The sequence below is a fragment of the Plectropomus leopardus genome, chromosome 2 (assembly GCF_008729295.1).
Source record: "Plectropomus leopardus isolate mb chromosome 2, YSFRI_Pleo_2.0, whole genome shotgun sequence".
NCBI lineage: Eukaryota > Metazoa > Chordata > Actinopteri > Perciformes > Serranidae > Plectropomus > Plectropomus leopardus.
The window spans coordinates 35,854,807-36,143,164 of NC_056464.1; the positions used below are offsets into that span (position 1 = coordinate 35,854,807).

The 288,358-nt window shown below is 39.1% G+C and overlaps 9 protein-coding genes across 10 annotated transcripts; 5 read left to right on the forward strand and 4 right to left on the reverse strand.

Annotated features, from left to right (window-relative positions):
- Positions 1-1,211: 1,211 nt before the first annotated feature.
- On the forward strand, positions 1,212-83,416 carry LOC121948759 (filamin-B). The gene is given in 50 exon segments (XM_042494212.1): positions 1,212-1,657; positions 31,603-31,715; positions 32,905-33,040; positions 33,232-33,329; positions 35,155-35,302; positions 37,225-37,343; positions 37,470-37,544; positions 38,224-38,386; positions 40,769-40,969; positions 41,087-41,224; positions 41,936-42,062; positions 45,041-45,177; positions 45,442-45,635; positions 46,450-46,563; positions 47,722-47,865; positions 52,696-52,819; positions 54,131-54,144; positions 54,557-54,647; positions 55,066-55,220; positions 56,093-56,210; positions 56,793-56,872; positions 57,072-57,257; positions 57,712-58,026; positions 58,202-58,319; positions 59,093-59,293; positions 60,186-60,359; positions 61,194-61,356; positions 61,464-61,624; positions 62,562-62,853; positions 63,285-63,438; positions 63,533-63,722; positions 64,330-64,532; positions 64,535-64,579; positions 64,987-65,067; positions 65,675-65,780; positions 66,488-66,628; positions 67,338-67,466; positions 69,127-69,300; positions 70,659-70,817; positions 71,181-71,384; positions 71,498-71,650; positions 72,789-72,911; positions 73,950-74,216; positions 75,389-75,526; positions 75,616-75,731; positions 77,812-77,944; positions 78,049-78,225; positions 78,387-78,605; positions 79,688-79,897; positions 80,970-83,416. Coding segments are annotated over 50 exon segments (7,710 nt in total). The 5' UTR covers positions 1,212-1,356; the 3' UTR covers positions 81,158-83,416.
- Positions 83,417-84,043: 627 nt separating this feature from the next.
- Positions 84,044-87,006, reverse strand: c1qb (complement component 1, q subcomponent, B chain). The gene is made up of 5 exons (XM_042496934.1): positions 86,974-87,006; positions 86,089-86,251; positions 85,688-85,916; positions 85,391-85,508; positions 84,044-84,559 (listed from the first exon to the last, which is right to left on the reverse strand). The coding sequence occupies exons 1-5, from the start codon at positions 86,974-86,976 to the stop codon at positions 84,341-84,343; spliced, it is 732 nt and encodes a 243-aa protein (XP_042352868.1). The 5' UTR covers positions 86,977-87,006; the 3' UTR covers positions 84,044-84,340.
- Positions 87,007-90,741: 3,735 nt separating this feature from the next.
- Positions 90,742-95,446, reverse strand: LOC121960418 (complement C1q subcomponent subunit C-like). The gene is made up of 7 exons (XM_042510092.1): positions 95,243-95,446; positions 94,623-94,737; positions 94,487-94,549; positions 93,281-93,434; positions 92,654-92,794; positions 91,947-92,073; positions 90,742-91,392 (listed from the first exon to the last, which is right to left on the reverse strand). Exons 2-7 carry the CDS (start codon positions 94,726-94,728, stop codon positions 91,261-91,263), a joined length of 723 nt encoding a protein of 240 aa, XP_042366026.1. The 5' UTR covers positions 94,729-94,737; positions 95,243-95,446; the 3' UTR covers positions 90,742-91,260.
- A 3,051-nt stretch (positions 95,447-98,497) lies between these two features.
- Positions 98,498-103,903, reverse strand: c1qa (complement component 1, q subcomponent, A chain). Its single transcript, XM_042493966.1, has 7 exons — positions 103,798-103,903; positions 102,048-102,220; positions 101,195-101,371; positions 100,530-100,609; positions 99,987-100,103; positions 99,678-99,764; positions 98,498-98,907 (listed from the first exon to the last, which is right to left on the reverse strand). Exons 2-7 carry the CDS (start codon positions 102,208-102,210, stop codon positions 98,755-98,757), a joined length of 777 nt encoding a protein of 258 aa, XP_042349900.1. The 5' UTR covers positions 102,211-102,220; positions 103,798-103,903; the 3' UTR covers positions 98,498-98,754.
- A 2,060-nt stretch (positions 103,904-105,963) lies between these two features.
- On the forward strand, positions 105,964-121,522 carry ccndbp1 (cyclin D-type binding-protein 1). Its single transcript, XM_042510114.1, has 11 exons — positions 105,964-106,109; positions 107,450-107,509; positions 107,695-107,774; positions 108,537-108,618; positions 109,009-109,105; positions 109,970-110,043; positions 111,137-111,213; positions 111,389-111,639; positions 113,789-113,849; positions 118,683-118,729; positions 120,154-121,522. The coding sequence occupies exons 1-11, from the start codon at positions 106,022-106,024 to the stop codon at positions 120,260-120,262; spliced, it is 1,026 nt and encodes a 341-aa protein (XP_042366048.1). The 5' UTR covers positions 105,964-106,021; the 3' UTR covers positions 120,263-121,522.
- Positions 121,523-121,700: 178 nt separating this feature from the next.
- LOC121960428 (protein-glutamine gamma-glutamyltransferase E-like) lies at positions 121,701-139,831 on the forward strand. The gene is made up of 15 exons (XM_042510104.1): positions 121,701-121,894; positions 124,958-125,128; positions 126,103-126,357; positions 126,554-126,672; positions 127,304-127,432; positions 127,729-127,906; positions 129,296-129,431; positions 132,184-132,293; positions 132,866-132,981; positions 133,103-133,229; positions 133,316-133,596; positions 135,324-135,492; positions 135,743-135,906; positions 136,833-136,969; positions 138,190-139,831. The coding sequence occupies exons 1-15, from the start codon at positions 121,870-121,872 to the stop codon at positions 138,332-138,334; spliced, it is 2,262 nt and encodes a 753-aa protein (XP_042366038.1). The 5' UTR covers positions 121,701-121,869; the 3' UTR covers positions 138,335-139,831.
- Positions 139,832-143,862: 4,031 nt separating this feature from the next.
- tomm34 (translocase of outer mitochondrial membrane 34) lies at positions 143,863-154,801 on the forward strand. 2 transcript variants are annotated; one of them, XM_042510127.1, is made up of 8 exons: positions 143,863-144,095; positions 145,738-145,886; positions 147,086-147,185; positions 148,480-148,632; positions 149,496-149,668; positions 149,847-149,994; positions 150,846-150,972; positions 152,384-154,801. In XM_042510127.1, exons 2-8 carry the CDS (start codon positions 145,757-145,759, stop codon positions 152,483-152,485), a joined length of 933 nt encoding a protein of 310 aa, XP_042366061.1. In that variant the 5' UTR covers positions 143,863-144,095; positions 145,738-145,756; the 3' UTR covers positions 152,486-154,801. The 2 variants fall into 2 exon arrangements, with proteins under 2 accessions (XP_042366061.1, XP_042366069.1); XM_042510135.1 differs by having other exon boundaries at positions 143,863-143,985.
- A 6,483-nt stretch (positions 154,802-161,284) lies between these two features.
- ywhaba (tyrosine 3-monooxygenase/tryptophan 5-monooxygenase activation protein, beta polypeptide a) lies at positions 161,285-187,702 on the reverse strand. Its single transcript, XM_042510148.1, has 7 exons — positions 187,614-187,702; positions 178,315-178,474; positions 175,104-175,244; positions 168,921-169,044; positions 167,044-167,207; positions 166,120-166,215; positions 161,285-164,996 (listed from the first exon to the last, which is right to left on the reverse strand). The coding sequence occupies exons 2-7, from the start codon at positions 178,465-178,467 to the stop codon at positions 164,940-164,942; spliced, it is 735 nt and encodes a 244-aa protein (XP_042366082.1). The 5' UTR covers positions 178,468-178,474; positions 187,614-187,702; the 3' UTR covers positions 161,285-164,939.
- Positions 187,703-222,028: 34,326 nt separating this feature from the next.
- Positions 222,029-282,228, forward strand: rims4 (regulating synaptic membrane exocytosis 4). Its single transcript, XM_042510162.1, has 6 exons — positions 222,029-223,312; positions 254,776-254,920; positions 264,691-264,803; positions 266,253-266,354; positions 268,929-269,068; positions 276,594-282,228. The coding sequence occupies exons 1-6, from the start codon at positions 223,216-223,218 to the stop codon at positions 276,810-276,812; spliced, it is 816 nt and encodes a 271-aa protein (XP_042366096.1). The 5' UTR covers positions 222,029-223,215; the 3' UTR covers positions 276,813-282,228.
- The last annotated feature ends 6,130 nt before the right edge of the window (positions 282,229-288,358 follow it).

Genomic DNA, 288,358 nt, shown 5'->3' on the forward strand with positions numbered 1-288,358 from the left:
ACTCCTCCTTTCACAATTAAGCTTTTCCATCAATTAAAGGCATAAAAGCCCCTAAATGTTAATCTTAAGAAAAAAAACCAAAGTGATAGATTGTATAATCTATCACTTTGTTTTTTTTCTAGTAGATAAAAAAGTAGATAAAAAAATCCAGCCTGAGAGAAAAGCTGCTGACTTTGCAGCAGAAGCTACTTATTTTTCATTTCATTTATTTATATATTTGCACAGTAAAAAACAAAACAGAAAGCAGATTGTGTAGGTGAGATACAGAAAAACCCCTGAGGCTTATAAGAGAATCTCACCTCAAAATAAATTATACAAGCAAATAAAGACTCCCACAATATTAAGAAAAAAATGAATATAATGAAGATATTACAGGACAAGTGTATATATATGTGTGTGTGTGTGTGTGTGTGTGTAGTCAGTTAATATGTGATAGACAGAGACTTCTAAGGTTCATACATGACTGTGTGCCACCACTTTCTGGTCTGGACACAAATTAATACTTTTATAATCAATTACAGTATTTTTTGATTAATCATCTGTTCTGTAAATGAAGTGCACTTTAGTTCTTTAGTTTGGGACCTGAGTGAAACAAAATAATAATGGTCAAGACTGAAGCAGCAGGGCAGAGATATTGTAACATTTAGTCCAAATTATGGGTCCAAAAACATTTGATCCTACATTTCCCATAATGCATCTCAATGCATTTTTCCTGACACCCTGTGTGTGTGTGTGTGTGTGGGTATATATATTTATACATGTTGGATGGGTAGATATATATGTGGGTATGTATATATATTATATTTTTATTGCATTTTCTGCAAATGATGTTTTACCTTGTTTTCTTACATTGTACAGCGTTGTATTGTAAAGCACTTTGTAACTCTGGGTTAGAAAAGTACTATAGAAATAAAGTTTATTATTATAATTAGTAGTAGTAGTGGTACTGATAAAAAGCACTACAGGTTAGAGGAAAAAACGTGTATTTTTGATTTTGGGGGTAAACTGTCCCTTTAAGTGCAGTACTTGAGAAAATACACTCTAATGCATCCCACTAATTCATGAGTGCAGCTGGACAAATTACAGGACTTTAAAAATACATTGAGGTTTATTAAATCCAGAAGGAGGCAGTGATGCAACGTTTAGGATCCTGTAAAACCTCAAAGAGGGAAAAAAAAATCCGAGCTTTCAGAGCAGCACCTGAACGCAGCAGCAGCCAGTCAGTCTCAGTGAGGTTTTTGAAAAAACTCCAAACCAACTTCAGGCTGCTCCGAGGAAACACCACCGCGGGAAACTCTCTGTCACATTCAACCAAATCCCAACGAGAAGCTTTTTTTCCCAAAAAATTGAGTAAAGATGATAAAGACAACGACCACAGAGAGGGACCTGGCCGAGGACGCTACGTGGAAGAAGATCCAGCAGAACACCTTCACCCGCTGGATCAACGAGCACCTGAAGTGCGTCAACAAGCGGATCGCAGACTTGCAGCTGGACCTGAGCGACGGCCTGAGGCTCATCGCGCTGCTGGAGGTCCTCAGCCACAAGAAGATGTACAGCAGGTACAACACGAGGCCCAACTTCAAGCAGATGAAGATAGAGAACCTGACGGTGGCTCTGGAGTTCCTGGAGAAGGAGAAAATCAAGCTGGTCTCCATCGGTGAGTGACCGCGTCCATTCATTCGTCTGGACGCTTCTCTCAGGCTCCAAAACAAACTCCTGGTGGCCCCCAAAAGTAGTTTGCATGATAGTGGAGAGTCTACACATGTCAGGAAAGCCACCGTTACTAATATTACTCAACACGGTTAAGTTTACCCCCCAAGTTTTCCCAGTTTATACCCCCAAAACACCGCTTTTGTCCAGGTGAGTCCAGACCGCCTTAACAAATGTGGTATTTTAAAGTCTAACTGCTTCCCCACATAATCAGCTTTGCAATAAATCATTGAAAATTGTGTATCAAGAATCATCTGGACCAACACTTAAATTCGGCTTACGTTTAATACACAAAGCAACGAGTATATCTAACAAAAAACTTGCTTTTTTGCAAGTTGTTCACGCCGTTGCTGTCGCCCACCTGGCTGCATTTAGCACACGGTGCTGGGGACTAAGAGGGCGATCATACCACTTTTAAAAAGTCGATTTTCAGTTGAATTAAGCGCCGTTGTGTGTGCAATGTTATGTCAAAGTAAAAAGTGATTCAGGACTTTCTTTTTAAATCCCTCGCTTGTTTCATAATGTTGGCTATGCACTTTTGCTGGAGACCAAAGTTCAAGCTTTTGTTTGTGTGGAAGTTCCCCTGGTTTCCGAAATTTGTTATCGTAATAATGGTTACCAACATCAGTCTTATGAAATGTCTTTAGGTGGTAGAAGAAATATTACTTAAATTACACACATTAATGAGAATTAGTCACATTTTCGTCAGTTTTCGTCCTTTTAATTCCCGCACTTGCAGCTCTCGCCAAACTGTGTTCAAGATTCCCACATTTAAAGTTTGCTTGCCTCTCCGCAAAATTTAAATATTGCAATGTATGGTGTTTGAATATTTATAGTATTGGAAGGAAGTCGTCTTAAAATCGGCATGCACATAATCCACATTAACACCAATGTTTTCTTGAAAATGGCAAATTTCCCCCCAAAAATCATGCTACTGCTGCTTCACATAAAAACGACCGTGGGAATTGGGACCAAAACATCGCTCATATTTTCAGTGTCATTAAAGTAAGAGCAATTATAGGAGACTACAGCATCGGTCCGCTGGTAATTACTGTTAAAATGTATCATGTACTCATCAGCAGCTTTAAACTGACAGATTTCTTTATGGAGTTTGACATGTTGGGAGTTTAGTCTCCACATGACAACAGCAGAGTGTGTTTTAATGAGCAGGCTCCTGCAGAGAGGACACACCTGTGGTAACGAGCCTGGCCTCACGTGGAGAGGTGAATCCCTCTGATCAAAGTGTTTCACCCCAAAAGTTCACAAAGCAGAGCCAAGTGCTGTTAATGAGTGTGAAGGTGATCAGCCTCCACCTGCTGCTCAGTTACTTCATATCTGTCTTTAACAAGCTGCTTGTTGTTGTGTCCCAAACATAATTAGTCCACATCTGATTTTAATTATTGCTGTGAGGCTTCACGCTGCTCAACGCTGACATATAATCACACAGCAGCGTTTTTTGCTTAATATTTGTGGTGGCATCCAAATAATCATTGCTGGTTTTTTTTTTTACTGTTTTTTTCAATGAACAGCTGATCTGTTGCTGTTTGTCCTTAATACTTTCACTATACTGTTTTGGCATTATTTTTAGAAAAAAAGTAAAGTGATTCCTATTTCAGTTTTGTTCTTTAAGATTCTTTTTGTTGAGCTTTCAGATGGAAATCTGTGAAATCTGAAAAACTCATGTTTTTTTTTGCAAATACATGAAAAAGGCATTCAAAGAATAAAAATGACCCCAAAATTAGCAGCAAATGAATAAAAAATACAAGAAAATTGCCTATTTTTTAGTTGGGAAAAGTGCTTAAAAATACTTTAAAAAACATATTTATGGCCACTATAAATGTAGTTTTTCCCGTTTTTTTCTTTCTTTCCGAGACATTTTTTTGTAGCTTTTTCGTGTGTATTGGTTGCAAATTTATCTGATGTCAAAATTATGTCAGGACAGATGTGGAGTTTCGTTTTAGAAAATTTTAAAGTGAGCCATGTTGGTTTTAATAAAAAAAGCTGGTCTTTCAGAATGATACGGACCATTTGTGATGTTCAAAAAAAAATCAGATCAATTCAAACAGTGACCTAAATCTACTAATTTCTTGCAATTTGTGGAATATTTCCAACCAAGTTGCTCATTGCTTTTTTCTCCACGTTTTTAAAAGAAATCAAACCAATGTTTGCATGGTTCAAAGTTTTAAAAACTTACGAAAGGTGTTTGAACGCAGCACAAGAAAAGTGATGTTCCAGGTTTCAGAGGTTTCAAATACTTGTTCCTCCATAATGATGATGTGGGTGCAGAAAACGTCCAGGTTTTTCTCTCCGGTCGTGATATTTTGTCGTTTTTGCTGGTGATGCTGAAGGTTGCAGACTTTGCTCTTCTGTCACACAGCTGTGAGACTTTTAGTTTTACACAGAAACACTCTGAAGTTCGTGGTCGGCTGTGATCCTGACAGTCACTCTTGTGCAGTTCGGAAAAATTTTGCGTCTATTTATCATTCAGTTGTTCTTGGCCTGTTTTGGTGCGTAGAGGACAGAATAAACTCTATTTTTAAGGTTGAGTGGTGTGACCAGGGTTCCCGCCCAGCCTTAAAAAGTCATAAAAGGCCCTGAATTCATTAATCTAAAAAAAAAAAAAAAGCCTTAATTTGACTTAATGGACAAAAAAGTCTAAAATTGCTCAGACATGGGAAATAAGAGTTTCTGATTTTTTTTGCAGTGTAATACCTCAAAATGATCTGCAACATCTATTTTTTTTTGTAGAATAACTTAATATTATCCTTTTTTAAACCAGTCATGATGGGAATTCAAATAGTGGAGTCTCACATGCAGATTGAGAAACACAAAATTGTCCAAAAATGCCAAATATTTCCCACTTTTATCAGTAAACTAAATACACTTTTATGATAATATGATATGTTCATTGTCCTTCATTTGTTCCACTCTAAAAAATATTTTTTTTCAACATTTAACATAGATCATCTAGCTTTTTCTATCCAAAATTCATGTTTGTCATGCAAAATAACAAATAATAAAATAATGTTGGTTAGAAGAAAATTAAACACAATTCAAAGTGGCGTTAAAATAGCCTTAAAAAGTGCGAAGTCTACCCGGCCGTAGCCTGCAGGAGCCCTGCGTGTGGCAGCGCTCTGATAAAATCGATTAACTGTCTTTGCTTTTGGAATCGCTCTGAAAAGTAAACACTGCTGTTTGTTTGTCAAGCAGTTTTTTGGGTTTAATTGGAGGTGCATCGATCTCTTTGGCTGCTTGTCACACAGGATGCTTGTTAGGACTTTTTTAAATTGGTCTGCACACACTCAGTGTGATTACAAGCGTTTAGTTGCGTCTCACGCGGTGTGAGAAAGTCCCACAAAAGGATGTTCAGTCTGCGGTCAGAATGCATGAATATTAGTTATGTTTTAACCTTCGCTTTCTACTTTTCTGAAAATGAAAATCTCACGGTTCGTTCGTTCACGGCTGAAGCAGAAAAACATGTTGCTTGAAGGTCTTTGCAAACTTAAGTGTGACTCTTCTTCTGTGGTGTTCATAATATAAGTTTCTAATGCTGCACTCGTGATGCGGAAGGTCGGATTTCAGAGTTGGGAAGTCGTTTTTCCGGCTTTGTTGTGTTCATGTGCTTTGAGGTCGTAAAGTGGGAACAACATGGCAGCTACAAAAAAGATGGGTTGCATTTTAATGCTGTCGCTGTTTCCATTTTTAATATATTTAGATATTTAATCTACATCGCTCTACATGGACTGCAGTTAACTTTAATACCAGATTACACTTCACACGTGATTAAAAATGGATGTTTTACACATAAAATAATAAAAAAATGAAAAAGTTTCTAACCATTGACCAAACATTGACTTTTATGCATTTATGATGTCAAATCAGCAGCTGTCGTCATAAAATAATGTCGTTTTCAGTGTTAGCAGACTTCCATGCTTTAGAGTTAAACGTTTGCTCGCTGCAGATAATGAATAGAAAACGAGAACTACGAGGAACAAAATGACCAAAGATTGAACTTTTTACCGTCAGTTGTTGACACCGTTTGCATGATTTCCAACATTTCTGCTGCCCTCAAACGTCACGCAAACGTCACAACTCTGAATTTTCCCAATTTCCCACCCGTGATCACGATTTTTGGAGGGTCGTTCAGGTGCTTGTAACTTATGAAAACAGGATCTGTGATATTTCCGAGGAGCGCAGTCTCGTGGTGTTTTTCAGGCGTCTCTTTGCTGCTGATGGATGCTGCTGAACGCTGCAGGAGCACAGCGTTTCCAGCAGGTTGCTGGTTCTGGTCTCTTCATGGGATCTGGGTGCACTTTGACACTTTCTCGTGTTCAGAATAATTAAATTCAAAGTTAGACTAAAACAAAAACTGACACCAAGTGTCCTCTGGAAGTCTACATTAGTCTGTTTTCACAGCTGAGCTGAGCTCATGAGCTGTCGGGACGCACCGGAGTTCACACGAAATCCACCACTTTTTCACATTCGACATGTTTTTATACTTCAGATCCTAAAATGTGGTTTAAGTGAAAAAAAAAAAAAAAAAACGAGTGTGAAACCTTCCTGAGACACAGAGGCCGGCCGCTGTTTGGTGATGGGAGTGAGCCGAGGTCGAGCTGAGTGTGTTCAGTGATGTAAAACTGTGGAGGTTTGATTTTCCACAGTAGAAAGGAAATGACTGGGTGGGTGGGACACACACACACACACACACACACACACACACACACACACACACACACACTGAAGCAGCACTCTTGTTTCAGCTTTCTGAGATGAACCAGCCAGTCAGACAGATCAGAAAACTCTGATGTCATTTTTAATGAAAATGTTTTAAAAAAGCGTTAAAAAGACTTTATTTTATATTTTTATTGTATGAATGTACTGCATTTCTATTGTAGTTGATATTTTTGAAAGCTAAAATAATTAATCGAATTTAGGAGCTGAATTATCCGCAGAGATCTCTTCTTCTCAAAAAAAGCAAAAAGCAAAAAAAAAACAACCAAAAGCTCGTTATTAAAATTCGGGGTCGACAGATTATCAGCCCGGCTGATTATCGGAGCCGATATTTGGCATTTTGCTGATCATCTGTATCAGCGTTTCATTTCAACAATCGCCGATAAAATCAATCAATGTAAAAATGTTCTTGTTATTTCGTGTCAGCATGGGAGGAACTTTTACTTTGTCAGTGAGCCAGTTTTGCTTTTTACTTAAATTTTCATTTGGCTTTATAAAAAAAGTTGCTGGGAACTTGCTGTATTTGATGTTGAAAGTTTCAGCTTTGACGAAACATTTGCTAAAGGCATTTAAACAAAGTTTTGTGTTGTTATATTCCAAATTTTACATTTTTATTGTAAATGCATATGGGTTCCAAATATTGGTTATTGGCCTCATTAATAATTGGTATTGGCTGTAAAAAAACCCCCAAAATAATAATATTGGTCGACCCCTGTTAAAGATCCAGTATCGGGCTGTAATCACGTGACGCCCAATGGCCCCAAAATACTTTTTCCTCATGTACATTCATGTTGGACGCGATGTCTGTAAATCAGTGGATATCTGTGGATTTGCGCCGCAGCCCTGCAGGATGACTCCACTCTGTCGGGGTTAATCAGTGGGAGTATTTTGAAATACACACTTTCACAGTGCAGTGATGACTGTGCACACTTTACTGAGACACTTTTGGAAATAAGTAAATGTCCACATGACCACAGCAGGAATCTGTGCAGCTGCACGGTTACATAGGTAACGTTAGGGTAACGTCAGGGTAACGCTAGTGTGTCAGATGCCTCACCTCCATGACGGAGGAGAGAGGGGGAGCGTGGGAAGGAGATGTTTGCTGTAGTCAGACAAAGTGATGAAACTCAGTGTGTGTGTGTGTTAATGGTTAGCTGTGGAGCGGGGCCCCTCTGGGAGGCCCCTGGCTTTTGTCCGTAGCACGAGAGGCAGGCTGAGGAATATCTTCAGCACATTTCATAATGTTTTTTAATTAATTGAGCAGTTTTTTAGATTCCCGGCCTCTCTCCTGCTGTTCCTCGACGCTCTGCAGCTGTCACTGTCTGCTGGGAGATTTTCGTGACCACAATCTGCAAGTCGTCATCCACGAAGCCTGACCGTTTTTTTAACGCTAACTTCGCCCTCTCGTCGTTGGTTTTAAAAATAGTATTATGTGTATTTACTTCTTGCTTTGTATGAAACCCAAATATCTAAATAAATGCTGAAGTGAGAACTCTTGAACACATTTTGAGGTTTTGATGTAATATATGGAAATATACAGAACATGCATTTGCCAAACATTAATTAAAGACACAATTAATGAATGACTTTATTTCAAACCTAAAACATAAAACATATAAACAAACAAAAGTACAGTGTCCGAAAAGGGTTAGGTAAAAGTAAAATTTATAAATCCCTACCCCTTTCTTACTTTTTCCGTTAACTCATATATTATTTCAACAAATGTACGTATGACTAGTGTACAAACAGCCGTCCCCAGTGTACTTACACCCAATTAAAAGTTATCAAACATCTTGTCATGCATCTTTAGCATAAGTCTAATTAACCTCCTCTCAAAAATAGGAAATGTCATTATTAGAAATCCTAATAAACTTATTTGGGAACGTTGTGCTGCATAAAAAAGTTCAATTGTCACCAACCACAAAGAGCAGCAGCTTGCACCCCAAACAGGAGTCTGTGTGTGTGTGTGTGTGTGTGTGTGTGTGTGTGTGTGTGTGTGTGTGTGTGTGTGTGTGTGTGTGTGTGTGTGTGCGTGTGCGTGCGTGCGTGCGTGCGTGCGTGCGTGTGCGTGTGTGTGTGTTGACTCTACCCAGCTTCATATCCAGCAGCTGTGGTTTGGTCCTGATGTAACTGAAGCTGAGGATGATCAACTAATCTGTTATTTTCTGCAGTTTCTGTCTGAAGTTCTATTAAGAGATACCCTACATCTGTGTGTGTGTGTGTGTGTGTGTGTGTGTGTGTGTGTGTGTGTGTGTGTGTGTGTGTGTGTGTGTGAGAGGGACTGACCTTTATCAGACTGTGTGAGCTCATTTACACATGCACACACTATTAAGTTTGCTGACTGGACAGTTACCGTGGTTACGTGATGCCCACCGTGTGATTAAGCTTATTACTGTCATCATCTCTTTTTTTTTTTTTTTTATGTTGTGTGAAATAAATATAGTAATCATTGTGTAGTTATTATCATCATTAACCTTCTTCTATATGTTCAAAAGCATCTAAAAAAAACCAAAACTTTTCCGCTGCACAGGAGCACAGCGACAGTCCAACAAAGACAACAGTGGTCCGATGAACCTGATGAAGGTCTGTTACAGAAACCACAGAAGAGAAATAATCAGACAAATAAAATAAAATGCACCCTCTGCAGAAGCATCTGTCACACATTCAGGAGTGCAGATTCTCAAAATCACGGGACTCGATAGAGAAAAAACTGCACCAATCAGCCAAGTTGCTGCTAATGCTAATACATTGCTCTATTACCGTGGTGACAAAAAATCCATACTGTCACAGCTCTGTTAGAAAATATTTTTAGTTTTTCACATTTTGTAAAAGTTTGACTTTGACTCCTGTTGGCTTCTTTTAGTCAAAGAAGAAGAATCAGTTTCAGATTTCTGACCTATAACAGTTTCACCCTGAGAGTCGATACTCACCATCAGAATGACCAGAGGGGTCCTTTAATGAAGAGGGGTCCTTTAATGACCAGAGGAGTCCTTTAATGACCAGAGGGGTCCTTTAATGACCAGAGGGGTCCTTTAATGCATCTCAGAAGTTTGACACAAAGTAACTCAATTGTACAGTATCTTGAATAAAAAAGCAGTAGAAGCTGAAGTAAAATCGTCCCTAAATGAACTTTAATGTGTGTGTGTTTGGTTTCTATCTGTGTGTGTGTGTGTGTTTTCTGTTTGTGTGTGTTTGGAGTTAGGGGTGCTTGGCAGCTCCTCTCGGAGGAACCGTAATGACTGATGCTTTATCGCTCTGAAATTGCAAAACCTTGTGTGCGTTTTTACCTGCCTGTGTGGACATCCGCCAATGAGTTGAGTGATGAAGTGTTTGTGTGTGTGTGTGTGTGTGTGTGTGTGTGTGTTTGTGTGTTGTGTGTCTGTGTGTGTGTATAAAAAGGGTGTTGGCTGTCAGCTTGTGCAGACAGGTGTGTTGCGTCATGACTGAGGAAAAGGATTGCAGTCCTGTGATGAACTTATTAGTCAATCAGAGCCTTTAAGATCAGCAGCTGTAGACGGACTCTGGCTGCTCCGCAGTTATCAGAGTTTGTGGAAAAGAAACCGCACTGATGAGAGCGATGAGCCTGAAATGCACAGTAAATGTTCTGGAAAAACAAAATCAGGAGCTAAAAGAGGCTCAGAAGTTTGTAATAGCTGTTGATAATCTTTGCTTGCAGGGATCTCGTAAAATACAGTCTGAGTATATTGCCTTTATTGGACTGTGATGTTTAACATGATACAGTTAAAACTTAGTAAACAGATTTCCATTAAAAAACTGTGCAAACTGAAACTGTGAATATCAAATACGCCTAATGGAAACATGTCTATAAAATAAAACCCTCCAATTTATTGCAAAGAAGTTTCTATGCTTGCATGAGGTGGTATTTCAGGCGATTCAAAAAAAAAACATATTTCGCAAAACTGCATGGAGACACTTTTTTGGCTTTCAAGGTTCACTGGCTGTGTGCTTGTAGGAACTGGCTCCCTCGGGCATGATGCAGCAGGAGCCACATAACTCTTAAAAAGATCAGCAGCAAATCCACAATTCCTCTGTGAAATCGTGGACTATTACCTCCCAGAAATCCCTCATATGTGGCCTCTCCCACGTGTACGGGACTTACCTTTCCATTATCTCTTGCATAACACGCCTACGTCGCCTTCGACTGGAAATAATGACGGCTAGTGCGGCGGCTGTAATAGAAATAAACCTGCTAATGTTTTGAACATCCTCACTGAGCTGCTTGGAATTTGTCATCTCGCAGTTGTGTTTACCGACATTTTTAAAATATATAACTATAATTTCCAAATTTAAAGCTCCCTGAAAGATATTTTAACAGAGATGCCTGCAGAGATGCCCTACGTGTGTGTGTGTGTGTGTGTGTGTGTGTGTGTGTGTGTGTGTGTGTGTGTGTGTGTGTGTGTGTGTGTGTGTGTGTGTGTGTGGTGTGTGTGTGTGTGTGTGTGTGTGTGTGTGTGTGTGAGACCAGGTGAGAACAGGCCTGACGGGATCTGTGGCTTTCAGCGGTGACCTTAATCAGACTGTGTGACCTCATTCACACACGCACGCACACACACACACACACACACACACACACACACACCACACACACACACACACACTCGCGACGCACTGCGCGCGCGCATGCGCAGGCGCGGCACACACACACACACACACACACACACACACACACACGCGAGCACACACACACACACACACACAGAGTTAACCTGCAGTACTCTCTTCAGGAGTAACTTTAGCTGGTGGGCTGAATTCGCTCGTGTCGCTGCAGATTTTCACTGAAGCTTCAGTCGGTGTTTGAACCTGCAGGACGATCGTTGGTCTATAAACATATCAGTTACCTTTAATATGCAGCAGTGATTCAGCCTCGGTCCTCCTCATTAGGAGCGTTCTTTGCTCTTTGTTGCTTCAGACGCTCTCTGGTTGACTCTGACGGGCTTTGACCCTTCCAGGTTGCTGTAGTTGTTATTCAGACCTACATCAGCACTTCATGAATGTCCCAAATACACCTGAAAAAACATCTAATCGTCCTTTATATCTATTTCTGTCGTATTCTGTCAGCCTGATTAGAGACGGATGATGGAGGTGATTGTTGTGCTGTGATAATTCTCAAGAGTTAATACTAAAATAAAAGCGTTCATTCATTCATTCATTCATTCATATAGTTTCATAAAAATCTGTGCAGTGTTTTGCTTTCTTGTAAACTTTCAGATTCATGGATCTGTCGTGACACTGACTCAAGTCAGTCAATATTGCAGTAGTTGCTGTGGTATGTCCTGCACCGTTGGCCCTTGTCGGCCTTTTTCAGCATTTTTCTGCTTTTTTTTTTCCCCGCTGATTCAGCATGTTGATTCCGTGTCTGAGTCGGCAGAGCCCATCGGCAAATGAAATCGCTCTGATTGGCCGTTCAGCTCATCGCACTAGAAGAGAAACAGAAGTAAAAAAATGTAAACAAAGGGCCCAAATCAAGAGGGAATGAGATCAAAACACACTAGTGTTATTTAGTAATATATATTTTATCAGGTGATATGTTGCAGAAACATTTCTTGATTGTTTGTGTTGTTCCCTGGCACACAGTAAATATGTTTTGTTCTTACAACATTGGATTAATGTGCTAACTTGAGTCAGGACAATCTTCCAGTTCCCTTCTTTGAATGACGATTACAGACGTAACGTGTGGAGAGTTATTCCCCCTCGCACAGAACAGACATGCTGGTTGGCTGTGGGTTTTAGTCTCTGTGGTGTTTGTCATGTGCAACTTTTGGCTGCGACACTGGCGACATGAGCACGTGCATCATTGGGCACGTGTCCAATGATGCACGCTTTGTCACTGCTAGTTTTGTGGTGTGATTTTGGTGCGTCTGGGCTTTAAAGTTCCTGGATCAAATTAAAGTTCACAGGTACTTTAAACAACACGCCTACACCAAACGCAGCCCCAACAGATCTCATGGTGCATTCGCCCGATCTTTAAACTCACTGTTATTACACATTATAGCAAATTTTATAATGACAAAGAAAATAAATTTCTAAATTTAAAACGTTCGCTCCACTGATCAGAGTTCAGTTTATCACCAGCAGAGCTTCACAGCCTGTGAAATCAAGTGCAAAAACACAAAGCTCCAATTTACATTGTTGGGGTGTTAAGTTTTAACATGCAGGGAGGGTGTCAGGAAAAATGTATTGAGATGCATTATGGGAAATGTAGGATCAAATGTTTTTGGACCCATAATTTGGACTAAATGTTACAATATCTCTGCCCTGCTGCTTCAGTCTTGACCATTATTATTTTGTTTCACTCAGGTCCCAAACTAAAGAACTAAAGTGCACTTCATTTACAGAACAGATGATTAATCAAAAAATACTGTAATTGATTATAAAAGTATTAATTTGTGTCCAGACCAGAAAGTGGTGGCACACAGTCATGTATGAACCTTAGAAGTCTCTGTCTATCACATATTAACTGACTACACACACACACACACACACACACACACACACACACACACACACACACATACACTTGCTTTCACTCTCTCTTTCTCTTTCGGTCACTCGGTTGCCATGGCGCTGTGTGTCAACAACAGTCTATTCTGTCAGCTTTATCCGTTGAACTCTGTCAGCTGATGGTTGTTTGGTTTCAGTCTAACAGGATCATGCACCGTGTGTGTGTGTGTGTGTGTGTGTGTGTGTGTGTGTGTGTGTGTGTGTGCATTCAGTGCTTTTGAGCGAGCTTTGTAAGCAGGAAGTGATCATCGTAGTTGTTTATGTTTATGCTCCTGTGTTTCTGTTTTTCGTGGATTCATGCGTATCATGCTTTCTAAAGCTGTTTTGTTATATTCATATCTGGTTTTGATGTTTTAAAACATACTCCACCGAACGAATAAAGTTTATGTAGACCTGGAAAATGTCCAGTCTGTACAGTGAATGCCCCTGGCTGACAGACTTTTCAATCTTTCTTAATCTAAAAAAAAGAATAGCAGAAAAAAATATAATTTTCACCAAGTACAGACGTATAAAATAAGTAATGAAGTGCATCACTGCCAATGCACTTCATCAGATTTCTGAATGGCGGTCCTTTTTAAAAGTCGACTGGCTTGGAAAGAAGTTTGGTCGACACATGTTTTATCCATTTAGACAGAATACAGACAAGATTTCGACTCTAATCTCTGTTGATTGATTTTATACGATGACAAAGAACAAAAAAAAAACCCTAAACACACGAAGAAAAAAAAAACTGAAGAAACTTGAGATGCACCAAACCAGATACCAGAAACTGTTTGGGCAACACTGTTTTTCACTTTTGTCTCATTAAAGAAACAAAAAGTATAGAGACTGACGGAGGTGTAGAGGCTGAACACACACACACACACACACACACACACACACACACACACACCATCCTTTGCCATCCCTAAAGCCAAGCCATTAACAAGACTAAAAATACAATATTTAACAGCATCAGTCTTCTCTTGCAGAGATTTGCAGTGAAGTTAAGCAGAAACTTTGACAGAACAATAATGCCGCAGTGAACTGAGGTGCAGAGACGAGTGCAAAACCACCGTGAAGTTCACGAATTGTTTTCATTTCCTTTGGAAATTGGAGCCATAAAGACTCTAATGTGCTCTTACATGCAAACGTCTCCCCTGTCTATAAGTCATAGCGGGACTGTTTGAGTTGGCCGTGTTCTCACTCACACAGAAACCTCACGGCTCCTTTTACTCCCGCAGTAACCCGTTTGTTTTGTTACCTCTTTCTTTTCCTCAGCTCTGTAGTTTCACTCCTCCACGAGAAAAAAAAAACACATCAGAGCTTCTGTCATATTTCATGCTCTGACCTTTGCTCTCGCCTCTGGTTTTCACTGCACACGTCGCTGCCGAAGCTCAATGAAACTGTGTCTGCTGGTAGAGGAAGACAAAGATTCTCAGCCTCAGCTCCCTGTTTACTGCTTCTGTGGAGATGATCAATGTTTACAACCACGATAATAACTGTAACCAGATCATTAATCACGGCCGCGTCAATAACCACAGCCAGATCACGGCTCACAGCGCCCGCAGGAAGGTCTAAAGCAGAGAAAGGATAACTTGTTAAAAAGGTCTGGATGGATTTTGCAATTTGTTAGGATGTTTTGACCGTGAAGGATGGTTGTGGAGGAATTAAAGAAGCATGACTTGTGGTGTTGGAACAAAAAACACATTTTTGGGGGGTAAGAACAAAACTGCATTCATGTTACAGTTTACACTGTAAGAAACGGAGCTGGAGTCAGGACACTCTTTAAAACCACCAGTGCAGAAAACAGCAACACATGTCCTCCGTCCTCCATCGCTGAGACGCTCCTGCACAGTCACAGACGGCAGCCTGTCAGAGAGGTTACTCTGGAGATGAAAGCATTTAAAACTGTTTGTTTTTTCACAGCAGTTGAGTAATTCTGGAAATGTTAGCATGCAAATATCACAAGTGTGGATGAATATTTGATTGTTTCCGTATATAAAAGAGTGCAGTTTGCATTTAATTGCATTATTAACAGGAAAAAGGGAGAGGCCTTCTGTGTTTTTCACCATCCTGTGTTCCCATTTCAGAAGTTTCTTTAAAAGAAATCCTCAATGTTGCTAAACATGGAAACATGGGAGTCTCCCAGGTTATGTAACACTTTTATAGCTTTATGTTTTGGCCACCAGCTTCAGTCATTTTAACTTTGTTTCTGAGAAATCATGTCAAGTGCTCGACCTTTCATGAGCCTCAGGTGTCGTTGCTGCAGAGAAGACGGCCTCCGTCAGAGCTGTGCCGAAATCATTTCATTGATTCAAACTGTAAATTGTCTTTTCAGTTTTTTTGAAACAACGTTATCTTCTACTCATTAGGCCCTTTAACACCGCCCGTTTAAGGCGAGAATATCGCACTCTTATGCCACTTCACCTTTCTGTATGAAGTACTAACTAGTTAATGAGACCAGTATTTTATTTATAGCCTTTCCCCACATTTTTGAAAGGACTCAAAGGACCAAATTGCTTAGAGTTTGCAGGTAAAAATTCTTCTGAGAGGCCTTTGAACCCAGCACAAGAAAAGTGAAGCAGGTTTCAAAGGGTTAAAAAGCTGCTGGAAAACACACGAGATGCCACATCTGTGAGCCAATCAGCTCCTGAGAGCAGGTCAGCGCCACTCTCTGATTGGGCATTTGGCTCCCCTACAAATCATGAAGCTTTCATCTTGGACAGTATAAGTGTGTCCCACACCTGCAGCTCAGTGTCTCACAGACAGAGACAGAGACAGAGACAGAGAGACAGAAGAAGCGTCAGTGCTGCGTGACGGATTACTTCTGTTTGATGTTGACCTTGAAGATGTTTTCTGTATAAACACAGAATTAAAGTTTTGTGTTGTTTATCAGCTCTCCTCCCACGCCATGAGGCTGTAGTGTGTGTGTGTGTGTGTGTGTGTGTGTGTGTGTGTGTGTGTGTGTATGTGTGTGTGTGTGTGTGTGAGACACAACACACAGGGCCTCTGTGCTGCTGCAGAAAGGGTAACCTGAGAGCGGCAGGGATATAGACTTTCACACACCTCCTCTTTGCAGAGAAAGCCTCTTTGTTGGTTTCAGGTCTAAATGTAGCAGCTTTGTGCTGATTTCTCTCTGTGAGGCTTAAAGCAACAAATGTCACTGAAATCCATTTTAAGACACAAAGTCTGAATTCTACATCCTTGATATTCACAAAGTGATAAACACGAGTTAAATGTTTTAGGATAACGTTTTGGCTTGTGACTTAAGCGAGAGGCCTGTTTGCTCACTTGTCACAATTTTTTAGGGATGTATCTATTTAGCAGCTGAATATATTCGCTTTGTTGACTGCCATCAGTGTCGATGTTCAGATTCAACACAGTTTTCAGACTCCGCAGACAACATTCAGGAAAAAAACATGATAAAAAGATAAAAAGAAGATAAAACATAAAAAAAGATAAAACATTTAAAGTGCTCCAGTGCTAAATCAAAATGTTAAATATGTATTACATGCCAAAAAAACCCATTAAACTATAAAAAACAAACTTTAAATAAAAACTAAAAACTGCGAATAAATAAATCATGAACACAGGCTCAATAAATGATCTTGTGCAAGTTGTGCACTAAAAATCTGTTAACAGTTTAGTGCAGGCTAAAAAGCAGGGCTCAAGACTGACAGACAACCTAAATTTAAGGTGCAGGTACAAGAAACAAACAGTAACTGTTGAGTAAGTGGCCTCTGTGGACTGTTACGTGACGAGATGGCGAGTAGCAGATGAATAGAGATTTTCCCCGGGACAAAAGGACGCAGTAAACTCGCTATCGTTTGATCAGGAAACGTGACGTATTGTTTCATTGTGAATAACAAAACTGTGTTAAAAACCAGCTGGAACAGAGCGAGCTAAAGTTGGCTGATAGCCAGCGGCTGTTAGCAGCTGGAACTAACAGCCCATGGTAGTTACATTGAGTTATGATGCGTTCAAGCTCTCTTCGGTAAAAATGAGTGTTCAGTGATAGTAAATTATAATGTTCTCAGGACGTGTTCAATGTGATCTTGTAAAATGTAGTTTTTCATGTGTTTGCTGTGGAAAAATGGAGTGTTTGTTGGTCAGGTGGCGCAGTGCATTCTGGTAGTTGTAGGTTTTCTACCTCATTAACAAAAGCGAATGCAACAGCCCTTTTTCCGAGAAGACAGACCTGCAGATCTGTGTGGGTTCGTGAGAGGAAACAGCAAAGACTAATACTTAATATCACCAGGTTTCTCTGCCATTGTTGTTGTTGTTTAGTGTTGTACATGCTGCCGGTGTTTGTAACGTGGCAGAAATACGTAGCACTGCCACTGCAAAGCATTGACAAATATGCTGGCCTCAGAAAAAAACACTTGGACACGGCCACTTAGTCAGGTGGTGGTTTTGATTCTGTGAAGGTTTTGAGGTGCTAATGAGACTTCTGATGTCAACTAAATATAATGGAAGTCAACGGAAATTTGTTTTTGGAAAAAAAAAACATACCAACACTCACACACTCTTCTCATCACCACCAGTCGTCCTTTTGTCTCACAGCAGACGTTAATGTCTTTATGACGCTCAATCGTTATCATCATGTCGCTGCTGTCTTTGTGTTCTGGTGCTGAACTGTCTTTTGATGTGGGGGATTAAATCACACACACACACACACACACACACACACACACACACACACACACCTTTGTTGTCTGGATGGAGATGCAGCAGACATGACGCAGAGTCACAGTCACTGATCACCAAAAATTTGGTTAATGATGATCTGATGATGACAGAGAGACGGAGACAAAACCCCAAACCTCTAAATTTAAACCAACCCTGCAACTTCCCAACACTCACACTCACACTCACACTCACACTCACACACACACTCACACACACACTGTGGTGTTGAACTGGGTGTGTGTGTGTGTGTGTGTGTGTGTGTGGTTGCAGTGGTTTGATGGGGATTGTTCGGTGATAATCACCGTGGTGAACCTCCTGCAGCCTGGCTCTGCTACAAACATCTCAAACTCTTCTTACTCACTCTCGGTCCGTTTCTTCCTCGTTTCTTTTTCTTCGTCTTTGTTGTCTTTTCTTCTCCGCGGTATCGAACCTCAGTCCTCGTTTGTCACTGACAGAGTATGTGTATGACGTAGGCACCAAATGTCTGGTCTGATTTGCAGAAGTGAGGCGAGTGCACAGACTTGGGACTTTCTCGTTACTTGCAAAACAACGACTTCAAGTCAGGTTCTGCTTTAAGTCCTAAATCAAGATTGACGAGTCCCAAGTCAAGTCCCAAGTCCTAAACTTTGAGTTTCGAGTCCTAAACAAGTCAGAATGTGCCCTTCACCAAATGTAAGTGTGAGTAGTATGTTAAATTTACAAAGATCTTGAATGCTTTTTAAAAGTTGTATTTAGTTATTTAAATGAGTTTAAGACATTTAAAGCTAACATTAGCTAAGCATTAGCTTGCTAACTATGTTAATATTAGCCTTGACTCGCGTTTACTTTACTGCACTTTAAAATGTTAACTTTAGTTTTGTTTTGTTTTTTTATTTTACCACCCTGTAGTTTTTTCACTTGAACAGACGTGATAACTAAGTGGATCTGAGGACCTAAAAGTTGATTTGCTGGGAAAGGAAAACATTAGTTAATTTAGGAAATGAATCGATCTGTGGCATCACAGTTTAAATGTTAAATGTTATTTTTAATATTTCGGCTCAGAGAAAGGTTTAAAGGCTTTTCAAGCCAAAATGCTCGAGTCCGAGTGAAGTCACAAGTCACTGGTTTAAAAGTCTAAGTTGAGTTGAAACTGTTTTTTTGATTTTGTCGAGTCTCAAGTCATATTTGCATAACCGGTCTAACAACTCAAGTTCAAGTCATGTGACCCAAGTCTGCACCTGCTGATATGTAATCTTGTTTATATAATATTTAATTGAACTTTATTGTCATTGAGTACTGAGACACTGAAATACAGTTTATTATTTAACCATAAGAGGAAAAAGTAGCAAAATGCAAAGTGATGTATAGTGGTTATATACAGAGTTAGTTTAATTAAAAGAAATTGAACTAAAATAAAATAAAATGCACAAATAGACAATTATTTGTCTTGTTGTCTTTGATCAACAGTCCAAAACCCAAATATATTTAGTTTAGTGTCCCTCTTGTTTCGCTCTCTTCTTCTCCTCTTACATTTAAACGGCTTCGGATAATTTCAGCTTTTATTCTTAAGTAAAAACATGTTTAACTTGACAGAACAAACCCACCTCGGGGTCCGTTGTGTCTCTTTCTGTTTGTTTTTTCATTGACTTTGTGTGTAATCTTTTGGCCGCTAACATTTGCTTTATGTTCTGCCTCAAGCCTTCTGCATTTTCTTAGTTTTTAAATCTTCTATCGCTCACTGATGTTTTTGTCCGTTCCTCCTTTTTCCCTCCGTCATGTTGCTTTTGCTCTTTTCTCCATCTTTATCTCCTCCTCCTCCTCTTCACCCTCCTCTTCTTCACCACATGGCCATGTTTCTGGTTCTGATGACATCATAGCCTGAGAACCAGCAGGGTGAGGTCACACAAGGCTAAACGCTGCAGTGTGTTTGTGAGTGTGTGTCCTGTTTATGCATGCAGACGTAATGCCAGATGTGTGTGTGTGTGTGTGTGTGTGTGTGTGTGTGTGTGTGTGTGTTAATGATAGGGCAGCACTGTGCTGGTTACGCAGCTCTCTTGTGGTTCTCATGTTTTCATGTTTCTTCTGCTGCTTGTTTCTATCAAACTTTTTTTTTTTTTTTAACTCCAGTGCCTTCAAGTGGAAATTAGTTCATTATTTCTGCTGGTATAATGATGCTTCATTCTGATAATATTTAATCTTGCAGTGACATTTGATTAAGTGGACCCCGAGCATCTTTCGACATCTGTGATGGCGCCTTTCTGTGGTCTGGTCAATCTGTTGCTCCGAAGGCTTTGGAGCTTCTCTTTGCAGCATTCAGAGCATTAATATAGCAGCAAACCACTGTTGGCTATGTAAAGATATAGTGGAGTAATGGCATCCTGAGTGGTGAATGAAGTCACGCTAACACTGTGTGTGTTATAATCCGAGCTTCTCTGTGGTTTGTTGTGGTAAGCCTGTCCGGCCGCATGAGTATGTGTTAGAGCTGGGCAATAAAATGATATCGATTGCGAAATAATTTTTGCTCAGTTGAAATATGAGACGTAGTCCATAGATCGTCGATAGAACACATTCTAGCCATGTTTTGATGGACAACACGATTAGCCAATGATAATAAGAATAGCGCCGTGGTTAACAAAATGCAGTGAATGACTTTGACTCCAGAACAGCTGAGTGTTTGACAGCCACAGCCAAATTTGCAGAGGTGGGAAGTGACTTCTTCAGACTTTTACAGACTACTTTGTGTTAGTTTAAGGTTTAATCAGACTTTGGATGAATTATTTAGAAACACCAGGACGCATCGCTCCGTGTCTCATCCAGCCGCTCGTGCTGAGCTCTCATTATTATTACCAGGGGCAGATGTAATGTTTTGGGGCCCTGGGGCCACAAGCACATGACCTTATTTTCACCCTTTCTCTAACTGGGAATGTTGGCAGCTATAGGAGAAGTAGGCCTACTCAGAAGTTTTTAATTCCTGAGTAAAATGATTAATAGCACAGAAGTTGAAGTCAGAGTCCTGCAGTCAGGAGAGGTTGGCCTATTATCAGCACAATGTGCTTAAATTTACCTGAAGTTTGTTTAAGATGGAGCTTTTTTTTTAAATAATGCTGGAAAGTGTAATAAATAAGAATAAACCATATGTTTATTACACTCCAACACACCATGGTCACATGAAACTGTGTCAGTGAACTATGAGGGCAAAAAAACCACAACAAAAAGCGAAAACTTTCTGAAAAATTTTCTGGCACTCTGCTCACCTTTATGCCGTTTGATTAAAAAATAACTTTTTCTGTGACAGTAGAGAGCCCAGGAAGGTTAGTAATACATACAGTTTGTATCATATATATTTGACATTTGTTTTATTTAGTTTTTTCAGTTGCTTTTTAAATTACTTGTGACTGAGTCTGAAAGACGTACGAGCAAGTTATTCTTAGTGTTTGATCTTTCTCTCTCTTTATCTCTGCAGCTGTTTCAGTCGAATCAATGACCGCTTAAAGAGAGAGAGACAGAATGACACAGACTCTGTATGTCGCTCGCCCCTCATTACACAAATCAAAGACATGAAAAGCCTTTCGCCTCTCTGTCTGTAATCTGGATTTCTTGGTGGGATCGCCCCCTCTGAGCTGCTGGTGCATGACTCATGTGACTCTTATTAAGCGGCGCCTTTATTACGGCAATGCATCATGCGGTGATGTCATCAGTGGGTGCTGCAGTTTGGGAGTGCCGACATGATGCGATGGGGGAAGACTCCTGACTTCTTTGGGAACGGTTTGTATCGTTAGACCTTGAAAGCTGCTTTAACGTGATCAATCATTTGACAACTTGAAACCTCACTGGAGGCCTAAAGGGTCACTTCGCCCCAATTATTAGAAAAATATGTTTTTACTTAACTCTAGTCTTACCTTTCCATGTTGTTGATGAGATTCCTGCCTTGACCTCCAGTGTGTGTGTGGTGAATTTTTTGGTGCTCAGAGCTTTGAAAAATAAACTCTTTCCTCATTACTCTTGATAATCCACACAACATGCTGATTTAATGGGAACTATGTCTTCAGGAGAAAGTAGCTCCATTCATTCGCCTGCATAATGAGATGACTTCATCATCAAAATATTCTGAAATAGCTCACCCAGATAATCATTATTAATCACAATTTTGGCTTACCACAGTTAATTAAGTGAACATATTCGATTGCAATATTCATATTTAAATTGCATGCTCCACTCATAGAAGACTCTACTGGATATCAAATCAAGCACCTCCTCAACTAACAGCCCGCCTCCAGTTTTTAGGAGCTGCCATGCAGCTATGAAAACAAAAATCATCCATTTATTAACCAGCATCTGTTGAATGGAAGCGTTTCGGATACTTGTGTCTGTGCTACAAGCCAACACAACAGGCTTGTTATCCCCCCTTAGAAACGCCACAATCTGCAGTGAGATGAGTTCATGACCGCTGAGGTGAATATTGTCGCTAGTGTTATCTCACTGAATCCCACCCGTGTTCAGCGTGAATTCAAAAATCAATAACAGTACAGTGAGCAGCGCAAAACCCCCCAAAAATACAGCCCTGGCTCTAGTCATCTCTCTAAGACAAACTGAAATATCCAATGCAATCACATTCCATATTTGTCAGTTAGTAACATGAAAGTAAGAGCAGTGCACCTATGATTTATAATATATATACATTTTTAATGTTGCAAATACAAATTAAACTTTTGCAAGTCTACTAGAATAATACAATCAATTGCTTTTTTAGTCCACTTGATACATTTTTCAAATATGATTGAAGTGAGATGAACAGACTGAAAACTTTATCTTATTTGATACAAACATATTTTTCTTTGGGGCAATGTTTTTTGAAAAATAAAAGGTAAATTATATCACAACACATGTTATCAGAATACTTAGCATATCACAAAATATACGAAATCACAATAACACTGTTTTGTGACTTAAATATAGTAATAATATTGTATCATGGGGCCTCTGGTGGTACAGATCTTAGCTGAAATCACATTATTTTTTTTTCAGTGAAAATCAAATGCAAAAATAACCAATCCTACAAAAAGTGTTACACAATCTCAATATCCTTCAAAAATAATCACAATTTAATCTTTTTTGCGTGTCCTGCAGCCCTACTTAAAACATTAGTGTGAGAAGTCAATTTCAGTGTCACTTTGTGATGATAAATGATTTTAAATATACAATTAAAAAAAGTTGTGGCACAATTATTATAAACAACCAGGAAACAACCATGAAACCAGGAGGTTAAAAACCTTATTGATCACGGGTCTATAGATGATGATGATGATGATGATGATGATGATGATGATGATGATGGTGGTCCTCAGTGTGTGAACTTGTGATCAGCCTCACAGCACAGAGGAGTGATGTCATACACCTGGAGGTGTGTGTGTGTGTGTGTGTGTGTCTTGTGTCGAGTGAAAGATGTTTTAGTATCTGACCTGACAGCAGTTTGAAGAGGCTGCCTCCTGAGTGTGTGTGTTTATGGTTGTGTGTGTTTGTTAAATATGTGGTGTGTGTGTTTGTGTGTGTGTAGCTTTTGTTTCTTTGCCATCTTCCGTCGGGTCCTCGGAGTGAAGAGGGGTGTTGAAATGTTTGTGGGTGGTGAAGTGGGGGGGGGGGTGGGTTTATGATCTCACCATTTTGGAATCTGTGTGTGTGTGTGTGTGTGTGTGTGTGTGTGTGTGTGTTTGGTAGGTTTGACCACTGTACACAATCACACACTTGGTAGCCTCACATCCTGTTTACCACTGCAGGTACCTTGGGTCCTTTGTTTTAAAGGGCATTTCCACCTAAAATTCACACCAGCAGACTGTTGTGTTGTTTTTCAGCATTAAGGTTTATTTTTTTCCCACTAAGTGAGTTTCTCATTAAAATGTAATGATGCTCTGTTTTTGTGTAACAACTTTCACTGATGTATCAAACTGTTTCAAATCCTTAAAGGATCATACTCGTGTTTTTTATTTGTTTTTTTTGGGTTTCAACCCAAAAAATGAGTATTTAACAACACAGTAAATCCTGCTGAATCTTCTGTGATCTTCCAGGCTTGAATCTTGGTTAAGATGTGTAATCCATCCTGTATGATGGTGGTGTTGTTGTTTTTTTAAAATCTTTTTTGGCACCCTGTGACCTTTTTAAAACATGTCTGACCTTCAAGTTTCAAGAATCTGCTCATTTTCATGTTGTATGGAAATGAATGGAAACTCGTTGCTGCCTGAGAGGAAGAATGCATTCAAAAAGAAACACTTTAGAATTTGTCAGCTGTAATTTAAAGTGTAAAGCGTTTGTTACTAAAAAGATAAAGCGATGAAGATGAGGCGTCTCTTCGCTCTGGCTGCTGGTGTGGGACGGGCTGCATGACATCAGTGTGATGATGTGCCTCAGGCGTCGACTGTACTGCGCTGTTCAGCAGTAAATTGTTGGGTAGGAAGCAGAACATGTGTGTTTGTGAGACGGTGATGTAGTCATCGTGTGGAGGAGCAGCTGTTTTTAAGTTGGACTGCAGTTGTGCCTTCGAGGGCGAGAGACATAGACGGAGAAAGAGGGACAGAGACAGAGGGACGGATATTCGGCTGTCACAGAGGAGTAAGCCACAGTTACCTGCTGATGTGTCGGCAGGTGTGACTGGACTTCACTGATTTGTGTGTGTGTTGGATTTCGAGAGACAAATCTGAGCAAACAAAAGTGTGTTTTGTATTAAATAGACCAAAGTCAAGTAATTGTATTAAAAGCAGCAGTTACATTTTGGTAATTTGAAGCGTCCCTCAGAGAGCCCTAAAGTCAAATTTCAAAGACTTTTCTTCCTGCTGTCGTTTCACAACAGCAACACATTATAAAAACACAACGTGATACAGATGCCGCTTCGACACAGACCTTTATACGGCCCGTGCACTCTTACACACAACCAAGCAATGTAAGCATCAGTGTGCTGCAGCGTGTCAGCGTGCACCGGCATGACGTTAAAAACACGAACGTCCGTCTCTAGCGTGAGATATAATATGTGTATCAGCAGCACTTTATGAACAATAATAATGGCGTGACGTCTCATCACAATCATTTTGCATCTCTGTCACATGAGAGCCGATCTCGTCTTCTGCTCGGAAGATAAGGAGACGACAGCTTATCGGCCTGGCTGATTATCGAGGCCGATATTTTTGAGGTTTTATTTTAATGATCGCTGATAAAATGGATTAATTCAAAAGTGCAAAGAAAGTGTCAGCATGTGAGAAATGTTTACTCTCTAAAACCTCAGGGAGCTATTTGTATTCAAATTTTCACTTGACTTAAAAAAAAAAAGTTGCTGGGAACTTCAGTGACTTCAGTGTTCGAAAACATTTTTTTCATCATATACATCTGCTTATGATATATGAGAAGCTTCTGCCTGCATATTTCATGGTAAATACAGCCTGAGCAGCTAACATTTCTATTTTATTCCTGTTATTTCCCATAAATTTTAGTTAATTCCAAAAAGTTTCCGCCTTGAATATTTCTGGGATTTTGCAACCCTAGACAGAGCATATGGTTACCTAACCTGACAACAATGTGTCTCACTATCTGACATGTCCCACACATACGGCTTGAGACAGGACTGCATGGGTCATCAGATTTTCCGTAGAAGTGTCTCACATACTGCAGGTCATGGGACGCACGCATCGGCTGCTTTTGGTTCTTTTTTTTCCGTCTCTGTCTCTGACTTGTTGGAGGTCAGTCTGTTTATTTGTCAGTGTGAGCTGATGAAGCTCTGGACTTGTTACAGGTTGGTTAGTAGGTCATCAGTCTGACTGGGTTCAGCAGACTGAGCAGGTATTTCTGTAGTTTCTGCTGTTGACTCATTGTGTAACTTCCTGCACCAGAGCGAGGGTGTGCCACGCTGATAAGAGAGGCATTTTGTTCCAACTCGATCCACCTTTACACACACACACGCACACAAATGCACGCACACTTTGTACACACACACTCACACTCTTGGACTTTATCTCTCTCCTTCACTTTCCGTTTCTCCTTGTTCGCATTCTTTGTCTCTCCCACTGCAAACTTAAACCCTCCCAGCCCCCCACATCTCCATTAGTGTCCTTGTTGCCTCGGCATTGTTGTGTCTCCATGGTGACGGGTCAACAAATCAGCAGGTATCTGCAAGCGGTAGCGTTCTGGCTGAGAGGCTGTTTATCTGACGCAGATCCGGGCTGAATTAAACGGGGACCTTTTGTGAATGGGTGTGTGGAGAGATAAATCTCTGAATGAAAGAGGAGGCGACTGCAGGGTTTAATATGCTGAGGGGGCGGAGGAGGCACGCTGGAGCTTGTTGACTGGGCGCTCTGGCTGGTGCTCCAGCAGGTGTTGGTCAGCCGATAAAGGGGGGCGGTGGTTCAGTTCTCACCTGGATCATCTATGAAAAGGAGTTTGAGGACTGAAAAAAGTCTTTGCTAACTAAAAGCTACAGGAATAATTAATGTCAAACTGTTATTGACGGGTTTATTAACTAAGTCGATCAGTTTCGGTGTCGATGTGTGCGGATCACAGTGGAGCTCCGTCCTGCAGCACAGAGAAGGAGAGTTTTAACGTCTTCCATAATGAGGACAGTTAACATTTCAGACGCACAACAAAATTAACAGACTAATGTGGAAAACTGGACACAGATTGTTGTGCTGTGTAACTGTCAGAGTTTTTTTCTAACTGTTCAAACTCTAAAGTGTCACAATCACTGTCAAGCAGTCGGAGGTTCACCTGGCTCTCTGTCGCATAACTACGGAGGCCCTGAAGTGCAAAAAACACAACAACAAATCACGAAACGCAGCCGCAAATAAGAAAAAAACAAATAAGTTGATATTGTGTTTTCTTATTTACAGTTGTGTTTCTGATTTGGTTTTGTGTTTTGTGATTTGTTGTTGTGTTTTGCACTTTAGTGCCACCGTACATAACAGTCAGAGGTGCACGGAGTCTCTCTCGACTCAGAAAACTTTCGGGATGAGAACGTGTTGCTCCCTCACCGCACAGGTGAAGTGTGACCCTGTGTGAAGCCGTGAAGTGCACGGTCTCTCCGTCAGCCGAGCTCTGGGGCGCAAAATGTTGGCATCGTGTCTGTCACCCCCTCCGCTCCCAAAGCTCCGATTATTTGCTTTTCATTAATGGTGAAGCTCTGAAACCCAGAAAATGATATTCGGGGCGGCCCTAGATGGTGAGCTGCAGCTCAGGAGGCCGTCTCTTCAGGTGAGAAAATGAGTTGAATTAGTTGGTGTTCACATTTGATTTTAAGCTCAGATCTTTCAGTAAAAGTAGAAATAACAGTACGTTGACTTTTGTTAACAATCTGCACCGCGACTTCCTTTTATTGGTGCTACTGGGAGCAGCGGATGGCGGTGGAGGCGTAGTTGACCAGTACCCCTGAAGACTGAGCGTTTAACTCTCCACTGATGGTGTTATCTAAAGCGTTTGCTTGACATTTGTCTCAAAGAACAGATTTACTTTTTTGGATCTGCATCCATGAAAATATGCACAGCTAGGCCCCGACATATCTCATTCTGTCAGTGTTACCTAGACCTGTTTTTAGTCTCGCCGTCTGTCTGTAACTACATCTCGTCTCTGATCATTTCTGCTGCAGGGGCCACCTTCACAAGAGATCCTCACTTTATTTATTTTTGGGCTTGGCAGGGTCAAATACTTTCAGGACTTTCCCACCGGCACGATTGTATTTAACAAGGCCAGTAAATTCCTCGAAGCCACGAAGGACATGATTGATAGTGTTTGTCATTACCTGCCCAGGTGTGTGTGTGTGTGTGTGTGTGTGTGTGTGTGTGTATGTATGTATGAGAGAGCTGGCATGCTGCTGCTGTTTTTATGGTTGTGTTTTTGGACCAAACCCAAACATTAACATCAGAATTGTTCACTTTGAGTGTGAAAACATCAGTTAAAGATTTGTCGCTTTGTTTCGAGGGCTTTTGCCACTTTGGTCCCCGACCTGAGAGTCCGTCACATGAGGAGGATGAGGAGGACTCGGAGAGGAAGGACAGATCAGGCTTTAGGCAGCAGGAAATAACTAGCAGATTATTAGAGCTGCTTAAACCCTTTAACACACTCAGAGAGACACAGACAATACACACACACACACACACACACACACACACACACACACACACACACACCCCTCTCTAACCCCTGGGTTCAAATCTGTGGAATACTTTGGTGTGTTTTTGTTGTTTTTGCTCTTCGTCTATCAGTGTTTTGACTCACTGCATTTATTTTTTTCTAACACCCCTGCTCTCTCTCTCTCTCTCTCTCTCTCTCTCTCTCTCTCTCTCTCTCTTTCTTTGTCTCTCTTTCTCTCGTCCTTTATGTGAACAATAGGCTACCATGGCGATAGCCTCGTTACTCACAAAACTGTGTCGACAAAGACACGCGCACACACACCCGGTGTTAAGTTCCCAGACTAATGTTGTGAACCGTTTTAATGAAATTAAGATAGAAAGATAATTAAAGGTTTAACAGTAACATTTCAAATGTTAAACAGTAATATTTTACCCAAACTATGTACCTCAAACCTCGGCCAAAAAAAACTACAACTGTCCTCTTAGGTATCTAAAGCAGTCGCTTCCATCTTTATGTGTCCGGACCGTCCGAAGGGTCCAAAAATATATCTGATGCGAATCATTAACAGGACGGAAAAGCAGAATAACAAACACGCATACTAAACAAAATTGTGGGTTTGCTGTATTGGTCGCGTTTAAATAAATAAATAACAAAGAATAACTTTTAAAAAAGTGACAGACACGCTGTCCTAAACCGGAGCGTGGGAAACGTCCTGATCCTCACTTTTTTTGCCCCTTTATTCATTAAAACTGTGTAAAAACAGTTGTTGATTAACCCGGTTATAACCCTTAAGGTGTCCTTTATGTTGGCGCAGATAAAGCCAACAGATGGCACTGGGGGGCAAAAGTTTTACACAACGAAAAATGAGGTGATGGTAGAGGAGGTCAGAATAATGTACGTAATATTGGCGTTGTAAGTGGCGGTGGGGTTCCCGACATGTTGGCCGAGAATTCCTCTCACTTTGTCATTTTTTTTTGTGTCTTTGTCATCTTTTACGCTTGTTGATGCTTGATTTTGATCCTCGGTGGTACTGCTCTGTTTCATCTATATCTGTAAGCTTTCAGAAAACATGCACAAAAACAGTCAAAATGAAGGCAAAGTACAGGCAGAAGACTCTGTCTCTTTTATACGTATCTAATGTTGAGCATAAATGAGCCCAAAATAAATCTAAGGTGTCAAAAAACATTAACAGGACAGGAAATTAAAAAAAAAAAAAAACATGAAAAAAACATAAAAAATGCATACTAAACAAAATTGTAGTCATGCTGTATTGGTTATGTTAAATTTAATAATGACTGTTTTTGAAAAAGTGATAGCCTTGCAGGGGACACCTCAGATTTTTCATGGGACCCCTGACCCGACCCTGAGGCTGGCGACTGCTGCTCTCTTTGCTTTTTTTTTTTTTTTTTTTTTTTGAAGCAGTGGAAAAACAGGTCATAAACTACAGACTTACGTAACTGGTGACAATGGGTCAAAAATAGAAATCACTTTGGGTTAACGGGCAATAAGCCAAAAAAGTTTGAAGCCGATGAACTATAAGGGAATGAGGAAATGTAACTGTTTAAAGTAAAAAAAAAAAAACAACCAACATTTAATTCAGAGAATAAAATACACCATTTTTATCTCATCTTCCTGCAGTAACTAAATGACCACATCATGTCTTTAATTGTTTGTTAGTTCTTGGCCTGATTTCAATAAAGAGAGAGTCCCATTTGGTGTGACTGATTAGTTAAGTCATGGGTGGGGCTGTGTGTGTGTGTGTGTGTGTGTGTGTGTGTGTGTGTGTGTGTGTGTGTGTGTGTGTGTGTGTGTGTGTGTGTGTGTGTGTGTGTGTGTGTGTGTGTGTAGGAGGGCAAAGGCCGCTCGCTGGTGCTGCTCACTGACAGGATGTTTGCTGGAGAGGCGGCTGGTGGTGACACACTCCCACACTCACACAGGTGTGGCAGGTCAACCTTGGAGGGAAAAAGAAAGGAGGGAGGAAAGAGAGAAATGAGACGTGAAAGAGGTGAAGAGATTGAGAGAGTCAGAGGAGAGAAAAAGTAGAAATAGACAAAGAACAATACAGAAGTATAAAGAGATAAATGAGTGTGTTGAGTCTGGAAAAAAATTAGGAATGAACAAATCAGCATGTCGCAACCTCTCCTCTGTGTGTGTGTGTGTGTGTGTGTGTGTGTGTGTGTGTGTGTGTGTGTGTGTGTGTGTGTGTGTGTGTGTGTGTGTGTGTGTGAGTGTGTGTTGAAGCATGCTCTCTGTTGTTAACAGGGTTGTGTCACCCGTTGGTGAGGCAGCAGACTCCCAAAGCTCCACCTAAACCTGAGTTGCTGAAACATGTTTGAACCACAGCTGTTCTGCTGACAGTGGAGCAGATTCACTGGGTGCATTACACGATATATCACACACACGCACACACACACACATGCATGCATGCATGCACACAGTGTTGAAAGCTAGCTTGCAGTTGCATAATCTTGCAGAGGCAAACATATTTGGTAACTGAAGGTGTGGAGGCTCTAATGAGAGATCGGTTGCTGATAATTGCTGCTGAACTATAATTCTGATGAAATAAACAATAAAGTGTGTGATGGATGTTGATTTAGATAGTGTTGTTTATTTTTACGTGTTTAATATACACACACACACACACAGTACGATACAAGGCAGCATTTTGCAGAGGAGCCTCGCCTTACTTAAAATAGAGCACCTCTGCTGACATTAGAAGTTTTTATATCCTCGTTCAGCCATCCCAAATCTTGTTTTTTTTTTTTTTTGCATATCCAGATTAGTGTTAGATTAGTGTGATTATAACCAATTTTTGGAACTGATATGCATTTACAATAAAAATTTAAATCTTTCTGTCAGTATTTATTTATATTTGGATTATAACAAACTCCAACACAAAACTTTGTTTAAGTGCCTTTAGTCAATGTTTAATCAAAACTGAAACTTTCAACATCAAATACAGAGTTCCCAGCAACTTTTTTTTATAAAGTTGAGCTGAAATTTAAAAAAAAGAGAGATAAAAATAACTTTCTGAGGCTTTACAAAGTAAAAGTTCCTCCCATGCTGAAACTTTCTTTGCATTTTTGAATTAATTCATTTTATCAGCGATCATTAAAATAAAACGCCAGTACAGATAATCTGCAAAATGTCAGATATCAGCCCCAATAATCAACCAGGCTGATAATCTGTCGACCCCTCAGTCCAGATGCATCCAGATTGATTTTCTCGACCTCTTTATATCTACGTTAGCTGGTGGAGCGGCTTGTCCACTCAATCATTATCTCCTGATACACCTGCATCCTTGACATTTTTCACCCTTGTGTCTCTACCACCTTAAAAATTACAAATAGTGAATAAGCTCAATATCGTACATTTCTAACGAGTTTCTCTTTCAGTGACTAAGTTGTTATTACGTGAGAGAGAAATTTAGACGGAGAGATTAAAAATTAGAGGAATGTTTTGTCTGCTTCTCTCTGAACTTGGTGTGCTGCAGCCAGAGATTAGCTCGTATTTCTGTGTGTGTGTGTGTGTGTGTGTGTGTGTGTGTGTGTGTGTGTGTGTTAGCTGGTGTGCGGTACCAGCTGGTACAGTGAGGTCTGATTAATGAGTAACATTACTCTGTGGCGCTCTGTTCTGCTTTGCAAAAAAAAAACCCAAAAAACGTTAATATCCACGGTGGGTTGGGAGCAGGTTTGGAGCTCAGTGTGAAATAAAAAAATACTGTTTTAATATCTCAACTGTTATTAACTGATACCTACCCAATTAACGAATATCTGAACAAATAGATATTCGGGTCCAGCCCTACAGCAGAGATGATGACGGCATTTCTTTGGGTTATTTTTAAATCACGTGACTTTGACCTCAGATCTGTCTGTCTGTCTCCTTCAGACTCTGAAGCCATCTTTAATGGGAACCTGAAGCTGATCCTGGGTCTGGTCTGGACTCTGATTCTGCACTACTCCATCTCCATGCCGGTCTGGGAGGGCGAAGATGAAGATGATGTAACAATGCCGCTGAGTTTTTATTATCTTGTTTATCTCATGATTTCGGACAAAAATAGGTATTTAGGGCCGTGTCCACTGAAGTGTTTTTTCCTGAGCCAGCTGTTTTTTTCGTTTTTTTTTTAGATCTTGGCCATCAGAGCACCGTGTTTTTAATCTGTGCTTAAAATACCTGCTGCATGATGAGTCTCTTAGCTTCTATTCTGAGCGCCAAGGGTTGAAAAATGTTAAACTTTCATTAAAAAGCTGCGCTCGGCAGTGTCACTTTTTACGTCACAGTGGAGGAAGGAAAAATGCTAAGGGTCAACAGATTATCGTCCTGGCCGATTATTGGGGGGATATTTGGCATTTTGCCAATCATCTGTCTGTGCGTTTTATTTCAGTGATCGCCGATAAAATTAATGAATGAAAAAGTGCAAATAGTCAGTGTCAGCATGAGAGGAACTTTTACTTTGTAAATTTGATTTATTTAGTTAGATTTTCACTTGACTTTATAAAAAAAATTACTGGGAACTTGCTGTACATGATGTTGAAAGTTTCAGTTTTGATTAACATTTGCTAAAGGAATTTAAGCAATGTTTTGTTTTGGATTTTTTTATATTCCAAAGTCAAGTATTGACAGAAAGATTTTTATTGTAAATGCATATCGGTCCCAGATATCTGTTAGTGATCTCATTAACTACTAATAATCGGCATTGGCATCGCCATCAGCCCTGATGGGGGCTTTAAGAAATACCACAACATAAACATGAACAAGTGCTGAACGACAACAACAGTGGAGGAGAAATATGTTAATATACCGTATAAATATTAACACAAGTTTCCTCTCCTGAGCTCACATGGACCAGTGTGTTTGTCTTTCTCCCTGCATGCTTCAGCCTGCCCTTCATCCAGAGCATGTACTCTACCTCGTGCCGACAATTTTACTTCCACTGATATTCTGTATCATAGCAACCAGACCAATAATTTTAACTGAAAAACCACTTATTCTCCAAAATACTCACAAGCGCTCTCAGCGGGGCATTTCCTGAAGAGCGGCGAGTGATTTCAGCTGGGGTAAAACGTTTTGGTGGACACTGAGCCTAAGTGATGAAGCCTTTAAAGTTTAAGAGACAATAAAAAAGTTGCGACAAAAACATTAACCGCCGTTCGAAAGCTCACTGACGGTCGTTGGTGTTTGTCTGTTCAGGCAGAGTCAAAGACACCAAAGCAGCGTCTGCTGGGCTGGATCCAGAACAGAGTCCCTGATATGCCACTCACCAACTTCAGCCAGGACTGGAAGGACGGCAAAGCACTGGGAGCACTGGTAGACAGCTGTGCACCAGGTACGGTGTGTGTGTGTGTGTGTGTGTGTGTGTGTGTGTGTGTGTGCGTGGAGCTATTATTGTCATATATATATAAAGTGTTTTCTATTAATGCAGATCTGTAAATAGTTAAATCTTTTTCCAGCACACACTGTTTCGTGTCCATACGGGTTTGTGGTTGACAGTGTTGTTGGTGTGTGTGCTGTTTGCAGGTTTGTGTCCAGACTGGGAGTCCTGGGATCCAGAAAAAAAGGTGGAGAACTCCACTGAGGCCATGCAGCTGGCCGATGACTGGCTGGGTATCCCACAGGTTAGATTCCCTCTGAAGCGGCTCTACTTCTTAACCCTTTGAAACCTGGAGCAGCAACACTTTTCTTGTGCTGATTTCAAATTCTTTTCATTTAACCCCTTGAACCCTGAGCAAATTGTTAAAAAAAAAAAAAAAACATGGGAGAAAAGGTAATGAGCAACTTAGTAAGAAATGTTGCACAAATTGCCAGAAATTAGTAGATTTGTAATTAAAAAAAAAAAACAGCTAGGCAAAGAATTATGTTAATTATGATAGTTACATAATTAAAATAATGTTACAGAATTATTATGATTTTTAAGCACTTTTTCCAAGTCTTGCTTTTTTAAAAAAAAAAAAAAAAACTTTTTTAAATACTAATTTTCTTGTATTTCTGTACTTCTAATTTCTTGCTAATTTTAAGGTAATTTCTTCTTCTGTTGCTTGTTGCCATCTTCCCATGTTTTAGAAAGAAATCAAGTCAATTTGCTCAAATTTCTTTGCTTGGATAAGTATTATAAAAAATTATAAAAAGTATTATGTAAAAGTGTATTGGGGGTAGAAGTTATGTTTTGTCGTGTTTCTGCTTAAAGGATATTATTCTAAATGTTTTATTAATGCCATAAAAACCTTTCTAAGCGCTGTGATATCATGAAGGTAAAGATTTATTAAGCTGGTGTCTGCTGCTCTCTAACGATCCTCCGTCTGATTCTGTGAAATTACTGCTTTTGAATTTCCAGAAATCCTCTGAAATAAAGTTTTGTCCACGTTTTTTTTCCTTCACGCACAAGTGTTTTGCAAGGTTGTACAGTTACGCGCATCGTATTGTTGTTAGAACGTATCGTTATACCTCTGTTGATGCACGATTTCGATCAGAATCCTGAATGCAAAGGAAGGGGTTGTTTCTGGGGATCTTTCTGTGAAGCAGCTTCATGGATGACTGATGATGTTTTTATTGTTTTTTGTAGCCTGGACTGCTCATATGTCAATATCCGATAAATATCTCACATCCTGCATTTTCTCTGCATCATAAAGCCAAATACAGACCAGAAATGGCTCTGCTGTGGTTTTCCCTCAGAGGTCAAGGGTCACCGGCAACATCTCACACAGATGCTGTTTGGTTTCCTGATTTTTTTTTTTCACAGCAGAGGAAACTCACTGAACTGCTTTTTACACACTTGTGTAAGAAAGCCAAGAGGATGCAACCTGAGCTGAAACGGAAATGTGCTATAATGACTTCTGTAACAAATAACTGATCCCTGGAAAAAAAAAAAAATTAATACTAAATATTAGTCACTTTTCCACAAATAGGTAGTCTTTAAGAATTGATAAAAGTTTTTTTCTGTGGATATTAGAGATATTTTTTCCTTTTCCTTTCCTTTGTTCAGTATGCACCTAAAAAAAAGACCCAACTCTTTAATTCTGAATGTTTTTGTGTCATGGCTGCATGACGTGATGCTCTGCTTCCTGTCTGTCAGCTGACACCCTCAGGAAGTCTCCTCCAGAAAAAACATGACTGACCGTCACACCCCATGATGTTAATTTAGGCCGTCTTTGCTGGAAAAATTGGTTGACGCCGGTGTGACACAGAGGTCATGACACTCCTGTTCACATATTAGCTGATTCTCCTGGTCCTTTTTTTTCCAATGAAGGGAAATCTTAATGAAACAGCATCTACAGTATTTTAAATACTGTAGCTGAATGGGAGCAAATTCCCACAGATGACTTTCAAATACCTGAAAGACGAGCTAATTTTCACACTGGCAGCCAGATCTGCTTTAAGTTGTAAAAAATCTGAAGTGTATTTATTAATGGCAAACCCGTCCTCTGCGTGTGTGTGTGTGCACAGGTGATTACACCTGAGGAGATCATAAATCCAAAAGTGGACGAATTGTCGGTGATGACCTACCTGTCTCAGTTCCCCAAAGCCAAGCTGAAGCCCGGAGCTCCACTGAAACCCAAACTTAACCCCAAGAAGGCCCGCGCATACGGACCAGGTGAGCATGCACGCACGCATTTTGCATGAAACATTAAACTTTTGTTGCGGTTTGGCCTTTCATTCACATGACAGCCGCGTATTGGGGGCCTGAAAAATCAAACTTCAGAAATCGGGTTCCAGGGCGTCATTTTTGACAACCCAGCCCCTTCTGTCACCGTTTAAACTGGCAATGCACAGATCCTGTGAGAACGGTGACATCACAGCTGCACGTCGTGGATGCGCATTACGCTTCAGACATATAGTCGTGCACGAGTAGACGGACAACAAGAACAACAATGGCAGACTGCCGAGCGGTGTTCGTGCTGCTGACTCTACTGAGGTTATTAACGTGGTCGGTTCTCAGGCTTGCAGTTATCGTCTCCTTGTTTGTTTATACTCGCCACTCAGTAGAAGGACGCCTTTCAGCGCAGGCGTCCGCCAACTACTGTCCTGGCATGCACGCTGCATCCATGTACACAAGGACAGTTCTCACAATGTTATCATATGAATGCAGATTTTTTTTTAAAAAATGCAAAGAGAAGACTTTTAATTTTTAGTAGGGCCGTTCTCGTCTAAACGTGGCCTTAAACTGGATTTGTTGGAAGATCCGTCACAGTCATTGATTTCTGATGCATGTAGAGCATCAGGTTGGATTCAGGAACGAACCCTTTAGTCACACACGTTTGCAGAGGTTGTAATTTACTTCTTTTGAAAAAAGCCATCGTGGTGTTTCTGACCTGTTCCTGCCCGTATGTGTCCGCTAAGGGGAACACTGGAAGCACTGGTCTGTCTGACAATGTGAGGAAGTGAGCAGCTGTTAGTCTGAACAAAGACCACGCTTATATCCGACACATCACACACACACACACACACACACACACACACACACACACACACACACACACACACACACACACACACACACTGTAACAGAGTTGTAAAATCCTGTCTTATAGTGTTGTAAACTGTTAATTAGCTGTTTTGTGGTCTGATTAACTTTCAGACTCACGATTGTAAAAAGAGACTAATTTCTCTCAATTAATCTTTTTTGTCATGGATGTCTTCAGGACTGTACTTATTTTAATTACAAATTGAATTGAAACATGAAACATTGTAAACTTTTAAAAAACATGTTAAAACAAAACAAAAAAAACATGTATACATATACAGACATATCTGAAAAAGAGTGGAAAAAAGCACAAACTTCTTAAATCGCACCTTTTCTCTATCAGATATTAAAGTGTTGACCTGCTTTCATTTTTATACAGACTTAATTTTCTTAAATTATCTAAACTCTATATAACTATATGTAAATATAAATGCAGATTTTTATTCTGATTAATGAACTAGATGTTTTGTTTATTTCTTAAAAAATGAAATACACTCATAACTGTTTCCCATCTTTATATTGCTTTTACCCATTGTTTTTTTGGTTTTTTTTTTGTGATGGACAGTTTAAACTGTCGACAGAGCGTCTATATACGCACATTACGTAGGAACAAGGCCATTAAAAAAACCAGCATCCATGAGGAAAAAGGAAACACATGAACACTTACTCCATGCCACACAAGTTTAATGGAGACAACTTTTTGATCTTCGTTAGGTGGAAATGTTTGAAAAGTTGAAGCCTGACATATATTTCTACAAAACGCACATCAAGAAGCTCCGTGCAGGTGTGGTTAACCATCCGAACCACTCAGGGCGGAAAAACAATTGACAGTCAACTATTCAATAAATTACATAGAAAATACAGAGAAAAAAACACACAGGGAAACAAAAAGTGATGTGGAGGCTATTTTACAAAATATCACTAATTTATCTTTATTTGTCTGATATTTTGCATCAGTGTGGCAGGACGCAGTCAGACATCAGAGAGCAAGTGTGCAGTCAGTAAATATTAGTGTGTTTTTTCACGTTTGTATTTACCTTCTTATTGTGCAGGTATTGAACCGACGGGGAACAGAGTGATGCGTCCTGCTGTGTTCACAGTGGACACGTTCAGTGCAGGTCAGGGTCAGGTGACCGTCTACCTGGATCATCCGGATGGCACCAGAGAGGAGGTACGACACCAAATCCTTCTCCTCCAGGATATATAAAACCTGCAGTGTTTTATATTTTTTTCCTGGTGCATGATTACTCCTAAAAAAAATCTAACATCCGTGTTTGTGTGTGTGTGTGTTAATCAGCTGAAGGCGGAGCCTAATGAGGGCAAGAAGACGTTCAGCGTCAAATATACTCCTCAAGTCGTGGGACCTCACAAGGTAAACTTCATCTTTCTTTCTGTAAAAAAACAGAATGAAATAATTAAGTGCGTTTGGCTCATAATATTTTTTTTTGCTTTGATGCTAGCATTCAGTGAATCTTTTGAGACTGAAGAGTGTGATCTTTTAAAGTCACTGCACTGTTACTAAAGTAATTGCTTTTCAAAACCACATTCCCGGCACATGTCAACAACAAGGCAATCAAAGTGCTCTATATACAGCATCAAAAGCAGCAAAACAAAGCACATAAAAAAGGACATTAAAATATAATAAAAACCAACATTAAAGAGCAAAAGATTAAAAAAAATTAAAAACGAGACTGACACAGATAAAATACAAGAATAAATATCAAAGCACACTACAAGAAATGAATAATTATTTGATATAATAAAAGGCAGACAGACACATCTTCAGCTGTGATTTAAAGGAGTTTCAGCAGAGCTGTTTGTTCCAGATAAATGGGGCATAAAAACTAAACCTGCATCCTTATGTTTAGTCGTGACTTGACTTTTGGCCCGAAAACTTTCAGTGCTTTATAAACTTAGTGGTATTATGAAATCAATTTGAAAAAAGGTGTTTTTAATCATTATTATCTTATTATTGAAAGGAGGAGGGAAGAAACACATTGCTGATTTATCAGAAACATGTCCTTCAGACTCATGATTTTTTTGTGTTCTAGGTGACGGTGATGTTTGCAGGTCAGCAGATTCCCAAAAGTCCATTCGAGGTGAACGTGGATAAGGCGCTGGGCGACGCCACCAAGGTCACAGTGAAAGGCCCGGGAGTCGAACCTGTGGGCAACGTCGCCAACAAACCAACCTACTTTGACATCTACACTGCAGGTCAGAGACACTAATTATCCAATCCACACTGAAAGCATTTTTAGGTATCTAACGGAACAGATGGACTTCCATTTTAATATTTAATAAAATCCACCATATGCAGGTTTCAATTACAGATTTGCACAAAACGTAAGCAATATTTTTCTAAATGCTGATAAAACTGAGATGACAGCGTTTCCACTGAGTGACGTAATGCGACTTCTGCTCTCGTGATAACGTTCCAAGAATTATGGCGATGGATGTTCAAAACATTAGCAGGTTTATTTCTATTGCAGCCACGTACTAGTCGTTATTATTTCCAATCCAAGGCGGCGTAAGCGTGCTATATGACCAATAATGGAAAGGCAAGCCCCTTATACGTGGGAGTGGCCATGTATGAGATATGCTGTTGTCATGCAATCAAAGACAGCCTGCGATAAAATTTGGGATTAAAATCTCACTTTGTGGCTGCTGTTATGACTTAAGTCTACTGACCAACCAATAGAAATGCAGCATGAAATGACGCACTGATCAGCACGACTCTCCAAGTGAATGCTAAATGCTGATAGATGCTAATACTTCCTCTGAGCTCTTGTTGCAAAATTATCACGCCAAGTTGGCGTCTTCTCCCCGGCCACGTCCACATTCTCCTATTTTTCAGACCTAAATGCTGCTATAGCGAAGACTCGATTTGTTTGTTTACGTTCTGCTCTTACTGCTACAGCGTCGTAGATGGATGACGCACGCCGAGGATATTTTGTTTTAGCGTATCGGCGTTGATGGACGTAGTTTGTAGCCTGTGATCCAGTAGATGATGTCATCGCACGGTCTGCCACCATCAAACTAGATGTCGTATACAGATCCATGTCACAGAGTGAAGCTGCGCTAAAATTATAAGACTGCAAAAAGCAAGCTCGCAGTCTGCAGGACACACACACACACACACACACAAACACACACACACACACACACACACACACACACACACACACACACACACACACACACACACCACAGATACTGCATGTTTATTGATCAAATTTGCTTTCAGTCCAGTGCAAATGTGTCATCACTCAGTCCTGAGAAAGGAAGTGATGTCACAGACTGTAAACCACCTTTAAGACTGAACTGAGGTGTGTTTGTGTAAAAGGCAACACAAACAGTCGGCCTGTGACTCTCTAAACAGCCACACCCATTTTTGTCTGTGTAAGCAAGTACAAACATCGGAGGAATCTTAACGTGTGTCAGCTTGACAGGGTTTGTGTTGGGCAACTCACTGAGATATTACTGATCAAATGGCGTTTTTTAAAAGTTACTTAACAGCAAAAAGAAGCATGTTACACGTCTTGTTACACAACTTAACATCGCCCTTCTTACTCATGTGTGCCATTAAAGCCTCTACATTCAGCCTCCAGTTTGCAGGGATTCACTCACTCATCACTCATCAAAAGCAATAACTGTAACCTCAGTGAAGCTGCAGGCTTCTCACACCCTCCAACAAAAGGTGATTTCTTTAATGCAGTTGCTAACTTTAGCAAGGCTTGGTGAAGAACAAAAAACAGAGTGAAAGGGGAAGAAAAAGGCCAGCACACATGCTGTGTTTTTGCGGTCTCAAATTCATTCATGCACTTAAAAGGCACGAGTGACACCATCGACGTGCAAGCGGTGCTGAGCGCCAGTTTGTCAGGGCGCAATGGCTGCATCCTGACATTAACAGAGTTTAACGTTTGGAAAGCAGTGCAGACCGCATGTCATGTGACGGAAACAACCAATCACAGCCGGATATGTATTTATATTGTATGGTCCAGTTTTGCATCATACACATATTTTATGTTTTTGAGCTTTCATAAATCATATATTTAAAATTAACTTTAAACACTGTATTGTAGCACAAGGCACACAGTTTTCTATTAATTACACACACACACACACACACACACACCAACACACACACACACACACAACAAATTAAACATATTTCTAATATAATTTACTTATACTAATACTAACATTAATTACGTAATGCTTGGCGTCACTTTCTCCATGGTGATCAATTAAGTATTTCTGATTCTGATATATTTCCCTTAGTCCGGAAATATCAGTCTGAGATAAATATGGAGGAGAAGTGGATCATTTTATTTCAGAGATACCCAGAGCTTTACATCTCTCCCACTGAAAACATACACGTGTAAGAAACAACAGCTGGAAGAAGATCAGCTCTGCAGAGCGGCACGTGTCCCGGCCCCAAACCAAGTACAGCAAAAGTCCAGAATTGTAATTAAAATAGAAGTTATATAAAAGAAATGTAAAATAAATGTGTTTTTAAAATGAAAAGAGCTGAACATTGTTGAAATTAAACTTCGTTGTTGAAATGAAGACTGACGTGATAAATGTTCTCTGTAGGAGCTGGAACAGGAGACGTGACGGCCATGATCAAAGACCCGCAGGGCCAGCAGAACACCGTGGAGGTGATGATGGAGGATAAGGGCGACAGCACGTATCGCTGCACCTACAAGCCCACCCAGGCCGGTCCGCACGCTGTCAGCGTCCTCTTCGGAGGGGTGGGGATCCCAAAGAGCCCCTTCAGCGTGGACGTGGGGCCTGGTGAGTCTTTCAACTTTGCCTCGTCAGTAAATTGTTATGGACTCATGAACATAATGATCAGGACCTCGTTTGAACACACTATAACGCGTCTCATCACCCTGACGTGTGTTTGTGCAGCCTGCATGCCGGGGGCGTGCAGAGCGACGGGTCGTGGTCTTCAGCCGTCGGGCATGAGGGTGAAGCAGGTCGGTGACTTCAAGGTGGACACCAAAAACGCCGGCAGTGGAGACCTGAAGGTGGTCGTCAAAGGACCCAGTGAGTGCAGTTCACAGTAGAGGTTTTATCACGAAACTTGACTGACAGTTTTATTAAAAAAAATACAGCTCCCATAAATCAATGTGGCTTTAAAGGAATACTTCATCCCACAAATTTTCATTTCTATAGACCATTTTAGTTACTCACATCCGAAGGCATTATGTTTTTGAGTTGTCCATCTGTCTTTCTGTCCATCCCATTTTCGTGAAAGCCATATTTCAAGAACACCTTGAGAGAATTTCTTCAAATTTGGCACAAACATTCATTTGGACTCGGCAATGAAGTGGCTAGATTTTGTGGTCAAAGGTCACTGTGAACTCAAAAATAATGATTTTAGGCCGTAACTCAAGAAATATACGATAATCAGGGCAACATTTTTCACAAATGTCTAATTGGATAAAATTATGAAGTGATGACTTTTGAATCCAAAAGGTTTATGAAATACTTATTGCAGTTAGTAGAAAAACTTGTGGTGAAGGACGACCTCTAGCTCAGCTGCCTGTCTGACACAAAACTCTGGTCGTATGTATTTGATGGCAAAAACCGATATTTGCCAAAATGTCAGAATGTTCTTTTAACTTTGATTTAAAATCAGATAACTGTGTTTGACTCTGTGTGGTGTGTGTGTGTGTGGTGTGTGTGTGTGTGTGTGTGTGTGTGTGTGTGTGTGTGTGTGTGTGTGTGTGTGTGTGTGTGTGTGTGTGTGTTCAGAGGGCATCGTGGAGCCGGTGAAGCAGCTCTCCAGTCAGGATGGTGTCTTCTCCTATGAGTATTATCCCAACAGTCCTGGCAAATACACCGTCTCCATCACCTGGGGGGGTCAACACATCCCCAAGAGGTGAGCTGTTTTACTGTGTGTGTGTGTGTGTGTGTGTGTGTGTGTGTGTGTGTGTGTGTGTGTGTGTGTGTGTGTGTGTGTGTGAAATAATTACCTCAGCATTACCTCATCTGATTGAAATGGCTGGATCCACTGGGGAATGAAGACTTATAGTCCAGGCCTCGTGTTCTTTGTCACCTCTCTGATGAGCAGATTGTCTGAGTATAAGTATTAGTATTAGTTTTCGGATACTCACGGGGAGTTTCCCAAGTTTTTGAGCAGCCAGATGGGAGAAGAAGCCAACTATATGTCAGGGATTCTTGGCGGTCAGACACACTGATGAGTAGCCAGACTCTAACAAACAAAACGTGGATCAGATGTTGTAAATTTAAGGGAAATACCTGTAAACACATAATTAAATTAAACTAAACATTTAACAGAACAACAGAGCCGAGTACCGTGCCTGTTTGTGGTTGAGTCATAATCACGTACAGGCATCCTCGCGGGTCAGACAGGGTCAGACAGTTACCGCGTTGAAGAGGCTGTTAAAGAAGCCGTCCTTGAGCGGGTTTCTGTTTAATTTCATCCACCACCGACTGTCGGCTCATCCGACTCGTTCAACGCAGAGAATCACCTCTGTCACTCTTTTTTTCCACGAGAGAGATCGACAGGGAAAAGAGTGTCATGGTCTTTCTCAAACTCACAAAACCTGGATATGATCTTTTCCTGGTTTTCCCCAAACCTGAATCTGCAACCAAGAACTCCTGCAGAAACCAGTAAAATTACAGTATTAGTACTAATACCTGTATTCTTAAAGTTATACTGAGTTCAAGAAATCAAGATATATTGCGATACAGCCTAAAAATATCCCATTGACAATTTGAAGACATAAAAAGACATATCACCCAGCCCTCAATGTTAGTGTTGTTTGACTGAAGTAGTCTTGATACTACTTTTGTACTAAATTACTGAATAACCTTTAAAGGCATCAAGTACTGATACCCAGCCTTACACATTTTGTTATTGTAATTATAATATATATACAGCAAAATGATTAAGCAGGTTTTCATGTAAAAGTCAAATCCTAAAGTTGCTCAAAACCAGCAAAGTCAAGCAAATGTAAATACCGTTATTGATCGGTCAGTGAGGTCAGAAATGTGCTCCGTTGCACCTGAAACCACATCCAGACGTGATGTCACAGGGTCCGCAAGTACACCTCTACATCATCGACGAGCTCAATAAAGATATGATCTTTTTTGTGTCAAGTTACTCTTTAGTGTTGAACGGAAAATTTAATTCCACGTACTTTTTGTATAATAGGCTTTGTACATTTTTTTAATGGTTGTTGATTGTTTTTGTCTGCGTTTAAGCCTTTATCTCGTGAGTGTTTCTCTCCTGTGGGTGCAGATGTGGTGATGTCAAATGTCCAGACTGTTAGATATCCCAGGTAGTCCGGTGACCTCAGCGCTTCATCCGTTACAGATGACTGAATCAGGACACAAAGTAACTTACAGATGGCTGAAATCACAGATGAGGTTAAGCCGGGTCGAACCTCTGTACAGCTGTGAGCTCAAAAATGCCCGTTAGGCTGTTGGAAGGGAAGTGATGTAACAAACGGTGTTAAATGCTCTCTCTCACAGATATCAGACCAATTAAACTACAACATAGACGTCGTCTGATCCGGCTAAAGATCTGCGCCGTCGCTGCAGAAAAATACATGAAATTTACACTTTTCCTTTTTTATTTTTAGAATTTTACCAAACAAGTACATGCTAATAATACTACTAATAACAATAAATTGTGATAATGAGATGTTTTATATTAAGCAGTGGCGCAGTAGACGTCGATCAATAGAGGATTTTTAAAGGCTGATATCATAAAGTTAGTGTGGAGCTGAAAAAAGCAAATTATTATTCGGCTGATATTACCATTATTATCTCCTGGAAAAACAGTGTCTGAAATGAACAATCTTTGCCTATTTTTAAAACTGGACAAAGAAACTGAACATGAATCTCAAATCGGGGTTTTCAACACATTCATTTATATCAATATTTCTGCCACGTACTCTGGGTGAAGATGCAGCAGCACAACATCAGGCACACGGAAGATGAAACTTAATATTTATTGGCCTAAAAGTTAAAAATTCAGATTCAAAAAAATTCACTAGCCTCTCATCATGTCGATCTGATGAGATCAACAGATCAATTATCCACCCCATGAATCAAAAGCGTAAACTGCTGCTAAGGAAAAAATGAACTTATGAGGAGTTCTGCCTGCACTCTGTTTACAGACCCTTAAAAAAACGTCTGAATTTAGAAAGGGGACACACGCACAAAAATGTAAAGTTTGGCAAGCCAAAGCCAAGTTCTGCCAATAATGGTTTGTAAAACGTCCCATTAAAATGCCACTTAATTGTCCAGACCGACAAGTAGATTGACCTTTAAACGGCAGCAGCAGCAGCAGCAGCAGCAGCAGCAGCAGCAGCAGCAGCAGCAGCAGCAGCAGCAGTAGTCGGAGAGAGGAGTATTTTGGGGGAACTTTGAAAAAGCAAACAAAGACCAAACTGAAGGTTAAAGTGAAAAAATCAAGGTTCTCTATGAGTGTGTGTGTGTGTGTAATGAAGACAGTAAATCCCAACAGACAGTTTTATTTGGCGTGAAGCTAGTTTCCATCTCACACACACACACACACACACACACACACACACACACACACACACACACACACACACAGAGTAACAGCCAATAACTGCTGAAGGTTGGATAACAACTCTGTGAGGCACTGAGGTTGTTGATTTGTGTCTGTGTGTGTTGACAGCCTTACAGATGATCTCATGCAGTGTGCCGTCATACCCCCCTTACACACGCACACACTCACGCACACACACACACTCGCACAGAAAGTCACATATAGTTTTTCATACATATGTTGCACCATCGCCACAGGGCAGTGGGCTGTGTGATTTTACTCTTTCTGAAAGTTCCTCTCTCTGTTTTCAGTCCCTTCGAGGTGACGGTGGGTCAGGAGGCGGGGCCTCAGCAGATCAGGGCTTGGGGTCCGGGCCTGGAGGGAGGCGTTGTGGGTAAACCAGCGGCCTTTGTCGTGGAGTCCGTCGGCTCTGATGTCGGAGTGCTGGGTGAGTTTTAATTTCTTTCACCAGACTCTAATAGAAACATCCTCGTTTACGTTTCACCGATAGATTAGAAAGTCATCAGCGTAATTGACACTCATAAATGTGAATTTTAATTAGCCTGCCACAAAAAACTGTCTCTACCTTTGCTTACAGTTTATTCTTAATTATAGCTAGTGTTAAATGAGTATTTTTTTAGGGAATGGAAAGAATTCAGATCAGATTAAATGCACTTCACATCCAGTCAAATCTGACCTGCGCTGTCTTCAGGTTTTGCCATCGAGGGACCTTCTCAGGCTAAGATCGAGTGCGAGGACCAGAATGACGGCTCGTGTGATGTCCGTTACTATCCGACCGAGCCCGGAGAGTACGCCGTCCACGTGACCTGTGATGAGGAGGACATCGAGCACAGCCCCTTCATGGCCTACATCGTCCCCGACAACAACGCCAGTAACCCCGATAAGGTCAGAAACACACAAAATCAGGGGGTGGGCAACAGTGCTTTGATTTGCTTGACAAACTTGGGTTCAGGCAAATTATTATGGAATATGTTAAAGGTACAGTTCATCCCAAAATTAAAAATACATATTTTTCCTCTTACCTGTATTGCCATTAATAGTCTAGATGGTTTTGTTGTGAGAGTGTTGGAGATATCGGCTGTAGAGATGTCTGCCTTCTTTCAATTATAATGGAACTAGACGGCACTCAGCTTGTGGTGCTCAAAGCACCAAAACAGTACATCTGAGAAATCAACAGCAATGTCTTTTTCCAGAAATCATGACCCAGTTACTCAGGATAATCCTCAAGCCTTGTGTGAGCAGTTTAATGCAGGAACTATTTTATTTGTACCAAACTACACCCACAATCCAAAATCGCTGCAGAGAAGGTTGTCTGTAATCTCAACCCCAATCCTGTGTTACGGTGCCACTGCAAATCACCTGAGATGATATCAGTCCCGTGAAAATCTGCATCTCTGATTTGCTGGTGATTTGAGGTTGTTAAGGGTTTTTTTGTTTAGTTTCTTTTCCTCAGTCATGTGCACACCTTAGAAAGTCACATGAGGGCCACCTGGTACTCCTGAATCGAATTGGGCTTTAGATTTTCATTTTTTACACAAGTGATTTTATTTTCAAACATTATTAATGACCGTTGTTGGAGGAAGCCTGAGAACTAAGAATTTCAATTTCTGCTTCTCTGTAACTGTTGTGCACTGTGATAAATAGTCCCAATAGGTTTGGGACATCTCTAATAATTATAAATGGTTTCTGTGGTTTGTAGGTTAAGGCTTTCGGACCGGGTCTTGAGAAGACTGGCTGCCTGATCAACCAACCGGCCGAGTTTACTGTCAATGCCAAGGATGCTGGGAAAGGACCTCTGAAGATCACAGCTCAGGTGAGCTGCAGAAATATTCTCATACTAAATCAAAGCAGACACACACACACACAAACACACTTTTTGAAATGAACATAGGCCTAATTATGAATGTGTTATTGTGCACATCTGTACTTTTTTTTCAGCATCGTGTGTGTCCACAGTTTGTGGGATTGTTGGGTGAGATTGTTAGAGATTTTTTGTAGTAACACCAACAATTATACTAGGCGGCTGTGGCTGAGAGGTAGAGCGAGTCGTCCTCTAAGTGGAAGGTTTGACCCCTGGCTGCTCCACTCAGCATTTCGAGTTTGTGTGGGTGCATGTGAATGGTTACGGAGTAGCAGGTGGCACCATGTATAGAAGCTCGGCCACCAGTGTGTGAATGTGTGGAGAATGGGTGAATGTGATATGTAGTGTAAAAGCGCTTTGAGTGGTCGCAGGATTAGAAAGTGCTATACAAGCGCAGTCCATTTCTACCAAATATACTGCAAGTAAAATTGTTTTCATCATTGATTAATCTGCTGAAAAACGGTGAAAACTGATGTCATTCTGCAAACCTCAAAGCCAAATTTTGCATGCAGCTACATCTTTGGACTTTTTTAAACATTTCATGCGTTTAGGCTTTGATCAGCCTGTAACATCGGCCAACGTAATAGCAGCCCACAAACGTAATAAACCAGAAACGTGGAGACAGAGAGAGAATGACAGAGAAAGTGCAAAAGACGTAGAAGGTGGACTTGTTCATTTAAAGCCGATGTTGTGCGCAGTGTCTCTGTTAGTTATCTATAACTTACTCAGAGTGCTGCTTTGACATGTTTTGACACGCTTTGTTCAAATCAGTGACATTTTCTAATGAACTGACTCGAGCCAGTTGGCAGGTGTATGAGTAAATAAACAACAATGAGCACAAACATCAGTTTTCATTTTCATATTACATTTGTCTGAAGTTATCACAATTTTGAAAGATTTTCACCCTCCCACAAACACAACAAATCCCTACAAATGTAACAGGAAATTACGTGTTACATTTGTAATAGGCAACTGCTGTTACGTTTGTGGAAAATGTGTCATGTTTGAGGGATTATTACATCAAAAGCTGCAGATTTGTAGTACATTTGTGGTTTATTATGTTGGAGGGTGTTATACAGCCGCCTAACGGTCTGTCTGTCTGTCTGTTAGGACGCAGAGGGACTTCCTGTGGAGGTGACGGCGAGGGCTAAGGGTGACGGCCTTTACTCCTGCTCCTACATGCCCAACTCCCCTCTCAAACACACCGTGTCCGTGTCCTGGGGAGGAGTCAGCATCCCCAACAGCCCCTTCAGGGTAAGCAGCCAATCACAGCACGGTGTTAAAACAGGAAGTGATGTCCTGCCCAAACCAGAGGACACGGTTAAGGCTTCCAAGGTTGTCCAATCAGAGGCTTTAGTTAAGGCAGATAGAGTCAAAGTCGTTCAATCAGAGCCGATTCTTCCAGAAAGTTTTAAGACGGCAGAGTCCAAGTATAAATGTGCAAGCAGTAAAACTAAAAAGCCGCTGATCATCATCACGACATACACTGAAGAGAGGTACAGCTTCTAGTTTAGCTGCACAGAAATAATTCAGACATAAACTGATATTTTTAGAAAAAGAATACATGGACTCAGAAATAAAAACAAATGGTATGCAAAATCTGTTCTGGTGAGAAAACTCCTTAAAATCATAATTGTCGTAAGACAAAAAAACTGTAACAAATACAGGAACAATTATATCAAGAATGTTGCGTAACGAAGATTTTAATGACTGATTTTGTTGCGTCCAGTATGACCGCTGCAGAGTGTGTCATGTGGCCATGAGTTTGACTGAACACAGGTCGGTTGCTCCAAATTGACTAACATCTTGTGTTTTTATGCAAAAGCTTTGCACTACAAATCTGACTTTCTTTAAAACCATTTTCTGATATGAAACTGACGCCAACACAACGTTAACACCATAAAAATGTTTAATGTCTTTAACAAACTCTGTTGTATTTTGATTACTTTTCACATTTTGTGTTTTATTCACCACACTGTAATCTCTGTCTCTGCACTGCAACAACCTTTGGTTTGTCTTTCACAATGTCACTTCGAACAACAACAAATCATAAAGTTTTTTATGTAAACTTTACTGAAGATGATTTAACCGGCGTATGCACTAACTAGTCTTTTCTGCACTGTAAACACTGTCCATGCACTGTAACTCACTTTGCTTTTTTGTGTGAGAAAAACACACATAAAAAGTGCTTTAGCTGTTGTTTTTTGGGGGTTTGAGCTGCAGTTGAACTTCACTTATCTGAACCTTTTTGAACCAAGATACAAACAAGTTAAAAGCTTATGTAATTTAAGATAATCGGCAACAGTGGGAACCATTATTAAAATTGGAGAAAGTAGTAGTAGTAGTAGTAGTTTTTTTAATGCTTTTTAATCCTCCAATTAAGAAAACACAAGCAGGTGAAGACAAACTCTGCATCCCTTTGACAACACACAAACGTTGCATTAAGAAAAAACTCCAGTGCAGATAAATATAAAATTTGTTTTCAAATCATTCATCAATTTGACAACAAGCATGACACAGAAATACAGAAAACGCAAGCAAATAGTGTCTTCTCTATTTGAGTACATTTTCTTGAGATCCAGTGTGTTAAACTCCAATATAGTGATTTATATTTTGCGTCAATTTTTGATAGATCGATCGATTATTTCAAGCATCTAAAACAAACAAAACAAAAACAGATAATTGCTGTTTTACTAAAAAACAGATTCAGTGTGATGTTAAAATTGAAATCAGAAGTCCTTGTTGCTGCTGCCACTCCCCGTGGTTGATCTGATATCATAAACCTGCCCTCCAGGTGAAGATTGTTGACAGGGTCTTGTGAAACACTAAGAGCGCAAACATGTATGTGCGGTAATTTATGTTTATGCAAGAGGTTCAGATGAGTGAAGCTCTGCTCTCGTCTTTAAAGCATGTCATTTATATTTTTTTTGAAGTAAAACTTGTTCCTGGTGAATGAAAACCTTTCACTTCACATGTGTAACAATCATCTATCGGAATGAAGTTTTATTGACCAATGAGACATGACATTAGCATACTCGCTGAGCTGACAGCTCAATGATGGAAAACAGAGTGAAAAGGTTTTCATTTTACACTTGAGGTATGCACTAACCTGTCTTTTTTGCACTGTAACCACCTCTTTCATTTTTCTAAATCACAGTTTGAGAGATTTGTTGGTCTTGTGGTTTTTTAGACTTTGTTTATCAGCTGTTTTCCCTTCTCCCTGTTCGAGGTTTTTATAGTTTCACCCACAGGGCAACTAAGTCTTATGGGAAACATCCAATGGGCCTTAGATATGTCTGGATATGTGTTTGTGTGCTGCTCAGGATTTTATGATGATGCCAACAGGCCTCAGGAGTTGGCAAATATGTTCCTTTTTTTGTTGAGACATCAAAAAGTACAAAGTCCAAAAGTTATACGATAGAAGAACTCTTCAGACAAGACAAGTCGATGCAGCTTTGAAGAGCCTTCAGAGAGTATGTGATTGTGCAATCGTCAGAAAATCAAAGATGAGTGTTTTTCTTAATAAAAAAGAACATCCTGCATGTTTTTTCTGGCGCTGATGGCAGTATTTGCACTGGTCCACAAATCATTTCAAATGGTCCAGAGAAGTTTGTACTCGTCTAAGAGGTATTATTCCACAGTTTAGAGCTGATGTCACTGTGATGAATCAGCAGGCTTGTTGTGAGCTGCAGCAGCCTGCGGGCACCGACGGCTCCTTTCTACAGCTTTACTGTTGATACAGTAGATGGATAAAGAGCAAACAGTCACACCCAGCTCTCAGCACTGCTGGGAACATGCAGCCATCACACCTTCTCATTAGAAGTGAGTAAAGAAGCCAGTGTGGAAAAAAAAGGGGTTCGTGTTGGAAACGTGATCCAACTTGACATGACCCTAACTGTTACTAATAATTACAGTTATAATGCAAAGTTTTGCATAACTGCAGCTTTTGTGTTGTTTAATTGTATTTAAAGTAGAATATTCGCCTTGAGGTTAATGAGGTTAAACAGAAAAAAAGTTGAAGTTAACTCCAACTTTTGGTTAGAAACAACTGAAATGAAAAAATCCTAAACATTATTGCTCCTTACACACAAACAAGCAGGTAAAGTGTCAGACCTAAATCAAGAAATTGCAGTGACACGAATGTGAAATAAATCGTCTGAGAGGTTTTGTATTGAGTTAAACTTTGGTCATATTAACACATGAAGTCTTGTTGTGAACGTGTGCTGCTTAAGTATGAAACTGCACCTAGAAAAGGCACAAATATGTCTCCACAACAAATTAATGTGATATAGTTTGGTCACTAACAGAACAATGGCTGATAATGACAGCTTGTTGGGCTATTGTAGCTTTCTAGTGCCAGCATGCTACTTGCCAATAACCCTGCAAGCAGTCATTTCACAAATCTACACCTTCAATAAGCATGTCCATTAATGTTTGAGTACTCTGTACCGTTGGCTTTGAGGTTTAAGTGATATTTGATTGAAGTAGTTTGACATATAAAACTTTGGGGGTCTCAGTCTTTGTTTTTTGACTTTCCAAACAAACCTGGAAGACGGCTGATAAACAAATTTAAATCGCTGCTAAGTTAGAGTTTCAGTTTTTTTATGTATTAGGTGATTGTTGACATTAAATCTGTTTAACATGTTAAATAATCGAATAAGATTTTAGAGGAAAAAAAATTTATTTCTAAATTTGATTTCAAAAGGGTTATTCAATCAATATAGTTTTGTGCATGCATTTATACAATACATGCAATTTTAATGATTTCATTTTTGACTAACAATATTGAATCTGTAACTAACATGTTAACTGACACTCTCCTTAATCATCAGCTGATTAAGGTCATTTCTATCCACTTAATGCACTCTTAGTGGACGTAGGTTGGTTTTAAAAATAAATTCTGACATTTCATCTAAATGTTTTACCGTGTTGTTTGTTTCATTTGCTTTAAATTGCTGACTTGCATGACCTCATTTTTATTTACATTTTATTATTATTTTTTTTTTTACATTTATTTGAAACGTTTTTCTGGTTGCAGCGTAATATTAGATTTTACTACACAGGACCAACCATGATTTCTTAGACATGTATAATCCTTAATATCTAATCAAGAAGTGGATAAACTAACTTTCTATGTATGGCGAATTAGTCTTATAGCTTTGTTTGACAGAAATATAAATGACTAAAAAAACTCATCAGGATCTCAAAAACAGAAAAAAAGGCAGTTGAATTTGACCAAACACACTTTATGGTTTATTTTGACTGATCACTTTTTAAAAACTTCTATTTTAAAGGCCAAACCTTAACACAGAATACATTGTAGATAGATCTGCCTCTACATAATCAAACACAGAATGCTTTTTACCTCTTAAAACCAAGTCTGAATATAATTTCTTTGTTGCAAACTTTGGATCAGCAGCTAGAAAGGTAACTAACATGCAGTTTCTGAGCATAATCTCTTCATTGTAGTAGAAACTAAAGAACAATTTAATATCTTCATTTGAAAACCATCATCAGTTTTGACCCAGAAGACAAGACCCTGAACCCTTTTTAAATACATTTCTAAAGTTCTGATCTGCAAATTATTTTTAAATTTAGAACCACAAGCCTGATGCCACTTTTAAGGCTCTGATGCATTATCACCATTTATAATTCTGTAAATTATGTTTTGTATAATTCATGTCACCTTTTAGGGCTCCAGTCCAAATATAGCCCCCCTGAAGTTTTAATTAAATTATAAAAAGGCAGTTGATATTAAGATTAGGGTGCAATGATTGTTCTGCTGTCAGTCAACAGCTTCACTGTTTCAGCTACCTCTTTCTTATAAAGTTTAGTGAGATTAAGCCATATTAGATACAAAGACACATTTCAAAATGTATTGAAATACGTAGTAAGTAATATATAAAGACAGAAAAGTAGAGGATCCGTGATAGAGCCCTGTGGCACTCCATATTTAGTTTAATCATTTTTATTACTAAAAAAAACAAATATATATTTACTGCTATTCTCTTTTAACATTGCATGATCTAATGTAAAAAAAACTAAAATAAAATAATGAAAATAAGTACTGTCCTTTTCTTGTAGGTGAACATTGGTAAAGGCAGCCACCCCAAGATGGTGAAGGTGTTTGGCCCTGGAGTGGAGAGAACGGGACTGAAGGCCAATGAGCCCACGCACTTCACTGTGGATTGTTCAGGAGCTGGAGATGGTGAGACACACACACACACACACACACACACACACACACGCACGCACACACACACACACACGCGCGCACACACACAGTGATAATGAAGACGGGAAACCCACAGACCGTTTTATTTGGTGTGACGACAGTTTCCACACTTAAACGTGCAGACAAACATTCACAATTATATTGTCTGAGTGATTCTCTCTCTCAGACACACACACACACACACACACACAGACACACACACACTTTGTTCCCCCTGGTATGTGCTGACTATGATCTCAAGGCAGAAACATCCTGACAGGAAATTCATCACACTGATGTTCCTGAGTAGAACTCACACACAAAAGGTCATGCTTTGTCATCTACCTGCACAAATCAAGTACAAAAATACATAAAATATTTACTTAACAAGCTCCAATTAGCTTTCAAACGCCTCCTTCACATTTTCTTAAAATGTATTGACACCCCGACACACTGCTGGAGCGTTTTGCGATCCTTGTTGGGCCTTTAATTAATTGATGTAGGTGAAATTTTTCCTGTGATCATTTCGAATTTTCTCCTCTTATATTTATCCTCCCAATTCACATTAAAATCAGCCATAAAAATTAATTCTTGGTTGGGATTGCACTCTTTCAAGACTTTAGCAAGCCCATCGTGGAAAGTGTTGTCTATACACACCTAATATGTTAAATAACATTTGTTCGGACAGGATTATTTTTATCCAACGTATTCTAACGTGTTACCTGCTTTGAAAACTACAAACTCCCGTTCCATCTGTTCCATCTCGTCTAAAACACTGATATCCAGGTACCAAAAATACACTTGCGGGAGTTGCCTGTTTCAACCACAAAATATATGATTGGTTTATGAAATATGATGCTTTGATGAAGAATAAACATCCAAATAGTATATAAACTTCATCCAGCTACAAAATAAAATCCTGTAATATGAGATCTCACTGACAAGTCATTCTGCTGCTTAATATGTACTTTTACTTTTGATACTTTAGGTTCACTTTGCTGCACATACTTCTGTGCTTTGAAAGCGGGACCTTTCTTGCAGTGGAGTCTCTTTTATCTGAAGCTACAGCTGATTCTACTTAAAAATAACCAAATATTCTTCGAGCACTGGCTGTTTTTCGGCGTCTGTGTGATGCTGTAAAGACGTTCCTCACTGTGTGTGTTGTACGGGCTTTTGCTGGCATGTGCACAACAGTTGACGTGTGTGATGATGGTGTAAAGCATCTGACCTGTTTCTGTTGTGTGACACAGTTCCAATCATACTTTGAATTCCTGTGCTGTGATTGACGGCTCTGTTCTGCTGCAGGAAGCTCTTTGATTGTGCTGCATGGTTTTTGTACATTGTTTACTTTAGAGAGCCAACGACAGCACGACATCTCGGGGGGCAAAATGTTTCTGACATGAGTTAATGAGACCAATGAACAGCAGTAAACAGCAGCACTCTAACACCACCTTGTGGCAGTCAGTGACAAAGCCTGAAAACATGAAACCAAATAGTAAAAAAAATTTTGAAAAAATGGTGTGTGTGTGTGTGTGTGTGTGTGTGTGTGTGTGTGTGTGTGTGTGTGTGTGTGTGTGTGTGTGTGTGTGGGGGACTCTCAGTGGGTGGGCTGTTCACTGTGAAGGTACACACACACACACACACACACACACAGACACACACACACACACACACACACACAGTCCCTGGACAGAACTATGCACATGTTGATGGTTTAATTTTTCCATACAGGAAGTTCCACAGAGCCCTTTTAGCGTCAAGGTTGATCCTTCCCACAATGCATCGAAGGTCAAAGCGGAGGGTCCTGGACTGGCTCGCACGGGTGAGACACACAGACACACACACAACACACATACTATTTGAAGTGTGTTAACCCCATAAAACCTTAAAAACCTTAACAATAAAAAATAAAAACAAAACATGGGAAAAAAGGCAATGACCAATGACCCAAAAATGACTTAGAAATGTCCCACAAAATTGCAAGAAAAATAGCATAATAAAATGTTAAAATGTGTTTTTAAAAGGGGGGAGAATTATTAGAAATGTATACAAAAAGGGATAATGTCTGAAAATATATATTTATAATGATTTTGCTTTTATATTTAAAAGTGTGCTACATGAAAAAAAATCTATGCTTATATATTTGTTAAATTTTCTTCATTTTCTTTTTGGTCATTTTCTCTTTCTCTCTGTCTCTCTCTCCTCCTCCTCCCTCCCTCCCTCCCTCCCCCCCTGTGCAGGTATAGAGAGCGGTAAACCGACTCACTTCACAGTGTTGACCAAAGGAGCCGGTAAAGCACCGCTGGACGTCACCTTCTCCTCCCCTGTCCAAGACTTTGACATCATCGACAACTATGACTACTCCCAGACTGTCAAATACACACCTATGCAACAGGTACGCCAAATAAATAGCAGCACATGAGGTTGTGTAAGAGTCTAACAGTACAACCTGTGCAACTGATTTTTCTGTGCTTTTATCAGCCCAACATAGTAATTGCTTTTTTTTTTTTTTTTTTTTTTTTTTATTATTAATGAGTGCTAAGTGCAGTACAAAAAAAACAAAACAAGTTAGTGACAGATAATGCATACATGGTGGTAGATGGAGATGGGAATATAGACAAAATAGGACAAAATGAAATAAACAAGCAAAAAAATGATCAGTTATAATGATATCCTCGTTGTTATAAATATGGAAACTGGTTTTCTTTACTGTACTATTGAGTGCATGCGTGTCTGTAACTGATAAAGAAGTGCTGAGCAAATAACACTGTAAAATACATGATTTAAACAACGATTAGAGTATTATTTAAGTCTACATATACACAATTATAAATAAAGCAACAATTAGGAGTCGACAGATTATCATGGCCAATTATTGGGGCCGATATTTGGCATTTTCCTGATTATCTCTATCGGCATTTTATTTTAATTATGGTCAATAAAATTAATTAATTAAAAAGCACAAATAAAGTGTCAGAATGGGAGTAACTTTTACTTTGTAAAACTTCAGGAAGCTATATTTATTTTTTAGATAAATTTTCACTTGTGTTGTTTAAAGTTTCAGTTTTGATTTAACATTTACTGAATACATTTAAACAAAGAGTTTGTTATATTCCAATTTCTAAATATTGACAAAGATTTTTTTTGTGTAAATGTATATGGGTTCCAAATATCAGTTACTGGTCTCATTAACTACTAATAATCTGTATCGGCCCTGAAAAACCAATATTAATCGATCCCTAGTAACAATGTTGCGTGTCTCTGCAGGGGGAGCAGACGATCACGGTGAAGTTTGGAGGAGATCCCATCGCAAAAAGCCCCTTCACGGTCGGCGTCGCTGCTCCGCTGGATCTGAGCAAAGTTGTCGTGGACGACCTGGAAGGAAGTAAGAAATCTCTGCTTACTGCCAGTTTTCTGTCATTATTTGCATACGGTTTATTAATTTGCATTTACTGTCTAATTTATATTTACTGTATTTTTATATTTATCCTATGCTTTTTTTATCCTTATTTTAACTTCAAGTATTTTATGTTTTATTTTGTATTATATGTCTCATTTAGTTTATATTTGTGTGATATACTTTTTTTAAATACATATTTAGCAAGTATTGTTGGAGGAAGTCTGCGTGTGCATATTACAAGGATCATAAACTTTAACTCTCTGCTATTTCACATTCAGTACATATTTTTGATGCAGAAAATAAAACTTTCCTTACAAAAAAAAACGACAGATGTAGCTGTAGTGTATATAAATATATATACCATATATATATTTTAATCTAGTTTCTGCATCATTTTCCTGCATATTGATTGAGTGGGGTCTCTAACCTGCAAGTTGCCATTTTAAGAGACTTGTTGGCAAACATGAAAAGGTTAAAGTTTCTCTCTGTGAATTAGTTTTCAGAGTTGATCTACCAGAGAAAACGAAATTCTTTTGGTCATTTACAAAATCGATTAATGTCTTTCAGGAGCGGAGGTCAATCAGGAGCAGCAGTTCATGGTGAACACGAAGGGTGCAGGAGGTCAAGGTCGCCTGGAGGTGGCAGTGGTGAGTGTTGAGATGTCATAAACTGACAACAGCTTTTGGTGGAATCAGTTGCTGGTTTTGGTCTTTTTGCAGGATTACATTAAAAAAACAGCCCAAAATAATAGAAAATCGCCACATTTTTCTTTAAAAGACACTTTGATGTTAGCTGAATCATTGTGTTCTTGTGTGTGTGTGTGTGTGTGTGTGTGTTTGTTATTAGCTGAGTCCCAGCCAGAAGGCAGTGAAGTGTAAATTGGAGCCTCAGCCCGGTAAAGCAGACGTCAGTATGGTCCGTTACACCCCCACAGAGGAGGGCGTCCACGCCGTCAACGTGTCCTATGATGGACACCCTGTCCCCGGGAGTCCCTTCCCTGTGGATGCCCAGCTGCCTCCAGACCCCAGCAAGGTAACATCTGCAGCCATGTTTCCATTCCTCCTTAAGGACCACCTTAAAAATCTGATGTTTGATATATTTATATAAATATATTTCTTTTTCTCAAAGTTCTTACTCTTTGGGGCTTTCTTTTTTAAAAATCTTTTTGAGTGACAATATGTAGCATTAGAAAAGCAAACAGGAATATTTTCTTTTCTCATTTATTTTTATGCATAGACATTTACATAATTAAAATCTTGTTCTCTTTGATTTTATGTTAATTATTTCTGAAGAAAAGCATGAAAAAAGACCCCCAAAATTAATGAATGTATAACATTTAAGTAAATAATCAAGTTAAATTAATTTTAAAGAAAAATTACAATAATTTTCTAATTAAAAGTGCCAAAAAAAAGTAAAATAGAAATTTTAACTTTTTTTTTAATTAGAAATAAAAGCGTCTTCATGGCACCGTGCTCTTTCTCTCCAGGTGAAGGCGTTCGGTCCTGGTCTGAAAGGAGGTCTAGTTGGAAACCCGGCAGAGTTCACCATCGACACAAAGGGTGCCGGCACCGGAGGTCTCGGGCTGACGGTGGAGGGGCCGACCGAGGCCAAGATCGAGTGTTCGGACAACGGCGACGGGACCTGCTCCGTGTCCTACCTGCCCACCGAGCCCGGAGACTACCTGGTCAACATCCTGTTCGAGGAGGTCCACATTCCGGGCTCGCCGTTCAAAGCCGACATCCAGCACCCCTTTGACCCCTCTAAGGTGGTGGCATCTGGGTCGGGCCTGAAGAGAGCCAAGGTGAAAGATTACGCTTTTAAAAAGCAAGATAAAACATTCAGCAGTTTAAATCTGTTTTGGATACATTCAACGTTTTTTTTCCCACTGCAACAACAAAACTTCTGAGTCTGCTGCAGCTCTGATTTGATCCTCTGACTCTCAGCTTAAAGTCTGATCCAGATCGTTGTGTCTGCAGGTCGGAGAGACCAGCGTGGTAAATGTGGACTGTTCCAAGGCCGGACCAGGACTACTCAGCCTGGAGGACGCCCTCGAATCCCCCGCGACCAGTCCCTCTGGCACCGCCCCTCGCTCTGGTAACACCAGCGCTGTTTTGATTCAGCAGTAACCAGTTTACGCACAGTAGCTGTGAACGAGCACGATGGTGGCGGTATATGATTTTTATCCGAACGTTAGTGTTCAACGCTTTCAAGTCGTCCAAATGTAGTTTTTAAATATATTTACTTCAGACACTTAAACTTTAAACTTGCTGCTGATAGATAATCCACCAGCATGAACCATTTAACTGTTTGATGGAAAAATGCACCAAATTCTACAATTTTTTTTTTTTTTGGTAATTATTAGTGTTAGTTTATTAATAGAGGCTCAGTTTACATTTCCAATACAATATCTGGATGTATAAAAAATCCATTTGTGCTGTAAATATAGAGGAAAATTTTAAACATAATATTGAAACATCACATACAATACATACATATTAAAGTAAAGAAGTGATAATTGCACATAACATTACAAATAAAAATCTTATATTACCTTTTGTAAAACAAATTTAAAAAGAAAATACAAATACATAAAAAAATATACATATAGACATGTATACAAAAGAAGAATTACATGAAATTAAAATTAAATGATAATTAAACAAAAATAGAAACCCATAAACTCAAGGATTATACACGTGTCAAGAAATATATGTTTGTTGTGAATATAATGTCTATTTTTGGATTTAAATTGTTCTGCTTTGTCTGAGTGCCTTCTGTTTAAAACATAAAGAACTGCTCATATTTTGGATATTCAGACCGTCTCCAGTTCTGTGATGAAAATATAAAAACTGTCCGTGTTGTTCTAGGTGTTAAAGCTAAGACGGAGATCGTGGACAACAAAGACGGGACTTACACGGTGACCTACGTCCCGCTGACCTCAGGCATGTACACTCTGCTGCTGAAGTACGGAGGCAAAGCCGTCCCCGGTTTCCCCGCCAAGGTCACGGTTGATCCTGCCGTCGATACTTCCAAGGTCAAAGTGTTTGGACCCGGAGTGGAAGGAAAAGGTGCAGTATGGTTTATCTGTTTGTGGCTCATGTCGTGCTGTGAAATGAGCAAAATAACAGTAAAACGACACTTCACCCCAAATCAAAAGAACATAATTTCCTCTTATCTGTAGAACTATTTATCAGTCTAGAGGGTTTTGTTGTGAGTTAGATATCAGCTGTAGAGACGTCTGCCTTCTCTCCAGTATAATGGACCGAAATGGCACTCAGCTCGTGGTGCTCAAAGAAATCATGACACGGTCATTAAAAATAATCCTCACACTTCGTTGTGGCTGTTTCATGTAGGAACTGTTTTCATTCTACCAAATTACACCAGCCAATCGTATCACTGCGCAGAAGCAAGCGTGCATCTACCGCTAGCTCACAGCAGCACTGAGCTAATGTTCCAGCTCAGCCGAGGAGGACGCCATTAATGTTTACATCTCGTGCTGTCACGAGGATGAGCCTCCCATCCACGAGTAGACGCTCACTTCCTGCATTCGCTGCAGCAATACGTCTAAAGTGTGAGTCTCTGATTCGAGCCTCCCTGGCCGCTGTACGCCCACGTCTTTCAAACTTATCGTCCCCAGTTTGCAGCGTTTCTGTTATAAATATATTTTCACGGGCTGAACAGGACCAGTCATCACTGGAAACTACAAACTCTTTTTTTAAATGTATTTATTTGATTCCATTTAGTTGAGTTTATTTGCACACAATTTTAAAAAATGCATAAAATCTAATTAAATAAAAGAACAAAATATGTGCTAGGAGAGGTCAAGACTCCAGAGGTTTATACAAATGAAAATCAATTAAGACGCTGTTAAAAAAAAAAACAAAAAAAAAACACAACAATTTGAACTTTATGAAGTGGAGCGTCCCTTTAAAAATGCGTTCTCCCTCCTCTCTCCTCCAGCTGTTTTTAGAGAAGCCACCACGTCGTTCACGGTGGACGCCCGTCCTCTGACCAAGCGAGGAGGAGATCACATAAAGGCGGAGGTCAGGAACCCGTCTGGAGCGCTGACGGACTGCGAGATCACCGACACGGGCGACGGGACCTACAATGTCGAGTACACTCCTTTTGAGAACGGTAACCAGGATCCCCGCGTTTCCTTAACGTTTTAAAAGCCAAAAAATTCATTAATCTAAAAATAAAGTCTTAATTAGTATTAAAATGTCTTAAATCAATCTTTTAAATGTCATAAAAATGTTTGGGACACAGAAAGTGGAATTCTATTAATCTTTTTTTATGATATTGCATTTTAAAATCTCAAAATAACTGATAACATATATATTTATATGTCTCTGATTTATATATTTTTTAAAATAATTTAAGTTATCTCTCACATTAATATCAGGCAGATCAGGGTAGCTAAAGAGACAAAATCAGATTTTATTTTACAATAACAAAACACACCATTTTATTGTTTGTTTTTTTGCTTTGTTTTGTTTCTTGATTATAAATATGGTCTTGAATTTAATTTCGAGTGGCATCAGAAAGTCTTAAAAAGTCTCGCCTTTAATGTGATCTGTAGGAACCCTGACGGTAGTAACTGCTGCTCCTGTGTGTCCAGAACTGAAAAAACAAATCTTTTTTTAATGTTTATTTAAAAGGGACACAGAATATTAATGAACAGCGACATTTTATACTGGAGTGAGCAGGACTGCTAATTTACCTCCATGGTCCCTCGGCAGGTGACAGACAATAGAAATATCAAGAAAGAAATAAAAAGGAAAAAATAGATAAATCATACAGAGGACAAAAGCGCAGTAACCGTGGCGATGTAAACAGCGTGGCATAAAGTGCATTGTGCAAAGTGCCTTATCTATGTGCAAGCTGCAGAATGAACTGTTTGACTGTAATCTACAACAAACACACGGTGCTGTGATCATCAGCTGCTGTCCGCCTCTGTGTTTGTTTCAGGCGCCCACAACGTCCACGTTCTGTATGACGACACACCGGTTCCTAAGAGCCCGTTCAAGGTGTCTGTGTCGGAGGGATGCGACCCCAGCAGGGTGGTGGCGACCGGCCCCGGGCTCCAACAAGCTCTGACGGACAAACCCAACAACTTCAACATCATCACCAGGTGCTGACAGAGGCAGAGAGCAGTTTTGTAGCATTTTGTTGTAACAACAATGTCCCGGACTTCATGTCAAACTATTGCTGATTTTGGGCGTATTGGTCCTTTGCCAGGGGGGCAGGTATCGGCGGTCTCGGCATCACTGTGGAGGGTCCATCAGAGTCCAAGATGTCTTGCAAAGACAACAAAGACGGCAGCTGCAGCGTGGAGTACGTGCCCTTAACCCCCGGCCTCTACGACGTCAACATCACCTACGGAGGAGAGCACATCCCCGGTGAGACCAGATTATTAAAACGGTGTCGCTCTATCGTGGATTTATGATGACAGGAGTGTCTTTGTCAGTTAGTTCATGTGGGGGTCAAAATAAACTGCAGTGTGTGTGTCTGTGGTAATGAGGGATCGTGTGATGTTTTTTAAAGACTAAGAAGCTCTGTGGCACAGATGATTGAGCAACTGATGTTCAAAGATGAGCTCAGTGTTTTTTGGTTAATATAAAAAAGATGCCGCTGATGTTATTGGCTGATAAAAAACATGCTGAGTGTTTCAGTCTAATGTTTTAAAGATGTGGTTGAAGTTAAAAAAAGCTGCAGCTCAGTTTAACAGAGTTTGTTCAGGAAGAGCTCAGCGTGTTTCTCCGCTCGACATCTTTCGTAGACAGCTGTTGGTTCGTGGTTCAAGCGTGTGTGAAGCAGCTGCAGCTACACAAAGATTCAGGATGCAGAAACCAGCAGGCAGTGAGGCTGCACCACACAATTCTTTTTCATTATGAATTAAACAGTCAGTTATTTTTATCAGTTATTTGGTTAATTTATCAGCCAATTTCAGGGGGGAAAAAAAGCGCCACCAGCTTTCAAAAGCCTAAAATAGTGTCTTTTTATAGTTTTTTTTCTCGCTCCAAAACTCCAAAATCTAAAGATGAGTGAAAAAAAGACAAAATTTCATGATAAAATGAGAAAAAGGACGAGGAAATGTTTGACATTTTTGCTTGAAAAATGTATTATCAAAATTGTTCTAATTATTTTTTGAGCTTTATGTGATAGTTAAACTGGGTCAGGAAGAGCCTTCAGAATCTAGAGTCATTTTTGGTTTCTTATGGGAACAATATGATACATTGTTCCCTTAAAATAATCTTTTTTGCCTCTTTAACAATAAAAAAAACGTTCTTTGTTTTTGTGACTCAAACCAACATTTCCTCTTCCTGTTCTCTCCAGGAAGTCCATTCAAGGTCCCGGTGAAGGACGTGGTGGACTCCAGTAAGGTCAAGGTGTCTGGTCCCGGTGTGGGCTCAGGAGTCAGAGCCAATGTCCCACAATCCTTCACTGTGGACTGCAGGAAAGCCGGCGTGGCGCCGCTGGCTGTGGCCGTCACAGCTCCTAAAGGCATCACTGTGCCTGTGGAGGTGAAGGACAATGGGGACGGGACTCACCTGGTGTCCTACACTCCGTCTTTGGAGGGACCGCACTCTGTGGCTGTCAAGTACGCAGATGAGGACGTCCCCCGCAGGTACTGAGCAGCACTGCAGTGCTTACGGTCAGGAGTCCGATGATAAATAAAAAAGACAAAATTATCTGCAGAATCTTTGGAAACTTAGAAGAAAATGGAGGGTGTGATAATGATTTACTAAACTACGATATAAAAGGTTTCCACACATTTTCATGGGCAAAATCTCACAACTTTTCCATGACTTTTCTAGGACCCATAAAAAAATGAATAAAATATATAAAAAAATATATAAAAACACATAGACTACCTATTAGAGCTACGTTAAGTCAGCAGCTTCAGAAAATAATTTAAAGATAACATTAATGATATTAAAATATGCAAAATTTAAGACATCTAGTCTCATGTCACGATATCAATATATCAGGAGCTCGCCAGCATCTTACTGTCGCCCATGACAATCAGTATCTGAACTGTGTCTGTCGTCTCTTCAGCCCCTTCAAGTTTCGGGTTCTGCCAACTCACGATGCCAGTAAAGTGCGAGCCAGCGGCCCCGGGTTGACCAATGGCGTCCCCGCCAGCTTCCCTGTAGAGTTCAACATCGACGCCAAGGACGCCGGCCAGGGCCAACTGAGCGTGCTCATCACGGTCAGAAACACACACACACACACACACATAATTACACACGCATATGAAAAGAGAAGACATCACACGTAAATTAAATGTCCTCATTCGTCCTCAGGACCAGGACGGTAAACCGAAGCAGCCCAATATCCATGACAACGGTGACGGTACATACCGGGTGTCTTATATTCCTGACCGTACAGGCCGGTACACCATCGTCATAAAGTATGGCGGTGACGACATCCCCGCCTCACCTTATAAGGTCCGCGCCACGGCAACCGGAGACGCCAGCAAGTGCACCGTCACCGGTACGTTACAACCGATGATGATGTCATACAGACAACAAAAGAAAGAAGAGAATAAATAAGTTTAACTCAAAGAAGATAATTACTAATAATAGTTAATAAGATTTACTCAATAAATAAAGAGATGAAATAATTAATTTATTTATTGACTGTTAACTATATAAATAAAAAAAAATAAATTATTAACTGAATAAATAAATAATTTAAAAAAATAAATTATTAACTGAATAAATAAATAATTAAAAAATAATTATTAACTGAATAAATTAATAATAAATCAATCAATAAATAAGGGCTCCTAGTAGTTCGCCTGGTAGAGCAGGGGCCCATGTACAAAGCCTTTGTTCTTGTCACAGCAGCTGCGGGTTTGATTCCAGCCTCTGCCCTTCATGCTAAGACTGTTATGTCAAAATAAAGGATAAAAAAAACCCAATATAATCTTTTAAAAAGTAAATCAATCAATGAAATAAAATAAAATGTAATAAAATATAATAATATATAATAAATATAATGAAATGTTAAAAAATAAAATAAAATAGAATAAAAGAATAGAAAAGCATTTATTTTGGGAAGAGAATCTGATAAAATGTCCTGCCCCGCCTCCTCACAGGTCCAGGCGTGGGTCCCACGGTGGCCATCGGCGAGGAGCTCGGCCTGGTGGTGAACGCTAAGGGTGCTGGGAAGGGGAAGGTGAGCTGTGTGGTGGTTCAGCCCGACGGCAGCGAGGTGGAGGCTGAGGTGCTGGAGAACGAGGACGGCACCTTTGACATCTTCTACACCGCGCCAGCTCCCGGAAACTACGTCATCTACGTCCGCGCTTCGGAGGGGAAAACATCCCCCGCAGCCCCTTCAAAGTCATGGTAAGAGACGGATGTGTTGTTTTTTTTGGGGGGTTTAACACTCAAATGGGTTCACGTGAGTTGAGATTATCATCTGTTGCAGCTTCGAACAGAAGACATGGAGACGGACGGCGATCTCACTGTATTTGACTTTATTACAGTTCGGATGGAGAAAACGTAGCATCATATAAATGAGAGAATGACTTACTGTTAATTTACACCCCCTTCTGCCCACATTAACTGTCCTGGGCTGGTCCCTAAAACAGAGAAGCCTGAACAAACAGAGGGAGTGGAACGTGTGTGTGTGTGTGTGAGTGTGTGTGTGTGTGTGTGTGTGTGTGTGTGTGTGTGTGTGTGTGTGTGTGTGTGTGTGTGTGTGAGTGTGAGAGAGAGAGGTCAGATGTTAACCCTTACTGTCGTATCTTTAGGCTACTGATGAGATACCCATGATGCAACAGATGACGTCTCAACAGCAACAGGCCGCCCCCGGAGCTGGCTTTCAGCCCTGGGTACCCCAACACACACACACACACACACACACACACACACACACACACACACTGCTCCTCTCCTGCAGGTGGCTGCTGGTTTAGGCTTAACCTCTCGCTCTCACTCTCAGTCCTGCTTTACCTCCTCCATGTCATCACGTCCCCTTTTGTCTCAGCCAATGGGATCGCAGCAAACATCTAACAACATAACAAGACCAATAAAAATGCGTGTTGCAGAAGATGTGTTGCAGAGGGCATTGCTATGGTTACGGGTGTTTGTTGTGGTGGTTGCTCTCTAGCTCCTCTTCCTCAGTGCACTCTTCATCGCTGTGGCTGCATCACAGAGTCACATCATCATCATCATCATCATCATCATCATCATCATCATCATCATAATCATCACTTTCTTCCCTCTTTGTCCCGCTCCATTGCACTACACTTCCCAGGATGCCCCTGTGTGGGCGGGGCTTGGATGCAGCAGCATGTTTCTAATGCACTGGAAATAGACAGGAGGTTGTTTTCAGTGCTGAATCAACGTCTGTGTGTGTGTGTGTGTGTGTGTGTGTGTGTGTGTGTGTGTGTGTGTGTGTGTGTGTGTGTGTGTGTGTGTGTGTGTGTGTGTCTTCAGGTGACATCAGAAAACTACGAGCCAATCAGCAGCAGCGTTAATGGAAGCGGCTTCAGACCGTTCGACATGGTGATACCTTTCTCCTTCAGGAAGGGAGAAATCACAGGTGAGACTGATGTCAAGCAGGTGTCATTTTCTTCACCTACCAGCTTAGCATGTTAGCTTTTGATAATAAGCACTTGAAAAAAAGTCAAATTTCAAAAATTTTGCATCAACTAGGGAAAAAATTACGTAACCAAATGAATAAACAATAACATTTAATGAACATCTAATAAAACCTAAGCAAATTGACTTTATTTTATCCAAAAACATGTAAAGAAGGCAAAGAGCAAATTAAGAAATGGCCCCAAAAATTGCCTGAAAATAAGAAAAAAAAGTGAAAAAAAGCAAACTTTTTTTCTCTGCAACATAATTTTGAATTAGAAAATACATATGTGATTATGGTTTTTTCGACACTTTACCCTTAAAAGCAAAATTTTTGTGATTTCTTGCCATGTTCCTTAATGCCTTTTTCTCCATGTTTTTGAGAGAAATCAAATAGATTTGTTCAGGTTTCAAAGATTTAAAAGCCTGTGAAAGGCATCAGAATGCAGCACAGTGATGCTGATTCAGGGTTCAAAGGGCTTATTGAATAATAATAAAATTTTATTTACATTTTACGCAGCACCCCAACTTTGTGAAAGCGGGGTGATGATACGAGCATGACACTAAATATTTGTTTTAATTAATAAGAAGTATCAGAGTAATAACAGAGAAGTCAACTGGAATTATCCAACTAATATTTCCGAACATCTCTGCCTGTCTCTCTCTCAGGTGAGGTGCACATGCCTTCAGGTAAAACAGCTCAGCCGCTGATCACAGACAACCTGGATGGGACGGTCACGGTGCAGTACTCGCCCACGGAGGCCGGCCTGCACGAGATGCACATCAAATACAACGGCTCACACATTCCAGGTCAGCACACACACACACACACACACACACACACACCTCATGACTAGGGTAAGTTAGAAAAGTGAGACATCTGGAGCCAGATGCACAAACTCTGAATTCACGACTAAAAATGTATTTATGCTCAAAAGCAGTAATATGCATACACAGTCTTTCTGTCAGATTTATAAAGATGCACTTGATTCTGATTCTGTTTTTTAAATCTTAATCATTGTAGAGCTTGGCATGTGCACAACCCTAATTTCCACCCCCACTGTTTACCATAAACGGATATAGAAACGCCCTTAAACATGCATTTGCATATCAATACTGTGCCCACTCCACCTCTCATCAGACATTAACACACTTGAATCTTTCTGTTCTGTATAAAAATGCAAAGGCGGCATCATCAACGGTTTTCTTTGTGGCTTTATTGTGGAAATTCTGGGCTAACGAGAAGGGAACGTTCTCGTCAACATTTTTTTAATGACATCAATGCAGAGATGATGAGTGCGTGCAGGATTTAACTTTTTCCTGCACCACAAAGAAAGCACAGACAGTGGCATGCATTGTTCCTACAATCACAAATTATCACTGTTTGCATTAACGTTTCCCTTCATTGTAATTGTAGAGCCCAAACTATAAAAGAAAAGACCCAGACCAAAAGTACACTGAAATATACGGACAAAGGAACTACTTTTAGTTGTACTGATGATGACTGTTTGTGCTGCAGAGTCTCCCCTTCAGTTCTATGTGAACCACGCCAGTAGTCCCAGCGTCACAGCCTACGGTCCCGGTCTGATCTACGGCGTCGCCAACAAGACGGCCACGTTCACCGTCCTCACAGAGGACGCCTCTGAAGGTACGTTAGCTGCAGGAGGAGCTGGTGATTACTCTGTTCAAAACATCATCTGACAAGAGCCATGATGACTCTGACATATGCAGTTCAGCTTTATTTGTAAAGAACATTTCATACAACGGAGCAATTCAGAGAGCTTTACAGAGCGATACGATACACAACACAGTACAGGATACAGATTTACAGCAGAAGACTGTACAATTCCTCCACTGTACCTTTTGTACATACATTTTGTGTTCTTTATATTCTATTTTTCACTTTTCACTTTCATATTTTTGTATTGCTTCTATATTTTTTACCTTATGTTGTATTCTAGTTAAATTTACTATTTTTATTCCTCCTTTATGTTAATTGTTTTGCACCGAAACACAAAGTCAAATAAAAATGCGATTCTGATTCTGAGAAGAGTTGAGAGATAAGTTATAAAAGGTAAGATTAAACACTAAATGATTAAAAACAAATTAAGATAAAATTGTCATTATAAAAGCAAAAGTTCAGACAAGAGTTGCAAATGAAAAAATGATTTAAAATCAAGTTTAAAATAAGTTTGTCATCATTAGTGGGTGGAGTAGGCTGCGTAAAACAGGAATGTTTTTAGCTCTGTCTGGTTTTCTTTCACTGATGGTGATTTTATTTATTCAGTCTGGTTTTAAAAAAAGAGTATTGTGAAAAGTGCTTTATAAATAAAATGTATTATTATTATTATTTATTGGACTTAAAAGTGGTCAGAGTCAGAGCTAACATCATCTGGGAGGTTATTCCAGGTTTGTGCTGCCTGAAAACAAAACGCTGCTTCACCATGTTTAGTTCTGACTCTTTGGACGCTCGGTAGGCCGGCCCCTGATGTCCTGAGGGTCCTTGACGGTTCATATGTTACAAGCATGAGATTTATTTGGGTGCTGAGCTACAGTGATTAAAGACTGCTGCTGCGATAAATACAACTGCTGACACTACCAAATACTATCATTTAAAGCCATATATATAAATATCCTACACATACTGGCTTTAATATTATTGATGCTGTTTCTGTTGCAAAATGTGCAACTTTTAAAGCTAATTTCATGGTCACTAAAACAAGCAGGAAACCTCGAGGTGATCCTGGACTCCACAGACATTTTAACATACCATATATTCTGCATACGACTAGTACACAATAACAGAGTGAGTTTTCCCTCCAAAGCTACATCTTTAAATCAAACATAATTTTTTTCCCAATTTTTTTACCTTGCATCAAAACACAAGAATAACCTTACTTAATTATATCCACAAATAAAATTCTGCCCAACATAAAGGTCATTTACTGTCTCCCGTACTTTATGGTCTGTTAAACTAATATAATTTTACCATGTTCCAGTGTAGCAGAAATAGGAAAATACAATGTACATATATATATAAAAAAAAAGACAGAAACCAAACATTACAATGTGTGTAGCTATGAATTGGGGTTCTTTTTCTTCTAATGATGGACAACTCAAATAAAATCTGACCTACTTGGTTTTATGAACTCTGTCCAATTTTACCAAATTCTTTTAAATCTGTCCGCCTCCAGTCTCATGGAGAAAGTTAACTTTTCCATCACATTAAAACCAGGATTTTGTTTTTAGTGAATTACATCCTGTTTCAAATATAAGGAGTCCGTGTGTCTGTCTGTTTGTCCGTCCAGGTGGTTTGGACTTGGCCATCGAGGGTCCGTCCAAAGCAGAGATCAGCTGTGTGGACAACAAGGACGGCACGTGCAGCGTCAGCTACCTGCCCACTCTGCCCGGAGACTACAACATCCTGGTCAAATACAACGGCAAGCACATCGCCGGCAGCCCGTTCACCGCCAGGATCACTGGTCAGACTTCACACCAACACACACACACACACACACACACACACACACACAGATAGATGAACAGGCAGATTATTATTGATCAACAATCCAAAACATTTACAGGTTCACTGAAAAACAAATCTGTATTAGATTTCTCTTATTTTCATCTCTTCCCTTTAACCTTGAAAAGTGCCATGTGTTAGATTTAGGGAGATTTCGTGGCTTTTCGCAGTGAGGATTGCAGATTATCACCAGCTGAAATTTGAAACTTGTTTGTCATTCAAGTTTTTACCTTGAGCCTAATTATCCACAGAGGTCACTTCCTTTCCAAAACGGACCGGGTAATTTAAACCAGTAAAAACACAGAATAAAGTGGTTTCATGTTCAACCCTTAACACCTGAATCAGTATCAGTTTTTTGTGATGCATTCAGATGCCTTTGAAAAGCATTTAAACCTCTGAGACCTGAGATTATTGGTTTGATTTCTTTTAAAAAAAACACACACAAAAAAAACAGTAAAACATCATGACTAACTTGACAAGAAATGACTAAAAAGTGACAAGGAAATGATAAGAAAATTAGCTGGGGGGAATAATTAGGAATGATTAAATGAGAAATGAAAAAAATAAATGAGGGAAAATGTCCAGAAAACTATTTTTTCCAATTCTCTTTATTAAAATATAAAATTATGTTACAGAAAAAGCAATTATTTAACTTTCTAGCAGTTACTTAAAGGTTGTTTTTTTCTGTTTTGCTTATTTTTAGATCACGTTCTTGTATCTTTCTTTTTATAATTTGCCAATTTTTGGGCCAGTTCTTGTCAAGTTACTCATAGTCCTCCCATGTTTTTTAAGAAAGCCAATTTGCTTGGTTTTCAAAGGGTTAAAAATCTGTTGTTTTTTTTCAACACTGGGACTGCTAACTACAGTGACCGGTGCAAAAACGTGGATTTACTTTTCAGGGATCATTGTTAGGTTTGTCCGTTCTGGGCTGCTGTAGAAATAAGGCTGACTTGGTGGACGAGGATGCGCTCCCTATGTAGATATAAACAGCTCAATCTAATATTTTCAGGCGATTTTACACTAAAGAAAACACACTTTTTACATTATATTTCATTCCTGTCAATACATCCCCCGTAATCCTACACACTGGAGCTTCAAACAAAAGTTAAGAGGGAGAAGGTGAATTTTAACAAAAGATTAGTTCTTAAAAGAGTTAAAAACAGACGTAATGTAAAAAGGCTGGATTCAGCTGCATGTTTACAGTGATGTCTTATCTTTGTGCGTGCGTGCGTGCGTGCGTGCGTGCGTGCGTGCGTGCGTGCGTGCGTGCGTGCGTGCGTGCGTGCGTGCGTGCGTGCGTGTGTGTGTGTGTTTCAGAGGACAACCAGCGGCGCTCTCAGGTCAAACTGGGCTCGGCAGCAGATTTCTCTCTGGACATCAATGAGACGGATCTGAGCCTGCTGACCGCCAGCATCAGGGCGCCATCTGGCCGTGACGAGCCCTGCCTGCTGAAGAGGATGGCCAACAACCACATCGGTAACGTCCATACACAAATAAATACACACAAATACACACACACTCTAAAGTAATTAAAAACGTTATTGTAATATATGATAAATGTTCATTTAAATTTGACCTCTTCCACCCATTTTTCTTCCACCTTTACTCCATTTTTCTTCTTTTCTCTATTTTATTTCTTCCTCTTCACTCTTCATATTCTTGCTTTTTGTTTCCTCTCCTTCCCTTCTCTTTACTTCCTCTATTTTTCTCCCTCTTTCTTTCCTGTCCCTTGTGCTTCTCGTCTTCCTCTCCTCCATGTTTCCCCACCTCCTCCATCTTTTTTCTTTTCCACCTTTCGTTTCCTTCCACACTGTCGTTCTCTCTCCCTCCTCGTCCCAGGTATCTCCTTCATTCCCCGGGAGGTGGGTGAGCATCAGGTCAGCATCCTGAAGAACGGCCGTCACGTCGCCAACAGTCCTATCACCATCATGGTCGTCCAGTCCGAGATCGGTGACGCCAGTCTGGTCAAGGCCCACGGAGACGGCCTTATCCAGGGAACCACCTTCAACAACTCCAGCTTCGTGGTCGACACGCGCGAGGCCGGTCAGTATCCAGAGCTTTATTTCTACAGCCAGATTAATTAAGAAACATCACAACAGCTGCCTGTTTCTGCCGTTTAACCAGTAATAACCTGATGTGTGTGTGTGTTTTTGCAGGATATGGCGGCTTGGCTCTGTCCATCGAAGGTCCCAGTAAGGTGGACATCCAGACGGAGGACATTGAGGACGGGACATGTGGAGTCACTTACTGTCCTACTGAACCTGGAAACTACATTGTCTCAATCCGCTTTGCAGAGGAACACGTCCCAGGTAAAATCCGTATTTACAGGAGAATGACTTGTTACTGCTCTGTAGGGTTTAGTATCATCTGTTTTTTTCAGATAACGGCACTAAAAAAATACTTTCGAAATGGAGCTAAGGCCTAAACCGATACTTTACAACAAAAAAGAATAAGAACAGTTAGGGTTTTTTTTAATTTTATTATAACAGCAAATTTGAAATTGAAATTATGCATTGTATGTATATATTAACCCTTAGCATTTCATTTCTTTGATACCCGAGCAAATTGACTTAATTTTTTTTAACAAGATAAAGCCCAAAAAATAGCAAGAAATGAATCAAAATTTATAAGAATTTCTTTGGAAAATAGGCAAAAAACAAAACAAGAAAATGACCTCAAGAAAGTGCTGAAAATTACATATGTTTTCTTTTTCTGTAACATAATTTAAATTTTTTCTGGACAATTTCCCCCCATTTCTTGATAATATCTAATAATATCTAATTTTCAGATAATTTTCTTGTCACCTTTTACTAATTTTTTAAAGTTTGTGGGACAAGTTTCAGAGGTTTAAATGTGTGTAAAAGAGTATAAATGCAGCACAAAAAAACTTATGCGAATCCAGGTGTTCAAGGGTATAAGTAGACTTAAATATATTAGTATGAATAAATACAAAACATTGTTATGTATATATTCACATAATTCCACCTAAACAAAAGCTACTCTTTCTAATTTTGTTGCTAACCCCCTTCACTTTAGCTTTTCTGGTTTACGTGGCCTGCTGTGTTCAGAGCTCTCTTTCTCTTTTGACCGCAAATAATCTGAAATGAGGCACCAAAATCTGTTGTGTGAATTAGTCCATGAGGGGTTTCAGTACCAACGCCGCTATTCTGTTATTTAAAGAAGTCAGTAAAACCCCTAACACTCACAGTTGGATCAGTTTTATCAATTTATTTGGTTAAAAACCTTTTAAATGGGTCCTGATTGGCTGTTATATAAATTTAACTAAGTGAAACAGGAGACATGTTACATCCAGCAGGTGAACTACTGAAACAAATAGAAATACTTGCATCTTAAAGAGTCTGCATTTTTTTTAAGGAATCATAATAAGAGTGCATCTTTTCAGACAAATAATTTAAGGTATATGTGCGCGTGTGTCTTTATCAACAGGAAGTCCGTTCACGGTGCGTGTGACAGGGGAGGGTCGCATCCGTGAGAGTATCACCCGACGACAGAAGGCGGCGTCTGTTGCCAGCGTGGGGAGTGTGTGTGACCTCAGTCTGAAGATACCAGGTACAGTATACACACACACACACACACACACACACACACACACACACACACACACACACTGTCTGAAGGCTCGTGTGTGGACTTGCTTTTGTCCTTTCAATTATCCATAACCTGTAAACATCTGGTGATTGGTTGTCGTGCAAGTCAATTACAAAAAACATCAGGCAAAAGTGAGCAGGTCCTGAACTCGTTGTCAATGTGTCACAGACGTTCACAGCGTTCAAAAGTCTGAAAACGTCCTTTGTTATCAGAGCGGCTCCACTTTTTCTAAAACTGTTTCCTGTCTAAATCGCTGACATTTCTCTGGTTTCTGTCTTGTTTCTTCGTACTGTCTGCAGTTTCTCAGCGTTGTCATTTCTCAGTCTCTTCTTTCCCTTTCTCTTTCCCTTTCTTTCATCTTTTTCTTTGCCTCACTGTGCCATCTTTTTTTTTATTTCTGTTCTAACATTTCTTCCTGTTTTCCTTCTCTCCGTGTTCCTCAATTTGGCTTTCCTTTTCCCTCTTCAATCTTCTTTTGTCCTACTATCATGTCTCCCTCATTTCCCCCTCAGTTTCTCGTTATTGTCTCCTCTTCTGCCTTCTGTCCCCGTCTCCAATCGTTCCTCTCTTCCTCCTCCACTTCTTTTTCCTCGTTCTCCTTTTCATCCTCCTCTTCCTCCAGTGAGCTGGTTCCTTCTGGCGTTATCTCGACAGCTCCTCTCTCACACCTCCTACTGCTCCCTCTGGTGGTCTGGAAGATCCAGCGGTTGCAGGAGTAGTTCCGCTGCCGTTGCCCAGGATCAGAGCTTCTCCCCTGGGCACGTGCGCCTCATCTCTGGCCTCTCCGGTCTAGTGCTGGCGAGTACGAGGGCAGCGAGGCGTGTTTGGGTGGTTGATACCTGCTGTTCTGTGGGCGGTGCCCGGGTGGAGGGTGCGTTATAGTCCTAGGGGGGAAAAAGCTGTGTTGGCAGCACAAGGTTCTTCCTTAAATTTAGTTTATTGTAGCTTAAAAAACATGAATACACAAAAAATTAGAAAACTCTCTGTCTATCTTTGCAGCAATCGACATGCAGGACGTGACTGCTGAGGTTACCTCCCCCTCTGGAAATAACCAGTCTGCCGAGCTGGTTGCAGTGGGGAATGACACCTACTGTGTGCGCTTCGTGCCCACAGAGATGGGTGTTCACACCGTGAGTGTGAGGTACAGGGATCACCACGTGCCAGGCAGCCCCTTCCAGTTCACTGTGGGGCCGCTGGGAGAAGGCGGGGCCGCCAAGGTGAGAGCAGGAGGACCGGGACTGGAGGGAGCAAAGGCAGGAGAGCCAGGTAAACACCCACACACACATCATCCTTACAGGGACTTCACATTGACTACATCCATCACATTCACATTAGAGCAACATGCAACAAATCCCCAGAAACTGCTAGATTTCTTACTAAGTAATGACTGAGCAAAGCTTTCGCCAACTATTTTAGGAAATTATGGAGCTTTTTACTAATGGACAAAACTTGTGAGCAGGTTCATGCGGAGGATTTACATCTTATGTATGAACCTATGAGGCTGAGTGCCACAAACAGGGTAGAGAAGTCCACAAGTAAAAGATACACATTGTTGGTTTTGGTCCTGTTGGATTTCTTGCTAACAACAAAATGTAAAACAAAACGAGTCGTATCCTTTGACTGAGGCACAATTTTGGTCATTGATTTGTAAAAACAACTAAACTTCAGGCTACAAGATTGTAAAACTCCGGAAACATCCTGTATTTCCTAAAAACATCCTAAAGTCCAAGAAATGTCTTTAAATCCTTGAAACGTCCTAAAGTCCTTTAAGATATTTCAAGGATTGTTGCACATTTCTAGGATTTTGGACTGTTTTTTAATGATTTTTGGACATTTTTAGAATTTTAGGATATATCTAGAATTTAAAAGCATCTTTAGAGTTTTAGGACATTTTTTTGGACTTGAAAGCATTCGGGAGATTTCTAGGATTTTAGGTTAAATTCCTAAAATTTCCACAAACATCCTTAAGTCCTACAAAAAAGTTCTAATATCCAAGAGACGCCCTCAAGTCCCAGTATGTCTGAAGTCCTAAAAAATGTCCTAAAATCCTAAAAACATCTAAATTTGTAGGGTTTTAGGATTTCAAGACATTTTTATAAAGACATTTTTTCTAAAGTCCCAGAAATGTCTTAAAATCCTGTAGATGTTCTGAATTGCTACAAATGTTCTAAAATTAGAAAAGAAAGTCGCAAAACCATAGAAATGTCTTTAAATCCCTTAAAGGGACTAAGGTCCAACAAAAGTCCTAAAATGATAAAGTGTCTTAAAAAAAATCATCCTAAAATCCTACATACGTCCCGATGTCTTTGGAATGTCGTCAAATCACGACCAAATCTAGTGGTCTCGCCTGTCCCTACAGCAGAGGAAGCCTGGACTAATCGGTAAGGACGGTCACTGTGTTGTGGCTTTGCCGTTTTCACGTACCCTCTTTCTCTCAGCTGAATTCAGCATCTGGACGAGGGAGGCCGGGGCTGGCGGTCTGTCCATAGCCATGGAGGGACCAAGTAGGGCAGAGATTTCCTTTGAGGACCGTAAAGACGGATCGTGCGGCGTCTCTTACATCGCTCAGGAGCCCGGTAGAGAAAACACACACAGTTTAAGCTGATGATCGTTCAGTGATGCGTCTCGAACTCTGTGAGTTACGTTCTCGCTCTTTTCTCTGCAGGTGATTATGAGATTTCGGTGAAGTTTAACGAACAGCACATCCCCAACAGCCCCTACCTTGTTCCTGCTGTTGCCCCTGCAAACGATGCTCGCCGTCTCACTGTTACCGGCCTTCAGGTGAGGCATGAGGAGACACCTCCACACCCAGCCTGCCCAGCCTTGCTAAAGGGCTCTGGGGCACAGTTGCATAAAAATGTGATGTCATAAGCAGAGCCAGATTTTACTCTCGTGCAGAGAATAACTGGGTGTGATGGTTCGACTGGTTTGGATACTGAATGCTATCGTTAAACGGCCCAGATCAGTCGAAACCTGCAGTTTTTAATTGTTTCTTATTTCTTTATGCAACTGTCCTCATGGATGTGACCACAGCCAGGCAAACACACTGTGTGAAGCTGACACTCGGATCTGAGAGGGACGCTAAAGGAATCTCCATGTGTCAAAAATGGAAATGATTTATCCTTCTTCCTGTTTGGACACATTCTTAAGGACTAACCAGTGCTCTAATTAACCGTAATTTTCAATATCCACAAATTGATTGTGCCATTTATTATATAAAATGTCAGAAAACTGTGAAAAATGCCCAAAGTTATGAATTAAATTGTTATCCAACAAACTACAAAAAAAAATCAATTTACAATCATGTAGAATAAAGAAAAAATGAAAATTCTCATGTTTTAAAAAAACTGAAACCAAAGCGTAACTTCATTTTTTTTGCTTGATAATGTAACAGTTATTATGTTTAACATTATGTGAGTCAACTAATCGATAAATGTTTGGACTCCACAATGAACCATTTCCATTTTGGACACTCTGGCTCATCATTTGACAGATTCAACGTATGAGATTTTAAAAATGTGTCGTGAAGCTTTACATTTATCCTCAAATATTCCTGTTAAATTTGGTTATAAAATCTCCTCTCTCTGGACGCTTTTGCCTGGCTCTGGTCATCCCTCTCCTGTCTGGTGTGGAACTGCTGGTGTTTCTCTTGTGTTTCATTTAAAGGCTTTTAACAGCACCATCATCTTCATCATCATCAACTCCCTGGTTGCCTAGCTACAGCAGATGGAGGCGGGCCACAGCAGACCTGCTGCTTACTTTTAGAGATTGTAGTTTGTTTGTCCGTAGCGGTAAACCTCTTTTCTGTTTGGTTTGTTACGCTCTCGTGTGTTAGTTAAATCTGTCTTATAGTACAGTCAACAGAAACAAGTACTTTTATTTATCCGATATTTAACTCAGCCTGTTACCTAACAACAGACAGCACGCCGTCGTTATATATCAACAGCTTCTTAATTAAATTTCACTTTACTATATCATGATATATATATAACTTTTATCAATTTCCATGCAATTTTAGAAACCAATTTTTCAAACTTTTCCATAATATTTCACACAATTTCCTTGACTTTCAGTTGTTTAAAATTGGTAGGCCTTTACCATTTACCACTGTCATTACATCACATGCATTTTCCAAGTTTTGTGGATGAAAAAAAACTGTAAGCTCTTGCTTACTTGAATCACTCATTAGACGTTCCCACCGCCAACTAGTTGCATATGCTGTTAGAACAGACCAGCGCAAACCCGTTGGCAAAATGTAAAGGGAGTGCCCCTTTTTTGGGGATAGAAAACTAAATATCCTGCAGATGGCAATGCAATTTGACGCATTTGGCTTATAATTTTGACAAGTTTGCATGATTTTTTTTCTTGTTAAACAAATGGGTTTTTTTTTTAACAAGAAATAAACAAAGAGAGCAATAACGGGTAACGCTGTAAAATGTCCTGCTGACAACATGTCAAATTCTTAAAATAACTAATTTTAAATGTCATGATGAGATTTGTTTGACTTCACAGAAGTGATGGAAGTCCTCAATAAATCTGACGTGGTTAAAAACATTTTAAAAGACTGTACTATAACACTAAGACTGTAGGGTCGGTGTGTTTAACTCTGCTTTTTAACACTGTGGCTGTCTGCATCTGTCTGCTGAAGCTGCACCAACAGGAGCTCAGGTAAGAGTAGAGGAGAGCCAAAAATGAATGGCCACAATACAACACTTCACTCTTTTACTTAAAAGTGAGTGTACCCTTGTGTACATGTTTCTGTGTGTGTGTGTGTGTGTGTGTGTGTGTGTGTGTGTGTGAGTGTGATGCATTACCTTCATGTCCTCCCTGCGCACTGACTGTGTGTGTCTGACCTCGGTAGGAGTCTGGTCTGAAGGTGAATCACCCAGCATCCTTTGCAGTGTGTATGAACGGAGCTCAGGGAAAGCTGGAGGCCAAAGTCCACAGCCCCTCTGGAGCTCTGGAGGAGTGTGCCGTCACCGAGCTGGAAAGAGGTCTGCGTGTTTTTAAGCGTGTTAAGATTTGGCGACTTGGAGCGTTATAAAGAAGTCAGATATTGAAACTCCTGGTAACTTACTTCCTCTGTCCTGTTCTCCAGACAAGTACGCTATCCGGTTCATCCCCAGGGAGAATGGTATCCACAACATCGACGTCAAGTTCAACCGCTCTCACATCCCAGGAAGTCCTTTCCAGGTCCGAGTCGGGGAGCCAGGACAGACAGGAGAGCCGGGTCTGGTCTCAGCATATGGATCTGGACTGGAGAGAGGCACGACAGGTGGGTTACATGTCTGTCTGTTAATATTAGATAACAAAAGAATAGTACTTTCAATAAAAGACAAAGTTGTACATTTCAATTAAAATTTTTTTATGACTAACAAAAGGATCACTACACTGAGACAACCACTGCTAGTTCTTTTTCTTTTATAAATCCTGCAGGTAACCCGTCAGAGTTCGTCATTAACAACACTAAGGCGGGCCCCGGGGCCCTGTCTGTGACCATTGAGGGTCCATCCAAGGTAAAGATGGACTGCACAGAGGTTCCAGAGGGCTACAAGGTGAAGTACACTCCCATGGCGCCCGGAAACTACCTAATCAGCATCAAATATGGAGGGCCGAATCACATCAATGGCAGCCCCTTCAAGGCCAAAGTCACGGGTAAAGTGGTGAAGGCATCTGTGTTGAACTTTTCTGCACGTTGCCACAACAACAAACCAGCTGCTAGTAATGTATGTATGATCAGTCATTTGGTGCCTAACGACTCGTACACGTGCCAAGTTTTTTGCGCTCTCAAATCCATTAAAAACAATGGATTGAAAACAATGCTGTCAAGATGAGCAAGCGTTCGGGGGGCCTTTTTTTCAGGGTGCGACGAATGCTTTCTTATATAAACAGAATTCAGCTTTTGCATCGAAGCAGCGTGCACTACACTACAATCACAGCCGGCAGACATCTTTCCTTTCCCCTGTATTTATCACTCAGTAGTAAATATCTTGCAGGGAGAGCTTTACATTAGTCACTAGGACCATATTTTAGGCTAATGCAAACCTACAAAACAATGCCTGGAAGAAGAGAAGCTCTGCAGTCAGGATTACTGGTACAGTGTCTCAACTATGATATAGTGCTGATTGTGGTTGCTTAGCAACCTCAGATGCAACCTGCACTCGGCGCTCTTGAAAGTTGGGGTAGCACCCAGCGCCTAACCTCACGTTTTCTAGGTGCTTAAAGATTTGCCATTATTCCTGGCCCTCTTTCTGTGGATACCTACTTAAAACTATAAAAGATATTCGTACTGGCATTTTTACATCAGAAATATCAAAATCTGTCTAAAACACCATATATCAATAAATTCTTGAATTTGTCCAAATAATCTCAAAGATCTGGTTGATATCAGTTTGATATTAGCTTTCTTGTGAAATGGCAACAGTGACATGAAGTTGAAAGCTTCTTATGCTCTTGTTGCTCTTGTCCTCCACATGCATACCAAAAAAAAGCCTAGATGCAATAAATCCTGGGAGGTTAACTGTGGCTTGTCAAATTGCATTCTGGGAAATGCAGGAGAGCAGTTGGAGATGAGAGAGACTTTTATTTTCTTGCTGATTAATTTTGTAAGTCCGTTTTTGCAGAGCAACTTCTTAACTTTTTGTTTGCTCACCGGCTTTGCAAGCATTTTGGAAAAAATGAAAGCTACCACAATAGATTTAATAGAAATCATACCTGATTTTCCACTCTTCTCTTAGGTCCTCGGCTGGTGAATGTGACCAACGCCAGTGAGACGTCAACCCTGACAGTGGATCCAGCAATAAGGGCGTCCAGCAGCAGCTTGGTTCAGAGCGCCATGCCCTGGCTGGGAGACTCCGATGCCAGTAAGGTGCAGAGCCGAGGCCCCGGCCTCACTAAGGCCTTTGTGGGCCAGAGGAGCAACTTCTCCGTTGACTGCAGCAAAGCCGGTAAGGAAGACGCAGCCAACACCACGATCTCACCGTTCACCTGTGATGATACAATGTGTGTGAGCAGCTCACTACATATTTTCTGTTGGGAAGATTTGTCTACAGTTTGTGAATAAGAAGAACCCAGTAGATCCGAATGATGGTCGGGTGAACACACAGGATGCAAACGTACACGAACAAGCACTGCTACACTGCAAAAGCCAAGCAACCTTTACAACACACAGTTTAGGATCACAAATGCAAAGATTTATCTGTTTTATCGTCCAGTTAAGAAGGTTTGATTTTTACCTATACTGGCTAAGCTGCTGATTAGAGCTCCTAAAATGTTGCCTGTAGAAAGTGTTTCCTTGAGCCAGCTGAAGGCATGGTGCGCATGCACGTGTGTGAACACATGATCGGGATGGTACCACCTCTGCGTTACTTTGAACCAAGAAAAAAAATGGATTATTCTTTTGTTTTTGGTTGTGAAGCTGGCACTGTGTGTGTCCTCAGCAGCTGTTAAACAAGTATTGAAAACAGTAAAGGTGGCATCAAATGAGATTTTTTAATCTTGTAATGTTATTCTTTGATAGTTCCTGATGCCAGTCAATCAAAAGCAACGCTCTTGTTCAACTGCCTTCTCATATTTAAGAATTTCAAAGGGTGCTGTGAAAAAACACATTCATATTTCTCAAGATAAAGTACTGAAACTGATGAATTAGAAGATTCAATACCAAACAATATAACATTTGATAACTTTTTAACAGTTTTGGATACTCTTGTAAAGACACACTTGGGTCGGTAAACAAAGTTTTGCCGTTTGATAAACCTACTGTTGTCATATTAGGAACATTATTAGAAAATGTCAAACAATACGCAGCCCAACAGACTGTGCTATAAAATGATGCAAATATACCGAGATGTAAATTTGTCTCATCATGTCTATGCGTCTCAACAGTTAAGTTGTAAAATTATATTCTGATGACATAAGGATAAGAAACAGGTTGTGACAGATTCATGTTTCTTTGCCACTTTTAAATACATTGCTGTAAGGACACTTTACTCACTTGTCGTCTTCCCCTCCTCCTCTCAGGTAAGAACATGCTCCTGGTGGGTGTGCACGGTCCTCAGGTCCCCTGTGAGGAGGTTCTGGTCAAACACTTAGGCAACCTGCAGTACAACGTGAGCTACATGCTGAAGGAGCGGGGCAACTACGTCCTGGTGGTCAAGTGGGGCGACGACCACATCCCAGGCTCCCCTTTCCACGTCACCGTCCCATGAGGCACCAGGAAACCATCCGTCACTCCTCCTGGATCCCCTTTTTTAGGTGGACACATTAGTTGCACTGCAAATGACTGTCCAGTTAAAAAGTCGCTTGACAAAGTTACGTGTGTACATTTTGCTTTCAGATGCGTAGAGTTCATTATCACAAGTATAAATGATTTTCAGCCCCGACAGAATCAAATTACTTGTTTTTCAATTTGCCAAACTGCCCCTTACAGAGGATAAAATCATCAGAAATTTTAAACACTAACTAAAAAAAAACATTTTAAGGGAAGAGGAAATGGACATATCCATGAATGGAGACTCTACTTTTTTTAGTTGGACACTTTTTATGTCTGCAATGAATCAGGAGGCAAAATGGTAAATTATACTATAATCTGGTCTAAAACTGGAGCTGTAAAAATAAATTAGAGGGAGAACTGATCTGACTGGGAAAGAGAGATCTCATCTGTTTATTTTTGCTTCCCAAAAATTATTAATTGACAAAATTTGCACTTGATGATAGTTTTTAAACTTGATTGATTGGTAAATTTAAGATTGCTTGACGTTAGTTAGTGAGGACGTCCTGACACAATAGCTTGGTGACCTTGCATCTCTGTTTCCAAAATGTTAAAAAATCAAGATTTGGACTGAGAAGTGGAGCCAAACTTCAAATAAATAAATGAATAACTGGAATGACACAGCACTTTGCTTCAAGTTACACAGTGACAGGAACAAAATTAAAATGAGGTTTCTTTGAGGTTTGATTGTGTAAAAGGGAGCTAAATGACCACCTTCTGAATAATTTTGAATCCTACAAAAAAAATCTGTTGCCTTTTCTCAACAATGTTGTGAAGTGCTTTGAAAGAAAAATGTTAACTTAAAGGCACAGTTTGTATATTTTGAAGTTGGGTTGTATGAGGCACTTGTCCGTAGTCGGTGTGTATGAGTAGTAGATGTCCGTCAGCATGCCCTCAGTTTGGAGAAGCAGGCAGATGTACCGCTTTACCCTGCTGCAGAAAACCAGATATGACGGGGAACTTAAGCCGTTATACATCACTTTCTTCAAAGCAACCAGACTCCACTGAGAAAAACACTGATTTGACCCCACAGAGCGCAGGAGCTGATCTACCTCTGCCCTGATCGAATCTGAATTTACCCATAAAAACACAAAAGTCACACAATAGCAGGAACAAACAAAGTGAGGCAGTGTTAGACCAGCATCTGTGTTCTGTGAGGTAACGTTACTGTTTTTGTCAAAAGAGTCTGGTGGCTTTGAAGAGAGCACTGAAAGGAAGCAAGTTAAAATATTGTCTAAAAAGTGAACATTTTAACTGAAAATAATTTTTTTTAGGTGGCTAAAATATGTTTAGTTCTAGCCACAGTAAACATCAGTACATTGCTTGGCTTCTGTGGTGGTACTCCAGCCTGCTTCTCTAAACTTGGGGCTGCAGACCGACATCTACTGTAAGTATTACACTGACTCATTCAACCCCACTTAAAAAAAACACAACTGTCCCTTTAACATCTCAATTAAAATAATAAACTGGAAATCTTTGTTTAGTTTAGTGTCAATTTGATGCTCCATTAAAATGTGGTTCAACCACCCGCGCTCCAAAAGGAAGCATTAAACTCTACATGACTACTGATGCTTATTGCTAATTTCTTTGTTTCCAAAATCCCATGAATACATTATGGTGCCATAAAGAATCAATATAACTGTTAAAGCTGCCTTCACACTACTGTTTCCTGCACTGTACGACAGACTACTTAATTACGTGCTTGGGTTCATTGCCGCTTTATGTTATTCCTTCAGCTGTATTTTCCACATGAACAGATCTGACTTTTAACTTTGTGGCTCAGTTCTGATGTGCTTCACGTGTGCCTGAACACAGCATGAGTGACAGTCAGCCAGGGATGCTGGATAGCCACGTTTCATATATACTGACATTAAAGTCCACCTATGAGTCCGATTGTACTTTCACTATAATCACTGCAAAGAATGCTGTAACATTACATTAAAAATCAGGTCTGAGTTGGAAAATTAGGTCAGATTTTTGTTTTGTGTGTAAATCCTGTAGAAAACAGGATGGATCTGTCTTTATCACTTACCTGGATGTTGTTGCCTAATCGTTGCTACTTTTGATACTTTGAGGATGAGAGGATTTTTGTATGGGGGGGGACATGTCATTTTGTATTAGGGAATGGGTGTTTCAATGTGAAACAAAACCCTGAGATGATGTACATTTGATAATTAAAATGAACTGGAATTAAAAAGATTGACCGAAGTCTTTTTTTTCTAGATCTCATGCCATCCAGTAACTGTGCTTAAAAGTAGAGCAGTAGCGGCAGTAGCATGGGTTTCTATCTTAAAATAATGATACAGGCCTTGTAATGATACCAAATATACTTTTCAAAGGCTAGAATGTTGAAAAAACGTTCAAAAACATCATAATATAGCATGTCGATTTATATCACGATATACATCAAATCACTATTTCTGTCAAGCTTAAAGGTTTTCTTCACTCTAAAGTGAGAAGAATCATAGTTCACCGAGTTTCATTTGACCATGGTGTGCTGGAGTGTAATAAACACATGATTTATTATTATTTATTAAACTTTCCAGCATTATATGAAAATTAAAAGCTCCATCTTAAACGAACTTCAGGTAAATTTAAGCACATTATGCCGATAAAAGGCCAATCTCTCCTGACTGCAGGACTCTGACTCCAACTTCTGTGGATCTTCTGTGAAACTTCTGTGTTATTGATCATTTTACTGAGGAAAAAACAACAAATTTAGAGTAGGCCTACTTCTCATATATATGCAGTTAATGTAGATTTACTTTTTCAATATGAGATCTTCACTGTATTAAAAGTATGTTTACTCAATGCAGAAGCGATAGCTGGTTTCAGTTTTTATTTTGTTTTTGTACTGGGAAAAAGCAAAGGAAACACGACCGTACAACTAGCTGAAATCAGTCTGCTTTCAGAAATCAGTGATGTAAAAAACACAATGTTTTAACTGATGCATAAACACTGATAAGATTCTTTATGGCAGCAGCTCTACTGCTGAGCCAATCTTTGTTAATTCTGCTGACCTTTGCACTTTTAAAGAAAACATTTCATTTCATTGCTATAAATGTCTTTTAAAAAGTTTTTGATGTCTTCAAAGTGATCTTATGGCTCAGAGGTTGGAGCTCTATGTGGTTGGGAAGAGCAGGAAGCCGGTGAAGGTGTGGCTGGTGTGGCTGGCGCTGCTCTGGCTCGTCACGATGCTGTTGTACCTGGTTGCCTGCAGAGACACCGTCTCTCCGACCGCCAGCTCCAAGACGGCCGAGCCGGAGGTGACCAGGAAACCCTCAGACGTGTCACACTGCATCATGTGAGTGTTGCTGCCTTTCACCAGCTTCAGACACACCTACATGTGATCATACAGACACACAGAGGGGCAAGAGGTGCTCAGACCTTTGACTTGAGTATAATTAGTAATTAATTTAGAAATGCTTTCAACTAATACAAGTCCTGTATTAAAAAATGTACATATACAATTATATATATATGTATGTATATATATATATATATAAATATATATATTTGTAACAGAAGACATTTCCTGACAATAAGCAAAAAATCAAACAAGTAGATGACCTACAAAAAGTCCTAAAAAGAAAAAAAAAAACATTTTCTTTAAACATTTTATCATATGTATTTCTGTAAAATAACTTTACATTTAAAATTATTATAATTATATATTACCTTACCTTTCCTTATTTTTGGATTATTTTGTGATAATCCTCCCCTCTTTTTTAAAAACGACTTTTTAGGTGAAATTTCCAGCAATTTGTGTGACAATTCTTGACAAGTTGATCATTGCCTTTTCTCCCATGTTTTCAAAAGATATCAAACCAGTTTGGTCAGTTTTCAAATGATCAAATAGAAATATTAATAAAATTGTGAAAGGTGTCTGAACACAGCACAAGACAACTGATGTCGATCCAGGTTTGGAAGGGTTAAGTACCAAAACTAAAAGTACTAATTATGCAGAATGGCCAGTTTCAGAATCATGGAACAAATATTTAAATGCAACACTTTTGTTTCTGCTCCTATTTCTCACAGGTTTCAATTAAAGATCCAACACTGAATTCATGCACTTTTGACAACAAAATTACTGAGACTGAAAAGAGGAAGAAGCCTGCAAAGCCAGAAAAACACAGATACATAGATCAGTTTAATATGAGAACAAACTCACTCTGCTCCTTGCTGAAACGTGATAACTGAAGAAATAAATTCCTTTGGTGACGCATGTGAACGTCCCGTTTGTAAGCGGGTCCCCTCGAAACTGTTCATCCAGGTCACTCGAAGTCTCCCTGTGGAAATTTTTTGTACAAACATTTCAGTTTTTATTGATTATTTTAACCCTTTATTACCTCCATTCAAACACCAAAATTTTGATTATATTCTAATCTTCCCGTATTTTAGAAAGAAATTTTTGCTCAGTTTCCAAAGGGTTAAAAATCTCTGTCATTTTAAACTTTGCAGCACTGACCCGCTGAAGTAGATGGGGGTGTCCATCTCTGGTGCGTGTGATATCCGTTTGTAGGAGAAGAAGGATTTCTGGTTGTTGGAGGGGTTAAAGGGTCTTCCTTTATCCCCTTTACGGCCTGGATTACCAGGAGGCCCAGGGAGACCCACGTCCCCCTTCATCCCCGGCCGTCCTGGAGGACCAGAAATACCTGGCAGCCCTTTCTTGCCCCTGATAGGCTGACCTGCCTCACCTGCTCATAGAGAAAAACACTTAATCATAGATAAAAATGGTAAAAATAATAAAATAATATACTGTTTAGTAAAACAAAAAAAAAACTAAAATGTTACAGTCCAATTTTATATAAGCAACATGAAGAAAAATCAAGATCTGAGAGTGTTTGTGTTTGAGTCCAGTGTGCTCACCAGGGTCGCCCTTCTCGCCCTTGGGACCGTCCATGCCGTTGGGCCCATGGGTGCCTGGTATCCCAGGGATCCCCGGGGTTCCCCCACAGGATTGTGTGAGGACTGGGGCGATGTGAACCAGGAGCAGGAACACTGCAGTACTGCAGCTCAGCCACCGGGGGGCCTGAGTAAACACACACACACACACACACATACACACAAACAGGTTTTCATCACATCAGTGGACTATCATCAGCACCTGTCCAAAAACAAAACCCTAAACATGGACCTAATTAACACACTGTAACCCTAAGATACAATGCTTTCTCCTGTATGTTTTTTTTTTCCTGCAGCTGACTCGATGGTCTTGAGTGTACATGCAGTTTTTCTAATTAAATCATTATAATTACAAATTTGATCACTAACACCTCCACAAGACAAATGGATAATTATTACAAAAATACATTGACAGCACATAGAAAGAGTGAAGTTATCTGACAACAGCAATTTAAAAATTGTTCTTATACTCTCTTAATATTTTGAATCTTTAAGTCTTTTATCCACAGTTATATATATAAACAAAACAAAATACAATGTCAAAACTGAGATATCTTAAGTTTAAGACAAATTAGCTCAAGAAAAAAACATTTGTGCATTTAAATTTAGGACTTTAAGCCTTCTATGGACGTGCAGACAACAGCTCTAACGCCTTTGCTAATAGAACTTTACTGTATTTAAAGGTTAAACATATTGACATGGATTTAGCTTCGACATCAAGGAACATTTGTAAGAAATGACATGAAAACATCCACCTCTAAACAATGCTTGCGTTTCAACAGAGACTCGCTGTATACATGTTTTCCTTCTTTGCCTATTCTTTGATTTTCCAAGAAACAAAATTCTCACCATTTGCAGGCAAATTAGTCTCTCTCGTCTTGTGGTGGAGTGACTTGCTGATAGAGCGCGGAGGTGAAGAGCTGCCGGCTTCACAGCAACAGCAGCAGTAGCTCAGTCAGGAATAAAAACAGGAAGTGAAACGGTTCAATAATCATTTTTGGGATGCAACACAATCAGCAACACAATTCACAAATTCAGCCTCTCTGGGATGGTTGGGATACATTGTTCTAAACTTAGAAAAAATATCTAATTGAAAAAATGAAGTCTTAATTTGAAAACCCGGTATTCAAAATGTCAAAATGTTTCAGAATCAGAGAAGGATTTATTGCCATGTTTGTTTTCACTTACAAGTAGTTTGCTTTGGTTTTGGTACAATCATTTAACATACAATAAGCAGAGGAATAATAATGATAACAATAATAATAATGAAAGTACTGCAACACTTATTAAATAAAATGTATTTTAAAAAAAAAAAGTAAAAACAAAAAAAAATTGTACTTTAAAAGTTAGATAACATTTACTTTAATAAATCATGAAGTCATTGAATTAAATCACTAAGATATGGAATTCGGCTGTTTTCTGAGTCTTCATCTCAGCATGATTACTCTAGGCTACATGTAAACTATAGGTTTATGTAGGCTTCTGAGTTTGTTCATTTTGTAAAAAAAAAAAACAAAAGCAAAAAACAACTTAAGATTTAAAAAATGTTTCATCTTTTTATTGAAAATATGATTAGGGGTTGAAATATAGGCCTATAAGAAGTTCATGAAGTAAAGATTCATTTGATGACTCTAGTTTTATTTAGTTAGGAAAAGTTAAAAATTACTCCACATTGACCAGCTGCAAAAAAAATTAACTGTAACTGCAAACAAACTTAGAATATGACAATTTCTTATATCCATTTCTGTGGGTTTGATGTCATGAAATCTGCAATTATTACATTGCATTTCTCTGACAAAGCAAATCACCCATCAGAGGAAGCGAAACACTTAAACTAGAACTGAGGAAAAGCTCCACCTAAAGAAGATCTGATGATGAAGCATCATTGAATCTATCTGATTTTTAAAATCTTTCCGACAAATTAACATTTTGTTCTGTTTTTCTCTGAACTTCCTCAAAAAAACAAACTGGTTTCCTGGCAGTGCGTTGTGAAGACTCTCAACCCCAGTCAGGATGTTAGTATCTGTTCCCAAAATGCTTAATTTCCTCACCAGTAACCATCAACACATAGCTGATGTACTTTTTAAATTTAATTTACATCCTGTGAAATTTGCCATTTGGTTTTTCTCAGATCCTCTTTTCATTTCTTACTTTTTGTCCATGTTTTTTTTCTGCAAATTTGAATCTACATATCAAAACTATTTCTTGACCCTGATCATCTGGGACATATCATGCCTGCAAATATGATTAAATGTGTTTTGGCGTCATTTCTGATACTTGTCCATATGTAAATATTGAATAAATCAATTATTTTCAGTTATCCTTAAGATTGAACCCCATTTTCGATGCCCTTTATGTCACTATTTTTTCTCCAGAGGCCATTTGATATTTACCTCTTTATATACACTAGTTGCGACTCTTAACGGACATTTCCACAAGATTTGTCCATTCCTTGCTTCCTTTTCATGTCTATGTAAGCAGACATGCAGTGCATCAGGGTTGAGGTTGGGTATCATTCACTTTCAAATAGATCCCAATATTCAACAGTACATTTTTTAGTACTTCCAGCAGCTGGCCAAAAGTAAAAGGTGAGTTTAGCTCTGCCTAGGTGGTAATATGGGCATCGACCTCGTGTTCAGGACTGTACTGTGGAAAAAAAAAAACACAAAAAAAACCAGGCTCGAACTGTAAACAAAGATTCAGGTTGAGGTGAAATACAGTTGAGAGGCTAGTCTGCATGAAGCCAGTTGGCAGGTTTCCATCAACTCTCAAATAACGCAAATTGAAATTGCAAATATAAAATATGCCTAATAGAAACACTTAATTCTTATAAAAATTCCCATTTATTGCAAAAAAAAATTTTATGCTTGCATTATTTTTCAGGCGAAAAAGCAATATTTTGCAAAACTGCAAGGAAAACACTTTTTTGGCTTTTATAGGTCACATGAAGCTATGGCTATGTGCTTGTCGGTAGGAACTGGCTCCCTCAGGCATGATGCAGCAGGATCTACAAGAGGTGTTATTGCAATGCATAACTCTTCAAAAGTTGAGCACCTCACCTGGAAATTTTGATTCCAAAATTTCTCTGTGAAATCATGAACTATCACTTCCCAGAAATCCCTCATATGGGGCCATTCTCACGTATAAGGGACTTACCTCGCATAACACGCCTATGTTGCCTTCAGTTGGAAATAATTATTGCTAGTGCGGTTGCTGCAATAGAAATAAACCTGACAATGTTTTGAACATCCATTGCCATGCTCCTTGGACTGTTATCACCAAACAGTCCAAGAAGCAAAACGCACTCATCTCACAATTGTGTTTTGTCAACATTTCGAAAATATCGCTTCAGTTTTGTGCAAATCTGCAATGGAAACTCATCGAGTGAAGACAGCTGCACATGTGAGTGAAAAATGCATTAGATAGCTTGCAGTCTAGAGTGGCCATGATCAGATCCGGTTGCCCAAGTTGCACTTTGTCACCTGGTTATGTTCTCAAGTACTGAAATTTGGCACAGAAGATTGTTAATATGTATTTTAGGATTATGCATCCTCCACAGTTAGTTCGAGACTCTGTCAACCTCAAGTAAAGAACTACCAGTATATAGTGAAGCCTTAGTGCCTGTAAGTTGACCATAGATACCTGAGATGGACCAGTGCCAGCAGATTTAGCAACACAAACACATTCCTCACTTCTCATAATGACCTTAATTCCTGACATGTTAGAATTTGATCCCAACCATCTACGTCATAACAACTGCATAAAAAACACTGTGTTTCCTCTGTTTGTTGTCGAACGGTCTTTTGCATATTTCCCTCATTCCTGTGTCGTAATAAACGTTTCCTGATTGAAGCTTCAGCAGGTGTCTCTGCTCCTCAGTTGCACCACAGAACATCATCCTATCAATGATTTAAAGTGAATCAGTATCTATTTGGTCAGTACACTCCAAAGGTTGGATTTCAGTACCCGAGAGCCTATTTAGGTAACAAGGTGCACCAGTTTTCCTGTGGCTTATTCACAATGAGTGTGGTGATTCTGCTTTGGTTTTTGGTTTTGTTGAATTTTTTAGTGTATTTTCTCTCCCCCTCCCCTTTCTGTTCTGTCTCTCCTGCAGGGTGTGTGTGTGTGGCAGGAGGTGTGACTGGCTCCTCCAGCAGCAGCAGACGAGGCGCACCTGTCTCCACTCAGCTCATCAACCTACCTGTCTGAGCCTCGTCTTCACTCCACTACTCTGCCAGATAATGTTGAATAGTTCAGCAGTGCTCTTTGCTCTTTCAAGTGCTCCTTCAGAGAATTTTTGTTTTCTGTCTGCTCAGGTACTCCTGTGTGCCTCGCTGTTTTGCCAGCCTTTGTGTCTTCAGAGTTTTTTCCATGTGCTCAGCCTTCACCAGAGAATTCAGCTAGCTTCCTGCCTCCGCTGCCTGCTCCTTTGGTTTTTCCCCTTTGTACAATAAACTTTTTCTACATACATACATGCCCTACAAAACCTAACAATGAAAGCAATCCTAATTTTGCCACTTGTACGCTTTTAATCTAAATTTGCATTTGCCTAATTAAAAAATGGAGGAAAAGGCAGGAAAAGGAGACATTACATTACAATACAAAGTGTTCTGGTGATTTTTTTCAGCTGTTTATTTGGGTTTATTGAGGGTTTTCAGCTCAAGAGATCACTTACAGACAGAGAAGATGAAATCACTGCATCACATTAAATTGTGTCCGATATGAAATATCCAAATGTAGTTTACACAGAGTTTCAAATAAAATAAGACAAGTTATTACTCCTCCCCAGCTAGCAATTTTTGGTTCTTAAAGTGTTCTGAGAATGGTACAATTTTAGTTTGCAGAATGTTCTGGAGTTCATTTTCTATAAACATTTAAAAAAAAATTTTTTTTTTAATGTGAAAATATCACGAAATTACATTTTCATTTAAAAAAAAAGTCTAAGTCCTTAATAACACGTTTTGAATGTTTGTGGGTATGTTTTTTTTTTTAAAAAAAGACGATTATAAGCTCTGTCACCTAGTTTCTCAGTCAGAATTTAACCTAACAGGGACATTATTTGAAATGATAAACATCCTTAAAACTTAGGATTGTTACCATAAAAAATGTTTATTAAAAGGCTGTATTTTGGGACAGTTAAGGTTGCAGCAAGAAGCCGGAGAAGATGCTGTAACCTTCTCTTTTTCCTCTCATCCCTCTGTAATCTTGCGTTTCCAGCCAAACCTCCTGATCTCTCGACAGGTAGACCGCCAGGCCGCCTGCAGTCACCTGAAATCATTTAAAATGTAAGAAGTACTTTATTATGTTTAATAGTTATAGAGAGCAGAATTCAACATCAAGTACTGCTACTAATCACATCTACCCATATACTGAAATTTTAAAGGACTATCAAATCTTTACATCGAAATCATTTAAATTCTTAGAAAACATTATTTAAAACATGGGGGAAAAGCAATGAACAAATAAATTGCAAGAAGTAAGTAGATTTAGTCAGCTTTTTAAAAGGAAAAGAAGCTAGGGAAAAACTATAGTTGTAATTATTACATATTTCAAATTATGTCAGATTTTTTTTTTCTCAGTTTTTAGGTCATTTCCTTGTTTGTTTGCTATTCACCTTTTAAAATTAATTAATTAATTAATTAATGTTTTTATCTGACAAATTTTCAGGTCATTTTCTTGTACTTTTTTTTTTTAACTAATTTCTTGCAACTGTTGGGGTCATTTCTTTTGTTACTCCTTGCCTTCTTCCCATGTTTTTGAAAGAAAGTATCATTTGGTGGCACAATATCATAACATATCATAGTATTATTTTATGCTCGTACCTGTCTCCTGGTGCGGCGATGATCGCAGAACGATGTCAGCAGCTTGTTGTCCAGCTTCATCAGCACACACAGTCGCTCATCCAAAGAGGCGTGATACACAAAGTAGTACCTTCCTGGGACGCGACACCTGCAACACACAACCATGAATCACCTAAAAGTGGATTTTTTTTTCTATCTGGCTGTGAAACTTGATCACACTGACACTATTTTTGCTTTAAACATTGCAGCTTAATTAGGGAGTTATTTTTATCTATGCTTGTGCTCTCTATGGATGACTTTCTGTCAGTCCACCCTTTGGTTCAGACCGAAACATCTCAACAATTATTGGATTTTCCTGATTTTTTGTGCAGTCATTCTTGGTCCCCAGAGAAACAACCCTGCTGATTTTGCCTGACACGCCACCATGAGGTTCACATTTACAGTTTTGAATGAAACGGCTAAGCTATATAGCTGGATTTCAGTGACTTTTGGTTGAGTCTTTCCAGCCAATTCGTCAAATGATGGACACCTTGCAGCCCCATGCCTGAGGGACACAAATCAAGAGAGGGGTCTGGGGCCCTTCTCTGGGAGATTTTGAGGGTCAGACTCTTTTCTCATTTCCTACATTCTGATGAATTCTTATGCATCAATTTGTGTTCAAATTTTGTTTGATAATCAAACAAATTCTTGAAATAAATTCTTTGATGAGCAAAAAGGCGGTTTCTCACCGGAAGTGTCCTGTTGTGGTGTCGTAGTCATTGTTGATGTTGGTGATAACATTGGTGAACCGAATGACACTGGCTTTCTCCGGGTATTCGTTGGTTCCTCGGGCCACACTGAAGGCCACTTGCTGCTGGACTCCAGCGATCCTACAGCCACAGGGACAACACAGAGTGAAAGCTGGATCAGGGCAAAAGCAAACTGTGGGTCCCCAGTTAACCCCCGCTATTGTTAATTAAAAGTAAGAACCATGTCAGCATAATATCGAACAGAATATTGAAGGTTTTAAATTTTGACACAGGGCCCCTTTGTAAGACAAGCTTTTAAGATGAAGTAAAAATGCACAAGTAGTCTTTTCAATTTCATCGTAATCGCCCTCACTGTTTCGTCGTATTTGCCCTGTTTGCCCGGTCAGAAATCAAATCTTCATCCTTAGCTGCGATTTGTTGGATTTTTTTTAAAGAGAGGCTGTTTAATGTTATTTTGTTTTCAGTGTAGGTTTCTGGTCATGTTGAATTCAGTGAAAATAAGTTCCTCAAATTTGAACGACTGAAAGAAAACTGAACAGAAACTCTGTTTCTGTCGTCCTCCTTAGAAAACCTTTGCCTTACTCAAGGGTTTGTCTGATAACCTACCCTGATTCTCCTGGTTCTCCTGGAGGTCCAGCAATCCCAGGGTCCCCTGGTTCTCCTGGTTCCCCACTCTGACCTCGTTTACCAGGAAATCCCATCAGCCCCGGTTCCCCCTTCTCTCCTTTCTGAGGGCCAAGGCCACCGTGCCACACTGCTCCTGTAAACAGCAACAACAGGCTGGTTTTTGCTGTTTGTACAAATATCTGATGTATAAAAAGTAACGCACCATGTGCTGACGGGACTAAAGATGGAAGTAGCATAAAGCACTAAAGTCTGTTTAAGGTTGCAGTTTGGTGGGTCAGACAAACACAGAACTTTCCCCCAGGAGACTGGTGTTTGTGTCCTCTGTGAAACCAGCTGAACTTTAATTTGTTTACAAGATTTAGGAGAAATTAGTGCCATTTAGTGGTGAAGATTGCAGATTACAGCCAGCTGAAACTTCAGGAGGTTTCTCCCTCTCCAAAACAAGCGGACCAAGTGATTAAAACGAGTAAAGACACTGAATAAAGTAGTTTCACTATACAAATAAATATTTTTTGGACCTTGGTTGTTGCAGATGGGCTTCTTACTATTGTGATCGACAGGAAAGCGTTTGGTTTGTCCATTCTGGGCTACTGTAGAAACATGGCTGTGCAACATGAGGATCTCCATGAACAAGGACCTCGCCTTACGTAGATATAAAGGGCCCTTATTAAGGGAACAAAAACACAATGATCCTCATCTTCAGGTAATTATACACCAAAGTAGGCATACTTATATTATATTCCATTTCTGCCTATATAGCCCCCTAAATTTTACACACTGGACCTTTAAGTACAAAACGTGATGAAATCCAACCATGTTCTTTTTCCTAAACCAAACCTATGTAACTTTCAGTATGCAACACGTCAACAGAGGAGAAGTCGTATAATATCGTGAAAGACGTCGTTTAACATCACTCAGTGGAAACACAGTCATCTCACAATTGTGTTTTAGCAAAACACAATTGTCTGAAATATTGCACACATTTTGTGCAAATCTGTAACATTTTGGGACATTTTTGTGGCGTACAAACATTTCTTGACGTCTGTGTTGTTTCCTTCACTGTATTATATCTTGCATCTGTATAAACTTTAGATGTGTCTGTATGGCCGCTCTTAACTAAATTAACTGTGTTTATAATACGTGTGTGTGTGTGTGTGTGTGTGTGTGTGTGTGTGTGTTGGACACCTGGCTGTCCTTTCTGTCCTTTCTCTCCATCACGGCCGTCTCGGCCAGGCAGCCCAGGAATACCTGAGGATGGAGACACACAGATAAACAAACAAAAGAAGACAAACAAAAATATACACAAACATGCAGCACTTACCTGGCATCCCGGGCATCCCTGTTGCCGGGCAGGTCTCCATGGCAACAAGCAGGGGCGTGGCCAATGAGAGCAGGGCACCGATCACAAGAAAACGACGATAAAGCATGATGGAGATCTTAACAGGGAGAAAAGGAGACGAGAAGATGAGAAGGAGACAGGGCGGTGAGAAGAGAGGAGGTAAGAGGAGGTGATTATAAACAACAAGTAGGAAAGAGGAGGAAATACAAAAACAACAGAGCAAGTCCCAATCCAATCCAAATTTATTTAAATATAAAATAAAAGACCCGAAACAGTTTGCAAAAAGGCGTTAAACCCACATGGTAAAACCACAAAACTGTCAACTATAAATGAAAGGAAAGGAGAGGAGGAAACAAAGGTTAGAGGGAGAGAAGGAAAGGAGTGGAGGATCTTCTGATCTGAGAAAGTCGCTTCAAAGTGTCACAAACAAAACAAAATCTTTTAGCATATAAAAAAAAAGTACAATCATAACAATAAAGAAAGTACAAACAGGACATCATGAGATTCTCTTTTACAAAAAATGACAGTGACGTCAATCTAGTAAACTGTAACTAACACATAGTATATGTGGAAAATCAAATTATTAAATGTATAAAACTCACCTGAGAGAGCAGACAGAAGAATAAAACCCGCTCCGCTGAGTTCAGATCAAAGTGAAGCAAGGCTCCGAGTCCTGCAGCAGCCGGAGGAGGAAGCCGACACAAAACCAAAGATTCAGCAGCTTCTACCTCGGAGATTGTTTTCTGAGCTTGTTGTGCGCAGTTCTGCAATTTTGGGAAATGATTGAGATCTGGAAGGACGAGTGAGAGAGGGAGAAAGAGAGAAATGAGACATTTGATGTGTGTTCATCGACAGTTTCTGTATAAAGGCTCACCAAATGTTCTTGACACCAGCAAAATAAAGTATAAATAAGTCAACTAACAAGCATTTTGCCTCTATTGTTGTCCATAAACTATTAAAAAACACAACAATGAGCCACACTGTTACACTGGGTAACATGTTCCTTCAATACCATGAACACACACTGTAGTTTATTTTGACTCAGTCCCAAACTGCTGCCACAAATATTCATTTTGCTCAAAATATAGATGAATCTGCTGCTGAAAATAGCAACCCAGTGACAAGAAAACATGTGGATATTTAACATTTGTACGTTATCGTGTAAAAGATATGTCGACACTTAATAACAAACGCTGTGGAGGTTTGGTTATTTTTTGCATAAAAAACCACCTGGTTATAGTTAGGGAGAGACTTTTTTTAGGCTTCAATTCCGTTTTGGCAGCAAACTCCCAGTACGTTTACATGATGTTAGAAAAAGTCAAATTATTGTGTTGGTCCGACTATTACTGGACTTTTAAAATACGTGTAAAGATAAGATAAGATAAGATAAGATAAGATAAGATCAGATAAGATAAACCTTTAATAGTCCCACAATGGGAAAATTTGCACTGTTACAGCAGCAAGGTGTGTATGAGATAAGCAAGCAAAAAGAACAATATACAGAGTAAAAATTATGGTGCAATAATGGAGAAAAGAAAGGTACAACAGTAAAAAACAAGGTGGAAACCCAACAGTTTTTTTTTGTTTTTTTTTACATCAATTGCACATGGAAGATGATTCCACTTGTGAAAAATTGTGCTTTAGTATAAATACAGTCCAATGTAAGTTCAGTCCAAAAATGTAAGTTTGACTGAAATCGAACTAAATCTAATCTCTCTAAATCAGACTTACACACTCAGATAATTCAGTTGGAAGTCATGCTATTCTGTCATGTAAACACCTTAGGTCTATAAAAATATCTCAAAAGGGAGAATATCTCCACCTGTTTTGGTGGAGTCGGACCTACTTCTGTCAAATTGATTCTTCCCTGGTGCTTGTGAACTGGGCCAGCAGTCCAATTAAATGACTTAAATGATGAATTTTGTGTGTTTCATGTATTTTTCCTGGATTTTGTGCTGTGTTTTTGTTGCTGTGTTTCTGGGTGCTTTTAGAGGCTGGGTGTGGCTCTGCATGCATGTCTGTTGCTCGTTTCTCAATTAACAACTGCAGCTCAAAAGCTCTGGTCTCTCACTTTCAGGCTGCTGGATTTGTTTCTGCTCCTCATAGTGGTTCTGATGGCTCATCCCCAGTGTTGGTTTCAGTGAACATTGTTCCAAGGTGATTCTCTAGTGTTTTTTGGTTCATGACAATTTGCTCCCTTCTCTATTTCCGGTGCCCCTCCAGCACCTCAGCCACGCGCCGCCCAGCCTCTCACCTCTTGTGCTGTCAGCCACAGCTCCCTCAGTGCCGTAGTCCACATGGCTTTCCAGCCTCAGCCACACCTCAGGTACTTCAACTCCAGCCTCTCACCACCAGCCTCATTTCAGTCTGCCTGTTTCATCCACCTGCAAATTGCAAATAAACGGATGACTTTTTACCCCTTTAGTTACACTAATTTGGCTTTTACCATAACTCGACTAAACTGCAGGTAAATGTATTGAATCTTTCATTAAAAAGCATCTGCTTTTTGTGCCACTATCGCTGGGTTGTTGCAAAACATCCTTGTTTGGTGGTTGAAACACTGCTAAAAAACACAGCAATGACTCACTTAAATCCCAAGTTTTGTTGTGTGTTGGTCTCAAACAGTTGTCTAAAGCTTGTTGGGTGTCTTGTCTTAGTGGTACGCTATCCACCATCACATCCACACCCCAATACTACATAATTTTAGACACATTAATATATCTATGAAATTTGTAAATGTAATATATTCATGGTTTGCAGAAATGCCAAAATTTTCTTCAGGTGACAGGAAAATAATCCCAAAGAAATGTGATCCCAGTCATACCTGACCTCAATATAACATAATTACAAGATTTTTATCATTTTCTCAGATTTCTTAAATTCTGCCCCTGAGAAATAGCCATCATCTTGTCTTAGCTTGATCCTAATTTAAGACCTTAAAATGCTGTTTTTCTCTATCTCTCTATCTTTATTTGTATGAAATAATCAACTCTTGCATTAACAGAAAGATCCAAAAGAAAACTTGATGGGCTTATAAATGAATCTGCACAATTTGTGAATTTTCCTAAGTGATCAAATTCTGTGTATTTGTATCTGTTCTCAGACTTGTCTCACTTCTGAGAAGCCTACGAGCACAGCAAAACAACTCCCTCTGATTTATTGTTTTGCTCTTTTAGTAATCTCCCAATAAGAAGATTATTTATTTCTGATGAACAAAAGAAAAGACTTTTGTGAGCAGCACACTTTTCCTCTGGGGAGTGACTCAGACAAGTCACAAAGTATCGAGGGATGGGATCTTTTGACAGTAACAAAAATCTCCTTGTGCGTGTTTCCATGTGGTGTTGGTGTGACGAAACAAACACAAAATACTGGAAGGAAGAGGTTGACCAAGGACATGCCAAAGAGGCAAAAGTTTACCCAAAACAAGAAGTGTGCAGAGAAACAAAAATGTTTCACTTCCAGGACCTTCAGAGGGGTCACACTAAATAATGTAATGTGATGAGGTTAAATAAAAAGTAAAGAAAACATTTCAGCAGTTTATTAGAAATGTTAGATTTGCACAAAACTTAAGCAATATATTTTGACATTTGCTACGACATGTTATTGTGATAAATGGAAGTGTATTTCAAAACTGACGTGTTTGCATTAGACGTATTTTATATTCACAATTTCAGTTTGTGCAATTTCAATTTGAGGGTTAATGGAAACCTGTCTAATGTAACACTCTGATGCTAAAGTGATTAAAACAATAACAGCTGAAAGACATTTGTTATTGTTTTTTTTGAAGGGGGGGGGTTGGCTCGTGTATGTGTGAGGCAAGGAATTACATGCATGTCTTTAATCTCATCACACACACACACACTCAATAATAAACTTTAATATGTTTTCGTGGTGTTCACAGACAAAGTCAGCATTAAAAGGATATTAGCATGAGTCAGAATGACGGAAACAGAAACAAACCCAAAGTTACGTCTGGGTTCGTAAAAAAAAAAAAAAAAGAAAAAATCACAATTTTACTATCCTGTGACATTATGTAGCAGGGTTAAGTCTTTCTTTGGTTTTTAGACTCAATGCTGGAGTGAAATTATTGAGTGTATGACTGTGAATGACAACTTTATTCTGGATTTGAGAAGAGCAGGAAGCCGTTGAAGATTATCTGTTTTTCTTGGGTGTCTGCCATTGCTGACGTTTTCTGCTGATCCTTGAAGGACTCGAGCCAGACCCTCTGTCCGGCTGTCAGCTGTAAGACCACGCCGCCCGACAGCACCTGCATCAGACAATTACAGCCGGGAAAAGCGTTACTGCAAGTGAAAGTGTTACGAAATGTTACTTCAGTACAAGTACATACTCCTAATCAGCAAAATGTTCTCAAAGTATCAAAAGAAAAAAGTGCTCATTAGGGTACTTTCAAAGTGATATAGCATTACAGACGTACCTTCAGACCTACCTTTTTAGTTTGGCTTTTAATTGAACTTTATTTATACATTTTTTCACAGTTTTACTACTTCCTATATCATTTTATCTTATAATTTTAAACATATTTATTTATTATTTTACTGTGTGTCGTTATCTTGTCATTTACCTATTTTTTATAGTTAGTTTACTTTTTATAGTATTTTACTTATTTATTTTCTTATTCTTATTCTTATTCTTATTCTTATTCTTATTATTCTTATTCTTATTCTTATTCTTATCATCACTTTATCTATTTATGTTTTTGGTTATTTATTTACTTACTTTATGGTAGACTTTCCTCAGTTTCTGGTTTTATAGGTACAGTCTGTTTGTATGACAAGTGCTGTACAAATAAAGTCTGATTGATTAACTGATTGACTGATTTATATAGAATATCGTATTATTCTGTATTCATCACTAACAAATACATGTAGGAGCAATGGAGGCAGAAGCTGTGGGGGCTCCACAGATAAATATACCACAGATGTCTAGTGGGTCAGAAGTGATAACTGAGAGGAATACTACATGAGTCTGTACGTCATGAGTACTACATGAGTCTGTATGTTGTCTGCAGACACTGACCTGGTCTTGGGCATTGTTCCTGGTGTAATCACAGAATCCCAGCTTGTTAGTCAGAGCGTTGCTGGCTATATTCAGACACATGCTGACCTGAGAAACAAAAACACACAGGACAGCTTTGAAGCAGACCGGTGACGGAGCTGGAGGTGCAGTGTACACATCTCAATTTTAAAGTGTCTGCAGGTTGATGTTTAATGACAATGATGAAAACTGTCTGCAAGTAAAACATATTCTGAAGACCAAATATGTGAAAGATTTTACGAATGGTTGAAATTTATTCTAATAGCAGTAAAAAAAAGACAGTTGTGTTACCTTGGCAACCGAGTGGAAGGTGAAGTAATAAACACCAGATATTCTGCAGGTGAAGTGACCCGTGGCTGCGTTAAAGTCCTCAGGTTTGTTGACCACGGTAGTCTGGTAGGTTACCACCTGATACACACACACACACACACACACACACACACACACACACACACACACACACAATGAGCTGATACGATCATAAAAATGTGAAAGAAAGAAGGATAAAGCCTCGGACTTCTCTTTCTAAAATGTAGAGGAGTAGAATATAAAGGACAAGGTACAAGTACCTCAAAGTTCACTAATAACTGTACAGTATTTGAGTAAATGTAGTTAGTTTCTTTCCACCACTGTCTGTAAAAACAGACCTTAATTAAACTTAAATTAAATGCAATGCCTTTTTTTCTTTTAGTCACTTTTAGCAGACAAAGAACTGAAGAAAAGGAATAAAGAAAAGACTTCATTTATTAACAGATATTTTGCAGATTTAAAAACATTTAGAGATAAAACAGCAGAGAGACAGACAGAGGAGGTGTAATGGATGACAGACTGAACCTGGCCGACGCGAGGATAACTATTCACGGTCCTGATCACTGAAAAGGCTGAACGGGCCTGCTGGGGGGAGTGCCGTCCTCCTGGAAGAAAACACACACACACACACACACACACACACACACAAACAATTTTGTTGTTCAGTTGTTACTGTATTCCATTTTTTGTGCAAAACTTGAACAATATTCTGTCTTTTCTTTCTTTTCTTGTCTAACTGTCGATACAAACATAACCAAAAGTGCTACAGTTGCAAACATTGTTGCACCTGCTGCATTATGCTGGAAGCAGCGAGTTCCTACCGATAAGCACATAGCCAAAGCAACGTGTGACCCATAAAAGCCAAAAAAAAAATGTTTCCATTGCAGTTTTGCGAAATTAGACTTTTTCAAATCACCTGAAATTCCACCTCATGTGAGCGTAAAAACATATTTGCGATAAGGAGATTTTTCAAAATCGACGTTTCCATATATTATATTTGCAATTTCAGTTTGGGTGATTTGAGGGTTATTGGAAACTTAATGAAGTATATTGTTACTTACACATTTAACTAAGCTAACTCCCCTTTTCATTTAATTTGTTTAGGTGCTGAAGCAGGCGGTTTCGGTTCTGCTGTTCGTCAGGAACAGTTTCTATGTGCAGACTGTGGGGACAGAATTTCGTTCCGTTACCTTGGCCACTTTTCTTCCCGTCGGCACCGGGGCGACCGACCTCTCCGGGGTTACCCATTGCTCCCAGATGTCCACGGTAACCTTTAGGACCCATCACGCCTGGTGGGCCCCGGTTCCCCATCTCCCCCCTCAGCCTCAGCAGGACGGCTGCATCCACCGGACCATTGGCTATCACCGCTGGAGACAAACAGATAAATGCAGTTTTAAATACCAAGAGAGAGTCATTTAGCACCATGTTGCTCCCTGCTGTTTTAGGTGGACACCCAAGATTAGTGTCACCAAGATTAGAGTTGAGTAATAACCACAACAGTGCAGAACATTATGATGTCACAGACAAGTTGACTTTTGACCTCATGGATTTAAAATGTCCAAACTTCATCATTTTATCCTGTTAGAAATTCGTGTGACATTGTGTCATAATTAGCGTATGAATGCTTGAGTTATGGCTAAAAAACATGTTTTGAGACCTTTGACCACCAAATTCTCATGATTTACTCTGTGAGCTCAAGTGAATGTTTGTGCCAAATTTGAAGAAATTATTTCAAGGTGTCCTTGAGATATTGCTGCCACGAGAATAAGATGGATGCAACGTCACAGCATACTTGACCTTTGATCCTTGACCACAAAACTGAAATCAGTTCATCCCTGAGTCAAAGTGGACGGTCGCACCAAATTTGACAACGTTCCCTCAAGGGGCGCTTGAGATATCGCATTTATGAGAGGACAGACAGACGCACTGACTGACAGACGGACAACCCAAAAACATAATTCTGGTTATGGCTATTTTAGGTGTAGAGAAATAAAAACTATAACATACCATAAAACAGCTGCAGAAATCTGTCTGTCTTTTTACCTGGCTCTCCTTTCTCTCCCTTCGGTCCAGGATATCCATCTCGGCCCCGTGCTCCAGCCTCTCCCGCCTGGCCGTCCATCCCTCTACAGCTCACATCACACCGGCCAGTCGTCAGCAGCAAGGCCACGCCCGCCAGAGCCGCCAGCCCATAATAACCTCCCATGGTCCAAACACTAGATTTCAACAATTAATGATGTTTAGAAGAAGAAGATGTTGGAAGTGACGATGGACAACAGAACAAAAGAGAAAGGTGATGAAAAAAAACAACGTAAGATGTCAAATTATTTGTTGGAGGCAATTAATTTGAATTTGAGGGTTTTGGCAGCACATCGTAGGCATTTTCTGTGTTAATATCAACATTTGTAGAATTAATATTTTCATTTATTCATCCACTATAATTCATCCATTTAAGCATTCATGTTAGGAAGCAAGTTTTAACCCTTTGAAATCTGAGCAAATTGGTTTGATTTGTTCCAGAAACAAAAGGCGATGAACAGCTTTGCAAAAAAAAGTCCCAGATTTGTAAGAAATTTGTAAAAGGTGCCAAGAAAATGCACTGAAAATTAGTTTTTGAAAAGAGAGGAATTTATAAATATGTTATAATTTATAAAATATTGTAATAAAAAATATATAAAAAAAAACTACATTTCTGATTTGTTATAATTATATTTTTAAATCTTTTTAACTTTCTTATTTTCACTTTTCAATGTAATTTTCCTGCAACCTTTTTTTTTTTAAAAAGAAAAAAAAATAATAATAAAATTTCTGCTAATTTGTTGGGCCATGTCTTGTTAAGTTGCTCATTGCCATGCCCCTAATTTTTGAAAGAAATCAGATCAATTTGCTCAGGTTTCAAAGGTTTAAAAAAAAAACTTTTTTGCTATCTGGTTGGGTCAGTTTGGGGGGAACAATTACTTTTTATGCCCCTGAGTCAAACAAAATAAAATCTTTTATATTATGTCGTTAAAAATTTAGGAAGGATTCTAGTGGTCAGTGATGAAAACAATAAATGCTGAATAGGGATAGCTAAAATAACTTTCAAAACAATGGTGGAAATAAAGAAACATGAAAATAAATTTCTTTGAAGTCCAAATGCATCGCTCTGCAAAACAGCCGCAAGTTGATCCTGGATGCTGTGTCAGCTTTTACCCAAATTACAGACTGCTGTTTTACAGTTGAGTAGTAAAGTGTGAGAGTTAATAGCAACACATAAACTAAAACATATAATTTAACAGTAAAGGCAACTAAATATTCACTCGGATGGTTCTAGACTTTCTGTATAAAAAGTTTCAAGTTTCTGTGGCTGTCTGGAAGAATGAAAAAGAAAATAAAAACAAAATTAATTTAATTCTGAATTATTTATAATTGTGTCACAGGAGGCCATCTGAAGTGCAAAACTGCAAAACAACAACAAAAAAAAAACACTCACAGACTCAATTCTCACACAGTAACATAATGTAAAAATAAAAAGTAACTCAACTAAAGCTGAGAGACATCAAATTTGTGTGCTATCCTCTGCCAACCAACAGCATAAGAGCCACTGATTTCACTTAATATCTTTGATTAAAAACTAGCTGCAGAGGTTTTACCTTTTTTTGCAGAGTTAAAAATCATTTAGTGACTTTTATTTTTAAATTATAAAATGTTTGAGTAAAGATTTTTTGTTGTTTATGAATGTATTAATGTCGACAGCAACACATAAAAAAATACTGAAGAAAAATATTGAATGAGACATGATTTTTTTACTCACCAGCCAAGTTTTCTGTCTCACCAGCGGAGAATTGGAGCTGTGTAGAAAGGACGGGGTTTCCTTTTAAACAGATCAAGACTTCTTAATAGACTGAGGAGAGTTTTTGTGACACACACACACACACACACACACACACACAAAATCAGACAGGAAATGAAACTTGTGATCTGACAGAAAGACTGGATGTCCACAGTTGCTCCTTTGGCCAGTTTATTCACAAAGATGTTTTGGACTCATCAGAGGGGAATAGACACAGTTTTGTAATCACTGCACACAAGTGATAAGACAATGAAATGCAATTTGGATTTAACCAGAACTGCAAAAAACAAAACAAACAAAACAAATAAACAAAAAAGTATGTATCTTTCATACATAGAATATATCAAATAAAGACAAAATATTAGGAATAAGATTTTATCTACTGAATTATTCCTGCAAAACGTCCCCGTAGTAACACTGCAGAGCAGTTTGACTGCGCAGTCAGACATTTTTTTTTTAGAGTTTTAAACAACCAGAGTTAATTTAAAATTAAGATCTGAAGTTTAAAAATCCATCAGATTGAAGCCACACTCACAACCTACGATTGTGAAGCTGCAGGTCAGGTTTAAGGGGGGAAACTTTAAAGCACCAAACATACATTTTAGCATGTTTCAACCTATAAAGTTCCTTGTGAACATGACTGATTTAAAATTCAAAAAAACATGCCTCACCTTCCAGGCAGCCGGAGGACACGAGAAAAAAAAAGTAAATTTGGCCTTTAAAGTCTAAAATTTGACAACTGAAGCAAACAAGACACACTGGAACATCTGACTGTTATTTATTCAGAACATTTACTGAAGTAAAAGAAGAAACAAACAAAAAAGTGTAAGAATAAAAAATTCATTCAAAATTTAAAAGAGTCAGATAACAAGTATAAGCAGTAAAATGAGCTGAAAGGAGAGAAACTGAGAGTTAGGAAGGTGAAAGTTTTGTTTAGCTCCACTTTTGGATGAAAACCTTTTACATCAACGTACAAAATTGGTAAAGAAAAACAGAAAGTATTATTAGGGAAAAAACAAAATGTTATATACCAACACAAAAACAAATATAAACTTTTAAAAATGGCAGCAACACTGAATCAAATCACAAACTAAACACATTTGTGGAATTTGGTAAATGACCCCAGATATTCCTGCACTGAAGACTTTTAAACATATCTGATTAAATCAGAGTTTGGAGCTCCCTCATGTGATCAGACAATGAAACAACAGGAGTAAAATGTGGTGTCGCTGCAACACAGCAGAAAGACATCTTGTTTAAATCAGTTTTTATTTACAAGCAACAAGTCTGAAATGCAAAAGTGTCACCTGAATTCACGTTTTCTTATTTATCTATTTTTTACCCACACTTGTGCAAAAACAGTGACTACATTTGGTGATGAAGATGAAATTGACATTTAAAATGCAACCAAAAACAAAGTGACATGATCATACAGGTCCTGAAAATAAACATTTAAACTGATACATCCTGTTCTGACTGATAGAGGCCTTAACTTTTTGAAACCTGAGCAAAGGGGCATGATCTCTTTCAAAAACACAGGAAGAAGGCAATGAGCAACTTATAAAGACATGACCCAAAAATTAGCAATAAATTAGTGAAAAGTTAAATGTTTGTGAAAGGTTTCTGAATGCAGCACAAAAAAGTGATGTTGATACAAAGTGTTAAATGTCTTGATAGCTTTTTTGCTCTTAACATTAAATAAGGTAGCGATATATTGTTGAAATTCATTAATAAAGTTCAGGAAAGACAGTTTAGTTTCTGACCATTTTTTTCTTATGAATATGAAATTTATTCAGTAAAATAAACTAAATGAAAATGTATAGCTTATTAAAACAAAAAAGGTGTGTCTTGGTTTAAAGCTCCCTCTGACAATTTAATGTTATCTGTATTATTGTTTTTGTTTCATATTGTGTTTTGAGAAATTTTCAGACAGATATGTTACTAAAATAATAATTTTTTCAATATTTTAAAACTAATTATATACCCGTATAATGCACTGTATAATTTTAAAAAGTGTAAATAAATAAATAAATAAATAAATAAATAAGTCGCTCTGTACTTGTAATACTGCAGCGCCGGTGCCTCCTTCATAACCGTCCCCGGATCAACTTCCTGTCGTTCTGTAGTTCCACAACACGCATGTATTATATTTGCTGTCAGTTAGCTGTAAGAAAACTTTGGGGACATGAGCGCTGATAATCGCGGTGGAAATGTGTCTGTGCCTTTTCGAAATCTGCTGAACTCAATCCAGTGCGTTAGAGACCGAGTCAGAGGTAAATATGACACGTTAACGTTATATTAAATGACGCAGCACAAATTAGTTAGCCGTTAGCCGAGCTGTGCTAGCGTGCGTCGAGCTAAACGTGCTAAACTTCGGTTTTTACGATTTTAAACTCTTAGTTTTTTTTAATTTAACGTTAACCTGGGCTCTGTTTCTTCTTCTTTTTTTATTTTCACGCTACAAATTCACATAGTGAGTGCCACCTCCCTGTTTGTTTGCCAAATTGTTAGCTAATAACAGAAATACTCGAGCTTCAGCTGATTAGTTAACCTACAGAGAGCTCTAATGTAACCAAAACAACAGTTTTTCAAAAAAGAAATAAGCCTTTTTTAGCTTTTATGAAGGTGTTAATTTTCTGTTTTTGTTGAAATTGTTTTTAAGAGGCCTGGATTCAACTTTATGGTCATCCAGGGTCAAACGTTTGTGTGTTGTTTTTGAATTGTATTTTGAGGTGATTTTATAATTTGTCGTCGGAGAAATAGGTGTTCAGATTACCTGGTCCAGACCTTTGAATGTGCTCATTTGACTGAGTTGGAGACTAATTCTTGGGAAATAGATTGATGTCAATATAATCACAGAAGGCAGTAAGTCACAGATAATGATGTTAAGGTTATTTTTGAGGGCTCCTTTCTACGAAATAAACACTGTAAAAGTTGTGACAAAACAGGATGTCAGGACACATGAGAAGTGGTTTTATATTAATATATTCATAAATAAAGTCACTGAAATCACAACCTTTAAATTGTGTGTATTTAAGGCATAAGGTCACAGATAAAAACAAAAACCACAGTATCACACAGATACCACAGTATCAGATGTGGAAGTTGTAACAGGGTATCAGAGACACATGAGAAGTGGTTTGACATCAATATATTAATAACTGAGCAAGCTCTTGAAATCACAACCTTGAAAAGTGTGTATTTAAGGTATCTTTTAATTTATAATGAAGTTTAAGGATTTTGTGATGGCCCTTTACCACAAACTAAAAGCTCTGAAAGTTGTGACAAGATGTCCAAGACACACTGGAACTGGTTTGATTTATTTTAAATGTTAAAAAGCTGTTTACAGTGCTGATTTACTAACTGATTATTTGACCGATTGTTTCGGGGCCAGCCATTTTTCAATAATAATAATGATAATAATAATGAGACATAGCCCTAACAATTTTAGAAGTAACTTTGTTCTTATTCCCAAATTGCAAAAGCTCGAAGTTAATTCCAACACCAGTCGTTAAAAAACAGGGCTAATATGCTGAAGTTCATTTTTTGAACTTCACCACATTAGTAGTGAAGAGGGAGGATTTGCCTAACTGTGTACTATTTTCCATCACAGATGGAGAGTCCAATGAGTCAGATGGAGCTTTTAACCTCTCCAACTTCTGGGACACTCTGAGTTGAGTATAGTTGATCCTCTGCCTTTTTAAAAATTTAAAATCAATTTCGTATTTTTTTGTATTAAACAACATACTCACATTTGTGTGCTGTTTGCAACAGCTCATTTTGGTACCACCCCATCATCATCCTGTTCATTTAGTGGGACCTTTCAGTGTGATGTAACTGTGACTGTTTTGTCCTCAGACCAGGCAGTGAAGGCAGTGTCTCAGGAAGCCACTAAACTCAGCCTGGCCTTCTCCAAACCCCCGCTACCATCACAACAGGTCAGATTATTATTTGGATTTTAATGTTTGTCTTGCTCAGTCTGGCTGCAGTATCGGTCATAAAGCCCCCCTTCCATGTTAGTGAATGGGATTTAGACCAAACTAAAAACTCAAAGAAATGCAAAATAAATTATTCCCAAAGACTGTTTCCATCACTGAAGATAGCTTTCATCACTCTTATGTTTTGTTCAAGTGATCGTTATTATGAGTTCAGTTTTAATGGGTTATACAACTCCACAAAAAGGGGATTTTTCTGCCATGATTGACAGCGGTGACAGCCAATCCATGCACTCACATTCAATGGAACTGCTCGTGATTGGTCTGATGGGTGTTTTGGCGGAAACTCTCCCACCACAAATATTGTCAGTGCGTAAACTCCAGCATCCAAATGACGTCACTAGCGCGAGATGCAGCAACCTTATCCTGGATATTTCAGCTTCACTAAAGCATAGAGGGGATAAGTGGGGATGCGGGGACAAAGATATGTTAGAACTATATCCAGAGGGAAATTGTTGTGCAGCAGTTGCAAAACAAGGTAGGAAAAAGTGAAAATATAAAAAATATAAAATATATATAAAGTGAAAATCCAAAATATACACAATGCCAAAAAATAAGTGTGTTAAGAGTAAGCATCCTAGATGTGTAATTCTAATTATTTTTAATATTTCACAAGCTGTTGAGATGTCATGTAAACATTCTTTCATAATTCCCAACAAGTTTATGTGTGATGTGACTCTGAATGTCTTTCCTTCCTCTCTGCAGGACGGAGAGAAGTTAGCAGAGTCCCTCCTGAAGAGTGTCCTCACCCTGTCCACAGTGTATTATTGGCTACCTAAGAGCCAAGGTAACGCCACCAAGTAGTCACCAGCGGTGCAGGAATTGTGCTTTAGTCGAGTGTATTATTACTGCGACAGTAATACTTCTATAATTGCATTCCATTCACTCTGATTTGGCTCAATGAAACGTAGTTTATTAGAGTTAAGTGTCAATAGCAATAATAAAAGAGAATAGCTGTTTCCTGCAGCCCTGCAAAATTGCATGTACACAGTCATGGGATGACAAAACTCTCCAGTGCATCTCAGACTGCACTTGATATTGTGTGTACGGTGCCCAAAGCTTGTTGTGTCTGCTGTTTAAGACTTTGTAAAATACATAAAAAAGGAGCAAGTTTTTGTCAGCATGTTGACTTTGGCTGGTCACAGTGTCTCTGTTGTCTCTCCTCCGTGTGTCTCAGGTGTTAGTCTGCGCAGACAGGTCAGAGACGCTACGGTCGAGGTTCTGGAGGGAGTCACACAGCTGCTGGAGGTCATACTGAGCTCACCGCTGCAGAGGTACATTCACACACAAACACATGATACATGAGAGATGCAACAGTGAGTTTGAATTGAGCCACAGTCGAACAAAATGTAGTAAAAGACTCAAACCCCCTTTGCACATGCGTCAGGGTTGTGGTTGTCTGCTAGAAGCTGTCATAAATTGACTTTTTATCCTGTTTTAAGCACCTTTTAAAAAAAAAAAATACGCTTTTTAGATCTTGGTCCTTTTAACTACATGTTTTAACTGGATAAAGGATGTCTGAGAAACAAGGTGTGCAAACATTAGCGGCAGCTCGGCTCCATCCTCTGCTTTGCAGAACGTCAGAGAAACACTGATTTTTATAGTGTCACTGCTTTATTCAGTATTTTTACCAGTTTAAATCACTGGGACTGTGCAGAGGAGAGCTGTCCTGTCCGACTTATCAGAGAAAAAAAGCGAGCACTCATTAGCAGGAGCTGGGCCCTCCCAAGGCCAGCAGTAGAGCTTTTGTTTTGGAGAGGAGTAGACCTCTGCGATATATTTCGGCTCCCAGTAAAACCACTAGTGGCAGAAAATTACATATTGTATGTAATAAATTCATATTATTTATATTATTTTGATCAGTGTCCAAAATGCTCCCTTAATTCCACTTTGATTTAGATCATGACCTGTAGAAAAAAAGGAAATTAAAAAGATAAAGTAAAATGTATATATTTTTTTCGGCACTGCAGCACCGACAGTAAACAAAGACATGTTGTCTGGAAATACTGAAATTTCTTTTTTTTTTAGCAGAACAAAAACCAGTTTGTTGTGAAGTTTTTGTCTTTTTTTTCCCTCTATCTCAGTCTGTGTTTCTGTAATCTTGATTTCCCTTCTTCTCTTCTTCTGCTCACCTCCAGTCTGTCCCAGGAGCAGCTGACATCAACAGGAGGTGTGTGGTCAGCCTGCGACCACTTTGCCCAATTACCACAAGGTCAGCAGACTTGACCAGATTTTGAAAAAGATTAGGTTTTCATAATGAGTGAAGAGTTACAGATACTAAAGATAAGGTTGAATGAAGGGAGAGAACATTTTAAAAGTTTTAGTAGATCTTGGCGGCCTGCAGGTGTTGATGTTGAACTGGAAGTCACGACAGACTACTGTTTAAATAATATAGTGCGTGTGTGTGTGCGTGCGTGCAATCTGTGTGTGTTTGTGTGTTTGCATATGCGTTAACTGAGCTGCAGACCTGTACCCGTCTGTACATGTCTGTGTTTTTTGTATATGTTGCTAAAATGTTTTTATTTTTCATTTTTATTTATGATAACAATAACACATTACATTTAACACACACATAAACAGCAAAGAATAAAAACAGAGATTTTAAGACATTAAGACATCAAAATTAAAAGGATTATAGATCTTTAAATTAAAAAAAAAAATACAAGGTAATTTTAGAGGCGGCTGAGGTCTGGAAAGCTTAATAAACAAGTTAAAGGACTTGATTATACAGTCAAAGGTTAAGCAGTTATAGGTGAAGTAAGTTGTCATGTAAGGTTTGTAGGTCATGTAAGGTTTGAGTTACACCAAGATGATAATCGCTGCAGGCCAAAGCAAGATAAAGGACCGGTTGTGCAGGGTTTATACATGAGAAGGCTGGCCTGGTTCCAAAGTTTAATACGTTCAAACAAGGGCCCCGCTGTGAAATCTCACTATGAAATTGAACGTTGAAAAAGCAACTGTAGGCTTTTCTTCGCCATGAGACATAAAATCACAGTAATATGTAATGAAAAACTGAACATTATTGTTTTTATTATCTTTGTCAAAGCATAACAACATTTTAATTTCACCATTTTTATATTTTAAAACCCCTACTATGAATTTAACATAAAATGGAATAATTGGATTTTGGTGCTTGAAGGTCAACGTAACCTCTAAAAACATGTTTTTGCCATAACTAACAAATTCATCCATCCATGCATCCATCCAGTGTCATCCGCTTATCCGAGAACGCTAATGCTTACACTTTTTTCTTAGAAGGTTTGCAATTTAATCACACATTTACTGATGAAAAATATGTTTCACAGATAATAAGGCAGCAGTGCTTGTGGTTCTGTCCGCTCAGATTGGAGTTGTTAAAGATGCCATAGAAGAAATTGAACAGGTACACACACACACACACACACACACACACACACACACACACACACACACACACACACGGTGAACTGCAAATGGTTTCTGTTAGAGACAGGCCTGTATTCTCTAATCTGCTTGTTAAATAAATGATTATATTTTAGTTAGACACCTCCTTCACAGAATATTGTACCCTCACACAGGCGTTATCCGAGGTCCAGGACCCGTTCAATGACATTCTCGACGATGACCAGGAGCCTCGAGGCAACCAGGACACTTATTGGTCAGAGAAGGACCGGCTCGTGATTAGTCCGTGCCAGGGGCTGATGAAAGCATCAGCGGCGTGTCTAAGGAAGCTGATGTCAGCAGTAAAAGCCAATGGCGATGTCACGACATCTCAGAGCCTGGCTCAGCTCGACGACCTGGCTGACATCACCAAGGAAATCAGTCCTGGGTAAGAATACACAGACACAGACACACACACACACACACACACACACACACACACACAGACACGCGCACACACACACACACACACACACACACACACACAGGATTGGGTACAGAAACCTGGTGCCAACAGGGCACAGGTTACTAATCGACCAGTACCTACGACACTGAATCATGACAAAAACTTCGGTGCCTTGTTTCAGTGCCAAATTATGTTCATAGTGAGACTGAGAGCGAGCGTGAGAGAGAAAGCTGGAGCAAGTGAGCGTGTGTGTGCCGGTGGCAGTGAGGCTTCAGCAGCTGCAGAAGAGAGTAATAAATTTTCGAGCAGTGCAGTGTGCGAATGGTTCAGGCAGTCTATCAGTAAAAAAATGTCATCTATATATTTAATAAGTACACTTTAAACTGTTAAGTATACTGTAATAATTTAAAGTTTAAATTTGCCTTTGCAATAAAAAAAAAACCGTTCTTTAGTGTCATTAACCTTTTTTTTTTTTTTTTTTTAAACTATTGGTTTGGTCATTGTTTAGGCACTGGAACCATTTTAAAAGTATCTTTTGGCACTGAAAAACAAACAAACAATACACATGAGGTCATATTATCATGTGATCATAGTGAAGAATGTCTACGATGAGTTGTAATGTTTTTTAGACCTGCAGTGCCCGAACAGAAATTAGTTTTCCAACTTGATGACTAAAAAAGGAGTAAACTTGCCAAAATTGCAGCATTAGATCACTGTATTTGGAACCAAATTGTTAGTTTTTAATAATTAATTAAAAGAATAACAGAAAATGTTAACTTGTAGATGTTCAGTCACAAAGTAATCATGCACTGAAACTTGAGATATTTAGGCATGAAAAAAAACGTCAGCAGTGCAACAGTTCAAGTTAGTAGGTGCATGTGTTTGTGCATTCATACTGGGTGTTGATGCTGTTGTGATTGTTATGATGCAGCTCAGTTGTAATGGTATGGTCACATCGAACCGAAGTGAGCGTTTCACACGAAGAGATAACATCCTAGGTCAATGCGAAGGAAAGGCAAGTTTTTTTTGTCTAGAGCCTTTCGAACACAAGGTGATTGAAAGTGCTTTACAGGGGGCGTAGAAATATATTACATACAATGCATTAGGAAATATTCAATGTCTACTCAAACATTAAAGGACAAAGAAGGAAAAGCAAGCAAATAAGTAGTTGTAGGTCAAAGTAAAATTTATGTCATTGGAAAGCCTCAGTAACATAATATTTAAAGCCCTGATTTAAATCAGTTAACAGTTACAGCAGACTTCAGGTATTCAGGAATTTGTGCCACTGAAACTACAATCAGCTTCACCTTAAGTGCACCTGTCCCAGATGACCCGAAGCGTCGGGGTGCTTAGCAGCGTGTAAGTAAATCAGACAGGTATTCATGTCCAAGACTACTTAGTGCTTTATAGATGAGGAACAGGATTTAAAAATCTACTCTTTGACATACAGGAAGGCAGTGATGTAATTTAAGGACTGGTGTAATGTGCTCCACTGTCTCGGTGTTTGTTAGGACTCTCTCAGCATTATTGTAGATGAGCTGCAGTGAAGACACCATTGCAATAGTACAGCTAGCTGAAAAGAAAACACATGAACATGTTTTTCTTTGTCTTGTCTAGACAGGAATTCTTTAATTCCTGCTACGTTTTTAAGGTGGTGGTAGCCTGATTTGACTGGCTGCCTTTATGTGGTCTTTGAAATTTAGGTCAGAGTCTATATGTCAACCAAGATTTCTAGCTTGTTTTGTAGGTTTTAATTTATTGGATTTGTGGTGAACACTCAGTAAGTTTACATGATTTTAGAAAAAGATGAATTACTGTGAAAAATGGGACTTGTAAAATGCATGTCAACATGTTATTTGGTCTCAATTCAGACTGAATCAAATATCTAGAAGTTAGACTAATACACCCAAATAATACGATTGGAAGTCCACCTATTCTGCCATGTAAACACTTTAGTCGGACTGTGACGAGACGAGGTGTTCTACGTGTGCTCCTCGTTGCAGCGAGAGGGAAAATTTGCTTCCATTCAGGTTGAACTAAGCTTTTCTTTTAAATAAGTAATTTTTATTTTTTAATCAAAATGAAATGAACACCACACAATTCTCTGCGTCTCCCTGTCTTTTCCCGTCAGTGTTGATGATCTGGCTCTCTCCCTCTACCCACCGATGGACTACAGCGCAGTAGAGAACAACGTAAGACGCACTCACACAATCAGACACACTTACTGTTATTACTTATGTAACCAGGTCAGAAGATTGAGGTTCAAATAACACATTTCCTTGATTTTCAAACCAGCCCTCATTGAAGCAAGTCATTATAAATCATACGAACATTTTTATAGGAATCTGAAAAAGCGTTCCCACATTCAAGTTGCTTGATCTTGTTTTGTGTGTCAGCAAGTATTTGATTTAAATATCTGCTCAGGGCAGTGTTGGCTTGAATGTGCTCCAGCAGTTGTGTAAAATATGTTGGCGTGTCAAGTGGCAAACTTCCACTGAAAAATGTTTTGCATAAAGAGCTTCTTTAGGAAGGCGGGGTAAAAACATGACAAGACATGAAATAGTACATGACATGAAGTATTACATTGACAGTACAAAATACAATAGAAAATGTGTTTTTATTACTCATCAGTACATTTCAGGTGAAATCTCTGATGTGGAAATCTCAAGCAATCAGTCAAACGTAAATCAGTCGTCAACTATGTAAAAGTGATAGTTCAGCATTTTTGAGTCAGTATGAGATACTTTTGTATAGTCAGTGTATAACATACAGTTGCTGGCGGTAGGCACCCTTAAGCTCAGGATTACATTTCCTAATAGAGGGGTCAACATTAAAACATATTTTAACCACTTTAAAAAAGCATATTTCTATCTTACACAGCCCCTATTCAAAAATCCCAAACTGTCTCTCTGCCCTTCACAAGACAAAGACTTGCTTGATTTTATTTTATTTTTCAAGAAAGATGTTTTAAAAGAAAGTAGATCTATTTGATTGATTTCATATTTTTTAATAGAAAGGATGTTTTTAAAAAAAAGTGCAGATTTTGCATTTTAATGATTGATCCATCATCAAATTGCAATATTTGAACAGAAACGAAAGGCAGAACAACCCACTTGAATGAGGTATTTTTTAATCAAAAAAACACATAATTTAAACTTGGATTAGCATAATAATTCTGTATGTGAAAAATAAAACAGATCAATAGGCCTATTCCTATAAGAAAATGAATCCTTAATAGTTCTTTGATATTTCATCATGTCTTTGTGGTTAAGTGATAAGGTCTGCGTGTTGACGTGAACTGCAGCTCGTCTTGAGGCAACAGGTACCTTAAATTCAAGTCATGTAAAAAGTCAGGCATGGTAATCACGGTAATTCAATGCTTTTGGCAGGCTGTTCCTGTCTTGTAGGGAACCACTCGCTTAATGCTAAATCACAACCTTTGATCAAAGCTGGCACAGTTTGCAAGTTACTCCAGTCAGTTTTTAACTTAACATTTCTGGTCCACTCAACTAGTAGATCAGACTTTTACTGGCCTCTTTGTATATTTTCACTGGCCTGGCAGCCAAATAATGAATTTTTAAAAGATCTATAATTTTTTGGTGGTTTATCATACAACATTGATCCTTCGCTAAGTCCCACCCATTTTCAGGTTGCTTTTGTGGGTTTCGGGCTAAATGTTGTGCCTGGGGCTTGTGTAATAATGATACTTGTTACCTGGAGAGGTTGGAAGGAGATAAACGTTTCTTCCCCGTTCCAAAACCAAAATCAAACCTAACCTCAGGTTAGCCAGCCATCGTTAGCTAGCTACTGAAGGTATAGCTTACTGAATGTAAAAGCATGCTACTTTAGCTTTTTAATGATTAAACAGTGACTAAAGACCCACACAACGCTTTCCAGGAACAGTGGAGGGAAACAAACTTTTTTAGCTGTGAGTATTGCCCCCCTAATTCAAATCATTTAGTTTACAACTGCGTGGTGCTTATTTCACGTAACACTATATCTCTGACTATACAGAAATGGACTGCATCAAAGTTTTCTTTGAAGTAAAGGGTCAATTCACCTGAAAACATTATATTGTAATTTCCTTTTGTTATAAAAACGCATCAAAGACACATCTAACTATATTACAGCTGGTTGAAACTAAAATTTTATTCATTACAAAGACTATACATCTACATACACTTACACACTCTAGTGTTACTCAGCTTAGGGCTCCTGACCTCCTGTCATTTTGAAAAAGTGACGACTTGCACAGATATCAGGTAGGATTCTAATAAATCACAATATTTACCTACATCTTTGACACTATCTGTTTTAGTTTAGGTCTACATCTCCTGCTTTCATGATGTTTATATATGCATCTCAGAGCTGAACAAAGTCTCTCTGCCTGCCTTTAGAAGTGTATGATAGTCTTTTCAAACCTATACGCTCCAAAATCTCCTTCATACTCAACGATGGAGCATCCATACTCTCAAAAATTAAATTTCTTAATCTTATTTAGTCGTGTTAGTTGACACTAGGGGTGGGACAAAATATTGATAATGTATCGTGCGATATGAGAATCGATATGCTGGGGCCAAATATTGATATTTTAATTAAGAAAATACAGCGCTTTAAACCGATGTCCCTGCTGGTTTGTCAGCTGGCGTTGCTACTTTATGACTCCTCACGGGGGCGCTTCACACTTAAATGACTAAAATTACTTACTAAGAGAACCCCCAGCCTCATTTAAATCCAAAGTATGGATACACTTCGGCTTCTACAACACTGAAGGGACAAACAAACTCAACAAAGACTTTGCAGTATGTAAGAACTGTCTGAGAAAAATGAAGTACACAGGAAATACCACGAACATGCAGAGCCACTTGCAGCGCCACCACCCTGATCTCCTCGCTCGGAAATGCTAACATTAGCAAACATGCAGCCGTGAGTGCAATGTTCAGCGCAAAGCTCCCTTTGTCATCCCCGAGGGCTGCCAACATTACAAAGTTAATTAGCGAAGTTTATTTGCAAGGACCTCCGACCCAACAGCGTGGTCGAAAATGAAGGTTTTCGCCAGATGCTACAAACGCTGGAATCAAGGCATGAAATACCGAGCTGGAAATATTTAATCCTGCACTTGACCGTTTTACGACTATTTTGTATTCTCTAGTGAGACATATTTTGTGATGTATCGTTGTATGATTTCTTGCAATATATCAATTATTGCAGAATTGCTGTATCGTGATAATATCGTTATCGTGGATCGTGTATTGTATCGTGAGATTCGCTGTGATTCCCACCCCTACTGGACACATATACAGTTTTGTGTTATTTGAGGTGAAGTGAATTTCTTTTGTGGTGCTTGAAAAATGTGCAGCCTCCCTTTTCAGAAACAATATTAACATTATTTAGGATAATTCACAAAATACATTAGCATCAGGCTATAAAGGGCCTTCTGGAGAAAGTCAGTCTGTTGCGGTTAAAACAGGTCCAGATGTGCATGGTAGTGCTTCTGTTGTAAATGTTACATGATCTTGCCATCTGCTCCTGTGGGTAATTCACTGACACGCCCCAGCCTGTCAGTTTCAACACAACCCTTGGTAAATATACAGTCGGCAGAATGGCCCTTGTTCCTGTTTATGTCGACAAATACATATTATTGATGCATTCATATGTAAGAAGCCTTTTAATAATGTAGTTGGTCAAAGTACAGCTGGTTTTAACTGCTTTATACACTGCTTGGTGACATTTAATCTGTAACAATGCACAAAATTATTTTAGATGATCATATATTTGTGTCTTAGTTTAAAAAGGTAATTAGTTCCTCGGCAGGCAGAGGGAGCTCAACGTGGACTGAGGGATACTTTAGAAAAATTCCCAAGTGCAGAAAATGTAAAAATACAAATGCCAGAGATCCTCCGGGGCAAACGTGCAGTATAATTTAGAAAGAAAAGAGTGGGTGGAGGCTGAAGAAGCTGACTCCTCAGGTCTGTCACTGAAATATTTATGTTAATGACAATGACTCCACACCAGCAACGCGGTCTGTCAATCAAACAGTCGCAGTGTTGAAAGAAGTACTCAGATCTTGTAGCAATACCACAGTTTAGAAATACTCCAAACACATTTTGGAAATACTGTTTCTTTGAACTCACCTGCCTTGGTTTGGATGATGCGCAATTTATGGACCTTATATCTAAAAACTCGAAAGGAAAGACATTTTTTGTTGATGGTGCGACTCTGTCGTTTTGATATGCCCTTCCCTTCCCTAATAAAGATACAATTTCTATAAAAAGGAAATACTCTGTTACAACATTCAAGTATGAGCATTAGTATATACTTAAAGAATCAAAAGCAAAAGTATTTTGCAGAATGTCCCATTTTCCATTTGTTGCACTCATGTGTTTGTAGTTCTCTATTTCCTCAGTGCTTTAAGATATTCACATTCTGTTTTTCACACATGTAGAGGAACCCCCTGCCCAACGACACACCAAATTTGGGATCGATCTCATCTCGCATTATAAAACCACATGATTTCAGGTGTATCATCTCCTGGACCGAATTTCATTTTCACTTTTATGTTTCTGGTGTGCTTGTGTGTCTGCCAGTATTACCGCTTTAGAGGAAGAGGTATTTTTTAGCTTCTGGAGTACTTTTAGAGCCAGCTTAAGGTACTCATTGCCATTTCATACAATATAATCATATAATTATTCATGCTTTATGCAACATTCAGAGCATTAATGTAACTGCCAGCTAGCCTCAGGGCGGTGTCTTCTTTTTATACTGTCATACCTTACTTACGTAAACTGACTGTATATGTGTGCAGCGCTAAACGGCCTTCGTTAATCTCGTTAGTCTTCTACTTAGTTTGTCCACTGTTCCAACAATCACCAACTCAGGTTTAGTCAAAATTCACTGGCCGGCTGTTTGCATTCTGTAACGGTATCCTCATCACTAAAAGTCACCATGTCTGTCAGCTCAGCTGCCTGTTCCACAGACTCTGACCTCTGACCTCCTTTATAAATTTGTTTTGTTTTTCTTTTCAGGCTTGTAAATTGGCAGCACTGTTGAAGAAAGTTCTGGAGATCATCAGGTAAGATTGATTTACGGCCATATTTGTTTCCCCATAAACAAATATGACCACGACAATCAGACGTTCCTGTGTGTCCACAGAAGGTTACTCCAGGTCACTCAGTCTACTCCTTTATGTGCACATCTTGTGACGTGTCCCTCTGTCTCCTCACTGCAGACAGAAACTGCTTTGAAGAGTTTTGTTTTTCTTTTGTCTTTATTGTCCCATCACTATTTTTACATTCAGGTGACATCACTGCAGCACACATATTCTTATAGCCCAGGTTGTCCCGAAAACAATGATGTTCATAGCTTGACTGTGCATTACAGGGTTGATATTATACAAGCTTTATTAGACACTTAATCCAGGCGAACCAAAAAATGGCTTCGGTCTTAAGAGTTAAAGGATGAATAATGTGGGTGTTGGGTTGGACTGGGTGTCTAAACTTACACAATGTACCTTTTAAGAACAGAGACATAATGATAAATAGATGAGTTACTGATCGAGTTATTCCAGGGAATTCCACGCTAACTCAGCAGTGAAGGTGTGACAAGCCAGATAGCCTCAGACGAAATTTTGGGTGTGACATAAAGTTAGGGAAACATGTGAATGGTGTGTCTGTCATTAGTGGCTCAATACTGGAATTTTTGACTTTTATATAGGACCTCAAATATCAAGATTCAATACCAATTTCAAACACTGGGGGGACAAATTATATTAAGGGTATAAAATGACAACCTTGACAAGGTTTCTCACACATTCAGAGGCCTCCCTCTCTCACACGCTCATGAATATTTCTGCCTGTGTTGCATTCACGGATTCACATAAAACTGCAAATTAAGAGAGAGGATACAAAATTGTCACCAAGGGACACACAAAAAACAACCCATAGAGTTTGCAGATCTGGTGCACTATGTATGCCATTTTTTTTTTAAATAATTAGTATAGTATGCTGTATAAAAAAGTCAGTATAGTATTTTTGAAAAACATTTTAAAATAACGTCATATAGTATGCCACAAAAAATGAAGTAAAATAAAAAAAAAGTTGCAGTGTGATATTCCCCGCCAAAAATCATTATAAAGTATGCCTTAAAAATTTAAAAACAAACAAACAAAAAAAAAAAAAAATCAGTATAATATGCCAAAAAAAAGCCATAATATACTTATAAAAAATCTTTGTATAGTATGTCATTAAAAAAGTCTAGATATAAAACATTTATGTAGGAACCATTCTGGCCAAAGCGTTTTGATCCATTTAAGCGATCGATCACTGTAACCGTTATCACGTGAGCACTTTTCCGCGGTATTCTGAATCAGCATGATGGAAGCCGATAACGGTAAGCTTTTAACTAATGGAATATCATATTTTGATTTTTTATCAGAATTTTCTTCATAATCCCTGTTTTCTCTTTTTCACCACCCTCCACTCCCTCCCACCTGTACAGGTCCAGTCATGTGTGTGGGGAGTCACAGCTGACCTGGGTTCAGTTCTTAGATGGAGCCGTCGATCACAACCTGCAAAAAGCCAAAGACCTTATTCAGCTGGACAGCTAGTGTGTGTGTGTGTGTGTGCAATTAGAAGTGTGTCTGATATGTGGTTTTATGTGCCAGTGTACGGACTGAACGACCGGTGTGGTGTGGTGCGTGTGTGTGTGTCTGTGTGTGTGTCTGTGTGTGTGTCTGTGTGTGTGTCTGTGTGTGTGTGTGTAGCGTCTAGCATCAAGACATGCTGATTCATGTCCAACATTTAGGAATAAAAAAAGGAACAGTTTGTGTCCTTATCAAAGCAATTATTTTGTCAGCAGTCACACAGTTTATGCTCAGATGACAGTTTGCTAAAAACTTGCACAACCGGACCCAAGAACAACTTTGTTACAGGACAGTTTGCCAAGTGAATCAATTAAAATACAAAGGTAATCTTCCTCTAATCGTCTTGAATCATGGGTCCTTGAAGCACTAGCGTAGCTGAAAGAAATATTGGTGTCGATCAAAAAAAGTCAGTGTGGCACATCGAGTTTTTTGGCTGATGTGCACCTCTACAGACATAACCATCCATCCTGAAACTACACTACATGTTGCCACTGCTACAAGGCTGTAAAGCTGAGTTTGGCGCGGTCCAGCGTGATGATGTTCTGTTATTTAATATAGCCACTTGTTAGCTTTTTTGTTTTCAAGGATGTCGCTTGCATGGATATGTATTGGAAAAAGTCAAGTATATTTCGGGACAGTCATGTTTTTTATCCAGATTGTGTGCTGAGTTTTTAGATCTAATGTTTAGATCCTCTCAGCCACTCCCTGTCATTTCTGTACTGAGCTATGTTTCCACGCAATTCAGATTGAACCAGTTCACAACTTTGGCTACTTTATATATTTTTTTCAACTTAATCTTCAGCACTAACAGAAGATGGGAGCAACAATATATTTTATCCTATAGATGGATCACCATGTCTGATTTTCACTTTTATTTCAGTGTGCAGATCATCATTATGTTTATTTTCTTAAACATTAACAGTAACACAAGCAGTTACTTGCTTCCATAATTAGAGCTGAGAAAACATCTGCACACATCACACAGTTTGTAACTGACCTACTGTAATTATCATGGTTCCCACGGACATGTAATACTTGGAAAAGTCATGGAGTTTTACAATCACATTTTCCAATAACCCCAAAGAAACAGAAAACAAAAATGGCTCCAAACCGTCACTTTCTAAACTAATGTTTGATTTTGAACCCAATGTGTATGAAAAATATAAGTAGGGCAAAAAGAAAAACTTTTGAAATTTTGTCCATTAAAATGTGCTGAACCCTGAATTGTAATACTATTGTGTCCCATACTCATAATATAATCTGATATATAATCTGCAGCAAAGTGGACAGACATCCATCACAATCTTGTGAAATACAATGTGAAACCGTCGGTCTGATCACATGCAGTGGGCAGACTTCAGGAAGTGGTAAAAAAAAAAATCATGTTGCAGGACGTGTTGCATGTTGATGTGAGACGGGGTTGGGCTTGCCAGGTCTTTAAAAATCAGTAAAAGCTAGTACACCTGTCAGTGTGCTGCAGACAACCAGCCAGTTTGCATTTCACTGTCTTTGAATTGCGCTCTTAGACGCACCCCACTGCAACTTGTGAAATCCCAGAAAATCCTGCAGCGATGGCAGACCAACGTGGAAAAAAGAGTAAGTACACCAGCATTTTTATCAAAGGTATCTGTTTATCATTTAATCTCGTACTGTCGGTCTATGCAGCGACACCCGCTTGCATGCATTGTATTGTACAGTATTAAGTTTTTTGGTTGCATAATATGTTTGAGCAAAAGCTCACACAATTGCAATTTCAGCTGAAAGTTGCAGACTGATGCACAGAACAGGGTTCATATACATTTTTACCCATACGTTTCCATGACTTTGGGGCAAATTTTAAAGACCACACTTTCTTATTAACGACAACTTTAACGACAATTTTCTTTTTCATCACTATAAAATAGCTTTTTAAAATGTATATATGTATATTTTTTTAAAGTAATAAAACAATTAATTCACAGCAGGATTACAACTGAATATTTTAATCTAATTTAGGGACTGTTAATTGTTGGGAGAGAGGAGGAGATGATGCAACAGCGGTCGGCATGCCAAATTATTTTTTAAGCACTGGAGAGGGACCTTTAGTTTTTTTTTCAAAACAAATTTTGCCTTTTTTGTTTTCTTTAAAATTTATGGGCAATGTTGTTTAATGAAAGAAAATTGCAAACTTTTTAAAAGAAAATCTAAATTTTAAAGAAAAAAATGTTTGTTTGGTTTTTTTTTTAATAAAAATTTGCCCAGGCGACATGTTTTCTGTAAAAAAAATAAAATGAAAAAAAAAAATCACCAATTAAATTAATGTAATAACAATTATCAAAGATTAGCTGTTTCTGACAAGCACTGAGTCATCTTTCTGGTTTTATACAAAGCTGTCTGACAGCCACTGGGGAATGATATTTATAATGTACTTCACAGAAGACAAGAAAAAATCCCAAATTGAATAATACAGAGACATTTAGAGTGTCAGACACATGTTGTATTTCAGCTCTTCATGTTGCTTCCTCTTTCGCTGCTAGATTCTCAGGCATGTTTATCAGTCAGTCTCTAACTGTGTCTGTGGTTTGGTGGTCAAAGCTTGTTCTCTAAAGCATGCCAGCCTTTGCTGCAAGTATATGCACATGGTTGCAGGGAGACTTAAAGCTAAGTGAAAAAAAAGCTGCATCAAGCTGAGGAAAGCTGGAAAGTCAGTTAATTATTCTCTCTACTGATCGTCAAAAAGCAACATGTTTCATGTTACACATAGCATAATCATTTCATTCATTACTAATATAAAATATTGCTGTCAAAGTAAAGCTTTACAGTTTAGGTCAAGGTGTTTAAAAAGAAGCAATGGAAAGCCAAACTTGAACATGAAAAAAGAGATTTTGACTGGAGTGTAGGCACATTAGGAATTGGCTCCAGGGTATTTGAGGTACTGTGAAGGTATTTCTCTTTCAGAATCCTTTGTCATGTTCGAGTTTATTTACAAAGCACACAACCACAGCAAGGAATGTTAAAGTGCTTTACATAAAACACCAAAAACATAGAGGCAAAGTGCAAAAGAAACACACCATGAAAGGACTTTTAAATGCAATTAACCATTTGAAACCTGAGCAGACTGGCTTGATTTCTTTCAAAAACATGGGGAAACGGCAATGAGCAAGTTCAGAGGAATTTACCCAAAAATTAGGTTGAAAAAATGTAAAAAGTAAAAGAAAATTATAAACAACAAAAAATGAAATTACCCCAAAGAAATGATTAAAAATAAATCTATATATATATAACTATGATAATTATCTATCTATTTATCTATCTATGTATCTAGATCAGGATTTTTTTGCCATGTTTCCAAAAGACAGTAAATCAATTTGCTCAGACTTCCATTATTAAATATTTTTGAGGGTGCCTAAAAGCAAAGAAAAGCAATGTCAATCAAAATTTCAAAGAAGGTGCCAATAAAGCACTAGACAATAGAAAAACAAAACAAGATGAAGGCAAGTGTAAAATATGAGAATAAAAGTTATAGTGCAGTGCAAGAAATTAATAAATATTTGATTTCATAAACGGAAACGTCTTCAGACTTGATTTACAAGAGTTGCAGCAGACGTGTAGTTTTCTGGGAGTTCATTCCAGGTATGTGGTGCATATCATGTTGCACAAACTCTGCTGCTTATCGACCACACATCTTTGAATACATTTGCCTCTGGCAGCTTCAACTGTTTTTATCAGAGTCTGTATTGTGTTTTTGTGTGACTGTGACATTGATAGGATTTTCCACGTTGTCGTTCAGAGGGGCTTTACCTGGAGGTGGGCATTCTTCTCATCCCATCGTGTTGGATCTTGTCCCACCTACACACATTTCTTCACCACATACTGTTACTCCACATCAGTGACATTTACAGTCTGCCAAAAATGGTCACATACATCACCTTTCCACCCCGCCCTGCCCCAGTTTCTGGCACAGAAGGCACAGTTGATCTGATGAGCCAGTTTGTTGAGGTGAATCTAGGTTTCTCCACACCCTCACTTGAGCTCACCCAACATGATCCACACCTGGAGGCCACAGACGCTGGAAAAATGAACTAACAACGCCAAACGCTACCTATAGGCCAAAACAAACTACACTACATGTTGCCACTGCTACAAGGCTGTAAAACTGAGTTTGGTGCGGTTCAGCGTGATGATGTTCTGTTAACTAATATAGCCACTTGATAGCTTTTTTGTTCAAGGGTGTCGCTTGCATGGATATGTATTGGTTAAAAGTCAAGTATATTTTTGGGACAGAGTCATGTTTTTTATCCAGAGTGCTGAGTTTTCATAGATTAGCTCTAATCTCTAAATAATCTCAGCCACTTCCTGTCATTTCTGTACCGAGCTATGTTTCCACGCAGTTTGGGATGAACCACAATATTTTTTCAACTTCATCTTTGGCACAAACAGAAGCTTTAAAAATCCTTTTTCAGTATTTTTGAAGTCTAAATGCAATCACCAGAAGTAAAACGCTACATATAGGCCAAAACAAACTACACCACATGTTACCACCACTACAAGGCTGTAAAGCCGAGGTTGATGTAGTTCGGCTTGATTTTTCTGAATTTTTCTTGGGTTTTATTAACCCATTTAACAGTTACATCTACTCTTTTAACTTGTTCATGTTTGTGTGTTTTTAATTTCTTTCAGTCTTTAGGAATGTGGACCCCCTCGCTGAGAAAAACAACCGTTCACATCACACCAGTGAAATCTCAGTGAAGGATCTGATTGTGAGGCGAGGACAGGCCTTCACTGTGGCCGTGACTCTGAACGAAGCTTTCGAATCCAAACGTTACCCACTCAAAATCACTGCAACAATGGGTTTGTCTTTCCTTAAACTATTAATTTGAAAGTCAAAACTCAGTGGGCTAACTAAATATTTAACCTAGTCAAAATTAAGGTCTGCCAGAAATCTTGACTTTTAGCATTAATACTACCATTTTAAAATGTAACTAATTCTTAATTTGTGTGAAAACAAGTCAGAGTGTCACCATCAGCTAGAGAGTTAACGTTAGCTAGACAGAAAAGTTAACATTAGCCAGGCAGAAAAGATAACACTAGCTAGACAGAGGAGTTAACGTTAGCTAGATAAGAGAGATAATGTTAGCTAGACAGAGGAGTTAACTTTAGCGAGACAAAATACTTTACCTAAACATAAGAGTTAATGTTACTTAAACACTAGAGTTAATGTTAGTCAGACAGAAAAGTAACATTACCTAGACAGGAAGTTAACTATAGCTAGACGGAGAAGTTACCATTAGCTATACAGAGGAATTAACGTTAGCTATACAGTGGAGTTAAGTTTAGCTGGACAGGAGAGCAAATGTTCCTGACTCAATTACTTTAAAAATATAATTCAGGATTTAGATTGATTTGATGAATTGAATAAGAAAATTATTATGCTCTTGTGTCTTTAACTGACTTTTATTAATTTTAAATGAGTCAGGACAGTTAATGTTAGGTAACCAGCAGAGTTAATGCTATCAACACAGAAGAGTTAAAATTATCTAGACAGGAGAGTTAACGTTAGTTAGACAGGAGTGTTAACGTTAGCTAGACAGGAGAGTTAACGTTAGCTAGACAGGAGAGTTAACGTTAGCTAGACAGGAGTGTTAACGTTAGCTAGACAGAAGTGTTAACGTTAGCTAGACAGGAGAGTTAACGTTAGCTAGACAGGAGTGTTAACGTTAGCTAGACAGGAGAGTTAAACAGATTGATGGATAAATGTATGGTTTCAGAGTATTGTTACAATGATAAATGTTACAGATGACTCCCTCAGTGGCTTATCTCTACAGGAGAACATGCATCCCAGGAACTGGGGACATCGTCAGTGTTCGGTATCCCAGATGTCAAGGACCGTTCACCATTAGCAAAGGCGGTGTGGAAGGTGAAGCTTGAGAACGTCTCCCAACCACAGACGGGCGAGCTGACTCTCATCATCACCCCCCCAGCTGATGCTCCCGTAGGGAAATACACCTTGACTGTGAGCTACAGGGATGAGGAAATAGAGCTGACAAAGCTTGCACTGCTCTTCAACGCCTGGTGTCATGGTAGGTCAATCGTCTTATTTTCAGGGAATTTTCTTAGAATTTCTGGCATTTTTTGGGCCATTTCTTGTCAAAGAAATTGTTAAAGAAATAAAGTAATTTTTTACTCAAGTTTCAAGGGGTTAAGTAAATCATTTGAATACTACTAAACTGAATACTATTGTCTGTCTGTCTGCCTGCATGAATTCACTCTCTGCAGATGACACAGTGTTTCTGGATGTTGAGAAGGCAAGACAGGAGTATGTAATGAATGAACACACAGTCATCTACAAAGGAAGTAAAAACTACATCTTTCCTCTTGACTGGGATGCGGGACAGGTACTTACACACACACACACACACACACACACACACACACACACACACACACCCCTGAAATGTAAGCCTGTCCCCATCTGTCACAGCTTGGTAATCATTTCACCAAAGCAAACAGTGACCATAAAGACTTTAGTCTTACAAGCAACTTAATATATTATTGAGAAATGTAATCACTACTGAATACTTGAAGACCTAATGAAATGAAAATGACATTTCTTGTGTTTTAATCCTGTGTTGATTGATCATTTATATGGGGGACATGGACTCTACACCCATGTATATGTCATATATATATATATGTGTGTGTGTGTGTGTGTGTGTGTATATATATATAGTATGTTTGTGTGTGTGTGTGTGTGTGTGTGCTGTACAACATTCAGGTACTGAATATACAGGCCTATCCTTAGTAAGCCTGACATTCAGTTTGAATTTATATATTGAATTTTGGTGTCTGAATTCAACCGCGACAAATTAGAATTTTGAGCAATTTGAATATATTGTGCCATAAGAGCAGATGATGTCTCTTTTCAAGTTTATATAATATTCCCATCTGCAATTAAATACCACAGTATCGCTATGAGTAAAATAAAATTGCATCTCCTCTTCTTTCTTTCTTTTTCCTTCTGTCCAGTTTGAGAAGGACATGGTGGAAATTTGTTTTGCTCTATTGGATCTCAGCAATAAACACAAGAAGGACCCTGCTAAAGATACTGCTGCTCGCAATGACCCTGTCTATGTTGGCCGCGTGGTCAGCGCCATGGTAGGACATGCTCTGTGTGTTTTCAATAGATTACTCCAAACTTATTATAGAAGCAAAGCATTTATGGAGTGACATTTCTGACTATGGTGTATCAAAATCCAGCAATGATGCGATTCAGAGTGATACCATGTTGGGGATGGAGTGTGCAGAAATGTGCAAAATTTCAGCTCCAAAGAACAAATAAAAATAATAATAATAATAAATAAATTGTGAGTCCAAATGTGACAGAATAAAGTTGTTATGTTAAGGCGAAAAAGTTGCCATATAAAAATGAGAATTTTGTTGTTTTCTTTCAGATCAACTCTGTAGGTGATTGTGGTGTCTTGGAGGGACGCTGGGGAGATTCATACGATGGCGGGCATAGACCTGGTTACTGGGGTGGCAGTGTCGAAATTCTTAGAAAATGGAAAGGGAGTGGCTACAAACCGGTGAAATATGGGCAGTGCTGGGTGTTCGCCGGTGTGATGTGCTCAGGTAACATCTGACTCTGCAGGTCCACCCACCTGCAACAACATCTGTGTAAACTATACAAATGACCACTTAATAAAAACCTGATAATCTAATTGACAATGGTAATCATCTTTAGTTGCAGTCCTAATTAAAACGAGTCTCCTCTTGCTTTTTTAAATATTGTTAATGCAACCTCAGTGAGTTAAAGAAGTAAGAATACTGCTGATATGCTTTCAGTAATCCATTTAGTATTATTTATATTATATTACATTACATTACATTACATTACATTATTACATATTACATTATTACATATTACTTTGTAATATTTAGAAATATGGCTAATAATATAGCATTACAACATTTAAATGTGTTTTCACATGGTATTAAAAAACATCATCTAACTTATCATGTTGGCATTGATCGCTTGACTGTGGGAGGGTATCTGTATATGGGAGCATAAACCTGTTAAAGGAATACTTCACCCCACAAATGACCATTTTTTAACAGTTACTGTTTGCTTTGCTGAATTCATGTTTTTCTCACATGCCTCCATTGTGAACAAAGAGTCAAAAAACATAAATAATTCTTCATGAACTGAATCATCATTGGGGACTACATTTATGAAATATATCAAAATCTTTTTGTAAACTCTTACACAACTCATGCAGTATAATCCAATTCTCATTTATCGTATGCTCAGTACTTCCCAAACAGACAGCCCTTTCTGACATGGAACAGATCAAAAAGTGAATCTTTCTCTGCCAGTCCCTACAGGATTTCATGGGCTGTTTTGGAGATGTTGTGCCCTGAAATACCCAGTTTCATGGAAGCTTTTCTAAAACATCTGCCAACAGATGTTTTTATACAGTTCTGCTTTTGTTGAACACAACCCCTATGACTTCAATTTATCAAGAATTTTCTCCGTTTTTGGATTCTCCTTTCACCAGAGGCGGGAAAAACAAAGCTTTCTTTATCTCATTATTATTATTTAATAGTAATTTATTAGTAATTGATATACAAATGGTCATATGGGGGATAAAAATTAATTTAGGTCACCTTCCTTTTTGTATCAATCAACACTGAGGTTCCCCTCAGGTTTGTAAACCCTGAAACAAAGTGTTCCCTGTGGTTCATCAAGGAAATAGGAAATCCTTTTCACTTGAGATGATTGTCTTGATTTTGGCCACAGCAAAAAGAAAACCAATGCAAATGTCTTAGTTTACACAAGCTAGAGTAGCATTTTGCAAGGAGAGAGGTGTCATATTGTTTTTCTGTTGATTTTGTGCTGTATGTATTAAAATAACTAAATACGAGTAGCTGCTGAGCTAATGGTCTGCACTACTGAAAGAATACACAGATTTGAATTTGAGTAAACGACTATCTCTAATATCTCTTTGTGTTTTGTTCCAGTGATGAGAACACTGGGAATCCCCACCCGCATCGTCACCAATTTCCAGTCAGCTCATGACACCAACGGGAATCTGACCATCGACACGTATCACTCCTCAGATGGAGTCACAACGAAAGATTCCCCAGACAGCGTTTGGTGAGACACAGAGGCTACGGTATCTTACGCACAGCATTTTAGTAGCCTGATAAGACCGTCCTGATGATGTGAGCTCAACATCTTGTTTATCTCTCCGTATCAGTCTAGACTCTCTGCTTCCCCAAATACTTTTCTAGAAATTACAATCAGGGATCTGCACTGTAGCTGACAACTAGCAGTCTGTCAGAGACGTGGATGAGTGAAGTTATTACTTCTTTTGAGACTCCTGATTGGTTGTTGCTGACCACACTGTGGTCTGATTCTATACCATTCGCGGCAGGAGAAGGACACGATTTTTCCACAAACTTTCTAACAGCCCTGCTTAGTTTGACATCTTGACAGTGTTTACAAGCAGTGATTAACATTGTTGACTGATTGGTTGCTTACATTCACATGCAGTAAGGCCAGTGGAAATACTATAGAGGCAATAGAGTGGGCAGAGGAGTATGATTTTTTCACACGTTATCTGTCTCATTTGGCGCCGTGTGAATATAGGGACAGTTTCAGCAAATATGAAAAATATTTTTTTATAAAAGTTACCAACTCTAGCTTTAATGTACTTATGTAACATAAAGTGACTTAGTGCAGGACGTTTTGTCAGACTTACATCCCTTACTTATTTTAACTGGAGCCAAAAAGTTTTTCTAAACCTGACCTAGAGTTTTTCCCTGAATCCGAAGTAAGTACTTTTGGCTCCTAAAGTGAATAAAACGGTGACCATTTCACATAGTTAACCATGTGTTTAAAACTGTGACTGTTTATAGTTGAATGATTCAGTTTTCATGGGTGTGTAGTGCACTGTTCCAGACCAGTGCCACTCTTTAAAGTTTTAGTAACTAATTCAAGTAAAATAAAACAAAATTAAAAAAAACAGGGCAATCTGCCGTTTTTGAAAATGAGAATGGTTTGCCAGTTTTTAAGGTTTAGATCATCAGAGTAAATAGATTTGACATTAAACACATTCGCAGGCCTATAATTATGTCAACATATTGTGTTTTGCCATAGTTCTTGATTTATCTGTTGTTGTTTGGGTGTGGTAACTATTGTGTGGTCACTTGTTTACTGTGGTAGAGAGTTATAGTCTTCCATGACGCTTTGATACTATTTTAATGAGTCTTTTCCAACATGTCCAGAGTGCAGCGCAGAAGAATATAATACTCACATATCGGACAATAGACTCTTGACTGTGTGACGCATGCAGTTTTCAACAAAAACAAAAGTGAAATTGGTCTTTTTTAAATAATATGACATTATAACACCTTTTACTATAGTTTCAATATCTTCATCTGTCACAGACATGAAGAAATACAAATTCAGTGTTTCATTCAACATTTTCAGTTTCCATATCAAAATTTAAGCCCTCTGACAGTGTTTCTGTCGGCAGAATCCTTTCAGTTGTTAACACAAGTCTTCTTATTATTAAATATTTGCAGGATCGCGTAGTTGACAATGCAGTGGCCTCACAGCTCCACAAATGAGTAGACTATGTGCTTTAATTTTGGAAATACAGTCAAGTACAGCAGCAGGCAGCTGGCAACAACAAAGTGTACACGTCACAGCAGTTCAGCAAGGTCAAAGGTCACCGCAACCTCACAAAACATGTTTTTGACTGCAACTCATATTTTTATCATGATAAAAGTTCTCCCAAATGTCTTAAAGGATACAAAAAATGAGGTGATAACATTTTAAATCTAAAAGCTCAAAGGTCAACTTGTCACCACTGTGACTTCAGCATGATTTCTGTCCATTAATATAATGCGATGACTCAGCAACAGAAGGGGACAGTTGGGTATAATAATCTTCGGTGTCCATCTTGAAACTTTGCTGTATATATCTGTGCTGTCGGGTTAAAGATGCGTGTGAAGCATCCATGTTTTAGAATATGTAGCAACATGCATATTTGAAGCACTGACTACTGTTTTGTCCACACATGAGTCTGGACAGACATAGATGTAAAATGTAACTGCAACATGACTGGTTCGACAAAGGCGTACAACCACAGGGCGGTAGTTGTAGTTTCTAAATACTGAGTGTGATAATTCAAAGCATTCTCCAATCAGGGCTCCGTCTAGGCCTTTAGGAAGCTTTTGCAGTATGTACCCCAAAATATGAGCCGAAGAGTAACTAACACTGACTCAAGTTACGTGCACAAAATATTTTGTGTTTTTGCCCTTATTCTGAAAATGACAGTAGTCCTACTAAATTGTTTCCACAACCAATGAAAATGAATATTTGACTACTATTCCTGTTTCCATGCAGCCGTGCATTCTCTGAATCATGTGCTCTAATGTATCGAGTATCATGTCAAAATATAGAAAAGTAGAACGGCTGGAGCTGCTTGTGCTTTTCTTTTCTTCTTTACATCAAAATATTTTTTTTTTCAAAGTTTCCCAGCCTTGGCAGACATTTTATTTCTTCAACCACCTTTTTGGAAAGGTCTGTGTTGTGATAATTGCACTTATTCAGAAGCCTGTTGATATCCAAGTCTTTTATAATGTTTAGAACTAGGTGTGTTTCTGCTTATATCCACAATTGTAGGCTTTCTTTTTGGGCATGCATCTCTACCCCAGCCTTGCAAAATGTTAGCTTGTTGGTTTATGTACAATGCACAGCGCAAGAGGCTGTGTTTTGTAATATGCAAAAAAAAAAAACCCAGTAAAGTAAGTTCTGGTCCTTCTAATTCAAGTTTGCTAGTGATGTATTTCAGTCTTACTGCACTGTTGCAGAATCTGAATGTTGTTTTGTGTTTTAGGAACTTCCATGTGTGGACTGAGTCGATCATGAAGCGGCCTGATCTGTCAGCTGAAGGGAAATATGACGGCTGGCAAGTTCTCGATCCAACACCACAGGAGATGAGTGACGGTACAGACTATCTTGTTTAGCTCTATAGAATTAAAATGAGACGTACTTTCTTGCCTGCTCTTAAAAAAATATTTAATGGTTGCTATGCAATGAAATGTGAGTAAAACAGATGGTAAAGAGTCAGTATAATTATCAAAAGACCATTTTCATCATCAATTTTTGCTGATAACTGCACGTCACATGGAAACAATTGGCAAGCCTCCGTTTCTCAAGATGTGCCACAGCTGAGCAGCAGCTGAGACGTGCATTAGGCAGTGTAGCTGCTCAAACCTGGAAACGTGTACAACAAAAAAAACCCAACAGTTTCTACAATGCTCATGCACTGTTCATGCATGTGCTGTTGCCTGGGCGTTATATTTGCACAGGCGACTTTCAGTTCATATCCAAATGAAACAAGCCCATTTGCTTTCATCACAGTGTCATTTGTACTTTAACCACTAAATGGCACTTAAGTGAGAAACTCAGATCAGATAGTGGTGTTAAGTTCCACTACATAAACATTCTGTGGTGAAAAAAACTTTTAGTTTTTCATTCTGTTTTTCAGTTTCATCATTAAAATTGTCATCCTGTAGGTGTTTACTGCTGTGGTCCAGCCCCAGTCTCTGCCATCCTGTGCGGACAGACAGACCTCCCATATGACATCCCTTTTGTCTTTGCTGAGGTCAATGCCGACTGTGTTGACTGGCTGGTCAGTGAGCAGAGCATGAGCCTAAGATTATCAGCAAATGCTAATATTATTTCTGATTTTGTGTAATGCGTTAGTTTTTTTTGTTGTAGTGTCAGTTGTCTGTCTTTGTTTGTCCTGTCAGATCTTCCCTGATGGCTCACAAATAAAGGCAGGATCTTTCCCTGGGGAAGTCGGTGCAAAAATCTCTACCAAGGCTATCGATTCTGACAAGAGGGAGGACATCACCAACAACTACAAGTATGAGGAGGGTGGGTTCATCTAACGAGCAGATCACACACAAACAGCTGTACTACAACAGTGGCTCTGGAAACTGGCTAAGTTTCTGCATTTACAGGGTCAGACAAGGAGAGAAGTGTCTTTAAGTATGCCGTCACTGTCACCAAGGACTACTCTGAGACTGATATGGGGGATGAGGAGATGGAGGAGGGTGACGACAATGAAGAGACAGAGGATGGTGATGGGGATGATGGTGTGGGGGAAACCGTTGAGCTGGAAGACACGGAGGGCGAAGCGAGTGAAGATGATGCAGAAGATGAAGAATCAGAGGAGGACACTGAGACCGAAGTGACAGAGGTGGACATGGACCTTCCACCAGTGACGATGTCATTTGAAGAGGTGTGTCACAGAAATCACAGTCTCTGAGTTTATGTTGAGTGCTACTGAACAGGATGCTTTTATGTCTCCACATCAGTGATAGTCGAGGCCAAAAGTAATTATGTTTTCGGCATGTCCGCCCCGCCGTCTGTCTGGCCCATTCTTGTTAAACACGACATTTCAAGAACGCCAAGGTTTTTTTCTTCAAATTTTGCTCAAACAATCACTGGGGACTCAAGGGTAAACTGATTAGATTTTTGGTGGTCAAAGGTCAAGGTCATGGCGACCTTGCATCTGTCTCATTCTTGTAAGAGTTAACTCAAGGACACCTTGAGGGGATTTCTTAAAATTTGACACAATCATTCGCTTAGACTCATCGATCAGCTGAATAGAAATGGTGGTCAAAGGTCAAGGTCACTGTGACCTTGCACCCGTCTAATTTTTGTGAACGCAGTGTCTGAAGATGGCCATAAGGATGTTTCCTGAAATTTAGCACAAATGTCCACTTGGACTCAATAATGAACTGATTAGAGTGGTTAGTGGTTGAAGGTCAAATGTCAAGGTCACAGTGACTTCATAAATTATTGAATAGATCTCCTGTGGTGCGGGGGGGGGGGGTTATGTCAGGCGTTCATTTTTTTGCAGACATGGATATAAACTGAAAGTGCATCTTGACTGGCACACAACCAGATTACGTTACATCTAGTTTGTCTTGTCTAGTTTTTCTGTCTTAGGGCGTGTCCCAAACCACCCCTTACACCCTCGCCCTACGTACTAATACTCCGTTTCTGCGTTCATGAGGAGGGTATGCCACAGCGAATGCTGTCTAGCTAGCAGGGCATTGAACTGAGTTATTAAACCCCCCCAACAGTAGACCTGCAACAGTGTCTACCTACTTAACACGTGTAACGCCATATTGTGTTCGTCATGAAGACGCCCCATACGAATTAAGTTCAGCCCGACTGATCTTTCAAATATGTACTGTTCAAACCAAGACAGACATTTGCTAGAAGTTAACACTTTAAATGTGGCATTGTATTCAAGATCAAGTATTACCTTCTCTAGTCTCTAGAAAAGGGAAGTCGTGTTTATTTTATTGTAAAGTGTTTTATTTTATTAAGTATATTTACAGGAATTGTTGCAAAAAAAATTAGAGTGACAAACAAAAAGAGAAGAAATGTCTAGAGCGAATCCCAAGACTATGTTTTGTTTATATTTATACATCATTTATTTATTTACTTACTTATTTATTTGTGTATCAATTAATTTAATTAATTTAATGGCAAAGGGATAATATAGGGACATGCTTTACGATGTTTGTTTTAACACATTAAAATTGAAAAAAAAAAAAACAACATAATAATTTCTCTGGCATTTCTACATTTTGCTGTATCGAAAACGTACCAGAACAGACCGTGACACTCCTGTGTCGTATTTTACTGAACCGTGAATTTTGTGAACCTTTTCACCTCAAGTAATAACAAGGTTAACCTTCATCAACCCACATCTGTGGTGTGGGAGCAATGTCCTGTAACTGTTACCTGTAATTATAGAGGTATAACACACCCAAATAAGGAATGCGTTTTGGCACCGTGGTGTGCACGATAAAGCACAAACTTGTGATTACTTTTATATAACATTTGGCTCAACAACTTCAAAGGCATCAAAGACAAAAACTTGGATTTGTTTCAGTGAGTGTAATTTTGTCTGTCATCAGTGTCTCTGTCCTCTCTTGTGCGGCGCTGCAGGTGACTCCACCTACAAACGGCAAAGATGTGAGAGTGAAGCTGATACTGTCGTGCAGTGTTCCCAGGAAGCTGTCCATCAACTTAAGCGTCCAAACCATGACTTACAACGGCAGGCCGGCTGTGAACGTCAAGAGCATCAAAACTGAAAGAGAACTGAAGGCTGGGAAAGGTAAATCTCCATCTGTGGCTACTTCTCTGGACAAAGATGTTGCTGTTGAATTTTGGAGCCAGATAACTAAAACGTTAGATAAAGCCCAAACCATCTGCATGCAGGTTTAGATACCATCCTTTCACACTTCGGCTGTCCGATCAAAATTAAGGCGTAAATAGCCAAAAATCTTACAATGAGGGTAAGCTGAGAAAACAATGTTTGATATCATGGAATTTGTTGTGAACTGTCTCCTCTCTGTCTTTTGAAGCTCTGAAGATCCCCATCCGGGTCCCGTTCTCAGTCTACCATCCACACATGATTGAGGCTGACAGCATGAAGATTGAGGCTATAGTCATGGACCTTGAGAGGACAGATCTCACATACCTGAATAATGATGACATTGTGCTGCTTGACCCTCCCAGCTCCCTCGAGGTCAGTAAAAAAAATCTTAATAAAAAAAATAATAATAATATCAAAATAATATTGAATTATATGAGCAGACTTAACACTTTTGCAGGTCCGTTTTTTTTCATAAGCATTTCAGAAACTGCAAACCGAGTCCGATAAGTTTTATTGCAAAATTCTCAGCACGAGGCAAAATGCAAACACACATTTGGTCTCTCGCTACTTTCTACTGGATCATGACGTTACAATCTCTCTCTAATGGAAGATTTCAAAAAGGACATTTGTAGCCTGAGTCATGTGACAATTAACACAGCTACATTGCTAGGATTTTAGGACTTCTCTTAAATTTCCAGGATTTTTGGACGTTTCTAGGATTTTAGGAAATTTCCAAGATTTTAGCATATTTCTCAAATTTTGGACATTTTTAGGATTTTAGGACATCAGGGGCTTAGCTAGGACCTCTGTCAGGGGGTGCAGGGATCCTCCATTTGATAAACAAGCTCTGTTTTGATGCTGTTTTATGTACTCTGGCACCTTATGTATACTAAAAGTATAAAAACCAATTCCCATTGCTATTCACTTTTTTTGTTGTGAATTAGAAATTGGTTGGGGGCCACCCGGCTCCCTATTGGGGGCCAGATTTGACTCGTGGACCATAAGTTGAGTATTACAGGTTTACGGCCACGCTATCAGCTCTGTGAACTCATACTAAATCAGCTAAATGTTAATGTCAGCATACTAACATGCTGACAATGACAATTTCAAAAATGCACGCCGATATGTGCGCAGGAATGATGTTTAACATGTTCATCTTCTTAGTTTAGTGTGCTAACATGCTAACATTTGCTAACTGCAGGTGAGGTTGATGGGAATGTCCCTAGCTATGCAGGTATTTCAGTCCCTTCAGGATTTCGCTTGTTGTTTTTTTGTGCATGTGACATTGTGTGTTTCAGGTGTTCGGTAAGCCTAAATGCTGGTACAGAACAAGAGGGCAGTATGTATTCAAGAACCCAACCAAAGACGAGACGCTGAAGAATTGCAAGCTGCATCTCTGCGGAAGTGGCCTGCTGAGCCAGGACATTGACATTGAGTGAGTCTGTGTGTGTGTGTGTGTGTGTGTGTGTTGGTTGATTGTTTACAGGCCAGGACACAACATGATAAACCCATTTCCCTCAAGTCCCAAGCAGCCACAAGGTCGAGTTTTAACATATATATATATAAATTTCCATCAACCCTCTATTCCTACTATAGATATATATATAGTAGGAATAGAGGGTTGATGGAAATTTAGGTTAACATGTTAAACACAAACAGATTTGAGAAGTGATTAAGATAATCTAACTAAATCTAAGATAACCGAAGTATAATTTAACTTAACAGAACCAGAACAAAAGAGGGTTAACTAAACTGAAGTTTCACCCTTACATTACCCAAAATAAACCCAAGTAAACACAATTGCTCAAACAAAGGAAAGCGTGGCGTGGCGTGGTGTGGCGTGGTGTGGCCTGGCCAGTTGGGAAAGGAGAGAGATGGGGTTCCCCCTGCTCTGATGTCACCGCGCTCTTTAAATAGGGGAAGACCTTTCAAGGTGGGAACTCGATCCACCAATGAGATCCGAGCGATGACACACCTGCATTAATATGCACATAGGCACACAAAGGAGCATCCAGCAAAGCCAATCTACAACAAAATAATACAATAACAAATAGTTATTTTAACAATTAATCAGTTGAGGAAATCTGTTATGGCTTCAGTCTATAACATTTCTGCAATAGTTATAATTGCCCTTCACGATATGCCTCACTGCACTCTTTTGGCCTGTACAGAGGCCACATGAGGAGCGACAGACTGCTGTGATCTCCGACCTGTTTACAATCCCTCCTGCCCAAATTTGTGTTACTGCTTATGAAGGCTTTCTTAATGGCTTTTTTTTTGTTGAGATCTTACTTTGAGGAAACATTTTTTTTTTTTCTCAAACTTGTATTTTGCATTCCACAAAAGAAACCGAATATGTCAAATGTTAAATTTTGACCATATGCAAGCAGCTGCACAGCAATGTCATGATAATGAATCACATGAGGTATTTGATGCCTTCTTTTGGTACTTCACAGATGTAAATACTTGATACTACAGACACATTTAATCAGTGCCAATAGGTTTTTTGCAGTTTGACACCTAGCTTTAGCTTGGAGTGCTTCACTGCACACTGCACCAGATAAAAGTGCTGTCAGCAACGTTAACAAAGAGTTTCACCCTCAAACTAAGCCATTCTACATGTGTTTGTTTTACTTGTCTTTGTGTTCCTCACAGCATTCCAGACTTGAAGCCAGGAACACGAATTCGTATCCAGTTTGATTTTTACCCCTACAAGATGGGTAAGAGGACCCTCCAAGCTGATTTCGACTGCAGTTCATTCAGAGACATCAAGAAGTCCACCGTGGTTAATGTAAAGTAAATTCTCCGTACTGCTGAGTAAGAGTCACATATGTCCGCTCAGAAACAACACGTCAATACTTTTTTTGACACGTACATTTAACAATTTCTATTGGTGCTTTGACTTCATTTAGTTATTTTCAAAAGAAAGAGAATAAGTGTGCTGTTATCAATCAAATGTGAGGGCAGGGCAAAGACTGTGTAAAAGAAGTGGACACACCCACCATGACGTCACCCATTAGTCTGTGGACATCTGTTTTGAAGTTTTGACTGTGGCATTTTTGCCCTCGTTTTTTTTTTCAGTAGTCAGATGTGATCATATTTGGACCACTGACTGAGAACTTGAACAAACTGTTGTGCTTGTGACTCGTCAATCACATTGCAGCAGCTTTATCATAATTTTTACTCTAAGTTGGACCATAATTTACAAAATGAACATCATGCTTCATTGAGGAAGAATTGAAATTAGTTACTGAGACCACAGACTAAAAAATGTTAATTTAAAGTAATAAATTGAGGAAGAACTAGGGCCATTTTTTCATAGACTTCTATGCAGTTGAACTCATTTTTGCAAACGGTGGAGTCGCCTCCTGCTGGCCAATGCAGTGAATGCAGGCTTGATGCACTTGAGCTTTGGTTTCACTTTTCAGCCTTAGAGGCTCAATGTTGCTAATACTTTTCCAATTGAAGTATCTTGCACAAGCCCAAAAAGTCGCTAATACCACTTGATGATGTCATACACTCATTTGCATATTGGTTACATTTTTGTGCATTAATGGAAGCATTAAAACTAAGCTGTAATTCTAAACATTTTAGTGTCATGGGAGCTGTAGTGCATTTAAACTATTTCAAGCTGCCTTTCTCATCCTCCTCTTCCTCCTGCTTGTCCTACATCCACTGCACGGAGGACACGGAGGATTCGCCACACTGATGGCAGCACAGCCGTGGACTGTGATTACTCTGAGCAGCCTGCATGGGACTAACTTACAATATAATCTATTTCTCGCTTTTTGCCCGATGGTCTGAGTAATTTGCAAAATCTCCAGAAAGTTTGTCGAGAAATTCGCCAAGTTGGCAACAGTGGAAGGCGTCCACTTCTTTTATACAGTCAATGGTGCAGGGCATAAAAACAGTCTGCTTAACGAAAAAAGTTGGGAATTTTTGTCATTATGCTCTATTTTTGTGTTACAGCTACATCTATTATTTCTTGTTTGGTGTTCAATATTTGGGTTAAATGGGAGCTGAGCAAATTGGCTTGATTTTTTTCAAAAGCATGAGAGGAAGGCAGCGGGTAACAAAAGAATAATATACCCAGAAATGTGCAATAAATTGCCCAAAAATTACTAATAAAAAAAGTAAAATAATAAGGAAATGACTTTGAAAACTGTAATTATGATAAGTATAATTATAGCTTTCCCCAAACTTTTTACTTTCCCTCTTAGCTCTTTAAAAGTCATTTTCTAAATCTACTAATTCCCTGTAATTCTTGGAACATTTCTTACCAAGTTGCTCATTGCCTTTTTTGTCATGTTTTTTTTTTTATTATAACTTTAAATATTTTTTCATTGGTTTTAATTTAAAACCAATCTTCTCGGGGCTTAAATACTTGGTGAATGGTGTCTGAAAGCAGCACAAGAAAATTGATGTCACACCAAGTTTCAATGGCTTAAAGATTTGACGTACAGATTGGATCTTACTGGGGCTGTCACTACCGGCATGTGTTTTAAGATTTAAATAAGAGTCCAAAGGTTTATACTAATAACTTTCTCACCAAAGTGGAAGCAGGGTGTGTACACTCTGCTACAGAGCTGGACTGCTGCAGTGATTTCCAGATGACAACGGCATCTGCTGGAGAAACAGAGTAGTGCTGATGCTGTCTGTATGTGACTTTTGCCCCACATACATAGATTGATAAAATAAAAAAACAACATGATGAATGAATATTACCCTACTGTGCATTTAAACAGGTGAGAAAACTTCAGGTACAAACTGTTATCGTAAATCATGTCAAGTTTAAAGTGTGCATGACAGAGGAATGCAGATAAACCTGATGCACAGACAGACAGCAGAGGAACACACACAACTGTATTGTACTCTCAAATTGCAAGGATGTTCAGGGTTGAATTTAGCCTGCAGTCCTCTAAACTCTTCGCTTTAAAATAATCGGTTAATTTTATTGTTCCTGGGAGGAAGTGAGCTGGTGCCCAAAGCTTTTTTTTTGTGGCTGACCAAATGTTGTTGGTGCTTTTTATTAGATATGTAAGAAACACGCACAAATAAAAAATTAATGAATGCCATGTGCCCTGTGTCTTAATTAATAGTAATGCAACAGATCTTTCTCACATTGCACTAATCTAATAATTAGAATAAATGTGTTGCTTGGTCACATAAATATGAGTCGTCACCATATGATTGAAGGGACAAAAGAGACTATTTAAACAGACTTTTCTCAGATTTTTGCATTTGTCTTGAAAATATGAAATACTTATCTTATCTCATCAGGCCTCTATAAATGCTTCATGTGAAACTATGCAAGAAGATAAAATAGCTGCTTTGGTTTAACATCTCACAACGTGTGTCCACACCTATAATGTGATAAGCGTTCAAATTAATCTAAAATGCTCCCAAAAGACCAAATAAGAAGTTTTACGGGTGTGTTAGAGATACAATGTACTGGATTTCTTTTTCTTTCTTTTTTAAAACTTTTTATTTAATTTTCTGCTTTTAAAGGAACTGAACATCGCCTGACCTCACGAATGAATAAATAGATAACACCAAATGAATAAATACAAAAATAATAAAGATGATTTAATTTTCTATGTTTAAAGTACAAAACATCACCTAAAATAGATCCTCTCAAATAAATAAGGAATAAATGTTTTTTTAGCTTTACTTAGGACCTCATATATACATAAATTAATAAATGAATTAAATAAAAGGAATAGATAAAAAAATATAATTTTTTACTGTATATTTTAAACAACCAACTGTAGCAACGCGAGATTTGCTTTGTGATATTTGCTCTCAATCACCCGCCTGTTCTCCAAAATAGAAACCAAACAACTGCTGCTTTCTGTCCAATGATGCGTTCATGGCTGTGGGAAAGAGGAGATACTCAATAAAACAGCAAGGCAACCTTAACTAAACAGACTGCTGTATTTGGCTCATCTATTCACGGAGTGATGGATTTTGTCATTAAAGTGAAGTGTCTTTGTTTATTCATTTATGTATTTACTTTTTTTGCCATTTTGCTGGCCGAGGTATAGTACTGTGCCAGAAATTAGCTGACATTTAGGACTTTAAAAAAAAAAAAAAAAAAAAGATTTTAGGATTTTTCTGTGACTTCAGGACATTGCTAGGATTTAAGAGCATTTCTGGGATTTTAGGACATTTGTGGGATTTTTGGACGATTCTGGGATTTTAGGATGTTTCTGGGATTATAAGACTTTTTTTGGAAGTGTGTGAAGGAGCGATTTTTAGGGTCCTTCCTTTTGGCAGACTGTACAAGCAGCACTGTTCCCAGTAGACCAAACACACACCAACGTGTACTTAAAACCTGTGCAATTTCATAATAACATTTTCAATTTGATTATTATTTTCACATACAATTGATGTTAATTCATGTAAATTGTTTTTTTTTTTACTGTTACTATTTATTTATTTTTTAAAATTATCATACTATTTATATGGTTCTTGCTTTATTTAATCGTGTACATACCTGCTCTGGTATCCCTTTGCTGCTGTAACAAAGCAACTGTGGCACTAATAAAGGATTTTCTTATCTTTTCTGGGATTTCAGGACATTTCTATGAATTTAGGACGTGTCTCAGATTTTATGACATTTCCAGGATTTTAGGACATGAGGGGCTTAGCTAGGACCTCTTTTTTGGGGTGTGGTGGATCCTCCACTTGCACTTTTTTTTTTTTAATAAACAAGCCTAATTGTGATGCTGTTTTATGCACTCTGGCACCTTTTGTATACTAAACGTATTTTAAAAACCCCAGTGTGAATCACTTTATTTTTTATTATGAATAAGAAAATAGTTGGGGGCCACCTAGCACCCTATCAGGGGCCAGATTTGCCATAACCTGATTATTAATAGCTTTTTTTTGTTTAACAGTTTTTATTAAAGTTTTCAGAGAATAGCATGTTTGTATGCAGTATACAGTAACAATGTTTCTGTAAAAAATAGGATACACACATTATTTAAATGAGGATAGCTATAAGAACAGTGTGTCCTTTCCCACCCACCCAACCACCCAGTCATACCCTCCCAATTATCCCACTAATGCTATCGAGTCCGGATTTACATTATTTTCTCTTAATTAGGAAAGGATTACAAAAAAGGTGCCCAAAATATGACATAATAAGAGAATAGAAAGGCAGTCATACTAAGAGAGAACAAAAAAAAAGAAAAAAAAAGGAAGGAACAATCAAAATTAAACAAAACGAATAGATGGGGGTTGGGGTCGCCATTTAATTATTCATCCTTATTCAGCGGTTCTTGTAAACTCTCTAAAATTCTAAAAAGGGAGTCCAGGTCTTTCTAAATTTTTGCAAGGAACCTTTAAGAGTATATCTAATTTTCTCAAGTTTAAGGAAATGCATGGTGTCTCTAATCCATCTAGTAAAGTTTGGGAGTGTTTGATTCTTCCAAGACAGGAGAATGAGACGTCTGGCAATTAAGGAGGAAAATGCTATGATCACAGCAGCTTTACTCTCAAGAGGGCAGGTTTCAGGTCTGAGTCCGAATAAAGCAGTCATGACATTAGGCATCATGTTTTTTTTTAAACATTGTCGAATAAGCACTAAAAATGTTAGCCCAAAAAGTACTGAGTTTAGGACAAGACCAGAAATCAGAATCAGAATCAGAATCAGAAAAAGATTTATTGCCAGGTATAGTTAACACAATACGAGGAATTTGTTCTGGTGGATTGGTGCACATAAATATAGAAAAAAAAACAGATAAAATAGAAGATACAATATATAAAATATAAAAAGTACGAGTCTAGCAGTGCAAAACAAAACAAGTAACACAAGTAACAGTGTAACAGTGCAAGAAACAGAACCATGGAATTAAAGTGTTATATACAAGAATGGTTGGAGTGCAAGATATATATTGATATTTACATTGAAATTCACATTTATACAGGTTTGAGTGCAGCTTTATGGTGTGGATGTGCCGCATGACCAGCAGCAGTGCCGGTGATGTGCATTAATGAACACGTTAATGTAACGTACAGTCTATGAGGAGAGTGCGTCCGTGGGGGACCTGGGCCTTGTTTATGAGGCCGGTGGCAGACGGGAAGAAACTGTTCTTGTGGCGTGAGGTTCTGGTCTTGATGGACCTAAGCCTCCTGCACATATGTAAACAGAACATATGTAAATAATCAGCTGGTTGGCCTTTGCAGCGAGGACAAGATTAACAGCTTTTAATAGCTCATCAAATTTGACCACGAGGGGCCGCACCAAGATCTCCCAAAACCCTACAATTTCCAAAGGACTTTGAACGCAGCGTGAAATACGAAGTGAAACCGATACAGTATTGAAGCGCCCCCCGCCTCCGGCCGAGCGGCAAACCGAGAAGTTACCTCCAGTTACTCCGCGTGAGACCCCGCACGAGCAGCGGCAGAGTGAGGACCGACCGGGAGAAAAGAAGCTCACCGAGTAATGTCAGTATCAACAACACCCGGTACAGAGAGTGTCGGGCGCCGGTAGTCGTTTAGTGTCGTGAAGAGGAGGACTTCCTCGTTGCTTTGCTTTCTCTTCGAACCGGCAGCCGGTAAGAAGCGTGGGAGCTTCTTAACGTTAGCGGAGCTAGCTCGTGTTAGCATGCTAACTTAGCTTTCTTTAAGGCTCGAGTTAGCGTTACTGAGCTAGCGAGCTGAAAGCCAGAAAGGAGAAGTAAAGGCAAATTAAAACAAAACAAGACTTGAGGTTATTTCAGCGGTGGCTCCTTTTAAAGTCAACTTTTAGTGTTAGAAATGTATTCTACTAGAACAGCTAAGTGTAGCTAAGTACACTAAGCTAAAACACAATTAACGTTACCGGTGGCTAACATGTATTTTGGGTATGATAACATGTCGGTGCGCTAACATAACGTTAGCAAACTGTTTTAAATTAACTCAAGACTTATGCGGCTATATTGTGTGTTCATTAGGACATCATTAGTAAACATTCAGTCCCCCTTTAATTCTGATAGTTATGTGTTAATGCAGCTAAAAGCATGTTAACACAAAATCCATGCAATAAACTGTCTTCGTGAATTTAGTGTTTACTGCTTGATTTAATTATATTAAGCAGTATTGACCAAATATGAAGATAGATATGTCTCAGTTTTATTATTTTGTGAGTAGTCCTACGTCCTTGTGGTAATGTGTAATCTTCAAATATGAAACACCGTCCTTAAAAAAGTAAACTAACAAAGTGATTTTTATAGTTTTATAATTCAATTTTGCAGATAGAAAACGTAGCAGGAAAAACACAAATGACATCTGCAAACTAAAACACAATATCGCTTGTTTATTTGGGCATCATAAGCAAACACTAAGTCCCTTTTTTATTCTGATAATTATAAATCATTGCAGCTAAAAGCAGCACATGCAATAAACTGTCTTCATGAAATTAGTTTTTGCTGAAACTGCTGTGGAAAGGTGTAGTTTAAATTATATCAAGCAGCATTGACCAAATTGTGAGCAGACCTGTATCCTTGAGTTAGTATGTAATCTGCAAATACAAAATACACAGTCTTTAAAAAATGACTATAAAATAAAATTGTAAACTCAAAAAAATAGTTTATAATTTTATAATTTAACTTGCAGATATAAATTGCAGCAGGAAAAACATAGATGACATCCACGAATTAAAAAACAATATTGTTTGTTTGGACATCATTGGCAAACACTAAGTCTCTATTTTATTCAGAAAGTTATAAGTTACTGCAGCTAAAAGCAGCTTAACACAAAAGCTATACAATAATGTCTACCTTTGTGAATTTAGTTTTTGCTGAAATTGCTGTAGAAAGATGCATATTTATTTATGGCACAGAGTAAAACCAAATATGGAGATAGATTTGCCTCAACATAGTGTTAATGTCTAATCTTCAAATATAAGACACCGTCCATAAATACAAAAAAAAAACTGTAAACTCACAAAATTATTTTGCAGATGTAAAACACAACAGCAAAAACGAAAAACAACACACACATATATTGATATATTATTTGGACATAATTAGCAAACATGAAAACTATTTATATTTACATAGTAGTGTTTAGCACTAATATTTAATGTAATGCACCATATACCAAAAAGTAAAGTGTATAGTTAAAATATTTTGATTCTAAGTTAATCATTTAATTAAATGTTCAATCTACAGAGATTATTTTTATGTGCGGATGTTGACCAGTGTTTCTTCTTTTCAGACAACCGTTGAAAGTCAAGATGCCTCAGAAACAGAAGTCCAAGTCCTGGACAGAGTTGAAACAATCTGGAAATGAAAATTTCAAGGCGGGCCAGTACGGAGAGGCCACCAATCTTTACAGCCAGGCGATCAAAGAGCTGGAGAAGTCCAGTAAGTGTGAATGAAAAAACATTGTGTTATTTTTTTTAATCCCAGTCTAATGCCTGTCAGGCCAAAATGTCTTTTAAAAATGATTACCACATCAACATGCTGGTAAGTTTAAGGCTCTGTGGATACCCACTTAGGCTAGTAATATCACAAGTATTTGACAATGAAACCTCAATCAATAATAGATAGTTCACTCATCTAAAATGGAAACAGAACATGGAAAATAACACAGAAAGTAAACATGAAAGGTGACAGTAACCTTTCGAAACCCAAGCAAATTGACTTGATTTTTTTCAAAATTATGGAAAGAAGGCAATAAGCAACAAAGTAGAGAAATAACCCAAAAATAAATAAATTGGTACAAAAAAGTGAAAAAAGTACAACAAAATTACCTCAGAATTTTAAAAAAATTTCCATAGCTTTTTTTTTAAAAAAATGTTCCATTGACATTTTAATCTAGTTTTTTAAAAATAAATTTCATTTTCTTATTGAATAATTTCTTGCTATATATGTGGAACATTTCTCATTCTTATTTCTTGCATTTTTTCCATAAAAAAAAGAAATCTCAAAAATTTGCTCAGGATTCAAAGGTTTAAGTATATATAAGTCACTGAAAGTAGCATAAAAAGTGAGTTCCCTCGAGGTTTGAAATGGTTGAACTAAGCAAGAAAAAACATCTACACATTAAAAAGTCCAAACACATAACCATATTTTTTGTTAAAACATTTGTATTTTGCATGTTGTTTTCTTTATGTTAGTATTTGTTTTAGGTCAGAGGCTCAGGATCTCTGTTGAAGTCTGCATATTTATGTGTTCATTTTTCCCAAAGAAATGGATTCTTAAATAAGCAAAACAAGGAGCTGAAAAATCTGAAAATGTTTATTTTCAAAGTGTTTTTTTTAATTATTTGAATGATAAATTCAGAGACCTTACTGTCAGCAGTTTCACATTTATGCCTTCATTTTTCCAACAAAAAATAATATTAAAAACAACATGCTTGGATACCACTCTGACCTGTCAATGTTCAATCAAAGTTTTGTCATTTTCAGTATCTCTCTCTCTATAGCTCTCCATCTTGTCAGTTGACCTTTTCTCTTCTTTCTCTTTGTGTGTTTTCTAAATGGACTTAGCCAAATGAGTTTTGGCTAAATAACCAATTTTGGTGAAGTGCTCCTCTAAAACAGTCTTATTTCCCTCTTTAGATAAAAAGAACCCAGAGGATTTGGGCATTTTGTACTCAAACCGTGCTGCAAGCTACCTGAAAGATGGCAATTGTGCAGAATGTGTGAAAGACTGCAACATGTAAGTGCTTTTATTTATTTATCCTCCTTTATACTGTGTGTAGCTTTTATCTGTTGTTTTATTGTAATTGTTTTATCTTTGTTAAGTGTCCTTGAGTGCTGAGAAAGGCGCTTAGAAATAAAATGTATTATTATTATTATTATGTCTTGTGTCACTTGTAGTCTGTGATTTTGTGCAGGTTTTTGTGATTTTTGTTTTGTTATTTGATGCTCAAATATCAAATTGTTAGAGTTATTCCACTTAATTATATATATATATATATATATATATATATATATATATATATATATATATATATATATATATATATATGTATGTATATGTTGTGTGTGTGTATATATGTTATCTTTCAGTATTTTCTTGTTGCTTTCGTGTTCTGATGTAGCTCACCTCAGAAGCTAAACTTATGCTTGAGCCTGAATTTTGTAAAAAAGAGCCCAGATTGACGGACATATACACTCACTTAAGCTTTTTTAATACACTGACTATTATACACTGTGTGTGTGACAAGTGCAGCAGCAGTATCACAAATGCTTGAATGGCATTCGTCTTTTGCAAAAAACAAAAGAAAAGACTCTTATCGGCCACAAGAAGCTGGAAATTATTGGTTTTATCGGTATCGGTTATTGTGCATCACTGGTTATGATATCTTCACATCCCACTTCAGTCAACGGGAACCTTTAAGCTTGACAGAAATAGTGATCTGATGTATATCGAGATATATATAGCGATATAGACTGATATGAAAAATATCGCGATAAGACTTTTTTTTTCCTTATCGCCCACCCCTATACCAGAAATTACAGAAGGTTTGAAATATTACATACCCCCCAGCTGTATTTATTGGCCAGTATTGGCCTTATATATATATATGTGTGTGTGTGTGTGTGTGTGTGTGTGTGTGTGTGTGTATATATATATATATATATATACAATATGCTTGAGGTATTTTATAAAAATTAATTAGCCAATTAATTTCAGTCTTGCAGCATATTGATGTCATTTTTGACAATAAATTTAGTTTTTAAATTTAAATTTATTGTTAAACTTTAAAATATCCTACCTTCATTACATATCTTTGTCACAGGTGTTTGATGACAGCATTTTAGGGATAATTGCTTTGTTAAGATAGATATTAATATAAAAAGATATATAGATATATATATTGGCCGATGTTTCAAGAATATGATTTTTTTTTTTTTTGCTTCCTCATATTGGTATATTGGCCCTAAAAATCCAGTATCGGCCGACCCTGGTAAGGATGATTTTTAAGTCATTGTGGTCACTCTCTCAGGTCTCTGGAGTTATTCCCGTTCAATGTGAAGTCTCTGCTGCGTCGTGCTGCTGCGTACGAAGCTCTGGAGCGTTACAGGCTGGCCTACGTAGACTACAAGACTTCACTGCAGATCGACTGCAACATAGCAGCTGCTCACGACGGCACCAACAGGTACCTGGGCTGTAGACCAGCACGTCAAACGCCAGAAAATTTATGCACTCTGAGGAATATTTTAAAAAAGATACTATGATGTGTTGAGATGATTTGGAAAATCTCTCCATAATTCAGTCGTGTTAGGCATTAGTCCTCTCCACAATCCAGAACTATGAAACCAAAAACTGATCTGTTTAATGCACTAAATATTTTTAATTACAGAATAAATTGTTGAAAATAATGAAACCATGATGGTGCAAGTACGGAGGGTGGTTTTTAGTTTTCCAGGCATTGTTTAATTCACGTAACCCTTTGAAACCTGAGTGATGTATTTCAAAAACAGGAAAATGAAGATAATGAGCAACTCAACAAGAACTTTATTAAAAGTTAAACTTACAAGAAAATAAGCTTAAAATAAGAAGAAAAAAAGAAAGAAAACAATAATTAATAAAATAGGAAATGATGAAAAAAAAATAATAATAATACAACAAATAATTTTTTTTCAGTGTCATTATTTTTAAATATATAGTGTTCTAATCATTTTAATATACTGTTTATTTTGTGTTTTATTTTTTAATTTCCCTAGTTTTTTTAAAATACTTTTTTTCCTATGCTTTTCTCTCTCTCTCTCTCTTTGGCGCATTTCCTCTTCACCTTTTGCTATTATTTCTTGCATTTTGCAGGTTCAGGTTTCTTATTGTTTTTCCCCCCATTTTTTTTGTTTCCAAACCAGTTTGCTTACAGTGAAAGATTTCAATGCTTGCAAAAGGTGTCTGAACACAGCACAGCAAAACTGATGTCAGTCCAGGTCTCAAAGGGTTAAAAGACAAACAGATTTTCAGACTTCTGATTAATGTGGTGTTTTGTCAATCATTTCTCAGGATGACGAAGGCGCTCACAGAGGCAGACGGACTGGCATGGAGAGAAAAGCTTCCTCCCATCCCCACCGTGCCTCTGTCTGTCAGAGAGAAACTCGCCCAGAAAACTACCGCCAACGCTGCACAACCGAACCCCGCACCCAAACAGAACAGCGCCAGACAAACAAACAAGCCTGGTGATTCATATTTTCTGTTTTCTGCTCATGCAGTTAAATTTTATTTCAAACTGAATCTTAATTGTAATCATCAGTATTTCGATGGTATCCGGTGTGAATGTGACGTCTCTTTATGGATTAAAGCATGATGTCTTCAGACCTGTTTACATGGAGCTGGCATTGTGGCATCTCTTTTTAGCTCCAAGTGATAAAGACATAAAGAAAGGCCTCGCCCTGAAAGAGGAAGGCAACGCCCTGGTGAAGAAAGGAGAGCACAAGAAGGCCATAGAGAAGTACAGCCAGAGCCTCAAACACAACCCCACTGAGATCACAACCTACACCAACAGGTGGGTCACACTCTGGATCACATCTTATTTTTATCCCTTTAACTTCTTTCACTGCGTTAGGATGCCGGCATCCTCAGCCGACATTACTGTCCTTTAGAGGCTGGGAGGCCGGACAAGAACCTGCGGCCGCTGCGGTGAGGACACAGACAAAATAGAATATAAAGACCACAAAATCTTTGTACAAAAGGTGCAATGGAGGGAATTGTACAGTTGTATCTCATGCAGTTTTGGGCAAAAACAGTGCAGATTTTTGCATGCAGTACAGATGTGTTATTTTTGCTTCTTAATGTATATGAATATTTCTGCATACTCGGGTCCCAAAACAGTGATTGAAATGTATAAATTGGGTCGGACTTAAAAGCTGAGTCTCTTTAAAATTCAGCAAGCCTAATTTTATTAGTGTGTTTTATGATGTTAGTTTCCATAGTAGTCATTTCATTGCGTTTTGAGACTATTTTTTAAACAGACATCACTGTATTAAATGACCTTTGGTGACCTCTAGGATAATCACAGCCTCTTGAAACTTAACAGCCAAAAACAAGAGACCTCGGGCAGAAAGAAGTTTGGTGATGCCAAAAAATAGAGATAAAAAATGAATTTAAAAAAGTAAGTACAATAAAAAGTATAAAAGTAATAACAGTGAGAATCAAGACAGAATAAAAAAATATGTAAAAGGATCACTTAAAAAAAACACATATATACTGTATCCACAATCATTTTATGTATTAAGTGAGTTTCTTTGGGTCAAAACACACCTGTAGATTTGTGGATAGAAATGTCTGCATATAAGCTCTCTGACATTTGATTTTTTAAATTTATTTTTGTGTGTGCGTGTGCGTGTGTGTGATCAGGGCGCTGTGTTACCTGTCAGTGAAGCAGTACAGAGACGCCGTCAGAGACTGTGACGAGGCTCTGATGATTGACAGCAGCAACGTCAAGGCTCTCTACAGGAGGGCTCAGGCTCACAAGGAGCTCAAGGTGAGAGCGTGAATCTTCATCACTGTGCTACTACTGCTCTTCATTTCCCACACAAGAGTAATCAGACGTTTTTTTCAAAAGCGTCTGCCTGGAGGATTTCAGGGCGGGAGACAAAATAAAAGCATTTCCTGCCTTGATAATTGCTGACGTTTTTCCCCCTGGCAGCCCTCTCCTCATCAGTATTCAGCACACACAGAGGACAACGTTAGCTCGGCACTCAGCTCCATAAAACTGCTGACTGTTTTGGAGGTTTGAGGTAAAAAATGTCCAAAAAGTGCCATAACTAGATGAAATAAACACAAACGAGCACAAGGATTAACTTAACAGTCAGTAAGCACAGATGGCAACGCTGTTATGTTTTTACACCTAGTTTTAGTATATGTCTAAATCTGGTGCGGCTGGGTTAAAATAATTGATTCATCCAATTCAAATCGATCCTCACTTGACTGATCTGATATGTATTCATAGAATCCTAAATCCCATCTTTTGATATATGCCTTACCCGTGGTGTGATATCTTTCACGCCCATAACACATAATTATATTTGTGTATATTTATTTTTTAAATATTTTTAATTTATATACAAGTTTTATACATTGCATTGTAGCATGAGTCACAGGTTTACATTTTGCACCCTTTAAACACTCAGCACACATTATCCATATTATTATCTAAATACTCACAAATCAGTGCTAATTGTCTACTGCAGTATTTCTTACATTTATATTTTTACATACATACTCAGCATATTGTACATACTTTAAAATATTTAAATATTTTCATACTGTGCTAATTATTAACTATTACTGTATTTCGATTTTTATATTTATATTCTTATATACTTGCACTTATTTCTACTTGTGATAATTCTCTATGCTCGCATCAGAGTGACGGTAAAAAAACACAATTTTCTTCCTAGGATTAATAAAGTATCTCTGATTCTAATTCTGAATTAAAATTTTGCTGGTATTGAACGGGCATTTTAGTCATTTTTATCCTTCATTGTTTGCCTTGTTTTAGTCAACGAAAATTCATGACATTTTAGTCCGGATGTTTTTTCCTATATAAACTAGTCCAATTAGGCTAATACAGGTCCCAGAGATTAGAGTCAAAGTGACAGGTTTCATTTGTTCCTTTATTTAGAAATAATTTTGAAAAGTAGGTCTAAAATTTTATGTGAAAAACTCAAAATGTCACTATTTATGGTCTCAAACACCACAAGCGGAGCAAATTTATTCCAGAAAATTCATCTTCAGTGAACACATTCAAATTGAAGAGGCTGCACACAAAAGTTATACAGACACCTGCAACTACCAAATCAGCCTGCAAAGTCAAGGTTTTATCTCAGTGTCACCGCTCTCCTCAACCTCCTTTAGTTCCCAACTTTAAATTCTCGTTGTCCTTCCTGCAGGACATCAAAGCCTGTGAGGACGACCTGAACAGCCTGCTCAAAGTGGAACCAAAGAACTCTGCGGCCCTGAAGCTGCTGCAGGAGGTGCAGAAGAAGAAGTGACGACACATCAGGGACTCCGGAGACGGCGGTAAGGATCTGTCACTGCACCACGTACAGAACGGAACGGAAGACTAATCACTGGTGTTTTCATAAGAAAAAAAAACAACAACAAAAAAAAACAGCCGAGCAGTGACACGATTCAGCCGCTTTGAGTCAAAGACTCGACCTGTGTTTCCCAAAAGCTCCATTCACACCGAACACGTATTCGATCTATTTCCTCTCACTGGAACAAACGTGAGCTTGGTCTCGAGGTGCTTCTGGAAAACGCAGCTCTGGTTGACGAGGCTGCGTCAGGAAGAAGCCTCGGCCATATTTGTATACTACAATTTTAAGTGTCGGTTTAAAGTCACTTAGTATTTATGGTTATTTATAAGATCTGAAATTATTGACATGCATCATAATTCTGTTTGAGAATAAGCCTTTATCATCATCATTTGTAAAGTTCAGCTGGCGATTTTTTTGAGCTCTCACACATCTTGCCTCGATGTCATCTTTGGATGGAATTTAAAAATTTAAAACACCAAATTTGGGAAGAAGTGACCATTAACAACCACCTGGTGTCTCATGTGATCCAGTTTCACTCTCTGATGACATTTAAGGCGTCAAAATGCTCCAATATCAGAAAGCTTTTATTACCTGAAAAGGTAGGTGGTCTGGTGATATGTGATAGTAAATATTGATCAACATGCATTAATACAATAAGGGTTAGAAAAATCAGTTGATTAAGGATAATGCAACCAAGTACATTGTTATTACTTTAAATAATATTGTATTTTAGGCACCTTACATTGCAATTTTGCACCAAAGGTGCTATATAAATAAAGTTTGAAGTTTTTTTTCAGCAAACTTGATAACAGTTGACATATTTACATCGTCTCACATTATGTACCATCGTATTTAGTGACTCAGGTTCTTATTGCAGTCGATCTAATTGTTTGTTCTAATAAACAAATGTCAGAAAACATGCCAATAGCAATATCCTGGAAACTCAAGGTAACATTTTAATTTTATTTTTTTTTTGCAGCCCAAAAATAGAAATTTTTGTTTGAAATAAATCAAATAAAGGCAGCAGATTGAGCAGCTAGAACCAGAGACTCCTGAGATTTTGGCTTGCAAAATAAATTCATTGACCATTAGTCAAAAAAATTCCAGATTGATGTTTTGTATGTTGAGTAACTGTTACAACTCCGCCCCCGTTGTTTAAGTTAATACTGAAAACAATTTCAGAATCAGACTGGCCGACCCATCTAAACAGACTGTGTCTTGAGGTGGACACATGTCTCCACTTTCTCACACTGTCCAAAAATGAAGCCAAAATATCGCGGAGCTGGCCGGTGACATCATTTAGACCAAGACCTGGTATATGGCTATAAATGGGTTTAAAGGGCTTTAATTTGCGAGGAGGATTTTTAATTGGAACAGGAAGTGATCTGCAGTCACAGACTTTCATTCGCTTTGACTTTGGCTTTACCGAGCTGTCCATGAGCCGTCTCCGCTGTTGCATTTCAGCCCAAAAATTCACGTGAACACGCTTTAAAATGAGGTGATCGTCTCTTTCTTCTGTCCAGAACTGCAACTTAGATGCTAGTTTGCCATTAGGCTTGTTAATTTCACCATGATATTATGTTAGGCTGGTTAGAAAAAATTAGGAATACAGTCACTAAACTTCATCACTTGCTCACAGACAGACTTTTGCGTTAATAGGGCTAGCCTTTCATGCTGCGGTCCAGACAAAAATGAAGCCAAAATATCACATCAATATCACCGATATGGCCGCTGCCATCTTGGGGACGTCATTTAAGAGTGGATGATAAAAAGATCTGTCATGTCGTATATTGAGACACAGCTGACGGTAACTAACGGCTACAAATTTGGAGCCAGAGTCTGCTCAGTTATGTCTCCACAATATCCACTTCCTCTCTGTCCTACCAATAGCAAGCACACCAATATGCACACACATCTGTCAGTCATGTCGTCAAAACCTTTTTATAGCTCAGAATAACTAATAAAAACTGATCAGAAAAGCAAACACTTGAACATCAGGGTGATAAGACCTACCTAAAACCATAGAAACCATATTTGGGATCAATTTATTCGATGTTTCGGCTTTATTTTTGGGGTGCTGGCGTGTCGTCTACCTTTACATACAGTCCATGATGTAAACATCGGTGATCATAAAGGTTTATTCTGTATTTCAATCACAAGTTAACGACCATTTTTATGTAATGTTCCACACTCAGGTAGTTAACTTATTTTATCCTATATTTGGGTTTTTTGAGGCTTTTGAGTGTGTGTGAGTGTTTGTCTTTCTCAGTGGATCATCTGGTATGGATGGTCGCGATTACTGGGGATGCAACTAATGATTATTTTCATTATCCATTAATCGATTAATTATCAATAAAATGTCAGAAAACTGCCCAAAAATCCAAATCTGTTCAATTTGTCATTCATGACAAAGAAAAACATCAAATTCCTACATTCAAAAAGCATAAAACCAGCAAACGTTTGTTTTTTTTTTTTTTGCTTAAAAAAATAACTAAAATGATTATTCGATTAACAAAACAGCTGGCAAATAATTTTCTGTCTGTCAACTAATTGATTAATCATTGCAGCTTTAGAAATCACCAGGTTTTTTGATGCTCACATCGTCACATTTAGGATGATGGCAAAGTTGGTCGTGTCAGGGTTAAAGATACTACACCTTGGAATTAAAGTACCATAAATATTTAACGACAAACTTTTACTGACACAAAAATGACCACAATAATTTTTGGGCACTTCTGGGTTATTTTGGACGACTAATTGATGTGAACCATAACGACATGAATGTAGCATTGTGTATTTTGTTTGTCGGTTTTGAAGCTCCGCCCTCCAAACATGCGACATCGGTGAGGTTTGGTCACAACAGCCGCATCCTCAAATCCAGAGCCTGTTAGCTACAAAAAGTATTCTTGCCTTCGTTTCTGCCTCGTTTCGACGTCTGAGATACATTTTTCACTCCACTGACAATTATGTTTGTGTTTATTACCTTTAAGATCAGAGTTTGTTTTATTTACAATTAAAAGGCAAATGCGTGAACCAAGTAAAACCATCTTCAAACGGGTCGTCATATCAAATGCAGCGTCACATTCTGTATTTTATCGTTTTATTATTGTGAAACAAGTTAAATCCCGTCGGTGATCCTGCTGTAGCTTGGCGATCTTCGTGTTGCCTGAAGTGCCTGTCTTCACCCTCCGTCTGCTGCTCTGCATTCAGCGCAAATGTTAAATATCAGTTTCTGTCATATCGAGAAAAATTTGTGAAATCCACACATATCTGCGCCATAGAGCCGAGACGCTGCGCAGTGTGACCACAGCCGGACACTTTTGGAAACTGAGATTCTTTATTTTATCTCACTTTTATCACATTTCTGCTGTTTTTGTTATTTTTGTTTCTGTCAACCTGCTTCTGTTTTAACTGCAAATAAACATAAGAATTGCACAAAATAACGGTGTCTTTTCTACATGTTAAAAATAAAAGTTCTACATTTTAGGGGGGAAACAGACTAATTTGCAGTTTGGAGGTGAGAAGACTGATATCCGCTCTCATGTCTGTGTTATTCCACCCCAAAATAAAGGCACTTTTTCCTCTGACCTTATTTATAAATCACGTTTGTTTTGGTGTGAGTAAGGGCTGTTTAATAATGGCAAAAATCATAATCACGATTTTTTTGGTCAATATTGAAATTGCGATTATTTACCACGATTACTCATTGACTTTGTAAACATGTTGCATTTATTGAACATAAAAAACTTCTATAAACAGTTAAACTTCTTAAAGTTTTTCCCATTGAGCTTCTTTTGACTTCTTAATTTAAGTCCTATTCAGTTGCTTTGTGTAATGTGTCCTTAACTGATGACTGCGTTGCGGTGGATGTCGATGGGGTCGTCCTTTTCTCCTGTTTTTTTATTATTTGGTCATCGGCCACTTTGCGTTTAAACTTAAGATGATTAAAAAGATTTGACGTGTTGCCATGTGGTGCAGACACCACCATGTAGCAAATCCTGCATTTTATTTATTTTTTGCTCCACGTCGGATGCCTCGTATCCAGACTGTTCTCATCCAACTGAATTTGTTTTGCCTTATTTGCTCACCAAATGCTGTTGCTCTTTTTCCCGTCATCTTTCCTTGCTGCGATACAACTTGCCTCGCTTATAGTATCGTCTGCAGGAGTTGAGCTTGGGCTGAGGGAAGGACGGGCGAATATGCACACGCACGTGGCGTACACTTGCAAAACAGAATGTGGAAAAGTAATTGTTTTTTCTTATTTTGTTATTGTTGGGAGCTGATATTGAAATTGAAATTCGATTAATTGCACAGCCCTAGTTTGAGTTTCTGAGTGTTGGCGATATCATCCGTGCAGATGTCTGTTTTCTCTCAGCTTGTGGTGCTCAAAGTGCCAAAAAACATTTAAAAAAAAACCTCAGCAGCAATGTCTTTGTCCAGAAATCATGACTCAGTTACTCAAGATAATCCACAGACCTTGTTGTAAGCAGTTTACTGTAGAAGCTATTTTCTTTCTACCGAACCACACCCACCAACAGTACCAGGCGCAGCAGGAAGTGTGCATCTACTGATATTCACGTAACACCTCTGAGCTGGATAACACCGCGCCAAAAACACTGTATCTACTCAAACAATTGCAGTGTAGCCTTTTTGAGTTGTTGCGGTCTGATGTGATGTGTCCTGATTTTGTTCACTTTACAACTTTTACCTCAATTGAGAATTTTGAATTAAAAACACTTTTTTGTATTTGAAATAGAAAAACAATTATTCAGCATATTTCTTTTCCATTATAATTCTATATCCTGTTCTTTTTCCTGTCATTACTAACGGTGTCAGGTGGTATGACAGGTAAAATATTCATTCAAACGAATAAAAAAAAATAGGTTAAACTGAACAAATGGTTGATGATGTGAATATCCATCTTATTGAAAGTGTTCATTTGTATAATTATATAATGATTTTTCTGTCTTTAAGTCTTAAATCAGATGCTAAACATACTAAATAGCAGGCCAGTAGAATGCAATAATCTTAAATAAAGAAAATAGTTCATACATGAAAACGCTCACAACAAGACATGACACAGCTGTGGATTACCTCGAGTAACCGAGTCAACGGTAAACATAGTGTTTTTATTTTTTATTTTTTTTGCATTTTGAGCACCACAAATCGAATCCCATCTAGCTACATTATATTGGAGAGAACACTCGGCAACCGACACCACAACAGTTTAGACTAATAGATACAACTACAGGTAAAAAAACCAAAAGTATGTGTTATATGAATATGTTTTGGGGTGAACTGTCCCTTTAAGAAGACTCCTGATTCCTGGCTCTCTTCCTGCAGTTGTAGGTTTTAGTAATCTCTAGCATTTATTGGGAAAAGTTGTCACATTTTGTAGCCAAACATCACAGAGGAGAAATCCTCCTGTTTGTTATTCTGCTTGAATATTTGAACTTGTCGCTCCGCTGAAAATGCAGACAACCTCAAAATCAAAATTGCAGCTAACAGATTAAGATAAGTGATGTTTGTGTTGGCAGTGAACTCAGACGTTACTCTTTTAGCAAATCCGGTCCAATTCAAACAAAGGGTGTGGGGGGGCAAAACTATTTTGGTTTAAATGAGAAGGTACTTACAGAAGGAGCACAGGGCACAATTATAAAAACATCTTATCTGAACTACAGTTTAAAGATAAATGAACCCTCTGAAACCTAGCAAATTGGTTTGATTTCTTTCAAAAACATGATGAGAAGGCAGTGACCAACTTAACAAGGCATGGCCCAAAAATTTGCAAGAAATTATTAGAAAAAATCAAGAAAATTACCTGAAAGTAAGCAAACAAACAAAAAAAAAAAAAAAAAAAAGAAAAAAAATGCTCAAAATTTTAAAAGAAATCTATACAATTTGGTCTGTAACATAATTTTGAATATAAAATTCTGATAATAATATATAGTATTCTGGAAATTTTTCTTTTTTAAAATACTTTTCAGCTCTTTTTTGTGTAACCTTTTTCTAATTCCTTGCAATTTCATGGGACAGTTTTGGCCAAGTTGGTCATTGCCTTTTGCCCCCTCCATGTCTCAAAGAAATCAAACCAAATTTCTCATATTTCAAAGGGTTAAATAACTTGTGAATGCTGTCTGAACGCAGCACAAGAAAACTGATGTCGATGCAGGTTTCAAAGAGTTAAAGTTAAATACTTCACCCACAAAATGACCATTTGTGTAGCAGCGCTGGTGTCAGCTGCCAGGTAATCAGAGCATCGTGGATCATTGATCACAGGTGCGATCAATGAAGTGAGTGTGCACACAATCAGGTCGACCCCGACATGTCAGCGCAGCCTCACGGCCGGACACAGCCAGGGCGCTCTGCTCTCAGAGAGAAGTGTTAGAAATCAGATGTATTAAGTGAAATGCATGTTTTTGGGAAGTACCGAGCATACGACTGGATAAAAAAAAGACTTTGTGGTAAACGTGGTCTCCGTTTACTTCACTTCCTGAGGACTTTTCACATTTTTTGGATTTTTTGTTAAACTGTGGATGCATGCATGCAAAAAAAAAAGATAACAGATTCAACATAACGTGGTGAGTACCTGATTTACAAATGGTCATTTTGTGTTTTAGGTATTCTTTTAGGATTCATACGATATTCAAGTCTTTGCTCTGTCCGTCTCGTGTGTTCAGTTTATTCAGATCCAAATTATTTTCCAAACACACAAAAAAATCTGAATGATGGATTTCAACTGTAAGTGCATTCACAATTTTTTAAATTAGGATATTTTATGTTTGTTTTTTGTCCGTTCTAATGGACAGAAAATCTTCATGCAGAAATAGACTAGTATTAAAATGACAGTAATGGTCTCAACTGACCTTTTTTCTAAAAATAATGTGAGATTATTTATTATATATTAGGCCCTGGAAGCATATTTTTGCTTCATTTGCAAATTTTCAAAAAATTCTTGCAACCAATGATTGTGGAGAAAACAACTTTATCCTTAAAGTACTTAGAAAAATGATTGAATTTGCTACTGTCAGTATGAACCACGTTTTAAGTTATAATGGCATACAATGTGGATTTTAACATTTTGTTTTCATGACAGTAAAATTTGTCTACGTATGCATTTTTCTATAATTATTTATTTTTTTGGTTGTTGGTAACCTCTGCAGTTATTTTTTCTCACTTAAACAATATCACTATTATTGCAATTTGACTTCTGTCAGCTGTTTTCAGTCAATGTGGTGAATTTTCCGCTGCACTGAGGCTTGTTGGTCAGAATAGCCAGAAAAGTTTGCAGACTGCAAAATCTATTCGGATGTAGTCGTGGTTTTGTGTAGTTGTGGATGTTGCAGTGCAGGATGTAGTCCTGGTATTTTTGGCATACTGCATTTGACATACTATGTTTTGGGACAAGCTAAAAAGTCTGGAAAGCGTGAAGCATATATTTGGATAAATGAGCCAATCACACTGGAATGCTTTTTAGTTAAAGGTGAAGTTTGTAAAATTTACAGGGATTTGGTGGCATCTAGCTGTGAAATGCGGATCACAACCATCTAAACTTTCTCCCGGCTAAAACAGCTAAAAAATAAGAATGAAGAATAAACTTTTCCACCGTTTTCTCATTTGTGTAAGAAACTCTAAAGCCCCTTAAAGTCGTCCCTACTGCTTACAATTTTTTACCTGAAAGCTCTCTTAAGTACGACGAAGCATTGGGGCATGTTAAAGAATTTTTTTTTGATTTTCAAGAATAAAGATGTAATATTATGAGAATAAAGTCATAATATTATGAGAAAAAAGTCGTAATATTTTAAGAATAAAGTGGCAGTTTTCCGAGAATAAAAGTTATTTTATGAGAGTAAACTCGTAATATTATAAGGATAAATGTGTAATTTTACAATTAAAAAAGTAGTAATTTTATGAGAATAAAGTTGTATTTTTATGAGAATGGATATTATGTAACGGAAATAAATATATTGCCAACAAACCAGGGACAATGGTTTCCTAGGAGACCGCTTGTGGTCTCGCCTGTTTTATAGTTTGCTGGCAATATATTTATTTCCATAATGTAATTTACTCTTTCTCATTAAATAAATTAATTATCTTAGAATTATGACTTCTTTTCTTGTAAAATTAACTACTTTTTTCTTGTAAAATGACTTTATTCTTGTGATATTATGAATTTACTCATAAAATTATGACTTTTTTCTCGTAATATTACTAGTTTATTCTCATATTACCACTTTTTTTTCTCATGATATTAAAACTTTATTCTCAGTCTCAAAAAATGTTTTTTTTTCCTCAAAGTGACCCTTAAACTCCACCATACTAAAGAGCTAAGATCATTTTTAAATAACTTGTATCTTTACCAGGATCTAGTCTTAACTTTAAGGGGAAATTCTAAGAAAATGCCATAATTGTAAGAAGTTTCTTTTTGAATTTGTCACTCGGTTGTACGGCCCCAGACATCCAGGAAAACACAGCAACAGTTGGTTTTCCTGCTGAATATTTGCATTTCTGTCCCAAATGTCGGTGTGTTCACACTGGACGGAGAAACTCAAACCTTTGAAAAACTCTACACAATTTAGTTTTTTTTATGCGACTCGAGCGCTTTCTTGCATCGTTTTCAGATCTTTCCAGAGAAGCTTAGACGTTCTGCGTGCTCTGAATCTTCAGTCTGTAAACTCAATGTGGATAAAGTGGAAAAAAAACCCAAAACATGCGGCATTAAGAGGCTAGTGGTGATAAGAAACAGAACAGGGCTGATTCGGAACTGATAAAACCTTTATTTCACTTTAAATTGTCTTTTACATTTTGTCCTGTTTATAACATGTAAGGTGAAACTAGAGTTGGATTTTTTTTAAAAGACATACACAAATCTAGTATTACTTCAATAACCAGGGTCGGGGGGGAAGGTGTCGAAGGGGTTTATTTTTTTGTCATTTTATTTTTTTTATTGGTGTTCTTAAGCTAAGTCTAAATTTTCACAACCACGTGCGCGCTAAGCAATAAAACCGTCACAGAAGCAAACTTTTTTTTGTTGTTTTTTTGGGTTATTTTTTTTTCCTTTTTATTTTAAGCATAATACTGGTCAGTAAAAACAAAATGATTTGAGATACCAGATATACAGACAGGCTCGGTGCCACATTCACTACTGCATGGGATCATTTTTTCCTTAGAAAGCGTAGAATAACTGCCTTTTTGTTCAGCTAACGAGAAAAAGAGCGGCAGGGAGGAATATTTTTTAACCTTTTTAAACTTCAGTGCATGAAAACATTTGTCCCCAGCAAAAGAAAATAAAACATTGAGACACATGACTTTTCTACACCTAAAGAGTGGAATGTCGAGATGGTTAGTGACAAGGTTATTGTGACACTGAGTGGATAAGGAATAAAATCGACGTTTTAAGAAAATTAGGGCCGTTTACAGACTTGTAGGTCTGCATTATGGTCGCTAACATCCCCTTAAACCTCTCCAAATTTGGGATCTGAATTATCTCCCTAATGCAGACGATTAAATAACCACAAGGCGTCTTATTTACCATTTAAAATTCATACTGTAAATGAGCGGGAAAAACGTACCGTTATCTGCCGATTGAGTGTTTTTCCCTTTTCTGAATGCAGTCAAAAGTATCATCTAAAAGGCAGAGGCGCTTATGTACTCTAGTCTAAAAATCCAAACTACAGGATTTCTTCCACAAACAGATGATTGGCTGATCGGCTGACGGGGAGATTTGGCTCCTTCTACGCACGTACCTGTTGTGGACTCAAACTGCCTCAAAGGCCGACGCTTCACATCACTGCTTACTTGTTTTTTTTTTCTCGAAATTTAAAACAAGTCATATGAGTTCAGCTGAAAAAGTAAGACTCGCAGAGAGTATTGAATCTAAGTTTTCGGATTCAGGTAAACCCGATCAGGCGAGCGGTGGAAAATGATTAAACTCCTTCAGGGTTCCCAAACATTATTACAAGGTTCATAAACATTTTTACCAAAAGGTTTCCATGACTTTGAGGCAAATTTTCAAGACCATAGATACTCTTTATTCTTCCATAACTATATAATAGCTTTTTAAATACATATTATTTTTTTTAAATTAATGAATTCAGAAAAGGATTAGAACTTAATATTAAAATATAACTTATTTGAGAGGGGAAAGGGTGGTGCAAAGAAAGGAGGTATGTCAAATATTTTTTAAGCACTGGGGAGAGACCTGTTTTTATTTTGGCATCCAGGAAGGGCCGTATGACTTAAAATGGCTGTATTCTATAAAATAAAAGAATAATAAAAAAGCCATTAAATAAAAACACGCCTTTCAAATGTTTCAGAATATCACAGAAATCTTTGGAAAAGTCTTGAATTTTGTTGTTTTGTATGAAATTGTTACAGTAATCTTCCGTAGATAACCTGCGTCATATTACGTAACTGAATGATTTTTTTTCTGTAGCTGCATCCATGTGATGATTCGATTAACTATCACATACTGTCTTCATTTCTTACTTACATTCTAGGAAACGGAAATTATGTTTGAATGAATCAGTTTGAAAAAGTGGGGCAAGGGAAAAAAACTGTCCTTGAAAAACCATGGAAAAGTTTTGAAATTCTGTCTATGAAAATGTGCAGGAACCCTGTAGTGAGATCACGGATTTAGATGTTTTTTCTTCTTCAAGATCAAGAACAACCGTCATCTTTTGTTTATAAGTCTGATACTCTGGATAATCGTGATCATCTTAGACGAAACAGACGGGTCACAGGAACAATACCTGACCCCCCCGCCGTTCATATTTTGGAAACGAGAAAGCAGGACGTTAAAGTGTCGATCCACAGAGTGCAGAATTCCCCGCTCGATGCTCGTGGTAGATTTACAAGGTGATAAATGTCGGCATGCGTTCTTGTTGGCAGATCATTCAGCAGCGAGTGGGAACTAAAGACTTCTCTGGACTTGTCAGTACAAGCAGTTAATGGGGCATAAAGGAGGAGGGGAGACAAAAAAAGTACCAAAAAATGTTCTGGTTTAAAAAAAAAAAAGCATTAAACAACAGCAGCTGACTGTAACGGCTTCAAGGTTTTCATTGCAAGCAGGTGTTAACGAACAACATCGACAAACCGTTTTGTTTTCCAAAAGACAGATTTACAGTTAAGCTCTAAAAATGTTTTACAATTTTACAGTTCTCAAAAACCGGAAAGAAGTTTGATTCGTTATGCACACACACACACACACACACACACACAAAAGGGGGGGGGGGGGGGGGTGGGCAATCGCGAAAGGGAAATGGACATGTTAGATTTTAGGGACAGAGGTACTGATGTTCAACAGCACCTCGACTGGAGGGAGCAGGCAGGTCCCGTCTGTTGTGAAAATGTCTAAAATCTCAAACATTAAGATGGAATGTATGCTTCTTTTTTATTTTTAATGATTTAAAATTAGCTCCGAACTGAAAATATGCAGAATGGCGTCGAGTAAAACGCCGGGTCTCAGTTAGAAAATAAAAAAAAAAACAGTGAGTGTTTGATTACACAGCAGGTAAAACACTTGTTTTTAGATTTGTCAGTGTCACAATACAGCCTTGTAGGAGGACCCTTCTGTATAAACCTCAGCAGAATTGCACTGCTGCTCAAACACGCCCCCTCCCAGCTGAAAACTGTCGTCAAACGGAGGATCTGGTGGCGAGGTGGAGGAAAAACTAAGCATCACAGTGTTTGTTGAAAATAAACGGACAGTTTAATAACCATTTTTTTGTTGTTTTGTTTAAAGTGGAATAACACCAGCCATTCGCCAGTACACTAAGAAAAGCCAAAAGAGAAGGGATGGACAACTATATGAGTGCGTTAACTCACTAGAGCGAGGAGGGGGGAGGAGGGAGGGGTCATGGACATCTATGGAAGTGCATTAACTTAACAGAGCGGAGGGTGGGTGGACAGCTATATATGTGCGTTCTCATTAGAGGGTCAGGGGTGAGACCACATACTGAAATGTTAGGAAGGAGGGAAGAGGAGTGAGGGGAGGACAAAGGGAGGAAACGAAGAGGGTAAAAAATGTGGGCTCTAAAAAGAATTTAGTAGTTTTGGATAAAAACCCGCCCTGCGTGCTATAAGACTAGACTGACCGGTGGGTTTAGCCCGCTGGCCGGCCTTGGAGTGCCATGATTGAGGGGAGGGCGGGAGGAGGGATGATGGGGTGGTGGAGTTCTTTTTTCCCACCTCCTTGCATTAATATTTCTTTATTTTTAAATATGTCTGTGAAGGTCAGGTACTATTCATGCTGTTGGTTATACAGAAGGGAAGTCGGGAGGCTTGAAAAAGTGGGACGAGGGAATGAACGGGCTGTTTATGTGTACGAAGAGAGGAAGAAGAGAAGAAAGAGGAAGAGAGATAAAAGGAGGAGGAAGAGAGTGGGGATGGGTTAACAGTGAAGTGCGCTCTAGTTCTCTCCTTCGCCGGTTTCGCCCTCGTCTCCCTGGTTTTCTGATGTCCACAGCTGCAGAAAAACAAAAAAAAAACAGAAGACATCTTTCAGTTGTCTCATCGCTGCAGAGAAGGACGTGACGATTTGTCGTGACACAACAAACGCACATTTTCTTTATGTTTGAGTCACGTTTGATAAAAACCACAGCGACCAACCACATCGATAAACGGCAAGTCGTCCTTCTAGTGTGACCTGTATCGATCTAAAATCATTTTTCAATGCGGTCATCGATTATATCGTAAGAGTTTGCTGCTTGTATTTAGCACCTCAAACGTTGTTATGTGGATGTATGTTTTCGCACTAATAATGGTAAATAACTGTAAACGTTACTCTGGTCCGTTCTCGGGTGCTCTGACCGCGTGTAGAGCGTTAGCGGTCCAAGGTCTGGACATATTTTTGGCTTTTGTAAAAACTGAGACATTTGTGATAAAAAACCTGCTGTTTGCAAAATATGCAGATATGAGATCAAATACAATGGCAATTTATTTGTGTTATTATGGTGATATTTCAGTTGTTTATCAATATCATATCTTTGAAACATACTACACCTCCGTGTGTGTGTGTGTGTGTGTGTGTGTGTAAGCCAAAATATCACGGCTGTACCTATCCATTATTTTTTTTCTAGATCAAACTAACAATTAATTTACCCCCAAATAAATATTAAGAACTTGTCTCATTAATATGTAAGTATTTTATTCAATCATCTCCTTCTCTTTTAAACAATAATAATAGTGGTGTGTTTTAAAATTAGCCTTATTTCCACGCAACTGCTGTAATATTAACAATAATAATTACCATTAGACCTTATTCGTCAGATGCCTGATTGGAAAAATATTGGGGAAAAAATGCAAAGTTACAGCCTGTATTTATACATACTTTTCATACTTCTAATGCAAAGCTGGTTGGAAAACAGGAAAGTGTCCTTTAAATGAAGGTTGTTGTACTGAAAAGTTGTGTGAAAGTTGGCAGGTGGTTAAAGATCCACACACACTGTGCCGTCGTCGCTCTGACTGCTGCTTTTTGGGGATGTTTTTGGTTTCACCAGCATCTGCACTTTTCTGTCAGTCCAGTTTCTCGCTACACGTCCCCGTTTCTCAGTGGTTGTGGAAATCGTTGTGTCAGAGTGTGTACTCACAGTGAGGTTGTCCCTTAGTAGCTGCATGATCAGCGTGCTGTCTTTGTACGAGTCCTCGTTCAAGGTGTCGAGCTCGGCGATCGCCTCGTCGAAAGCCTGCGGGGGTGAACAGAGAGGTTCAGCCGTGTCAGTCCTTCTCAGAACTTTTTTACACACAGGTTGGAGTTCTTGCATTCGCACTCTAGTATCTCATAGTACTCTAGTACTCATAGTACTCGGAAAGAAAAGCAAACGTGAGAATAGGGTCCGAAATGGACGACCAAGCAAAAATGCAAAAGCACTCAGGGTTCATACACACGTTTTACCAATAAAGTTCCACGACCTTGAGGCAAACTTTAAAGAGCGTGCGCTCTCTGAAATGACCATCGATGCACCTTATCGGTTCTTTTTTTACGATTTAACAGCTTTTTTCAATATTAGAATAAAAAAATGAATTGAGAACAAGATTAGAACTGAAGATTTAAATACAACTTTGGGATTATTTGTTTTTATTGGGAAGAAGGTGGAGCAAATCATTTTAAGCACTTAGAGGGACTTATGTTTTTAATTTTGGCTTGGGGGGGGGCATACACATTTAAACGTTGACTATGTTGTATTCATTTTTTTCTTAAATTTCTTTTGGGCAATTTTTAAAGAAAAAAATTTGGCTTTTGAAGAAAAACATGTCTTCAAATCGCCAAAAATTACACCCTTTCTCACAGAAAAACAAAACAAAACAGAAATTATTATTGGACTTCCAAATTTCCCACTGTTCTTGAACACATCATGTTATACAGGTGTGAAAAAAACAAAATTTGGTGACTGTCCCATAACTTTCTGGCCTGGAAATTGCCATCTGCAAATTCCATGACTTTTCCAGGTGTTTTAATGACTTTATGAACCCTGAGTGCTCTTATGTGAGTAAACAAAGTGTCGTGCACTCACCTGCTTGGCCAGAGAGCAGGCCTGCTCGGGCGAGTTGAGGATTTCGTAGTAGAAGACGGAGAAGTTGAGGGCCAGGCCGAGCCGGATGGGGTGTGTTGGCTGCATGTCCTTCTTGCTGATGTCGAAGGCATCCTGGTAGGCCTGCTGAGAGTTCTCCACCGTGTCTTTACAACACAAATAACCACCAGTCACGTTTTTTTACAACACACTGTGATCCTGACCATTTGTATCAATGACACATCAACAAACTCTCTAAAATCTCAAGAGGAGCTTGTTTGCTGAGACCTGCAGTGAATATTTCCTCTGATAGCAACAACTTTTTGGTATTGGGCAACAAACAAGACTAAAGCCCGGTTTATAATTCTGCACTGAATCAACACTGTAGATATGTGTAGATGCCAACCCTGTGACTGGGCACGGGATGATACAAACATTTCTTGTCACGATTTATCTTGACCAAAATAATTGCAATTTACATATTATTATTATTATTAGCATATTTTAAAATATGCTTTAAAGTCTTGAAATGCTGCTAACATGTCATGTGCCTAATTTTACAGTACATGTTGTGAAGACACAAATAGTTTTATTGCATCACAGATCTGACATATATCTTTTTTTAGTGTATATCTTTTGTAGTGAAAAACAAGTGAAAAAAAAGAAGCCAACACTTGATTAATATCTTTTTTTTTAGATTGGTGCATATGTAGCCCGTTCTGGCAAAAGAGGCGTGATGTTTAACATGACAACATCAGCCTCTACCAAACTCAGAGCAGCAAACACTTCATTTTCAGCCAACAAGTTTTACCATAACGCTGTAATAAGTGAAACTGTGACCAATTTTGGTTGTTGTGACTGGGAATGTTGAAGTTAAGCTACATGCTGCTTTAAAGTGGCATTGTGATTATATAACCAATTTACAACGTTCTGTATTTTTATTACAACACTAAACTAGGTGGATTTGAGAGTAATTTCTGAAGACACAGTTTAGTTTGTTTACTTTGTTTGTTGAAAAAAATGCTGAGTGGAAGTGTGATAAGAGCCATAAAAAATAGTTTGTAAAAAAGGCCTTAAGGAACTGTTTGGATGCAGACATTTTTTCTTGTCTTGCTTTGCAGAGCTAAAACATTTCAAGCATATACAACCGACTGATATTAGTCACTTTTAATAGCTTGAAGTGTGCATGGTGCAGCTGCATTATCCAGGTAAATACAAGTATTGGATCAGGACTTGGCAGACACTCATGACTTGGATCTGGATTGGGTTAAAAAAGACGTTGATTGGGACGTCCTAACTGATGGCGACTGGTTAGAATTCAGGAACGCCGTTGCGAGTGACTTTAATAGAGTTTATCTTAAAGATGAGCGTTTCTGTTGTGCCTTTTCTCTGTACGTGAAAACGGCAGAAGATTTTACACACCACTGCCAACAATTTAGCCACATTTGGCAGGTGTTAATTTCATACCCTGATTGGGGGAGGGAGCTTCAAACTTTTAGCAATAAAATGGTCTCTTAACTGCAAGCAATACAAATATTTACCGAGTTCTGTTTATTGAAAAGGAATATTTACTCTGAGCGACACAGCAAATAACAACTGACGTCTGTTTGAGCAATAAAAAGGACGCCGTCCATCGGCTTTGATTTGACTGAGTGAGGAATCCTCTCTTTAACAGGGTTCAGCAAACATCACTCTGCTCAGCTGTCCATTAGTGGGACACTGAATCCCACTGAGCTCCAGGGCTGCTGTTCAACTCAGTATCCTAAATGATGAGAAATGCTGCAGCTACACTCCCATTCTCCTCCTTTAATAAAGGAATAACACCTTACTTATTTTCCCCGACAAAGTGCTGCTTTGACGACTCAAACCCACACACTCACCCTTCTTTGAGTCCCCACAGGCCACCTCTGACAGGTATCTATAGTAGTCTCCTTTCATTTTGAGGTAGAACACCTTGCTCTCCGCCTGAGTTGCATTGGCAATGAGGAATTTGTCGAGCAGATTCTGAAACAGACGGAAGACCAGAAGAGTTTAGACACAGAAATATAGACAAAGACCCCTGTTTTTATTCAGCAACGGCACAAAAAAACCTGCCAGTGTTCAAGTTCACTGACAGTTTGATTACAGAATGTTTTACGAATGCATGTCTGTGCAACGCAGCCTTTGTTTGTGTAAGGTGTGGCACTGAGGCTATCAAGTGTGCAATGACTCGGAGGGTGTGTGGGGACACAGGAGATACTGACTAACGATAACGCTCAGTAGGCTCGGGCGGTTACCTGATATTTCATTTTTACGGTAATAGACTGTATAAATCCCAGCCCCATGGGCATGTGTGCTGCTTACTTTCAGCCTGTCAGATTAATAAATACACCGTAGAAAGCCACATAATGGTAAATAAAAGTAATATTCTCACTGGGGGTCGACTGATTTTGGTTTTTCAGGGCCGATGCGGATACCGATTATTAGCAGTTATTGAGACCGATAACTGATATTTGGAACTGATTTGAATTTACAAAAAAATAAAAATCTGTCACTTCGTAGAATTTCAAAGATAACAAACTGACAAGTTCCCAGCAACTTTTTGTTTTATAAAGTCAAGTGAAAATTTAAATGAAAAATAAAAATATCTGCCTGAGGTTTTACAAAGTAAACGTTTCTCCCATGCTGACACTTTATTCGCACATTTTAATTATGTAATTTTATCAGCGATCATTTAAAACAAAATACCGATGCAGATAACTGTCAAAATGCCAAATTTCGGCCTCAATAATCAGCCAGGTCGCTAATCTGTTGACCCCTAATTCTCACACTTATTTTCCTTATTAAATACAACTGTATACCTTTTGAATTCAACTTTCTCTTGATCACAGATGACTGACGAGGCTTAATTGACTTGTAATAAAAAATCATAAAACACACATCATTTAAACGGTTCCAACAATCAGCAGCTCCAGTTTGGTCAAAATAATTCACAGTTAGATGTAAAAAAAAAAAAAAAAAAAAAAAAAAAATGCAGTTTTTCCCCACAGTCTCTGCCTTTGCTGGCTGCCAGCTGTTCACGGTCCTGTAACTTCTCCCTCCACCTCCAGGTGCTGTGGTATGACAAGTTTTACACGAGTAGCTGCTTTTACACAGAGATTGTGCTATAGGGCCACACAGGGTCCCCCCTTTAATAATAACTTTTACACGTAACCAAATGATGGCGGCATCATTCTGCTCCACTGCGTGATTATACACTGCATCGCTGCATCCCAAAAACAAGAGGCATGACGGGTGTGACGTTTAACACAGGAGTGTCCGCCTCTAGCATGACATATAATTATATGCGTTGGCAGCTCTTTCTACACAATAGCGACGACATTAACGTGTCAATCCCAATCATTTACCCTCTCTGTTACATGGTGGCTGATCTCATCCTGCACTAGTTGGCTAAAAGGCTCCTGAACCTAATTGTTTTCTCAGTTTGCAAACATTTAAGGCTGCTGATCTTCTTCCCTTTGTACGCATAATCACATCGTCAAAACGTCACACCCATCACGTCTTTACATTACGAGACTACTCTGTCACCCTTTTCTGCTATCAGACGTTACACACAGAAAGGCGAGGCGGCATAACGGCGTGATATTCCTGCCTTGAACAGGCAGTGTAAATGCATCTAATGTGATTAAGAAATTTGATTTAGATTTAGGTGTTTATGATATTAATTTCAGTCTGGTTATTTTATCATAAACTTTATCAACTGATTTTCCAGAAAATCTCACAATATATAAACTAACATTGTAAAAAAAAAATGGGGGAATGTCTTTATCTCATCATTAAAGACATCTATCCGTGTCATCAAACTGATTCAGAGACACTTTTCCTTCACTTCCCCCCGTCTCTGCTCCTTCAGCTGCTGCAGTGCCCACTCAGCATGACAAACCAGGCAGTCAGAGGTCTGTGGTGGCTCACACGCCCACCGACAGAGCTGTGAGATCAACCGAAAAATGACAAGCAGGAGCATCACGCTCCTTCCTCGCTGCCAGGTTGTGGAGCGTCCTGAGCAGTGTCGCATCCATTCTGGTTGTTCCCTAAATCATGTTTGTAGTAAACCTATCCAGCCAGCACAGCAGTCTGCTGTTAGCTGTACAATAAGACTACCAACTATAAATGAGTATTTTAAGTAATTTCTAGATTTGAGTTATCAGACAGAGACTTGTCAAACTCTTTTTCCATCTTCAGTCCGACATGATGATGATTTGATTTACCGTAACCAATCACTACAGAGCACCGTATCCGCCTGAATCTTTCCTCATTTTAAGTCCACACTGATGCTGAAGCTAGGTTTAAGGAGTGGAGCAGAGCGGAGTAAAAACAAACTATGATGTCGGGCGATGATGAGTGCTCGTGTCTCATCATAGATTTTGGAGCAAGGAGGCGCTAAGCAAAGCACACTGCATGCAGCTGTACAATGAAATAAGATTTTACTCATTTTAAGTGTCCAAAATGTATTTCAAAGTCATGCTCACATGTAGTTAGCACTTACTCTCAATATTGATCGAATTATGACAAATCTACAATAAAACTTATATAAGCCTGTCACAATTAAACGCCCAGTCCCTTTTACAAGCCAGATATGACTGCACATTTTGACAAATGTCTCGCTTCTCAAGAAGCCTGGTCCCCATGCAGTTAGTTTTTATAGCAGTTTTTTGGACGTATTAAACTGGGCTGTTTGCTTCTCACTGGAGTTAAAGTCAGTTAGCTGCAGATTGCGCATACAATAAGTATAAAAAAAAACAAAATGAGAAAGAATATCTATTTTCTATGTTGGCAACATCTCCTAAATCAAGGTCACAAACATATTTTGGTCCAGCAGATGCTACAAAGCTTTCCTCCTCCAAGCTTTCCTGCTGCTTTAAGGACAGCATGTCTCCACCCGTCCTTCCCTCCCTTCATTCCTACAGCACCACATCACTGCAGAGGCTTCCAGTTTGACCTTGAAGATATTATTAGAAGTCTGCTCAGGCGCTAAAAATTTGACTGTGGCTTGACCTTGAGCAATTTCTATTCTAACCTAGCCGGGACCTGGCGGTGTGACGGTTGTTCATGAGGACTCAAATCAAAGACCTGACTGTTTTTAGTGCCGATGATAGATTTTGCACACTGACAGCATCTGTGAACTCTCACAGCTGATTGAGTGTTCAGCTCAGTCTAGCTCTCATCTCTGAGGCCCTGCAGTGTTAAGACGACACTGATCATAACAGATTTTGGTGTTGACAGATGAATAAACAAATCACACTCTGGCTTTCAGGGATTAAACTTAAAAAACACTATTTTTTGTGTCTCAAGTGCAAGTCACTGTATTTCCCTTTCCCCCCAGAGGCACCTCATGCGAGACCGTCAGTGGACACATTAGCTGTTTTTACACAGAGACTGAGCTGTAGGGACGCTGCTAAGTCCGTCCTTTGCATTTTTAAACAGAACCAGAGAACGAAAGCTTCACGCTGTTCCAGTGTGTGATTCCCGGCTTGAACAGGAAGTGTAAAAGCTGCTAATGATTGTTTTTGTTACCGATTGAGGAGTTTCTATCCAGATTCACAACCTAAAACACAATCTGTTACTTGGGTTTGTTGAGACTTACATGAAACACTTTTGTTTCAGGTGGCAGCAGTGACGGTGGGACACGTGATGAAGCTGGAGCCTCTGTGGAGTTTAGGTAAGTAACTAAACTGGTTAAAGACATTGTTTCATTTTGACAGAAGTGAAAATTTCAATATAACTAAGGGACTGTTTGATATTTCTGAGAGGGGAAGGGTGGTGCAAAAGGGAAGGCATGTCAATGATTTAAAAAAAAAAAAACTGGGAGGGGACATACATCTTTAAATGGCTGTATTTCGAATTTCTTTTACTGCTGATTCATAAAGAAAACATGCCTTCCATGTTTTGGTCAACTTGGTGAAATCAAAATCAAAAGAAATTTTTAAAGAAAAAAATTTCCATTTTTTTTTTTTTTTAGAAATCACCAAAAATTTTGAAGGAAAAGTTTTGAACAATTTTTAAAGAAAAAAAATGTATGGGCATGCTTTCTTTTAAAATCGCCAAAAATAATACCATTCATCACAGCCAGAAACTGTAACAAGCTGAAATTCTTGTTGGATTATTGTGAAACAAAATTCAATGATTTTTCCAAAACTTTCAGGGTTTTTCAGTTTGCCAAAACCTTTCCTGGCCTGAAAATGGCTATTTCTAGGTGTCATGACTGTGCGAACCCTGTGCTAATGTCTGCTGAGCACAATCTTATCCTTTAATCCAAAGCAGGCTGTGAGCGTAAAGGCGAGGACATGCTCAAACTGAACTCGTTTAAATAATGTCGTCAGACATCTAAATGGCTGCACCTGAAGGCACGAAAAGCCGTCGTGGAAACGAGATGCAGCGGGTATTTAAAACACGCTTTGTGACAAGCTTTCTTAGAAAGTGCTCTCTGTGTTGCACTCTGTTTACACAAAAACTGAAGGAAAGTAACCGACCGACAAGCACGTACCGACGCCCTCAGGGTGTGTGCGTGTATCAACAATAATCAGACTAATGTGTCTGCAAATGTGCTGAGTCATCCGGCACCTTGATTTCCTCTTGTAACATCACCCGGCAACACAGTGTGTGAAAACAAATGTAAGGTGGCACAACTGTGAAAATCCTGACCAATAGCCATTATCAACGTTTGTTGTGTTTGTTAACTTTGTTTTTGTTGTCATTTATTCACCAAGAAAATTTTTACTTCGCCCAAATGTTGACTGTGATATAAAACATGACGGTTTTTGCGTCTAGTGAATGAGTGAGATTATCTACATCAAATGTTGAATGAAAGAACACATTTTAGAGTGTAACACATGTAAGACAGTGTACATATCATATTATCATAGAAGTATCTATTTGGTTAACCAGTAGTAGGACATATCTGGCGTTTCTGGTTTTCTTAGTGATTTCGTATTTCTCCACTGCCTGGACTCTCATCGTGACGAGTTTAAGAGGAGGAATTACTGAAATTATTAGCTAAAAAGTAGATGTTACCAATTATTTAGAGATTTTACAATGCACCACAGATAAATAAAAAATAATCAGAATATCCAACTCCCCATGTCTGACCATTTTTAGGACTTTTGAAAGATGAAGTCATTTTAACGCCAATTAAGGCGGTGAATTTCATCTAAATTGCTCATTGGCTGATGCCAGTCAACAAAGCGGAATATCTGCTGATAAACCATTGCATCCGCAATAAATGCACACACAATCTAAGTAAATTAATTTGCAGTAACATCGTGTAATTCTGTGTGCATCAGAACTGATACGACAAAAAATGAAATGACTGCTGTGGAAACTCGTTCTATAATAAACCACTGGGCAGTGTTTTTCTTTCTGATAAGCCTTACAGCTCACGGATTTATTACTTAAACTGGACTTCCTGGATCATATTTCATCCTCTCACCTCCCACCTGCAGCAGCACTCCCACACGAGCAGCCCCTCGCTTGTTTTTCTTAATGCAGCACTATTTACTTTCTGAACACCTGCTCAGGCCTCGGCCGACAGACGCCACTTTCAAAAATAAGATGCAGTAGTAACAACAGGTTCATAAAATGTATTCATGAAGAAAAAAAAGTCTTTCTGAATCTATATACGAGCAGTCCACCTCCCCCTCTGGACACACACACACCACATGCCGCCTTTAAGCACTCTTTTGCCTCTGAAGCTATTAAATATAAAAAAAATGAAGCAAAGATACCACAGTGAGGCATCATGACAAAGGTTAAAACAGAATTAGAGCTTTGTTTGACAACTCTTAACAGCTATCAGTGCTGCTGCTAGCAACGTTTTTATGTCTCCACCAGTAACATCATGTGACTGCTATTCTTTCCTCAGCCAGGAGGCTCCGGTCTGCTTCCTTCCTGCATATTTCCCTCGTCCTCTACCGCTCCGTCTTTATACCGTCTGTCCCGCTCCTCCCTGCCCACCATCACCACCCATCATCTCTCCATCTTCACACTCCCTCGCTCCCTGCCTGCCCTCTCCCCATCCCTCTCCGTACCAGCACGTCGTGGCAGATTTCTTGGAGCTCAGACTCGATCTTTATACGGTAGTCGCGAGCCATCTGCTGTTTCTTCTCGTTCCCCTCCGTCTTCTGCTCGATGCTGGAGATGACGCGCCAGGATGAACGGCGGGCCCCCACCTAAAGGCAGCAAAAAACGAACATTAAAAGGCGACATTTTACACACATGACTGGATTAACGTGGCTAAAATAATACACACTGCAATTATTTGTTCATTTTTATTATTTGCTGATCAACAGTTTTCCAAGTAGTGTAATCTTATTAAGTATTTAGGGGAAACGTCCTCGTCATAAAACCTAATGTTTTAATGAGGTAGAGCAGATAAATATTGGGAGACTAAAATTTAAATCAACCACAAAAATATAAGCATGAATTAAGACTTTAATGAAGTTAATTAAAAACAAAACATCAGTTTTCTTATGCTCTTTTCATGTGTATTTAAACCTTTTAAATGTGAGCAAATTGGTTTGATTTATTTTTTAAAAAAAAGACTAAAAGGACAATGAGCAATTTAGCAAAAAACGTCCCACAAATTGCAAGAAATTAGGGAAAAGGACATTGACCTGAAAATGTGTTTAGAGAAAGAGAAATTATTAGGAGACAAGGACAATAATAAAAAAAAATCTGGAAAAATGTCCAGAAAACTATATTTAGATTATTATTAGAATTATTATCAACATTTTAAAAAATAAAATAAAATTACTTATTTTATTCGATTACATAATTTTGTTTTTTTTTAAAACATTTAAAAAAATATATTACAATACATCTTTAACAACTTTTACTTTAGGTAATTTTCTTGTAACTTGTTACTTCTTCCCATGTTTTCTCAAAGAAATCGAGCCACTTTTCTTAGGTTTCAAAGGTTTAATTTGTCACTGAGCTTGTGGTTCAAGAGGATCTAATCATGATACCGAATACAAGCTTACAGTATCTCACCACTGCTTGCATTATAACGTGACTATAATGTTAAGTGTGGCTTAAGCTGTTTTTTTGTGTCCTAACTAAACATATTCACAGATTGACTTATATTGTCCTCTTGGTTGGCTTACACATGCAACATAAAATGTACAGAGTGGTACTCAACGCTGCGAAGCACTGGGGAAAAAAATAGTGAACCTAAATGATAACTGGAGCAGCAGTGCTGGAGAACCTGAGGCTGCTCTTACATAATTTGTGCTTTATAGTTAGATTATAAAATCTTCATGAAAAACAAAACAAACAAAAAAACTCACAAAAATTAAAGCAGTGCAGCGAGTAACAGACTACATATTATGTAAGAAGCTAAAGATTTTAACGGCCACTGTAAATGCTAAAAATAAACCTCAGGGGAAAGCAGACTGTTTTGTAAGATGCATCTCAAATCTGTGCCTCCTGTAATAGCACGTCCTAAAAAGTACGTCTCTGCTCCAAAAATGGCTTTTAACTAGCGATGAGCCAAGATGGAATAAGCTGCAGTCAAACCTTATAGCGTGCACATTATGTGCAGCTGCCCCAAACCACCACGGAAATGTTTCCTTACAAAAAAATTGACAGCCATTTGAGAGAGAACAGAGGCCATGACTTCAGGGAGAGCTGCCACAGGATTTAAATCAAAGGTGTTTATCATGGGTGAAACAATATTTCATATTATTCCAAAGTAATAAAACGAGTGGTGGAACAGAAAAATTGATCAAAAAATGCATAGTAGTTGCATATACACAAAACTGTTAAAGGTAGCTGCTGAACCGATAAAAGACAGCAATAAAAAAAAATGAAGTAAATTTGAAGAAGGGCATTAGCTTGAACCGTCACTTATAGATGAGCTACACTGAGTGAAGCTTTCTTTGTTTTTAGTGGATGAAAATATCAATTTAATTCTATCAACAGGCTGTGTCCGCACTGCAAAGCGGGAGCCAAGAACCACTCTGACCGCTGGTGTGTTTTTCAGTCGGTTTTTGCAGCCTTTAGCAGTCGATGGTCGATCTCCTGCTCCTGTGTGTGTGCTCTGTGTATTCATACGACTCAAAAATAACGACTTTTTACTTAAGTTGAAACATTCAACTGGATATGTCTGGATGCAGACTTCTCCTCGCCTCAGTTTGAGCTGTCTGAAGCAAAACTGCTTCAGTTTGTCATCGTTTCCATTTTCCACTGACTTGAGTTTGCATTCATGCTGCCTCTTAATTAGCGGTGCAAATCATAAGTTTCATCACGATAATTATTATTATTATTTTTTAGTAACAGTATTTTTAGTAACAGTCTGGTTTTAGTGTAGTCTTTTTGCAAGGGTGTTTTCAGTGTTTATTTTTAGCGCGTCTTCTCATGATGATTTTTATTCTGTATTTTGCACCCGACATCTCTGAGAAGCGCTTCCTCATTCTGCTCTGCACAACAACTGTATGTCGAAATGAAAATAAAGCTAAATTGATAAGATATTACATCAATTCTTTGCCGTCAGGGTGTGATTTTGATGCGATTTAAATCCCATCACTTTTCTTGTGATGCGCCTTTCACAAGTCTTTGAAAACGGAGCAAATTGGTTTGATGTCTTTTAAAACATGGAAAGAAAAGCAATGAGCAACTTTGCAAGATTTGTTCTGCACATTACAAGGAATGGATAGAAGTAGGAAACCATATATAGAAAGGACAGGGAAAAATATCTTAAACTATATTTATAATATACATTTTAAATTATGTTACAGAATATAAGTGTTTTGAAGCACTTATTTCAGGTCATTTCCTTATTAGACTTTGATTTTCCTTTTTTTGTTGCTATGTTTCAGGCAATTTCCTCATACATTTTACTAATTTCTACTTAATTTATTTTGTAATTTCTTTCTGAAGGTACTAACTGCATTCTTCCCATGTTTTTAAGCTAATTTGCTCAGGATCAATTTTACATCAATGATACTAGATTGCTGATCATTGACTCATATCTGTCCAGATTGATTTACCGTTATTTACCGTCCACCTCTAGTGGATTTTTTTTTATTCATTTAAGAAAAAAAATTGCATTTTGTAATAAAATCTAGTTTAAAGATGTATGAGAGAAACTAGGAATTTTCGGGTTATACTATCTTGTTTTATTGAGCTCTATATTGTCATTTCAAACAAATAATGCGCTGACTACACAGTTACATCCCAAATCTCTTCAGATCTGAGAGGAAACAAAAAAACCCGTCTAAGACCATCAGACAGATGCCATACCACGTTCTTGTAGGCAACAGAAAGCAGGTTGCGCTCCTCGTTGCTCAGCTCTAAGCCCTGCTCCGTCACAGACTTCATGGCAGCCGCCATGTCGTCGTAGCGTTCGGCCTGCTCCGCCAGCTTGGCTTTCTGCACCAGGTCGTTCTTATCCATTTTTAGGCTGCGGGGCGAAGAACACGGGACAGTTAGTGTTTGGACTTAAACATTAAGACCCTTCATTTACCAGCTGGAACAGGCAACAGCAAAAACAAGTGTGAGAAATACGAGCGTACAAGATCCGACGGACCATAATTTAAGTAGAGAGTGGTGAAGAAGAGTTAAAAGAAAGGGAAAACCACCAGTGGGATAGCCAGAGTATCGGGCTAGAGACTGGAACATGTATGAGGAAGGTTAACCGTTCGATAATGAAGTACTAATGCTGGTTTGGCAAAAGCTGATTACTGTCACTGATAGTCCTTTTATTGCACACAAAGAGGTAGCAAATAAAAAATACCAGAAAAGACCTGACAGCGCTTCATAAGATGTCAAAACCCTTTCAATTCCAGCGCCCAGATTTGCCGTCCCTGAAGGCTTTCTGCTCGCCAGATGAATCTGTAGGTCTAAGTAGGCCACAGCCTCCATCTCCCTCATATCTACACATCTCACTGTCTCCTCTCCTCTGTGAGCTTTCACCAGCGTCTTACATGTCTACATTTGCTAATTTATTGTTTAACCTGTATTTCCCTTATTCCTACATTTAAAGGGATAATTCAGATTTTTCCTGAAGTGCGGTTGTGTGGGCTACTTATCCACAGTCAGTGTATTACATACAGAAGATGTCAGCACGCCTTCAGTTTGGAGAGGCAGGCAGACGTCCGACATGGAAGCTAAGAAATGAGGAGGCTGCAAATGTATTTTATATATACATATTACCAATTTAACTTAACCCTTTAAAACCTGAAGAAATTGGCTTGATTTCTTTAAAAAAAAAACTTATAGTTACAAGTTACAAGAAAATTCACTGAAATGTAGCAACAAAATAAAAAGGGTTGAAAAAAAGAAAGAAAGCAAACTAAAAACAAAAACAGGTTTAAAAAGCAAACATTAATATATAAAACTATTTAACAATGATGATGATGATAATTTGCGTCATCATTAAAACTACAGTTTTCTGGACATTTTCCATCTTTTGCGATGGTGCTCATTTATTTTTCAGCCTAGTTTAAAGTAAAAAAAAGTCTCATTTCTCAGGTTTAAACACCTGTGAAAAGTGTCTGGTGCTGAACACAGGAGCTGCTGGTCTACTTGTGCTTTGAACAGTTATTTTGTTTGTGTTATTGTGTAACTTTGACATTCAACAGCGTTAGTTCAGATTCAACAGTCACACAATAGCACAAACTAACAGGCTGAAGCAGTGGTGGATCTGCAGGTTACCTGATGAAACTGGCTGTCTGACAGAAAGGTAACGCAGTAAAAATAATCTAAATATAGCATACATTTATACCAACACTGATTATTTTTGAGATGGAACTTTCTTCTTGGTGGCTTAAATGTTTTGTTACTGCTCCCATAAACAGCAGTACATTGCTTAGTTTTTGTGTCGAACTCCAGTCTGCTTCTCCAAACTGGGGTCTGCAAACTGACTGTATGTAATACACTGACTATGGATAATTTCCTCATACAACCCCACTGCAAAAAAATCAAACTATCCCATAAAATCTGCTAAAGAATGAGTAAAATGTGTTAATATACCCCCACCAGAATCCAGGTTTACCCTCACATCTGTATACTAACAAGTTTGATAACTTTTCGGTTTTAGTGTAGTGACCACCCTTTCACCAGACGGAAACCAAGAAAGATCCCCCAGAAACCACATCAGGCTTTCAAGTCAATATGACATAGTGGCCAAACTGTGTAACTACAACTTCTGGGTCCGTCACGTGACGCCATTGGGCCCAAAATGACTAATGCAGGTCTGTCAAACTTGAGTTTGGTTTGATTTCCTTTCAAAAGCAACTTGGCAAGAAATATTGCACAAATTGCAAGAAATTTGCAAAAGGTGACAAAAAAAATGACTTGAAATGTGTTCTTATAAAAGAGAGAGAAAAAATATAGTTATCCACTATTTTAGCATTCTTTTCAGGTCATTTGCTTATTATTATTGGTATTTATGTATTTTCACCTCAGGTCATTTTCTTGTAAGCCCTCTTGCAAATTCTTGGGTCATTTCTTGATAACTTGCTCATTACACTCTAAATGTTTTTGAAAGGAATCAAGTCAGTTTTGCTCAGGTTTCAAAGGGTTAATATTTCCTATGGAAAAGTCCCTCTGAAGGCAGTGCTTATAAAAATCATCCACTCTCTTTATCCTTTTAATGTTTTGATGTACGACCGTGGATGACTTCAGACGAAATTTGGCTTTGCATGACACCATATCTATTTTGAGAAATTTAAGTATTCAACTCTTTCAACATTTTATAAAAAACATAACTGGCAGCAGTAACAGTATCTGGAAATCTTAATACCAGCATTTCAAATTAGAACGCTGCCATTTCTTTTCCTTATTGTTCTTTGCCAGAGTGCTCAAGCTCTGTGGTGTTTCACAGGGACTGTGGGTGAACAGCAATTATAAAGTCCTGCCTCAAATTCCTTACTGTCCGGGGTATAATGTAACCACTGCGGGACATTATTTGTTTTAAGCCATTCCTGGGTGGATTTGTGCTTGAAAATAAAAATAAATCTCCTGAGTCACAGTTCTCTAAAAAGACTGCTGCAGCTTTCGGAAATTTGTTTTATTGCATTCATGTCCATATACCCTGTTGCTGATGTGCAGTGCGCAGCCGAAGCACAGTGGTCAAAAAGCTCCATTTTTAATCACAGATCCTTTTCCAGTTTGTTTCAGCATTCACGTCTTCTTGCAGAGGTTTGGTATAGATGAGATAATGTGAACTTTTATTTTCCTAACAGAGGCTTTTCTCTTCTTTAAGCACACTTTGTTGTTAGGTTGCAACTGGTAAAGCACTCGCCAATACTGTGCAGTGTCTTCTAGCTCACTTAAGGAGGCATGTATCTGCTGTAGGCCTGTTGACGGTCTCCCTCCCTAGAGCTGTTCTCGTACAGACAGCAAGGTTTTTTTTCTCTCCGTTTTTAGGAGAAGCCTTTTGTGAGTAGATTTATTTTTATCTAGTTTTTTAATGATCTTTCTGCACTAAATACTAGTGGCTCTATACATAGAGTAAAAAAAAAACCTTAAGTGAAATAAATTAATTTGATTTTTTAGTTTCTTTTTTTTCTGTTTTGCTCAACCGTGGATAATGTAATCGTATGAAATCATTTAGTTTTACCTCAGTGTCACCACAGAAGCACAGAGGCGACCCCTCCCCATCTCATGTTTGTGTACTCATTATGACATATTCAGAAGAGGCGATTTTGGTGTTATCTTCCATTTAATTCACGGTGTCAGATAAGAGTGCATCTTTTGTCATGTGTAAAAAATATTGTTTCATCATAAAGAAAATGACTGATCCTAGGGCAAATCCCCTGTCACTCGAGGGTTCACTAACAGGTTGGAAATTAACCTGCCACTGTGTTTGGCTTTACTATCTCAGGCTGTATTAGCTCAGGGATACTGAACTTGCTCTGCCCGGCAGGGAACACGTTTGCAAAATGACAGGAGGCCAGGAGTCACTTAGGGGTCCCACACATTTCCCTTCATAAGAACCTTTTTTTTGGACCCACTTGCCAGGCGTTTTTCAAACATATCCAATTCAAACTTTATTCAAACATAATTTCAGCTGGCTGGCATTTATAAAGATGTAACGCATGGAAAAAATGAAACTTGAGTGATGGCAAATAAAACGATGTCCCATAAAAGATGCAAATTAGAGCAACATTATGTTGAGAGCTACAGAAAATAAATGTGTTAGAAAATAAATGTAACGTTACATGAAGGTTATCCACGAAAGATTAATGTCACAATTTCATAACACACAAACAACTCCATGACTTTTCCAACATTTTTACTTATGCCACAACTTTTGTAGGCCTGGGAAATGTGATTGTAACATTTCATTAATTTTCCAGGTTTTCAATGACGCTGGTATGACTATCAGCATAAACATATTACCCATTTTCTACCTTTTGTTGTTGGCTGTTCTCACTCATCTTTGCCAAAAGGTAAATCCAGTTGCAGCAGCCGTGCACAGGCCATGTATATGCAGGGGCGTTTTAAACATTTTAGGACATTCGGGGCTTAGCCCAAAACTCTGTCGAAAAATTGACATATCATTGTATGACCCCATAGGCAATGCTGTGAACCAATGAGCAGGACTGCATTAGATGATATTTATTGGATTTTTGTATACATTTTGCATCAGTATACCAACCTTATTTGTCAGGTATTTAATTGGCAGGATTAATCAAATAGACACACGACTGAAGACCTCACACCTGAATGAAAACCTGGTATTGGGAGAAATTTAACTAAAACTTTGTCATTCATAAAGTTTCTGTTGCCACTCTTAATCACTTTCTGTGGTCTGCAGAGTAACTATCAGTCTTTCAGCTGGAAGCACACCAATGGCACCCCTCCAGTGCTGATTCAAGGGCTGAATCATGGCAACAATTAAACTCTGATATTGAGTGCACTTCCACCAAAAAAATAAATGGTGAGACCATTAGTGTATGAGATCATTATAAATTCAGACACCCATTTCCTCCATTATCACTGAGAAGAAACCTGAGACCACTCTAAATTCATCAGTGTTGTTTTGAGGTTCACAAAAGGAAAATCATCATCAGCATCACTATGTTCAGTTTCAGTTCTCAAGTCTGAGTGTGTTAGGGATGTTTAGGGATGCAACTTTTAATTGGATTACACTAGTTTTAAGAGGGAATGAAAAAAGCCTATGTAATACTCTTAGTCTTTATAATCATAGATAACATTTGATTTTAGATCTAAACACTGAACAGCTTACAATAATGATTATGGAAAAAAGATGTTTAGTTAACGAATTTAACAAAAAAATATTGGCAATACGTTAAATTAAGCATTACTTTGAATGTCTAATGCCTGTGTAATTTTGCTATTCAACTACTGTCAATCCATAGGCAGAAAATTCATCAAATTTTTGATAACAGATTATTCATTTAAATCACTTTTTGAGCCAAAATGTCACCCAATTCATAGTTTGCTAACTTCCCAAGACTTGAAAGACTGTGCAATAAATATATCAATATTTGGTGTGGCTTTATCAATTTACATTGTGGGAAACTGTGTTGGGCATTTATCAATATTTTTCTACATTTTAAAGACCAACCTATTAGTCAATCAAGGAAATAGGGCTAGGCGATAACATATAAATATCATGCTATATATTCAAATTTGCATAACCTCATATCGTAGGTATGGTCTTTTCCTGGTTTTAGAGGGCTGCAATATTGTATAGTGATGTCATTTTTTGAATTTAACGAACTGTTCTAGCTGATATATGCAGCTAAGTATTTATATTTTTGTTATGACATAACTTAATATTACAAATACAAATTAAACTTTTGGTGGCCTACTTAAATAATAATCAATTGCATTTTCAGTCCACTCGATATAATTTGCTGCAGTAGAAGTGATGGAAGTGAGATGGACAAACTGAAAACTTTTCATCTCATTGAATAAAACCGATGTTGATAAAGTAACGTTATTCCTTTTGGGAAAATTTAAAGATGGAAAAAAGCTAATACATTGGATAAACTGCAATACATGTTATTGCAATACTGAGCATAATGCAACATGTTTAAAACCCCAATAATATTGTATCGTGATATTATTGCATCTTTGTGGGCCCTCTGGTGTTTCCCACCCCTAATAATGAATGATTATAAAATCGGTGGCTATAATTTGAAAGGATTTTACTACTTTAGCAAACATTTAAAATTAACTGTGCTAGGCATTATGTTATTTCTCAGACCTCTATATGTTTTCTTATCTTGTCTCAGGTTAACCATTTGAAACTTGGAGTGACATCACTTTTCTTGTGCTGCTTCCAGACGGCTTTCACAAGAATTTAAACCTTTGAACCCTAAGCAAATTGGTGCAATTTATTTTTATAAATAAGGGAAAAGGCAATGAGGAACTTGGTGATAAATGATTCACAAATTGCAAGAAATAAGTAGATTAAAAAATTATATTTTTAAAATGCTAGGATTAAATGTCTAGAGAGAAATGAAAAAAGCTACGGAAAAACAATATTTATGATTATCAAAATGACACTTAAAAATGTGTTACAGAATTATTGTCATTTTAAACACCTTCTCCGGGTCATTTGTTTTTTTTTGTTTTATTTTCTTGATTTTTAAAATAATATTCAGGTAATTCTGTTGTACTGTTTACTTGCTAATTTACGAGTCATTTCTTCTACCGTTGCTAATTGCCAGAAATCAAGCCAATTTGCTCAAGTTTCGAAGGGTTAAAGGATTTCACTACTCCGACAAAAATGTAAAATTAGCTGTGCTTGGCATTAATTTTAGTTTCAGATCTGTTCGTGTGCTCTTTTGTCGTATTTTCATGTAGCTGGTCTCAGGTAAACAGACTTAATTCCCATAAAAACCCTTAATTTACTGACAAGATTTTAATGTGGTTATTGGTTTCATCCCTGAGGTTTATCAATTGAAAAATTAATTTGACAGGCCATTAAATAAATGCAGAGAGGAAAATATGCTCAGTGTAGGTAGCAGAAAATAGCGAGGCTTCTCAGCAAAGGTGAATAGGAAGTGAATCTTGATCCTGCTTCAGGCTGCATGTGGCATTCACAACGTGCAGCTGTAATTTTGATGTTATGCCTTCGAAGCTAATTGGTTTAGCATCCTCAAGTAAGCATTTAGCACTGGGTAAAATGCTGCTTATTTCAGTTACAAAGCATTAGTTAATCTGTTAAAATTGATGCAAATTGGCCTCTTTGTTCAGCTACAACCATCTGGAACACCAGAACATACACATTAGCATTTATCCAACCACATCGCTAACTCAGGTTAATGCGCAACGGGATAAAAATGGGTTAATGTTCAACTTCAACAGTAGACCGAAACACATGGACTTAAAAACCATCGCCCAATCCCCCTGTGGAATTTTAAGATGGAGAGATAGATTACAGCTAGCTAGCATGCTAAATGAACATCAAAACCGCCACTGACTGTTAGCTGAGCTTACTAACGGGAGCTAACAGTTCAATCTGAACAACGATATCGAGCTACGGGCTGAAATAGCTTTAAAATACAACATCTGCTCAGTCTTCCTGCTCACATTCAGAAATTAAACGATATCGAAATGCGTTGAAAGTCACATTACAGTGGAAAGTCCCTGGAAATAGGGGGAGTGTGATAGCTTCGTTTCACTACGCCATAATGGAGCTGAGCTTAAGACACCGTCAATTACCTGTGAGAAATTAGCCCTGATATGTCCGGATGAAGTCAGCAGCAGCACCGTACTAGCCTAACAGTAGCATTGTTGTAGGATTTTAAGACGTTTTTCAGATTTTTGCATGTTTCTCTGATTTTAGGACGTATCGAGGATTTTTTTTCCAGATTATTTTTTTGGCTTTTATTGCCTTTAATGGACAGAACAGTTAAAGTGTGAAAGGGGGAGAGAAAGAAGGGGCGGCATGCAGCAAAAGGTCGAGGCCGGAATCAAACCTGCGGCAAGGATACAACCTCTGTATACTGTATAGGACGTCACTCTATCCCCTGAACCACCAGGCGCCCCATATTTTAAAACATTTCTAGGGTTTTAAGGTATTCCTAGGATTTCAGGGCATTTCTAGATTTTAGGATGTCTCTGGGGTTTTGGGACGTTTCTTTAATTTTTCCACACTTCTCTGATTTAAGGACGTTTCTAGATTTTTAAGACGATTCTAGGACTTTAGGACAGTTCTCAGGTTTTAGGACGTTTGTAGGATTTTGACATTTGATCGGCCATTAAATAAGCTCAGACAGTTAAATTTGCACAATCCAAATAGCAGAGAAATAGCGTGGCTTTTCAGCAAAGTTTAATAGGAAGTGAGTTTTCATTCTGCTTTAGGCTGCATGTGGCATTCACACAGACCTGCTGGCATGTCGACCACCGTGTTATACCTCCACAGCTAATCGGTTTAGCATCCTCGTATCAGCATTTAGCATCGGTTAAAATGCCGCTTATTACGGTTACAAAGCATTAGCTAATCAGTTAAAACTGATCAGAATTGCCCTCCTCCTTCAACTACAACCACCTGGCACGCCGCTTTCACACTCAACATTAGCATTTATCCAACCAGCTCGCTAACGCAGGTTAATGCGCACCGAGAAAAAAATGGGGTAACGTTTCTCCATCTTTACCAGTAGACCGAAATACACTGTCTTAAAAACCATCGCCCCTGCAATCGTTTTGACGCGAAGTTAAAAAACACCCCCCCGGGCGGTGGATATTCAGACGGCAGCGTTTCGTCGGCCTGCTAACAGCTACGCCCTCCTTGTCGCATTCCCCTGCGGAATTTTAAGATGGAGAGATAGATTACCGCTAGCTAGCATGCTAACTGAACGTCACAACCGCGGTTAGCGATTAGCTTAGCATGATAACGGGAGCTGACCCAGTTCAATATGAACGGTGATACCGATCTACGGGCTGAAATAGCTTTAAAATACGGCATCTATTCAGTGTCACCGTTCATATTTATTCGTCAAATGATATCGAAACGTGATGAAATTAAAGCCGCGTTGAAGGGGAAACTCCCGGGAAATAGGGAGGGTGTGTTAGCTTCGTTTCACTACGCCATAATGGAGCTGACCTAAAGACATCGTCAATTATCTGCGAATAACGGGACCATATTATGTTCGGATGTAGTCGGCAGCAGCACGGTAACAGCCTCACATTATCAGCCGTGTTGTGTACTGGCTGTACTTTAGCATCGGCTGCTAAAATGACGCTTTCGCGACGGGGGCCGGGGCACGGCTGCTAAGCTGTCAAAATGGCCAAACTTCTCCCTCCCTCCCTACACGGTCACCGCGCACCACGCATGGCATCGACCGAACCCCGGGCCTCCAAAAATCAACGATCCACGGTACATTACACAGCAAAAAGAGCACGGGCGCCTCACATCAGCTGTTTTGTGGGTTATTTCTCGCTATTTTGGCCACAAGTCTCGGCCTAAATCCTCGCACCCAGCCCCAAAACCACAATAGGCACCTTCCGCCGCATAGGCAGGGAATGGGGCCACCGCTGGGGCTGCTGCTCCCCGACAAAGAGCGTCCTCACACTGCACATAAGACAATAATCGAGTGATATGGAAGTGAACTCACATTTAGAGCGTACTAGGAATCCCGATTTTATTCTCTGAACGATGGGAGTTTATCAAGCCGTCCTCCGCTCGCTGCTCAGGGTATTCAGGGCAGTACCACTTCCGCCTGCTCTGACACTTCCGCTTCCTCTAAACCCCACCCCTCCCCCCGCCAGTATCCATAGCAACCGCGCCAGGGGGTTTCCTGAGCATCTTGCGAGGGGCTTTGACGTCAGGAGGGCCATGGCAACCGCTACAGGATGACGTGCGCCGGTCTCCGTGGCAACTGTCTCCACGAGGCCGCTGCTGTCGTATCTGAGTTCACCATCGTGTCAGCTGACACAGCTCTGTGTGGGTTACACTCGCTCTTATTTATTTATTTTTTTACACATTATAACAAGCAGGTCTGTTTCTCCCAGCACCACACCACCCACACAACCACTGCACACCCTGAAACACACAGTCCACCATTAATTTATCTTTACGTCTTCTGCACATTTGTTTGTCATTTTACAACACTGGTTTGCACAATCAAAGTAAGCTGTAGTCTAGGGATACTCAACTTGCTTTGCATGAGGGCCACTTTTGCAAAATGACCAGTCGCAGCAGCCCCATACATGCATCTGTCTAAAAAAATGTCCTAAAATCTGAGAAATGTAGGCTACTAAAATCCCAGAAACATCCTAAAATCCTTAAAATGTCCTAAAAGCCTAGAATTGTCCTCAAATCCTAGACATGTTCTAAAATCCAAGAAATGTCCAAACATCTTGATATCCTACAAACGTCCTGAAATCCGAGAAATGTCCTTAAATCAATTAAACAAAAGATGCAGAATGACTAATGAGAGACCCCAAAAAGACTACAAAAAATGCAAAACAATTACAACAACATGCAAAAAAGACTACATAGACTCAAAATGACACCAAGAAATGTAAAAGGCCATAAAATGATGTAAAAGGACCACAGAGACAAAGGGGAGTATAAAAGATGCAAAATATGAAATGCAAAAAGTCTACAAAAAGATGCAAAAGAGCTATAGAGACACAAAAAAAGACCACAGAGATCCAAACAAACTACAAAAACATGAAACAAAAAACAACAAAGACCAACTAAATGACTACAAAAAGACGTTAAACAACTGGACACTAAATGACTGCAAAAAGATGCTAAACACAGAGATGCAAAATGACCACAAATAGGTGCAAAATGACTTTTAAGATGTGCAAAAAGATTGTAAAGGAAAACAACTAGAATACAAAAACTTCAAATGACACATAGAGACTACAGAAAGTTACAAGACAACTACAAAGAGACACAAGGTCCCAAAATGAAACAAGAAGATGCAAAACGACCAATGAGAGACCCCAAAATGACTACACGAATATGCAAAACAACTGCAAGAGACACAAAAAAGGACTACAGAGAGTGAAAAATGACAAAAAATGAAATGAAAAAAGCCTAAAAAAGACCACAGAGATCTAAACGAACTACAAACACATGAAAAATGACCAGATAGACCCGCTAAATGACTCCAAAAATAAGTTAAACAACTGGATGCAAAATGACTACAAAGAGCTGTATATGGCTACAAATACATGGGAAATGTCTACAAACACAGACACTACATGTTTTCTGAGTATAGAATTAAGAAAGGAGAAAATCAAAACAATAATGTGAGTTAAGCAATTCTCGAGTCCTATTATTTAACCCTTTGAAACCTGAGCAACCAAAGCAATTTGCTTTGGTTTCTTTCAAAAACACGGAGAGAAGGCATTGAGCAACTTACATACACATAGCCCAATAAAATAGCAAGAAATTATTAAAAATGTTCCAAGAAAATGACCTAAATAATAATAAATAAGCAAAACAATTCAAGTAAAAAACAAAAACAAACAAAAAATAAAAAATCAATTAAAAAAACGAAAATGAAGAAAAAAAATAATCCTGAAAAATATTTTTAAATATATAATTATAAATATAGTTTTCTGGACATTTCCTTTAAAACTATTTTTTACGTAATTTTTGCTGTCACCCTTTAATAATTTTAGACCACACTGTTGGACATTTCTTGCCAAGTTGGTTATTGCTTTATTTCCTATATTTAAAAAAAAAAAAAAAATTTAACCAAATATAAAGATTATAAAGGTTTAAATAGCTTGTGTGAATCATCTTAGCACAGCACGAGAAGAGTGATGTCGAGCCAGGTTTTTAAAGGGTTAAAATCACTCAGGCAGATTTTGAAGCTGAACAAAGTGAGAGCAGCTGCGGCCTCTCTGCGCCTCAGTGTCGCAGCCATTGGATGGCAGTAAAGTCTACAGGAAGTTTAAATGTGGCTCAGCTCGCTCTGTGGAGGCTCTGTGCTGTTCTGTTACAATGAATCAGTTATTAAACTAATGTTCTGTCAGTCTGATATTTGTACTTGTCTTTGTCTTTAAGATCAGAGGTAAAGACCAGTCATATGTTAAAAAGTAGGTGCATGTGCGACTAATATTATCAATTCCAGTTTTGCCCTTTATGAAGGACAAAAATTAGGGAAAATATGATAAAGGAAATGGGAGAAATATTATATAAATATATGGAATAGTAAACAAAATCATACAATTGAAAAAAAAAAAAGATTAAAAAATGCTTGATATCTTCTTCACCTTTAAAAAACATAGTTACAATGTGCTTTACCTCGGTGAATCAACATTAAGACATATAAATACAACAAATGTCACAGTAAGACAAGTAAAATCAGCCTGTTTGAGGTACAACAATTTAATTACATATAATTTAAGAGATTGAATTAGTATGATAATTAAATAAGGCAAAATGTCACCAAAACAGGCCTAACTTACACTAGAAAACTTGAAGGCAAGTCATTCCAGTTTTATTTAACCCACATGCTTAGACCCTTAATTCAGGGAACAAAAAAAACTCCGCTAGGAAAACCTTTAACCCAAGAAAAAATAGGCATTGTTATTATTTTGTAGAGCTATTATTTTTAAAAATGTTATATCTGCTGCAGTTACTGTGCATTGATCTCCCATGTTTCTATAAATGTATGTAAACTTAAACTTTTTGATAGCTGAAGGATCGTTGTCTTTGCATGTTTTTGCCCAACATGACAGTGTAATCAGCGGCAGAAGACTTTGAAGAAATAAACCTAGATATCTTTGGATTGTTCCTTCTGTCAAAAAGCCTGCAGGTGCTAAAAACATGTTCTGGTTGTCATTCATCCACCAGCTTAACCAGTTCACTGTGACCTAGAAGTGTTTTTAAATTTAGGTCGTCGTCGTCCTTCGTGTTTAATCTCAAGATGTTCCACATTTATTTTTAAAATGTTGGTCTGACTGAAAAGTAGAGTGCGTTTTTTTTAAACACACTTCCTGTCTTTAAAGGTGTTGTCTTGTGAGTGAAGGTTTCAGAATGACTCATAACCCTAAAAAAAAACCCAGCAACATTTTCATTTTTACCTCTTGGAAAACTTTTACCGGGGACTGTTAGAGCCAGCAGTCTAAAACAATGAGAGAGTTTTGTTCTGCATATTCTAGTCTGCAGATCATTACCAATATTTTATTTGTGCAGTCATTTTTTACCATTTTGTGGCGTCGAATAGTCATCTGTGGATGTCCAATCTCAGTTAAAAGAGCAGTGTGCAGGATTTAATGGCATCTAGTGGTGAGGACTGCACATTGCAACCAGCTGAAACGTCTCCTGGTTAGAATTTCCTCAGTGTTTGTTGTCTAGGAGGTTTTTTATTGAGATATGAATTATCTAATGTTCTATCTAATGTTTATTTACAATAACTTTGTGGGAGAAAACTGACTTCACTGATTAGTTTTAAGCCACCTAAAAAATCAACATCAGTTTAAGTGTAACTTACGCTATATTTAGAATATTTTTAGAATATTTGTTTTACTCCAATGAATAACAGAGTTGTTGGTTTACGCTGCCTCCATCAGCTGTTGTGTAAGGTATAGAGGAGCAAATATTCAAATACAGTGTACACAACTGGTATTGATTTTTTTTTTTTTTTTTAGGTGGCTAAAATATGTTTTGCTGTGGCACTGTCCACAGCAGTATGTCGCTTAGCTTCTGTGCTGGTGTTGTGGGACTGTACTTTATTTATCAGAGGAGGGGGGTGGCTGGGGTGTAATTTTTTTATTTGAAATAAATAAAAAATACTACAATTTAAATTTGAATGTCCCTCACCAAAGCCAAATTAAAAACATAAGCCCCACTTCAGTGCTTAATTTAAAAAAAACCCAAAAAAGCCACACCCATTTTGCCGCACCCCTTCCCCCTCATAAGTAACTTACAGTCCTTACAGACCAGCGCAGCATCTAGTCCAATGAAAGTCTGACTTCGGTGAAAACATGAAACTATTGCTCAACTTCCAATCAAATTATCTGGGTGTGTTAGTTCGACTTTAAGAAATTCCTTTTTGTATTATTTAAGTCAGAGGAACACGTTTACATGTGTATTTCAAAAGTCCAACTTTAGTCGGACTCACACAATAATTCAGCTTTTTCTGACATCATGTAAACATACTGAGTGTTTGGTTTGTCTGTTCTGGGCTTCAGTAGAAACATGGTGACGCAACATGGTGGACTCTGTGAACGAGGACCTGCTCCCTGTGCAAATATAAACGTCTCTTTAATAGAAGCACAATGATTCAGGTGATTTTCCACTAAAGGAAACATACTTATCTTAATGAATTCTATTCTGCCAACCTTTCCTCCAAAATACAAACACTGGACCTTTAAAGTACAGCTCTGCGGTCAGTGGTTGCTCACACATTTGCAATCATGGACCTACAAGTGGATTTTCCAGAGTTTAAGAGGTTAAACTCAGACTGTAAACAGGACAAACACACATGATCATTTTAATGTTTCCTCTGTCCAGCTCAAAGCGTCACGCTGCCTCTGGATTGGTCGTGGACAGACTGACAGAGAGCTGCCTTGCCTTGATGTAAGAGTCCAGTCTCTGCAGTCCTCAATCAATCTGAGGGACTTTTAATCAATATGTTATGAAGTCTTATAACTCAGGTCTTGCTGTCCGGCTCCAAGCAGCAGAAAGATCTACTGAAAATCGATGGAGTCATAGTTTCTCAACACAGCCATTTGGTCCGAGCTTGACAGCTTTGGAAAAAAACAGAGACCAGAACAACAGAGACAGGTGGAAAGATACTGGAAGAAACGGACAGAAAATAAGAGATAAGGAGGACATGAAGACAAGGTTTCTACTAGATAGAAAGAGAGCTATTCAATATAACTGCTCCAGCACGCTATAGGAGAGCTCTGTTATTTTTCATCTTGTCTATTTTCCCAAGTTTTTGTGTCTCTTTAAATGGTCTGCAGCTTGGCTGGCGTCTCGCCCATCTGTCACGCCATCCACCATTTCATCCACCTAAATCAAGTCAGCTCATATAACATCACTTCAGAAACGATGATGCATATTAAAGTATATGATCTAACGTATTTGTGGTTTGCAGAGAAGCACAATGCCAACATTTTCTTCTGGTGAATTGGGCAGTCAGATCTTATGTTAATTTGGGAGTTTAGATGAATTGGGAGGCGCATTTTTGGAGAGCTAACTTTCATTCCTAAGGACATCACCTGTTGCGCCAGAAGACAGAAAGGACAGCTGTAAGATAAAAAGCATTGGGGAAAAGACTAGAAGAAATTATTTTAAAGACAAATCAGACAACGGAGAAAAACAGATCAAAGACTGGCACTGACTAAACCACGCACGTGCTTTCGGGTCTACCATATTTGTATTTTAAATCAGAGTTTTTGCCTCTGTAGACGTGTATACGAGAATGTAGTGGACATCTTGTTTAATGGTCCTCGTCTCTGTGCTGCAGAGTGAATTTCAATCGCATGTTAGGAGAATCCCAGGAGAGTGCAGGTTCAATTCCTCATCCAGGTCCTTTTTCTGCACCATCAGTCACTCTTACACACACACACACACACAAAAGAGAGGGATGAGAGACCCGTGTTTCACCATGTAAGTTGTGGTATTTGTTGACTGACGTTAGGCTGCTGTTTAACTTGAGTTGAGGATGCTTCTGCTAACAGTCATCAGAAACTCCAGCCCTTTTTACACAGAGATCGTGCAACGGAGCTGCATTGAAGTCCCTTCTTCACATTTGTACACAGAATCAAACTACAGCGGCATTATACTGCTCCAGTGTGTGATTTTAGACAGCATGTCGGCATCCCAGAAGCAAAAAAAACCCCAGCCATGATGGGCATGGCATTTATCACAGCAGCGTCAACCTCAGGTGTGACATACAATGTACACGCCTGCAGCGCCTTATTAACAATAGCGGTTGCATAACATGGCAATTACAATAATTTACTGTTCCTGTTCTGCTGCAGCTGATCTCGTCCTCATCCTCTGAGGGTGAGGAGTTACCAAATCTCATTGTTTTCCCAATTTGCAAACATTTATATTGTCTGCTTCTCCCACATGGGTTGGACACGTTATATCGTCAAAAAACGTCCCATCCATCCCACCCATGGCCCCATCCCTCCAGCTATCCTGTTTATACAGACACTATTTCAGCACTATTACTGCCTCCTGTGGCAGCTTGAAGGTGCCACAACTCTTCCCCCATTCTACAGTCATACTTCATATACCAGGGTTTGTACAGTCATGAAAAACAAGGAAAAGTCATTTGCAAATAACAATTTCCTGGCTGGAAAAGTTTTGGAAAAGTGTTATTTTTTGTTTTATTATTTTGATTTTTTTTTGGAAAGCTCATGTAATTTTGTTTCACAAACCTGCATAATAACACATGATGTGTACTAGGACTGTCGGAAATCTGAAATCCAGTGATGATTTCTGTTTTTACAGTTTTGGTGTTATTTTTGTTAATTTCTAAAGAAAACATCATTAAAAATCACCAACATTAAAAAAACAAAAACAAAAAAAAAAAAATCTCAAAAATGGCCAAATGGCCAGACAGTCCCTAAGTTATTTTTGAATATTAAGTTTTAATCCTGTTCTAGATTTGCTATTTTTAAAACAATATATATTTAAAAAGCTGTATAGTAGCTATATAGTAATGAATAAGAACTTATAAGGTGCACTGAAGGTTGTCACAGAGAATCTTTAGCCTAAAAGTCATGGTAATTTAGTGGTAAAAATGTGCATGAACTATGAAATACAGAACAGTGAGGCGGCACAGGGACTCCTATTAACATGCCATAGTGTCCTGATTTCTATCAGACAATTCCAGTTAGGATATTCAAGTTCCCCAAACAAGGATATATCATCCACATGTACAAACACATACCTGCATGCACCAAAAACCCTGAGCATGACTAGTTTTGGATACTGGTGTGGATGTAATATAAAACATTTAAGGAATGCAGGAAATGAGCAGAGACTCCAGTGAGGGAGGGTCTGTCCTCTGAGCAGGCTGTTTCTGTTTTTACGGCTCCCGCTTGCTTCCTCAGATTAACAAGAACAGAACAGTTATTTATAGAGCATGGAGAACTGGGGATTAGTGCTTCTCCTGTTGTGTTTTGGATGCTTCTTTGATGACTCAAGGTGTGGAGTGTGTACTTGTGCACATACTGTAGATCTATGCGCATAATGAACCCTCTCTTCTTCCTCTCACACTGCTCCCCACACGACCCAGCTGCCAGTGAGATGCATTGTTTGTGCTCACCTGTCATATTAGTATTGTGTTTAGATGTGCGTTTATGTGGCGAGGATGTGAACGTGTACAGGCTGTATGATCTTTAGATTTACAGGTACGGGTTGCACATACATAGACATATATAGAATAAAAAGGATTTTTCAGTATCCATTATTTCGGGTTGGTTGAGTCAAACAAGCAGCAGGTTCCTGTTTATTTTGGTACTGGCTGTAAACAGAAACAGGACAGGATATTAAAGAGCCCACTGGAGGACTGTGAGTGTTGGTGTGTGTATGGGGATGTGTTACTTCCCAAAATAACATATAATGAGACAGACTGATATCAGTGGGCAAAATTTAAAAAAGATCCACGTGCAGCAAACATTTGTCTTTTCTGCCAACAACCTTAAAATAGGCTATAAAAATACGACAATGCAACTTCAAAGAAAATGCTCAGTTCTTTGTGGAAAATGTTGTTGTTTTTTTTTTACATTGTTGTTGTTTTTGTTTTGTTGAACAGGTTTCCTTTTGTACGAAGCATTAGACCAGCTCGGTTGTTACAGTGTGCCGTCACGGCAGTTGGACCTCACTTAGAAACCTGAGTATAACAGCGTGAGGTATGTAAAGGATTTCACTTTTTATGCACCTTTACTAAGACATCTGCCAGGCTGATCCTATAGAAGCAGCTACATGGAAATATTTTCTTCACTGGCTATAATTGATGGGAAAGTACAGAGTTAACACGGTCATGAAAAACCTGGAAAAGTTGTGTAATTTGCAATTAGAAAAATTGCAAGGCCTGGAAAAGTTTTGGAAAAGTAAACATACCCTGAAAGTTTTGGAAAAGTCATGGAATTTTATCTCACAAACAGGTGTAAAAACACATAATGTGTTCAAGGACCGTTTACTTTCTGTTTTTACAGTTTCATGGCGGTGATAAATAGTGTCATTCTGGGCTTTTCCACCATGGTAAAATGTCGGCTGAGGGTAAAGATCGGACAAGCAAACTCATGAAAACATTTTTAATATTTTCATTTTTATTTTTAATGACATTAATTTTAATCTGATCTTAAAACTGAACTTTGAATATTACAATTTTATTACAATTTTAAACGTATATACTCTTTTTAAAGAATTAAAAAAAAAACAACATTATTGCACAGTGTTGCTTTAAGGTAACATACCCAAAAGTAAACTGTATTCAGAGTAAAAACAAAACAAATAAACAAAACAGCTGTCGAGGGTCATTGAGGATCAAAGGTGCAGGCGCACCGTGGAGACAAGGGCCATGAAAGCTCGCCATCGGCCAAATGTGGGTGGACAATTGACCGCCAGCTTGATGTGTCACAGCCTTTATAGACTCAAAAATTAAACAAAAGAATAATCAATAGATTAAGATGAACAAAAGTAATCATTTGTAGCCTTAAATTACTCCCCCTGGAACAGAGGGACACAAAAGACTGGATGGTAGAAAACATGAGACGAAAGTGGTGAAATTAAACCTCCTGATGTTTAATCAGAAGAGAGCAGAACTCATCTATGTGGAGAGAAAGAAAGCAATAATCACTCTGGTTGTGTGGATGTCACCACGTCTCCCTCAAGACAGCCGGGTCCACGGGTACAGCTTCTTAATCTCAGGACAGTGTCAGTGGCCTTCTGGGAAATCTGTGGGGACGAGCGACGGCAGAATACAGAGTTGACGTCCTGCTGAGTCAGCAGAAAACACGATGAACTCCTGGAGAGGAGGAGGAGATGGAGGAGAGGGACAATCATCTGAACACAGTGTGTGTGTGTGTGTGTGTGTGTGTGTGTGTGTGTGTGTGTGTGTGTGTGTGTGTGTGTGTGTGTGTGTGGCATTGACCACACAGTTTACTGCCGCTTTCCAAGAAATAGCATTTTAGGCTGCTGTATCATTTGTAACAACAACAGCCCAGCTGACAGAATGAATCTTATCACGATATTCTTTTTCATATCAGTCGATATCGATATATATCACGATATGCATCAAATAACTATTTCTGTCAAGCTTAAAGGTTCCCTTTTACTCCTAAGTGAGATATGAAGATATCATAAGGTTAATTTTGGTTTAAATATTAATTTTCTGTCAGACATTGAACATGACGAATATACTGTAGAACAGGCATCACCAACTGGAGGACCTGTTCTACTAAAATTCAAAGAGGTTCAGTTACTAAAATTTCCTTCCAGCAAAGGTCAGAACCTCAAACCTTAAAACCAATATCACAATTAATTAAACATTTTACTTCAACTGCGATTAATTAAGGATCATTTTGCTTTTTCCTCTTTTTTTTTGGGTTTGTTTTTTGCTCTCATAGTTCACTGACACAGTTTCATTTGACCATGTTGTGTTGGAGTGTAATAAACATATGATTTATTATTATTTATTAAACTTTCCAGCATTATATATAAATTAAAGTTATTATTAAGTTATTATTATATAAAAAATAAAGCTTCATCTTAAACAAACTATAATAGGCTCACTGCAGATAATAGGCTCACAGCAGAGTTCGCTTCCTGTCATCCCACCATGTGCATTTGTTGACATAACTGTATCGGCATCCCGATGACACCGAGGGTTACCTACAACGTCATAGGTAGAGGTGGCAGAGAAAACAGAGATCAAATGGTAACACTGAGCTGCGCCAATCAAATATTAACCAAAAGTGTTTTACTGTGTTGCATATTTCTCACCTCAAATGTTTCCAGATGTTTTATCTTACTTTTTAATTGTATGAGATCACGTCACCCAGCAGCATGAGCGTTTATTGGTCTGTTGAGGTGCATAGCATTCTGGTAGTTGTATGTTTTCTTCCTCTTTAGCAAAAGCCCCCTTTTTTCTCTGTTTTCTCAGGTCATGTAGCACCAATTTCAATAGCATTTGCATCTTTCTACTGCAGAGATGGCCTAATTTTATGTGAGGGACTTGAGACTTATTTGTTACTTGCAAAATAATGACTTGGTCTCACCTCTGGTTGGCATGGCTACGCATCAGTGTGGACTTTAAAATGACGTCAGATTCAGGATATGATGGTCTCTAGAGATTGGTTTGGGTAGATCAAATCCCCCTCCCCCAGGGAAATCAGTTAGAGTGGACACAGAGTCAGACTGAAGATGGAAATGTAGCACAAGCAGATGATAACTCAGTTTGATATCAGGCAAGATTTGCTTGTAATATGCGAATTATCAACAGCACTGAGAGGAATCTGATCGGGAACATTAGTGGAAGGAAATAATCAGTGCACTTGGTGTTAAAAGCTGCAGCTGACATATGTTAAATACATATAATGTAGGTCAGATGTGGTTTGTCTCTAAAGACAGATTTGTGGAGAGAGGGAGGAGATGGTGAAGAATTGATCGACCAGATGGGATGAAGAGACACAGAGAGAGAGGAGAAGTGATAATTGTGAGTCTGAGCTCTACTTTCTAGTTTCTATATAAACTGTGTGTCTGAGGCCACGCTCCACTTTCCCTCCAAACTAGGCTGAAATGTCCTTAAAGGAATCGACTGCTGCACTTCAGACGCAAGAGCCAAGTGCTCGAGGTTTGGCAGTCTGAGACACACACATGCACACAAAGATGCGCACACGCACGTGTACTTCTATACTTCAGAGGACCCTCGATAACGCGATGCATTCATTAGTCTGTGAGCGTAACTTTCACAGTTACAGATACATGCTTAATCCCAGCATGTTGCTATAGTAATAAATAAGAACTTATGCCTAAATTTAACAACCTGTGGACTTTAATATTTAGGATTGTGTTTTATGTTTAGGATTTGGGAACTTGTAGGCTTAGTGTGGACCTCTGTATCTGGAACTTTTAAACATCATTAGGGACTGTTTGGTATTCATGAGAGGAGTTTGAGTGGTGCAAAAAGGGTCAAATAATTCTTTAAATACTGGGGAGTGACTTATGTTTTTTTATTTTGACTTGGGGAAGAGCATCCAGTATTCACTGACTGTATCTTTTGTTTATTTTACTTTTGATTTTTAAGGATGGCATGTATTCTTTAAATATTTTAGGCAAAAATTTGGGTGATTTTTTTTATTTAAACATTTTTTTATTCTTTTAAAATTTTTGGTGTTTTTTTAAAAAAATAATAACTATTTTTTTTGTTTCATTAAAAATTGTTACCATTTTTATTTTGCTTTTAAATTATTTTGTGATATTTTTTCTTTTAGAATTTTTGGTGAATTTTAGAGAAAACATGCCTTCTAAACCTGTGAGCCAGCCAAAAATAATGATAGTCAAAATTACATCATTTATCATAGCTAGAAACAAAAAAAATGAAAATTAAATTTTCATTGGATTTTCAAATTTCCAGGAGTTCTTGAACATATTATGTGGGATGAACGCTTCGTGCATTTTCCCCGAGGTCACTCAGAGAGGCTCAAGGAAAAATATTTTTTAACTTTGGGGAGGGTAAAAAAAACAAACAACCAAACATCCACCCCTTTCCTCTGATTAAGAAAAGAGCAGTCCCTTAGGCCTATTCCTATTTTTTAAACTTGATAGACAGACAGACAGACAGACAGACAAACAGATCAATTGGTTTTTTTTAATAAAACATTTGGGACTGAAGCTTTAGACACCCAGGTCTAATAATGCCACTGGCAGTGCTTTCTATAAACAACCACGTCAATTTTTAAGGTCCTAATCGAAGCAAAACCAGGTTAAAACTTAAATGTCAAATCTTTGACTCTTCGTCAGGACATTCAAACTCTTTTTTGAGAGACTGCTGCGTCTCACAGTTGGCAGTCAGTGTCAGAGAGGAGCCGCCTGCAGGCAGAGTAGATTTTAATGGGACGGAGCTTCTCGTCCAAAATTAGAAATACTTCATGATCAAAATATCAAAGCAGCACTTTTCCAGACTGCAGCCTTTTTTTCTTGATTTTAGAGCATGGTTGAAATAAGTAAGTTTTAGTCATTTAAACAGGGACACAGAGAAGGCACATCAAGTCCCCCCCTTCAGGTGAAGGTTAAATTAATGTAATCAACAACAACTTACACTGAGTGACCCAAGAGACAGAAATCCCTTAACTCAACATAATCGGACCTAGAAGAAGATACAATGTTATTATGGGGATAAATGCATTTTAAATAACTGAAACGCAGCCACAAATCTTTGATCCATGTCATATGAAAATTGAATTTTAACATTAACTTTTTCTGTAGGCTACAGGACAAATAGACAAGTTAAAAAAGACCAAAGAAATCAGTTAACTACAAAGCCTGCTTACATACTTTGGGAGGAAGCACAAATATTACGGAAAAATGACCAAATTAACAAAATCCAGTGGCCGGTTAAGAGGAGTGCGGAGTCAGCAGTCAATGATGATATAAAACAGTCAGACGTTTCACATTAATTGACAAAAGCCATTTTAAGCGTTCCAACTGAAGTAAAAAATGTATGTATTTGTTTCTAAAAAATACATTTTTGTGATCACTTACTTACCTTAAATGACTGTACCATCAAATATGATGCAAAACTATTTCCATATATGGAAATCAATTTTTCAAAATATTTTTCTAGATTTTGTCAAAAGAATTTTTTTGAATTTCCTGGCTATTACTTCATGGTTCAGGCTTTAACTGACCCAGCAGCTCAAAGGACAGAACCCTACATTTTAGGCTTTTAGTGTGAAACTAAGAATGCACGATAATATTGGCACATCATCGCTATCGGCTGATATTGGCTTTAAAATGAAATATTATATTGTATACCTGCAAAAAAAAAAAAAGTGCATCCCTGTGTGCACTGTAAGAAACTGCTGAAAATAAAACAGCAAAATTCCCACACTGTAAATATTACGCTGTAAACCGGACATTCTTATGTAGTATACTGTGATAAATTAAACGGTAATATACTATTGAGGTAATTTATGGTAGTGACACGGTAAAATAACGGTAGGATGCTGGCAACTAGTTTACTGTAATTTTTATGGGAAAATTTGTGACAGTGTTGCTTCAAAAACATAGCCAAATTCTAACACTAATATAACATTTTGCCAAAATACATTAAAAAAAACATAAATTTAGATGCTCTTTTTGAGCCAATATTACACCGTAAACCTCACATTGTGCTGTAGAATACCTGATTGAAATAAACGGTCATATCCTGTTGAAGTAATTTACGGTATTAAAAGTTTAACATGAAGTGACTGTCAACAGTTAAAAAGAAAAACTCAGTAACAGAGTGGATAGAAAAACTTGATTTCCTTATACAAAATGAACTGATGCTGTGGATTATACAATATACTCATTATCTGAATATGTGGGCTATGAGAGACACAATCAGCAAAAAAAATATTCGGCTGCAGACCCACATTTTCTTCTGACACTACATTTTTCATCCAGCCACGCCCCGACACATTACCTAACAAGCCAAAAATGGTCCGATCCAAACTGACTGTGCTCTGCCATAATGTTCAAAACAGCAATGTAAAGAGACCAAGAGAAGTAAAGCAGACACTATTTTAAACACACAGTAACGACAGCCACACGAGCTCCATTTCCAGGCCAAGTGTGGACATACAGAGAGGAGATTTCACAAAGTCTGATCTTAAGAATCAGATCTCACAAATCACAGTGAAATAACAAGCGTGGCCGCGGGTGATGACACAGAACAGCGGAGCGCAACAGGCCTCAGCTATGAGAGGAATGCATCCTGCAACATCTAACCTTTACGATGAAAATGTCACACCAACAAATGACGACAGCCTGCCAGCTATTTATGGTGCAGAGCCACAGCCACCTGCATTGTTTCAGCCACCCGGGGATCATCCTCATCTGTGGAGAAGATATTTATATATTCACAAAGAAACACTGACATTAAGGAGCTGTGAGCAGAAACTCTAAGTCGGTTAATTGTGGTGTTGCATGATGTCATATAGTGTGAGGACTGAGCTCAGCTCTCACTAAAACATGCATTTATTGATTATGTGAGAAGATGAGCAAAGACAGGAAGTAGTCTGATATTAAAGTAGTGTTTCATTGATATAAAGAGTCTTCACACAAAACTAGGTCGTCTCTGACGCAAATACTTTTGAAACTGGTGCTACATGATCAGAGAAAACAGAAAAAAAGGGCGCTTTTGCTCAAGAGATTGAAAACCTACAACTACCAGAATGCATTGCACCACACCAGACCAATAAACGCTCCCACTTGTGGATGACATAATGCGTTCCTGTCCATTTGAAACAATGGCGGTCGGCCAGATCTCTTATCACACTTAAACGGTGAGCTAAAATGCATCTGAAAACATTTGAGGTGAGAAATATGTGACTCTCAGAACAGAATCTTCTTAGTTTTACTTTGTTTTTTTTTCAGCCTAAGTTTACACTGTGCAGGGAGCGGGACAGCACCCACTTCCTGTTCACAGACTCTTGGGATTACAGCTAAACACTAAAGCACTACGCACTAAAGAATATTTTAGGCTAGAAATAGGCAGTGCCAGCCTGTTTTCAGCTGTCAAAGTCGTCATATACTTCTGATTTTGCAGTGCTTTCAGTGTAAGATCCCGACACCAAAAGCCACCTTTTGCGTCCACATGATATGTTGCCAGGAAGCGGCAGCAGAGAATGCGGCCGGACAGACCTGTCCATGGTGCTGTTACGCACCGGCAGACGGCTTGATGGTGCCTGCTGTGGCATATAAGTAGCAAGAAACATTACACAGCGGCGGACGGGAGGGGTGGTGGATGGATCTCACAAACCGGAGCCGATGTTTGCATCCTGTCTGAATGTGATGGGTTTTTTTTACACCTTACCATGTGCCTCTTTACCTAATTCTGACTATCTGTGCCAGCATGTGCTTTTGTTGACGTCCTAGCATTGGTTGCCATGTGCATTTGTTATCTAAACATAAGTGTGGCGTTATCCCACCATGTGCTTTGGTTGACATTGCAATAGCAGCATCCTGGAACATCAACAGCGGACGCAGAAGGATACTTAGAGCGTAGTATGTCAACGTGGAAGTCCACTGCAAAACAGCAATATGTGACGACTTGGGATAAGAACATGTTGGCAGAGCAGTGACATCATCTTGATTTATATTCGATCAGCGCCTAGTTTTAACATTTGATTGGACTTTGAGAGGCAGAGAGAGGCAGGTGTGTCTCTTGATCTGTTTCTTTGTGTCTGTGGCAGCATTGGGAGCAGACAGCCTGGAGTCATCCAGCAGAGTTTTGCTACGGGGGAGGATATCTTGGCATTGGTTAGATGGAGAGAAGTTAACCACAGTTCATTTACACATACTGCCCATTTTATTTTGATACAGAGCTGGTTTAAAATCAGCAAAGTATCCCTTTAAAGCAGCATTGTGGGAAGTAAAAGGATTAGAGAAGATGCCATCCCATTTTTTAGCAAAATGAACTTAACCACCTGCTTATCACTGCCATTTTTTTTCTTTTCATGACCCAAACAAAAGTTCAGTTTCATCCTCTCATTTAAGTGGTAAAAAGTTGACAGCCAGAATAACGCAGTGATGCTATGATGACGGAGTCGCCCCCACAATGTATCATTGAGACGTTCCAGCGTCCTCAGCACTGCTGTCGCTCACATTCATTACCTGATTTTTAACATCACAACTCAGCGAGGGTCTGAGCCTCCGTAAGCTCACAGGGATCATCAGTCATCGGCTGCCCAGCCTGCACACTTCATGCTTCATACAGAATCAGCCTGCAGCCCCGTCTGTGTGTGTGTCTGTGTGTATGTGTGTGTGTGTGTGTGTGTGTGTGTGTGTGTGTGTGAAGGGAAATACATTTAGCTGAATCCAATACTGCAGATTTATGTAGTGTTAGGGACACTAGATCACAGTAATGCTGCTTACACACACACACACACACACACACACACACACACACACACACAAACACACCATTCTGGGTCGTTCTCCACTTTCTCTCCTCTGTTTATTATTTCATATTTGTCCTCTCAACCTGTCCTCACTCCACCCCATGTCAGTTCAATTCACTGAACTCTGCTGGAGCAAATGGATTTCTGCTTATTCTATTCATTGGCAATAATCCATAATGAAAACAATACTGATTGATAATGACGCGTCTCACAATAAGTTGCATATGTCTGAGAGTTGTGGTTCCGCCAGAGAGTGATTTGATCTTCTCAGATTGTTCAATTTGAATAATATTAAAAGGCCTGAGGAGGGAAAAGTGATTCAGTGTTTCTAAAAGAAAAAAAGAAAGGTCAAAGAAAAGAGACATTAAACTTAATTTTGACACCGACACACCGCAACAACAAACTTTAAAGGGATTCTTTGCTGATTTTCAACCAGCTTTGAAGCAAAACACTGTATGTAGTATAAACTGTGATTTTTAACCATTGGCAAGATATTCCTCCTCTGTAAAATTCATCATTTGGCAGTATTTTTCTGGATGTTGGAGCTGTAGCTCGAACTTCCACATTTTCATATTCCTCCAGCGGACACAGTTGTTGTTGTTATTTCAATGCCAGCCAAAAGTTTGTTAGAAAACGCAGGTATTTTAGATAAACATAACCACACATTACCCACAGTGTTGTTTCAATGTATCTGCAACATTATAACAATGCTCTCGATGTCTTCCAAACACAAGTTATTACCAGGCAGGTTCTGAGCTTCTATGTGTCATTTTAGGAGGCAACAGCAGACTCGTTTTTTTTGTCGTTTAAGTTGGAGGATCTGCAGTGAGGAATGTGAGTGTTCATTGGTTGATTTTACCCACTTAACATGCAGCAAAACAAAAAAAAGCTTTGGACAACCTACAGAAAACTCTCCCCCTCCCGCTTCATCATTAATTTCTGCGTTGCTGTTTCTCTGTCTGGTTTTTTTTTTTTTTTTGGTGTCTCCCAGGTCTCCAATTTACCTCCACTCCATCAATCTCTCCTTCCTCCTTCAATAACCTCCCGTACTCGCTCTCATTATCTCTCAAATCTTTGATCTCGCATGTTTGGTCTTGTTATAGATTTCTTTCTTTCTTTCTTTCTTTCTTTCTTTCTTTCTTTCTTTCTTTCTTTTTCACACCTCATGCCATTTCCATACATAATGAGAGACACTGAGGCTGATATCGATCAGATTTTTCCCCTTCAGATTCTGTGTTTTCCATTTAAATTTTTCTGAATTCTGTTTTTTATTTATTTTTTTACAATTTAAACATAATTTTCGTTCATAAAGACTGTCTAATCATGTTGCGAATAAATACAATTTCAACAATTCGATATGACAAAAATTTAAAATGTAATTAATATCAATGAATTTTGTGTGATGCAACATTTCACTATTTTTTCTAATTTTTTTTTATTTTTTTTTTTACTATTTTCAATACTGTGACCCTGTCAGAAATGTTAGGTAACTATTTTAATTGCTTCATTAAGTGGCTTTGCTGACCTGCGTTGTCCAAAAATATGCCAGAGACATTCCTGCACTGCAAAAAGATGTGAAGCAACAGAATGAATGTTTTATTCCAAATATCAACCTTTAACTGAAAATATTTTTTCATGTCTATTTGTAATCAACGACATTTTGATTAGTCACTACAATCTAATTCCATATTTTTTCTCAGTAAGTGATTACATTACATTTATTTTGTAATTTAATTACTGTAACTAGTTACACGTAACTGGTTTCTCCCAAACACTGTTCACTATTTTAGTACCTTCTCTCACGACTTTGTGGTATTTGTTAATTTCTAAGAGACGCAGGTTACATGTTTTATACTTCCTGTGAATATAATCCATCTTATTTCAACATACCTAGGTACTGTATGTGTACTGCATTAACACCTTGTTTTAAAATGCAGACATATATAGTCATATGTGTATCCTGAGCCATTTTTGATGCATTTACAGGTAAGAATACTTCATCTTTAGATGCAGCTGCAGTTTGATCACGGAGATTTGAGTGTCTGGCTCGATGCAGAAACATCAGTTGCTGCTGCTGGACGACCCGAGAATCATCGAAGGACGGGATACGATAGAGGCCATTTAGAGAGGTAATGCAGAAGGTAAATACACTGAATGTTGTCTACAAACTAATGGGTGATGACATGATAGCTATATTGATTATTTATTTCACTCTATGCTTAGACTTAAGCTCAGATGTGATGTGTGTGTGTGTGTGTGTGTGTGTGTGTGTGTGTGTGTATGTTTGAGACCCAGTGTTAGTGGAGCAGTTGGGCAGCATCTGTGTCCTTGACTAGATGGTGTATTCCCTCTGCCCCTGCAGGACCTGCTGTCCCTTTGTACCTACAGTACAGTGCACACGCTCATTAACTGAACAAGAGGACGGACATACTGACACGCACACACATGCATCCACACACACACACACACACACACACACACACACACACACACACACACGCACACACACACACACACACACACGCACTTGCCTGTGCGTGTACACTGTTTTAAAGTGTGCACAGGGGGTATGGTGCAGGTGAGTTTTGTACACATCTTGTCATTGTTTGAGATTAAAGGCATTTGTTTTGTCCTTTAACAAATAAATGTAAAGGTCCACCTTTTGAAAAATGATATTACTAATTTCATGATTTTGAAGTTTCAACAGATTTGTCTCTTCATATCTTTTATAGAAAAATCTATATTTTTAGAGACTCAGTCAGTGTGGTGGATCCAGTGTGTGTTTTCTGGGTTCAGGAGCGTAAATCTGTTCTGATCCTTTGCCAGCTGCAGGATCAGAACAGGAGACAATGCATATAAGTCTGCCAAAGTACTGCGTGGCTGCCTGACACACTTTTAGGCTTTGTGTCTTTACCCTCCGGGACTCTTCATGCGCTGTAGTTCTATTTAAAACTTGTAGATGATGATGCAAAAATACACAAGTGACATGTATTCAATCAAAACCTTCAATTTGTCGTAACCCAGAACTTTAGGACAATTCTAGGATTTTAGGATGTTTCCCCAATTCTAGGACATTTGAAGCGTTTCAGGACATTTCTAGGATTTGAGGATGTCTCTTGGGTTTTAGGTCATTCTGTTTAGGATTTCATGACCTTTCAAGGACTTTAGGACATCTATTGGATTTTAGGATTTTTCTAAGATTTCAGGATGTCTGTAGGATTGCAGGACATTTCTAGGATTTTGGAACATTTCTAGGATTTTAGGACATTTCAAGGAATTTAGGACTTTTCTAGGATTTTAAAATGTTTCTGGGATTTTAGAAAGTTTCCAGGATTTCAGGACATTTCTAGGATTTCAGGACGTTTCTGGGATTTTAGGACATTTCTAGAATTTTCAAATGTTTTCAGGATTTTGTGACATTTGTAGGATTTTGGGATGTCAAGGATTTTAGGACATCAGAGGCTTAGCTAGGACCTCTGGGGGGATGCAGGGGTCGTCCACTGACATTTTTCTCAATAAACAAGCTCTGTTTTGATGCTGTTTTATGGCACCTTATGTATATTAGTGTAAATCACTGGGAAAAGAGTCCACTTCCTTACCACGACCACCTGGCCATCAGGTACCATCAGGTGAAGAGTCACCTCATCACTGTCATGCTCACTGTTGAACACTTGGCTCACCATGCTGAATCTCTGTTGGGTTGTAATGTCTGCCAAAAACGGCTTCTGGCAGCACATGCAAACAAAGCAAACAAACACTGCTCTGTTTTTCTGCTCCATCTGTGCCTGCGTCTCTTCATTCTCCCTCCTGACTGAAAAGAGACTCCACACGCTATTTTTGTCCCTTTAAATATCTCTTTCACACATAAACAGCCATGACTGCACATCATAGTCACTGATGGCGTCTCAGTGATGTCATATGTTCGACGCGTGGGCAGTGACAAATTGCTGCAGCAGGAGTGTTTGTGTGTGATTTGTTTATTCTCTGTGCCTTTTGACGATCAGATGACATCAGAGTAACAAAAAAGAGAATTTATCTCCAAAGGGACATTTCTCCAGGACTCCACTGGACCTAGAAATGGTTCATACTGACGGCTGAACATTGACGGACAGCTGACCGTCAGGTTGGTGTGTCAGGGTGTTCAGACAGCAGCTCATGTCACAGTCAGCTGCTCAGATGGACCTCTAGATTCATTTTGAGAGTTCAGTGCTGAGATTTCTGTGTTTAGTGAAATATGAATACTGTAAAATCAAATCTGTTTGTCTCAAATGTTTTTTGTCTACATCTTTGATAAAGTTATAGAAAAAAATAACTTTTTGAACTGGATTCTAAATAACACGTGGGGGACAAGTTTTTCCAGTGAAAAAATGGATTCATTAATTTCTTTCTTTGGCCTGCTGGCCAAATTTGTGCCAGGTGGCCTCCCAACCATTTTCTAATTCACAATGAAAATATGGGAAATGGGGTTTATGTACTTTTAGTATTCATGAGGTGCCAGAGTGTATAAAACAGTATCAAAATAGAGCTTGTTTATTCAAAAACATGCCAGTGAAGGATCACCTGCAACACCCGGCAGCTCCTAAGCTCAACCACTAATATCCAAAAATCCAAGAAACATCCTAAAATACAAGAAATGTCCAAAAATCCTAGAAACAACTGAAAATTCTAGAAATGGTCTGAAATCCTAGATATGGCCAAAAATCCTTGAAATGTCCTAAAAATATCCTAAAGTCTTACAAGTGTCCTAAAATCCTATAGATCTCTTAAAATCATAAAAGCCTAAACCTAAAAATCTAGAAATGACCTTAAATCCAAGAATTGTCCTAAAATCTTGGAAAGATGTATGGGGCTGCCGCGACTGGCCCCTGGCCTCTTGTCATTTTGGCCCCCCAAGGACAGAATCCCTGTCCTCAATGCTCACCTGAGTAAATGATAAATTAGTAAATTAAACTGAACATATTAATACAGTGAGTCACCTGCCGAACAGGTTGTAAACACATCGGGTGAGATGAGCAGATGGTCCCGTGCTGAGCATTTCCCACACCGAGGAGCATATTTTACAGGTCTGAATGTATATTTTTTTTAATTTTCTTCAGTCAGCTGCTTGTGGCTCTTCCACCCTGAAACTGAAGCTTAGGAGCAAGTCAGTCAATTTGTGTCTGTGATGTTCCTCTCATTATCTATGGGTTCACTTCTGCTCAACGTTAGATATCTACACGGACGGAGCCTTCTGTCCGTACTCTGCGCTCATGTTATCCGTATTTGTGCAAGTCTTCTCAAAACTTTTGGAAATGGATGAAAGAGATCATGGGGACAGTCTAGTATTGTTTAAGTGAGATATGACAGCAGAAGATAAGACGTATAACAACTCTGTCCGGCCTCGTTCTCAGCTGATACCATCCAGCGGTGTATCATGCAGACTTGAAAGGTGGCTTTTAGTGTCGTAATCAGGACAAAAAAACACTGCACAGCGGTATTTGACGACTTCAGAATGAGAATGAGTTGCATGACTGCAGGAGATAAGAAAATAAGAAAATCCAGGCGGGCAGCGTATCTGCAGAATAATATACCGCCACACATTGGGAGTGGGTCACAAATGATATTTGAGAGGGATTACTTTTGTATGAATCAGTACATGGCTTTTTAGAAAAATCCTCCATTGTATATCTTTCAGTCCACTTCAGTTGTTTTCTGTGTTTTTCATTCATTTTCCTCTTTTCACTATTGTCTTCCCATTTCTTCACTCTCTCTTTCCCTGCCCCACATACACACATACGCACAGTCACATGGCCACAAAATCATTATTTACATCGTCTCTATCTCACATACACACACACACACACACACACACACACACAGTGAGTGATGCAGCAGATGAAAGGCTGGAATGAGGAATTGAACCTGCGCTCTCCTGGGACCTTTCCAACATGTGATTGGGATTCAGTCTGCAGCAGAGAGAGACCAGGCCCATTAACTAACATGTTCCACTGCGCGCACACACACACACGCACACACACACACACACACACACACACACACACACACACACACACACACACATACGTGCTATGACATATACAGTGTGTGTGTTTGTGTGTGTGTGGGCGTGGAGCAGAGCATTTGTAAAACACATTAGAGATGCTGAAAGATTTTACTTCCTCAGTTTCTGGGTCAGAGAAGGGCGAAACAAAGACAGAGAAATGAAAGCAGTTGATATTTGAAGGAGCATTCCCACACTGTTCTAACCTAAATGTAATATCACACAAATGTAATTTATTCTTGATGATTTTAGTTAGTCTTTCAATCCATACATGCAGCGGAGTGAGTTACAGTCAGCTTTCTTCAGTAAGGGGTCGATTAGACTGAGACACATCGCTAGAGAATGTCGCAAAACCATTGTTTTACTTTGGTACAGCGCACCTGCTGGACGCTCCTCTCCTGCTGCTGCGCGACACATTTTCTTCTTTTGGGCGCGGGTAAAAGATAAATATTTTCATCTTTTCAGCTCAAGGCTCAGAGTCACACTGCTTGTCATTGTCACTTTTGGCCACATGCACGCAGTCCTGTTCCACAGGTGCTCCTAGCTGTTTTTCCAGATGTGCCTGCAAGGCGGTTTTGGAGCTGTCATGCCTGGTGCGATGCTTCTCGGCCCCCATGTCCATTTCATCTGTAGTTCAGCACAGTGGTCATGATTTCAGCCTTGAGACCTCATCAATAGTGAGGAGTTTTTAAGCAAAGTGTGATGTGACGGTGTCCAGCCTGATTACATTCTGAACTCATGATACGTGCCGCTTTGTCAGTGCTTTTGACTTAAAAGCACAAAGCCAAAAGGTACCTTTCTCGTGCACATGAGGTACCTCTATCAGGACTGTTCGTAGTTTTAGTATATGCTGCTGGATAGCAGCAGCTGCATCTGCCTGATCACTTGAGAACACAGCTGGACAGCACCTGTTGTGCGTCAGGACGTCGTCAGGTTGAAACACTGCCCTTAACGAAGTGATATAAGGAGAGTGAGGTGTGGGAGTGGAGGTGAACTCGGATTTTGATCTGTGAGTTCAGTGTTCGCTTCCCCTTTAAATGTGCCTTCTTTCCCAAAACCTATCTGTCTGTGCCACCATGTGCATTTTTTGACCTTACATTAAATCCCGAAACGTGCAGAACAGATGCAGAAGGATATCTAAAACACAATATTTAGACACAGAGGTCCACTCACAAAGCTGCAATTTGTGACGACTTTGGATGAGAACATGTTGGGGTGTCGCAAATGCAACAGTTTCTTATTTCAATGAAAATCTAACCTACTTTCAGCCACTCCTAAACGCGACAGTCCTCACTGTCCACACTTCTTTGCTGTGGCAATTTCTGTTGGTTTCCTTGTTTACTGTCTGTTTAAAAAGACACATCACTTCCAACTCGTTCTTCTAGATCCAAGTTTAGGACTGTATGATAGTCATACTATTGTAAAGTGAAGGGAAAAATGCAAAATGATGTGATATTGTGTGGTCGGCCACATATATAGTATATAAAGCCGAGGGCTGTTTAAAATTTGTCCACAGGCCACAATTGGTCCCCGGGCTGGACTTTGGACATGTCTGTGTGGAAAAGTCAGCAGGGTTCACCCTCTGTAGATCAGGAATGTTTGTGCAAGATTTTGTGACAATCCATCACACAGTTTTATGGATATTTTAGTCTGGACCAACGTGGTGGACTGCCAGGTTGTGACATCTTTAATAAAGCCGAGCTGTGAGCATCACAGCAAATTATCAGTTGTTAAAACAGAATCTCTATAATCACCACCTATAACAAACACATTTCTTTTCCCTCACTGAAACCAAGTCAATACAATCATTACACATTTCTAAACAATCCGGCTTTTGCTTCTCCCATTAAATAAAACCACCGAACTGATAAACGATTGATTTACACCTGACGTCCAGCCTCAGCCTCCGGTTTAACAGGAAATACATCACACTGAGGAAGAGCTGCTTTATTAGGACTTAAAGCAAATTACTCATCTCGTGTTTTAGTGAGATTAAACACATTCCTCTTCTCTGTGATTAGAGATGAGAGGGACAGAGAGGGTGACAGGAGAGGGATGGGGAAGATAGAGGTGACAAATGGAGGGGCTAAGAAAGGCAGGAAAGGAGGAGGTTAGAGGTTTGACAAATAAAGATACAGAGCCGTGTGGGGAGGACCGCCGCATCCTCAAAGACAAATCAATGTCACCTCTTTATTTGCATGAACACCGACACACACGCACATGCACACACGGCTGCACATATCACGTGCTGGTACTAAGCTGTTCACCTCCCATGGTTATACACGCCATCAAACAGCACACACACACACACACACACACACACAGAGAAAATACAATTTACAGTTTTTCTACAGCTTCACATTCTCTCTTTTCTGTCTGGTTTATTTGCTCTCATTTCTGTGTGTGTATGTGTTAGTTAATGCTGCCTGTTCTTATTCTGAAGTCGTCAAATACTTTTGCAGTGCTTTTTGCCTAAGATCCCGACACCAAAAGCCTCGGGGACGGCACCTGCTGCAGCAGCATGACACACCGCTGGACGGTGCCAGGTTGAAACGCTGCCGGTAATGACGCAATATATGAACATGACGGTCCCGGGGCATTGTATGGACTTTCATGCTGGAGTCTGGTGTTTGCTTCCTGTCTGAATGTGATGTTTTATTTTTTTTCTCTGCACCTAACCACATGCTTTCTTTTTCTAATCCTTACCATCCTTGCCAGCATGTACATTTGTTGAGACACACACACACACACACACACACACACACACACACACACACACACACACACACACAGTAGAGGGCTACCTGGTGATCCATCATGACGTGCTTATATAACATTTTTATCCGCCCCCTCCCTGTTTCGGCACATGAAGTCACATACAGACAGAAAAACATGTCATAGAAAGAGGAGCATAAATAAATGTTTCTTTACTTCACACACACAAGCATTCATGTTATCACACATACAAATACACACCCACACACACACACGCATGCTCACAGTCACTGTGGTAGCTCAGTGGAAGTCTTTACCTCTGGCTGCTTAGCCTTCTGTCTCCTCCTGGATGGACCCCAGAGACACAGCGAGAGAGACTGACAGACTGACGTCATATAGTGTGCGTGTGTGTATGTGTGTGTGTGTGCGTGTGTGTGTAGATACTTAGAGAGACAGCATAACTGAGAAGCACAACATTCCCGGCGGATGCATGATTTGAAAAGGGCACATTGTCTGCTGGTCTTTAGAAAAATATGACTTTTCTTCTTCTTTTTTTTCACAGTCATATGCTTTAAATTATTTAAAGACTGTGGAGAATACTGAAAGATGTTTGTAATAAATGTTATATTTTGTCTATTATCTTCAATAGTCGTAGACTTTGGAACATTGTATGAAATAAATCAAACTCTGTGTAACTGCAGAGAAACTTTGAGTTCACTTTGGTCGGTTTCTTTTTCAGAATAACTTTCATCCACTTTCTGCAGTTAGTTTCTTGCAGTCAGTCCTTTGTGGGGTCACTGGGGCGGATTCAGGTTAAGTATTGAATCACAATGTGGGAGAAAGGCAGAGAAACAGTCTGGGGAGGTCACAAGAGCATCACAGTGCAAATCCACATTCCCTGACCGGAAATCAAACCTGGGCCAAGAGCCAAATTTTACCCAGTAGACCACCAACGAGCCAGATCAAGAACATTTTGTACATTTTGCATCTGCACACTGAATATCACAGCCACCAGCATAAATGACACATTCCTCTTTAATCCACACCGTAAAGACTCATTGAACAATTCTGATGTGGACGTACTCTGTCAATTTTGGGATAAATCCATGCTCGCTGACCTCATCTGCAAAGGTCTGTTAGTCCTGAACAAGCAGGTGATTGTGAGGAGAGTTTGTTGTGGCTGAGAGCTCAAGGAAATGAACCTGAAATCCACTTGGGTTTTTCTGTGCAGGTCCAAATTCTGTGCAGGTCCAAATCGGAGATTACGTTGCTTGAAGTGATAGCATATAATGGTTTAAAGAAAACTGAAGAAAAGTACTGCAAAACTCAATTGTTATTAGATAAAAGAAAACACATTATGCCAATAAGCTGTCAGTTTCTGCAGCAAACATGTTGCTGCAAAAGAAGGCTTTTGGTGTGTAATATGTACGGTTTTATCTGAACGTCAAGATGAGAAAAAATCCCACAAGATAGATCAAAGTGAGTTTTATGACCCCCTCACACCAAACAGTTGATATCATGGGAGCTTGCACCAACTGAGGTAAAAACTTATGATTTTATTCTGGAATTGGATGTTTGTCTGTAAAAGTGAAACTGCTTTAAAAATAAATAAATAAATAAACAAACAAATAAATAAATAAATAAAAAAACAAAACTAATAATATATAGACATTAATCAACATTTCAGTAAATGTGCCATTGTTACCATCTGAACCCTGTAAAATGATAAAATTCACCCTTCATTTGGTGTAACGCCGCATAACAAAAATCAGAAATTTCACTGAAGATAGATTACATTTTTGTCAAAATATAATCAATAGAGCTAAATACTGAGATGCAAAAAGAAAATAGAAGATATGGATATGAGTGTGTGTGAGTGTGTGTGTGTGTGTGTGTGTGTGTGTGTGTGTGTGTAAAATTGGACATGAGAAATAGTGACAGAAAAGTGATGAAGACGATGAGAAAAAGAATAAGAGACACTTAGACCTGCTCTACTCATAAAAGTTTCAGTGTTAATACCCAGCGAGGCAGGATTATGATGGACTAACACAGATTCAATTGCATAATCTCAGTGGACTACATGGCTCTGTGTGTGTGTGTGTGTGTGTGTGTGTGTGTGTGTGTGTGTGTGTGGCTTAGAGTTGTAGTGAAAAATAACCAATCTGTCCACTGACTGAGACCCTTTCCTGTTATCTTTCATCTCTGGCAACGCCCCTCTGTATTTCCATCTTCGTCCATCAGTTTCTGTGTCGTCTCTTTAAATTCACGCTGTTAGGAAACGTCTCCATGTCCTCAGTGTGTTCCTCAATTATTTCTTTCCCTCTCCCATTCACTCTCTCTTCCTCTCTGGGTGGTCTTGTCATCTCCCATCAGTGTCAGCTGATCCTGACGTTGCTACTGCGACTCGAGTTAGTTGCCTTGGCAACGCCCCGGTTTGGGTGGGTGAGCAGCCGAGCAGGCAGGCGGCAGAGACGTGACCTTTATGTCCTGATCAGACTGTCCAGGTCAAGGTTCTGCTCTATTTCTTGATTTAGGTGTTACCTAAAATTATTTCACATGTGCTGTTTTAATTAAAAGGATGAGCAGAAATGGGAAAACCTGATGAAGAAAGGACTTTTAAATTCATTAGTGTGTAGGATTTAGGGGGATGTATTAGCAGAAATGGAATATGATATAATTGGTATTTTCTTTAGTTTATAATCACTTGAAAATAAAAACTGTTGTGTTTTATTTGCCTTAGAATGAGCTGTTAATGTCTACATAGGAAATTGACATGTTGCACCGCTTCAGTAGCTGCTTTCTACAGTAGCCCAGAAGGGTCAAACCAAACACTGGCTCCAGATACAGCCATTCACATTTTTCGCCAGTCATCATAGTGAGAAGCCCAGCTGCAGTGAGCAGTGCTGGAGTTACAATGTGCGTGATGTGAAAGCGCTTTATTCAGTTTTTATAGCGTTTTGAATCTGTTTGTTTTGGAGAGGAAGTGACCTTTGTGGATAACCTCTTGAAAACCTCTTGAATGTCTTGATTTTAAGTTATCTGAGAAAAAAGGTGACTTCACATTAGCATGTGCTTGACTAGCTGCATGCAGCAACATGCCAAAGTGCATCAGAAAAATATAGATTTTTAAACTGAAACAGCATTATTTGGTTTTCGATTGGTTTAAAATCACAGTGTCTGTTTGTTTTTGAAAAGAGGAGACCTGTATGGATAATTGAGTTCATGGTAAAAACCTCCTGAATGTCTGGATCTGAAAAAAGTGAGCATGCTTTAACTTATGAGAGAAAAGAGGTGAGCAGCCCGTCTCTGAGATGCCAAACCGGAGATGAACTGATTTGTAACTTGAAATTGTTTTTTTCAGTGTTTATAGCTGTTTTAATCACCTGATTTTTTTTTTTTTGGAGAGGAGGAGACCTCTGTGAACAATTTGGCTCACTATAAAAACCTCCTAATTAATGAACATTAAAGAAATTCTCGCTGTGAGAGGCCCAAAAACTTGCAAGAAGTTAGAAGAAAGCTACAAGAAAATAACCTGAAAATAAGCACAAAAAGGAAAGGGAGAAAAACAACAATCAAACAAACAAACAAGAAAATTACCCACAAAAAGCACAGAAAACAAACAAAAAAAATAAATATGATTTTGATCAGATTTTTTTTCTGCAACATAATTTTGAATGTACAATTATGCTCATGGTGATTGTAATGATTTTAAACACAGTTGCCTGGACACTTTTCTTTTTTTTTTTTTTGCATTTTAAAGGACATTCCTTGCAAAGATGGTTTTAATACATGTTTTTAAATTTACATCTTACACCTAACATGTTATTTTTTTTATTTCTGATGTTTGAGCTGTTTGAGTGTCACAACAACAACAACACAAAAAACGTTATTTTTTCCAAACTATATGTCTATTTTTTCTGATTTATTGTAAATACTAGAAGAAAAAGGGTCTTTGGGGAAATATCAGAGGTGCAGCTCCAGCGCTCAGCTGCTGGAGGGGCGTGTCTGTGTGTGATTGACAGCAGCTGGAAGAGCAAGAGTTAACAAACTTCAGCGTAACGTACAAGCCTCGTGCTGTCAGCCTGTTAGCAGTGATATTAAAAAGAAAGGACCAAACCAGCATCTAACCGAGCAAACTGACATTTGCAGGTATGTTCAGCTGCTGTTTGATGAGCTGAAGCTGAGAAGCTAATTAGCTATTTAGCTGGCAAGTGCAGCGCTCGTGCTAATAATGGTGCTAACTGTGCACCTTTTCCCAGGTGACTGTGTGTTTGGTCGCTCGCTCGTGAGAGCCAAAGGTGCAGGACAGGATGTGTGGTCATGTCTGTGAGTTAAGTAAGGAGAGTTTTTTTGCAGGTAAGCTAATGTCGGATGTTGTTAGGAGTCTGTGGCTCCTGTTTGTAGCAGGCTGCTTTGTCAACAGACCTGCGATGCTCAGCTTTTGCAGGCTGACAGGAGCCAGGGGCCAGCTTCAGCAGCCTCCTGCATGTTTCCAGGATTTCACAACGTTTCGAGCATTTTAGGACACTTCTAGGATTTTCTGCAGTTTGTTTGATTTCCGTACATTTCCAGAACATAAAAATATGTCTAGGTTTTTTGGACATTTCTCTGGTTTTATGATGCTTCTAGGATTTAGGATATTTTTAGAATTTAATGTTTTTGTTTTTTTTTAGGATTTTAGCATGTTTCTGAGGTTTTACCCCATATCAAGAGATTTCAGCAGGTTTCTAGAATTGGAGGACAATTCTAGGATTTTAGGACCTTTCTAAGATTTTAGGATGTTTGCAAGATATTTGTACATTTCCAGGACTTTTAGGACATTTCTAGGATTTTCTGATACTTCTAGGATTTAGGATATTTCTAAGGCTTTAGTGCGTTACTGATTTTAGGATGTTTGTTGGATTTTTGTGCATTTTTAGGACTTTAAAATATGTCTAGGTGTTAAGGACATTTCTCTGATTTTAGGAAGTTTCTAGGATTTAAGCACATTTCTAGGATTTTAGCATGTTTCTGGGATTTTAGGACCTTTCTAGGATTTTAGGATGTTTGCAAGATATTTGTACATTTCCAGGACTTAAAGATGTCTCTAGGTTTCTTTTAGGACATTTCTAGGATTTTCTGATACTTCTAGGATTTAGGATATTTCTAAGACTTTAGTGCGTTACTGATTTTAGGATGTTTGTTGGATTTTTGTACATTTATAGGACTTAAAAATATGTCTAGGGTTTAAGGACATTTCTCTGATTTTAGGAAGTTTCTAGGATTTTAGCATGTTTCTGGGATTTTAGGATGTTTAAAGGATATTTAGGTATTTCTTGGATTTTAGGAAATTAGGGGCTTGGCCAGGACCTCTGTTTGGGGGGATAATCCACTGGAACTTTTTTTTTGTTAAACAAGCTCTATTTTTATGCTGTTTCATGCACTCTGGCACCTTATGTATACTAAAAGTACAAAAAACTATTCCCGCTGTGAATCACTTTGGTCTGCAGGCTATAAGTTGAGTATCACTGGTATTTATGTTGTAGCCTAAAAAACATGCCATTTACTTTTCAGTAGGACTAAAACACTAAATAAATAGACAGGCAGGAACAATTACAGATACAGAGAAATAAAAAAAAACTCACAAAATAACCACCACGGCAGAAAAAAAAAGATCAGCAAATGAAACTCACAGAGAGAAACAGACAAATAAAGACAACAATGGGTGTAGTGGTAGAAATAAAAACTGACAGACAAGAAATCAGATTCATATGGACAGTGAGAGGAGACAGTAGAAGGACTGGCAGGTGGACAAACTGGAATGAAAATGCCGCTGATGATAGCAGGGGGAAAACAGAGGACAGAGTGTGACAGAGGAGCAGATGGAGGGAAAAGGCAGGGAGGCAGAGAGACAAGCGGTGACATGAAAAAGGCGGAGACAGAGACTGAGGCAGGTACTTGTGGTAAAAGGTCAGTGCTCCTGTGATAAGGCGTGCTTGGACAGCATGCTCACAGCGAGCGGCCGAACGCTTGTCAACACGATACCAGTGCACTTCACTGGCCACAGTACACTCAGCAGAGCACACAAGGACAGACGCATCGCAGTGTAAAGAGCCTTTTACGAAGCACCGGCAGGCTGCTGACTGAACTTTACACAAACATGCACCCCAAATAAGACAAGGGCTGTATAAAAAAGGCCAGTGGGTAAAAAGATTTGCTGTCCCAGAGCAAAGATTATGATATGTCTGCACAGAGTTGATAAGCTGTTTATCACCAATTACAAAAATGATTTGCTGCTGATATTGACTTTTACAGAATCTTTTTTTTGGGCCTGTATTTGCTGAATGTCCAAAATGTGAACTGATGTCAACAGTGGAAGGAGGACAATGGTACATTCCTCTGTCTCATAGCCCGTACTAATGCAACAAAGAAATAGATAAATAGAAATTAGACTGACAAAGCAGGATTTTCAAACAATGTCTCAGCATTAACAAGTGAGTAAAAAATAAACAATTTAAAAAACACAAAAATACATCCATAGATATTTGAATTGTGTATTTAAATGAAGTTAAAGGTCCAGTGTGAAGGGTTTAGGTCAGTGATACTCACCTTATGGCCTTCAGACCAAATCTGGCCCCAACAGCATGAAAGGTGGCCCCCCAAAGACACTGGGAATTGTTTTTGTACTTTCAGTATACCTATGGTGCCAAAATAGAGCTTTTTTATTTACAAAAAATGACAGAGGTCCTAGCTAAACCCCTACTGTCCCAGAAATATCCTAAAATCCTGTCCTAAAACCCTAGAAGTGTCTTAAACTGCTAGAAATTGCCTAAAATCCTTAAACTGTTCTAAAATCATAGAAATGCCATACAACCGTACAAATGTCCTTAAATCTGAGAAATGTCCCAAAAATTAGAAATGTGCTATAATCATTTAAATGTCCTGAAATCTAAGACTAAGGTGTAATTTTTGTACCTTTATTGAGCCGCTCTTGCAGCCCCTTCTCACTTTCAACTCGACACCAACTCAAAGAGGCATCTTTTGCGGCAGTATAATACGCACCAGTGCGTCAGTTTTCGAGGCAGCAGGCGGCAGCCGAACTCGTCAAATACCACCACGTGGGCATTAGATGTTGGTGTGAGACACGGACATACAGAGGCACCTTTTGCGGTGGTATACCAATGATGAATGTCCAAAACAGACACAGAACGTGAAGTTTACCATGTTGTTTCTACAGTAGCCCAGAGCAGACAAACCAAACACTGGCTGGAGTGTTGTGGTAGTTGATGAGGTGGATGCACTACTAGATAAATGTGTAATATGGACAAATAAGGACAAAATGAATGCAAAGTACGAACAGGAGTTTGCATCTGTTTCTGTATCTAACACTGAGCGTTAATGAGCCCTTAGTCATGTTACACATGTGGCGACAAACTAGCTTTTCACTCCACGTCTGTTCTTTCTGCATGTGCGTGTATTTGTACAGGTTGAACTGTGCAGTGTGCCTGTTTGTTTTGATTCTGCGTGTGTGTGTGTGTGTGTTTGTGCACGTGCGTGTGTCCCCTATGGCTTCCATCTATGGAAGCAGAGAGATGAATGGAGCCCTGTGAAGCACCGTTAATTACACAGCCCATCTCCTCCCTCCTCTCCTCTCTGCTTCACAGAAAACAAGACGAACAGAAAAGAGCAGAGGGAAACGGTGCACAACATGGAGACGAAGACAGACAGAGACACACAAGGAGGAAGGGAAGAAGAGGTGAGAACGAGGGAGGAGTACGCTAAGAATAAACGGACAGAGAGAATAAACAAAGCCAGACATGAAAGATAAAATTATTCTACACAGGAGGGGACACCAACTGGCTGACAGCGATCAATCTGTCAATCTATTCAAGTCCCATGTTAAATTATATCCCTCCAGTCTGAACTGAATGCTCTCATTTATTTATGTGAGGACTGTTTTTGCAGCCTGTTTTCATCACAAAGTCGTCAAAGACTATGGGAGGGAGTCACCAGACACCCGAAGATACGATACATTAGTCGCAATACAATATTATTGCGTAATATTATCGCATCATCTCACCATGTGCTTTTGTTGACATCATGGTAACGCCATCCCAGAATGTCAACAGCACACAGAGAAGAAAACCTAGAGCATTATATGTAGACGTGGTAGTCCACTGCAAAATGGCAAAAATTTGACGATTTGGGATGAAAACGTGTTGGTCCACCCGAGCTGATCGCAGCAGCAGGCACAGCGCAGCCTGTATCGAAAACGTCCCAGAGGCCAAAAATAAAAAGTGCGCCTGGTCTATTTTTAACTGAGCCATGTCGCACGGAGCAGGTTGAACTTCCCTGCTGACGAGCACTGTAAGTCAAATATTTAACAGGTAAAACTGCAAAATCGGGGGTCGGAGCAGTCTTGCCTTTAGGCCAATTTTGAAGGTAGTAACATCGCCAAAACAATATCTGTATGAATGGGACAGCTGGCAGCATGATACACTAAAGCCAACTGTCTGTGTATCATGCTGCCACAGCAGGGGCTGTACGGCCGTGTGATATGATATGATGACACGGCGAACCGTTCTGTCCAGCCGTGTTCTTACGCCTTCCAGCAGCATATCATGCAGACACGAAAGGTGGCTTTTGGAGTCGGGATCTTACGCCGGAGGCACTGCAAACCCGGCGGTATTTGCTGACTTTGGAGTAAGAACGGGGTCGGGTGGATGTGTGGCAGAGATCTGCACCCCACTGAGTGCACCTTTCCAGTTTTTACGGTGCTTTAGGTTCACCTCGAGAAAATGTAACCACACATGTTTTTAACCACACGTATCTGAGGTCAAATATTCTGCTTCACAGAAATATAGGGTACGGCATTGTTAAGCATTTGAACACCTTTTTGAGCTTTGATTTGTGTATTTCTGATGATCTTGTTTCGCAAAAAGGTTGGTGACCACGGATATCGTGAGACACAGGGCGATGGAGAGAGCAAGAGAGACATTGTAAACTTGTCCTGTCCTGCATTGCCTCCACTGTCCCCAAGCCACACCCATATTCCCTCGTCCACATTTTGATTGGTCGGGCTGCCAGCAACAGTCTGCTCTCCATCCCCTCTGTTTCCCCCTCCGCTCCCTCTCTCTCCTCTCCCCTCCCTTTCCCCCTGCTCTCTCTCTCGCTCGCTCTCCGTGCAGCTCGCCACTGAATGAATCCAGTCAGACACAAGCTGTTAAACAGCACAGCCTCTCTCTCTTTCTCCCTCATCATCTCTTGCTCTCTCTCTGTCCTTTCCTGTCTCAGGAGCAGACAGTCAGTGGAGCATCGGCACGGCAGCGAAACCACACAGGACCGACGGCGGAGAGAAGAGGACAGCAAACCTGGCTGACAGCACCACAACATTAAGAACATTGACAGCGGTGAATTAACTGTAATGCAGTTCAGATCAAAGCAGAAGCAACAGATTGCCCCCAGTTGCAATTGTTGCTGCAACTGATGCTCTCCCGGTGGACCTGGGCTCCGAAACGAAGCTGATTTGCAACAGCTCCAGCAGCCGACGTCTCCTGGGTTTTTGCAGTTTATCAGTGTGAAAGAAATGCTTTTGCGTGAGGAAATGACAACGCTGAGTAACGAAAAGCTTTGATTCAGTCGGGAAGCAACAAGCTGGGCGTCAACATCACCTCTACCACCAGCGTCTCCTCCCATCTTCCTGCCTTAAACGGGATCCGGAGAAGACCAGGCATCCGAGCTGTGAATGCACAAACAGGAGGAGGATGTTAGACTGACGTGCAGAGAGCAGAGTTTAGGGAGTTTTGCTCTGAAACTAAGAGAGCAAGATCAGGGTTTGTTGGTGTGAAGAAGGAGGGAAGACGGACAACCAGACAACAATAAGTCCATCAGACTGTCACCTGGACTTCTGAGGATAACGAGGGATGAAGAGGAGGACGTACGCCAGCGTCAGCTTTAGTGCAGAAGCAAAACAAGAATCTGAAAACTAGAGCAGAAATGACAGGAAGAGAACGATTCAACTCTGCTCTGCACAGATAGATAAAGAATAAACAAGGATTCATCCGAACATTTAACCTCACCTCAAGTGAGCAACCAACTCTCACTTCTAAAGGATGTACGTGCACCACCGGAGCTCGCATTTTGTCTAACGTAAAGACAAAACATCAAATCTTCGTGCTGCAACTAAGTTTTTGCACCGATTTTATTCGGTGTGAGGCACCTCTGGGGTTCTCGCTCGACTCTTCTTTTCGGGGTGAGGTGGATCTGCCGTCGGGGGCAGCTGACAGCCATCCAAGACGCCGCGAGCCGTACTCCGCGTGAAGAATGCCCAGCCGCGCTTGGCCAAGCCGGCCGACCCGGGGCCGACGGCGGGCCTCTACATGGAGCGGTCGCAGAGTCGCATCAGCCTGTCCGCGTCCTTCGAGGCCCTCGCCATCTACTTCCCCTGCATGAATTCCTTCGACGAGGATGATGGGGGTGAGTGGGACTGACACACACACACACACACACACACACACACACACACACACACACAGTGAGAGTGTTGGAGGCATGCATAAAACATTGAATACAAGGCGTGTGTTATTTGTCACCTGTCTGCACGTCACGTGGTGTGTTATTTAAATCTGTCAGGGCTCAGAGAGACACATGTCAACATGTGCATGTCCTGCAGAAAACTTGCAAACTGTTTATGTTTACCATTTATCTTGGTAGATCCAAAATGTGCATTTTTTGATGCATTTTTTTATTTTCTAATCGATCCCGTGCTTCAACCCAAGAAAAATACTCTGTATACTAAACACAAAATGTGTTAAACAATGATACTAACATTTAGTGCTGAAACAGTTACGATGAATCGATAATACTCGATTATTCGTTTGTCACGCAGAAACACTCTTGGTTCAGCTCCTCTGATGAGATCATTTGCTGTTTTTTTCTCTGTTTTATGCCACATTTAAAATGAATATTTCTGGACGAAACAATCAATCTACCGGGTACACAAAGTTATGGAACACCTGGAAAAGTCATAGAATTTCACAATTACATTTGCCAGGCCTTGAAAAGTCATGGACTTGGTAAAAATCATTGTACATTTTGGAAAAATCATAGATTTTTGTTGTGTGTGATAAAAATTGTTACAGTAAACGTCCATGGATAACTTTCAGCATAATGAAAAACAACAAATTTACTTTCTGCAGCTGCTGGCGTAACATAGCTCTAATATGCACCGATGCAGCATTTTGTTGGCCGTCACATTTGTGTCTTCATTTTCTCCAAACTGTAAGAAGAAACTATTTGTTTTCATATAAAAAGTTAGTATCCTGGCTGCCTTATCGTCTTGTCCCTTTACTAGAGTTTCCATCTGATATGGACGCGTTTTTATTATAAAGAATATTAATATTGCTAGTACAAAACAAACTTTTGGTAGCCTCCTAAAATAATAAATCAATTGCTTTTTATTCCACTAGGTACTTTTTGTAGCAAAATAAATTATTAAATTGAGATGGACAGACTCTTTATCCTTTACTTTATCTTTTTAGATGTTGTCCTTTTGGAACATAATTTGCAGTTTAAAAAAATGTTATAAATCGCAATATATGACAACATGTTATTGCAATATATATTGTAAAAATTTCAACAATGCAATAATGTTATAGCGTGACTTAAGTATCGTGATAATATTGTATCATATCATATGTGTATAGTATGTGTGTGTGTGTGTGTGTGTGTGTGTCTGTAAAGAGAGAGAGAGAGAAACTGTGCACACCTTTGTGGTTATGTCAGGTTCGCTATGATGAGATTGTCAGTGGGATCAAGTTTTTCTTCAAATCGGGGGCATCAGATGATGTAATTTTGCTCTCAACTGGTATTATTGCTACATGACATTACTCCTGATTTCCTGTCATACTAATCCTGAATGAAAACCTGCATTTCCAGATTGTCTGTCCCACACAAATTGAGGTAAAGGATAAAATTATATTGTATGCTTACAAAAGTTTTATAAGGATGCGTGTTTGCAGGTTTTAACTGATAATGTTTGTACAGGCGAGGGTTAAGTAGGTCACAGAGTTTCTAAAAACACAACACACAGTGGAATTCAGGCAACTTCTCCAGCAGCCAAGTCGCAAGAAAAAGTTGCTGGCATTATAGATTTAAACAAACCATTAAAACTTAAAACTGTACATTTTGTATGTATCATATGAACCTTTTTTGAAGTGATGTAGTTTATGAGCTGTTGCTGAAAGTTTCAACGTTTCTGCTGCATAATAATATATAAAAATGTAACAAATCAATGGTTTGCAGAAAGGCACAATCCCAACATTTTCTTTGCCAATTTGGGTAATTTTAGACAACTCAATTAATCCCGCCAGGGGCAATTCGTTTTTACAGCTTGCTGTGTACACATGCAGACAACATGATGACATATAAACAGATTAGTAATTATTACAAAATAAAAATAAATTCAAATTCAGTGGAATAAATGAATCCACAAATGGAATAGAGTTAAGTTTGATTGTCTATTAAAAATAAAAACAATAAAACCAATAAAAAAATAGAGAGAGAGTTTAAAAAACTGATTGCAGACGGAATAAAAGATAAGAAATGTCTTACAAGCGGGTAAAACGTAACGACGCCCTGATAGCAACAGAGAAAATTCACCTGCAGAAACGTTTCCAGAAGAAGCTAAAACACTTGTCACATTCTGGAGGATTTGTTGATTGCAAAAAGTCCCTTTGTGGACACTCCTTTGATCTGAGAGCAGATTTTAACAATGCTGCTCAGACTGTTTCTGTCTTCAGTGTGAGACTGTGAAACCAGCAGATAAATGAAAAACACAAGGAGGCTCTAAATAAAAGATTGATCAAAACAGCAGAGGATGATGGGACTGACTGAAAAGGAATTTATTTTGTGAGTAAGGTGGATTCTCTGTTGCCCTCGCTTCACAATAACTGCTCCTCCAACATGTTCTCATCACAAGTCATCACATGTTGCCGCTTTGCAGTGGAGTTACATGTCTACGTATTACGCTCCAGGTATCCTTCTGCGTCTGCTGTTGATGTTCAGGGAGCTACAGTGATGTCAACACAAGCACATGGTGGGACGATGCTGCACGTGGTTATGTTTAGGCAACGGTTTATCCAGTTTGAAAACATACAGGGGTGGTGGAAGTTTGCAACTGTTCTCATGACTGGTGTGGTTAACAGATTGCTAATGAAGTGCGATTTTTTATTTTTTCATTTTAAAGCTTTCTAACTTAAAACAGTTGATCTCAGGTTGTCAACTTAACAAAGAGTCGTCACATGGCATCATGGGTAGCAGCTGTAAGATGCGACAACATCGTCTTTAGCAACATTTTCCATCGCATGTTTTTGTGTTCACAGCACAGCTAACGTTAATCACAGCAACAGAAACTAGAAAAATATGTTTTCTTGAGTTTAGCAACACAGAGAGAGTGTGTGTGTGTGTGAGAGTGTGTGTCTGTGTGTGTGAGAGTGTGTGTGTTTGTGTGTGTGTGTGTGTGTGTGTGTGTGTGTGGCGGTTAGGTTTCTTACCATAACAATTCGGAACTGCTCGAGTGTTGGCGCTCACTTAACAAACAAGTAGGGCTGGGCGTTATGGACAAAATTCTTAACGCGATAATTTTTTTCATATCAGTCGATATCGTTATATATCACGATATACATCAAATCACTATTTCTGTCAAGCTTAAAGACAGAGAAAATCATATTCAGTTTGAGTTATAGTGGAACTATAGAGAGGAATATTCCCCAAAATGTCAGGAAGCAGCAGCTACAGAACAGTCCCTAAGTAACGGCTCTGCTGTGATCTCTGCAGATTTACATGTCGTTCTGCTTGTTGTTGGAAGGAATCAAACATCAGAGATCAGTTTATTCTTAAAGCATAACCGAGCTGGAAACTCACTACACCTGAACTCAAACCGCCGTGCGTGTCCTCTCATCATGTCTCCGTCACACACAAACACACACACACACCTCGGAAACACCGGCGGAGAATGAGAGTGGAGCGAACATTCGGAGACACCGGTGGAGACATCAGCGGAGAATGAAAGCAGAGCAGACAATTGGTGACACCAAACCAGAACAAGAGCAGAGCTGACACCGGCGGAGACACTGGCGGCAAATGAGAGCGGAGCAGACATTCGGAAACACCAGCGGCGAATGAGAGCGAGTGGACATTCAGAGACAGCAGCGGAGACACTAGTGAGAATGAGAGCAGAGCGGGTACCGGCAGAGACACTGGCGGTGAATGAGAGCGGAGCGGACCGGGCTGGAATACGTTCTATCGACATTCCATCGACTACATCTCATATTTCAATCGAGGAAAAGTTATATCGCGATTGATATCGTTATCGTTTTATCGCCCAGCCCTACAAACAAGCTATGAAAACACACTGCATTTGGAAGCTAAATTAAGAAGCTAATTTAGAAGCTTTGGCGGATTGTAGTAAACTACCTTTAACTTGAAGGTGCCTACCGCCACCTACAGTACTGCATTTCTGTCTCCCCTGGAGAGGCATGTCCAGTATGCCCAGAATGCACTGCACCATGACATTGTTGCCTGTTCTCTTAACCAGTGGTTCCCAGCTGGTGGGTCATGGTTGAAAAGTGGGTCGCAGGTCCAATCAGAATGGACCACTGGTGACTTGTGATTCAAGATTGCAAATAACATTTTATTTTGAGGTAACAGACCCACAGATGTTTTAAGGGACCCATTTATCATATCAACCTTTTTTTCCCAGTACAGCAAATATTCTTTTTACTTTTTCCTGGTATTATTTGACCTATTAACTTGCTGCACCTTTGCATTGTCACTGATCTTACAGCAATAATGTGCACTTTTGTGGTTGCAGAGCTATTTATTTACATTAAATTTGCATACAATTTTATTTCATTCTGTTCTATGTTCTAATTCTCCACATGTTTACATTTTGTGGGATAAAACTGAATCTTTGATGTGGACCCTGAATTAATGAGAGAAATCTGGGCCTCTTGGATGGACCAGTTAGGAACAGGTGAAGTCAGACATGGTTACCTGAGGTATATATAGAAAATGTTTAAGTATCTTTGTCAGTGTGATTTCAAAGCTTCAGTGCCGCTGTTGCATCACTATCATTTCCATAATGACAGTGTAAAACACACAGGGGAGAACAAACGTCCGCAGCATGGTTAGCAGTATCTCCTGTGATTTTTTTTTTCACACAGTTGGACCTTGTTGGAACAGCTGGGACATGAGCAAATAGTCTGCTTGGCCGAAAATACTTGTTGTAATTATTTACACAGCAAATCACAGTCATTTTCAATCCAAGACTCGCAGTAACCGAACCACTCACCCAGAGCTCTGAGAGGGCAGCTCATTTTTAGAACAAGTCAGTCAACACGCTCATTTCCCTTTTGCCACCGATTCTCTATGAGACACAAAGCTGGAAAAGTAAAGAGTTTTAGAGAAGAAAACGCTGATTGCGATCTGTTTTTCAGACGGTAGAATTGACACATTGACGTATGTTAACACATTATTTGTCCTGTACTCTCACAGGGGCGTGTGGCCTGTAATGATCACAGATAACACCGCTGCGCACACGACTAAAATCACCTTTAATCAACCTGCTGAGTCGATATCTTACCTGTGCCAGCCGAGCTAATCACCCCCAAACATTGACTCAGTGTCCTCAGGGGTGAGGTGCTCTGAAACCACAGGTCAGCAGCTCCATAGTCTTTAGCTTTACCAGGTTTCATGTCTGTGCTCTGGTGGCCGAAGAGTTAAAGCGCAATCCTTTGTTTCACGTCACCTGGTGTTTGTCTTTTCCCTCATTTCCTGTCCTCTGCACTGCACTAGGCTGCATGGTTATGGCCAAAATGATAATCACAGTTATTTTGATCATTATTGAGGTCACGATTATGTCTCATTATTATTCATTGTTCTTAGGGACCAACATTTTTTATTGCACTTTCACATTTAAATAAAAAGATCACTGCTTTTACTCTAATGTTGTGGTACACTGACACTAATGTACTAATCTTTGCATCAAAATAAGACTTATACCACTTTTCCAGCAAAATAAATGCGTGCACGCAGGTTTTTTTCAACACGGGTAGACCTGCAAAAAATAGGAGATAGACTCTTTTCCCATCGCTAGAAGTTTTATATGTTAAAGGAGTTTAGTTGTTTTTGTGCTTGTCTGAGTAGAGTGTTAATGCAGCTATCATGTTGCACGCGGATGCTCAACTAGCTTAGCTCGGGAGCCACTTTTGCAAAGTGACAGGAGGCCGGGGCCAGTTTCAGCAGCCCCATACATGTTTTGTGGGAGTTAAGGTCATTTCTAGGATTTCAGGATGGAGGACCTCTGTCTGGGGTTGTGGGGGATCCTTCACTGGCGCCTTTTTGAAAAACAAGCTCTATTTTGATGCTGTTTTATGCACTCTGGCACCTTAAGTATACTCAGAATACAGAACAATTCCCAGTGTGAATCACTTTATGTTTATTGTAAATTAAGAAATGGTTTAGGGGGCACACGGCACCTCATCAGGGGCCAGATTTGGCCTGCAGATCATAAAGTAAGTATCACAGATGAAGCATGTTTATAAATTTATCATATGTCCTAGAAAATTGGATCCCAACCCCGTGATGTGAGGGCACACAGGACACACACACACACACACACACACACAGACACACAGATCCCTCCTCCAAAGTTAATTCACACTGTCACCTGCTTCTTAGGTGCGTGTGTTTACTGATGCTAACCGAAAAACAACCTGACGAAAGGCGGCATGCTGGGAACATCACCTGTACGGAGGTGTGAACAATGTTTTTACAGAACAGATTTCCACCTGCCAACTCTCTCTTTCGCCATGGAAAAAAAAAATCTCTTCACACACCAACACAAATAAACACGCACCTGTATTAGCACTCATGCATTCACAAGTATAGGTCTGCTCATGCCTAGAAACACACACACACACACTCACACACACACGCACAGATATGAAGGCAGTGTGTGGGGTAATCAGAGCGGAGCGGCAGGCCGTGGTTTGTGGCTCTCAGTCTAATTAAATGCTAATATGGCTGCTGATTGTGGCTGACTGCAGCTAAATAGAGGCCTGATTGCAGGTTAATTCTCTCTCTCTCATCCTGTTTGCCTCGGTGTCTCTCTGTCGAGCTTTCGCTCTCTCTCGGCCCCCCGTTTCACTCTGTGGTTTAAAATCCCTGTTTGCAGGTTAACTCTGGCTTTCCACCTTAAATTGGCTTTTAATCGCTTTCCCTCTTTTTTTTCATTTTCCTTTTCTTTCCGCTCCCTCTCTCGCCCTCTTTGTTTCATTTTTCACACTCTCACTTCAGTTTAATTCAAACGTGTTACATTGACAGGACAGGAAGGAAGTCTGCTCTCACAGCAGCAGAGCACCAAGTGAAGCCTTAACAATCGAGAACACTAAACTACAGCCTTAATGATATTTGTCTGTGGACATGAATTTACTTTTAGATATGACATTTCCACCATCTAGTTCTGACTTATCTTAGCGTTAGAACATCAAAACAGGCTGTAATGATGTGGGCACGTTGGTACGAGGTGAGATGGTGAAATTTGGGAAGTCCAGTTTGAGTTTTAGATTTGTGTGTTTATTAGAAACCTAAGCAATGCTCAGTGGAATAGAAATAAAAATAGGTGGATTTTACAACTCTGACAGTTCTAAGTCAGTAGCTTATTTTTTTATTTGTTGTTAATGGGGAACGTACATCCGAGAAATGTCCTCACATCCGTGAAATGTCCAAAAATCCGAGTAATGTCCAAAAATCCAAGAAATGTCCTAAAACCCTACAAATGTCCTAAAATCCTAGAAATATCCTAAAATTCTCAAAACATGTTTGAGCAAGTTGAGTGTCCTTGCTTTAGTGACAAAAAACGCTCAATGTGAGAATTTTTGGGGGCTTAAGGTGCCTATGTTTAGCGTTATTGGGGCAAGCATTTGGGGAATTGACTAATAAACTAACAACTAGCTCAAATTAAATAATCTTTTCGGTTTTGTCTGCTGAGTGAATAACAAGGAATTTACATTGTAGAGATTTATGCTGACCGATGTAACCTTTAAATGAAAATGCAGGTGAGGTGATTTTACTCTGAACCGTCTCCTCGGTAGAAAAAAATGAAACATAAATCCGGACTTCTGCTCACATCTCTCTGTCTCTGACCTGATTTACAGTTTGCTGTTTTTCCTCCGTTCTCACGTCTCCTCAGACGATCAGCAGACAACACACACACACACACACACACACAGACACCCTCATGTATATGTAATCTAGCAGCTCAGGTGTCAGATTTCAGTGCTGTCGTGGCAGACTGACGTCTGATTCTGCTGCATTACACATAAAACATCATCATCAAATGTTCATCTTCTCGTCCGTCTCATCATCAACCAACGTCCATTTTCCTTACAGGAGAAATCCCCTAAAAGTCACAATGTTAACAGTAATGTCACATATTCTGCAAGTTACTCTTTGTTCTTCAGATTTTCCACATTTTCAGCCGAACACCTTTTTACTTCACTTTTTCAGCTGTCGAAATAATTTGGTCCATGTCATTGATAATGAAACATAAATTCAAAACCACTGTGCACTGAAGCAAACGGCCAAAGACAGCAAAGGTACATTGCCAACAGCTGTTTTTTTTTAAAAGAAGTAATGGTGTAAGTGTTTTAGGAGGATTTCTTTTTCCTCTCAGGCTTGTTCTTGTTCATTCTGATCTTCCCATTAATCAGATGGAAAAAAAAAAATCTCTCTAATATAGAAACAGAGCAGGCGCTGCTGCTGCTGCTGCTCAGGGAGACTAATTGAGTCTATATTTCTTTGTGTGAGAGTGTGTGCTGCTGTAATTCTGCCAAATGTTCTCACAACAAGAGAAAAATCTCAGGAAATGTGAGGTTGTTTCACTTTCTTAAGCTGCTGACTTCGGACAAAATGTTGGGTTTGCGATAAGAACAAAGATTACATTTAGGTTAGATTTTGGGTTATATTTTATTTGTTGCATATGTGTGCATTTTAAAACTCTGCAGAGGTCACGTTTCAACCCAGTTGCCAAAAAAAATGTACTGTGTGCAAAATACAAATACGTTACACCTCGAACAGCCTGCATACGTGAGCAGTGCATGAAGGCAGCCTCGCTGAACTGCAGTCTTGCACAGGCAGCGTTGTTGCTGCTGCAGAGCTGTCTGCTGCTATGAGTATTTCCACAATTATAAGCATGTATTCCACATATTTTAAAGCTGTGCAAGCTCCTGCATGGTCAACAACACGGTCCTGCAAATATTTCACAATAAAATGCCTTGTGTCAACAACTGAGGGGATTCTGTCGACAAAGACGTTGTCAAAGGACTTTTATTTTGAAACGGAAGCAGTGACGTTTGAGTAAAACAGACATCTTTGTATTTCATCGTGTCTGTGACAGACAGAGACATTGAAACTTAAATAATAGATGTTATAGAGTCAATATAGTCAACAAAACACCATTTTTACTGTCTATTTCTGCTGACAGCCGTGCGCGGCACATGGGAAAAATTTGTCAACCACCATTACTGTTTGTTACTCGATGTTCCACGGCTGACAATCAGCTGAGACGCGCCTGACCAGCGCTGCTTACACGACTTTTAAGCCACTAAAACTGGGTGTTATTAGCAACCAGTGGCTTTGTTTCCAACAGGGATAGTGCTTTAAAAAGCAGTTATTTTTTTACTGAGGCGTCGCTGCGTTCCCTGTCAGTAAAGTGCCATGAAAAGCAACATATATTACTGACACATTGTTGTATTTCTTGCGGTATTGTGCTACAAAAACATTGTTTTTTGCTATGAAAAAGCTGCATTTCCTGCTGAGATTAGGGCATGACAAGCAGTTTTTTCTTACCCAGACATCTCTGCATTTTCTGCCGAGTCAGTGCCACGATAAACCATATTTTTTACAGATATGTGTGTGTTTCCTTTGGGGATCGTACCACAAAATGTTTATGATTTTTACTGCGACATTGCTGCGTTTTCCTGCTGAGATAGTGACACAAAAAGTGGTTGTTTTTTTTACAGACATCACAGTGTTTCCTGCCAGGATGTTGCCACGAAAAATGGTTGTATTTTTTTGATACATCAGAGTGTTTCCTGCAGGCTTGTTTGTTTTTTTCATGAACATTGCTGCGTTTCCTGCTGGGCGGTGCCTCGAAAAGCAGCGTGTTTTACTGATGCATCGCAATGTGTCTTCGGGGTTGTACCACAAAAAGTTGTTGTTTTTTACTGAGACATTGCTGCGTTTCCTGCCGGTATAGTGCCATGAAAGACAGTCTTTTTAAGTGATACTTGTTCATTTCCAGCTGAGACAGTGTATAGAGTAGGGCTGGCCAATATATCAATATTATATCAATACCGTGCCATGAGACTACATATCGTCTTAGATTTCCGTTATCGTTATATTGCAATTGATGTCTTTTCTTGGCTTCAAAGGCTCCATTACAGTGAGCGATGCCATTTTCTGAACTTACCAGACTGTTACAGCTATTCTGTTACCTGGCTTTATTATGATCAGCAATGTAGTAATAATGACTGATCATTATAAATTACAGTGATATTTGATTTTCTCTATGTTGCCCAGCCCTACTGCTGAGACAGTGGCACAAAAAGTGTTTGTTTTTATACTGAGACATCACTGTGTTTCCTGGCCAGATACTGCCTTTGAAAAGGCATTATAACGTTACATTATAATGTGCAAGTGTAACATATTTATGGTTTGCAGAAACACAAACAAACCAGCGTTTTTTTTCCTGGCCAGCGGTTTCCCTCCCAGGACTCTTCAGTTAAATAAGTTATAAACGAGAGTGTCACTCAGATGCATGTGAAGTGTGAGCATTCATCAGATATTATGGCGTCATAACAGCAGCTAAACTAATGAGATGTCACTCACTGAGGGAGGAACATTTTAGCAAATCAGAGGACAGATGCATAAGAAAAGAAGGATGATGGGAGGAGACGGGAGGATGGAGGGATATGTGTAGGGTTGGTACTGATGGATGTTGCAGCAGAGGTGGAGGGAGTAAAGAAAGAGGAGGATGAAGAAAGGATGGAAGGAGATGTAGATATGAAGAGAGGAAAGCAGCATCAGTCATATATCAAGCAGGGGGTCACATGAATGAGCGGGAGACAGGAAGGAGGGAGGAGTGATGGAGGTGAAAGAACAGCAGCAGGAGGGAGGGAGAAATTAAAATGGCTCAGTAGGTCTCTTTTTCCCTCCTTGCTCGTTACCCTTGTCTTTTATCTCTCCTTCATCTGCACCTCCCCTCCATCCTTTACTCCCTCATCTCCACCCCGTCACTGTATCATCCATCTCTCCGTCTTCACTCCTGCTTTCCAGTCACATGGAGGCCAGACACAGGGAGGACAAAGAGACAGAAACACACACACACACACACACACACACACACACACACACACACACTGCACTCTTAAGGCATTTGCACACTGAGTCTGTTTTTTTATTGTCCGAAATTGTTGCGTGTTTAAAAATAAATAAAACCTCACATTGTTTCAGTCACGTTTGCACATTGACTCTGAAACTTTCATTCATCATCTAAGTTTTCGGAGCAGGTTTGGTTTTCTGTTGGGGTTTTTTCGCATACGGCAAAGGGTGTCTTTTCACTTTGTGTCGTATTGTGAAAATTTGTAACTAATAGAATAAGACGGATCACACTCAGTGTGCAGGGTTTCTGTGGGTTTGAAAAAAATGGACTGAGTGTGCAAAGGCCTTTAGAAATAAAGGTGCTACAAAGAACCATATAGATTTATTCATGTAGGAGAACCCTTTATGGTCTCTTGTAAAGCTGTTTATTAAGGTTCAGGTTGGAACCCTTTAAGAGGGATCTGTCTCGAACCCAACATTATGAGTTATACCTAGAACCACCTATGAAAGGTTCCACTGAGAACCCCCTGTGAGAGGTTTTACGGAGAACCCCTCTGTGGTGTAATTGTTTCACCCAGAGCTATTTCTGGAGGTTCTGTCCAGAACCTTTACACCTCCTAAGGATACTAACAAGAACCCATTCAGGGGATTCTACTGGGAGCCCATTTATGGTTATCTAGAGCCCTTGATGAACCCTTTTGGAACCTTTATTTATAAAAGTAGGTTTAGAAATTGAAGTTAATCTCAGAATTTATGTTTTTTTAGTGAAAGATTAAAAATGTAGTGAAAAGATTTCCACTGGCAGGAGTGCTGCTAGAGTAATACACAGAACCAGAGAACGAGGCAGAACGATGCACGAGCCGATGTCAGCGGTGTGAGTTATAGAGGAGAGAGAACGGAGGAGAAAGAGGGGAGCAGAGGAGGAGAGAGGGGTCTCTGGTGTGCCTCTGAGTTGGAGAGATGACCCAGAAAAGTCAGGAGCACAGAATGGACTGCCAGGAAAGGAGGTCTATTCTATAGGGAGGAGGAGGAGGAGGAGGAGGAGGAGGAGGAGGCTGCAGGTGCATTTGTTATACAGAGCGTTATGTTAGCAGTGGAGGTGTTGGTCGTCGTCTTGTAGTCTGCTGCTCTGACAGTCGCTGTGGTTGTTTCAGTGTTTCTCTGCGAGCTGTGGAGAAGCAGCAGCAGGCAGCAGCGACGCGCATCATCGGCACCACATGTTCAGGGGACGTTTGATGAATTAGCTTTTCATTACCCTGCGTTAATAATCTGATATGACGTCAGACCGTATGCTCGTCTTCACCAAATGAAGACTTAAGAGCTCTGAGAAGATGAAGATTTAAAGGGACACTTCGCCAATTTTCAACCAGCTTTGTGTCAAAACAATGTGGCCGTATGTGTAGATGAACTTTGGTAAACGTCCATCCATCTACGTGTCAAAATATCCGTCTTTGCTTGTTGGAGCCGCTGCTCCAACTTCAGACTGTACTTCCGCAATTTCGAATTGCACGCCAACCACACCGCGGCCTTTGTGGACCCAAACGCCGGGTTTCCACCGCTTACATGTGCGTTGCGTTACAGCTCTGCTGCGGTTTTGCTCCGTGCTTTGTCATCCGTCAATCCGCACCGGTTGTGTTTCGAGTCACTGCCGGATCAGCTGGAGTGGGAAAGCGAGGAGTTCTTGCAGTAATTACAGAATCACGCGCAGTATGTCAGTACAGAAGAAAAAGTAATAACTCCATTCACTCCATGGATTAATTATAGTGATATTGATTCACTCCCATAACTCCCAATAAGTTGCTCCTCGCCATTTCCTTTCTGTGGTCGTCTTTATAAAAGGATGTGTGGGGTCATAACTCATGGTTTGGTTTTCCACCACCATAATTAGCTTGTCTTCGACTGCGTTGCCGGTAATGACCTCCGAAAACCTCTGACCTGTTGACTCCAGGCCTGGATCCGCTTTGACGTTTTGTTGATGACGTTAAGTGAAATACGATCAGACGTAAACACTGAGTGTTTTATTCTGAAAATTAACCAGATTTTTTAATGTTGCATCGCTGTCTGATTTCTTGTCTGTGTTAAATTCGGCTAAATTTATGCAGAGCGATCTGGCGTTTGGTAAAATAGGAGGATTTCAGGATTGCAGAATTTATTTGCCTCTTTCTACTGCAGAGACACCCTAAGTTTTATATGCGGACCCTCTATATCAATGAAATACCTCCTTGATGATGTGTGACTTTAAGCCTTAATAAAAATGTAAACAGGTGAGTTATATAAAACTTGAAAAAATGTTTTTCATTTTTACCAAGACATCACTCTGCATTCAGCCGGGGATTGTGCCAACAAAACCAAGTATTTTAAGCCAAAATATGATATTTTCCTAACACTTACCAACTGTTTTTTGTGCCCTAACATAACCACATATTAACCACAACATTGCTTAAAGAAATAGCAACTTTTCCTGCCAGGATCGTACCACGATAATACCTCGTATTTTATCTCTGCATCGCTGCGGTTCTATAGGGATAATGCCATGAAAATTATCATATTTTATGGGTATCTTTCTGTATCCTGCCAGGTTAGTGCCACAAAAAGTGGTTGTTTTTTACTCCAACATTGCTGCATTTCCAGTCGAAATTATGCTCCTTAAACAGGGTATTTTAAGCCTAACATGATCTTGTCTTAACCATAACTGAGTGTTTTTTGTGCCCAAATTTAAACGCATGTTAACCACAGCATGAATGAAAAGTTTGAGCATGTTCGCTACATAATAACCTGCAAATGGATATTCGTGGTTTGCAGAAAAGCCCCCCGCCAAGCATTTATTAAGCGATTACGTTGGCAAAAATATCTTCGTGCAGGATCTATGGACGTTTGCGCCAAGGTGTCTCGCACGAGTATAAACAAATCTTCGAGGGGCATTCAGACTGAATTTAAAGCACCCCTTGGCTCTGCTTTATTAGTATAAAGATGATTTTGCTGTTTGAGTTAATGTGGTCTTCATATGTTGAACATTTTGGACCTGATCTGAAACTGACCCATGGAAAACCTCCTCGAACCAGACCTGCATAAATTAATCTCAAACAAAAAAGATCAAATCTGTAAGGGACAGTCTGACCTGAGCAGAGCGAATTTTTAGACCTGAAACACTAAAATATGGTAGACGAGAAAAGCCCCTAATAATATGAGAATACCTGCAGCAGCATGATATGCCACCAGTTAAAGAGCAGCAAAACATGTCGCCATTTTTTCTGCACTTTACTGCTGCACACACAATGATGTGAATGAGAACACATGGAGATCCAGGAGGAGGTGCAGAGCAGATATTAGGAGGAGATGGAGACAAGTAGAGCAGAAGGACGATGCAAAGATAGAGAGATGGAAAAAGAAGCCTGGTCCGAAGACATTGTGGATGTCTGAGTGATGCTCTTGTAACAGGCCCGTCTGTCCTGACAGGCTGCATTGTGCCAGACTGAGAGCAGGAAGTCAAGTTGTCATGTGGGCTTCAAGAGGAGACAAAGCCACACGAGAGAAGAGCTCCGCGACGCCTCTTCAAACATACCATTACATAATGAATGAGAGTGTGATTTCACTGTTAATGCCGCAGCCGGTTAACAGCCGTGCTTTGTGTGGTAATGACAGGAAATCACTGAGAGGCAATTTGAATGTGTTGATCCGCCGAGCTCTGACAGCCACCTCCCATTGTCTCCGATGACAGGTTGGATCCTCCCTTCCTGTTCAGGCAGCTTGTAAATTGTTCTGATACGAGCGTCTGTTTGTAGTGAAATAAAAATATTAGTTAAGAGAGTAAAAAAAAAAAATAAACTTGAAAAAACATTGTTATCTTCCTCTTATTTGACCTTTTACTTTCCTCTTCTCCCCCTCCTTTTTTATCTTCCCTGCCTCTTGAGCCCGTTCTCCACACGCATGTGTTTATTTTCCTCTCGTCCCTACTCTTTATTTCCACTTCTCTTTCTTCCTTTCCCTCTCCAGTCCTCTTCTATTTTGCCTCCCCACTTTCATTCATCTCTTTCATCAGCCGCTTTGACTGTACCTCTCCTCTCGCCACCGATTTTCTGTCTTCTGCTCTCTTTTGTCCTCATCCCTCCCACTTGTCTCTGCTTACACCTCAAGCTCTGTTTTCTCTCCTCTGCTGTTTCTCCTTCTCTTTCCGTGTGTTTATGATTACATTAAAAAAAAAATCCAAACTAAAAGGAGTTTATTGCATATTGGGTTTTATTTTCATTGTTCCGAACTTTTTTTTGATCAGTTATGGTAACAATGCACCCCCCCCAAAACAGGTGTTTTGAGTGACCTGGTTATGATAGAGAAATGAAATCGTGGATGTAGTCAACACATTCTCATCCCAAGTGATCACATATTGCAGCTTTGCAGTGGACTTACGCGTCTATATGTGATGCTCTAGACATCCTTCTGCGTCTGCTGTCGATGTTTCAGGATGCTGCTACCGTGATGTCAACACAAGCACATGCTGGATTTACGCTGCACGTTGTTATGTTTAGGCAACAAAAGCACATGGAAACCAGTGCCGAACTGTCAACAAATGCACATGCTGGCATGGATGTTTCGGATTAGGCAACAGGGCACATGGTAAAGTGCAGAAAAAAACAATCACATGCAGACGGAAAGCGAACAGTGGACTCGCACATGAAAGTTCGGGGTCTTTTGGACTCATCCGCCACCACTCACACCGTATAATGACACCTGACCTTATATGACGTAGTTACTTGCAGCGTTGCAACCTGACATGGAAACGGACGTTATCGAAAGTGATGCTAAAGGGGTCCTTAAAGCATCATAGTTTGAAGCGTAGGGCTACTGACCGAACTGCCGTGTTGGAGGAATAGGGAGCACAGACTGTGAAATAAAAGACGATACCACTGTAACATCGCCCATCGGTTTATGGACTCTTGATTGAAGCCCCAAGTTCAACATTTCAGCCGTTGCCCTCTTGTTTTTTTAGAGCCAGAAGTGACCATATTTGGGCGAGAGGGTGTGTAGGAGCGAGGGGTGGATCTGACTGAGAACCCGAGGACACTATCAGCAGTCTGTCTCTGAAGTGGACAGATATGAGAGTTGTATCGATCGTCTCATCTAACTCTCTGCCAGAAATCGAGGATTTTACAAAATGTTAAACTTCGGTTTTAACTTTTTGTTTTAGTGTCTTAAATCTTACAACACAAAGGACGCAGGACGTGAAGTCCAGTCTCCAGAGTCTTTTTCTCTGTGCGTCCAGTCATCGTCCGCAGCCTCCTCCCTGTGACATTATTGCAATATAAGGATGTGTCATACTTCCCTGTAGTGTATAAATGTAATTTTTAAGGGACAGGTTTGAATTTCCAGACACTCTGAGCACACTTGCAGGTATGAAATCTGAGTTTCTCACATATGTATGCACTTCTTGATGCACCAATTTGAGCTCAAAGCCGTGACAGCATCAAAGACAATGCATGACTCACAGCTCCACCTTTCCTCCACGTCTCACTCCAACGGTGCAGTGCTGCGAAATCAAAGAGAGCTGATACACGTCTCCAAACTTTAATGTTTGTTTATGATCCCATTTCATGACAGAGCATGACGAAAAACATATAAGAAACCTCTCATAGCAGTGCAGACGTTCCCCTCTCTGGTGTCATGTTGCTAATTCGATAAAGTCAGAAATACAGAGAATCTTGAATGAAATTAGTTTGTGTAATTATCTAATGTGATTTTCAGGCCTTATTAATGAATCTAATGCTGTTATAGTTTACTTACATCACATTTCTGATTTATTTTGAAGATCTCAAGTTACAGAAGCATCAGATGTTTCATCTGCAATGTTGCTAAGTAATTCAATGTGAGATGCACTTTAGCTCGAATTCAATTTTTTGTGCAATTTCTTGATATGATTATCATGCAGAAAAGTGCATTAGCACTTGCAACAGAGGGACAGGATCTCTAATGACACCTGTATGATGCAGGTAACATTTCTGCTATATTAATTAGAGTGAGCAAGGTTTTGTATTTTTTCTTTTTTTTTTTGTTAGTCACAGAGTGTTCTTGTTTTAGTTAATTTTTATAGTTTTTTTTATAGTAGGTTTTGTTTTTATTTAATTTTAGTAATAATGGTTATGTTTTTAAATAATTATTTTTATCAGGGTATTTATCATCAGCAAGATTTAAGCTCAGAATCGGCCTCACAAAAAAAATGCTCTGTCAAGGCAGTTGACTCACAGTCATGCAGACATTTCGGTCTCTATAAACTTATGCACCAGTGCCTCCTCAAGGTTGGTATGCAACCCAGTCACCAAAATAAATGTTGGCATTCATGTTTCTGCAAACCATAGATAGGAAATATTTTCACATTAGTGGATTCGTTGACATTTTTTATTTTAACATTGCTGAAAAGGACCATGTTTTGGCTCAAACACTGCTTTAGTTTGCACAATCCCCGCTGGAGATGCAGTGATTTCTCAGTAAAAAGCTTTCTGTGGCGCTGTTCCCTGTGGATAAAAAATGTTGGTTTGCTATAAAAACACCCACGTTTATATATATCAGTTTAGATTCAACACACATTTTAATGCAAGATGTAAAGCGACCAAGAGCGCGTCCTATATTTCACACAGTGTAGAATAATTTTAGAAGGATCAGAGTGAATTATCAAGAATAACAACAGAAGCAACACGACGTGCCGTCATCTGACACAATACAAATTTTAAATCATAACAGCTGTGAGGCTTTCGGGGTATAAAGCACTTAGAGGGAGAGTGGATGAGGTGGTAAATAAACTATAAAAGACTTTGTCAGGTCCTCGTAGCTCTGGTTTCCTCAAAATATTTTTGTGCAACATATTCTGGAGAAGGTGTCTTTAAAAACGGCCTTTCGTGTCGATATAAAACTACTTCATTTGTTTCTTGTCTTGGCTTCAGGAGCGCTTTTGGAGCCCTTATTTAATTTCATCAAGTCTTTGTTATAGTCGAGTCTTCAGAGTTTCATTTCCAAAAGTCCTTGCTCAGACATTTTCCTAATTCCAAAGAGTCCTTGTTGGAGCCTCTTCCTCCATCTTGGAGCAGTTACTCCTCTCGCTGCCCTGCAGTCTCAATACAGACCTTGGCGGGAACAAATCACCACAGTGCCAGCTATAATGGAGGAGCACGGGAGTGTGTGTGTGTGTGTGTGTGTGTGTGGTCAAAGATCCAGCCAAGATCATGTTAAATTTATTTCATTGGAAGCACCGACAGAATTGGTCCCCCTTAAAGTGATTTGCTCTCACATCAGCAACACAGTAAAACTGTCCAGTCATTGCACCCAGTTAGAGGAGAGAGAGCGAGGACAGGAAACCCAAAAGACTCGATTAAATAAATCGATTTCATTAAGATCTTGTCGATATGTCGCTTTTAAGTCATACTTAAGTCTCTAAAAGGTTAGGAAATACAATATAAAGATTTGCTGAGTTAATTTACAGAATGTATAAAGCATTAGTCTGACAGGACAACGCTTCAGTAAACTGTATCTGGACTTAAAGGGATACTTCGCTGATTTTCAACCAGATCTGTATCAAAACAATGTGGGGTGTGTGTGTGTGTGTGTGTGTGTGTGTGTGTGTGTGTGTGTGTAGACGACCTGAGGAAATCTTCCCTCCATCTAACCAGTGCCCCCCAGCGAAATGTCATATTTAACGTCATTTTTATTTGATTTAATTTGACGTATTTTGAACTTTCGAAATGATCATACAAAAAACTAGGCTGATTGAATATAAATCAGGATTCTGTTAGCTCACTGTTTAAGTGTTACACAAGATCCAGACGGCCACCATTATTTCACATGGACCGGTTCACATTACGTCACCTACCAGCTGGTTTATTGATCTAATCAGGCGCATTGCATTCTGGTAGTTGTAGGTTTTCGAGCGCGTCCTTTTTCTGTTTCCTCTTTTCTCATGTTCTTCTACTGATAAGTCGACCTAGTTTTAATATCTGTGTCTTAATATCAGTGAAATACTTATTAATGCTCTAAACGCTGCAAACAGAAGCTTTACATTCCTGCCTCACTCCCATTTTACCACGGCAGCATCTCTGGTTTAGAATTCAGTGAAACAGCCACTGAAATTTAACTTCTCTACTTTGTTACAAACTACGCATTTAAAGCATCTTTGACTTAATCAAGTGGTGGAAGACGAGTTTATTTTTTGCGGTCTCACAGTAAGATAAATATCAGCGTTGTAATTCTCTGGAAAACAGTTTGTTGTACTGCTTCAGTGACACAGTATTTATTGTTTGGAGGAGCAGAATATGTGATCTTTCTTTTCTCCTCTCTTTTATTATCACACTCAATACTGTCAACCTCTTTATTTTATCTCCTTGTATCTGTATCTCTGTCGCTGACACACTGTCTCGTTATTTTTAATTCTGTGTCCTCTTTGTGTCCCTCCCTCTTCTCTGTATCTCATTGTCTCTCCTTCAGGATATAGCCGCCCCTTTTGCCAAATATATTAGTCTGTCCTACAAATATGATAAAATACATTATAGATCAGGACACAATCTCCTGGTGTATGTAAATCAAAGTAATACAACACAGCACTTTATATGGAAATGATTTGCACTGCAGATGTGTAAGCCTGTTTAAGTAAATAATGTTTAAACATCCTGACGTCAGCGTCCTCTTATAAACACTGAACACATCCCGGAGGAGGTTTCAGGGAGGGAGACGGCTGATCCTCACTCAGCCAGTGTCCTCGTGGATACAAATTCATGTTTGTGGTTATATGTAATTTTTTGTGATGAGCTGACCTAATTACAGTGTTGCTTAGAAGTATATAAAAGGTGCTTAAAGTAATTTTTTACATATATATTAGTGTGATGTGCAGTATATCGAACTGCACTTCTGGTTACTTTCCGTCAGCTCTTCACCTCCAATCTAAGTGATCACAGTGCTTTATCATCCTGTAGTTAAAATTAGTGCGTGCACAGAGGTTTATGAAACACGTGTAAACCCGATTAAATATAGGCGATCGACTGCATTCCCACAGCCAGTGAACACACTGCTGCAGCACACGAGTCTGCCTTTCTGCCAGTTTTTTTATGTGTGTGGTTTTTTTTTGGTGTGTCCGTGCAACGTCACAGACAGGCAGGAGAACAGGTAAACAGTAGACCGCAGCAAGGACAGGTCTTTGAAAACTTTTCATTGTTTTCTTTCTCTTTACATATCTCTTACTTATTTAGTCTCTCTTTCAAACTCGGTGCAGATGTGTTTGGATTGGTTTGGTTGGTTTTAGGGCCGCTTAGGAGAAAATTGGAGATGGTGCGTCATTGTATCTCATTGGTTAAGGAGCTGATATTACTACATTTAACTGGGTTTAACTGTGACTACTGCAGAATCAAATGAACCGGGTGCAAATGCTGATCGTTTGCATCGTCATTGTATTAAAAAGCAAGATGTAAGCGTGTTTTTGTGCATTGGGAATGAGGCTTTATTCACTTAACTTTTTACACTAAGCTTTGTACATAATGTTAATAGTATATTATATGTATAGTTAAAAGTAGAAGTTTGTTTTGTAGCTAGTTATCATTTTGATTATCACCTCAGTGTCTTTAAAGGTCCGGTGTGTAAGATTTAGGTGGATATATTGGCAGAATTGGAATATGTTATGTTTTCTTTAGTGTATAATCATGTGACGGCAAGAATCTTTGTATTTTCTTTACGTTTGAATGAGCTGTTTATATCTAAATGAGGAGTGGTGATCACAATGTTTCACTGCCAAAGAAAAAACAAACACAAACTCTCAATAGGAACATTCGTGTTTTTGAGTTTGACAACGTAGTTAGAAGCTCATCGACGATGAGAGCGTCGCAGTACATTGTCTTTTTTTGTTTGGCTGGTTTAGTTGGTTGTTTAAGTGAAACTGCTCCTTTTTGTGTTTTTTCTGGCTTAAATCACCTGGGACATTTGTTTTTGAGAGGAGGAGACCTTTATTGATAATGCAGCTCATGGTAAAACGTTTTTGAACATCTGGAAGTTATCAGAAGAAAAAGTGAGTACATATGGACGAGGTGCCTGTCTCCGACATGCCAAGCAGCTTTAGAGAAACAATGATTTGTAATGTGAAACTGCTTTATTTGTTGTTTTTAATGAATTAAATCACCTGCTCTGTTTGTTTTGTTCTCTGAAAACTGAAATTCTATCCATGAGAAGTTTCAGTAGGTTGCAATCTGCAATGCTCACCACTAGATGCCACTAAATCCCTCTAAATCTTACACACATCTTAAATAGTAAGGTTAGCGAGTCAGCCCACCTAGCAGGTCACTAAAATACAGAAAAACAAAATCAAGCTCTCGAGGAGGGCTGTCAGCTCTCTGGAGCTTTGCTGCTTGCTTTTGCAAGATGATATTTCAACATCTACTTAATGCATTGCTACAAACGTGGGTACAGATATTAGTTTGTCGCATAATTTGATTCATGATCAGAATAATAACATTCCCATCGGATGCACTTTGTGTTTTGTGCTACTCGACTAATGTGAGCATGCTTTTACATGGATAGTGCACACGTTAGTGCAATATTGAAGCATTTGAAGATTAATGTTCTAATCAGATTAAACTGATCCTGTTAGAGGTAACGCAGCTCGACATTTTCATTTCTCTGCATTTATTTCATGGTTTATCAGAGCAAATGTATGTTACATGTAATATAAGAGCCATAACCTTCTCATAACAGATGTGTCTACAGAATCATCCGTGTGTGTGTGTGTGTGTGTGTGTGTGTGTGTGTGTGTGTGTGTGTTCAAAGCACGCAGCAGGTCAAACTCAGTGCAGCAGGTTAAAAGGTCATTAATGAGCCAATGATGAATGGAGATTTTTATGACAGAAATGTGCAATCAATACATATGTTTAACCAGAGTATTGGCAGCTGCAGGCCCGATCAATAACTTTCCCACGTCATCGGGGGACTTAATTTACCCTGAGTGGAGATGATGGAAAACATCCAATTCAGGGACATTTTCTGTGGCAGGAAGGAGGAAAAAGTGATGATGTGATGGCAGTTCATTCATGCACAAATACACATAAAAACTGTGTTGGAAAATTACTGTTTATTTCGAGATGATGACGGAATAACATCACTCAAATATTAATATAGGCATTTTTGTAATTTATTTTTATGTAGATTCATTGATATATTAAGAAATATAAAAATATTCTTTAGAATAATCGATAAATTAGTGGTTAGACGTCTGTTCTGACGTAGGTGTGCATACTCTGGAGCAAAGGTTTGATTTCACAAAGAGGCGAATAAAAACTTTATGGTCTCACGGTTGACAGTTTGATGTCTTTATCCATTTTGGCATCAAGCAGCTTGAAGACTCTAAATTACGGACACTCAACTTGCTTTGCCTGGGGGCCACTTTTGCAAAATGACAGGAGGACAGGAGCCAGTCGCAGCAGCCCCATACATGTATCTAGGATGTCAGGGTGTTTATAGGATTTTAGGACATTTCTTGGATTTTAGGATGTTTCTGGGATTTGAGGACAGTTTTATGACAGTTTTAGGATTTCACCACCTTTCTAAGATTTAAGGGCATTTTTAGGATTTTAGCACTTTTCTAGGATTTTAGGATATTTCTCGGATTTGAGGACATTTCAGGGATTCTAGGGCGTTTCTTGGATTTTAGGACGTTTCTAGGACATTAGGGGCTTAGCTAGGACCTCTGTCGGGGGGGTTGTTTTACTAAAAGTACAAAAAAACTAAATCCCAGTGTGATCATTTTATTTTCGTTGTGAATTAGAAAATGGTTTCGGGCTATCAGGCACCCTATCGGGGGCCAGAGTTTGCCTGCAGGCCATAAGTTGAGTATTATTGCTTGAACTTCTTTCAGTGTCCATCAGTCTTGATGTGTCCTTGCAGAAGACATTTAAACCCTGGTGTCTTTTTGCCAACTGTAAAAGTCTGCAACTATAAATGGTGAAGTAGCTCCCAGGTGTTCCAAAATAGCTATGTGCACCCTTCATTTGGAGAAAGGTTAAAAAATGCTTATCTACCAATAAAGTAATTAGCTCTGACTCTGTCTTCCGGCCCGCTACGTTCTGCTGCTGCCCGTCGTTTGTGGTGCCAAGAGGTTTCAAAAAGCAGCTTCTTATTCATCTCCAGCCTTAGTCATTCCTCGTCATCGGCTGTAGCACCTCCACGGGAAAGTCATTTTTCAAATAAATGCAACTCTTTCAGCGCCTCCCAGGATCCTCTTTCTCCTCTATCTTGCTCTGACAAGCACCTTATGCCAGATTTTCTCTCTTTCTGTAATGAATGGGCTGACGGTGACAGAGCAATTTCACTCACTGGATATTGCAGTACATCCATTTTATTTTATTTAACCATTTATTCATCCGTGGCGGTTGGGATGTGCAGCGTTGCCTGGCCCTTTCCCAGCACAGCGTTGCTTCAGTGTGACTCAGGAACAGGATGGATTAAAAAGGTTTGAGCCAATGATGATTCAAGGAACGAAGTGATGACTTGGTGTTTGGAGAAATGACAGATAAAAAATGTTGATAGAAGCTGGGAAATGCAAGCCAGAGGTCTTTTACAGTAGATATAATGTACACAGCAGTGACACCAAACTTATGGCCCATCTGGCCTCCCAACCATTTTCTAATTCACAATAAATGTGAAGTGATTTGCACTGGGAATTTGTTTTGTACTTTAAGTATAGATATGGTGCCAGAGTGCATAAAACAGCAGCAAAATAAAAAAATGTTCCAGTGGAGGATCTGCCACAACCCCCCGAAAAAGCCCCTAATGTCCCAAAATCCTAGTAATGTCTGAAAATCTTAGAAATGTCCTGAAATCCCAGAAATGTCCTAAAATTCTAGAAATGTCCTAGAATCTAGTAGTCATTACTTCTATTAAATTGTCTGCTTCTCTTCAACTTTTTTCTTTTCGACTACTTTTCTTCTCTCTTTCTCATTTTCTTATATGGCAGATATATTGGTTATTTGTGTTTTTTAATATATATGTCAACTTCTTTGTAATGAATTGCAAACCGAAAAACAGATCCGTTGTATGAAAATGGTAGGGCGGAAAAATAAAGTATAAAAAATTCTAGAAATGTCCTAAAATCTGAGAAAAGTCCTAAAATCTCATAAACATGCGTGGGGCTGCTGCGACGGGCCCCTGGCCTCCTGTCATTTTGCAAAAATGGCCCCCAGGCAAAGCAAGGTGAGTGTCCCTGGTCTCCAGTAATATTTATAATAATAAAAATAATAACAGCTTGGATTTATATAGTGCCTTTCAAGAGACTCAAGAATGCTTTACATAGTACAGTTCACTAAACTAAACAACATACAAAACCAACAAATACAAAATACAAACCTGAAATATCAGAACACGTTTGTTTCTAATGTTAAGATGCCGTTTAAGAGTTTTTCTCCCAAAGACTGTTTGTGTTAAATTAGGTCAAGCTAAAATGCATCATGATGATTTATCTTTCCTACGTCACCCAGAGGAGGAGACGTACCCATGGTGAGCTTTTGTGACACACGGGAGGTACAGCGGGGTGGGTGGGCGAGGGGATAAACGTCACAAGCTCTCAGCACGACATTAGAGGCACATAGAGCCTCAGATGTATGAAGTTGAGAGTTTTTAAACTTTATAAAGGGTTTCACTTGAAAAGGCGTCCCGAGGAAAGAGTGGGAGCCCGTACGATGCAGCAGTTGATCGTATAGAAGGTGGCACCGACTCCGACAGGTTAGATTCTCACTATGACCCCCCACTGTGCTGGAAGTGGATATATTTGCATCGCTGTCAAGAGATTTGGATATAATCCTGCACCAAATGTTGGCTGTGAAAGGTTGTTGTTTAATTGTTGTAGAAAGGTGGAATAAATCAAGAAATTACCGTGTTTCAACTCTGCTTATCCTTAATGTTTCCAGTGTGTAGGATTCAGGGGATACAGTGACAGAAATGGAATATAATTCGGCTATTTTCTTTAACCCTTTAACACTAAGAAATACCTTTGAAAAAACTAACATTCGAGACCGTAGAATATGTTAACACATCATCACATCATGCATCAATTTATTAAGAAAAAAAAAACACTTGCCTTATATAATGCATTTTAAATAAAGGTAATATAATACAGATCTGAAAATAAAAGTAACATCATGAATAAAACTTTAAAAATAAATAAACACAAATAAACGGATGCAAAAAAAAAGAAGCTAGCACAAAAAAATCTGGTATATGGTTAAAAAATGTCAGTGCTATATAATAAGAATCTGAAAAATGTCATAAAATAATAAACAAATAAACAAACAAAATAAATATGAAAAATAAACCGAAAAAAAATAATACAAAAAAATTAATCTAAAATCTGTGAAATGTTTGGTAGATAAATAGAAATATCATGAAAATAGAATTTAGTAGAGTTACAGTATAATCAAAATACCCAAATGCATCTGTATAAAATGACACTGGGTTTTGCAAAGTTTTAAGTAAAGCAATTTGATCACAAAAAATAAATGTCAACCATGCAGTTACAATGGCTGTTAAAGTTAATCACCTGCATAATCATTGTGTTTTCATCAACTTATGATGAGCCATTTATGTCTACATAAGAAGCCGTCCTCGTCTACCAAGTTGCACCACCACGTTTCCACAAAATGAATCTTCACAACACAAGCTTTAATGTGTGTTAAACTGATGCAGTTTTATTTAGACGAAAAACAAATTCTCCAGAGGACATTTACGGCAAAGCCAATAGAAAATCTCTGTAGACGTCCTGAGGCCCTATCTGTGTGTTACATAGGCCACGAGGTATGACCTACCTCCGTCTGTCTGTCCGTCTGTCTGTCCGTCTGTCTGTCTGTCTGTCAGTGTGTTGGACAGATAAGTTGGCTGAATGGGGAGCAGCTATTTTTGAGTGTGTTCTGCTTTCATTAATATCTCTCTGCTGGGAGACAAACTAATGAGTCCTGGCTCTCTGATTGCTACATCACAACTTTTATGCGTCACATCAGACACTTTTTGTGCTACATCACAGTGGGTGCTCCACATCACACGCTGTGAACTACATTCGCCACAAACACAGTGGGCTATTTTAGAGCCGGGTGGGAATTTGACTTTTTAAGTGCACTGAGAACAGATGGGAGAGACGCTCGTCCTCATATTTAAACACTTGTACGATTTAAAATATAAAAAAATGATGTTCATGTTTTAACAACAATCTTAAGATTAATCCTTGCACACGTTTGACCTTTATAGCACTAAGTGACATGTCTTGGACCAGTTGAGCCACCAGATTTTTAAATAAGTGGACCAAATTTAGATCCCAAACATCTGGAAACAAATAAACAACAACAGCTGGTCACAGCGCGAAACCAACCCGGCTTGGCTTTCCAAGCAGATGCTCACTGCTCAAACATCTGTCTCCTTATACCCGCAAACATTTGTGTTTTATGGTCATTACCTGTAGCTGGTGTGGACTGCTCACTATTTAAAAAACAACACAGACTGCTTTCAAATAGTTTTATTTTTGCACAAACAAAAACACGTCATCCGAATAATTTGAAAGATGCTGTAATTACAAAAAAAGTAGATTTAAATTAACTTCATAAAACAGAATAGGTGGCTCTAGAAACAATTTAAAGGTCTAATTATGTTATTTTCTTTTGACATTACAGTAATAATTATGGTAAATAGAATTTCTTTTCTGATCCAATCATAATTCACAGTAACCCCCCCCAAAAAATAAAAATAAAAAATGCCAATAAAAATAATCTATAAAAAACATAAAAAACAATGTAGTGACCTGAGAAGAGTGCTTAAAAATGATAATTTATTCTGCAACATAATTATTTGATAATGATCATTATAAATGTAGTTTTTTCTTTTTTCCTTGGCATTTGTCCCTAGCTTCTTTTGTTTTTTTTTTAGACATAATTTTCTGAATCTACTAATTTTTTTAACTTTGTCAAACGTTTCTACCAATTTTCTAATTGCCTTTTATTCCATATTTTTAAAAGAAATCACACACATTTTTTCAAAGGTTGAAATATTTGTGAAAAGTGTCTGAAAGCAGCACCAGAAAAGTGACGTCGCTGCTGGTGTTAAAGTGTTAACCTGAATTAGTCACTTAAGTTTGAAAACATTTCCATGAGTGCAGGCCTCTGATTCTGTCTGAGTTTTGGTTTGCACCACCTCTGCTTCAGGGATAACGTCTGCGTGAACCACATTTAACCACAGTCAGGATATTGGAATCGACTGACACTTGATGCTGAATGCGGCTTAAAGCACAGAAACAGACAAAGATGCAGACAGGCAGAGACAGAGAAGCATCGTTATGAGGAAAGCAAATCAGGGAAGAAATGTTGTAAATAAGAAAAACTGTCAACCCTCTATATTTCAATCTTTTATTCTGATTGCCTGCTGAGATTACCTTTCACTCCGCAGCAGATAAAGCATGTTGAATTGGATTGAACTGAACTGAGATAATACCCCGTCGGCGCCATGAAAGGGTCGCCGTGAAGCAGAGTTGCTGATGTGTCTCCAGCCATTATCCACTTGCTGTATGAGTTATGTAACTCTACTCCGCCTCAATACACCACCGGTGACAAGAGGTGACAGCAGGGTTCACACACACACACACACACACACACACACACACACACACACACACACACACACACACACACACAAACACACATGCGCTAATGTAGAAAATAACAGGCCTGTGTGTTAAAAGGCTCTCAGAGCGATCTCACCGCAGGCTGGGGTTCCAGGGTGGTCTCTGTAGTAACAGCATCCATGTCCATGGCAACCGTGTCTGAAATCACTTCCTCGTTCACACTCAACGCTTTTCCACCAGAAGTAGCCTGTGCACAAGGGTTTTTTTAATCCCTGCTAACAACAACAGCAAAAAAAAATAGGCTATATAGTGCTTTCCCATTGCCAGTAGAGCAGAGCTGCGTACACGGCTCTGCAGCAGACCAGTACGTGTTTGTGTGTGTGGCCTATTTTAGGCTGTGTCCATTTGACATTACACACAGGCAGGAGAACAGCAGAAAAACATCAAAGTATTTTAATGTAAAGCTGCAATTTCTGTGTAAAAGGCACTGTACAAGTCTATCATCATTCTAAAAAATTTTTTTTTGTATGGTTGTAAAAGTAAACAATATAATAAAGACACAATAAGGTTTATTATTTTTAGTGTATTATTGCGACAGCAGTTCATAGTGATAACGTCTGCGTCAGGAGCCGATCTTCACTTTCTAGCTGTCAGAGAAACTTGACGTGTCTGAGGCTCGGCGTGGTAATCGTTCAGACGCTTAAAGTCGCCCGCTGTCTGCAGACTGTGAAGCATGTCATTCTGTTGATGTGTCTTGCAGTGAGAGGGGCCTCATGGTGAGGACACAGTCTGAAGTGGCTGCCAGTTTCATTTAAGTCAAACCAAAAACATGTTTGTGCGTTTCTGTGGCCTTTGAAGGTTTTCTGATCGTGATTTGGTTTTACAGAAAAAAAATAATGTTTTAGGAGAAGTCTGTGACATCATGCAGACCTTTTAACGTTTGATGCTTATGAAAAGGAGCACGACTCATGACTGCTTTTACCACAACGTTTGTACTTTGGGCTGCCAGACTGAGAGAAAAGCAGATTTGGTTGCTTGTAAATCCGGACGCAGGGCAAGATTAGGATTAGGAAGTTTGTTTTACAACTACAAAGGTTTTTATGTGGCTGTTCTGGTTGCTCACCGAGTCTCATTAAATGTGCATCCTGACCCAGTTTTTGTTGCTTGTAATCCGAGGAGTTTTAAGCTTATGCCTCTCTAAAGCTCAGAGTAAATCAGCCTGAATGACAGCGTCAGGTAAATGTTTGGAAGGAAAACTGTTAATACAGGTGACTACTCGCCTGCAAATGCACATTTTTTGAAACCTCTCATTAATTTTTGGTTTATAAGGGGCATCAGGCAAAATTAAACAGATGACGGCATGCACTGATGAGCTGTGATGTGCAGCAGCAGTAAATTGTGTGAAGTGTGAACCAGTGTTTCTTCCATCAGAAATAATAGTTGAAAAGAAAGTTCCACATCAGCTGCAGCCATCTTGGCGTCAGCTTGGCGCTCGTCTCTATGAAGTTAGGTTTATACTTGTCCCTGGTGGGAAGGTGTGAAAGCCAAAAAATGAGGTCATTGCATATTTTGCATTAAGTGAAAAGGCTCCACAAGTTGTCAGTCATCGTGTCAAACCTCCTCCATGTTATATGAACAGTTGTGGTTGGCCCAACACATCTGAGTCTCGGCCCAGTCGCTGGGAGAAAATAATGGCATTGCACATTTTTTACAAATTATTTTGGCAAATCAGTGTTTCAAAGTTGATTTTGAGCAACATATGAAATATAAAAATGTGTCATATGTTGATGACACATTTTTAGTGAGTGAAAGTGATGTTTTCCTCCTGAATATCTCAGGTAGTGTGAGCTTGACCTTTGTGATGCTGCTGTGTCTGCTCACAGACTGACACAGGAGATAACACAGGAGATAACTGATCATATGGAACCAGTCAGGAAGCAGAAGCAGTAACCCAAATCTGCCAACGTCCCGTCCCACGTGAACGATAGAAATAGCACCGTTCTAGGTCGCTCTTTAATAACTGCAGAACTAACTTCATGGCACTCTCGTGTGTGTGTGTGTGTGTGTGTGTGTGTGTGTGTGTGTGTGTGTGTGTTTTGTGTGTACCAGGCTTCCTAAAGCATTTTTCTTTCCATTAAGGTGATTGAAACTGTCTGTGGAGAAAGAAAGACATCATGGCTGTAACACAGGAACGCAAAAACCTCTGGAGGTGGAGGAAAGGCCGAAATATTTGTATTTAATTTGATTGATTTTCACCTTTAATCCACTCACTTGATGAATTTTAGCATTTATTCAGTCAGAAAACTCGCAGTAAAACACACTAAGCTCCATTATGAGAAGGAGTGCATTACCGTTTTACATAAATTGTGTTTGTGTGTGTGTGTGTGTGTGTGTCACAGTGTGTGTGTCCTCACTATTAAAGGAAAACAACTTTCCCGTCCTGTCCCAAAAACAAGGTCAAAGACCTCGTACTGGAGAACTTCATTATAAACTCAACCTCCATCAACACACGTGCGCGCACCCACACACAAACACACAGGACACCTTGCAGCCAGAGATGGGTCCCATAAAGTGTGCCATGCATCGATTTTGTGGTCTGTTTTGCAACAAGATGTATGTCTCTGCTCTGAGGCGGATCGAGTGCTTTTGTCCTTGGCCTTGTTAAAGTGATTTCTCATCACTGTGGTCGACCTTCTCCTGACACTGATGAGGTCACAACAGGACAAACACATAAGCAGCTTCGACTGAATCGATTACACCAGTAATACTCAATTTACGACCGGTAGGCCAAACCCGGCCCCCCACAGGGTGTCGGGTGGCCCCCCCAGTCATTTTCTAATTCACAATAAAAATTACGTGATTCGCAGTGGGAATTGTTTGTGTAATATTAGTATACATAAGGCGTTAGAGTGCCTAAAATAATCAAAATAGTTTGTTTATCAAAAAAGTGCCAGTGGAGGGTCCCCTGCATCCTGATGGAGGTCCTAGCTGTGCCCCTAATGTCCTAAAATCCTAGCAACGTCATAAAAACCAAGAAATGTCAATAAAAATCCTAAACATCCTACACTTTTAGAAAATCCTAAAATCTGAGAAACATCCTAAAATCGTAGAAATATCCAAAATCCTTAAAAGTCATAAAACCACAGAAACATCTTGAAGTCCTAGAAACGTCTAAAAATTCTTGAAACATGTTTGAGCAAGTTGAGTGTCCTTGCTTTAGTGACAAAAAACGCTCAATGTGAGAATTTTTGGGGGCTTAAGGTGCCTATGTTTAGCGTTAGTGGGGCAGGTGAAGCATTTGGGGAGGAATTGACTAATAAACTAACAACTAGCTCAAATTAAATAATCTTTTCAGATTTGTCTGCTGAGTGAATAACAACAAATTTAAATTATAGAGATTTATGCTGACTGATGTAACCTTTAAATGAAAATGCAGGTGAGGTGATTTTACTCTGAACCGTCTCCTCGGTAGAAAAAAATGAAACATAAATCTGGACTTCTGCTCACATCTCTCTGTCTCTGACCTGATTTACAGTTTGCTGTTTTTCTTTCTTTTCATCTTAAAACCCTAGAAACTTCCCAAAATTCTAGAAACGTCCTCAAATCCGAGAAATGTCAGAAAATTCGAGAAATGTTTTTTGGCGTTCTGTGACTGGCCCCTGGCTTCCTGTCATTTTGCAAAAGCAAAGCAAGTTGAGTGTCCCTGGTTTTCACACAAATGTGGTTCCTCTTAATACTTTAGAGGAAAAAATGTCAGAATTTTGCATTTGTTTGAAAAGATAAACTCTGTCAGCCGGCTCTGACCTTTTCTTTTTTCTACTCTGGTGGATAAAAATGGTATCCCACGTGTGTGTAGCAGCTGAATGTATTTGTTTGTCTCCTGCAGTGGACACAGAGGGCAGGAAGCTGAAGGGAGGCATCCAGAGGAGCACGGAGACGGGTCTGGCTGTGGAGATGCCCAGCCGGACGGTCCGGCAGGCGAGCCACGAGTCTATAGAGGACAGCATGAACAGCTACGGCTCCGAGGGGAAGTAAGTGACACAACACACTAAATGTAGTTAGTTTAGCCGGATCCAGCACAGTCTGATACTGTGTCGTCTGGACACATTGGCATGTTATTATTTGTTTTGGAGGAATTCAGCCTTTTATAGGACGGCTGATACTTTACAGGCAGAAAGGAAACAAGGGGAGCAAAGGTGAAACCTGAATCCAAACATGTACCTTGCTGTTAGTGTGTGCTCTAACCACTCAGCCAGTTGGGCACAAAAAATTATGGCACCAGTACAATACCAGTACCCTTGAAATGATAGAGAACTAGAGCGAGAGTACTTCATTTGATACTAGGGCCGTCAGCGTTAATGCGTGTATCGCGGTGCAATTAAAGTAGGTTCATGACGCTGGCCTCTGGCGTGTTTTGTGAAAAATCACCAAAAATTTTAAGAGAAAAAATTTAAAAAATCACTAATTTATTTTCTTCACAAATGGCAAAAAAATTTAAAGAGAAAAAAAAATGCTAAAATTTTTAAAAGATTCATCTTCTTTTTTTTTTCTTTTTTTTTTTTTTAATCTTTGTTAAAACTAATACAGTATGCAGCCATTTAAAGTTGCACGCCTCTTCCCTGAAGCCAGAATTAAAAAACATGCCTACCCCTTTTTGCACCTCATATAAATTCTGAACAGACCCTAATTTATATTTAAATATTCAGTTCTAATCATTTTTTAAAAAATAATATATATTAAAAAAGCTATTACATAGTGATGAAAGAGAAGCAGAGAGGAGTATTGATGGCTGTTTCAGAGAATGTTTGGTCTTTAAAATTTGACTTAAGTCATGAAAATTTATTGGTGAAAATGTGTACAAACACTGCATACAAAACCATTTGCTGATGCGGTCTCATATTAATGCTAAAGGGTTCCTGTGCACTGGTTTCAGATGTCGAGCATCAATATTCGACAGGTTGAGAGTAAGAACACTCACTCAGTTCAGGTCTGTTTGTTAGAAAATAAACACTTTATTTCAGTGAAATTCAGTAACGGTTCAGTTCAGCTCAGGAACAGAATAGATTTAGGTGTGATTCAGAAACCAGGATTGGTTTAAGGGTTTCCTGTCTTTGTAACACAGAGCTTTTTTGCTTTTTTTCACATCAGTGAAAAAGAAATCTGCACATTATTTGGCTGAGGTGTGCACACTGCTGTTTGTTTCCGGATCACAGATCACATCAACAATGTAAGAACAAATTCATGTGAAACTGTGACAATTCTTTAGCATATGTGGAGATTTTGCACTCGAAAATTCTTTTATTTTGCTTCCTAAAATGTCTCCTGCTCGCGTCTCTCATCCGTCTAACAGTCAGCAGAGATGATGGCAAACAGAGAGTAAAGCCCAGTGGAAAAGCAGCACCTATGACATCAGCAATACTAGTGTAGTACTACTGAACACACACACACACACACACACACACACACACACACACACGGACACATGCAGATCAGTGCCAACCTGGCTACCAGCTTGAATTCCTACAGTTACATAACAAGAGGAGACGGACAGACAGACGGACTGTTTGGGGATGGGAGGGTTTAAAGAGACACAGAGGAAAACGAGGAGAGGAAGAGTTCGACAGAGGATGATTGCATCATTTTAACATGATATTTATATTTGGAATATGTAGATTTTCTGTTTATGAGCTGCTGCATGGAAACGTTATTCGCTTGTGTCCCCAAAGAACGAATAAGACGATGCCGGCTGGTTTATTCTGTGATGTAAAGTCTATACGCGCTTTAATGTTGTGATACGCAGCCAGGAGTGGAATGTAACTAAGTACATTTACTCAAGTACTGTACTAAAGTACAGTTCAGGTACTTGAGTCTTTTTTTCATCCGTTTTACTCCATTTCAGAGGGAAATATTCTACTTCACTACATTTATCGGAAAGCAAATGTTACTTTACAAATTAAGATTCCTGCATTAAAAAATCCACAAGAACAATGTTTAAAATATGATGTTTTGTTATAAATTAAACTACCCAACAGCTTATACAAGCACAATTATTTAACCTATTAGCTGACTGACAGAAAATTATTTAGCACCTATTTTGATTAAACGTTGAACATTTAAGTCTCTTTCTTGCTTTTTTGTTCTCTCTTTTTTCTTGAATAGTTTTAAGTTTTAAGGGGTATTTTTTTCTGAATCGGGTACTTTTTTATACGTAAATTACATCTTTACATACTTTTACTTAATCAACATTTTTAATGCAGGGCTTTACTTTGAACTTTTTAATTTTGTTTTACAATATTATTTTATAATATTTGCAATATTTCTGCATAAAAAAACAGTATAAAATATGATGTTTTGTTATAAATTAAACTACCAGATAGCTCATACAGGCACAACTGAAATGATTAGTCAGTTAATCACTTAGCTGATTGACAGAAAATGACAACTATTTTGAAAAACATTTAAGTCTTTTTCTTTCGTTTTTTGTTCAGTTTTCTTGAATAATTTTGAGTTTTGAGGGATGTTTTTTCTATTTTATTATTATATTATTATTATTATTATTATTATTATTATTATTATTATAGTATCTATATTTCAATTTATTTATTTAATTTTTTTAGATTTTTCTGATTAGGGTACTTTTGCTTTTCATATATTAAGTACATTTTCCCAATTTTCCTCTCTTACTTACTTTTACTTATGTAACATTTTTTAATGCAGGACTTTTACGATTATTTTCACAGTGCAGTATCGGTGCTTTTAAAATGTTATGGAGGAGGAGATAAACATTGAAATTTCTAAACTTTGCCCTCGATGTTAAACTTTAACCATATATCCACTTTCATTTCTCTACAAGCTTAACTTGAGTTAATTCCCTGTGACCCTGCGCAGGATAAGCTGGTATAGATTATAGATGGATGGATGAAACTACAGGAAAATAGTTTTTCTTAAGCCATTTTATTTTTCTGGGAAGCTTCACAGCTTTAATGAAAAGATGTTCTTCCTAAATTTAAAAGTTAGGAAATGTCTGAATAATACTATTGTTACATAATCATTTTTATTATCTCTTGATTCTGCCTTACAGAGGAGCTGAGTGGTTAAAATGTAAATCTGTTTATATGCTCGCAGCCACAAGCATGACGGCTCTGAGGGAAACTACAGCTGAATCATTAAACTGAGCCGCTGCTGCCGCACCACAACATTATTTAAATCAGCAGCAGCAAACCGCTGCTCGTCCTCCCGTCTGTCGGTGTTTCCGTCAGCTGTTTGGCTCGCTCGGCTGATTGAAAAGCTCAGAGGCTGCGTATGCACGACCATGAATAAGCACTTTGTTAGCTAACACCATCCAATCACACTTATGAGCTTATTGATTTATGGCCCGGGCAATTCAGGACCGTGTGTGTGTGTGTGTGTGTGTGTGTGAGAGAGCTGATGGTGGTGATGGATCTAAAGAGAAATGGTTGGCTGTGTTTGTGTGAGGGTTATGAATATTTTGCGTTACAACACCTCCGTTCAGTTCTTGTATCTATATGATGCAACGTGGTTATTAAATTTTCTGCCTTTTTAAAAATCCATTACTTTTTTCAGGTAATTAACTCTTGGCTGAGACATTCACCAGTGTTGTATTATTTGGGATTTGAGCGCTCGTATGCACATTTTGTGCTGACATGTTTGTGCAGAATAAGTTATTGCGTTCTTGTCAATAATAAGTTATTTATATTTTTTGTGTAATATTATCTGATTTATATTACACTCATATTTTTTATAATTTATAATATTTTTTATCATTATTTTTTATTATTGGACAATAATAACTTTAAATTTAATTTAAAATGTATGTACTTATAAAAATAAACACAACACTAACACTTCAGTTCACATCAGTTGCGATCCATGCCATCTGATAATTACTGATTGATCAGGACAGGAAATATCACTGGTGGTTCGGCTGGGCAGGACAAAAAGTGACGAAGCAGTGTTTAGAGTAAGTTATTAATATCTAACAGAAACATTGTGTGAATGTTTTTATTATTATTTTCCCTCTTCACCTTCTCTTCCCCCTCTCCGTCTCTCTCTGAATACGCACACACACTCCTCGCACCGTCCTTGGCGCTCGTCTCTTTCCTGACATTTCTTCTTCTGTTTGCAGTTTAGGGGTCAGGTGGCAGATAAACGTGTATTTTTAGCACCTCATGCGTCTTTTTTGTGATTTCACATCCACTCTTGACTCTACTAAATATAGCAACTCGTCTGGCGTTCACTTTTTTCAGAAGTACCTCAACTTCAGATCAGAAGGTGTTTCTTTCTGTTGAGCATTTATTAGTTTGAAAAGCTGAAATAAAAAGTAGCACATTGCCTTCGGTGGGGTTGGTTTTAGCACCGCTCACTTATACCGTCATATACCGTAAACTCCTGTGACATTTCAGGAAGGTATGAAACACACAGGTATGAAATGTTACATCCTGCCCACCCCTAGTTGGCAGTTAGGTTTAGGCAACAATACTACCTGGTTAGGGTTTGGAAAAGATTGTGGTTGATGTTAATCGGGTCAGTACACACACGTGACAGAATATGTCCGATGGCCATGTACTGTATGATGTAAATGCATAATGAAAAAAAAGATGAAATATTGTGTTGCAGGTTCTATAGAGGCTTTGGTGGTATCTTATATTTCACAGCTTCCTGAAATGTCACCGGGGTTATATGTTATATGACTCTTAGCAACCTGAGACTGAGCTCTGGTGCGTGCTGTGCACTACTTTCAAATGAGTTCAATACAGGAGGACCTGTATTTATGACAGTATTGAAAAACATACCTTCAGGATTTCTAAATCCCCTGGTATACGGTAATACTGTGATACTGTGATACCGCCTTAGCCTGGTAGGTAGCTGCTAGTTATTCCTGGTATTATAAACCAATTATAAAAAAGATAAAGAGTAGACTTTTGTGTTTTCTTGCTGTGGATGCTTTCAATTAACAGCTCACGCATGATGTTTTCATTGGTCCAGTTTATGTTTCCAACATCACATGTTGAGGAAGACCAGTGGTGGATAAAGTACCTCAAAGCCATACTTGAGTAAAAGTACAGATTTCTTGCTAGAAAATGACTTTGGTAGAAGTTAAGGTCACTTTTTAGAATATTACTTGAGTTAAAAATGTCTGATATTTAGTGTACTTAAATATTAAAAGTAATTTTATCATATTTAATGTATTCAAGTAATAAAAGTAGAAGTACAAGTAAATGCTGTTAATAAAAAAGCAAGAGTTTTAAGAAGTATTACATTTGCTTTTTTATGTACTCTGAATTAAAAATGGAGCGTACATTATAAATGAAGAAAAACTTTTTTTTTTTTTTACAACCTATAGTACAACCTATTATTACTTAGTTACATTACACACTGAAGAAGACCACCTGAATGAAGCAGTAATTCTTCACCTTCATTCACTTCAGCAAATTCAAACCAGGTTTCACTTCACATTTATTTGAAAATAAGGATGAAAAGTCAGGAAATAATCATAAATACAAAATAATATACAATTTTGAATATTTGTAAGATTTCAACTGTGTCATCTGACTGCAGCACGCAGTTTACATCGAGCGTCATATTTCTGTGAAACTGCTGTGTAATCCCCAGATGTGCCTCACACACACCGATATTATAATCTACAGCTCAGGATTTTATCACCCAGTAATACCCACTCGGCTAATGTTGCCTGACTTATTGCATGTCAAAACGCACGCACGCACCAACACACACACACACACACACACACACACACACACACACACACACACACACACACACACACACACACACACACACACACAAAGATAATGTCTCTTAATCTAATATGTTGATTTATTAATTCCATGTACGGTTCTGGTTAATTTACGTGTTGCAGCACACAGCAGCATTAAATGCATTCAGGACTTGAAACCTAAAACTCACAAACATTTTAATATGTGACCAATCGGAAAAAACACAACACACACACACACAAAAAAAAGTAGAAGGCATCCTGAGTATTTATTTATGTCAAATATTCAAAATGACCTGCAATCATTTCATGTTCGCCGACGTCCGCATAAACATCTAATCTAGGCTAAGTGATTGTGTGTGTTAATCACACTGGAGAGAGACTGCCTTGTAAATTATTTTGTAAGAGCTGCTGTGTTTAAAGTAAAAAGTTAATATTAAATGTGAGCCGGTGTGCCTTTGTGTGACTTTGCAGGAACAATCTAGTAAATATTTTAATACTTTTTTCCTTCATTTAACAATGAAGACAAAGCTGTTGGGTAATTTAGGTCGCAGTCCTTGTGGAAGGACTGCGGTAGAAAAAATAACACACCTGTTCCCTTAAATGTGCAGCTGAAGTACTCTCATCAGAGCAGCGATGAATAAAGATTGTGCAGCCGTAAACTACAATGAAATATGAAAGCAGAGACCGGGGAAGAGAGATGAAGGTTAAAGAGATGAAGAAGATGAAGAAAAGGGAGGAAAGAAGAAAAGGCTGCCATAATAATTTATAAACATACTCGCCGGAGTAAAATTATCGGGCTTTAATAGTTCAGGGTGTTACAGTGTGTCGGGTCGTCCCAGGATGTTTAGTGATGTAGTGACAACCTGCGGGGCTTGTTGGTTTGCTCTTTAGCTGTGGAGCTCAGATTTGGAGTTTTTTTGAAGGAGGGAAGAGAGAGGGGATGACATGCAGCAAAGGGCCGGGGCTGGAATCGAACCCACGGATGCTGCGACAAGAACGAATCCTCTGCATATGAAGCGCCTGCTCTATCAACTGAGCCACTGGGCGTCTCACGGATGTAAACTGTGGCGAAACCTGCCATTGGTCGGCTACTGCGAGTCACCAAAATCCGCTTTGCGACAGGAAGTGACAACAGTAAATTCCAAGATAAAACCTACATGCTGAAAATGGACAACCAGTTTTTGCACAAATGTCCATTTAGACTCAATGATGAGCTGAGTACAGTTTGGTTGTCAAAGGTCAAGGGCACCGTGACCTTGTGTCCATCTCATTCTCTTGAAGACGATATCCCAAGAGCACTTGCAGGGAATTGAACTGATTATAGTTGGTGGTCATAGGTCAAAGGTCACTGTGACCGTATGTCCGTCTCATTCAAAAGAGCACAATAGCTTAAGGAGGCCATAACAGCATTTCTTCAAATTTGGCACAAACATTCACTTGATGACTTAATGATGAACTGATTACAATTTGGTGGTCAAAGGGCAATGTGACCTTGTGTCTGTCTCATTCTTGTAAATACGATATTTCAAAAGGACCTTGAGGGAATTTCCTCAAATTTGGCACAAACATCCACGTAGACTCAACAATGAACTGATTAGAATTTGGTGGTCAAAGGTCAAGGTCACCTTGAGCTTGTGTCTATCTCATTCTCGTGAAGGCAATATCCTGAGAGTGGCCTCAGGGGATTTCTTTAAATGTCGCACAAATGTCAGCTTGAACTCAGCATCTGGCTGATCAGAATTTTGTGGTCAGTTGTCAAGGTCACTGTGACCTTCTGTCTATCTCATTCTCGTTAACAAGATATCTCAAGAAGGCCTTGAAGGAATTTTCTCAAATTTGGCACAAACGTCCACTTGAATTCAACAATGAACTGGTGGTTAAATGTCAAGGTCCATGTGACCTTAGGAAACATTTTGCCATAACTCAAGAAATCATACGCTAATTACGACAAAACTACACGTTCAGATGCAAACAGTCACATTTTGGTGATTCTAGTTTTTCCCGTACAGCAGATTGATGATGTGTGCTTCCAGACCTTTCTCCTTCCTCTCTGACACAGCACTGTGGTAATATTTGGCCTGGCTACACACGACCAACAATAAGTCAGTACAGTTTATTCAAGAGAAGTATTTGTAACGTTGGCTCCTGTCTCATAACTGACGTGCCTCTTTTTTGGAGCAGGTGTCACAACAACAGGCCCCTCGAGCAATGGAGCACACTTCATCTGATTAGCCTTGTGGACTACAGGGCCGAGAGCCAAACTTTAACGTAATGTATTGGCTTTGGTTGCTGGGTTTGTAAAGAAAACAGCTGATGTCAGGCCCAACTCACATTAACCTGCTTATTGTCTTTGTGACAGTCGAGCAGTCCAGTTTTGGACCCGCGGCCAGCCATTCCTTTTTTAGACGCTGAAAATGCAGACAAGTTAAATGTGAAATGACGAGAAGCGTTGGCAGTTTCTGTAGCGGCTTCTTTTATGTGGCATTCACTTTTTCCTGTTGACTGCTGCGACTGAGAGCACAGGAAGCCGCCTCAGAGCTCGCTGTCCCCGCGCTCCCTCTGCCTCACTGTGAGTCTCCTCAGCGGGGAGGAGAGCAGACAGCAGCCATGGAGATGCTCCTTCAGTTAGCGGGAGTACCAGCTTGAATACAGCCAGCATGAACCTCAACTCCCCAGGTTAGACCCAGCGGCCATCAGCCCGCCGTGACAGCCCTCGCTGGGTTAGCGAGTTAGCTCAGGCTGAATTCAGCTGCTACAGCGAGTCCGTCTCCTCACGGCAAAAGTTGTCTCATATAAGCCAGGAGTGAGGCAGGGAGGAACTGCTCGTAAGAGTGCCTTGCAGGTCACAGCAAAAGTTTTCCATACACATACTTTAATTTCCATTTATAAGCACATCGAAGAAAATCAGAGGGCGAGTTGTTTTTTCATTTTCTGATTTTATTATCAAGTCAGAAAATGGAAAATGTATCGTTTTCTGTTTTTTTGTCTTCCTGTTTCTAAACAGTAGCAAGGAACAGCCCGTTTCCTGATTTTGGTTTTCTTATTTTAAAGGAAAATCCATCGGGTGGTTGACTGTGTGTGGCACGGCGTGACAGAGGAGGCTGCCTGTTCTATAGTTTGCTGACAATATGTTTATTTCCGTAATATAATATTCCCTTTCTCATGTTATTTTGAGTTGTAAAATTACTGTGTTTTATTTGTAGCATTATGACTTTATTCTCATAAAATTACAACTTTTTTCTCATAAAATGACGACCTTTTTCTCGTAAAACTACGATTTTATTCTCGTAATATTATGACTTTTTTCTCATAGTATTACAATTTTATTCTCGAAGTCTCAAAAAATGTTTTTATTTTTCCTTAGTGTGGCCCTAAAACTCTGTCGTAATAAATAGCACATGTATACAGGTAAGAAGAAAAACATTTTTTTTTTTTTTTGGGGTGAACTGTCCCTTTAAATGGATAGCTGCTCGCAGGAAGCACTGCTCTGAGTGTAAATAGTAATCTACCAGGAGTGGATTTAGACACATGCGGCGCATCACAGATTGATGATTTACATCATCATGCATCAGAACATGTTAGGGTGGATTTGTCCTTCCATTGAACACACACACGCACACACGCGCACACACGCACACACACACACACACACACACACACACACACACACACACACACAGAGAGTTGTAGTGTACCTGGCACTCTGCCACCAAAGCACTCTGAACTGATTTCTTTGCATACACATAGAAAAAAGGACACAAGGGGTCAAACTCTCAAACCAGCGGCCTGAGTTTAATTTCAGGAGCCAATTTGAGAGTTAATAGATTAACTCAGTGGAAACGGGAGTGATGACGTCCTGTTTTTCCTCCCGTGTCTTTATTTCTCCAGACTGTTTTTGTCTCTTTGTTCTGTTTCTCCTCTCTTGCAGTCTTTCATCATCTTCCAGTCTCTGACTCACTTTCTAATTGAAGTGAAATGAGAACTGCCTGCTCATGTTTAACCATCTGCCTCTCTGTCTACCTCTTTAAACTCTCCCTGCAGCCTCAACTACAGCGGCATGTGTCTGGCATCGGATGCGCAGTTCAGCGACTTCCTGGATGGGATGGGACCCGCCCAGTTTGTTGGCCGACAGACGCTGGCGACGACGTCCATGGGTGAGAGAGGACATATCTGGGTCACAACCATTTTGAAAATCTATGAGTCCGAGTCCCGAGTCATCATTGTGTACCTTAAAAGAGCTCAAATACAAATTAAAGAAGGTCTGCGTTAAACAAATATGACACCGCTGTCACTATTCCTGAAGAGTATTTATTAAAATTGTCCTTTATACCACCTTTAATTATATAAATAGCATAAGAATGAAAAAGTTCAACCCTAACGCCCATTAAGGCCCTTAGAGGCCGTTTAGGTGGCATTTTTGGATAACTCATTGTGGTAAAGGGGTGGATTTTTTGTGTAGGTGTTGTTTTGTTTAAAGCAATCTTACTTATATCTAGAAAATTGTAGAACTGCCCTTATTGGTTGTCCTTATTTCAAAACATTGCCGATTAGTCATAGCATCTTGATATTAATTTGTTTAAATACATTTTTACTGCATTTCTTAGCTAATGTGAGGTACTGCTGCCCACTGTTAGCGTTAGAGCAGAGCTGACCTCCTCACCTCCTCAAAATCCTCCTTCAAAGCCTCTCAAAAGACCCCACATAAGAAATGTTTCTGACAATTGAAAATAAAAAATGTATTTTCTCATAAAACTTAACGACATGACTGCTGAAAACATTTCACGTCTGCAAAAAAAAGAAAGGTGCCTCATGAATCAGAGCTGCTGCAGGTTTTTTTCTCATCGTCTCTGCACCTCCTCACATGGAGGTCGTATACAGCGGATATTTTGCACGCAGCCCGTCCTCCACAGCAGTGATGTACTGTAAGTGGGTCAGTTTCCTCGCTGGCAGCCAGACAGTGTCCTTGGCCCGACAACAGTGACACTGACTGGACCAACTCCACTCCAAACCTGCTGTCCAGTCCAACATTATATAATGTCAGAGAACCCAAAATAAAAATAACTTGGCCGTCATCCTCGTTCTGTCACTTTCAGAGGAATGCATTTGTCATTTCCGGGATAGTTAGCTGAAAACTGTCATCCAGTATGACTTCCAGAGAGTGAAATGTTCCACTTTCTTTGCCTGATAACTTTTGTTTGGCGCTGGGATCGTGCGCGCGGAAGCTCATTTTTGCTGACTAGCTCTGCGCTGTATAAATTTACATGCGTGACTATGTATGTGCATAAAAAGATCAAATTACAAATTACATTAGGTTTTTGTGAGGCATCGGCAGCATTTCCAGCAGGGTTTGTGTCTCAAAACTGTGTTTTATTGTTCAAAGCATTGGTGTTATTTTCAGCAGTGGTTGTGCCACAAAAAGCCAAAACATTTCTTGCCAAGTTGGTCATTTCCTTTTTGTTCCCATGTTTTCAAAAGAAATCAAACCACTTTTTTCAGGTTTCAAAGGGTCAAAAAGCTTGTGAAGGGCATCTGAATGCAGCACAAGAAAACTGATGTCGAGTCAGATTTCAAAGGGTTAAAGTGTGTTTCCATTTATCATCCAGGTGACGTCGAGATCGGTCTGATGGAGAGGAACGGCGGTCTGGAGGTGGAGGTCGTCCAGGCCCGAGGACTCACCATGAAACCAGGCTCAAAGGGACCTCCAGGTACTGCTCCACGCTGTCGTCTGTCAGGACAATCAAAGCTGTGTTTTTTCAACAAATATCAGATGTTCAGAGTCAAAACATTTTAATCTGGTTCCTTTAAGGTTCCCACAGAACACAAATGCACCAAAAGACAGCAAATAGCATCAGTTCAACCCAGAACAGCCTGCAGCGACATGTATCCTCCAAAAACAGTTGTGGTCCTTGAGGATATGAAAGATGCATGAGTGAAGAGGAGGAAACAGTGTTTTCAGTGTTCAGGGAGTTAACACAGAGCAGAGGAAGGTGATCTGCTAAATAAGTAAGATCTACATCTGCTAATGCACAAGGGAAAGATGCAGCATATTTGCTGCTCTTTTAGTATCTGAATGTAAAAACGTACTATCTGGATGGTGCTTCTGAGGTGAGCTGAAATCAATGTCCTGAAATCACTCAGATATCAATCAGGAAATGATCTGGAAACTACAAGAGACACTACAGAGACAGGAAAGTGTCAGAGCTGTCGATGAAGCTAACGCTAAAGTAACAATAGGTGGCTTTGAATTAACCCTCAAATTTTGCAAATTGAAATTGCAAATAAAAATACGCCTCAGGGAAACTCTCATTTATTGCAAAAAATGTTTTATGCTCGCATGAGGTGATTCAAAAAAAGTCATATTTTGCAAAACTTTTTTGGCTTTTATAGGTAACACGGTGCTATGGCTGTGTGCTTGTTAGTAGGAACTGGCTCCCTCGTGATGCAGCAGGAGCTACGAGAGCTGTTACTGCATCACGTCCAGTTTTTGCATACTGCAACATTTCACTGGATAAAATATGCAATTTACACACTTTTGGTTTCATACTAATGTTTTAGACAAACTAAAAAATCCCACATACTGTTTTAGTTCACGAACTAGAACTAAACTCCCGTCACAGGTGCAATAGTAATTTGGTGATTCATTTTCTGCGCGTGAAAACTTCACTCCAACACACTCCAAGGAGTTTCAGCTTCATGCACCGTCGCACCTGAAACACATCAAAATCAAAATGTACTGGGAGATGTGTTCATACGAGTCGGCCGCTCAGCTTTAACCAGCAGAGCACTAAACTGATCAAGAGAACAATCAGCGAGTTAATGGATCAGTCAGTTTACCTTTAATACCTGGATTAGTTTTCTTGTGCTGCATTCAGATGCCTTTCAAAATCATATGAATCTCTGACACCTGAGAAAAAAAAAACATAAAGAACTTAGCGAGAAATGTACTGCAAACCAAGAAAAAAAAAGTTAAAGGTGACAAGAAAATGATCTGAAAATCATCTTTTTTATCATTTATCATCAAAAACCTGCCTAGAAAATGTCTAGAAAACTCAAAATATAATTCTCTTAATTATATATTTAAAATCATGCTACAGAAAAAAAATATTTTAGCACCATCTTGAGGTCTTTTTTTTGGTAATTTTCTTATAACTTTTTAACTTTTTTTTTTTTTAACACAATATACTTAAGTTTGATAGGGTTAATGTTCACATCGCTCATAGGAAACAGAAACAGGACTGACAGAACGTCAACATGACTGCTATTGTTTTATTTCGCAGCAAGTTGGATTGTGTAACAACAAACTATTAACTCTGATTGTAGTCCCCCTCTGTGGTTGCATAATATTAAACCAGCCATTGATCCTAATTGCGTAAGAACAAAACAGCGTCAGCAAATAAGGAAAAACAAAAACCATTTCTGAGAGGGAGAGATAAAAGAGGAAAGGATGAGAGAGTAAAGCACAAAAACGAGTCGGACGAGAGACAAACAACTGGAGAGCGATTTAGTGTGAATGAAAAACACAACAGAGACACCGAGGTGGAAGGAAGTCCATATAAAGCAGAAAGACGAAGGACCTTGCTCCATATTTTAGTGTGCCAGGGTCAAATCTTTAATCTTGTCATCTAACAAGACAAAAAGCTTTAGAGCTGTGTGTGTGTGTGTGTGTGTGTGCGCGTGCGTGCATGCGTGCGTGTGTGCGCTCATGTTTCCCAGCAACAAAATTTCATTCCAGGACACAAAATTGTACCAGCTAACCTATAAGTGTGATGTTCAGAGTAAAAATGGAAAAAAATAAATAAAAAATTGAGAGATATGAGAAAATGTGGATTAAAAATCACCTTGTACAGTTTATTCTTTATTTAAGAATAAAGCAAACATATAATATTAACTAATTTTTAAGAATTTTAGCCAATGTATCCAGCCCGTTCACATTCCAAAATCATCAAAATCCACCGATTTTTCAGTGTTTTCTGCGTAAGATCCCAACGCCAAAAGCCACTTTCCGTGTCCACATGATACGCCTCTGGACGACCGTAACTCAGAGCGCGGTTGGACAGAATGGTCAGCTTTGTTATTATAAGACAGCAGACAGATGGACAGCTGTTGCCGCGGCAGCATGATATGCGGATACTCAGCGTCAGTTGATAACGCGGCCGGACGCGTCTGCATGATATGACAGACATAGAAGAATATGTAGAGCGTGAGATGTAGACGAGGAAGTCCACTGCAAAGCGGCAACATGCGTTGAGGTTTAACTTTTCTGTCTGCTGTCGTTTCAGCGGCCTACATCAAAGTTTACCTCCTGGAGAACGGGGTCTGTGTGGCCAAGAAGAAGACCAAGTCAGTGAGGAAGTCTCTGGATCCTCTCTACAACCAGGTCCTGGTCTTCTCTGAAAGCCCGCAGGGGAAAGTGGTGCAGGTGAGAGACACCATCGTGTCCCAGTGATTCACAACCGGGACAAACAACCGAAACGCAGTTATTACATGAACCCTCAGGACCGGCCTTAATTATACACACTTGTATCGCCTTGCGCACAAATGCGCTTTTCAAAATCAAGCTTCAAAAATATCATACATTAATATTATTTTCTACTTTCAGTGAGTTTATTTTTTTAACCAACATCAGTCCTAATCATAAATATGAAATATTCATTCATTTTCCAAATTTTAAGCCTTTAAATACTGTTTTTGCCTTGATGCCACTATGTTTTTGATTAGCCACTATGTTTTTAGATTATATAGATTTTTAAAAATAATTATTTTCAGTATACTACATGCTATATAGATTTTTACCCCCTTTAAAATATATATATATAGCACAGCCGGGGATATGTTAGTGATTTGCAGCAACAATGAGCGTGAGAGTGCACTTAGTGGAAATACCATGTATTTTGTCCATATGTCAGATGCGGTAAAAATGACATCACCAGCTGGAAAATTTAAAAAATAACAAATTCGAAGGCAAAAGCCAAGACTGACATCCAGAAATGGATGCAACTTTTTTGTTTCCACAGTGTATTTAGACTTATTGTAGGAACTGAGCTGGAAATTTCAAGACTGAAAAAAAATACACAATCTTGCCAAAATGTATGCCATATGCATGTACACAGCCAAAATTAACAAAAGTGCGTAAAAATGAACCAAACAGTCCCTGAGGATTAAACAGACTTGTTTTTCAGCACGTGGTCTGTTAAGTAATATTTACTTTGAATCTGACCGCAAGAAGGAAAAGATGGAAACAATTCATAACCGCAGTCACATATAAATCCCTCCAGATCGTCACCATAAAATAGCAAAAGGAAGAATTTCACCGGGATGGTGAGGATTGATGAATCTAAGTTATAAACGGCTCCTAGCTGCTTTTTTGTGACTCAGAGAAAGCTGAGGAGGTTTGGAGGAGACACAGCAGAAATCTGACATTTACAGTGCGAGTCTGACCTGAGGGACCGGGAGGCTCTTTGAGCTGATTTTGTTCTGTCGGTTGTTTGAGCTTCAGCTGCTTTCAGGATCAAAAATGTCACAAAAGACAGACTGAGAGCGACTGATGATTACAGCCGATTCAGAGCTGTCTCACCTCCATCCCTCCTTAAAATTTGTATCTTTCCCTGTCTCTCTTTCCTTCATATAACACTTATTTTCCTCCCTCTTTTGTATTCTGATTTTCTCATCGCTTCTTTTTTTCTGCTGTATTTACTGTCTGTAAACCACAGATGTGTTAGATTTGTCATTATGTTACTGATATGTTAAAACTTTATGTTTATTTATGTTTAAGCAGTGTTGTGGTTAACAAGTGGTAGGTTTTTCAGGAAAAGATCCCGTTTTGGCTCAAAAATACCTACTTTTTGTAGCAATCCCGGCAGAAAATGCAGTGATGACTCGCTAAACACAGTTTTTTAAATTGTTGGTATTGAACAGTGATCTGCAACTTGGCGGTCGTCTCGTGAAAGTGTCACTTTTCCCTCCACCCCGTGAAGTCACCTCATATATTACATCACTTTATGAAACATACAAATTTAATGTTTTCATGGTCTGCAGAAAAGCAAAATGCCAACATTTTCTTGTGGCATCTGGGCTTACTACTTAATTTTTTTACTTTTACTTTTCTCAGCTTTTCTTCTCTCTTCAGCATTTTACTTTCCATCCCTCCTTTTTCACACTATCTCCTCTGATGTCCTAAAATCCTAGAAACGTCCTAGAATTTGGTGACATTTCTAGGATTTTAGAAGTGTCCCTAAACCCTACAAATGTCCTAAAAAATCCTACAAATGTTCTAAAATCCTAGACAAATATATGGCGATATGACGTATGAAATGTACAAATGTAACATATTCATTGTTTGCAGAAACATAATCTTTGTCTCCTTCCAACATTTTTTTGCTTTCTCTTTTTCTTTTAGTCTGTATTCATTTCCTACATTAATTTTCTATATTTTGTTTATGCTCAATCTGTTTTCTTTCTTTCTTTCTTTCTTTCTTTCTTTCTTTCTTTCTTTCTTTCTTTCCCTATTTAGTTGTATTTTTTCTTTATTCATTTTAAAATTTATTTTTACACTTTTTACGCACATTTACCTACCTAGTTGTTTATTTATTGATACTTAAATCATTTTATTGTCCCCCACACCACCAAGGTCGATCAGAATAGGGCAAAAAAAAGCTTTTGCTGTGTAATTTTTGTCCTGTTTTTTTGTCCTGTTACCATTAAGTCTGTCTTAAACACCCAAAAGTCCAATATATTCCTCATCAGGGCTAACATAATGGCTACCCCTGCTTACTTGTTTTAAACTTGATTATCTATCTTTTCTGTCTTCCTTCATGTAGTAGTTAAAACACCAGCATGCCCTCCTGTATGCTCCAGCCTCCGTGTTACATGGTTTGTGTGGTCGGTTTTGATCATCAGGTGGAAGTCGTGGTGTGTTTTCAGCGGAGAGGCCTGCAGCTCTGCCTCAGGCTGCTCCGCTGCTCCTGTCGACGTGTAATTAGCCACTAAACGCCTCCCTCTTAATTATCTGCTGTCTGTGTCGCTGTCCTCCGAGTTTTCATCAAACTCATTCACACTGGATAATGAAAATCGCTGAAATCAGCAGCGCTTTTCAATTTGTCACTTCCTGATTTAGCAAAGCAGAGCACTGCTAAGCGCACGCTGAAGATTCATTCAGAATCTTTTGGGCTGACTCCACGACTCCATTCCTCCTTTACAAAACACATCACGTCGGAAAAAAACATCTTGTTCATTCAAAGCACACGATTTTATACGAGTTTATTTTGATGTCAGACACGTTTTTTAAGAGTCTTTACTTTAGATGTGAGAGATAAAGGTGGCAGGTTTAACATGTCCTTGCTGTATTGTTGGTTCAAGACCTCAGAAACTACAGTTTTAATCTGTATACAATTATTCTTTATCAGGGGGAATCAATATTCAGTCATTATTCTTTCTGTGCAAATTGGCCTTCAGATAACAGCTCTAAACAAAAATAAAACATTTAATCACACTACAAAAACTGCTGATCATATATTAGGTGGAATACCAATACAGCAGCATTTGTTGTCTTATAAAAGCTCGCAGGATTTTATTTTAACTTTGCGTGTGAATGGTGAAAGTGCTGAAATGTTTTTGGGAGTAAGGTCAGCATCAGTTCCAATGAAGGATATTTATTATTATCACAAAGTTGAACGCTACACAAAAGCACAGATTTACCTCGCTTTGAGGGGAGAAATCCACTGATGCCGTTTATTAAATGTGTTGATTTAGTCAAAAATGTTGCTTTTAATAAATGCTGGTGTGACTGAGACAGAATAATGAAGAATGATGGGAGAGAGATTTCGGAAAAAAAACACAATAAACCCTGGATTTGTTACTTTTCCCAGCTCTGAATAAAAGAAAAAACTTATTTATGATGACAAAAGTAAAATGCTGAATTTGCTAAAAAAAAAAAAAACAACAACTGCTGGCACACATTAATATTCTACATATAATGAGCTGTTATTATTTTTCCAATTGTTTGTCGACATCGACTGTTTACTCTCTTATCTGTCTTGTGTACTTCATTGTGCAACAATGGTTATTACTTATATAAATAAAGCCTATGTGAACTTTGGGAGAGAGACAACAATAGATGTTTAAATAACAGCCTGATAAAGATCTTCAGCATCTAAAGTCACTCAGAGACTCGCACAGAAATCAGGATAAGCCGCCGTTTAGCTCGCACTAACTCCGGAAAACGCAAACCAAACACACATCAGCATATGGAAAATAAAAGATTACATTGTCGTCTTCAGAGAGGAAGAGATAAGAAAATGAGATGATCGGAGGGACGGGGGACAGGGGGACGGGGGCAGAGAGCGCAGAGCAGAGGAAGACGGACAGATGATAATTAGAGAAAGGAGGCGTTTAGCGACTCATTACGCAGTGACAGCAGCACGGCCGCCTCAGGCCTCGTCACTGAACACACACAGGTTCAAACCCGCTGACCTGACCTCTGTTTACACACACACACACACACACACACACACTTATCCCCTGGTATGTGTGAGTTGCTCATTAAAGACAAAATAACAGAAAAAAGGGCTTCAACTCTGATTTATATATAATCTCAAACAATGACACATAGTGACAATGAGTTGAATTTATATTACATAAGTGATATTTGCTTCACCTCTCGATCCCACAGCCTCCTCCCACTATATAACCGCAGCTAAGCAACAGAGGCTGGCTGTGAGTTAAGGTGACAAAGTCCAAAATGTGGTTTGTACACAAATAGAGTTCAACTTCATGGATTATATGTTGATGCCGAATTTGCAAGAATACTGTCGACATGTGATGCCTTTTATCTTGTGTTACTAGAGTTATCTGTTTTTGGATAGTTTGGTGTAATATTTTCCACCAGGAGCAGGATTGGAAATAATCCCAAAAGGAATCTAGATGTAGTCTTGCAAATATTGATCCTGTGAGATCCCCAGTTTTTGTAAGTTCTGATATTGTTTGACTAAAACCTCACATTGTCTTTAGATGTGAGAGCTTGTTAGAATGTAGCCTTTAAAACTGTGTTTAAAGTCTTCTAGTGTATGATGAAAATGAAGCCCCAAACAAAAAAACAGCCCCCATATTAAAAGAAGACAAAAAATTTTCACCATATTTCATATTTTGCACAAATGTTGAAATGAATGTTGCTGTCCCACTTTCTGTAGCTCCTCTTCTTCCCTGCAATTGAAGTTCATCCATCCGTTTTCTGTATCCACTTATCCTCACTTCAGCGCAACATGCAGGGTTTTGTTGTTAAATCCCTTTTTGTCTTTCCATCAGCACCTTCATTATGTGTGTGTGTGTGTGTGTGTGTGTGTGTGTGTGTGTGTGTGTGTGTGTGTGTGTATGTGAGTTCCACTTCTTAGGAAGTAGACCAGGAGAGGATCTAGGACGCATTATTTTCATCTTCCAAACCCTCAGAAACTTCTTCTTGTTTAATGCCTCTGTGCAGGCGATAGCTGAGGCTGGAGGCATTTTGGTTGTTTTGGTTGTCCATCTGTCAATATGTCTGTACATACATCCCATTATTATGAACGGGAATATCTCGAGAGCGCCTTGAGGTTATTTCTTCAAATTTTGCACAAACTTCCACTTTGAATCACGGATGAAGTGATGAGATTTTGGTTGTCATGAGTCAAAGGACAAGGCCACTGTGACTTTGCGTGCATCTTATTCTCATGAGCATGATATCTCAATAAAAACTTGAGAGGATTTTATCAAATTTGGCTCAAACATCCACTTGGCCTAAAAAATGAAGTTATTAAATTTTTGGTGGTCAAAGGTCAAGGTCCCTGTGACTTCTTCTGTCTCACGCATCAACGCAATATCTCAAGAACACCTTGAGTTTTTTTATTTCAAATTTGGCACAAACTTCCACTTGGAATCATAAATGAGATGATTAGACTTTGGTTCTCATAGGTCAAATGTCAAGGTCACAATGACCTTGTGATCTCATTCCCTTGAGTGTGATATCTCAAGCCTGCAGGGAATTTCTTTAAGTTTGGCACAAACGTCCACTTGGACTCTTATGATGAACTAATTAGATTTTGGTGTTTAAAAGTCAAAGTCGCTATCTAACCTTGCATCCATCTCAACATATCTCAAGAATCGGGAGTTGCCTCAAATTTGGCACAAACGGCCATTTGGACTCAAGATTGAACAGATTAGAATTTGGTGGCCAAAGGTCAAAGATCACTGTGTCACTGTGACTTTATGAAAGACTTTTTAGCCATAACTCAAGAATTCATGTGCTAATTAGGACAAATTTCACTCTAATGTTCAGTAGGATAATGAGGAAGTGCTTACAATTTTATTTTCAAGCTTTTAAAGGTCAACTTCACTGTGACATGATGTTCTGCGAAAACACTTTTCTGGCCATTACTGAATGTCTTAACTCAGGAACAGAAGGGGAGACATTTGGTCAGATACTGAATTGGTGACACTTTGCTCGAAACTGTGCTAATAGATGTAAAGATCTTCTGTGCTGCTGGGGGGGGGGGTGAAGCATCCAGGTTTTCACAGACATGGATGTAAATTGTAACGACAACTTGACCGGTACATGGAGGCATACAACCGCCAGATGGTATTCTAGTTCTGCCATAAATTTGTCCTTCTCCCACAGTCTCTCTCCGCTAAGTTGTAGTGTTTGAGGTCAGGACCTTGTTTGGAGAGCTGATTGAGTGCAGACAGAAAGACATATAGATTCTCCTTCTTTAAAGATGGAGGGAATAGATTGGAGCGGATTTGGCCTCTGAGTCCTCTGTGGAAATCGCACACACACACACACACACACACACACACACACACACACACACAATCCAAATAAATTGGTATGCTGCCACGCTCAGCCACACAAGACTTCACCATGAGCGAACACACGCACAGACGGATATTGATTATTTTGTCCACCATTTGACAAGATGTGAGGCTGTTTAAAATGAGCCCTGATGTTATCAGGATGTCAGGGGACAGAGGACACCTAATGCACGAACACACACAGGTCTCTGAGCACAGACCACTATCATGTCCCCCTCCACGCACACGATCCCTCTTCATTTGCTTTAATTGAAACCTCAGCCCGCTGCTGCTGTAACAGAGAAACTGTCAACACAAAGTGTTGCCTCCGAACAGATTTCCAAACCACCTGGATTAATGCTAATTAACCCCATCCTCTTAACCTTATCACTTTGTCAGTTCATCTCTTTGGTCCTCCATTACCCTCAGGATGCTTTATGTGCAGGATTCAAGGGCCCCGGAAGGCAAATTTGGGGACTAAATCACCGGGCAGACTGAGAACATTACCTGCAGACAGATTTTATCTAATTGATACCTTTTATTCAAGATCAAGTGATATTTCTGACAATATAGTCTGAATATTAGGTTGGAATAAAACTGTAAGGTAGAACATTGATTGATTTTCAAAATATTCCTCTATCTTCAGTTTATGACCAAAACCAGTCAATCCCATGACAGTCTCATCAGCCTCAGCTCTACTTTGTGTTGATATGGTTACTGTAAAAATGTTACAATGTAAGGATGTTATGATGTTTCTAGGATTTTAGGATATTTCTGCAATTTTAGGACGTTTCTTGGATTTAGGGCGTTTCTGGGATTTCATGACATTCCCTATATTTTAGTACATTTCTAGGATTTTAGAATGTTTTTCTAGTATTTTAGGACATTTAAAGCATTTTGGGACATTCGGAGCTTATCTCCGACTCCTGTGGGGATTCGGGGGCCACCCGGCATCTTATTGGGAAATTGAAAAAAAAAGAAGCTTGTCAGTGAATGCAATACAGACAGAAATTATGTTTCCCTGAAGTAATTAATGAAGAAAATACTCTTAGTTTCTACATAGATCTTGGTATGGTGTTACAGTTCAGGTATCATTTGGACTTCTTCTATCTTGTCATCCTCTTCTGTAGGTGATCGTTTGGGGCAACTACGGACGGATGGACCGCAAATGCTTCATGGGAGTAGCTCGAATCCTATTGGAAGAGCTGGACCTCAGCACAATGGTGATTGGCTGGTACAAGCTCTTCCCTACCTCCTCCATGGTGGACCCAACGATGGCGCCACTCATCCGCCACTCCTCCCAGATGTCCCTGGAGAGCACCATCGGGCCCTGCTGTGAGCGATCCTAAGACTCAAGAAAAATGTAAAGTTTTATTGTTGCGACTCCACTGCTGTCTCAATCAAATCCTTGGACGCGTTTTTATACATGCTGTAGCCCGGCGCCCGGGTCAGCCGGGTGGTCCTGCCCCTGGAGCAGGTAGGTGTTAAGTATCTTACTCAAGGGCACTTTGACAGGTCCAACCACACCTGGGACTGAACCACTCTCCTGATTGGGAAATGACTTCTTGAACTCGTAGGTCATTTTGGCACTCATTGGAAATAATTCTTTTGATATTGTATCAGACTGTTTCCTGAGACTCACAGGAAGCACATTTCTTTTGTTGTTGCAACCGAGCGCCCCTTTAGACTCACAGGAAAAGATCTCTTTGATGAGAAAACAAAAACCTACTTAATGAGGATACTTCAAAGGAGTCCTCCTCGGTTGCCGACATTGATCACATCCTATTGGGACCACGACTCACTGCGGGCTCAGCTTCGCTTCAGCTACGCGCCTTCACCGCCTACATTCGATTCTCATTCCCAGGACTGCTTGTTGTCTTTCTGCGTCCTCATTAAGGGGCTGTACGGCTCCTGAGTGTTATCTGTCCGTCCACGAGTCCGGAGAGAGTGAGACTGCCCTCAGACTGTTTGAGACACCAGCCTGGGGACAGCAGACTGTAGGTGATTTGATCTGTGCGCAGCAGGACTACAGAGGGCTTTTAAAAATGATTATTTATATAGCTAAATAGCTATATATAACTTATTTGTTTTATCCAACCAAGATATGTTGGTTTCAAACACTGACTTGAGCTGTTTTTGGTTTTTGTGTCGCACAGTTGGCCCTTCAGTGTTCAGTTAGTTCGGTACTTCGTGTACATTAGTGGAGGCATTAATGGAAGTCCCTTTCATCGTCTGGAAAGATCTACATCAGTACTTGGTCTTGGGGAACCAGAGTCCTGCTGTCCCACCAGTTACTTCATTACATTTACCTGCAGGTATTCTGGGTGGATTGAAGGGGAATTCATTATTTTCTACCTGGACCCTATTTACACATGTTTTTGTGTATCAGTGATTTATGGGAACAACAGTTTTGTAAGTCCCTCCAGTACTGAGAGACTGCTGCAGTAATTTCACCACTCGGGGCATGTTTGCACTGTCGATTGGACTGCTTATAGCTAATCCACTTTGCCAAATACAAAGTGGGGAAGCTTCGACAGTGAATATGCCATAGCTATGGTGGCCCTGAGGGTCAAAACACAACATTTCAGAAAACAAAACAACAGTTCAGAAAACACATCAACATTTTAGAAAACACTACAATATCACCCAAAACACGAGAACATTTCAGAAAACAAAATAATTTTGTTTTTTTGAATGTAGTTTTGGTTTTGGAAATGTAGTGTTTTGGGAAATGTTAAGAAATGTTGTTTTGTCCCTCAGGTTCTCCGCACCCAGGTACAACATAATCTCTCCGGACGTGGTCTGGGTATCGGTACTCTGTACCTAGTCAAATGTTACCTGCATTCGGTCCTTTGTTCGCAGGTGGTCTGTCCCAACTTCTCAGCAGATCAGCAGATTTTCTGTTACAGCCATCCCCAAAAGCTGCTCTCCAAACGGTCAGTTCAACATCTGCCTGGTTAGCACGAGCTACACAGCTGCAGCAGCAGCAAACATTCACCACCACACTGTTAAACGTTCCTGAAAAACTCACGCTGACACCGAAGCGTCTCATCTCTGTCGTTAATACATATTTGCAATATTTATAATTCAAGCACTTTTAATGGATGTAAGTACAACGGTGCAAACATACCCCAAGTGGTTACATTACAGCCTGTGTTGGTGCTGCTGACTGCAGCTGTCTCACTCAGCATCGGACCAGTTTCAAAAGTTGTTGTTGCCATTTGTCACTTGGACAAAAAAACATGTGGAAATAGGTGCCAGGTTAAAAAATACTGGACTTAACCTTTAAGGTTATTTAAAGACAAAACCAGCAGGTTCTGGGCTCCCAGAGATCATATATGACCCAAGAATCTGTACATTTTCATTACAGTCAATCGCCACATTAGCTGATTTCAGTGATTATTTTGTCATTTCTTGTGGAAGGTGCCGATCAGATGAATCAGCTAGTGTTGTGTTTGGAAGGAATGGAAACATGCAGCCTCGTGGGTTTTTAGAAAAAGCGATCCAAGTCCCCATTTTACCTGGCTGTTGCATGAATCTGTAGCAAATCGATCAAATAGAGATTAAATTCACCCAAGGCACACCGTGAACAATTTGAAATCTGATTGCCTGAAACACCTCAGGAGGTACATCTGCTTTGCCAGATGGGGGGAAAATGTAAAAGTCTTTGATGTGTATCAACCAGAAGCCTTTCTGGTGCATACATAACCAAAGTGGGGAAAATGGCAGATATTGATATCTATGCCATGGCCAAACTAAATTTTATGCATGCAAAAATGTCTTAGATCCATAGATGCACGTGACTTAAAAATGCAATGTGGTTCAACTTCATCAGGATACAATGTAGATGCAGCTGGCATGAAACAGCCAGCCGTGAATGGGGTCGGAAGTGTTAAGGGTGTTATATCGTCATTTGGTTAAGTTCTGTGTTGTTCAAAATTTTTACATCCACCTGGTCGTGCAGGCAAACCCAGTCACCAGCATAAATGTTTGGCATTGTAGATTTCTGCAAACCTCGGACAGGTTACATCTGTATGTTATTATGTAGCAGAAACATTGAAGCGTTGTTTCCTAACATTTCTTTATATTGTGGTTAACGTTAGGTTTAGGCCCAAACCCCACTAGGTGGATTAATAAATGATCACCTTTTGGCTTAAAATAACTGTTATGGGGGGCATTATCTCAGCAGCAAATGCAGAGACGTCTCAGTAAAAAACCAATCGCTTTTTGGTGTAGAGAACACAGCGATGACTTGGTTAAAAAAAAAAAACACTTTTGTTGCATAATCTTGGCAAGAGAGGCAGCGGTGACTGTAAAAACCAACTACTTTTCACTGCATTTTTTCGGCAGGAAATGCAGCAATGAATCTTTAAAGAACAAATGCTTTTTATGGCACTTTCTTGGCAGGAAATGCAGTGATGACAGTAAAAAAAGAACAGTTTTTGCGGGGGTTTTTTGGGGGGTGCTATCTTGGCAGAAAACACACTAAGTCTTGGTAAAAACGCTTTTTGTGGCACTATCTTGGCAAGAAAGGCAGTTACGACTCAGTAAAACCCAACCCCTTTTCTCTCTGTAAAAAACAACCGCATTTCGTGGCAATAACTCAGCAGCAAACGCAGCGATGACTTGTTATAAGAAAAACTTTTTGTCGCAGCATCTTGGCATGAAACGTGGCGATGATTTGTTAAACAACAACAACCTATTGTAGCCAAGATAAGGCTCCGTAAAAACCAATCGCTTATTATGGCGCCATCTTGGCAGTAAATGCAAATAGCCTTGTTTGGTTGCTAAAAGGCTGCTGAAAACACAGTGATGACCAGTTCTCAAACAATGTTTTTATTTTGTCAAACAGTGGTCTGCAGCTAGGCAGTTGTTTTGCCTATGTGTCATACTATCCACCATTCCCTCCAGCTCCCGATAACAGGGTCAGCTGATATACTATGTCCCTTCAGAAACATACACGCGTAACATATCCTTGTTTTCCAGAAATGTGCAATGCCAATATTTTCTTCTGGTAACTGGGCTGTGCAGACCACATCGAGTGCAGGTTGGAGATATTGTACCTGTGTTGTAGCACTGGCACATGATGCTAAAACAAAATGTTTCCAGAAGCATTGAGGATGGTCGCCTGGCTGACAGCGTCGGGCAGATATCTCGCTGTATATCCCAGTTTAATTGTAGTTCAGAATGCTCTTCTTCTAATAGTCTAGAAGTAGATTTTTGAGATTCCTCCTCTTTTTTTAAAAAAAAGCTTTGGCAAACAGTTGTCTAATAACAGTTTCTACTGTGCCAATTTCTACCAGCAAGTGTCTTCTCCTTCCTCTTCTTCAATTACCTTGCGGCATTTGCTATTGCGGAGGCAGGAACAGAAACGACCACTCACAACATCTGACAGTGGTATTCAGGCTGTGCAGAGAAGCGTCCCTTTTATTCTAAATTACAGCCCTAATCCACAGACGGCCGCGGCACCTGGTGATTAGCCATGCTACGACTCAGCATGGAGAGAGGAAGAGAGGGAGGAAAGGGAAAGAGAGAGGAAGGAAGCATGAAATGTACTTTGCATCACCCAAACAAAGGATCTATCTGGACTGACGTAAGGTTTCACAGATTTAGAAAAAAAAAAAAAAAGGACACAAAAATAGGATGAATTTAAAGGGAACACAATGTGCACACTGTAGAGAAATTTATAGTTTATTGAAAAACAAAAGTATTTCATTTGGGCACTTTATGATTCTTTTTTATGTGTAAATATTGTGGTTGTTAGTGTCTTTTGGAGTGAGCCAAAGTTAATCTATAAGGATTTAGTTGATTAATCTTAAAAGGGAGTGAAGGGATATCGTCGCTAGTTACCGTAAGATTGTAGCATTAGCTGGTAGCATCCGCATGACTGATTAAAACTTCTAATAAATTAGCAGATTACTTGATAAGACTAAGCATGAGCTATACGCTACACAGAAAGCAGAGAACTGAATTACAGTATGTTAACTGAGGAAAACATACATATGTAGCAATTTAATTCAGATTCAAAGTTTACTGAATTTCATTTTCGTTCACAATTATCGAAATAATAGAAAAAAAACCAACTTTTTTGTTTTTTTAAACTTTCAAGCAAGATTTCAGAACCAATTTCTCTTATACTAATCAACTAATATTTTAATTAAACCAGGATTTGGAGTAATTTTACTCTGAAGAGAAAAAACTTGCAAAAGTGGCCTCTGTTTTTGCCAGTAGCAGTGTTGCAGGGATATTAATACTGTATTTATTTCCAAACAAATCAGCTACATTCTGTAAAGCAATAATCAAACAACATCCAGTCGTTGCAGTTTTTCGTTGCAAAGTGAAAACTGTGGAAAATGGCGATCTTAGCCGGTGATTTCCACTGCAGTCAGATTTATCAAGTGTAATGTCCCACGAGACAATTTCTTGTAATGTATGTTTTTAGAAAAATTTGTGATTCTAAAACATGTAAAAGTCATTGAGTGGTGCAGGGATGACGCTCTCTGTAGGCCAACCCGGGAGTGAGCGTCGCCTGGTTCCCTCGTCAGAAATCCTAAATCCTCATTCAGTTGGCATTCACATCCAGGTCAAATGACAGCCATGGGTATTTATCGCCTCTAGCTTCAATCAGCATTGGTGAAAACATAAAATGCTAATTTCGTCTCCTTAACTGGCGAGATGGAATGACGCACCAACACTAATTACTGTTCGTCTCTCTTACTGTTCGATCCAAATTAGTCTTCACCAAGTCTGAAAGAGAGACTTAAGCAAGAGATAAATAATGAGACGAAACCACCATAAAGTTTTCAAAGACCTCCATCCATGCTGCTGTCTCTTTACCTGTTCCCCGATCTGTCTGTGACATCGAACAGACTCAACAAATCAGCCCCCAAACAGAGAGAAATGCTGCTGCAGAGCCATGTACACAGCTCTGCTCTACTGGCAATGCAGACTATAGCTTATTTTTAGTGGATTTATGCATGTTTAAAAAAACCTGCCTGCATGCACTAATTTCGGTGGAAAAGAGGTATTAGTCAGTTCCACTCCTTGCTCCTCTCACCCAAATATGGTCACTCCTGACTCCAAAACGGGAATCCACAAACCAGTTGTTAACATCACAGTGATTACATCCATTTTATGGTGTTGACAGTTGCTGACAAATCTGCATTGTCTACCTTTAATGTCCCAGACAACCTCTACAGTCTCATTTGTTCACTCGTTAGAGTTGGGTATTTACTGACGTACTTTATGTCGTACAACAAAATGTGAAAATCTCTTAACCTTGTGTGGATCATAGATCTGTTTTTAGGCATTGAGCCAAAAACCCCTTGACTTTGACACAAGGAAACTGGAAATGCAAATATGCTCATTCATTTTCACGTTTTAGGACTCATTCCTGCGCCACTCTATAATGACCTGCTGTCCAAGAGAGAAAACGTGAGGCACCAGAACTTTTATGACCTAAAACATCTTAATAATAGCTTGAGGAATCTGAATGCAGGAAAAAAAATCACTTGTTAAGTTGTGCCATTTTAACCCCGGGCATTCATATTTTTTTTCATAACTTATTCCAGGGTGAGTGTCACGAAATCTCTGAGAAATCTATGTCAAATTCAGAAGGAGCTGAATTATAATACCCAGTGTTATGTTAAAATTCCTGATTTGAAAAATGCGGGATCATTTTTCACAACCTAAAATAACATGAATGGAGTTTAATCTAATCATAACAAGGACTGCTTGGAACAAAAAGGGACTGTTTTTAAAAAGGAGGTTGTAAAAATAAAATATATATCTATAAATATATTCAAAATCAATTAACTCCTCTTATTGTGACCCAAGGAATGTGTTTTTGTCAGTGTTCTTTTGTGCCAAAATTTCAACCTATACCGAGGGCTGATTTCCCAAATAAGGACCAACGAATGAGGAAAGTTTACACACTCAAATTTTCTATCAGCGACTCATAAACAGAGTGCATTCTGGTGTAAAGAATGATTCTTTGTCCCAGAAAAAGAAACTAATTGCATGATATTGATTTAGATTTAGTGAGGACCGATCACAAAGACAGCTAGAAATGTAAAGTTACAGCAGTAACCATCATAGAAGTTCCCCGTCTGTCTACATCCAACCTGTAGCAGCTGCCTGTGCCATAGACGTTTCATAAAGCATTAAAAGTTACCTAAGAGCTGATCCTTTATTGTAGCATTTGAGAGCTAAAAATGTTCCTCTTGAGCATTGCAAAGCAGTATGGCGTGCATGCAGTGAATGATGGGTTTTCTATGATGGCTACAACTGTGCAAGAAAACGTTCTTCTGTAATTGTTTAGGAGAGAGACGAAATACATGCCCACATGGCCGGCAGGATTAAGAGTAATTAATGTTTGTTTATTAAAAACTGATTGTGTATTTTTGCTCATCGGAAGCTTCTCGTTCACCCGTCTGAATCTGTTTGTGACATTTTGTAACTCTGAAGGCAAACAAATGAGCTAATAGATGTTATAGTTGACATTCAGCACCAAAAATGTTAGTTTTTTTCTTCATTCACCCACATTTTGATTGTGTCTGCCACATGGATGTTATTTACTATCAATTGTAATGTAAGTAGAGGCCTTAAACACACCGATATACATTTTGTCAGGGCTAAGGACTAAGAATTGTCACATGAAGTAATCAAAACGACGCAAAAAAAGTTTTACAGTGTCACCATTTCAACCCATTACTTAAAGTGATTTAAGTGTCATCTACTGTATGGAAATGACTATCTTTGTTGTTAATGAATTTCTGATATACTGATATTTCAACAGGCTATTTGTGTATTCTCCCCACTCCTTGGTGTGGGCTTAATTGAAGATACTGAGCAAAAAAAGCATTTTTGCAGAGTAGATATTCAAACATATTGACCTGTTTCTTAACAAGACTTATTTTCTAAACTTAAGAAAACTTACACTGTTGTTTCTTTATTGATGTTTGGATGCACATAATGGTACTTTGTGGTTTCAATTGAGTAGAGTAAAATGATAAAACAAAAGAATATTCGCTAGCCATCTGTACCATCTGTAAAAATTGTATTTGATTCCTGATGGGGTCCTTTTCCACCCTAATGGCCTTTTAGGTTGATATTCTGCAAAACCAGACCTTTTCCATCAGCACCTCTCACCTGTATGGCCCCATAAGGGCCCTTTGCCCAAGAATCATCAGCCCGCTGTCATTCCGAAGTTGTCAAATAGCATCGCTTTTGCAGTTCTTTCGATACAAGATCCACACGCCAAAAGCCACCTTTTGTGTCCACATGATACGCCACTGGACCGCGTCAGCTGGGAACAGCCAGATAGAACGGTTTGTGGTGTTGTTATACACCCCCTGACAGCCAAACGGCCAGAGGGCTGGATGCCACCCGATATGATATGCCACTGGAGTATCAGTTGAAGACGTGGCCAGACAGAACCTGTCGAGTCCATATGATACGCCGCTGGACGGCGTCAGGTTGAAACACTGCTGGTAACGACGTAATATAAGAAGCATGAAGGTCATTGTCTAATCCTAACCATTCATGCCAACGTGCTTTTGTTGACATCTCGGTGTTGGCTGCCATGTACTTATGTTGAGTAAAGGTAACCATGTGCAGCATCATCCCACCATGTGCTTTTGTTGACATCACGATAACGGCATCCCCAAACGTAAACAGCAGACACAGAAGAACACCTAAAGCGTAATATGCAGACATGGAAGTTCACTGCAAAGTGGCAGTATGTGATGACTGGGAATGAGAATGTGTTGGATTTTCAGTTTTGACGCACGGTGGGTGGTGCTGATGTTTTTTTTAGGGTAAATTCTTAATAATTTGGATCCTGTTACGCTTCCACTTACTTATTTCATGTATGTTATTCACATTAGCGTCCTAACTTAAAAACATTTTAGTGCGCATGGATGCAAAATGCAAAAGTTTACCTTTTTGATAATTCTGTTTGTGGATGGCATATTTGGAAACCAGGAATATTTGCACAGTGACATTTTGGTCTGTTTATGCAGAAGATCAACCTGAAAGAGAATCTGGGTCTCTCTGAAGTTCTTTAAACAACCCTTCTGTTACCTGAGCTTAAATTGTCCATATCTTTTTCCTCTTAAGTACATGGGTTTTACTGATTAGAAAGAAAGCAAGCGCTATTTTGTGTCCTTTTCTTTTAGAGTGACAGTGTGTACATTTCTAGACACATATCATATCATGTTATCTCTGGGGGGAAGAGGTGGAGGAGTGGGAGGATGAAAGGGTGGATGCAGCTCCTCTGCGGCTGTTACGAAACGGTGGCTGGCGGATCCCAAAAGCAATACATCTCCTCTAGTCTGCTGTGCTGCAGTTCCCAAACGTTTCCCTTAGAGGCCTTCCTCAACCCAGCCCTCATAAAAGCGTTACCCCACATGCCATCTGATAGATCCTTTCATTCAAAGCGTCCCGCATTACGACGAGCGCATACGTTTTTAGGTTGGGCGAACCCAGTGTGAGTCAAAGTGCCATTAAGTCTTTGTAATTTGTGTTTCTCAACATCAATCCTGGTTAAATAACCTCTCATCTTTCTCTACAATCTCATTTCAGTCACATTATTCACATTGGTGTCAACTCATCGGGGTCCCAACTCTGAATACTTGGGGCATCAAGCTTCGAGCTACACATTCTCATCCCAACTTGTCAAATTTTGCAGCTTGGTCAGTGGACTTTCATGTCGACATATAATGCGCTAGGTGTTTTCCTGCATCTGTTGATGATGTTCTGGGATGATGTATCGGTTTATGCCTGTTAATCTGAAACCTGGAGTGAGCTTTCACAAGTATTTAAGCCTTTGAATTATGGTGTGATTTCCTTCAAAAACATGGGAAAAACAGCAATTAGCAATTTAGTAAGAAATGTGCCACAAATTGTAAGAAATTTGTCGATTTAGAAAATTGTTTTATTAAAGACTAGGGAAAAAGGAAAAAAGCCAGGCAGCTTTTTTTTTTACTTTCTTTTCCTTGTTTATGTGAAAAATTATAATTAATAATAAATATAATTAATAATTTTCTTGTATTTTAACTTGTTTCTTGCTATTTTTTGGGTCATTTCTTCTTTTGTTGCTTATTGCCTTCTGCACGTTATGACAGAAATCTGGCCAATTTGCTCAAATTTCAAAGGGTTAAATACATTGTGTCTCTTCAAAATACACTTTTGTTTTCACAGGAATGTGCAGTTTCTGCTCGGTAGATGCATGCAGTCCTTTTCAAAAACTTGCGGTAAAACACCTCATATTTACATTTATTTCCTTGCGCAGTAAAAGCAAGGGGTTAGGTTTAGAAAAAAAAAAGGTTTTGGTTAAGACTCTTACTGGAAAGGAACAGCTATCTCCTGAGTGAAAGTCGCGGGTTTGTTGGACCAGACCACCACCGCTCAGCCCGTCCTATAGGGACTTTCCAACGTCTTATATTACGTTGTTACTGGCTGCGATGAAAACTACCCTTTTGCATTGGTGTCTGACGCCGAAATCACTGACCAAGCAGTGGTATTTGACGAGTTGGGAATAACAACGGGCTGCTTTGACAAACATGTGGACATTTCTTGAACAAACATCAGTATCCAGTTGTTGCACCTAAAATAACAAGATACTTAGCCTCTTTGTCAGCATGCAGGTTTAAGTAACATTAGCCATGACAGGTAGAAAAAAAGAATACTTTGCAAGGTTTGTGATATCCAAGTTTGCTTTGGCATATCTGGCACTGGACTTTTGGGGGGTCCTCTTGGTAAAATTTAAAACTTTTCCAGGCATTTGGCTTTTTCAACATGTTGCTTGTGTATCACAAAATTAGGTCCATCTTTAAGTTTAAATGTCGTCGTCTGAGAATAACTAACAATAAATGTTAAAGCATCATGAATTATGTTGGATTACTGTTTTTTAATTTATGGGCTATTTGGGATTTTGGGCAATGGTGTAGAAAAACTGAACATTTTAATACTGATTTGGAAATTGATTTCAATGATCAAAGCTTTGAAGCATTCACGCCAGCACTAGCTTCAACGCCAGATCTTCTAAACAAATAATTCTTTTACTTCTCCAAAACTGGTTCATGACACAAAGTCATTTTATCTACAGCATTTACAGCCATAAACTCTCACCTCTAAACCTTCCTGAGGCCCCTAAAATACTTCCTATAAGAAGGTGATGTTTTGGTTTTGGGATACTTGATGAGTCAGTTTCACAGGCCTTCTCATGCTGTCAGGAACATGTGATATGGGCAACTTTTGGAAGCAATGCTGATGGAAGAACAACTTTTTCCTCAGAGAAAATAATTCATTCAGGGAAAGTTTTCCAAGCATATTCCTCAGCTACACACCCCTCAGGTTACACAGACTCACCCTTTTAATGTCCGACACTGAGGAGCTTCATTGAAGTGACTCGATCACAGAGCCATTTAAGGATCTCAAACTTCCAGTTACAAATATAGTTATTTTTAAGTTCTCAATGCTTTTCATCCGACCTGTTGAGGAGACTGCCCATTATTCGATGGCCCAAAATTCTGCAGCTCCATTGTTCCCATATCTCCGACAGCCTGTTATCTCAAAAACAAATGGCCATTACTTCAAAGTCCTGTTTCTCCAAAAAAATACACAGTGCCTGCAGTTAGACACACCAGTCTTCAAAAAATTACTGCAGATTGTACTTCTCTGGTATGTTACCTTTGTACATTATTTTGTAGCGGAGACATAGAAGCTTTAAACTTCTCAATAACGCTGTGGTAAACCTGTGGATTGTTTTAGGCACAAAAACCATTTGGCTATGGTTGGAAAAGATGTTTTGGCTTCAAACAGCCACAGCTGGTGGCACAAAAGCTGCTGTAAAAGCAGGGATAAGTCAATGAAAATCATGCAGGTTTCAGTG

Excerpts from the sequence above, each read along its gene's own strand:
- c1qb (XM_042496934.1), bottom strand. Across the intron at positions 85,509-85,687 it reads ACCCCCATCTACTTCAGCGG|GGAGACTTCGAGTGACCTGG; the intron begins GTCAGTGCTGCA and ends AAATTTCCACAG. Across the intron at positions 84,560-85,390 it reads ACGTTTCAGCAAGGAGCAGA|GTGTGTCTGAAGCTGGTGAA; the intron begins GTGAGTTTGTTC and ends GATCACATGTAG.
- ywhaba (XM_042510148.1), bottom strand. The coding sequence starts at position 178,467 with ATGGATAAGAACGACCTGGTGCAGAAAGCCAAGCTGGCGGAGCAGGCC. Across the intron at positions 166,216-167,043 it reads CCTGCTCTCTGGCCAAGCAG|GCTTTCGACGAGGCGATCGC; the intron begins GTGAGTGCACGA and ends TCACCCCCGCAG. Across the intron at positions 164,997-166,119 it reads TACTAAGGGACAACCTCACT|CTGTGGACATCAGAAAACCA; the intron begins GTGAGTACACAC and ends GTTTTTCTGCAG.
- LOC121960418 (XM_042510092.1), bottom strand. The coding sequence starts at position 94,728 with ATGCTTTATCGTCGTTTTCTTGTGATCGGTGCCCTGCTCTCATTGGCC. Across the intron at positions 93,435-94,486 it reads AGGACAGAAAGGACAGCCAG|GAGCAGTGTGGCACGGTGGC; the intron begins GTGTCCAACACA and ends TGCTGTTTACAG. Across the intron at positions 91,393-91,946 it reads ATCGCCGCACCAGGAGACAG|GTGACTGCAGGCGGCCTGGC; the intron begins GTACGAGCATAA and ends AAATGATTTCAG.
- rims4 (XM_042510162.1), top strand. The coding sequence starts at position 223,216 with ATGGAGCGGTCGCAGAGTCGCATCAGCCTGTCCGCGTCCTTCGAGGCC. Across the intron at positions 223,313-254,775 it reads CTTCGACGAGGATGATGGGG|TGGACACAGAGGGCAGGAAG; the intron begins GTGAGTGGGACT and ends TGTCTCCTGCAG. Across the intron at positions 264,804-266,252 it reads GCTGGCGACGACGTCCATGG|GTGACGTCGAGATCGGTCTG; the intron begins GTGAGAGAGGAC and ends TTTATCATCCAG.
- ccndbp1 (XM_042510114.1), top strand. The coding sequence starts at position 106,022 with ATGAGCGCTGATAATCGCGGTGGAAATGTGTCTGTGCCTTTTCGAAAT. Across the intron at positions 107,775-108,536 it reads CCCCGCTACCATCACAACAG|GACGGAGAGAAGTTAGCAGA; the intron begins GTCAGATTATTA and ends TCCTCTCTGCAG. Across the intron at positions 110,044-111,136 it reads CTTTGCCCAATTACCACAAG|ATAATAAGGCAGCAGTGCTT; the intron begins GTCAGCAGACTT and ends TATGTTTCACAG.
- LOC121960428 (XM_042510104.1), top strand. The coding sequence starts at position 121,870 with ATGGCAGACCAACGTGGAAAAAAGA. Across the intron at positions 132,294-132,865 it reads ACCACAGGAGATGAGTGACG|GTGTTTACTGCTGTGGTCCA; the intron begins GTACAGACTATC and ends GTCATCCTGTAG. Across the intron at positions 136,970-138,189 it reads AGCCAGGACATTGACATTGA|CATTCCAGACTTGAAGCCAG; the intron begins GTGAGTCTGTGT and ends TGTTCCTCACAG.
- tomm34 (XM_042510127.1), top strand. The coding sequence starts at position 145,757 with ATGCCTCAGAAACAGAAGTCCAAGTCCTGGACAGAGTTGAAACAATCT. Across the intron at positions 145,887-147,085 it reads CAAAGAGCTGGAGAAGTCCA|ATAAAAAGAACCCAGAGGAT; the intron begins GTAAGTGTGAAT and ends TTCCCTCTTTAG. Across the intron at positions 149,669-149,846 it reads CAGACAAACAAACAAGCCTG|CTCCAAGTGATAAAGACATA; the intron begins GTGATTCATATT and ends ATCTCTTTTTAG.
- c1qa (XM_042493966.1), bottom strand. The coding sequence starts at position 102,210 with ATGGGAGGTTATTATGGGCTGGCGGCTCTGGCGGGCGTGGCCTTGCTG. Across the intron at positions 100,610-101,194 it reads CGGGAAGAAAAGTGGCCAAG|GAGGACGGCACTCCCCCCAG; the intron begins GTAACGGAACGA and ends GTTTTCTTCCAG. Across the intron at positions 100,104-100,529 it reads GTTATCCTCGCGTCGGCCAG|GTGGTAACCTACCAGACTAC; the intron begins GTTCAGTCTGTC and ends TGTGTGTATCAG.